The 288358-nt window shown below is 45.5% G+C and overlaps 3 protein-coding genes across 8 annotated transcripts; 2 read left to right on the top strand and 1 right to left on the bottom strand.

The window, feature by feature from the left end:
• The first annotated feature begins 56085 nt into the window (after positions 1 to 56085).
• ACVR2A (activin A receptor type 2A) lies at positions 56086 to 112884 on the top strand. 2 transcript variants are annotated; one of them, XM_040441550.1, is made up of 12 exons: positions 56086 to 56573; positions 89531 to 89738; positions 92205 to 92314; positions 93922 to 94076; positions 102410 to 102433; positions 104456 to 104599; positions 105264 to 105407; positions 106340 to 106485; positions 106573 to 106687; positions 106781 to 106919; positions 107361 to 107491; positions 108486 to 112884. In XM_040441550.1, exons 1-12 carry the CDS (start codon positions 56519 to 56521, stop codon positions 108678 to 108680), a joined length of 1566 nt encoding a protein of 521 aa, XP_040297484.1. In that variant the 5' UTR covers positions 56086 to 56518; the 3' UTR covers positions 108681 to 112884. The 2 variants fall into 2 exon arrangements, with proteins under 2 accessions (XP_040297484.1, XP_040297485.1); XM_040441551.1 differs by lacking the exon at positions 102410 to 102433.
• A 7372-nt stretch (positions 112885 to 120256) lies between these two features.
• On the bottom strand, positions 120257 to 165755 carry ORC4 (origin recognition complex subunit 4). 2 transcript variants are annotated; one of them, XM_040441552.1, is made up of 14 exons: positions 165569 to 165755; positions 165237 to 165312; positions 161686 to 161762; positions 159390 to 159480; positions 155896 to 155971; positions 154869 to 154954; positions 147371 to 147419; positions 143853 to 144004; positions 142437 to 142610; positions 140016 to 140102; positions 138886 to 138994; positions 137718 to 137813; positions 122087 to 122154; positions 120257 to 120466 (listed from the first exon to the last, which is right to left on the bottom strand). In XM_040441552.1, exons 2-14 carry the CDS (start codon positions 165291 to 165293, stop codon positions 120284 to 120286), a joined length of 1305 nt encoding a protein of 434 aa, XP_040297486.1. In that variant the 5' UTR covers positions 165294 to 165312; positions 165569 to 165755; the 3' UTR covers positions 120257 to 120283. The 2 variants fall into 2 exon arrangements, with proteins under 2 accessions (XP_040297486.1, XP_040297487.1); XM_040441553.1 differs by lacking the exon at positions 159390 to 159480.
• Positions 165756 to 165894: 139 nt separating this feature from the next.
• Positions 165895 to 225290, top strand: MBD5 (methyl-CpG binding domain protein 5). 4 transcript variants are annotated; one of them, XM_040441547.1, is made up of 13 exons: positions 165895 to 166205; positions 169038 to 169134; positions 182737 to 182811; positions 188554 to 189143; positions 191276 to 191378; positions 195325 to 195505; positions 202433 to 204496; positions 210582 to 210902; positions 212744 to 212931; positions 216415 to 217578; positions 220030 to 220103; positions 221108 to 221183; positions 222046 to 225290. In XM_040441547.1, exons 4-13 carry the CDS (start codon positions 189031 to 189033, stop codon positions 222106 to 222108), a joined length of 4347 nt encoding a protein of 1448 aa, XP_040297481.1. In that variant the 5' UTR covers positions 165895 to 166205; positions 169038 to 169134; positions 182737 to 182811; positions 188554 to 189030; the 3' UTR covers positions 222109 to 225290. The 4 variants fall into 4 exon arrangements, with proteins under 4 accessions (XP_040297481.1, XP_040297482.1, XP_040297480.1 ...); XM_040441548.1 differs by lacking the exon at positions 169038 to 169134 and having other exon boundaries at positions 182740 to 182811; XM_040441546.1 differs by lacking the exon at positions 169038 to 169134.
• Positions 225291 to 288358: the final 63068 nt, after the last annotated feature.

The following is a 288358-nucleotide window of genomic DNA, read 5'->3' as shown; positions in this document are numbered from 1 at the left end:
TAAAACCTCACAGAGGTCAGACATCCATGCCCACTTCTCGCTTGTGAAGAACGAAAGCTGACTGGAAAGGCGACGACCATGTTACAGCTGGTATTCCACTACTGCCCTTTGCTGCTCACAAAGCCTGGCCAACATGTGGAACGTGGAGTTCCAGCGCGTGCTCACGTCGCACAGCAGTCAGTGAGCTGGCAATTACAAGCGCTGCTGCAGCATTGGCAGACGGGTGGAAGCTGTTGATGACTTGCGGAAATGGGCACACACGCGGCGCACCTTCACCAGTAGCTCAGGCAAATTGGGGTAGGTTTTGAGAAACCGCTGAACCACTAGTTTGAACACATGGGCTAGGCATGGGATGTGTGTGAGCTTGCTGAGCTCCAAAGCCACCATCAAGTTACGCCCATTATCAGACACAAACATGCCTGGTTATAGGTTGAGTGGTGAGAGCCACAGCTCAGTCTGGTCCCTTATCCCCTGCCACAGCTCAGTCTGGTCCCTTATCCCCTGCCACAGCTCTGTGGCGGTGTGCTGTTTGTCACCTAAGCAGATCAGTTTAAGCTCGGCCTGTTGCCGCTTCCCCACTGCAGTGCTACACTGCTTCCAGCTACCGACTGATGACTGGTGCTGCACGCGGATAATCCAGAGGTGGAAGCTGAGGAGGAGGTGGAGGAGGAGAAGGGGGGGTTACAGCCACTAACGTAGGTGGGGGCGGAAATCCTAATGGAAGTAGGGCCCGCAATCCTTGGTGTCGGTAGCACCTGTGCCATCCCAGGGTACGACTCACTCCCGGCCTCCACAACGATCACCCAGTGTGCAGTCAGGGAAATGTAGTGTCACTGGCCAAAATCACTTGTCCATGTGTCAGTCATTAAGTGGACCTTCCCAATAACTGCATTGGTCAGGGCACGGGTGATGTTACTGGACACATGCTGGTGTAATGTGGGGACAGCACACTGAAAAATTTTGGCGGTTGGGGACAGAGTAACACGGGACGGCCACCGCCATCAGGCTGCGGAAAGCCTCAGTGTCCACAAGCCTAAATGGCAACATTTCCAGGGCCAGCAATTTGGAAAGCTGCGCATTTAGTGCTATGGTCTGTGAGTGGGTGGCTGGGTATTTGCGCTTTTGTTCAAAGGCCTGGGGTATAGACATCTGTACGCTGCGCTGGAACTCAGAAGTGGATGTTCTAGCTGATGGTGCTTGCGAAGGTCCAGGTGGATGGCGGGAGGCATCCGGGCCTGTGTCTTGGACAGGGGATTGGCCAGCACGTAACACAGGGGAAAAGGGAGCAGTGGTGTGAGCCGCAGACACTGATTGTGGACCCAGGCGTTCGGCCCACCTATTAGGGTGCTTTGATGCCATGTGGTGGATCATGCTGGTGGTGGTGAGGTTGCTAGTGTTCATGCCCCTGCTCATTTTGGTACGGCACTGGTTGTAAATGACAATTTTTTAATTCTTTTATCGTCCGCACTTTCCTCAAAAAAGCGTTTCGGACTGAGGAACACCTACCCCTTGGCAAGGGAGATTGCCGCAAGGGGGTGCTCCGGTGAACAGTTGCCGGGCCTGTTTGGTGTGGCCCGCTTTCTCCCTTTTGCCACCCCACTGCCTCTTACAGCCTGTTGCGGTGCTGTGGATCCCTCCCCCTCTGTACTGCTGTCCTTGCTCGGCTTGCCACCTTCCCAGGTTGGGTCAGTGACTTCATCGTCCACCACCTCCTCATCCTCATCATCAACCTCTTGTGATACTAATTGCGGTTGACTTATTGGCAACTGTGTCTCATCCTCATCATCAACCTCTTGAGATACTAATTGCCGTTGCCCACCTCCATCTTCTTCTGACTGTGGATTCTCAAGAGTTTGGGAATCAGGGCACAAGATCTCCTCATGTCCCTCTTCAAGCAGGCTTGGCGAGAGGCCCAAATTAAGGAATGGCGATGAAAAGAGCTCCTCGGAATATCCGAGTGTGGGATCACTTGTTTGCAAACACTCTCCATGGTGGGAGGAAGGATGATCAGGGTGAGGATTCTGTTGACCAGACTCTTGGCTACTGCGGACTTTGTGGAAGGCAGGGTGGTGCTTAACCGACTGGAAGCATTATCTGCTGCAATTCAACCGACCACCTGGTTGCACTGGTGTGATGTCGAGAGTGGTGTCCTGCGCCCCCCTGCGAACTGGGGCATGAAGCTAGGTATCGTGGGTGAGTGTGTTTCTTGTGCTCTGGCAGCAGGCACAGTTTCACCGCGCCCAGGGCCACGGCCTCTGCGTGCACCATCAGCAGCACGGCCACTTCCCCGTCCCTTACTGCTTGCCTTGTGCATATTAAATGGTATATATGCTTGCAAGTATGTCACAAGTACAGTAGCGCAGGTTTTGTAAGTGTATGTGCAAATAAAGTACACAGAATGTCACAGATATTTTTAGGATGCGCAAACGTTACACAGGAGATGTAGCGCAGTTAATGTCGCTGTCACCAGCGAAAAAAAAAATTTGACTGAATGTCACTGATATTTCGGATACGCAAACGTTATACAGGAGATGTAGCACAAATAATATCACTGTCTGCAGCGTATATGAAAAAAGTACACTGAATGTCACAGATAATTTTAGGATGTGCAAACGTTATACAGGAGGTATAGCGCAAGTAATGTCTCGGTCACCACCGCCTAATAAAAAATTACACTGAATGAATGTCACTGATATTTGAGATGGGCAAACGTTATACAGGAGATGTAGCGCAGGTAATGTAACTGTCCACAGCGGACACCATCTACGGAAAAAGTACATTGGATGTCACAGAAATTTTTAGGCTGCGCACATGTTAGACAGGAGATGTAGCGCAGATAATGTCGCTGTCTGCAGCGGCCAAACAATTGCAAGCTATTTAGCGCAGGTTGCGCTAAAAATATATATATATATATATATATATATATTTTTTTTTTTTTTACTCCTTAAAAGGACTTTTGGGTCTCTAACAATTCCACGCAAGTTAGCGAAGGTTGCGCTAATAATTATATTGCTGCCAGATACAACAATAGTCCTTAAAAGGACTTTTGGATCTCTAACAAGTTTTTTCAATGAAAATATTAGTATTTCACTCCCTACACTATCTGTCCCTTCTTCAGCACAGCTCTCCCTGACTAAGACTGAGCCGAACCACTTGTCATCGGGTGCTATACAGCACCCAATGACGCGTTCCAACCAGCCAATCACTGTAATGCAAGTAGCCAACATGGCTACGGCATTACAGCAAGTGGCAGTACTTACCTGCACATTTATTGGCTGCGTAGGAGCCAACAAATGTGAGGGGAGGAGACTCGAGCATCGCGCGGTGTTCGGCTGTTCGAGTAATATTAGTGTTCGGCCGAGCATGCTCGCCCAACACTAATAATTAGATATGTATTGCTATTTTAGATAGAAAGACAGATAAATCTGAGATAGACAGATTAATCGATAGATAAATAGATAGATAGATTTATCTTGACATCTAAAAGTCAGCACTTTCTGCAAAAACTGCAAGATAATATGACATTTATTAAGACCATTTTGGATATAACCCTGCACAGCGATGCTTGGAAGTTTTATTTTAGATTCTGGTTTCCATGGATTTGTGCTGGGATCAGAGAGGGGTTTATTTGAGCAGGAAATGTGTTTGTTCTCTGCACTAACACCACCGTTTAGTGATGAGAACGCCTCTAGCGCGCAGCCACCCACCGGTCTTCCTCTGTGATATCGGTAGATTGTGGAATATGCATGAGCTCCGTACATGTCAATCATATAGAGAAGCGATGGCTGAAGTGGCCACTGCTCTCCCACCCCCTCCTCTAATATCAAGTGCCAAATGAACGTACACAGCAAGACTCCTTATATCTCATCTTTAGTTATGTCATGGAGACTGCTATAGAGGATGCAGAAGTAGAAGACCCTTTAGGAGGAAAACGCTACACAAAAAAATGATGCATCATGGAAACAAGCATTTACACTCAATGAGAAAGACATGTTGGAATTTGGGGATTCATTGCATCCTGAAGACAGCTAGACGGGCAGGCAAGCTTGCTGTATACTGTCTTATTGATCTCTGGGTTTAACAGTATACATTTAGCTCCTCAGCTCCCTCTAGTGGAGGCCAAAGGTCGTCAGCACGCTATAAATCAAATCTATGTCTATCAGAAGAACAGTGCGCTGAACATTATAAAGAGTTTTTAAAGAAATTAATCAGCACAGAATTTTACATCTACGTAGACTGAAGAAATAAAAATGGAAAACATTTAGGCCTCTTTCACACGGGCGTGTCCGGATGCGTCCCGGTGCATTGCGGCAAACCCGCGCGAGTAGGTACGCAATTGCAGTCAGTTTTGACTGCGATTGCGTTCCGATGTTTAGTTTTTATCGCGCGGGTGCAATGTGTTTTGCACGCGCGTGATAAAAAACCGACTGTGGTACCCAGACACGAACTTCTTTACAGAAGTTCAGGTTTGGGTTAGTTGTAGTGTAGATTGTATTATTTTCCCTTATGACATGGTTACAAGGGAAAATAATAGCATTCTGAATACAGAATGCATAGTACAATAGGGCTGGAGGGGTTAAAAAAAAAGAAAAAATAATTTAACTCACCTTAATCCACTTGTTCGCGCAGCCGGCATCTCTTCTGTCTTCATCTGTGAGCAATAGGACCTTTGATGACGTCACTGCGTTCATCACATGGTCCATCACCATGGTGATGGATCATGTGATGAGCGTAGTGACGTCATCAAAGGTCCTATTGCTCACAGATAAAGACAGAAGAGATGCCGGCTGCGCGAACAAGTGGATTAAGGTGAGTTAAAATTATTATTATTTTTTTTAACCCCTCCAGCCCTATTGTACTAAGCATTCTGCATTCAGAATGCTATTATTTTCCCTTATAACCATGTTATAAGGGGAAATAATAATGATCGGGTCCCCATCCCGATCGTCACCTAGCAACCGTGCGTGAAAATCGCGCTTGCTTGCGATTTTCACGCAACCCCATACATTTCTATGGGGCCTGCGTTACGTGAAAAAAGAGGATCATGCTGCGATTTTCACGCAACGCACAAGTGATGCGTGAAAATCACAGCTCATGTGCACAGCCCCATAGAAATGAATGGGTCAGGATTCAGTGCGGGTGCAATGCGTTCACCTGCGTTCGCCCGTGTGAAAGGGGCCTTAGATTATAGGGCTACATAGCATGATGATGCAGCAATGTGTCCTTTGACAGACTATGGCCCTGATGTATCTGCCTTCTCTTCATAATTCTGGCTTCAAAAAGTTAAAGGATAAGACAAATTTATCAAACATACATTTGATAAATGTGACATATAGTATTCCAAAAAGGAAACTCATGCAAAACTGACTTCAAATATTCCCCACATTATAAATTCCTGTTTCCCCGTGTGTGGTAAACTGAACGTAACCCTAACCCTAGCCAAAAACTGAAAATTGGATAAATATTGGCTACATCTGTCCAGTTCGCCAACTACCTAATGTCTATAGGGGACACCTGCCCATTGACGTCTGCCATGTCTGGCAGCGCGATGTTTCCCTAATATGCAGGCACGGCCGATCCAGCCATGTATTTTTGTGGTGTAGTAGAGAGGGTTAGCTGTCAGATGAACAGGGAGCCACTTCATTATACAAATGAACGACATTGTGAGATACGGTGGCATATGACATCACTGGCCCTTAGGCAGTATAGTTTTTGCACCACGGCCCCAAAAACTTCAACTTTAGGTCACCGTGGACTGCAATCGATGCAATAAAACACTGACAGATGCATGACATCACAGACACCTTATGTAGCGCACTTTTGCTCGGACAAGCCTCAGCGTCTGAGCTTTAAAGGGTATTGCAATTGGCAAATTCAGAATATACTGTGGGTCGTAAGTTGAAAGAAAGCAGAATGAAGATCTCTAATCTAAACATGCCGTAACCTGATTTTATCGCATCGTGTAAGTTCAACACAGCTTTAGGCTTCGAAGACTTGGTCCTGTTCCCAGAATTTATAAAACTATAACTTACAATGAATAGATAATCAGCTCGTAACTTTATTATTATTCACAGCAAATAGAGCTTGAAATATGGCATTACAGGTCCGTAGACGCAAGCTCTCTGATCTTGGAAATAGAAGTTCTACCTTTTTATCTCTTGCGTGAAGTTTTTTGATATATCATTCTGCTGTTTCTGATTTATTTTGGAATAGCAAAGGCAGGAATTTCATTTGCCACCTACTAAAGGTTGGGCCACATGGTGACTTCTTTTGCTCGCCCCAAAAAATGACAGACAAATAAACACGACTGAGATGGTATACTACTATAACACCCATCAGAGCTCTACATAGGCATTACAGTAAAGGGAGAATTATTTAATTAGAGAAATCCTGAATTCTCTCCATGTCCTCACCAGTCAGAGTGGCAAGCTTAAAGGGTTTTTTTGCAAGTATGGGGGGGTTTTGGCAACTCCCTCACCTTGTCCGAACCTATACAGAGAAGATTACTTACCTGCTCCCTCTCCTCCCAGCCTATGATATTCCACTGGGCTCCCTCGATGTAAACACTCGGTATGACATCACCGCAGCCAATCACTAGTCCCTTACCTTATGGCAAATGGTCACATGACGCAAGTGATTGGCTGCGGTGATGTCAAACTGGAAGTTTATATCGAGGTAGCCCAATGGAGCACAAACCGCGATTCCGGTCTTCTGCCCAGTGGTAGGTGTGGTAGGTGAGGTATCCGTGGTGGTGGGTTTTGGGCAAGGCAGGGCTCCCTTGAGATACTGGGGAGAAGAGATACTGCGACAGAACAAAGTAATGATGAGGCTGGATTGAGGGGTAATAGGTCCACTGTCCTTTACTGAAGCAATCTAGGCAGGTGATACACACAGGCACTTGCAAAGTAATCTCAGTCTCTTCAAATTACATGCAGAGTTCTCCTAAAACTGGATACTCTACAATCTTACCAGCTTAGCCAAGGGGTGCAAAGTCTTTCTCACAATGAATTCTCTCTTCCAGGGTAGTACTACAGTGCCCAACTATGGGGTGTAGTCTTTAACAGATGGCCTGTCTGTCTCAGTTGTGTGGAAGGGAGCCGAGGCAGTTGACCAAGTCCACACGCAGTGAAGTCCACAGCCTACATTCCTGCATTACCTTCACTGACATGTCCATGCACTGTCCCTGCCCTCAACCATCTATATTGACATGTCTATGGATGCTTTATAGCTCCAGCTACTGGCCCAAACATTGTATACAACACAATTTAACCCCTTAAAAGGGTTGTCCGGGTTCAGAGGTGAACCCGGACCAACCCATATTTTCACCCAGGCAACCCCCCTGATGTTAGCATCGGAGCATCTCATGCTCCGATACACTCCTTTGCCCTGCGCTGGATTGCACAGGGCAAGGGCACTTTTTGTTTGCAATAACACACTGCCGGCAGTGTGTTTGGTGACGTCACCAGCTCAGATGGGCGTGCTTCAGTGTTGCCCGAGCTGTTTTACTGGCTAGGGCAGCGCTAAAGCCCGCCCATCAGTGCCGGTGACGTCACCGGGCTTCCTGGCAGCCCCATGAAGAGCCCGGTTTGTCACCGGAACTTCTGAAAATGCCTTTGCCCTGCACGATTTAGCGGAGGGCAAAGAAGAGCATCGGAGCATGAACTGCTCCGATGCTCAAGTCAGGGAGAAAATGGAGGTATGTCTGAACCCGGACAATCCCTTTAAGCAATAAATCACCGGGTCACTGCAGGGACTCAATTAGAGCACTACACTTTACACTAAACCATTCAATGCTTTTCTTTGTGCATCTTTATCAAGAGAACAATAGAACTGTCATACTGTTATCCCAATTCTACACCTACAATCATCATGATAATTACCCACCAGATAACAGTTCCTCACAGCGGCAGTAAATTGGGGTTACCAGTCTATTTTGTATTTCACTTTCAATACTGATGAAATGAAAAAGAAAGACTGCCAACGTCTCTAAAAAAAAAGTGCTTCCTATGAACATTGATTTTTTTTAAATTCCCCTTCCTGATGGCTGTGTCCCTTTAAATAATTGCTCTATATAAAAGAGTTAACCGAGGGCCATCTCTAATTTGGGACCAGCACCAATCAGCTACATGGCCCCGCAGTCTCTGGAGGACCCAGCACCTCCTTGCATTATCTGAACAGCCATTGACACCATGTAATTCCTCATCCCATCTGTGGTGGCTCTGTAGAGAAATTGAACACTTACTAGCAGGTTCGCCTGCAGCTTGTAGCTCATCGCTGGTGGTCCCATCGGCAGAATACCCTGTCATCAGCTTTTTTTCGGGAAGACTTTTAATAAAAAGGGATTAAAAATAGCAGATAAGCCGATAAAAAAAAATTAGTGAATCAACGAGGATGAGGGCGGCCACTTACAGCAGTGAAACCTCAGTTCATTCAACATGTTGCAAAATAATTCTAATCCCACAAAAGGGAACTGGTAGAGAGGAAGGAACAAAAAATGTGCACTGGCCCTTTATGAGCCCGGGAGGGCACCTATGCACGGTACACAGCACCAAAAATCCCAGCAAGAAAGCGGAATGCCATGCTGGGCAGCTCAGAACGACATGGGTGCGGGATGAGTGGCAGCTGCTAGGAGAGCAGCAGTGGCCGCGAGGCATGCGAGTCTGCATGACCAGTTTGGGGCAATGGTTCACTGCAAGTCTGTTGCACCAAAATAATGTGTCTGAAGGAACTTATTATGTAGTGCAAAGTTAGGCTGGGTTCACATCTGTGAACGGCAGAGGAACAGACTGCCAGAGCTCACCGTATCCGGCATAGCCAGGTACCACCGAGTGCACCTCTGGGTCCCCATTCCCTGTAATGGGATCCGGCGGTAATCCAGACACATTTTGGCATATACGCCAACTATTGGCTGGACAAAAAAACGTGATGAGCGGCATAGGCAATATTTGTGTTTGCGATATTTTGCAAATTTTTCACATACCGTAATATTCACAATAAATTCACGAATTCTAGAATTCGCGATCTCCAGTCATTATTTTAGCGATTGCGCAAATCGGCACTAATGATGCGCATATTATTTGCGTAATACATCCAACTTCCCATTTTATCAGGTCTGAGTAGATATTACTGATTGGTGCACTAAGTATTGTTGTGTCATCACGCACGGTGTCTGTAGCATGTATGTATGGACAGCAGAGAAACAGTAACTCCTATCACACTACCTAACACCCTGCACTGGGACCTATCAGCTACACTATATCACTAACCTGCACTGACTATCTGTATTATATATATGAGCAAACTAACTATCTAATGTAATTGGATAAGGAATAGGATCCAGATGAAAGCACAGAGCACAGCAATGTCACTGCTCTCTGTCTCTCAGAACTGCTGGGGAGGTTCTTATATAGTAAGGGGTAGGCAACTTTCCTATTGGTTGCTAGGGATGTTGCTAAGCTCAGACAAAGATATTGCAGCCTTCTCATTGGCCCACAAGCAAGAAGCAGGGAGGGATCATGGGTTCAGATGAAAAGAAAATCTAGAATATTTGCGATTACGAATACAGGGAGTGCAGAATTATTAGGCAAGTTGTATTTTTGAGGATTAATTTTATTATTGAACAACAACCATGTTCTCAATGAACCCAAAAAACTCATTAATATCAAAGCTGAATATTTTTGGAAGTAGTTTTTAGTTTGTTTTTAGTTTTAGCTATTTTAGGGGGATATCTGTGTGTGCAGGTGACTATTACTGTGCATAATTATTAGGCAACTTAACAAAAAACAAATATATACCCATTTCAATTATTTATTTTTACCAGTGAAACCAATATAACATCTCAACATTCACAAATATACATTTCTGACATTCAAAAACAAAACAAAAACAAATCAGTGACCAATATAGCCACCTTTCTTTGCAAGGACACTCAAAAGCCTGCCATCCATGGATTCTGTCAGTGTTTTGATCTGTTCACCATCAACATTGTGTGCAGCAGCAACCACAGCCTCCCAGACACTGTTCAGAGAGGTGTACTGTTTTCCCTCCTTGTAAATCTCACATTTGATGATGGACCACAGGTTCTCAATGGGGTTCAGATCAGGTGAACAAGGAGGCCATGTCATTAGATTTTCTTCTTTTATACCCTTTCTTGCCAGCCACGCTGTGGAGTACTTGGACGCGTGTGATGGAGCATTGTCCTGCATGAAAATCATGTTTTTCTTGAAGGATGCAGACTTCTTCCTGTACCACTGCTTGAAGAAGGTGTCTTCCAGAAACTGGCAGTAGGACTGGGAGTTGAGCTTGACTCCATCCTCAACCCGAAAAGGCCCCACAAGCTCATCTTTGATGATACCAGCCCAAACCAGTACTCCACCTCCACCTTGCTGGCGTCTGAGTCGGACTGGAGCTCTCTGCCCTTTACCAATCCAGCCACGGGCCCATCCATCTGGCCCATCAAGACTCACTCTCATTTCATCAGTCCATAAAACCTTAGAAAAATCCGTCTTGAGATATTTCTTGGCCCAGTCTTGACGTTTCAGCTTGTGTGTCTTGTTCAGTGGTGGTCGTCTTTCAGCCGTTCTTACCTTGGCCATGTCTCTGAGTATTGCACACCTTGTGCTTTTGGGCACTCCAGTGATGTTGCAGCTCTGAAATATGGCCAAACTGGTGGCAAGTGGCATCTTGGCAGCTGCACGCTTGACTTTTCTCAGTTCATGGGCAGTTATTTTGCGCCTTGGTTTTTCCACACGCTTCTTGCGACCCTGTTGACTATTTTGAATGAAACTCTTGATTGTTCGATGATCACGCTTCAGAAGCTTTGCAATTTTAAGAGTGCTGCATCCCTCTGCAAGATATCTCACTATTTTTGACTTTTCTGAGCCTGTCAAGTCCTTCTTTTGACCCATTTTGCCAAAGGAAAGGAAGTTGCCTAATAATTATGCACACCTGATATAGGGTGTTGATGTCATTAGACCACACCCCTTCTCATTACAGAGATGCACATCACCTAATATGCTTAATTGGTAGTAGGCTTTCGAGCCTATACAGCTTGGAGTAAGACAACATGCATAAAGAGGATGATGTGGTCAAAATACTCATTTGCCTAATAATTCTGCACGCAGTGTATATAAGATTTTAGCGAAATTCTCGAAGTGCTGATATTCACGATAAAAATTAGCGATTAGAATATTCACGATCAACACTAATGACCAGCCTGTAATCCATCAGCGGTGGTCGTGCTTGCACACTATAGGAAAAAGCAGCAGCCTATGGGAGCTCCCATGGCCCCGGCCACCAGAGAGGCTGGCGCTTTTTCTTATATAGTGCAAGCACGGCCACCGCTGATGGATTGCAGGATGGTCATAACCATGGAAACGAGCAGTGTATAATCTGATGAAAAAAATAATCTTGAAAGCAAAGTATGCAATATGAACAATCACAGTACATTAGTAAATGACTTGTATTAACTTTTTCTACATGATAAATGCCATTTGCTGAAGTGAGACACCCCTTTAACCCTCATATGTAAAATTCAATCAAGATCCCGGGGCGACTGTCTCACCCCCCTTTCTTTCTTTCCAGTCTAATCCGGTTTCCAAGATATTAGTAGTCTTGCACAAGCCTGAAACCATGCCTGTCCCCAGATCTTCAGGCTTTTAACACATCGATACAATAATTTCAAGAATAAACAAAAATCATACCCCAAGAGCAAATAATATACAATGTAACGAGTGTGTTTACACGACTCTGAGTAAAGCTTTGCTTTAAAAAAGTAAACAGCTGGTCACATGATGGCGAACCCCGAACAGGGGTCACTCAGGAAGGATTGTATGAACTTAAAAAAAGATCTGGGAAGTAATTGGAACCTGAAGGAACACCAAAAACGTTACAATGATCTCATGCTAAGCTTATAAATGATACACTGCTGGTAGTAAAAATGAATATTTGAGCTATTTTGGGAACCCAAGCACGCAACCCATTGGTCGGCTATTAAGTAAGGGTCCATAAAAGTTATATAGTGCTAATTTTAAACATGAGTCTGGGATCACATCATAGTAAAATATAAGGCAGTGGAAGGCGGCCGACAAGATGGCACATACAGTATGATGGCAGCGTGATATACTGAGCTCAAGATAAACCCTCCTACAAGTGACGCATTGTAAAGGAACACAATAAACCTAATACTGTCCACAACTGATACTCAAAAGGGATCTATTACCATTTCTTATAACTAATTGAAACAAGAGACTGACACACATCTGTTTACACTGTCTCATTGGCTTCTGTTGTGGGCATGCTCTGTGACCGCTGCAGAGGGGAGGAGAGCTGTGACCACGACCTATTGTGAATAGTGGATCCTGTGTTATCTGTATCGCGGAGTAGCGTAGCGTTGGTGGCCAGCCCCCGGGGAGGCCCATTATTGTGCAACCCCCCCCCCCCCCCCCGAACCTGTTGACACGCCCCTTCTTTTTTTTTTAACAGATAATGTAGTAGATGTCAACTGCAGTCCTATGTTACACCACACGTAACACAGTGATAACTGAGTACAGATAATCTAGTAGATGGATGGGAGGCCCTAGAATTTAGATCACGCACAGTGTGGCCTGAAGTCCTTCGCCAAACTCTCCCATTTAAGACATTACATATATTGGTACAAAAGATACAGGAGAATACAGCAGCACACACCTCTTACATCCAGTCACGTCTCCTCTGAGGTACACTCTTTCCTTAACGTCTCCATTCGGAGATAAGACCGCCATGATACCTTCTTTCAGCCGTGTCTCGTCTCTGCAGAATTTATCACAGAAAAATGTTTTTTTGATGCCTCACTTTACTATCATCCACCCCCTCCTGGCGCCTCAACACTGTCATCCTGCTGCTACCCCCAATACTGTGCTAGTGCCATACAGATAGCCCCCCATAATAATACACTCTGAAACTGTCCTAAATGGCAATAGTGTTCCCTGCATCACCCTCAATAGCAACCCCATTAGTAGTAATGTCCTCCATATTGCGCTCAATTATAAAACCCCTCAGCACCCCAGTATTAATAATGCCCTCATAAGGCTCCAAGTAGAAATAAGGCCTCCTATAGTGCCCCCAGCAGTAACAAGACCCCTCTATAAGGTACCCCTATAAGAGCCCGCAAAAGTAATAAAGCCCCCTATAGTGTCTGCAGTAGTTATAATGCCTCCTACAGTGGCCCCAGTATTTATAAAGACCTGTCGCAGTGTCCCCTCTGTATTATTATATATAATTGCCCCCTCTGTATTAGTAGTATATTGGCCCCCTCTGTATTAGTAGTATATTGGCCCCCTCTGTATTAGTAGTATATTGGCCCTCTGTATTAATAGTATATTGGCCCTCTGTATTAGTATTGGCCCCCCTGTATTATTAGTATAATGACCCCTTCTGTATTAGTAGTATATTGGCCCCCTCTATATTAGCAGTGTATTGTCCCCTCTGTATTAGTAGTATATTGGCCCTCTGTATTAATAGTATATTGGCCCTCTGTATTAGTATTGGCCCCCCTGTATTATTAGTATAATGACCCCTTCTGTATTAGTAGTATATTGGCCCCCTCTATATTAGCAGTGTATTGTCCCCTCTGTATTAGTAGTATATTGGCCCTCTGTATTAATAGTATATTGGCCCTCTGTATTAGTATTGGCCCCCCTGTATTATTAGTATAATGACCCCTTCTGTATTAGTAGTATATTGGCCCCCTCTATATTAGCAGTGTATTGTCCCCTCTGTATTAGAAGTAGTGGCCCCCTTTGTATAAGGCCTCATGCACATGACCGTTGTTTTATTATGTGTCCGTTGCGCTGTTTTTCGTGATTTTCTGCGGACCCATTGATTTTCAATGGGTCCGTTGAAAACTCGGCTAATGCACCGTTTGCCATCCGCGTCCGTGATCCGTGGTTCCAGTCCGTCAAAAAAAAAAATAACCTGTCCTATTATTTTCGCGGAAAACGGTTTGCGGACCCATTCAAGTCAATGGGACTGCTAAAAAACGTGGAGGCACACAAGATTGTCATCCGCGTCCGTTTTTTTCCTATCATTTGCATGGCAAACCTGTCTTAGACTTTTTTTTACATTCCTTTATGTCTGGTGATCCTCCAAAAATAAAGGAAGACACACGGAAACAAAAACGGATCACGGAACAACGGAACCCCATTTTGCGGAACGGAACCCAACAACGGTCGTGTGCATGAGGCCTTAATAGTATAATTACCTCTTCTGTATTAAAAGTATTGGCCCCCTCTGTATTAGTATTGGTCCCCTCTGTATATGAAGTATTGGCCCCCTATTTATCATTATGGCCCCCTCTCTCTACACCCTGTACAGAATTATTAGGCAAATGAGTATTTTGACCACATCATCCTCTTTATGCATGTTGTCTTACTCCAAGCTGTATAGGCTCGAAAGCCTACTACCAATTAAGCATATTAGGTGATGTGCATCTCTGTAATGAGAAGGGGTGTGGTCTAATGACATCAACACCCTATATTAGGTGTGCATAATTATTAGGCAACTTCCTTTCCTTTGGCAAAATGGGTCAAAAGAAGGACTTGACAGGCTCAGAAAAGTCAAAAATAGTGAGATATCTTGCAGAGGGATGCAGCACTCTTAAAATTGCAAAGCTTCTGAAGCGTGATCATCGAACAATCAAGCGTTTCATTCAAAATAGTCAACAGGGTCGCAAGAAGCGTGTGGAAAAACCAAGGCGCAAAATAACTGCCCATGAACTGAGAAAAGTCAAGCGTGCAGCTGCCAAGATGCCACTTGCCACCAGTTTGGCCATATTTCAGAGCTGCAACATCACTGGAGTGCCCAAAAGCACAAGGTGTGCAATACTCAGAGACATGGCCAAGGTAAGAAAGGCTGAAAGACGACCACCACTGAACAAGACACACAAGCTGAAACGTCAAGACTGGGCCAAGAAATATCTCAAGACTGATTTTTCTAAGGTTTTATGGACTGATGAAATGAGAGTGAGTCTTGATGGGCCAGATGGATGGGCCCGTGGCTGGATTGGTAAAGGGCAGAGAGCTCCAGTCCGACTCAGACGCCAGCAAGGTGGAGGTGGAGTACTGGTTTGGGCTGGTATCATCAAAGATGAGCTTGTGGGGCCTTTTCGGGTTGAGGATGGAGTCAAGCTCAACTCCCAGTCCTACTGCCAGTTTCTGGAAGACACCTTCTTCAAGCAGTGGTACAGGAAGAAGTCTGCATCCTTCAAGAAAAACATGATTTTCATGCAGGACAATGCTCCATCACATGCGTCCAAGTACTCCACAGCGTGGCTGGCAAGAAAGGGTATAAAAGAAGAAAATCTAATGACATGGTCTCCTTGTTCACCTGATCTGAACCCCATTGAGAACCTGTGGTCCATCATCAAATGTGAGATTTACAAGGAGGGAAAACAGTACACCTCTCTGAACAGTGTCTGGGAGGCTGTGGTTGCTGTTGCACGCAATGTTGATGGTGAACAGATCAAAACACTGACAGAATCCATGGATGGCAGGCTTTTGAGTGTCCTTGCAAAGAAAGGTGGCTATATTGGTCACTGATTTGTTTTTGTTTTGTTTTTGAATGTCAGAAATGTATATTTGTGAATGTTGAGATGTTATATTGGTTTCACTGGTAAAAATAAATAATTGAAATGGGTATATATTTGTTTTTTGTTAAGTTGCCTAATAATTATGCACAGTAATAGTCACCTGCACACACAGATATCCCCCTAAAATAGCTAAAACTAAAAACAAACTAAAAACCACTTCCAAAAATATTCAGCTTTGATATTAATGAGTTTTTTGGGTTCATTGAGAACATGGTTGTTGTTCAATAATAAAATTAATCCTCAAAAATACAACTTGCCTAATAATTCTGCACTCCCTGTATATATATAGTAATCCTCCTCCGTCCTCCCCACCTCCATAGTGCCCCCAGTGCAGCCTGTCTTAGGGTGCATACATTTAAATACTCACCTCTCCACTCCGTCACCGCTTGTGGCCTGTGCTCGGGGATCTCGATGCAGGCGGTCACAAACACATCACCGCGCCCTCCTGCGCCGCGTCATCATGTTATTTCGCAAGACCCTGATCTCCTGTGCCATTCAACTGCCTGATAGGCTTCAGGCCTAGTGGCCTGAAGCCTATGAGGCATAACAGAGGGGACGGGAGCCATAGACTTCCATCGCTATCACTTTACTGCCTGCTGCCTGACGCCCCCTGTAATTTGGCGCCCAGGGCAACGGCCCCCCTGCCCCACCCCCCACGCTACGCCACTGTCAAGGAGTTACCTTTTATTGCAATCCTGCCTGTAATGGTAATAGGATGACCACTGAGGAGTAACCTCAACAGGACAGTGAGTGTCAGTTTGTTATGAGGCTCATTGGTTAGGGTGAAAAGGGCAAAACTTTGCTTGTCACTAATTTCCACTCACCCGGTCTGGCCGCAGCGCCCGCTCTCTTCCTCCATGCAGACTGCAGCCTGTTCGTTGGCATGGCCCCTCCTCCTGTGCCTGTAGGGCATGAGTGTGCACTCCCTCTGGCTCTTAAAGGGCCAGCGCATGCACACCCTATTCTTCACCAGCTAATGGCTGGCAACCCTGGGGTACTTCAGGCACCTTCCTCAGTGGGAGGGCGCCTGAGAAATAGGTTCCTTTTCCTACTACATTCCTGCAAAGGTGTACTGTATACTGTTGTCTGCCCGTGTACCGACTAGTGTTTACCAATATTGACTCTTTATTGCCTTACCTGTGCCTGTTTACCCCTATTGATACTACTCTGCCTGCCCTGATCTTAGACCCATTCTCATATTGCACATATTCTGCTAGCCCTGACTTCAGCCTGTCTCTGACTACGATTCTCCCTGAACCCTCAGTGCCCTGCTCTAGTGTCTCTGACCCCCATGGTACAGGTGAAAATAAGATACAAAATATATCAAAGAAAAATGCCTCTTTCTCCACTTATCAGGCTCACCAGAGAGCAAGATGGACTGTGAACACACTAAAGGATAAGATTACATAGAAGTCTAGGAAGAGGAGAGGAAGGAGAAGACAGATGATAGTCAATCTTGCTTTCTCAAGAGGCATTTTTCTGTAAGATATATTACAAAGTTTCATGTATTCACCTGTACTATTGATTCATGCAAAATTGTGTTAAAAGCTAGTGATCACTTCAGGATTTTTTTTAAACACAGAAAGTGAAATGGAAAATGTAAAAAATATATATATATTCACCAACAATTCTTAAAAATACATTTAAAATTATAAACTTGATTTCAACACTAGCTTATTTTCTGATGAGACATTCCCTTTAACGCATTCACTGGGACAGACTGGACCTAGTCTTATAGAGTCTCCACCTATAGATGGCATTAGAGACTTTCCTTTCCTCTGGAGATCAATTATTGCATATTTAAAAGGGGTTGTTCTCAATTCTTTTATAGGGGTCCTCTCCCTTCAGCAAATAGCATTTATTATGTAGAGAAAGATAATACAAGGCACTTACTAATGTATTGTGATTGTCCATATTGCCTCCTTTGCTGGCTGAATTGATTTTGTTTGCAACCCATCAGTGGTGGTCGTGCTTGCACACTACAGGTGAAAAGCACTAGCCTATCTATACTCCCACGGTCCCCGGCCACCAGAGAGAAAGGCCCTTTTTTTCCCCCCTACAATGTGCAAGCACGACCACCACTGATGGATTGCAGTGTGGTCATAACCATGGAAACGAGCAGCGTATAATGTGATGGAAAAATGACTCCAGCCACCAAAGGAAACAATATGGACATGTGGCTTGTATTAACTTTCTCTACATAATAAATGCTATTTGCTGGGAGATAACCCCTTTAAGCAATTCTAATATATATTATATTTGCAGTAATAAAATTCCCTAATAACATATTACTATAGCGGCAGGGGTTCAGTAAGGCTGGTTTCACACGGGCGTTGCGGGAAAATGTGCTGGTGCGTTGCGGGAACACGCGCAATTTTTCTTCACAGAAGTTCGGGCTTGGGATCGGTGTTCTGTAGATTGTATTATTTTCCCTTATAAGGCTACTTTCACACCTGCGTTTGGTGCGGATCCGTCTGGTATCTGCACAGACGGATCCGCACCTATAATGCAAACGCTTGGATCCGTTCAGAACGGATCCGTTTGCATTATCATGAACAAAAAAAAAAAAAAAAAAAAAAAAATTTTTTTTTTTTTTTTTTTGTTCATGATAATGCAAGCGGATCCGTTCAGACTTTACATTGAAAGTCAATAGGGGACGGATCCGTTTGAAAATTGAGCCATATTGTGTCAACTTCAAACGGATCCGTCCCCATTGACTTACATTGTAAGTCTGGACGGATCCGTTCGCCTCCGCACGGCCAGGCGGACACCCGAACGCTGCAAGCAGCGTTCAGGTGTCCGTCTGCTGAGCGGAGCGGAGGACAAACGGAGCCAGACTGATGCATTCTGAGCGGATCCGCCTCCACTCAGAATGCATTAGGACTGGACGGATCCGTTCGGGGCCGCTTGTGAGAGCCTTCAAACGGAACTCACAAGCGGAGCCCCGAACGCAAGTGTGAAAGTAGCCTAACATGGTTATAAGGGAAAATAATAGCATTCTGAATACAGAATGCATAGTAAAATAGGGCTGGAGGGGTTAAAAAAAAAAAATTACATTTTTTTAACTCACCTTAGTCCACTTGATCACGCAGCCCGGCTTCTCTTCTGTCTCCTTCTTTGCTGATTGTAGGAACAGGACCTGTGGTGACGTCACTCCGGTCATCACATGATCCATCACCATGGTAAAAGATCATGTGATGGATCATGTGATGTCATCACAGGTCCTGTTGCTGCACACAGCTAAGATGAAGACAGAAGGAGATGCCGGTCTGCGCGATCAAGTGGATTAAGGGGAGTTAAATTATTATTATTATTTTTTTAACCCCTCCAGCCCTATTGTACTATGCATTCTGTATTCAGAATGCTATTATTTTCCCTTATAACCATGTTATAAGGGGAAATAATAATGATCGGGTCTCCATCCCGATCGTCTCCTAGCAACCGTGCGTGAAAATCGCACCGCATCCGCACTTGCTAGTGGATGCTTGCGATTTTCACGCAACCTCATTCACTTCTATGGGGCCTGCGTTGCGTGTAAAACGCAGAATATAGAGCATGCTGCCATTTTCACGCAACGCACAAATCACCGCTCATGTGAACAGCCCCATAGAAATGAATGGGTCGGAATTCAGTGCGGGTGCAATGTGTTCAACTCACGCATCGCATCCGCGCGGAATATTCGCCCGTGTGAAAGGGGCCTAAACCGTCCGGTCCCTGAGGCAGCTGACAGGTTAAAAGGCTTCCATTTGCCCGGCTGTCACTTGAAATGAATGAATCAACATTCTTTAAATTGGCCTTAGATTTATGTAAATGAATGCAAACAAGATCCCAAAATTTTGACCGTTTCTCTATATTATTAATAAGAAAAAACTGGTTTCGTACAATAAGGGCGACCAACAGTCAATCGCACATTATAGCGTGGGTTTTTCTACTGCTCTCTGCTGCTGCGGAGATATCTATGCATTTTTGTCATATTGTCCAACAAGGTAGTCCATCTGTTGGCCAATCGCCATCTTCTGTTGACTCCAGCGTGATGATCATGTTCTCAAGAAAAACATGTGACCTTGGAGAGAGAAGGGGCCCAAAAGGAGAAGACCCTGCCTGTTAGGGCTCCCAATCTACATCGGAAGGGAAAGAAGGCAGTAGGTGAGGATAGAAGTTGCTCATCTGGCCCCGGGTTACTGTAGGGAGTAGGCTTTCATGAAGAGGTTAGCTTTCAGGTTGCTCTTGAAAGGTTCGATGTCAGGGCAGCGTCTTATGTGCCAGGAGTATGGGAGATGAAATCTTGGAGACGATTACGTGAGGATCAGACAAGAGGAGAGCAAAGGAGGAGATCTTGTTTGGCCCAGAGATTACTTGTGGGTATGTAATGGGAGAGTAGATCAGAAATGTAAGGAGGGGACAGAACGTGGACGGTCTTGTATGTTAGGGTCCATTCACACGTCCGTATCCATTCTGCAATTTTGCTAACGGGTGCGGACCCATTCATTTCAATGGGGCCCGCGAAAGATACGGACAGCACACCATATGCTGCCCGCATCTGTAGTTCCCCGCAAAAAAAGATAGCGCATGTCCTGTTCTTGCCCGTAATGCCGGCAAGGCTAGGCATTTCTATCATAGGGCCGGCCATGTGCCATCCGCAAATTGCGGACTGCAAAACACTTACGGATGTCTGAATGGACCCTTATTGTCAGAATTGTAGACTGAATTTTCTGGGCAATGGGGAGCCAGCGAAGGGACTGGCAGAGAGGGGCAAAGGAGAAACGAGGAGCTTGGTGGATTACCGGGTATTGGTCGTCCTAGTGCATAAAACAGAACCATGGTGGATTTTCCTGCCAATGAAGCCAAAACGCACATCATTCATATAACACGTCTAATTATGGGTCCCATTCGGGCATTGATCAGTGAGTATAGTCAGGTCTTCAGATGACACGTCAGCTGTCCCCATCAGTTTTGGAGGGACCACCTAATGTGTATAGTGATGTCCTGACTTTCCATCAGAGGCATATGTCAGGTAGAGAGGAATCAGACATCTTGTATATCAACATGCCCGATCATTTGTTCTAAAGGGAAATAAGCCACCAGCAGAGATATCTGGTGAGGGCCTATATCCATCTCCCTACTGGCCAAGCTGAAAGCAGCTGCTGGACTAACTGGTCTCTACGGTCACCTTTATAGAGGAGCCGTCCCCTCTCCTGACCGATCTGTTTTAGTAACGTCTTGCATTCCCCGTGTAATAACAATTCTGGAGCCTCTAGTCTTATGGCTCTATGATGTGCCATTCCTTCAGTATTCCTGCTCTAATTTATGAATGCATTACCAGCGATTTGCAATGAAGGTCCAGCTGGGTGTTACCAGTTGGGGGGGTGGGGGGGGTGTCCCTACACAGTCTGACACTGGCAGCACTGATTAGATAGTGTCAGACGGTGCAGGGTCACCTCCTGGCAATTTATTCATAACTTCTAGCAGGAATAATACAGGAACGGCACAACATAGAGTCCTAGGAATAGAGGCTTCGGATTTGTTATGTACATGGGGAATGCAAGTAGTTGCTAAAACAGACAAGTCAGGAGAGGGGACAGGTTCTCTTCAGTTTTGTCTAGTGATACACTCCCTTTAACTTTTGTTCTTTACCTTTCAAACATTTTTTATTTAAAAAGTATTTTTTTATCAGATCGAATCTTCAATATGTTCCTTTTTCTGTGCAATCTTTCATCATACGTTGTAGCACATTCTGCTGCAGTACATTTTTTTTTCCTAACGCGCTGTGAGGCTTCCAAGCCGCCTACACCACATTCATAAGTTACGGGCGAAAAAATGTTTTTTTTTTTTTTTTTTTCATGTGATAAAACCTGCTGCAAAGTACTAATGAGCTCCGATTAACAGCTTCCTCCTCTTGTGTCATACTTTATTTTTTTATTTGTGTGGTTTGGATTTAACGGAACTAAACGATTTCCAAGAATGTGACTTCATACAGGATTATTTGCCAACAGAAACTTTTCCCGTTAAAATGAGCAGAATTTCGACATCGGGCGCAGTTTGGAGGTTTCGTTGGCCGGACGGCGCGATAAGAATGTGACCTGGGAGTTATTATATCCTCCCATTATTACAGCAGTGATAACCAGCGAGCTGCTGAAGGAGAACGATATTGTTCTTGGATTCCTTTCTTGACGTTTTTCTGCTACTCCTTTCCTGTTTCTGCCTGCGGACAGCAGAGGTGGCAGATATCGTGTCGACGTGTTCGCAGTGTACGCTGACTTTGGGCAACAAACCTTTTTTTTTGTGATTGCATAATGGTTGTTGTTGTTTTCTGTCAATCATTGCTGGAGATGTAGGAGGTTTATACTGATGATCACAAAAATTCTTTATGTAAACTGAAATCTAACTATAGGCGGGGGAGGGGGGGGGAACAATTGCCCTCATGACCTGGAGCCTTAGGGGATCCAAACTATCCCTTTTTGAGGGGACCAGTATTATGATGTGTGACCCCAGGGTATGGGTATGACCCCATGGTGCAGCTGCCAAGCCATGTCCAACTGAGGCAGCCAATGACCAGGGGCAGATCTGGCATTTCTGGGGCCCCAAGCAAAGTTATGTCTCGGGGTCCTAATCAAAGACACTTTTTGTATAGTAAATTACATTGGGGCAGATTTAGGCTACTTTCGGGCAGGGTTCAGCAAAAACACTTCCGTTACTGATAATACAACCATCTGCCTCCGTTATGAACAGATCCAGTTGTATTATCTGTAACATAGCCAAGACGGATCCGTCATGAACTCCACTGAAAGTCAATGGGGATGGATCCGTTTTTTTTATTGTGCCAGAAGAAATGGATCAGTCCCCTTTGACTTGCATTGTGGGTCACGCCGGATCCGTTTTGCTCCGCATCCCAGGACGGAAAGAAAACCGCAGCATGTTGTGGTTTGCTCTCCAAGTAATAGAATATTGAGGCACTCAGTCAGGAAGTCTTGCAATTCAAATGTATTTTTATTTCATTTTCATCATCCATGTGCCCGTGGTATATTTAGAAATGACAGACTATTTCTGACCGGACGTTTCGGTCACGGTGGACCTTCATCAGCGGTCACGTTATCTGTATAATGGGTAGAGGTATTCCTGGGCGCTGGATGCAGGTGGTTTGCTCTCCGGTCTGGGAACGCAACCAAACAGAACGGAATGCATTTTGCAGCGTTCCGTTCTGTTCAGTTCCGTTTCGTCCCCACTGACAATGAATGGGGACAAAATGGAAGCGTTTTTCTCCGGTATTGAGATCCTATACATCAATACCGGAGAAGAGAAACGCTAGTGTGAAAGTAGCCTTACTAATGAATTATGCGCCAGCACCAAAGAACTGTCATGCATACTTTGCATCACATTCAGGCCGGGTTCGCACTTGCGTTAGGGTATTCCGTTAAAGGTTCCGTTTATAAAGGAATTCATAGGCGGAATGCAAAACGATCCGATAATAGAAGTCTATGGGCAAGCATAATGGATCCGTCTGGTTTCCGTTATGCACGACTGTGTTTTCCATCCTGCATAACGGAAACCAGACGGATCTGTAATGCTCGGCCATACACTTCTATTAGGATGGATCACAATGGAATGCCTCTTCAAGGCATCCGTTTTGCATTCCGTCTATGAATTCCATTATAAGTGCAATGGCAGGAGGGGACGAGCCTCCCTAGCATCACCTGCGATGCTAGTGAGGCTCGTCTCGGCCCCTCCTGCCATTGGCTGCTCCTTCCGACACCTGATGTTTTTATCCGTGTACAGGGAGAAGCAGCAGCGGTGGCGCAGACACCAGGAGCGGCGCAGGGAGCGGGGTAAGTATATTACCCGTGAGGGGCCCGGCCCATGGGGGGGGCTGTTTGAGAACTTGGATAACCCCTTTAATGGTCCATTCACACGCCCGTAGTGTATTGCAGATCCGCACCCCCATAGAACTGCCTATTCTTGTCCACAATTGCGGCATGCTTTTTTCCGGAGCCACGGACCGGAAGTTCGGGGCCACGCTCCGAGAAATGCGAATGCCGACAGGACACTGTGTGCTGTCCGCATCCATTCCTGCCCCAAAGAGAATTAATGGGTCCGCACCCATTCCGGGTAATTGCGGAACGGGTGCGGACACATTCTACGGACGTGTGAATGGACCCTAAGGCCTCTTGCGCACCAATCTTTTTTTTTTTTTGTTTACGTTCTGTTTTTTGCGTTCCGTATACGGAACCATTCATTTCAATGGATCCGCAAAAAAAAAAAAAAAACAGAAGGTACTCCGTATGGCTTCCGTTTCCGTATTTCCGTTCAAAGATAGAACATGTCCGATTATTGTCCGCATAACGGACAAGGATAGTACTGTTCTATCAGGGGCCAGCTGTTCAGCAAGCAGAGATCTGACAGCAAGAAGAGATCTTGAAAATGGTAAGAAATTGAAACAAAGTTTCTAGCCACAAGAAACGTGATTTATCAGTCTGAGGAAGGACTGTATATCTACTTTGTCTTGTAGAAAAAAAAAATCCAAACAATTCACAAGCTGCTGTTTACGGATCAGTTATTCTATAGCACTTTGACTATACAATGGTGCATGGAATGGGCTCTCACATCCCCTCTGTGCCTCCCGCCTTTCATGAATATCCAAGCCAATGCACATATGGCCTTCTGGTAATCACATCTAAAAACCACAATAAGATCTGTCAACAGCATTTAGCCCGCTTACTGATGGTTTCCACTAAGGCTACTTTCACACTCGCGTTTTGGTTTCCGTTTGTGAGATCCGTTCAGGGCTCTCGGACGCGGTCCAAAACGGATCAGTTTTGCCCTAATGCATTCTGAATGGAAAAGGTTCCGCTCAGAATGCATCAGTATGCCTCCGTTACGCTCTGGAGTCGGACACCAAAACGCTGCTTGCAGCGTTTTGGTGTCCGTCTGACGAAATTGAGCCAAACGGATCCGTCCTGGCACACTGTGTAAGTCAATGGGGACGGATCCGTTTTCTATGACACAATCTGGCACAATTGTGAACGGATGCAGACGGTTGTATTATCTGAACGGATCAGTCTGCGCAGATCTATGACGGATCCGCACCAAACGCGAGTGTGAAAGTGGCCTCAGTACCAAATTTAAAAACTAAACAGCAAAAAAGATAATTAAGATTTTTAGACCCACTGACGACGACGTTATAAAAAAGGCATTTAAAGTAGAAATCCTGTCAAGAAACGCGAGTATTTTCCTTGTTTCTAATCTTTCATAGCTCTATAAATGTCACGAAATACCAACATAATCCATATTAGAAAGAAAAACAATTTACTGCACACATGTAATAGCATTCTTAGAGCCCCCAAACATGAATTATCACAAGCCGGCCATAGCGGAGTTCCTATTCTGGCAGGAAAAGGAGCGTAATGGCTGCTGATGGTCTAATGGAATTACTATGACAATAGCAATGAATCACTATATTGCTACAGATACTTTTAAAGACATTAATGGCCCCAAGGTCAAGCATCTCCTGAGGAGCATCGGAAGATACATTTAATGATGAATATCTATTCTATACGTGCTCTGCGTGATCTGTTAAACATAGGCCATTAAACTATCCGCTTCAATCCCATTATGTTATGTCAGCCGTGCATTTCAGTTGAAGTATCGCCAATTAAGCTCGTAGCGTTCTCCTCCGATAAGCCTGATATTTACTCATGAAATCATATGTATCATCTCCTCGGCAAACTGTTATTCTGAGATACTATCTGATGCAAACATGAGCCACATGCTTGATTTGCCTATCCAAATGTCCTTATTCCGGCATCCATATACTGACCGTGTAATGTACACCTTACATAATAAATATAGTTACCGAACGGACATTACCAGACCACTCCAGGGCGAAGGGAGTAACCTCCAGGGGTGGGATATATTAGGCAGTTGACGTGCTGGAAGAAGGAAAAATAAGCAAGCTTAAGGATCTGGGAGAGACTTTGACTAAGGAACAAGTTGTCTAGAGGCTTGGGTCAGAGCATCTCCAAAACGGCAGGTCTTGTGGGGTGTTCCTGGGAAGCAGTGGTTACTACTAGAGATGAGCAAACCTTTCAAGATTCAGTTCGTCAAACTTTTAGAAAAATTTGATTTAGGAGGAAAGAGATGGAGAGTTAGACCAGTATGCCACTCTGTATATGTAACTTCTAGGGGTACTCTTTCTCATTATGGAGAGCGCCTAGTATGAGGAGTACGTGTGCACAGTATTGTAGGCCAGCCAATGCCCCTCTGGGTTTCTGGGAAAGATTTTCAAGTTATCTTTCCTAAGCCTATCTGATCCCAGCAGATGTTAGACATGATAATTTGCATATACAGTCAGGTCCATAAATATTGGGACAGCGACACAATTCTAACATTTTTGGCTCTATACACTACTTTAATGGATTTAAAATGAAACAAACAAGATGTGCTTTACCTGCAGACTGTCAGCTTTAATTTGAGGGTATCCAAATCAGGTGAACGGTGTAGGAATTACGACACTTTGCATATGTGCCTCCCACTTGTTAAGGGACCAAAAGTAATGGGACAGAATAATCATAAATCAAACTTTCACTTTTTAATACTTGGTTGCAAATCCTTTGTAGTCAATTACAGCCTGAGGTCTGGAACGCATAGACATCACCAGACGTTGGGTTTCATTCCTGGTGATGCTCTGCCAGGCCTCTACTGCAACTGTCTTCAGTTCCTGCTTGTTCTTGCAGCTTCAGTTTTGTCTTCAGCAAGTGAAATGCATGCTCAATTGGATTCAGGTCCGGTGATTGACTTGGCCATTGCATAACATTCCACTTCTTTCCCTTAAAAACCCTTTGGTTGCTTTTGCAGTATGCTTTGGGTCATTGTCCATCTGCACTGTGAAGCGCCGTCTAATGAGTTCTGAAGCATTTGGCTGAATATGAGCAGATAATATTGCCCGAAACACTTCAGAATTCATGCTGCTTTTGTCAGCAGTCACATCATCAATAAATACAAGAGAACCAGTTCCATTGGCAGCCATACATGCCCACGCCATGACACTACCACCACCATGCTTCACTGATGAGGTGGTATGCTTAGGATCATGAGCAGTTCCTTTCCTTCTCCATACTCTTCTCTTCCCATCACTCTGGTACAAGTTGATCTTGGTCTCATCTGTCCATAGGATGTTGTTCCAGAACTGTGAAGGCTTTTTTAGATGTCGTTTGGCAAAACTCTAATCTGGCCTTCCTGTTTTTGAGGCTCACCAATGGTTTACATCTTGTGGTGAACCCTCTGTATTCACTCTGGTGAAGTCTTCTCCTGATTGTTGACTTTGACACACATACACCTACCTCCTGGAGAGTGTTCTTGATCTGGCCAACTGTTGTGAAGGGTGTTTTCTTCACGAGGGAAAGAATTCTTCGGTCATCCACCACAGTTGTTTTACGTGATCTTCCGGGTCTTTTGGTGTTGCTGAGTTCACCGGTGCGTTCCTTCTTTTTAAGAATGTTCCAAACAGTTGTTTTGGCCAGGCCTAATGTTTTTGCTATCTCTCTGATGGGTTTGTTGTGTTTTTTCAGCCTAATGATGGCTTGCTTCACTGATAGTGACAGCTCTTTGGATCTCATCTTGAGAGTTGACAGCAACAGATTCCAAATGCTAATAGCAGACTGGAAATGACCTCTGGACCTTTTATCTGCTCATTGTAATTGGGATAATGAGGGAATAACACACACCTGGCCATGGAACAGCTGAGAAGCCAATCGTCCCATTACTTTTGGTCCCTTAACAAGTGGGAGGCACATATGAAAACTGTTGTAATTCCTGCACCGTTCACCTGATCTGGATGTAAATACCCTCAAATTAAAGCTGACAGTCTGCAGTTAAAGCACATCTTGTTCGTTTCATTTTAAATCTATTGCCCTGGTGTATAGAGCCAAAAATGTCAGAATTGTGTTGATGTCCCAATATTTATGGACCTGACTGTATTTTCCCAGAAATCAAGTCCAGTCATCACGTATATTAACTGGTCACCATAATAGGAACAGTACCCAGCCAGAGGTCCCCCAAGGCCTTGCAACTAGGAAAGGCTATTGTCCTGAAAGAGCTAGTTGTAGATGTGAGGCTGTCTTAGCTATTTTCCTATTTTTGATTAAAGGCTGGAAGACACTCCTGTCGATCAGCTGTATGAAGATAACTCAGCGCTCATGCAGGTACTGCTTTCTCCTTACCGGCGAGCGTATGGTGTGGGTTTCCCTCCCACACTGAAGCGTGACCGTGTTATTACAGCTCTGCTGTCCCCATTCTCTCTATCTCCTATATCACATAAAATTAATGTGAAGCTGAACTTTGTTCATCCTTAGCTTGTATCTACCATAAGTGGTCCAATGTAGGACAACCTGTGATCTGGCATCAGGGTCATGGAGGCAGAAGTTTCATTAGCGTACATGGGAAGCGAAGGCTAACCAGTGTGGTCCGATTCCACAGAAGAGCAAATTCCTGAAAAGGCTGCCTATGGTAGGAACTTGTCAGAAGATCCCATGGGGCATCGCAGTTTGCAAACTGAAGACAGGGTCAGGTCAGAGTGCCAATGCTCGCTACTGTCCACTGCTGAAAGCACCTAAAATTGGCATCACACCTGGACCATGGTAGAAGGTGGAGTGGTCAGATGAAGGGTGTTTTCTGTTACATCATGTGGATGATCTGTTGCATGTGCATCACTTGCCTGGAGAAGAGATGGCACCAGGATGCACTAAAGAAAGAAGACAAGCCTGCGCAAGCAGAGTGATGCTCTGGGCAATGTTCTGCTGGGACATCTTAACTCCTGGATGTGACACGTACCACCTACCTAAATAGTGTACAGACAAACACCCCCTTTCATGGCAGCTGTATTCCCTAATGGCAGTCACCTTTCAGCAGGATAATGCCCCGGTCACACTACAAAAACTGTTCAGAAATGGTCTAAAGAACATGGCAAAAAGTTCAAGGTGGTCACTTGACCTTTAAATTCTTCAGATCTCAGTCTGATCTTCATCTGAAGGATGTGTTGAAACATAAGTCTGATCCATGAAGGTCGCACCTCACAACTTACAGGATTTAAAGAAGCGTCTATAGCAGGGGTGCACAACCTTTTTTGGTCTCGGGGCCGCATTGTCACATTGCCCTATTTCAAGGGGCCGGACAAAAAAAAAAGTTAATCAGCACTTGTTTGCATCAGCCTATTACACAGGCTGATGCAAAGTAAATGGGGAGGAATAATCACTACCACAGTGTAACACACCTAGTTGATCAGTTAGGATCTCAACTGCGGAAGCAATGGACATGCACTATTATCCCACTGACCTTGTTCTTGGCTGTGGGATTCGCGGTTACTCAGTATGTACCCCAGGCGTCTCTCTCAGTCTTGGGCGGAGAGTTTGGGGTAACAAAATCATTTACCGCTATCCATCTATTTAGTATTACTGCTGGAGAGGAAGGTCTCCCAGTATTACAGGAGTCACAAGTTAGTATAAGCTTGTGCACAGTTCAGAGTTAGTATCTAGTATGCAATAGGTTCAGGGTTAGTATATAGCATGTCCTCAGTTTAGTATATTGTATGCCATAGGTTCAGAGCATGTCCACAGTTTAGTATGTAGTATGCAGTAGGTTCAGAACATGTCCACAGTTTAGTATATAGTATGCAGTAGGTTCAGAACATGTCCACAGTTTAGTATGTAGTATGCAGTAGGTTCAGAACATGTCCACAGTTTAGTATATAGTATGCAGTAGGTTCAGAGTTAGTATAGCATGTCCACAGTTTAGTATATAGTATGCAGTAGGTTCAGAGTTAGTATAGCATGTCCACAGTTTAGTATATAGTATGCAGTAGGTTCAGAGCATGTCCACAGTTTAGTATATAGTATGCAGTAGGTTCAGAGTTAGTATAGCATGTCCACAGTTTAGTATATAGTATGCAGTAGGTTCAGAGTTAGTATAGCATGTCCACAGTTTAGTATATAGTATGCAGTAGGTTCAGAGCATGTCCACAGTTTAGTATATAGTATGCAGTAGGTTCAGAGTTGGTTTGGGAGTATCGTCTCACACCAGTCAGGAACCACCCCACTCAGAGTTCCAGGACATTAATCAGAGCAGGTAACAGGCATATACTTGCGGTTAGTTGGTCCTGGCTAGGAAGCCAGCAGTGGGGAAGCCAGTGGCAAGAAGGTAGACAGTCCTTCACGCTGTTGTTAGGGATCCAGGTCTGGATATGTGGACAGAGTCCTCAGATGCAGTGGAGCTAGCAGGGTGCGCACTCCATTAGTGGAACCCCCTGCTTAGCACCTGTCTTCTATTTAAGGGCCGGACGGTAAGTGGGCGGAGTCACAGGAGGGCCCAGCAGCCACTGCGTTCCACGCTGGAGCGCAAGCCAGCGTAACAACACAGGCGGTCGCTGCGTTCCACGCTGGAACGCAAGCCAGCGTATCATCGCAGACGGCCGGTGCGTTCCACGCTGGAGCGCAAGTCAGCGTATCGTCACAGGGAGCCGCTGTGATCCAGGCTGTACTGTTACAGTACCCCCCCCTTAAGGGACCCCTCCGGGGTACCCCACTAGGAGAGGGTCGGTTGGGAAATCTTCTATGGAACAATCTTTGGAGTCTGGGAGCATGAACGTTTTGCACATCTTCCCAAGAGTCATCCTGGGGACCATACCCCTTCCATCTAATGAGATACTGGATCTTCCCTCGTCTTCTTCTGGAATCAATGAGCTGCTCAACTTCAAATTCTTCTTCTCCTTGGACCTTTATCGGAGGCAAGGGTCGAGGATTACTTGATGGAAACGGCCTAGATCTAAACGGCTTCAGTAGTGACACGTGGAATGTGGGATGTACCTGTAATCGCGGAGGAAGGGTGAGTCTCACCGTGTTGGGGTTAATAATCCTTTCTATCGGAAAAGGACCCAGGAATTGTCTTCCCAATTTCTTGGAAGGTACCCCCAACCGAAGGTTTTTTGTTGATAACCAAACCGAGTCCCCGACCTGGTAGGGAGGACTTTCTCTCCTACGACGGTCGTAGTAACACTTCTGTCTTTCTTTTGCCCGTTGAAGGTTGTCTTTTAGCCTCTTAAGGGTAGTTTGCAAAGTGGTCAGATAATCGTCTGTGGCTGGAACGTTTGTGGGAAGGCTGGTTTGAGGAAGAGACCTAGGGTGAAATCCGTAATTAGCAAAGAATGGAGTATGTAATGTGGAGGAATTCGTAGAATTATTATAGGCGAATTCAGCGAGAGGAAGTAGGCCCTCCCAGTCATCCTGGAGAAATGAGCAGTGACATCTGAGATACTGTTCCAGACACTGATTCACCCTTTCAGTCTGCCCATTAGTTTGGGGGTGATAGGCGGTAGACATTCTGTGGTCGATTTGAAGTCTGGAACAAAGTGCTCTCCAGAATTTGGATACGAATTGCGAACCCCTGTCTGATATGACCTGACTAGGAATTCCATGTAACTTAATAATATTAGACAGGAATACCACGGCCGTTTCCTTGGAGGAGGGTAACTTCTTGAGGGGCACGAAGTGTGCCATCTTAGTCAGCAAATCCACTACCACCATGATGGTGTTGTTTCCTCTGGAAAGGGGAAGTTCAACTATGAAATACATCGAGACCCATTCCCAGGGTCTGTTGGCGATGGGAAGACTCATTAGGAGACCATAAGGTCGGTTTCTGTCAGTTTTACATGAGGCACAGGTCTCGCACGTGGAAACGTATTCCTCAATTTGTTTGGTCATCTTTGGCCACCAGAAGTTCCTGCGTATCAGGGTTGTGGTTTTAGCAATGCCGGGATGTCCCGTGAGGGGTAAATCATGGCAAAGTTTGATCACCTGATTGGTGAGGGAGGGTGGTATGTACAGTTGGCTGTCCTTGTAAAGGAGACCCTGTTGGTTCTGCGAAAGACCAGGGGGGGTATTAGCATGGTCATTAATTAGAGCATCCTTGAGCTGGGTTTCCAACGTTATGGTGGCAAGGACGAGTTTCTTCGGTGGAATGACCCATGTGGGGGCCGTGTCTGAGGTGCGAATTTCAGCCAGTCGTGACAAGGCGTCGGCCTTCCCATTTTTTGAGCCTGGTCGGTATGTAATTTGGAAGTTAAACCTGTCGAAAAAAAAACTCCACCGTACTTGGCGGCCTGATAGTGTTTTATTGGTTTTCAGGTATTGTAGATTACGGTGATCCGTATAAATTGTGATGGGGTGTATTGATCCTTCAAGTAAATGCCTCCAATTTTCCAGGGAGCACTTTATGGCGAGGAGTTCCTTTTCGCCTATGGGGTAATTGAATTCGGCGGTATTTAGCGTCCGGGAGTAGAACCCGATAGGATGTAACGGAGTTGAAAAAGAGCTTCGCTGGGACAGAACAGCTCCTATGGCTGCCTGGGATGCGTCTACTTCCAGCACGTAGTGATGGTTCGGATTTGGGAGAGTCAGTATCGGTGCCGTAGTGAACCTGTTCTTTAATAACTCAAACGCTGATTGGGCGTCCTTGGACCAAACGAACTTCGTGTTGACACTAGTTAAGCGGGTTAGTGGTTTAGTGGTAGCGGAGAAATCTTTAATGAATTTCCTATAGAAGTTTGAGAACCCCAGGAACCGTTGAAGAGCTTTCCTGGAATCCGGAATTGGCCAATTTTGGATGCAAGTGATTTTTGAGGGATCCATCTGGATACCTTTGGGTGAAATTATGTATCCGAGGAAGGGAAGAGAGGTAGTCTCGAATACACATTTTTCCTGTTTGACGTATAAGCGATGAACACTTAACCGTGCGAGAACCCAACGGACATGTTTCCTGTGATCGTGTAAGTTATCGGAATACACTAGTATATCATCAAGATAGATGATTACACATACGTCCAGTAGATCCCTAAAGATGTCGTTAATAAAATTTTGGAATGTGGCAGGGGCGTTGCACAACCCGAAGGGCATCACTGTATACTCGAAGAGACCATACCGAGTACGGAAAGCTGTCTTCCATTCATCACCTTTTCTGATCCTAATTAAGTTGTATGCGCCTCTCAAATCCAGCTTGGTGTAGATTGTTGCTGTTTGTAATCTTTCTATGAGTTCGGATATTAGTGGCAAGGGGTACCGATTTTTGATTGTTACTTTGTTCAAGGCTCTGTAATCTATAATGGGCCTTAGGCTTGAGTCTTTGTTTCTCACAAAGAACATCCCTGCTGCTGCCGGGGAGGTTGAAGGCTGAATAAAACCTTTTCGTAAGTTCTCTTCTAGGTACTGTTTGAGGTGAACAAGTTCTGGTTGTGCCAATGGATAAATTCTACCCGTGGGTATCTCACTACCCGGCAGCAAGTCTATGGGGCAATCGTAAGATCTATGGGGCGGAAGAGATTCCGCCTTCTTTGCGCTGAATACCTCAGCAAAGTCTGCGTATTGGCTGGGGACCTGGTTCACTCCCACGTGCATGAGAGATTTGAGAGGAAAGCAGGTCTCCATACAATAAGGTGACGTAAACTGAACTCTCCCCTGTTTCCATAGGAGGGTTGGCTGGTGTATTTGCAACCATGGCAACCCAAGAATCACGGGAAACAATGGAGAGTGTATGATATCAAAGGATAAGAATTCTGTGTGGTTATTTTCACATGTCACCATGAGGGGTTGAGTCTGACTGTGGATAGGACTAGAAGTGGTACCATCAATGAAACTCACGGATATCGGAACGTTTTTTCTCATGTGGGGAATTTTATTTTGCTCAACCAGATGCATATCGATAAAATTCCCCGACGCTCCAGTGTCCACCATGGCTTCAACGATAATCCGGTTTTGGTCCCACTGTAAGGTGAGAGACGTGTATATGTAACCACCAGTACTATTTTTTGTACTGCCTAAGGTACAAGACGTGTCGCTCTTACCTTCGCACTTCTTACGTATCGCGGGGCATCCGTCAACGGTATGGTCAGCAGACGCACGATATAAACAGAGGTTGAGGTTACGTCTCCTGGCTTTCTCTCTCTCGGTCAGAGGACCTCGGATCGCCCCAATCTCCATCATCTCTACAGCAGGACCCTGGCTGGACGGTCTTGGGTTGGGTGTGAAGCCTGAGACTCTCTCGGCTCTGCGTTCCCTCAGCCGTCTGTCAATGGTGGTGGCCTTCTGCATCAAGGCATTAAGTGTAAGTGGTAATTCTCCTCGGGCTAATTCGTCCTTCAGGGCCTCGGAAAGACCTAGGCGAAACTGATTCCTAAGGGTGAGGTCATTCCATTCAGTCTCCCGGGCCCAGCGAGTGTATTCCGCAAAAAAGTCCTCTACAGGTCGTCTCCCTTGTTTAAGGCTGCGTATAGCGGTCTCAGCGGTCAGCTGTTTACTATGGTCCTCGTAGAGAAGGGCCATTTTTTCAAGGAACAGAGGGAAGGATTCCAGGACTGGGTCTTCTTTTTCTAAATAAGTATTGGCCCATGCTCTGGGCTCCCCCCTGAGGTATGAGATCATGGTAAGTACTTTTGTTCTGTCAGTTGGGTAAGTCCGGTGCTGCAGCTCAAACATTAGTTTGCACGCGTTCAGGAAATCCCTGAACTGCCTTCGGTCACCCGCGAATATCTCAGGTGGGCTGACCTTGGGTTCTGGTCCATCACGGGGGTGTCCTGGCCCCTGAGTGACAAGTTGCCGTATTGCCTGGTTTTCTAGCTGGAGATGTTGTATAGTCACATTGAGGGTCTCCACCCTCTTGGTGAGGGTGACGAGGTGACCTGCAACCTCCGCTGGATCCATGTGTGGTTCCACTAATATGTAACGCACCTAGTTGATCAGTTAGGATCTCAACTGCGGAAGCAATGGACATGCACTATTATCCCACTGCCCTTGTTCTTGGCTGTGGGATTCGCGGTTACTCAGTATGTACCCCAGGCGTCTCTCTCAGTCTTGGGCGGAGAGTTTGGGGTAACAAAATCATTTACCGCTATCCATCTATTTAGTATTACTGCTGGAGAGGAAGGTCTCCCAGTATTACAGGAGTCACAAGTTAGTATAAGCTTGTGCACAGTTCAGAGTTAGTATCTAGTATGCAATAGGTTCAGGGTTAGTATATAGCATGTCCTCAGTTTAGTATATTGTATGCCATAGGTTCAGAGCATGTCCACAGTTTAGTATGTAGTATGCAGTAGGTTCAGAACATGTCCACAGTTTAGTATGTAGTATGCAGTAGGTTCAGAACATGTCCACAGTTTAGTATGTAGTATGCAGTAGGTTCAGAACATGTCCACAGTTTAGTATATAGTATGCAGTAGGTTCAGAGTTAGTATAGCATGTCCACAGTTTAGTATATAGTATGCAGTAGGTTCAGAGTTAGTATAGCATGTCCACAGTTTAGTATATAGTATGCAGTAGGTTCAGAGTTAGTATAGCATGTCCACAGTTTAGTATATAGTATGCAGTAGGTTCAGAGTTAGTATAGCATGTCCACAGTTTAGTATATAGTATGCAGTAGGTTCAAAGCATGTCCACAGTTTAGTATATAGTATGCAGTAGGTTCAGAGTTAGTATAGCATGTCCACAGTTTAGTACATAGTATGCAGTAGGTTCAGAGCATGTCCACAGTTTAGTATATAGTATGCAGTAGGTTCAGAGTTAGTATAGCATGTCCACAGTTTAGTATATAGTATGCAGTAGGTTCAGAGCATGTCCACAGTTTAGTATATAGTATGCAGTAGGTTCAGAGTTAGTATAGCATGTCCACAGTTTAGTATATAGTATGCAGTAGGTTCAGAGCATGTCCACAGTTTAGTATATAGTATGCAGTAAGTTCAGAGTTGGTTTGGGAGTATCGTCTCACACCAGTCAGGAACCACCCCACTCAGAGTTCCAGGACATTAATCAGAGCAGGTAACAGGCATATACTTGCGGTTAGTTGGTCCTGGCTAGGAAGCCAGCAGTGGGGAAGCCAGTGGCAAGAAGGTAGGCAGTCCTTCACAATGTTGTTAGGGATCCAGGTCTGGATATGTGGACAGAGTCCTCAGATGCAGTGGAGCTAGCAGGGTGCGCACTCCATTAGTGGAACCCCCTGCTTAGCACCTGTCTTCTATTTAAGGGCCGGACGGTAAGTGGGCGGAGTCACAGGAGGGCCCAGCAGCCACTGCGTTCCACGCTGGAGCGCAAGCCAGCGTAACAACACAGGCGGTCGCTGCGTTCCACGCTGGAACGCAAGCCAGCGTATCATCGCAGACGGCCGGTGCGTTCCACGCTGGAGCACAAGTCAGCGTATCGTCACAGGGAGGCGCTGTGATCCAGGCTGTACTGTTACACACAGTCACTGCTCCCTCATTCAGTTCTGTTGATTATTGGCAGCAAATTCCTGATTACACGGTGAGATATGCTGACAATAATTGTACGGCATGGGATTTGGGGATGTAGTAAACTAAGATTGTATTGGGAGCAAATTTGTGGATATGTTAATGACACCTGGAAGATTAGAGTCAAAGATGTACCCCAACAGTGTGTTTTCCAATTCATTCCCAGGGATCAGGAAGACGCTGACTCACCCATAGTGGGCACCAAGGGGCCACATGTCCTACTACTTGTATACTGAGGAAGTGGCTACAGCCCCAGTTGCCCACTTTGGATGAAGTCATCGGTACGGTGAAAGTACTCATGTATATGGATAGATTGGATGCGGAACGTAACAAGGAATTATCCATACAATCCTTTATTCATAAGTGGAGACCGTTCATTGAAAATTCACTCACATTATATGAGAAAAAAGAGGTGATTAAACCATTTGTTGACACAACATGGTACATGAAAGCGAAACTGGCAGGTAGTTTGGGAGACTTATTGATATAGCTCAGGATGCTTTAGATTATCTGTAGTGCTACTACGTAATTTTGATGATTGATTGAGAGAAAGAAAAAGGATGTCGAGATTAATAAAACTAAAACCACTTCTAGTTAAAACTGAGGCCTATCAGACTCATTTGGGTGGGAATCCAACATCTACAAGATGCTTCGGGTTTTGACTTGCTTTTTCTGAGGGGGAGGGGAGGGAAGGTTGGGAGGGTTAAAAAATAAAAAAGAGATCTAGGCGGACTTTTCTTTAGCATGCGATGATTGATATTGAACCTGCATCTTCTGATATGTAATTGTCATTTTTTTTTCTTTGTACGAAATCGACCATTGTATGTACTGTATTACTTTTTGTACAACTTTGTCTAATGCCTGATCTGAATAAAAATTTTGTTTAAAAAATAAAAAATAAAAATAAATAATTGTACGTCTTTCATCCTGATAAAACATGCAAATCAGCCGACAAACGAGCTGATCAGCGGCAGTGGCGTGCCTAGGCTGTTTGGCACCCGGGGCGGGTCCTTTCTCTGGCACCACCCTCCCCCCCCCCAATACTTTAAGAAAATCATAACCCCTCACAGTAGTATTGCCCTCATTGTTTTGTACAGATGTTATGCCAACATTGTGCCCCCTTCATAGTAGTTCTGCCCTCATTGTGCCCCTCTCACAGTAGTTATGCCCTATCTGTGCCCCTTTCACAGTAGTAATACCCTATCTGTGCCCCTTCACAGTAGTAATACCCTATCTGTGCCTCCTTCACAGTAATAATGACCCTTAATAGTAGTAATGCCCATTGTCCCCTTTCACAGTAATAATGCCCAATGTGCCCCCTACACGGTAATAATGCCCTCTGTGTCCCCTCCATAGTAGAAATCCCCATTGTGCCCCCTTAATAGTAGTAATGTCCTCTGTGTTAGTAATGCCCATTGTGCCCCCTTCACAGTAATAATGTCCTCTGTGCCCCCTTCATAGTAGTAATGCCCTCTGTGCACTGTGCCCCCTCCATAGTAGAAATGCCCATTGTGTCCCCTTCACATTAGCAATGCCCTCTGTGCCTCCTCCAGAGTAGAAATGCCAATTTTTCCCCTTCATAGTAGAAATGCCTATTGTGCCACCTTCACATTAGCAATGACCATTGTGCCCCCTCCAGAGAAGAAATGCCCATTGTGCCCCCTCCAGAGTAGAAATGCCCATTGTGTCCCCTTCACATTAGCAATGCCCTCTGTGCCCCCTCCAGAGTAGAAATGCCCATTGTGCCCCTCCATAATATAAATGCCCATTGTGCCCCCTTCACATTAGCAATGACCATTGTGCCCCCTCCAGAGAAGAAATTCCCATTGTGCCCCCTCCAGAGAAAAAATTCCCATTGTGCCCCCTTCACATTAGCAATGCCCATTGTGCCCCCTCCATACAATAGATGCCCACTGTGCCCCCTCCAGAGTGGAAATGCCCATTGTGCCCCCTCCAGAGTAGAAATGCCCATTGTGCCGTCTTCACATTAGCAATGACCATTGTGCCCCCTTCACATTAGCAATGACCATTGTGCCCCCTTCACATTAGCAATAACCATCGTACCCCCTTCACATTATCAATAACCATTGTGCCCCCTTCACATTAGCAATGACCATTGTGCCCCCTTCACATTAGCAATGACCATTGTGCCCCCTTCACATTAGCAATGACCATTGTGCCCCTTCACATTAGCAATGCCCATTGTCCACCCTTCACATTAGCAATGACCATTGTGCCCCCTTCACATTAGCAATGACCATTGTGCCCCCTTCACATTAGCAATGACCATTTTCCCCCCTATACAAAAAAAAAACAAAAACAAAAAAAAAACACAGTATCATACCTCTCTTCTCTGCCAGAACAGATCGCCCTGCAGCACTGTGTGGGCGGAGCTTATGCAGATTCCTGGGCTGCAGGCTCCGCCCACACATGCTGGCAGCGCGATCCTTGTCTGCAGGCTGAATGGTTGAGTGGGGAGAAGTCTTCCTACTCTACCATTCAGAGCGCCGCTGGCCTGAAGAAGGGGAGGAGCGCGGGGAGCTGAGTGACAGAACAGCAGCTCCCTGCGCTCCAACAATGAGCGCTTCCATCTGTATTGATGGAAGCGCTCATTGCTTCTGGCACCCCCCTGAGAGCGGCACCCGGGGTGGACTGCCCTCTCCCTTAGTACGCCACTGCTGCAGAGCGCTCCTTGAGAAGAAGGCAGGAGCGCTGATAAACTGCGCCTGCCTTCTCCTCGGCTCCCCCACTCTCACCAATAGCCAGGGACCCGTCCTGCTCCAGACTCCTGCTATAATACAGGGGCAGGAGCTGTCCTCCTTCCCTGTGTGGTGCTCCAGGAAGAAACACAGCTGATCGCATGATCAGCTGTGTTTCTGTCCAGCAGGACGGGGGCCGCAAACCTTGGCTCTGGGGGCCGCATGCGGCCCGCGGGCCGTAGGTTGTGCACCCCTGGTCTATAGCGTCTTGGTGCCATAACCGTATACAATATTTATTAGGCAAGTGGTTCTAATGTCATGGTTGATGTGTGTGTGTGTGTGTGTGTGTGTGTGTGTGTGTGTGTGTGTGTGTGTGTGTGTGTGTGTATATATATATATATATATATATATATATATATATATATATATATACACACACACACACACACACACATTTTGGATTGCTGCAAACCATGACGTGCAATTATGTATCAGGCAGTTATGTAAATGATTATGCTTGTGGTCTGATTTTTCCCCTGGTGCCCTATAAAAAGGCTCTCAGAGGCTACTTTTGGGTAGTGTAGAGATTTCTGACTGCTAAACATGTCTCTATGACGCACTCCAAGACATTTTGCCCAGTTGACAGACTTTGAGAGGCAGGCGCATCATTGGACTGAGTGAAGCAGGATAAACGTTCCAGCTAAGTGCTCGCAATGTAGCCCGTTCTGACCTTGCTGTCAAGAGATGTTGGGGGCAGTGGTTATGTGAGGGAACGCAAACGCAGCAAACAGGCTCCGGATGGCCCGGACAGACAACCAGTAGAGGTGATCGCTTGACAAGCAGCTCCACAGTTTCATTGTCCACCACCCAGACACAGGTGGCACCTTCATTACACATCCCCGTCTCTGCCCAGGCCATTTCCAGGTCCTTAGTAGATTTGGTGTCCTGGAGCCCATTACATGTCCTGTCATTAACAACCAGCCACTATCGCCTTCATCTGCAGTAGTGTTGTGAACATGAAACCTGGACTGCTACTGAATGGAACCATATCTTCTTGAGATAAATCCAGGTTCTGTTTGGGATCCCGGGACGGTCAGGTTCAAGTATGGAGCCCTCATAGTGAGTGCTTCAATCCTGCCTTTGCTGTGGACGACACACTGCCCCAACTGCTGGTGTGATGATCTGGGGTCGCATGTGTCAGTAGTCACCCCTAGTAGTGATACGAGGGATACTAACAGCTCTATGTGCAGGACATCCTGGAGCCACATGTGTTCCTCTCATGGCAGGACTTCCAACTGGCATTTTTTAGCAGGACGATCCTCCCCCACACACAGAACGGGCTTCCCTGGAATCTCTCTGTCAGATTACAACACTTCCTTGTCCTACCTGGTCACCAGATTTATTGCTAATCCAGCATGTATGGGACCGGTTGGGATGCCAGCTTTGGCAACTTCTGTGTCTGCAGGATCTACATGCCGAGCTGTAACATCTGTGGGCAAAAGTGCCGCAGGATACCATACATAACCTGTGTGCCTCCATGTCCAACCATACCTCATTTGTATCCAGGCTAGAGGCTCAACCGTATCTCATCTTGTATCCATGTCCAACCATACCTCATCTTGTATCCAGGCTAGAGGCTCAACCGTATCTCATCTTGTATCCATGCCCAGCCATATCTCATCTTGTATCCATGCCCAGCCATATCTCATCTTGTATCCAAGCTACAGGCCATATCTCATCTTGTATCCAGGCTAGAGGCCGTATTGCATCTTGTATCCAGGCTAGAGGCCATATCTCATCTTGTATCCAAGCTAGAGGCTCAACCGTATCTCATCTTGTATCCATGTCCAGCCATATCTCATCTTGTATCCAGGCTGGAGGCCACATCTCATCTTGCATCCAAGCTACAGGCCATATCTCATCTTGTATCCAGGCTAGAGGCCATATCTCATCTTGTATCCAAGCTAGAGGCTCAACCGTATCTCATCTTGTATCCATGTCCAGCCATATCTCATCTTGTATCCAGGCTAGAGGTCGTATCTCATCTTGTATCCAGGCTAGAGGTTGTATCTCATCTTGTATCCAGGCTAGAGGCCGTATCTCATCTTGTATTCAGGCTGGAGGCCGTATCCCATCTTGTATCCAGGCTGGAGGCCGTATCTCATCTTGTATCCAAGCCCAACCATATCTCATCCAGGCTAGAGGCTCAACCGCATCTCATCTTGTATTCAGGCTAGAGGCTGTATATCATTTTGTATCCATGCCAAACCAGATCTAATTTTGTATCTAAGCTAGAGGCTGTATCTCATCTTGTATCCAGGCTGGAGGCCGTATCTCATCTTGTATTCAGGCTAGAGGCCGTATCTCATCTTGTATCCAAGCCCAACCATATCTCATCCAGACTATAGGCCCAACCATATCTCATCTTGTATCCAGGCTGGAGGCCATATCTCATCTTGTATCCAAGCTAGAGGCTCAACTGTATCTCATCTTGTATCCAAGCTACCAGCGGCAAACAGGCTCCTATATCCTCCTCTCAATTGTACAGTTTTCCCCAATAAACTTCTCCTTTCACTGTAATATTGTAATCACTTCCATATATCACCATTTATCCAGCTTCATTCCAACAACTTCTTCTTGCTACAGTATTTTTGATAATGACAATACTGTACATATATATATATATATATTGCATGTGTGTGTGTATATACCCGTACACACACAAATTTGACACAGAAAGGGTTAAACCGGCATGATGGGAACTAACGTTTATTGGGTAATTACTGCTGCCTGTGTACTTCCTAATTTGGCTGCTTTTCATCTCAAACTCAAGGTGAAAAGTGACTTTTATAAACCATGTGCGGTAGGAGCGGCTGCGGGTACTGTTGCTTTAAATCACACACAGCTGTAAGGGATGACTGACGCTGATGGGAGACGTGCTGGGGGGCGATGGCCTTCTGGGGAAGGGCAGTGACAAAGCCCCTGGTACCAGCTATTCTTCTGGGCTAATCTTGTGTTAATCACTTTATTTTTTCTCTGCCTCCTATGCGGTCACTATTGTTTTCACTCGCACTGGAAAGGAAGGGAGGAAATACTGGTGTGTTTGTGTTCCCAATCATCCAAATACACTGATATTACACGTAAGAAGGTGATAATGGACAGACGGGGGGGGGGATCTGAATACCGGGACATTATCACATGAAAAGCAGGCTGAAACTTTCACAGGTCACTTCAATCACTATTAAGTTGGTCCATTTTGTGATCAGAGTCCTTGGAGAACAAGTCAATCACGGGGCGTCCCAGCGATCACCTGTAACAGCCAGTGTTCTATTTAGCTACAGCGCCGCCACAGTTCAAAGGGAGCATTACACAATTCCTATGAAAATTAATCAGCTGTCCATATAATGAATGGATGTGCAGGGACCTTCAGGGCCAGAGATGTTCTTTACAGCTATTCTGCTTAATAGACGAGGGTCTTAAAGGGGGATGGCATTTCAAATGAAGTATTATTGCAATATACATGCAGTAAAAATACCTTAAGTTTTCAATCTACATTACATTTTCCTCTCTGATAGCGCCCCCCCCGCTGTTTACCCTTCTGGTCCACCTTGTCCTGCATTCAGCGGTGGACAGACATGCTCAGTAGCTTCCCTGCTCCCTTCGCGGCATAGTGATCTCATAGTGAAGAGGCCCAGACACCTTTCATTCATTCATCCTAACTTCTTTAATTCATAGACACATATAGCGGCATGTCGCGGTAGACAGTGGAGAAGGAAATTGCATTGCACAGCGTAGTACTATTTATTAGTGCGATAGCTAGAGATGCATGTGAGGGGAGGAAAGGGTTAACAAGAGCTGAGTGCAATGCACTCCTGGGAAATAAAGGTGCTGAGCTGAGTCGTCACATGGGATGAGCTGCTGCCCGCCCACAGAAACTGAAGAGACCAGAGCTGCAGAGAGGTGAGTAAATAGATGATAATGGTAAAAATTACACTGGAGAGCAGGGTTCTTTTTTTTTGCAATCATTTAGTTAAAATAATGTCGTGCATTAGGCCAGTTTCACACCGGCATTTATCTTTTTTTCGGCAGGGGAACAGTCTGCCGGATCCGCACTACAGCAAATATGCTGAGAGGCGGCCGGACCGTGAAATTCGCTCTGCTCTCTCCTTTGAGCTGAGTGACAGCTGTAGTGGTCTCCTGGCTGGATGCTACAATGGTCATTCAGAGCAGAGGGGATGAAGCAGCTTAAGGGTCCATTCACACGTCCGTTGTTTCTTTCCTGATCTGTTTCGTTTTTTGCGGAACAGATCTGGACCAGATCTGGACCCATTCATTTTCAATGGGTCCTGAAAAAAAACGGACAGCTCAATGTCTGATTTTTTTTTCAGGACCCATTGAAAATGAATGGGTCCAGATCTGTTCCGCAAAAAACGGAACAGATCAGGAAAGAAACAACGGACATGTGAATGGACCCTAAGGCAGAGTTCACTTCACAGTCGAGCTCCTCCTCCGAGGCACTTACAGAAGTAGAATCTGGCAGAATAAAATATCATATTCGCACTACTCCTGATGATAAAAGTTCCACTGAAAGGATGTTTGTCCTATTCTCCCTAGCTCCTACCTAGAGCTGCCAGCAGTTAACCATGGTCAAAACTGCTGACAGACTCACTTTTATGAGCGTATGAGCCGGGGGCGTCATCACGCAATGATTGCTAATTTATGCATGCATGAGCAGGGTCCATTTTACTAGAAATATCAAAACCAACAACAAGCTTCCACAAGTTGTCCCACTGCTGGGACCTCCAGGGATCATTTTTTGGAGAAACCATCGTGTTCAATTCCCCAGCGGCGCCACGGCGGTGAAGCATCCCATGGCGCCTATTGAGAAACTGCTGGTCTGCGTAACACATGTGCCGGATACTTGTTTGCAGCTGTTCTCTGCCCCAGCTAATGGATGGTGGTCCCAAATGTGGGACTTTCTCCTACCAAGTCATATGAGAATAGCGTCAGTCTTAGGGCTCATGCACACGACCGCGGTTGGCCAGTGTCCATATTGCGGCCCGCAAACAGTGTAATGGGCACCGACCGTTTCACGGAGGCGGACCCATTCAATCCGGAAGGTGTGGTGCGGAACTTATTCTTATATTTTTTTTTTGTGGTGCAGACGGGTTGCGGACACATTCAAGTTGAATGGGTCTGCGCCAGCCATACAAATGGTGCCCGCAATTATTGTGGTCCCCAATGCACGGAACGGGCAGCACATGGTCGTGTGCATGAGCCCTTAGGCTGGGGTTGCAAAATACAAAAAAAAGGGGCTGTAGTCGTATTGCGCATCAGCTACACTGACTTGATTGGAACGCAGCCTGTGCATATACGGCTCTGTTCAGACTGCCGTCAGTGGATTAGAGCAGAGAAGAATATCGTTGCAGGCAGTGTTTTTCTTCCAGGCAAAATGACAGCGCCTGAGAGTCCCACATAAGTGGATTGGGTTTCACAGGCACCGACGGTATCGCAACACAGATCCAGCAGAGCGTTGGAGCTTCCGTTATAAGCAGGAGCCACGATAGTAGTGTGAACTTAGCCTAAAGGCTGGTGTACCCGGCACGATGTTACAGCTGTCCCTCCCGGACAGTCTTCTGCTCGTTCAGTGAAGGAGACCGCTGCATTCACATGAAGCGATCTCCTCCACAGTATGAGAAGGAGCGTTCGCTATCGCTTGTCCCCATACAGGATCATTGTTTCTGGGCGGCAGATCTCTGTTTAGACCGCGCCATCTGGTGCCCAGAAACGATGATTGATGTGCCTGCAAGAACGACAGGATCACCCGATGAACCAGCGCTTCGTTCGTTCATCAGGTAATCGGCGGCACATTTAGACAGGCAGATTGTCGGGAACTAGCTTTTTTTCGCAGGAACGGTCATTCCCGATACTCTGCCCGAAAATCCAGGCCGTTAGAGCGGCAATAGGTCTTGAAATAAAGAACTTTTCTTGTCTAATCTCATAAAACCCCTGCAATACTTGGCAGTACTGGCGCCCCGTGCGCCAACATATAATATCTCATTGGTTGCTGTGTTGAAATACAGCAACAGACAGAACATGGAAAAAAAAACTCCCAAGTATGAACTTGGCCTTAATAAGCCAATCGGAGCCCATTCACAGCAGAACCTCGCGGGGTATGCGACAGAACGGAGACTCGGTCTAAGAATCCTGGATCCGTCACCAGCAGCTTCACTGTAGCAATAGGAGGTTTTTATAGATTTCTCCTTTGTCCAGAAATGTCACTTTTACCACCACTGAAGCATGCGAAGAATTACAGAAATTCATCGTTTTCATTTATTCTATCATTATCTGATTTACCTTAAAGGGAATTTCTGGTTTAGAAAATCCACTTCAAATGTCTTTTTAGGGCATCCTGACTTCATTATCTTACCCCGAGAAGAAGGCAGCTTGGAGGACCCAGCATGTCCATGAGTTACGTATACAGTCCATGTACTTCTAAGGTCACCATGCTATGCTTCATTCCCCCTGGGGTGGCGCTGCAGAGGAATTCAGCATTTGATACTGCGTTCCGCTGCAGAGTAGGCTGATCACCGGGGATCCCAATGGGGGGACGTTCGGAAAGTAGCTTATCTTGGGGGTACTCACTAACGAGAAAGGAGATAGTCCAAAAAGGGCAGACGGTTTAAATGGGGTATCCCATGATTAATATAGAAAACATTAACATTAGACATCATGTAATACATGACGATCTCTTTCTAACAAAGCCAGAACCAGCCCTGCACCTCACATGGATCCAGAGATCGTGGGCATGTTCATCTGCTGCAGCTCACTGTCTATTGAGGGGGTGTCCTTTCTGCTGCAACTCTCTCTCTCGCTATCCCAGCTCAGGGGGCGTGTCCTTTCTGCTGCAGCTCTCCCCCTATCACAGCTCAGGGAGGGGTGTTATGTCCTTTCTGCTGCAGCTCACTGCTTATCAAAGCTTGGGGGTGTCCTTTCTGCTGCAGCTCACTCCTTATCACAGCTCGGGGGGCGTGTCCTTTCTGCTGCAGCTCACTCCTTATCACAGCTCAGGGGGCGTGCCCTTTCTGCTGTCTTTCTCTCCCTAACACATAACAGCTTCTATTAGTGGATAGGGCTGGTGAAAGTTGAAGGATGGAACTGAGCATGTGTGACCACTTTAGCGATGTTATTGAGGTGGATAGAGAACTAAGCTGATCAAACAGCAGGTGGCGCTATACAGAGGCATTTTATTCAATCACTCAGTAGCTATACTAAATTACAATAGTATTCAGATCCTGGTGCTGGTTTGAAAAATAACACAGTAACATCGTATATAAGGCTGAAAAAAAAAAATCTGTCCATCCAGTTCGGCCTGTTATCCTGCAAGTTGATCCAGAGGAAGGCATTGGTAGAAGCCAATTTTCCTCACTTTAGGGGGAAAGAATTCCTTCCCGACTTCAATCAGGCATCAGAATATCTCCCTGGATCACCGACCCCTCTCTAGTAGCTATAGCCTGTAATATTATTACACTCCAGAAATACATCCAGGCCCCTCTTGTATCCCTTTATTGTACTCACCATCACCACCTCCTCAGGCAGAGAGCTCCATAGTCTCACTGCTCTTACCGTAAAGAATCCTCTTCTATGTTTGTGTACAAACCTTCTTTCCTCCAGACGCAGAGGATGTCCCCTCGTCACAGTCACAGTCCTGGGGATAAATAGATGATGGGAGAGATCTCTGTACTGACCCCTGATATATTTATACATAGTAATTAGATCTCCCCTCAGTCGTCTTTTTTCAGACGTGAATAACCCGAATGTTGATAATCTTTTAGGGAACTGTAGTTGCCCCATTCCAGTTATTACTTTAGTTGCCCTCCTCTGGACCCTCTCCAGCTCTGCTATGTCTGCCTTGTTCACAGGAGCCCAGAACTGTACACAGTACTCCATGTGTGGTCTGACTAATGATCTGTAAAGTGGTAGGACTATGTTCTCATCACGGGCATCTATGCCCCTTCTGATGCAACCCATTATCTTATTGGCCTTGGCAGCAGCTGCCTGACACTGGTTTTTGCAGCTTAGTTTGCTGTTCACTAAAATTCCTAGATCCTTTTCCATGTCAGTGTTACCGAGTGTTTTACCATTTAGGGCTCATGCACACGACCGTTGTTGTTTTTCACAGATCTGTTCCGTACCGGAGTTTTTTTCCCTCTGATTTAAGTCCTCTTCCGTTCCGTTTATCCACAAAACATATCCGTATGCGGAAACAGTAACTTATTAATCACCAAACACATGAGCAATATGGGCTGGGCATAGCATTTCTACAGTATGAATCCGCAAAATACGGATAATATACGGATGTGTTACGTGTGCGTTCCGTGTTTTTTGCGCCTCCATTGTCTTGAATGGGGCTTCGGACCGTGATTTTCAGACAATAATAGGACATGCACTACTTTTTTGCGGAATGGAAATAAGGAAACGGAATGCACACAGAGTACCGTCCGTTGTTTTTGTGGACCCATTGAAGTGAACGGTTCCTCATACGGTTCGCAAAATAAAAAAGAAAAAAAATGGAATGGAAGCGAAAAGAAAATACGTTTGTGTGCATGAGCCCTAAGTATGTACGGGTGACTTGCATTATTCCTTCCCATGTGCATAACTTTACATTTGTCAGTGTTAAACCTCATCTGTCACTTCTCTGCCCAAGCCTCCAATCTATCCAGATCCCTCTGTAGTGTATATATATATATATATACAGTATACTGTCCTCTGTAGCGTATACACAGTATACTGTCCTCTGTAGCGTATACACAGTATACTGTCCTCTGTAGCGTATACACAGTATACTGTCCTCTGTAGCATATATACACAGTATACTGTCCTCTGTAGCATATATATATACAGTATACTGTCCTCTGTAGCATATATATACAGTATACTGTCCTCTGTAGCATATATATACAGTATACTGTCCTCTGTAGCATATATACAGTATACTGTCCTCTGTAGTATATATACAGTATACTGTCCTCTGTAGTATATATATACTGTCCTCTGTAGTATATATATACTGTCCTCTGTAGTATATATATACTGTCCTCTGTAGTATATATATACTGTCCTCTGTAGTATATATATACTGTCCTCTGTAGTATATATATACTGTCCTCTGTAGTATATATATATACTGTCCTCTGTAGTATATATATATACTGTCCTCTGTAGTATATATATACTGTCCTCTGTAGTATATATATACTGTCCTCTGTAGTATATATATATACTGTCCTCTGTAGTATATATATATATATACTGTCCTCTGTAGTATATATATATATACTGTCCTCTGTAGTATATATATATATACTGTCCTCTGTAGTATATATATATATACTGTCCTCTGTAGTATATATATACTGTCCTCTGTAGTATATATATACTGTCCTCTGTAGTATATATATACAGTATACTGTCCTCTGTAGTATATATATATATACAGTATACTGTCCTCTGTAGTATATATATATACAGTATACGGTCCTCTGTAGTATATATATATACAGTATACTGTCCTCTGTAGTATATATATACAGTATACTGTCCTCTGTAGTATATATATACAGTATACTGTCCTCTGTAGTATATATATACAGTATACTGTCCTCTGTAGTATATATATACAGTATACTGTCCTCTTCAGTGTTAATTACTTTACACAGTTTAGTGTCATCTGCAAAAATTGATATTTTACTGTGCAAGCCTTCTACAAGATCATTAATAAATATATTAAAGAGAATAGGGCCCAGTACTGACCCCTGAGGTACCCCACTAGTGACAGTGACCCAATCTGTGTACCGTTAATAACCAAAAATGTAGAATATTTTTAGCAGGTCTGTAATGTTAAAATAACAGGGGACAAATGACCAGATAAGAAATATTTGTACTGCAGAGGAAAAAGCATCTTGCAGTGTTTTGCGTGTCACCGATTTTCATCTCATTTCATGTCATTTACACAAAATGAAATCCCGCTGGTTTTCACTTTTGATATTCATTTCATTTGCATCCAGACAATGTCCATCAAAGATGCGGATTCACTTTCTAATAACATTTTAGCCAATAAAAGGTTATTTACTGTGTAAGGAAAAAACTATATAATTTTCCAACATACATTCTGTGTCAGTTTCTTGCTTTCTCAAGATCTCTGTTTGCTGTCGTTGGATAAAAATCTGTCCTAGTCATATGATGGACACAGCCCTGATTACTGTACTGTAAGCAGCCAAGCACCTGGGTGTCCATCACGTTAAGGCTACTTGCGTTTTGTGCGGAGATCAGTCTTGTATCTGCACAGAGGGATCCGCGCGTATAATGCAAACGCTTGTATCCGTTCATAACGGATCCGTTTGCATTATTCATACGAAAAAAAAGTCTAAGTAAAACGGATCCGTCTTGACTTACATTGAAAGTCAATGGGGGACGGATCCGTTTTCAATTGCACCATATTGTGTCAGTGAAAAACGGATCCATCCCCATTGACTTACATTGGATCCGTTAGGCTCTGCATAGTCGGACGGTCACCAAAACGCTGCAAGCTGCGTTTTAGTGAACGTCTAAAAAACGCAACGGAGGCCAAACGCAGCCAAATTGATGCCTTCTGAACGGATCCTTATCCATTCAGAATGCATTGGGCCTTAACTCATCCGTTTTGGGCCGCCCTGAAAAGGATCTCACAAGCGGACCCAGAAACGCCAGTGTGAAAGTAGCCTAACACGACAGGTTTATATCCAATGGAAGTAAACAATAAAAGGTTCCTATTGACAGCAAGTAGAGATCTTAAAAACAATGAAAACGTGTAACAGAAAGCGTATCTATAGATGTATAACATTTCTATGTAGAAGGATGTACTAAGATCCCCATAAATCACTGAAACGCTGGGGCTGAAGCCGCCAGCTGACTCTTGTGTTCCTTCTTTTTCTGCCCGGTCTTGCTCGGGTCCTGAGCGCGCGGTGGATGGAGTCCGATATGAATCCGCCCCATGCAAAGTTATGTCTGGGGACCTGTCACACCACTAAACTTGGCCCCATCGCCTGCAAAGAAGGCATGCAAGTGCAGCTTGGACGCTTTTGGTCTACAACTGGGAAGGGGCCCCTTCTGTGCAGCTGAATTGGCTGCGCAGGCGCTATGTCCGCTCCATTAGTCATTTCTTCAGCCAACCGCTTGAGGCCAGCAGGGACCTCAAGCATTTTCTGGGTTTGTGCAGTGGTAAAGTCCCCCCCTGCCCACCTACATCTCATCAGCATCATGGCAGTGTCGACAGTAGGACATCCACCGATCTGATATTGAAGGTCCGTCCTAAGAATCCTGGAAAACTCCTTTAAGTGTCAGGACTGACTCAATGAAATTCCGGGGCCAAGCCCATGTACAGTAGTGACCTTCTGCGCGTCGATTCGGCTCCATGGGGGAACAATGCGCCATTCAGTGCATCTGGAAGGATAAAAACTGCTGATTCGGCATTCCCACCAGAATGGCACGGCGCTTCGCTACGCCCCCCCGAAGAATTCAAGGAAGTCCCGACCGGCCCCACGTGGCAACGCTGTGAAAAGCTTTAATTGTGTGACAGACGCAAATGAAAAAATGACTGGAATTTGAAATGTTTCCTAACAAACAATAATCAAATGGTTTAAGAGCTGATTCTGCTGGACGAGGCCTCGTCACCGCACGGCCTGTGCAATTAATAGGAATTAGCGGATAATGATGGCGTCCGTGTACCGTTATGACATTTCTATGGCATGTGGGGTTTACGATATTGTCAAATGTCTATAGGGGCTGCCAGGTGACCTTCCGAGGTCTGCATGGGTAACAAGCAATGATAGACGATATACAAGTATCCGCGCTCGTTTAATGGTGGCCCAAAGTGAAACGGGGATGAACGATCGCTATTTTGATCATTTCGCCATCTGGTTGGATCTCTTATGCAGCTGCAAAAATAATTATTTGTCGACAGGGGATGGGGCTGCAGACAATATGCAAACTGCATAGGGGATGAACGATCCTACTAATGAATAATGATCATTTCTTCCCCATGCAGTTCACTGTCCAAATTGCGGTCCACAAGGCACCGACCGTAGAGCTGCCGTATGCGGATGCAGGACCTATTCACTTGAATGTCTGCGATCCGCATCCGACGATCCGAACTGCAAAAAAGTAGTGCATGCAGTACTTTTTTGCGTTGTGGAGGCATGGATGGAAAACCCACGGAAGCACTCCGTAGTGCTTCCGTGGGGTCCAGTGCCTCCGTTCCGCACCTTCCAGATTTCGGACCCATTCAAGTGAATGGGTCCGCATCCGTGATGCGGTGCTCAAAGGGCCGGTGCCCATATATTGCGGATCCGCTGTTATATTGGGGCAACATGGGCACTGGCCGACAACGGTTGCATGCATGAGCCATAAGGCTGACCAAACAGATCAGATTAATGACGCCAGAACCCACCATTTTTTGATTTTAACATACACAATCCTTTAGTTCGCCACTGGAGGAGTCTGGCTGCTGCTTACTCCCCTCTTGCTATTGAGAACACATGCACGCCCAGCCAAACCGAGTATGCATGTGTATGGTCGGAATAGCGGTCAGCCAAATGAGCGTTTGTGAGCGGCGAATTCACACCTGGAATAAAACCCTGGGTATTTTTGTTGCAGAAGATTTGTGGAAGTTTCGTAAAATCCCGTGAAAATAAAACAATTCTGTAACGCAGACGTGGTGCAAATTTCTGCACATATTTCTAAAACCCCGGGGAATCCTTCCGCTGCGTGCTTTCCGTGTTTGTGGATTTTGGTTGCAGAATTTCTTTCGCAGACTTCCACGATTTGTGATTCCATGTTGAAATTCGCAAGATAAATCTGCAGCGAAAACTTTGCAAATTCCGCAAAGGAAAAATTCACAGCTAACAGATCAGCACGCCTTCGCAAATTACCGTGAAGGATTTTTAGGTGTATTTTTACGTCATACATTTTAGTGCCCCCATAACAGAATTTTGCCACAGCGACCACCAAAAACAGGGCCAGCTATAGTGCCCCTACAACAGTGCGGTGGTCACACTGCCCCTACAACATTTCCAGCCACAGTGGCCGCCATAGTGCCCCCATAACAGTGCCAGGTACCTCACAGCCGCAGCTCTCCCATAACAGTGTCAGCCCTATCAGAGTACTTTCTATAATCTCCCCACGAACAAAAGGATCGGTCATATTGAAATGCAAATTCCCATCCTCATCTCGCCTGACACCTGCCACCAGCAGGGGCGCACCGCCGATGAGGCGACTGCTTCAGGCAGTGCCACCTAGGGGCAGAGGGGGGGATAGAGGCAGGGCCGTGAGCAATGAGCTCTTCTATTGTGGAGGCGCTCATCTCTCAACTCTATCGCCATCCAGACAGTTAAAAGCTGCAGATGGACCCCATGCATTATAACATTTAAACGGGTTGTCTCTTTACAGCAATGTAGGGGATAGGGGAATAAGTGTCTGATCAGCAGGGGTCCGACTGCTGGTGTACGCAGTGGTCAATACAACAGGGGCCCATGTTCCCCCACTTGGGAACACGCATGTCGGCACTGGAGAGAGCCGAGTGCTTGTCCCATAGAGCTGAATGGAGCAGAAGCATGGGTGTCTGCAGCTCCTGTCAGACTGGAGAGCACAGGCCTCCGTTCTAGTAACCGCTCAGGGGCCCCAGTGGTCGGACCCCAGCCGATCAGACACTTATCTCCTATCCTGTGGACAATGTTAACTATATGGAGACCAGCAGTTGTGACGTAGAAATAAACCCATACCTGCAGAATATCTACTGCAACCAATCACTTTTTATTAGCATTTATTTGCAGCCCGACAAAAGAAAAGACGCCATAAAATAGCCCTACCGAAAATCAGCCCCTCTAATTGATGGGTGCCCCCCCGCTGGGCCCTTCTGGTTTCTATTCATCAGGTCCGATAGGGTAAATCGGGAAGTGGAATTTATGAGCCGCCATAAAAAGAGATGAAAATGCTGGAAGAAAAAAAAAGGAACTAAACAGAAAAGAAGAATGTAACAAACGAGAACCATATGTATCAATATGTATCAGAGCGGATTCCATTATCTCCTTGATTAGGAGGACGCGGGGTCTGCGTACGGGAGGCAGGTGACTGCATGTAGGGAGACATCAGGAAGACTCTGCAGACGGCCCACACAGCGAGGCGCCCCGGGCACTTAGAAGATCATGGCAGTGACTCAACAGGTTATCTGCCAGCTCTCTTTGATGCCATCTGTATTACAGTTGCTCAGTAAAAGGACATGATGCCACTTGTGCAAATGCGCGGGAGCTGTAACGGCCAATCAGATCATGGCTTACGGCTCATGCTACACAGTAACGAGCAAAATCACAGACCCGATGCAACTTCGGTTTCTCATTGGCAGAAAAAAGTAGCAAACTACCTTACGATAATTCCATAATTCTAGATACAGACATCTCTGCTATAGTCACATGATCATTTGCCTCAATCATGCTTGATTCTAGTGCAACCTCTGGTCTGTTGTTCTGCTGCTGCTCACCAAATGGCCACTAGAGGGAGCACGGCCGCTTACTGCATACAGTTTTATCATCGAGTTTAATGTATAAATCTGTATGCCCTGAGCTCCCCCTAGTGGTGGATGCAGGTAGACAGAATTTACTGAATACCGTTATATTATTGAGTTTAAAGGGTTTCTGTCACCTGAAAAATGGGTATTAACCTGGCTGACATCAGCGATGTGCTAATGTCAGCTGAACATAACTATATTAGTGCCATCTCAATGCCTGCCGCCGTTATTGAGAAAAAGGAACTTTTATAATAAGCCTCTAGGAGCGGGAGGGGGGGGGGGGGGGGGGGGCGTTGCCCCTGCTCCTAGAGGCTCAGTTCTCCCACCTGTGGCTATGCCCTGCTACGCTAGATTGATAGGGGGCAGGCATCGTTGGTCTCCTACCTCCGGCCCTGTCTGCAGTGTAAATCTCGTGCCTGCGCAGTCCCGTTCAGTTGACGGCGCAGGCGCAGTGAGTGAAGGGCGCTCGCCGGCTGGCAGCTTCCTCACTGCGCCAAATACTGAACGGCGCGAGATCTCCCCAGCGCACAGGGCCGGCAGGAGGAGGTGAACACTGCCTGCCCCTGTCAATCTAGTGTAGCAGGGGCTCTAGGAGCAGGGGCAACGCCCCCCCTGCTCCTAGAGGCTAATTAGCATATTATAAAAGTTTGTTTTTCTCAATAACGGCGGCAGGCAGTGAGAAGGCACTAATATAGTTATGTTCAGCTGACATTAGCACATCTCTAATGTCAGCCAGCTTAATACCCATTTTTCAGGTGACCGAAACCCTTTAATGTATAAATCTGTGTGCCCTGAGCTCCCCCTAGTGGTGGATGCAGGCAGCCAGAATTTTAGCTTTAAATTTTATGGGGATTTGGAGCTCTGTGTCAGGAAAACAGAACTCCAGTTGCTATATCCCAATGCTGTTCATACGTCAGACTAAGTTGAATTTCAAGTTTTTTTTTTTCTTTCCTTTTTTCATTCATGGTGGGTGGGTGCCTGGCATCACAAGCCTAGGAAAAAAATGGGCCACATCCGTACGTGTGGCAGTGCCTGATACTGCAGCTTAGCCATAAGAAACTTCAAGACACCCCCCAAAAACAAATTATCTGAAAGAGAGCTTTTCATATATAAAGACACATGGCCGTCATAAAGGAGGTCCCCACTGTATGAGCCACCACTGAGAGACACTCTGTAGGAGCAGCTCCCTTCCTGGTGACTTGAGACTCCATGTATTATATAGACAGCCCTGTGAATGAACAGCCGCCATGTGATACTATACTTCCCCTGCAGAGGGCGCTCCAGGGGACATGTATTTATGGGACAATGAGATAATCCAATCAATTGTATCCTCTGTGGCTGGCTGCACTGTCTGAACCCTGCAATACACAACCTCTAAACTGTTACTTCAGCCTCCCCTCCCCCGCTGTCATAGAGTGTATAGAGGAGGGGTCCATACAGGAGCTGTGTATAGAGGAGGGGTCCATACAGGAGCTGTGTATAGAGGAGGGGTCCATACAGGAGCTGTGTATAGAGGAGGGGTCCATACAGGAGCTGTGTATAGAGGAGGGGTCCATACAGGAGCTGTGTATAGAGGAGGGGTCCATACAGGAGCTGTGTATAGAGGAGGGGTCCATACAGGAGCTGTGTATAGAGGAGGGGTCCATACAGGAGCTGTGCATAGAGGAGGGGTCCATACAGGAGCTGTGCATAGAGGAGGGGTCCATACAGGAGCCGTGTATAGAGGAGGGGTCCATACAGGAGCCGTGTATAGAGGAGGGGTCCATACAGGAGCCGTGTATAGAGGAGGGGTCCATACAGGAGCTGTGTATAGAGGAGGGGTCCATACAGGAGCTGTGCATAGAGGAGGGGTCCATACATGAGCTGTGTATAGAGGAGGGGTCCATACAGGAGCTGTGCATAGAGGAGGGGTCCATACAGGAGCTGTGCATGGAGGAGGGGTCCATACATGAGCTGTGCATAGAGGAGAGCTGTGTATAGAGGAGGGGTCCATACATGAGCTGTGCATAGAGGAGAGCTGTGTATAGAGGAGGGGTCCATACATGAGCTGTGCATAGAGGAGAGCTGTGTATAGAGGAGGGGTCCATACATGAGCTGTGCATAGAGGAGAGCTGTGTATAGAGGAGGGGTCCATACATGAGCTGTGCATAGAGGAGAGCTGTGTATAGAGGAGGGGTCCATACATGAGCTGTGCATAGAGGAGAGCTGTGTATAGAGGAGGGGTCCATACATGAGCTGTGCATAGAGGAGAGCTGTGTATAGAGGAGGGGTCCATACATGAGCTGTGCATAGAGGAGAGCTGTGTATAGAGGAGGGGTCCATACATGAGCTGTGCATAGAGGAGAGCTGTGTATAGAGGAGAGGTCCATACATGAGCCGTGTATAGAGGAGAGGTTAAGAAAAAGCACCTGAGTAATGTTTTTTTGTGTTACTGTTCCGTCCATGCTGTCACGCGCTGTCCCGCCCCCGCAGTCCATCCTCAGTCCCCGCTGTCAGTATATAATGCCCGTCTTCCATACTTCTCCGCTCTCGCTATAGAATGCTTGGAGTTTACAGTTCGGCCGCTGACATCCCTACGCCTCTCTAGCGCCCCCGCTGTCTGTTTCGGGAATCACAACCGATCCCGAGTCCCAGCAGCGCTGTCTCCCGTGACTGCTGCTCTAACATTTTTTTTCTTCATCTAGTCACACCTCCGCTATGACGTCACTGAGCCCTCTAAGCCACGCCTTTTCCTGAACCCACCCCCTTGAACTCTTCCCTCCTATAAGACAGTACCCTGAAGCCCCGCCCATTCTGCGTTCTGATTGGCCGTCTTCCTTGTCTGTCACTCGGAGCTCTGAGCCGCCCGGCTCCGCCCTGACTGTTAGTCGCGGAGGAGGAGGCCAGAAAACAAAAACAATCGTTCGGCGCCGCCATCTTGGCCCGGGCTCCGTGAAACTGAATGGGCAGCGATGAGAGGACTCGGCGTGGGGAGGAGGCGTCTTGTAGGCCGGACACGCAGCGCGGCCTCTGAGCGGCCTCACCGGAGCCAGTGACTGGGGACAGGCCTGTGACCGAGCACCGAGAGGAAACCTCCCTGATCCCGTCCTCGCCTCTGCCTCCCTCTCCAGTGTCTGTGTTCTCGCCGCCACCCCCGGGACATGGGGGCCCCGCTCTCCCGGCTGCTGCTGCTTCTCACTCTGCCCTCCGGTTGGTGACCCGGCGCCCGGCGGACCTTCCCCTCCCCCACCCTCCTTATTATCACCCTGATTATTATTGTACCGTGTGGATCTATCTCCGGAGCCATGGGAGCCGCCACCAAGCTGGCCTTCGCGGTGTTCCTGATCTCCTGCTCGTCAGGTAAGAGGTCTGTGTGTGACACACGTGTGTGCAGGGATCACAGGAGATCCACAGACTGTGTGCAGGGATCACAGGAGATCTACAGGCTGTGTGCAGGGATCACATGAGATCTACAGGCTGTGTGCAGGGATCACATGAGATCTACAGGCTGTGTGCAGGGATCACATGAGATCTACAGGCTGTGTGCAGGGATCACATGAGATCTACAGGCTGTGTGCAGGGATCACAGGAGATCTACAGGCTGTGTGCAGGGATCACAGGCTGTGTGCAGGGATCACAGGCTGTGTGCAGGGATCACAGGAGATCCACAGGCTGTGTGCGGGGATCACAGGAGATCCACAGGCTGTGTGCGGGGATCACAGGAGATCCACAGACTGTGTGCAGGGATCACAGGAGATCTACAGGCTGTGTGCAGGGATCACAGGAGATCTACAGGCTGTGTGCAGGGATCACAGGAGATCTACAGGCTGTGTGCAGGGATCACAGGAGATCTACAGGCTGTGTGCAGGGATCACAGGAGATCCACAGGCTGTGTGCAGGGATCACAGGAGATCCACAGGCTGTGTGCGGGGATCACAGGAGATCTACAGGCTGTGTGCGGGGATCACAGGAGATCTACAGGCTGTGTGCAGGGATCACAGGAGATCTACAGGCTGTGTGCGGGGATCACAGGAGATCTACAGGCTGTGTGCGGGGATCACAGGAGATCTACAGGCTGTGTGCGGGGATCACAGGAGATCTACAGGCTGTGTGCGGGGATCACAGGAGATCCACAGGCTGTGTGCGGGGATCACAGGAGATCCACAGGCTGTGTGCGGGGATCACAGGAGATCCACAGGCTGTGTGCGGGGATCACATGAGATCTACAGGCTGTGTGCGGGGATCACAGGAGATCTACAGGCTGTGTGCGGGGATCACAGGAGATCTACAGGCTGTGTGCGGGGATCACAGGAGATCTACAGGCTGTGTGCGGGGATCACAGGAGATCCACAGGCTGTGTGCGGGGATCACAGGAGATCCACAGGCTGTGTGCGGGGATCACAGGAGATCCACAGGCTGTGTGCGGGGATCACAGGAGATCCACAGGCTGTGTGCGGGGATCACAGGAGATCCACAGGCTGTGTGCGGGGATCACAGGAGATCCACAGGCTGTGTGCAGGGATCACAGGAGATCCACAGGCTGTGTGCAGGGATCACAGGAGATCCACAGGCTGTGTGCGGGGATCACAGGAGATCCACAGGCTGTGTGCAGGGATCACAGGAGATCCACAGGCTGTGTGCGGGGATCACAGGAGATCCACAGGCTGTGTGCGGGGATCACAGGAGATCCACAGGCTGTGTGCGGGGATCACAGGAGATCCACAGGCTGTGTGCGGGGATCAAAGGAGATCCACAGGCTGTGTGCGGGGATCAGATGCGATCCACAGGCTGTGTGCGGGGATCAGATGCGATCCACAGGCTGTGTGCGGGGATCAGATGCGATCCACAGGCTGTGTGCGGGGATCAGATGCGATCCACAGGCTGTGTGCAGGGATCAGATGCGATCCACAGGCTGTGTGCAGGGATCAGATGCGATCCACAGGCTGTGTGCGGGGATCAGATGCGATCCACAGGCTGTGTGCGGGGATCAGATGCGATCCACAGGCTGTGTGCGGGGATCAGATGCGATCCACAGGCTGTGTGCGGGGATCAGATGCGATCCACAGGCTGTGTGCGGGGATCAGATGCGATCCACAGGCTGTGTGCGGGGATCAGATGCGATCCACAGGCTGTGTGCGGGGATCAGATGCGATCCACAGGCTGTGTGCGGGGATCAGATGCGATCCACAGGCTGTGTGCGGGGATCAGATGCGATCCACAGGCTGTGTGCGGGGATCAGATGCGATCCACAGGCTGTGTGCGGGGATCAGATGCGATCCACAGGCTGTGTGCGGGGATCAGATGCGATCCACAGGCTGTGTGCGGGGATCAGATGCGATCCACAGGCTGTGTGCGGGGATCAGATGCGATCCACAGGCTGTGTGCGGGGATCAGATGCGATCCACAGGCTGTGTGCGGGGATCAGATGCGATCCGCCTGCTGTGTGCGGGGATCAGATGCGATCCGCCTGCTGTGTGCGGGGATCAGATGCGATCCGCCTGCTGTGTGCGGGGTTCACAGGAGATCCGCCTGCTGTGTGCGGGAATCAGATGCGATCCGCCGGCTGTGTGCGGGGATCAGATGCGATCCGCCAACTATACCGGAATCATGTAAGGTCTACGCCATGTATACAGGGATCATGCAAGATCCAGACTATATACAGGGGTTATGTCAGGTCTACACACTGATGAGATCTAATGACTATATACAGGAATCGTGTAAGATGTACATCATGAATACAGGGGTCACATAAGATGTACACACTATATACAGGGGTCATATAAGATGTACACACTATATACAGGGGTCACATAAGATGTACACACTATATACAGGGGTCATATAAGATGTACACACTATATACAGGGGTCACATAAGATGTACACACTATATACAGGGGTCACATAAGATGTACACACTATATACAGGGGTCATGTCAGAGCTACACACTATATACAGGGGTCATGTCAGAGCTACACACTATATACAGAGATGATAAAAGATCTACACACACTGTATACAGGAATCACATAAGATGTTCACACTGTATACAGGGATCTTGTAAGGCTACTTTCACACTTGCGTTTTGGGTGGATCCGTCATGGATCTGCAAAAACGGATCCATTACAATAATACAACCGCATGCATCCATCATGAACGGATCCGTTTGTATTATTCGTAACAAGACGGATCTGCCTTGAACACTATTGAAAGTCAGATTGTGTCCTAGAGAACGGATCCGTCCCCATTGACTTACATTGTGTGCCAGGATGGATCCGTTTGGATCAGTTTAGTCAGACGGACACCAAAACGCTGCAGGCAGCCTCCAGAGCGGAACGGAGGCAAACGGATGCATTCTGCGCGGATCCTTATGAACGGATCTCCCAAACTGAAAGCCAAAACGCCAGTGTGAAAGTAGCCTAAGATGTACATAGTATATACAGGGGTCATGTGAGATCTGCACACACTGTATATAGGGATCACATAAGAACCATATACTATACTGGGATCTATATGCAGGAATCATGTAGGAGCTATGCACATAAAGAGGTCTAATGTCATAGGTATATACTGTATACAGGGATCAGGTTAGGTCTCTGTACACACTAAGCTCAGATCATGTATTAGATGTGTACAGTGGTTATGTAAGATCTCTACACGGTATATACACGCCTCATGTCAGGCTATATATGTGCTGGTTACATGGGTACACGCTATGTACACTGGAATCATGTCAGATCAAGAGATGAAGTAAGAGATCTACACTGGGATCATGTAACCTCTGTGCACACATTGTAGGCTGGGATCGGGTGAGAGATCCAGTGTCCCTCCCTAGATTCATGTGATAGATCTACGTTGAAGGCTTGTACTGACTGCAGGGGATCCTGTGTATTGCAGTAGATCTGACTAATATGTGATCTGTACATGTCGCTGGGTGCTGCTCCGGAGGGGTACATGTAGTGGATGCCTGTGGGGCCCTCCGGGGCCAGTTACTTCTGTGCTGTGGCTTTTCTGCAGCACGTACGTTGGTTTATATCTGGATGTAAACTTGCTGCTTCATGTAGTACTATTTGGGGTACATAACAGTATGAAACGGACTGTATGGGGTCATGTTGTGCTTCCATCATCACCCCCTAGATTTCATTGTCCATTGCAATGTATCACTCCCATCATGTTACATTTTTACTGCGTCTTCCTGCAACCTTTACCCAAGACGGCATCACACGGAGAAGACCCCGAGCCCCAGTCGCCGCACGTGTCGGTGTAGGGGGGTGCATGCGGTGTGTCAGTTTGGGTTTGCAGCTGACCCCCCTCGCTTTTTGGCTCCACGTTCTCATCCCACGGGCCCCTGCGTCCGTCCATAAGCGCGGTTTGCTGCCTTTCCAGTAGTGCCTGTCAGGTAAGCCTGCGCTCCTGCTATTAGCTGGGCCCCTGCCAGGCTCCCAGATGTCCGCCCTCCGGAGCCTACAGCGTTAACCCCGCGCTGCCCGGCAGAACATTTCAGGACAGAGCTGGAAACTCAACCTTTTTTTTTTTTTTTAATGTATTGCCGTCTTATAAGAAAGATGGGGGGCCCCATCATATTTGCCGAGCTCGACACTCAAGCAACGTGCCCGCGTATCGGTGCAAGTAATGGCGCCCCGATACTGTACATTAAAAACAGCTGGAAGGGGAGCGTCTGTTAGATGATCTGGCTGTAAGTGGTGTAAGCAGGTGGCCGGCTATAGGCAAACACGGAGCGCAAATCCTCCCGGTGACAGATATGTTGCTGCAGTTGCATTTCTCACGTAATGGAAGGTGACATTCCGGGGGGAGGGGGGTGTTTTTTTTTTTTGTTTTTTTTTTTTGTTTCTCTCCCTAATTTTCTACCTTCCATCACTGCCTGGTGTGATCGGTTTTCAGATGGATTTTGCATTTGTTGCTAGATGATCCGTGGATAGATAGATCTCTTTGAGGCCGGGCCACACACTGACTTTGTGCATGCTGTTACAGTGTGGCGGTGCCGGGAGTAGCGTGCCATTTAGGTTTTGCAGCATCTTCTATTGAATGGAAATGTTTTTTTCCTTTGTCACGGTTGCACCGGATCTCGGTCCAGCCGGCTGACGGGTCTGTGCCCTATTTGAGCCAATGGAGGCCTAAAGAGGGACCCCGGCTGCATCCGGCAGAGCTTTGAGGAGGACCTTTCAACTGGTTGCGGTCCATAAACTCGCCAGCGTCCCATTAGGCAGCTGGGGCTTTCGGGTTCCGGTTCTACCCCTGCAAAGTATAGCAAATGAATTTTCAAACTTACTGGGAGAGGGGACCGGCGTATGCAAGATGTGCTGTATTCACTGCGCATGCGCTCAACCTCTAAGTCAAGGATCAGCAACTCCATCTGCTGTGAAACTTCAACTCCCATAGGAGTGAAAGGAGGATTCTGGGAGTTGTAGTTTCAGAACGCCACAGGTTGCAGATGCCTGCTTTAAGTTATCTTCATTTCCTATACTTTGCAGAGACGGACGAGTGGGCATGCTGGCGGTTTAGTGGTCCCAAACCAGGCGACCGCCTCCCCCTTAACGCACTCTGAATCACGGACACGGGCCCACCATAACTGTCATGTTATAAATGTCAAAAAGTTGCACAACGGCTGCTCTTCTGTGTGCAGCTCTGTTATTCGTTTAATGAACCAGGAGGATCAGCATGAACAGTGCTCTATATGTGCTAGGCAGAGCTGCATTGTGCTGAGTTGTGGGAGCACAGATTAAAGGGGGTGTCTGAGTTCCAATAAATACTTGGACAGCCCCCTGTCACTGTGCTAAAATGATAAAAGAAGTCCTACTTTCCCTGTTTCTGCCCTGGCCGCTTCCGGGCCTCCCCCGCCACTTGCTGGCTGCAGCAGGGACACGGGTCACTGCGCAGCCAAGCCTTGGCCTCAGCAGTACACAGGCCGTCGCTGTTCAGGCTGCAGCGGTGACCCGTGTGCTCGGAACGTCACCACTGCAGCCGGTAGAACCTTAACGCAGCGTTAGGGGAGTATGGCTTATTTTCTTATTTTAGATCACTTAAGGGGGCTTGGTGCGGACAACCCCTTTAATCATCATGGGGCTGCAGCATATAGGAGGTCCCCCTGTGTGATCCCCGCTCATACATTATAGAGGGTAGCGGAGCGCTGCAGCCACTCAGCATTAAAGACTTTGGGGTTTGCGAACAGAAGCGATGTAAATGCGTCGTGTGAGAGTTATCCGTCCCTCCAGCCGGCGGACTGGGTCCGGCTTCAGCGGCGCGGTGCCCAGTGCCATTCAGCTCTCCATTTCCCTCCTTACTCACGGTTAGTTAGGCCCCGCATTGTTGGCTAAGTGCAGACGTTCAGCTGCATTTGTAAAGCTTCACCTCTCCGAGCGCCGCTGAATGGATCCGTTTCCTTGTGGTTATTAAATAGAGGAGGGGGGTCTATAGTGGTATTGATTCCGCGCGGCTACGTCGGGTTGTGAAAGTGCAGGTTCTGCCAGCCGGGGGCCAGATGGAGGCCGTACGCTTTGTTTAAAATGAAAAGCTTAAATCTTGATCAATTCGATTTTTTTTATTTTATTTTATTTTTTTGCTTCTTTAAGTGCCTAATATGTTTAATCAGGGGTGAAGCCAAGACGGTGAGAATCTCGCTGCACGTTCCTTTCTGCCGCCTTCTATTACGTAACGTCGCGGAGTAGAGGCTCGGACATCCGCCGCCGCCTCACATCAGGACTTTCTCATCCTATGGATCTCCGATCAAATGGCTGAGAGAAGGAAGGAAGAAAAGAAGGACATGTTTATCTCATTAAATTTTTATGTGCCTGTCAGTCTGCACTGTCATTTTGGGCATTCTGTTCATGAAACTGGAAGCTCAGGATGAGCAGCGCGGCGGAACTCTCCCATACTGGAGAGAGCTACAGGGTATAGAATAGAGGTGTATGTTTCATAGTGATTTTGTATTCTGTTTAGTGTCGTGTGGATTTTCAGTTTGTGTCACTTTTTCGTTCGCTGCTTTTTTTTTCTAAACAAACTGAGAAATTTTACACTTTCCCTCGAAGGCGACTTTGGGTTATTTCCTCACTTCCTGTCATGAAAATGGAGCTGCGTGATGTGTGTGTATAAAGAGCGGAGTGCGCATGTGGAGGGTTTGAAGGTTCAATTCTGGCTTTATTTTTTTATTTATTTTTTCCCGGTTGGCAGGTTTTTGGCTTCATGCTCAAGACCATAGTTTTGGTCCGTGCCCGATCAGTATGACATGGAGCCGTGTGACCTTTCCACAAATTATAGAACTTGTCCTGTTCCCAACTGCAAAATGTATACGAGGCTTTAGGGTACTTTCACACTTGCGTTTTTCTTTTTCGGTATTGAGTTCCGTCACAGGGGCTCTATACCGGAAAAGAACTGATCAGTTTTATCCCCATGCATTCTGAATGGAGAGTAATCCATTCAGGATGCATCAGGATGTCTTCAGTTCAGTCGTTTTGACTGATAAGGCAAAAGAGAAAACCGCAGCATGCTACGGTTTTATCTCTGGCGAAAAAAACTGAAGACTTGCCTGAATGCCGGATCCGGCATTTTTTCCCATAGGAATGTATTAGTGCCGTCCTTCCGGTCTGCGCATGCGCAGACTGAAAAAAAAGCTGAAAAAAAATAAATGCTGGATCCGTTTTTGCCGGATGACACCGGAAAGACGGGTCCGGCATTTCAATGCATTTTTTCGACTGATCAGGCATTTTTAAGACTTACTAATGCCATCAGTTGGCATACGTTTTGCCTGATCCGTCGCCGGAACTGCTTGCCGAATCTCTCTGCCGCAAGTGTGAAAGTACCCTTAGTCACCCAGTGTTTTATAAAAAAAATAAAAATAAACATTTTTTCCCTGTCTATGGGGAAAAATTCAAAGTGAAAAGACATGCTGGGATTTAAAAGAAGATGCCGGGAAGCGTTCTTAAAACACCGCGTGTAGGCAAGGCACTGTGTTTTTGCTAAAAAAGTAAAAATAAAAAAAGTGGCTATAAAAAAATAAAAATAAAAAATCTGTGAAACCTCCCTCAATCCAGAAGTAATCTAGAAATTCAGATTCTCTGGACGAATGGGTGTTGAGCGGGTGTCGCGCTGCGGATTCGCAGCACAGCACCCGTCCTGACCTCCCAGCACTGCCAAGGCCCCGTATGACATTATATTGATTTATGATGCTATGTAACCCTTACAGTTCTGGAATGTATTGGATGACACGGACAGCATTAGGTCAGTGTTAGGCCTCATGCACACGACCGTTGTGTGTTTTGCGGTCCGCAAATTGTGGATCTGCAAAACACGGATGGCAATTTGCGGAACGGCTCGGACAGCCATTAATATAACTGCCTATTCTTGTCTGCAAAACGCGGACAAGAATAGGGCAGGTTATATATATATTTTTTTTTTGCAGACCACGGAAAGGAGCAACGGATGCAGAAAGCACACGGAGTGCTGTCCGCATTTTTTGCGGCCCCATTGAAGTGAATGGGTCCGCACCCGAGCCACAAAAACTGCCCCTCGAATGCGGACCACAACAACGGTCGTGTGCATGAGGCCTAAGGGTGGATTTTCCAATGCAGCGTATTGCAGGAGGAGATTCTGACAGATGTCGTCCACAACCTGCGGAAATTGTAAGCGCGTACACTGACGTGCGGCGCGGATTTTAAAATCTGCAGCATGTCTGTCTGTTTTGTGGCTTTTTGGCGCCGTTCAATGTGAGAGGTGAAATCCGCAACCAAAATCGCAGTTTAGATCTGCAGAAGAGTGAAGTCCGCAGTGAAAATCCACGAAACAGGTTGTCACGCTGTGTCATTTTAAAATGCGCACCGCAGGTCAGTTCGTGAGCGGACAGTTTCTGCAGCCTTTAGAGGGGATCCGTTAAATCCCTGCGGAAAGAAATTTTCACGCGGTGCATGCAGCCAGAAGCGGATCCTGCACTGAGGCGAAACCCTTCCTTTTACGTTTCTTTTGGAATCCACTTCTGGTTTTTGGCGCAAAAATAAAAACTGCATGAAAAACTGCGTGTGTGTGGCTGCAGCCTGCAGGATTTCTGTGTAGGGCCATGGCGGACTGGTGGTGCATTTCAGCGCTGTGCAGACATGTTCCTTGGCTCTCGGATGGCGTTTTTTAAAATTATTTGTGGAAATTGATGTTGGCATGTGTAACGTGCGTTGTGGATCCGAAGCTGCTCGGCGTGCCGTGACTGGTCTGAGCGCTGCCATCGTGACAAGCCAGTCGCTCTTCTCTGGAACCTTTTGCATAATGCGTGGGAGGTAACGGCCACCGTGTTACTTCTTTGGGGGGGGGGGGGGGGGGGGCTTCATAGAGAATTCAGCTTTATAGTGAAATAGTTCTCCTAGAGCCAGGCCTGCAGTGCGGCTCCTGTAAGGATGTTCTGTGGCAAGCTGCAGATTAAAGGGGGTCACCCCCATCTTGGAGAGTGACGGTGTATCGGTAGAGTATGCCACTACGTTATGATCGGTGGGGGTCTGATCTCTCCGGGTCCTCCAGTGATCCTGAGAATGAAGTGGACACTGCTGGTGCAGTTCACCCGACCGTGTGTGCTTTGTGGACCGCAAACCACGGATAGGACCCCCTCTATAAGCCAGGTGGACTAGCAGTAACTCCCGCATTAGCAGACCTGGCCCGACCGCTCAAGGGAGATATATGTATGGCTGCAGCGCCCCCCGGTGATCGCTGCTTATTGCCAGGGGTTTCCGATTCCAGTTTTCATAGTGAGATGACCCCAGGGTACGGTTCAATCCAGCTATCTATTTGGCCGCTTTTTCCAGTGATTTTTTTCGTGGTCTTTTGGTGACTGACCATTTGCTGTAATTGCCCGTAGCGGGCACTAGATTGTCACCTGTTAACGGCCCATCCGAGGTTCCAATGGGTTATAAAATCCCCAATGGTTTCGCAGTGCCGGTAGGCTGTTCCCGCACACAACGCCGAGCATTGGCTTGACAAAAAACAAATAAATGCTTTTTGCAGCGGTATTTGTCCAGCCAGTCCACGTTTGCTGTATCACGGCCAGGTTATAGTTCATGGGGCCAGACGGCGTTCTGGTAGTGACCAGCAATGCCAGATCCGTCACTTCTAAAATCCTGCAGCTCTGTGCCTTCAGATTGGCTGCCGTGTATAAGCAGGAGCCCAGCCCCAGCTCAGCAGGGAGTCGGCACACGGAGACCAGCCTAGAACATGGCAGAGGAGACTCTGTCCTACACCATGTGAGCGCTGTGCCGGCCCTACAAACCACTTTAAGAGCTGCATTGCAGCATAGGCATGCATATTTATTACCCAGTCCTTTTTTTTTTTTCCTTCTTGTTTAAATGGCATCAGTCTCAGAATCGGAATCAATATTTCCTTTGCTGGAAGGTGGCGAGCCGCCAGCTCCTCTACCCCTGGCAGCAGAGTGCACGGACCTGAGAAATGGCCGCTCGCGCTCCTGCAAAGCCCCCTGTTTTTCTTAGCAGATTATTGCAATTCCTTTCTCCTCTCCTTACATGTCCCTTCTCGAGTTCTTGAAATAACTCCACGTGCAGGGGACGGGTCCTGTTCTCGCAGGTATGACTTCTGCCAGCAGGGGGTCCTAAGTATACACAGAAAGGGGCTGTCCACACATCAGATGATTTGCGCAGCGCGCCCAAGGGTCAGGCCCATTGTCATTCACTGGGGCTACTCTTCTGTGTTTTCTGCCCCCCAGGGTGGATTTGATTGAAATCAAACCAATTTAAATCACGATTTAAATCACTAGTCAGTAAGGCTTGATTTAAGAGGAGAGAATATTTAAAAGAAGAAAAACTGCTACAAGAGGACATAGTTTTAAATTAGAGGGGCAAAGGTTTAAAAGTAACATCAGGAAGTATTACTTTACTGAGAGAGTAGTGGATGCCTGGAATAGCCTTCCTGCAGAAGTGGCAGCTGCAAATACAGTGGAGGAGTTTAAGCATGCATGGGATAGGCATAAGGCCATCCTTCATATAAGATAGGGCCAGGGGCTATCCATAGGATTCAGATATATTGGGCAGACTAGATGAGCCAAATGGTTCTTATCTGCCGACACATTCTATGTTTCTATTTAAATCATAGTTTTTTACATAAAGATTCATATTTGGACAATTTTTCTGTTGTACTTAGTAAGGAGAAAAATAATCATTACCTTAATAATAACAATTTAAATAGGATTTATTCAACTAAAACAATAACATTACAGCATTTTATTTTCTTAAACATCCATGTTTGTTAACTAATTTGGCTAAAGAAAATATATATATTTTAAGAAACTTAGACTGTCAGCCCAGCCTACACAAGAAAAGCTTAGGCTACTTTCACACTAGCGTTCAGGGCTCCGCTTGTGAGCTCCGTTTGAAGGGTCTCACAAGCGGCCCCGAACGATGTGGATCCGCTCAGAATGCATCAGTCTGGCAGCGTTTGTCCTCCGCTCTGCTCAGCAGACGGACACCTGAACGCAGCTTGCAGCGTTCGGGTGTCCGCCTGGCCGTGCGGAGGCAAACGGATCCGTCCAGACTTACAATGGAAGTCAATGGGGACGGATCCGTTTGAAGTTGACACAATATGGCTCAATTTTCAAACAGATCCGTCCCCATTGACTGAATAATCTGATTTAAATAAAAAAAAATCAGATTTTTTTTTGATTTTTTTAAAAAAAATCATTGATTTTAATCCACCCTGCTGCCCCCTGATAAGGGCTCATGCACACGGCCGTAGCTTTGGGACGTGTTTTTTGCGGGTCGGACGCGGACCCATTCGCCTCAATAAGTCTGCAAAAGCGCCCGTGTGCTGTCCGCATCCGGAAGTCTGTTTCATGGCCCTGCAAAAAAAAAAAAAACGCGTCCTATTCTTGTCCTTTTTGCAGACAAGGATGGGACATTTCTGCAGGAGAAAAAAAATGGCGGCAGGCTTTCAGCTAATATCCGTCTTTTTATGCAGATCTGCGATTTGTGGACCGCAGAAACGGACAAGGTTGTGTGCAGGAGACCTGATTGATGTGCTACCTATTTATGCAGTGTTTTTTTTTTTTTTTTTTCGCTGCTCAGATTTCTGACGCATGTGAACTGTGGTTTGCGGAAACCACGTGGCATGTAGATTTTGCCGTTATCTAAGGGTATATACACATGGTGCGGAAAATCTGCAGTGTAAGGCTACATGCACACGAACGTATGTGTTTTGCGGTCCGTATGCCATCCGTATGCCAACTTTTTTTTTTTTTCTTTTGCGGATCCATTTTATAAAAATTTGTATGTGGATTTTCTATTTATATTAACGTAATTGTAGTCTATGAAATATTTCTGAGCCAAAAACCGAATGTGTTAGGCCCCTATTTCCGCACGGGTGCAATGCGTGATGCGAACACATAGCACGCACACTGAATCCTGACCCATTCATTTCAATGGGTCTGTGCACAGGAGTGTTTTTAAAAAAAAAAAAATTTCACGCATCAGTTCTGTGTTGCGTGAAAAGCGCAGCATGTTCTACATTTTGCGTTTTTTACGCAGCCCTGGCCCCATAGACCTGAATGGGGCCTCAGTGAAAAACGCATTGCATCCGGAAGCAAGTGCAGGTGCGATGCGTTATTCACTGTTGGTTGCTAAGAGATGTTTGTAAACCTTTAGTTTTTTTATTGCGCGCGTGAAAAACGCATCAAAACGCATTGCACCCGTGCGCAAAAAAAACTGAACGCAATCGCAGACAAAACTGACTGAACTTGCTTGCAAAATAGTGCGAGTTTCACTGAACGCACCCGGAGCCGATCCGTCACGCTCGTGTGGAAGTGGCCTAACTTGGGATCTTTGGTGCGGATTTGATGCAGTTTTGTCTGATCTCATTCGCTCTGCTGGTACTGTGCTACACTGCGGTTTTTACCGTACAAGAATCCGTATGTAATGCGCAGCGCGGGCAGGTAGCCCAGTGCAGCACCAGCTAAGCTTATGACATTTTCAAGATTTTGTGCGTGGAAATTGATTTTTGAAATCCACAACGTCACCTTTTTGTGCAGATTTCACTATTTGCGCTGCAGAGAGGGCGAGGTCTGGGGCAAATCCACATCAAAATCCGTGACTAAATTGGCAAGTTACGCATGCAGAAACGCAGAAATCCGCATAAATGACACTGCCGTGTGCATGGAGCCTAATCGGAGAGATTTCTGTAATTGGGGGGGGGGGGGGGGTCAGGTACCTCTTGCTGCAGCACTGTATACTGGACCATGTCTCCAGGTCCGTGTCAGCAGATTATGGCGGTTACGTCTGACCAATATCTGTCCCATCAGACCAATGGTTGGTGTAATACAGCCCTATGGCTTCATACACACACACACAAAAATGCATGTTTTTCCGTACTGCATACGTTTTTTGTTGTTGTTTTTTGTTTTTTTTAATTGTTCGAATGGCATATATATATATACACATACATCTGACGTATGCTTCTGTCTAGACCTAGAAGTGGCTTGCTTTCATTAGTGGCCACAATGGTTTAAAAATCGGATATTTTTATTTTTTCCCAGTGTGCACAGAGCCTATGAGAATATGCTGGGCGTCCTGCTTAAAGGGAACCTACAGATATAAATAGTGTAATGACGGCTTCGTTTTGCTGTCTGTAATAGAAACCGGAAATCTGAGTCGTGGTCCCTGCTCCGTTTGCATAGTGAATCCACTGTCCACAGGAGGGGAGGGCACGGATTAGAAGTGAGACTCGTGTGCAAATCTTTTCTACTGCAAAAATAGGAGTACGTGCCACATGATGGCAATCCAAGAGCCCGCTAGACCACCAGCGCATTTCCTGCCGGGATCGGAGAGAAAATTCCGTCCCTGATAGTGAACCCCTTCATGGTTGTACGAGGGATGGAGCCCCGGGAGGCTGGCGTCACTAGGAAGAGCCCCCAGGACCCAGGATAGGCTCTCCGTGCGCCCTAACAGGGGACTGTGTAAGAACACACGCGGGATATGCTGGTGTGCAAAAGTACGGTCACGTGACATGTAAAAAAAAAATTGGCCTGGTCCCCGAGCTGAAAAAAATGTTTAAGGAGTTAATATTTTGTACGCTGGGAATTGGCCACTCATGGCAGTTGTATGTCCTGCTGTCCGACTGAAACGCGTGCGTCTGTGTGCACCAGACCTTCCTTCCTCCGCTGATACTGAAAGGTCAGCTTCGAGGAGAAAACGGCTGTGTGTGCGTTTGCCCTAAGGGGGTGTCCAGCCTTGAATTGTGGGTATTGCAATCGTGACAGAGACATGGCTTCAGAGCGCGCCAGGAGAATTGCAATCGTGGCGCACGTTACATAAAAAGTGAAGGTAGTTGACACATGCGCTGCTCGACTTACCCGGCACTGAGATGACGTCCTGCGCTGCGCAGGGAAAGCTGAGGCTGCTGGGTGTTGTAGTATGTCAGTGTTGTAAAACCAGTAGATGACTACATGGATGTGGGGTTAATCACCGCGGAGCGTAGTGAAAGAAAACGAGGCTTTGGATACGATGACTGGTGCTCTCACAGTAATACGAGCGGACACGATGTGCGTGCACACAGTGACACGAGGCCCCTGTGCTGCCAGTCTGCGGAGACCCCGGAATCTGCATATTGGGCCCCCTGTCCAGCAGAACTCCCGTTAGGTTTCTTTCACATACTTTTAAAAAAAAAAATTATTGGAAAAAAAATGCTATGTGGATTTTGTGGGGTTTTTCGGGGTGTTTTATTGTACCATTTTATGCAATGGCTTTTTCTTAGTAAAAGGCCTAAAGGTATTTGCCCACGGCCCAGGTTTTCTGCAGTACCAGCCAATGTCCGCACACTGGGGGAGATTTATCAAACTGGTGTAAAGTAGAGCTGGCTCATTTGCCCATGGCAACCAATCGGATTCCACCTTTCATTTTTGACAGCTCCTTTGGAAAATGAAAGGAGGAATCCGAATGGTCGCTATGGGCAACTGAGCCCGCTCTACTTTACACCAGTTTGATAAATATCCCCCAGTGTGCGGAAGTTTTCCCCGCGGAAATGGACCCGACTAGTCGAATGCTTTTGAGGATTTTTCATTGCAGATTTCACCCTTTTGCGTTGCAAAGGTTGAGATCGGGGTCAAATCTGGCACAGACTTGACAAGTAACGCGTGCAGGTTTCTGAGCGGAAAATCCTCACAGGAAAAACTGTGTAAACTACGCCGCTGCAGTGTGCCCATGCCCCGGACGTGCCACGTTACAGTCGCTTAAGTGCAATGCAAAAAAAAAGAAGTGAATTTCATGATTCACTATAGACCTGAATGTGTGAACACGGCCGACATACTGGCGTCACTATGAGTCGCGGGCGGCGCCCCTTGTTTGCTCACGTGTGTGACGGTGATGAAGCTTTACGATTGTGTGCCGGGGAACGTGTGGTTATTGTAGTTTTTGCTCTCGGGCTGAGATTTTGTGGCTCTGACCACATTTCTACATAGATGGTTTTCTGGTTTCGGCGGTGGGTTAGAAGCTTCCGCTTTCGTCTCCCCCTCACTTAGTGTTACTTCCTGCGCAGCGAGCGTCTTCCTGTTCTGCGTGCGTCGGTTACACTGGTGTGAAATGGCTCGTTTTCACACTCTTTCGGGGCTTGGCAGTTGCGAGATCCTCGGTTTTAAGGTCTCTGAATGTCCTCTCGCCGGTCCCCATCACGTCCTGGTCATTAAAGGGGTTCTCCAATGTCAGGCGGCATACGTAAATTAAAACCTTGCCTTTAGGGTCCATTCACACGTCCGTAATTTGGGTCCGCATTTGTTCCGCAATTTGCGGACCCATTCACTTTCAATGGGGCTGGAACGGATGCAAATCCACATTTCCTGGATCCGCATCCGTTTTATCGGGATCCGCAATTTCGTTCCTGGAAAAAATAGAACATGTCCTATTCTTGTCCGCAATTGCGGACCAGAAAAGGCATTTTCTATTATAGTGTCTGTGATGTGCGGATCCGCAGTTTTCGGATCCGCAAAACACTTACGGACGTGTGAATGGACCCTTACACTGTCCTCGCTGCTCCCACATCGCCGCACCTGCCGCTCGTCGTTCCTCTGGCGCTGCAGCCAATCGCCAGCCTCGGCGTTCACACATGACCACTGAGGCTGGTGATTGGCTGCAGTGGTCACATGAACTATGAAAGTGACGTCATCAAAGCAGGCCCAGCGTGGATCGGCACATCGGGCATTTTAAGGTTTTTATCTATTAATCGGAGAACCCCTAGGGAAGTGACATCCTCGTGCACACGGCCGTGTCCGTTTTGCCATCCACAAAATCAGTCTACCGTCCATGCGCCATCCGCATTTTTTGCAGACCCGTTGACTTCGACGGGCGAGTGGACTCCATATTAGGACCTGCTCTATAATACGGAGGTGGACAGCACATGGATGACCACTGTGGCCTGTCCGTTCCGCAAATTATAGAACAGGGGCCAGCAAGACTCCAGCTGTGGTATAACTACAACTCCCAGCATGCCTGGTTGCTCTCTGAACTCCTAAAGAAGTGACTGGGGCATGCTGGGAGTTGTAGTTTCACAACCGCTGGAGTGCCGGAGGTTGCTGACCTCTGTTATAGAACGTGTCCTATTGAAGTCAATGGGTCAGCAAAATTTTTTTTAAAAATGAGGATGGTATCCGTATTTTGTGGACCCCAAAACGGGTATGGTCGTGTGCGTGAGGCCTTAAGATAGGCCGATAGGGTGCGATTGGCGAAGGTCTGACCACCGGGACCCCTACCTGTTTTCAGATCAAAGGGGCCATAGCGCCCTCTCATGGGTTGGTACTGCTGTAGGAGCACCGCACATGTACGGACAAGCGGCTGATGGTCAGTATAGTTCACGGGAGTCCAGCGATCGCACGTGGATTGCCAGGCCTAGAGATGGGCCTTAAATGTTAGATCCCAGAAAACCCTTTAAGGCCGCGTTCACACAACAGTGGATATGTGAGCGCCTTATCTGTGTCAATGGAAATGAGATGTACCGTTCCCATAATAGGAGCCTGTGCCTTTAAATCGGAGGAGCAGGATTCCCCGACCTCGCCGCTGCCTGCAGATTTACATTGTGGCTTTCGGCATTTACACGGTTGCTCTGCTTTTTATAGGCTCTCATTGCCTGTAATTTACAGGAGCAGCTGTCTACTGACAGTCATAAACTCGTCAAATCGCCCCGTCTTCTTTCAGTTCTGACTGTCTCTTTGGAGCTGTCAGGTCCCTTTGACACGGCTCGGAGGTCTCTCCCCGAGATGACGCAAACTCCAGTTCTTGGGAATGGCCCTTCTGATTATTAGGTTTTGGTCCTTTGAATCTGATATTGAGGTTATGACCGTCAGTTTCTTTCGCGCTCTCGGACCCTTTGGCGCGGCTTGTAGGTCTCTGTTCATGAGACTGGATCAAACTCTGGTTCTGGGGAACGGCCCTTCAGATTGTTAGGTTTTAGTTATTGGAATCTGATCTCCGTAAATTAGACACGTGGGATATTATGTTCCTTCAGGTTTATCCTAGAGATGAGCCGCGCTAGAAGTGGGTGCTACTTACCTGGGACTGGTGGGTGCTACTTATACTGGGACTGTATGTTGTACTGGGAATGTAGTCCTCCAGTCTGCAGGGAGCTTTGTACCGCCTCGCTCCCGGGCACGCCGCGGGGGGCCCGGCCTCGCTCCCGGGCACGCCGCGGGGGGCCCGGCCTCGCTCCCGGGCACGCCGCGGGGGGCCCGGCCTCGCTCCCGGGCACGCCGCGGGGGGCCCGGCCTCGCTCCCGGGCACGCCGCGGGGGGCCCGGCCTCGCTCCCGGGCACGCCGCGGGGGGCCCGGCCTCGCTCCCGGGCACGCCGCGGGGGGCCCGGCCTCGCTCCCGGGCACGCCGGTCATTGGGTTGATCGTATTATATTTTTACGTCTTGCGTTTCAAACCTCTGTTTCAGCTTTTGATGTTATAAGTGCTGCGCTCTTTTGCAGCCATCTTTTGAAATGCTCCAGTGCCATGAACTCCCTTCATAATGTCCAGTTTTGTGTCCACAGCTCCCATGCAGACTTTGCAGCGTAGCATACATTTTTATATATATTATTTTTTTTTTTTGATGCATAAGAGCGATATCACAGCGGTTTATCTTAGCGGCAAAGTGGGTAAGCCTTAAAGAAATCCGCAATATTGCCATTCAGGCTCATGCACACGACTGTATCCAGCTTGCGGTCCACAAACCACAGATCCCCAAAACACGGATGCTGTCGTGTCTTTATTTTTAATTTTTTTGCAGGCCCCTTGGCTCCTTTAAAAGAATACTTGGCTGCAAAATGCAAACCATTAAAGTCAATGGGTCCGCAAAAATGCAGATGAAACACGGACAGTATCCACATCTTGTGGATCACAAAATGCATACGGTTGTGTGCATGAGGCCTCATGCTGCGGGATTCCCACTTTGCGCCCCACAATGGGGCGCGCCCAGGACTATTTCTGACCTTAGACAGTGACCTAATGCTCTGCAGGTATAATGCAGGTTACTGGAAGGAAAGCGGCGGCCGCTGCCTGTACCGCCACCGGCTCTTCCTGCAGTTGTCTGTAAAATGCAGGCGTAGTGTCATTTCCTAGATGTTACATTTGGACCTGTAATAAACCCGCACGGTAATGAAGTCACGTTCAAATAATTTGTCTAATTTCCGGGTGTAGTGAATGTGTATGGTTACTATGTGGTCGCATTGTTGGCTCCGTTCACACTGGCTTTTGTTCTGTAGTCGTTTGCAAAGAAAAATAAAACTGAAATGATGGATTTTCTATATTTTTTTCAGAAGCCATGACTGCAGTGTGAACAGAGACTGAAGGTCGTCCTGCACCTTAGGGTGCAAACTGCGAATCCAAAACATGGGCACCAGCCGCGTGCTTCCGGGTCCGTGCTTCCGCACCGCAAAAGATAGGCCATGCCTATCTCTTGCTGCATCTTGCAGATCACGAACACATTGAAGTCCATGGGTCCGCACCGCGATGTGGGGTGCGCACGGCCGGCGCCTGAATTTTGTGGATCCGCAAAGACTCCTGCACCCCTAAGTTGTTTTTTTTCAGAAATCGGTGGGTCCACTGATGTTCACCTAATGGGTAGGGTCACCTTAAGGGCTCATGCACATGGCCGTATGTATTTTACAATCCGCACAAAAAATACAGACGACGTCCATGTGACATCCGTATTGCATCCGTTAGTTTTTTTTTTTGTGAATTTTTGCGTAAAACGGACATGAACAGGACATGTTCTATCTTTTTTGCAGAAAGGCCATGTGTACATACGGAAATGGAATGTGCACAGAGTAATTTCCATTTTTATTTATTTTTTTGCTTACCCGTTATGGTGCCGCAGAAAAAAACGGAACGGACACAGAAAAAACATACGTTAGTGTGCATGAGTCCTAAGGCTGTGTTCACTCTTGCGCCTTTCTCTCCTCTTACAATAACCACCACGGGGACTGCTGATACCAGCGGCGCCTGACAGATCCCATTGACTTAAAGGGGTTGTGCAAGAACCGCTTTACCGGACCTTTAAAGGGAAGATGACTTGCCTGCTTCCCCGTTCCTTCTGCCGGGCTGCGATGCTCCGCTGGGCTCCCTCGCTGCAGCCAATCATTGGCCGCGGCGGAGACCGGATCCCCTTATGTCATGACAAATGGGCAGATAACGCAAGGGGATCCGGTCTCCGCTGCAGCGATGTAAACCTGCATGGTTACATGGAGAGCCTAGCGGACCCGGGGGAAGGACGAGAGCCGGGAAGCAGCGGTTTTCTTTTGCCGGATATCGGCCGGATCACCACTGGATGCCATTGCAGTCAGTGGGGCTCCGGGGGTGCAATAGAGGATCCGGCAGGCTGCTCTGTGCCGAAACAGCATGTCGGATCCACAAACGGACATGTGAATGAGGCCTAGTATTTCTCTCACAGCTGAGGGTTTGGTGTAATGTAACGGAGAAATCCAATGTGTATTTTTTTTTTCCGTAAAACCTGAGGCTAACCAGGTGTGGAAAAACTCACCCAAGTAGTGTGAACACGTCCTGATTTACATTACGCCTCCAGCCCACGTCTGCAGGTTGACTTGTAGGTGTTCTCCATTTTTCTCTCTTCCTTGTAGGAAGGGGTTAAGTTTCCAGCAGAGCAGAACTATCCGTGGCATGTGGATCTGGGGCAGGACTGCCGATAAGTGAGGTAACCCGTGCAGGTACGCTGGGAGGGTCCTCCCCGGGACTCTGTCCAGCGAGGCCGCGATGCTCTCGGACCGATTCCGTGGCGTTGTGTAGGGCTCAGTTCACATGCTCACTGCTTTTTTGTTCTGTTCCTTGCTGTACATGGGTGACTGATTGCATAACTGACAGAAAAAAGTCTGTGTAATCCCTTCTGCTAAAATAGCTCTGTTGTGAATGCAGCCTGCGCGTTTCTGTGCGTTCTTTTACCTCTCGCTGCGATAGGCCTAGGGGCAGTAGTAGGATGTCCTAAGGCCACGTTCCGACATGGCGGATTTGTGGTACAGATTCGGAACGTAGTGCAGGAGACAATGGAGCTGCAAAATCACATTCACGTGCTTTGGGAAAAATAAGCAAAAAGGCTAAAATCTGTGACAATCTGCAGTGACGCTCAGGACATGGCGCAGTAGGTTTTTCTGCTGCGTTTTTCAATTCTTTTAACCTGTGTTCCCCGATTGACCTCAGTAAGGAACCAAACGCACGTAAGGCTCTGTGCATATTGCAGGATCTCTTACCGTATGATGCTGGCGGATGCCGCTGTATAGGCGTGCAATGGGATCTGTCACCCGTCTGCGCTATTCCTCATAGCAAAATAAAAATAAATGGGGGGGGGGTGCTATGACTACATTTGACTTGCGCTCCGTGAGGTTTTCCTCGCGTACCGCACTGTAATTCCAGTGTAGCATCCAGTGCAAAATAAGATGCATCTTTGCCTGTCCATGCGGCAAAAAAAAAACAAAAAACGAATCTGCTCCAGCTGTGAGCTGGCATGAATTTGTGCTATAATTTGCACAATTTTCTTGCGCCAAAATTTGAGACTTTTGTATGACTGTTTACTGGCCTAAAGCAAATGCTAGTTATTGCTCTGTCAGTCCCTGTTCACACTGAGCCAAACGTTTTCAATGGGAGGCCGAGATTTTGTGTATAGAGCTGAGGACATGGGTTCCTAGATGGCCGCTAGCACATCCTCCATACCCAGTCCCCATAGCTCTGTGTGCTTTTATTGTGTAAAAAAAAACTATTTTATACATATGCAAATTAACCTGAGATGAGTCCTGTCCCTAAGATAAGTCCAGCGTGAAGGAGCCCAGCACCGCCCCGCATCCTCGGAATCGCCTCCTTGCTCCCAGACGTCAGAAAGCTAGAGCGCCGTAATCTCGCGATGCGCGAGCCAGCACAGGGAAGGAACACTATGAGGACACTGCGCATACGCTAGCTCGCGCATCGCGAGATTACGGCGCTCTGGCTTTCTCCGATGTTGGGGAGCAAGGAGGAGATTCTGAGGATGCGGGGCAGTGCTGGGCTCCTTCACGCTGGACTCATCTCAGGGTAATTTGCATATGTATCAAATCGTTTTTTTACACAATAAAAGCACCCAGAGCTATGGGGACTGGGTATTGCAGATGTGCTAGCGGCCATCTAGCAACCCATGTCCTCAGCTCTATACATCAAATCCCGGTGACAGGTTCCCTTTAAAGGGGTTGTCCTGCCATGTATATTGATGACCTAACGTCAGGATTGGTCATCAATATCTGATCAGTGGGGGTCTGACACCCGGCACCCCTGCTGATCAGCTGTTTGACAAGCAGGCGGAGCACCATGTGAGCGCCGCTTCCTGGTGATTACACGGCGCGGCGGTGTAGTGTAATTACGAGCTCCCGCTCCATTCAAGTACTGGTCATTACACTGCACCAACGACACTTCCCAGAGGACGGGCAGTATAATGAAGAGGAAGCAGCGCTCGCCTGCTGGGTGTCGGACCCCCGCCAGTCTGATATTGATGACCTATCCTGACGATAGGAAGCAATGTATCAGCAGAGCAGCACTATAGACCTCACGGATTTCCTAGGAATGCATCCGCCAGTTCAAGACCCCAGATCCGGTCAACACGATGGTATCCACATACAGGGGTGGCAGCTTCTCCAATCCAAAAAGGTTTCTTCACACGGGGTCCAGGAGACGGTACACAAGGTCCAGTAAAGTGCGACGTTTCGGCTACATGGTCGCCTTTCTCAAGCGGTTTATGAAGTGCAAAACAAGAGTATATAAGGCGCCTTCCACCCCCCGCTCATATCCGTATACCAACGAGATGATGATTACAGCAGATTAACACCTGGTCAAACGTGTTCACCAATAAGATGAGTTCCCACAGCGATCGCCATCACTATCCGCCAACCAGTAAAATCATTCATTACCTTCAGGAGGACGGCTGCAGCTGGACGCCCCGTATCGCGCACTTCTATGCCGTCTTGGCGTTCCTCTGTTCGCAATGCGCATGCTCGGCAAAGGGTTAGTGTCTCCCTCCTCCAAAGCCATGATGTGTCCTCGTCACGTGCCTCACTGGGGATCACGTCATGTAGTAGCTCCAGTCCACCTGACCATGCCGAAATCCGCCCGAGGTTAGAAGCGTCTCCAGCCTCATTGCGCAGCGCGCCCGCGGATTGAACCAAATCGGTGCCTCGACAGCATATTGGTCATCACAGGACGGCTATCCTATGCGGGTTTAACCCTTTATTTATCCACAATTTTTATCCTCCTATTGCGCACGATGGGGCTCCAAATGCAGTCCAACCTCCACCTATAAAACACAAATGACGGACACGTTAAAAACAACTTCATAACTTCGACCTTCGTTATACACGGATATGACTTCTATAAATGGGACTCGATGCCGCTTACATTATCTCTGTATTCACCCCATGTGGTTGTAACGCTCTCAAGATGAAGATCCGCTTCAGTGTTAATTCCTCCTCAATATTCCTACTGAATCAATCACGCGAAATCTCAACTCGAGTGGCCCCTCTCCACAAAACGCTTGGCCCCTGCTTTTTCCATCGTCTTCTTTCTAACGGTGCTTTTGTTTATTCTCTCTCTAGTCTCCATAGTCGTTTCACCGACGTACATCAGGCTACAAGGACACCGGATCGTGTAGATCACGTCACGCGGTCGGCACGTATAGTGGCCCCTAGTCTTGTATGATTGTCTATCACCTGTAATCCTATTGCCATAATTGCAACAACCCAAACATGGGAAATTGGCCATTTTACATGGAGTTAAATAGCGCTGTCTGTCCAGCTGTGCACTAGATTAACCCTATTAAACCGGCTGATATTAGCGATGTGCTAATGTCAGCAGACCCTAATTAGCCTATCCTTACGGATGCGCATCTTACTGCACAATTTAAACTTTTATTATATGGTTATTATCCTCGTTGCACCTGCTCCTAGAGGCTCCGTTCGCCCACCTCTTTCAACTCCCTTGTTCACTTGATTGACAGGGCCAGGCCAGTGTTGGTCTCCTCCTGCCGGCAAAATCTCGCACCTGTGCCGTCCCGTTCAGTATTCGGTGCAGGCGCAGTGAGTGAAGGACGCTCCCCGGCTGCCGTCTTCCTCGCTGCGCCTGCGCTGGATACAGCCGGCATCGCAGAGAAGAGCGCTGTGACGTCGCTGGATCCTCCTATGGGGTAAGTATTTGCCTGATTTATCCAGCGCTTTATTCCCACTGATACCACCAATGATCAAGGGGGCATTAGAAGAATAAATATTTTATACAAAAAAACGTTCCACCAATAATGATTAAATTTGGAGAGAGAATAAATCGACACAAAAGCACCGTTAGAAAGAAGATGATGGAAAAAGCAGGGGCCAAGCGTTTTGTGGAGAGGGGCCACTCGGGTTGAGGTTTCGTGTGATTGATTCAGTAGGAATATTGAGGAGGAATTAACACTGAAGCGGATCTTCACCTTGAGAGCGTTACAACCACATGGGGTGAATACAGAGTTTAATGTAAGCGGCATCGAGTCCCATTTATAGAAGTCATATCCGTGTATAACGAAGGTCGAAGTTATGAAGTTGTTTTTAACGTGTCCGTTATTTGTGTTTTATAGGTGGAGGTTGGACTGCATTTGGAGCCCCATCGTGCGCAATAGGAGGATAAAAATTGTGGATAAATAAAGGGTTAAACCCGCATAGGATAGCCGTCCTGTGATGACCAATATGCCGTGGATGCACCGATTTGGTTCAATCCGTGGATGTGCTGCGCAATGAGGCTGGTCTCCATGGCGACGGAGAGGCTTCTAACCTCGGGCGGATTTCGGCATGGTCAGGTGGACTGGAGCTACTACATGACGTGATCCCCAGTGAGGCACGTGACGAGGACACGTCATGGCTTTGGAGAAGGGAGACACTAACCTTTGCCGAGCATGCGCATTGCGAACAGAGGAACGCCAAGACGGCATAGAAGTGCGCGATACGGGGCGTCCAGCTGCAGCCGTCCTCCTGAAGGTAATGAATGATTTTACTGGTTGGCGGATGGTGATGGCGATCGCTGTGGGAACTCATCTTATTGGTGAACACGTTTGACCAGGTGTTAATCTGCTGTAATCATCATCTCGTTGGTATACGGATATGAGCGGGGGGTGGAAGGCGCCTTATATACTCTTGTTTTGCACTTCATAAACCGCTTGAGAAAGGCGACCCCTGTATGTGGATACTATCCTGACGATAGGTCATCCATTTATATGGCCAGACAACCCCTTTAAAGCCACGACTGCGCCAAAAAAAAAAAGACATGTCCTTTCTTGACGCTTCGTCCCGTGCTCAGGCAGAAGACGTGGCAGATTTAGGCACAGCCTCGTAGTAGATTTGTTGCACCTTTCTTCTGTTCAAGGGGGTGAAATTACGTCATTAAAATTTGAAAATTCACTGGGTTCTGACCCAGAACACTGGGCAGGTTTTACTTTTGCAAAATCCACGGTGTAAACAGAGCCATGCTGTTTTTTACCCGCAGCCTTGGGAATGTGGTTTTCCAGGAAACAAAATTTGCTGTAACTTTTTTGTTTTGTTTGTTTATTTGTTTTTGCATTTCCGGATGATGTAGCCGTTCAGCGCTGCGCTATCCGGATGGCAGGAATCGTACTCTGTAAGGTCAGTGATGGCGGTAGATGCTGTCGGCCCTGTCAGCGGTATTATATATAGAGGACATTTTCCCCTCTGGCCTGATGAAGCGGTTTACTGTATGCGAGTCCAGGCTTCCTTCCTCCGTCTGCTGTCTCTATCCCCGGCTCCTCCATGTCTGCCATCAGAAATCGATCAATGGTTTCTATACATATTCCGAGGCTGCCGGAGAGGTAAAGGTGGGACGCATGCAGTATAGGAGTGTGATGGGGGGCCCCCTCGGAGTGATGATTGTGATGTGCACATGTTGTTTTATATACTTCGCGGCCCCTCTCCAGTAGACGTCAGTCTAGACTCCGTGTCTGCATTCTCCTGCTGCTTTGATCCTTGCTCCCCAGTACGGAGTATTGCAGATTTGCGTGCTGTTTTAGTGTAACTTTACGCTTTGCTTTGTCTTCCCCCCCCCCCCCAGCAGGACATTTCAGCTTTAATCTTCGTCTTGTACGGAGGCTAGAGCAGCGATCAGCCGAGCGAAGCTGCAGAAAGGCGAAGGAGTCCATGTAGATGTAGCAGTGTTTAGTGCGCGCAATCTAGCGTCACATTTGTGGTATTGCGTGGGACGGCAGGTAGATGCCGGGGCGTTAATGAGAGAGACCAACTCGGCTCTGCTTTATCCAGAAATCCAAGGGATTGGCCGGGAGGATCGTGCAGAGAGAGTGGCTTGTATTTTCTTACCTCATTTGTGGCCCTTGTTGCGCAATCACTATGGCTACCTCGTTGCGCATTCCACTACTTATATGATCCTCCGTGTTCTCGGCGGTCGTGTGTTTTTTGCGGTGTACGAGGGGTTAACAGTGGTAAACCGTAGCTCCCCATGCGTCCTGGCGTGGCCTCCGATCCCTCAGCACAGGAAAGCCTTGCTTCAGCTCGGAGGAAGCATTTAACCAAAAGACAATGGGATTGACAGCAGAGAGTGTGATAATCACGACGTCCGGACGGAGATTGGCGGCTCTTATGAAAACCCGTACAATCATTCATAGTTTTGATGCTTCGGGACGGCTGCCTAGCAACCAGAACCTCTGCCGGCGCCAATGTTATCCAGTTCTCCCCATTGGACCGCCGGTCCAGATGTATGGCGGCGCATACTCATACACTGCACTTGGGGTTGTCTCCCCCGACTAATTCTTGGGGAGTTTTTTGGCACGTTGAGATCCAATTGGTGATAAGCAGCACCGTTGTGCCAGGCAGCCCCTTATCACGTGCCAAGGCAAAGCGGTTTTCTTTCCTGCGCAGTACATTAGGGCGGTAATATTCCTGCCCATTCCATGTTTGGTGTCCATCGATATTTTTTATTCCGGTGTGAAATCGCTCGCTTTGGATTGCTTTACGTTAGGCGTGCATGTGTGGTTGCTTTATGGTCACGTATGAAAATTTAAGGAAATTTTTAATTGCTTGTTTTCGGGAATATGTGCCACCTGCCTGTCCATTTTCCGTAATGGCTAGCACCATCTTGTATGTTTTTAGTGGGATTGTTGGCGCACGTGATCTTTCCAGCTATTGCATAAAAAAGGGCATGAGATAAGCAGCCGCCGGGCACCACTAGTCTCGCCTCTTTTCTGGATGTACAATGGAATGGAAGGGTTAACGTTCAGTAATTGTATGTGGGGCGGAAGGGAGGCACTTGGGCTGACGACCGATCCTCCAGAATAGGTCATCAGTATCTGATCGGTGGGGGGCTGACACCTGGGAGCCCCACTGACCAGCTGTTTGAGAAAGCACCAGCGTTCCTGTGAGCGCCCGCTGCCTTCTCCCTGCTCGCCAAGCACAGCGCCGACCATTTGATAGTGGCTGTGCTTGGTATTGCGCTCGGCCCCATTCACTTCTATTGGGCTAAGTTGCGCCTAGGCCACGTGACCGATGAACGTGTCAATACTGGTCTAGGAAAAGCGGGAGAAACGCACAGCGCTACTGCCTTCTCAAACAGCTGATGGGCGGGGGTCCTGGGTGTCGGACCCTGACCAGAGGACAGTTCATCAGTATTAAAATCTCGGAAAACCCCCTTTAATTCTGATGCATATATACCGTGAGCTGATCGACGTATGCTTGGAGCCTGGAACATCCATGGAGAAGGATAATCCCCTTGGCTAGATTAGAAAAACATAACACTTTCTTCTGAAACAGCGCCACCCCTGTTCACAGGTTGTGTATGGCATTGCAGCTCACCTCCATTCACATCATTGGAGCAGAGCTGCAATACCAGACACAGCCTGCAGACAGGAGCGGCGCTGTTTTTAAGAAGGAAAGCAGCCATGTTGATCTAACGGCGGACACCCCTTTGAGGGGAAGATCAGTTAACAAATCTGCAGACTGTATTCGATGTGACCCGGGTAGTTGCGTTAGGCGTAATTTCTGCACCAGTGACTGGTTAGTCGGCTCTCCCCGCACAGCCCAGCGGGCCGTCCGTCCTGATTTACTGGTTTCATGGAGGACGATGCAGGGTGTTTCTGGAAGGAGGTGTGGGCTCAACGTGTGACTCATATTTAACTATGGGTTGTATCCGGCGTGAAGTCACAGAATGTCGTACGGTGGCGAGCCGGACCGCGCACTGTGTGCGCCTGCCTAGACCATGGCGTCGTGCTGTAACGTGGCCTGGTTGCCCTGACCGGCATTCCCTTTAAGTCCTGAAAGCTGAGGGCTGATTGGTGGCGGTGGGCGACAGGACCTGATTTTGTATTACGGTAGAGAGCGGTATTGGTCATATGTAATGTGTATAAACTTAACGCTAATCTGGTTATAGAATGGGATGTGACGAGCACCGAGCACAGTGCCGTCCATTGAATCGTGGCTGTGCTTGGTATTGCAGCCCAGGGCAATTCACTTGAATAATAGACTGAGCCGTGCCTAGGGGCGGCAGCGTCCACCGGAGTCCCATGGCTTCTTCAAACAGCTGATCGGCAGCAGCGCCCCCGTGTCTGACCCCCACCAGTCGCCCTCCGTCAGGTGAATAGGGCCCGTGAGTTTTCTCCGCTAGTTTACAGTGGGACCCTATGTACTGTATGGTATCAGAGGCCTCGGGTTCACCCGCACTTCCCTAAGCATGATGTGAATAGAGCCCTACAAATGCACTAAATATTCTCTGCAGCGCCCACGGTGCCCGCAGCTCACACGCCATTAGCGGGCCCGCAGTGATGACATGATGGAGGTGTAGTGTTTGCACAGGGTGGCCCGTGCAGTGATTAGATATCATTTCTGGTAAATTTCCCAGTATCCGAGCTTGTGCCAGATATTACCGCGACTCTAAAGCTGGCCGTTCACCTCCAGCAGCTGCTGGCCGAATGCTCGCGGGGCTGACACCTATCCCTCCCCACCCCCTCCCCATAAACTCGGCCAAGCATAAGGTAAAGGGAACCAAGCCGCTTCCAAAGACCTTAACATGTCTGATCCTCCTTTCCCCTATTATCTGTTGGGGCAGAGTCTGGACACCCCCCTCCCATACAGAGTAGATGGGTTTAATGGGGTTCTCCAAATAGTAGAGAAACACCTCCCCCTCCCCCAGGACATGTGCCACCATAAGATAGACAATCGCATACGCCACCTATACTCTCATACTCTGGTGCTGCATATAGGCCAACATAAGTTAAAGGGGTTCTCCAGGACTACATAAATGGCTGCTGTCTCCCAAAAGCAGCACCACCCCTGTCCACAGGTTGCGGCTCCTCAGTTCCATTGAAGTGAATGCGGCTGAGCTGTAATACCACACACGACCCGTGAACAGGGGTGGTGCTGTTTTTGGTAGTCCCGGAGAACCCCTTTAACTTATGTTTGCCTAGATGCAGCGAGGCAGAGTATGTGAGCCTGTGGGTGGCACATGTCCTGACTATCTTACTGTCGGGGGGGGGGTTATACCTACCGTACCCCCCGTTCTCTGTTTCCGTCTCTTTCTATGCCATCCTATGGGCAGGGGTTGTACATTTTACCTCTCGCCCATCCCTGGTTCAGAAGACGTTGGCACGCTCTTCTGAGGGCTGTCGCTGCCTCCTTTGCAGTTATAACAACCTCTTGGCTTTGGTCTCTTTGCTGTGACCCCGGATGAACCGAGCTGCTGGGGTGTGTTATATCTATAGTAACTGATTGTGAAGTGATTGATGAAGCTCCTGGCCGCTGCCAGGGCAGCCCGTCCTTATGTATTAATAACCGGAGTTGGGCGCGGGTGTATGGAGGAGCTTGATTAAAGTGCCATCTACCATCCACCGCTGTGCTGCTATTACGGAGCTCCCTCCGGGCTTCTTCTAATCTGATGTTCGAGGCTGGCGTCGCACATAGAAGGTCTGGGGAGGGGGACGCCCCTCGGAGGCCGGGGGTGCAGCTATCCTCATTAGCTTGGATGTTGCTTCCTTAGTGGAACCTTGCAGTAGTCAAAAAAAGAAAATATTCTAATACATTGGTGAATCTCCCCAGAGGCCACGTTATTTTAATGTGCGCCTCCTGCTATAGGCCGCATGCACATGACCGTTGTTCTGGTCCACATCCGAGCCGCAGTTTTTGCGGCTCGGGTACGGACCCATTCACTTCAACGGGGCCGCAAAAGATGCGGACAGCGCTCAGTGTGCTGTCCGCATCTGTTGCTCCGCTCCTTGGCCCCGTTTTGCGGACAAGAATTGGCATTTTTACAATGGGTCGTCTGTTCCGTTCCGCAAATTGCGGAAGGCACACGAGCGGCTTCCGTGTTTTGCGGATCCGGAATTTGCGTACCGCAAAAATTAACTCTTGTGCGTGAGGCCATATAGTAAAATGACCAAATGCCGGGGGTATTTGGGAGGTCACTGCCCATGCTTTTATACGCGGTTGCAGACAGTGTTTAGTAAGCCCCCTAAGCCCCCCCTAGTGATGGCTGCTGGCAGCCGGATTTTTATCATTTTAAGGCAGCATTCACATGACTGTATCCGTCTTGTGGACAACAAATTGCGGATCTGCAAAACGTGGCCATGTCCTGCTTTCGGCCACGTCCTGCACTTTGTTAGAAATGCCTATTCTTGTCCACAAAATAGACAAGAATAGGACGCGTTTTTTTTTTTCTTTTTGCAGGACCACGGAATTGACATACAGATGCCGCCCTATCGAATGCATCCTCATCTGATCTGCAATAAATGCGGATTGGATGCGGACCTAAGATACGCTTGTGTGAATGCCCCCTAAAGTGGTTTTCTGATCAGTGGGGGTCCGGCGACATTGCTGAGCTGCACATGACTCTGTGGCCTCTTCCTCAGCATGTGCCACGTCTGTCAGTCGCAGGTCTTTCTGGAACACAAATGAATGGGGCTAAGCTACAGTACCCAGCACAGGCATTATACAGTGTGCTTACTATACCAATAGCAGTTGTCCCACAAAAAAATATTCTACAGTTTTCAAGCCAGCACCTGGATCTGAATACTTTTGTATTTGCATGTAATTAAAAATTCATCATAGCCACGGAGTTATTCAATAAAATGTATCTGTGTAGCGAAGCACATGCTCAGTTCCATCCTGCAACTGCCTCCTGAGCTGTGATAGGGAGAGAGCTGCAGCAGAAAATACACGCCCCCTTAGCTGCAGCAGAAAGGACACGCCCCCTTAGCTGCAGCATGGGACACTCCCCTTGAGCTGCCAGCTGTCCAGCTCACTGAGAAGGCCGCACATGCTCAGTTTCATCCCTCAATTGCATCCTGAGTTGTGATAGGGAGAGAGCTGCAGCAGAAAGGACAAGCCCCCTGAGCTGCAGCAGAAAATACCTCGGGATACATGTGAGGTACAGGGCTGGTTATAGCTTTGTTAGAATGAAGCTTTCATTTACTATATGACGTCTGATTTAAATTTTTTACTTTAGTCATGGGATAACCCCTTTAACCAAGTACAGCCGACCCTTCAAACAGCCAATTGGTGGGGATCCGACTCCTGGCACCCTGCCTATCGGATATTGGTGACCTGTACCTGGGATAGATCATCAGTATTTATCTCCCAGTAAAAAACTCTTTCACGTCCATTGATGCAGGTGGTTGCACATGCTCAGTTCCTTCCTTCAACTGCAACTGGTCAGACCTGCTATTAGAAACTGTGACAGTTACAGGGAGAGAGCTGCATAGGAAAGAAAACATTCCCTGAGCTGTGATAGGAAGAGAGCTGCAGCAGAAAGGACATGCCGCCTGAGCTGTGATGGGGGGAGAGAGCTGCAGCAGAAAGGACACACCTCCTGAGCTGTGATGGGGAGCTAGCTGCAGCAGAAAGGACACGCCTCCTGAGCTGTGATGGGGGGAGAGAGCTGCAGCAGAAAGGACATGCCGCCTGAGCTGTGATGGGGGGAGAGAGCTGCAGCAGAAAGGACATGCCGCCTGAGCTGTGATGGGGGGAGAGAGCTGCAGCAGAAAGGACACGCCTCCTGAGCTGTGATGGGGAGAGAGCTGCAGCAGAAAGGACACGCCTCCTGAGCTGTGATGGGGAGAGAGCTGCAGCAGAAAGGACACGCCTCCTGAGCTGTGATGGGGAGAGAGCAGGTGCAGGGCTGGCTTTAGGTTTGTAAGGCTCCATTCAGACATCCATAGTGCATTGCGGATCCGGATTACACCCGGCCGGCACCGCCATAGAAATGCCTATTCTTGTCCGCAATTGCAATGTTCTATTTTTTGCGGAGCTGCGGACCGAAAGATCGGGTCCCGCGCTCCGGAAATGCGGATGCGGAGAGCATATAGTGTGCTCTCCGCATCTCTTCCAGCCCCATAGAGAATGAATGGGTCCGCACCCGTTCCGGATAATTGCGAAACGGACGCGGACCCATTCTACGGACGTCTGAATGGAGCCTTAGAAAGAGATTGCCATGTCCTGTGTGATGTCTGATTTTCATTAGTTCACCTCATTCATGGGAGAACCCCTTTATGGGCCTTTTCCAGGGCATTGCCTCCCTTGCTTTGTCAGTCTGACCTCTTGCATCTGCAGCGTGACCTTTCCTAATCTTCACTCCCTGGTCTTTAACCTTCAGAGGTCGCAGCTAAACCTCTCACTGGGAATGACTGGAATGCGCACGGCGGTAACTGGAGGCTTTTCTGCTCCTCGCACGGTGACGCATTCACGTCGGAGGGAATATAGGTCATTCCATCCTATAGAACGCGAGCCAAGGAGGCACTAATGATGGGTTGGGGATTTTGCATGGCGCCTCAAATTACTTCTGGCAAGACTAGTTGGAATTACACATGCTCCATTATGACTGGTCGACGGTGTGACTCATCTCAAGGATTTTGGGGTTTTCTCCTTGGGATAAGGCATTCAAAGTTTTTACCTAACTGGGCAAGAATCTGGGATGGGAGGACTCCATTCAGTATGTAGGACCCCTGTGATGATCATATTGTAAGGTGAATATTGGCCAAACCCCCCGACTTCAACAGGACCGTCCGTCTCAGTATCGGGGTCTCCACCTATATCGAGAAAGGTGCCCCGAAAGTGTTGGTGGGTGTACTGCACATGGGCATCCGCCCTCCATTCATTTTCTATGGGGCTGACAAAAATAGCCGAGCACTACCTGGCTTGGCTATTTCCGTCGGGCCCATAGAGGTGAGCGTTGGGCGGTCATGCGAGGTGTGCTTCCATTCACTTCTATGGGGAGCGCTCTTGGTAGTGGCCGGACCGCACTTATAAGACCATGGGCGCATATCCTAGCAACATGCCCACATTGTCTGTGATGAGAATACCCCTTTAAGTACTGAATGGAGACCCGTTGCTTCTTATGGACTATCTATAGGGGTTGTCGGTCAAAAAAAATAAAAAATCTATATTTGAATATCCTATTAGGGAATTATTAATTTAATACGGGGCATCCTCTGTTCACGATCTTCAGAGCCGTTCTACAAGGAGAGTCCCTCGCTCTGGAGGACCACACGTTACACTAACAGCCCATTGATTTCACTGAGAGTTGTGTAATGCTTCATGTTCCCTGTGGTGGCGCTGCAGAGTAATCTGGCACCTGCTTCCAAACGCCCCATAGATGTGAAATGGTGGCACGTGAACGGGGAAGCAAGAATTTGCCAATCTTGGGATCATCACTACCTAGCCATAATTGGCCACATAGGATAATCCTCCTGGTAGAACCGGTTCAGTATTTGCATTCAATGGGTCATAAACGATGATGGAAAAAGAGGCCTGTGGTGCGTGCGTTAACCCTTCTGTAGCCTGATCCTTCTCCGTTTTTCGTTCCCAGGAGCCATATTGGGGAGATCGGAGACCCAGGAGTGTATCTTCTATAACGCCAGCTGGGAGAAGGATAAGACGAATCATAGCGGCATCGAGCGCTGTCTGGGAGACAACGACAAGAGGAGGCATTGCTTCGCCACGTGGAAGAATAACTCCGGCTCTATAGAAATCCTGAAGCAAGGCTGCTGGTTGGACGATGTCAATTGTTATGACAGGTACGGAAACAATCCAGGGGTCCTGTTACATTATATATTACACCCAAGCGGCAGGGACTGGCCGAGGAGCGTTCCTTCCCGACAGTCGGCTGCTCGTTCAGTGAAGGAGACCGCTGTATTTACATGAAGCGATCACCTCCACAGTATGAGGACGAGGGATCGCTATAGCCATCGCTCGTCCCCATACAGAATCATTGTTTCTGGGCAGCAGATCACCGTTTAGACCGCACGATCTGCTGCCCATTTACATGCCTGCTCGAACGACCCGGTCACCCGATGAAAGAGCGTTTTGATCGTTCGTCAGGTGACTGGTAGATTGTTGGGAGCGAACATTCATTCCCGATAATTTGCCCGAATAGCGGGCTGCGTAAATCCACCTTAAGGTTACACTTTAGGGAAAACTGCCGTCATTTTCATTCTTGTCCAAGATGAGGGCTCATGCACACGACCATAGTTTTTGTCCGCACCCGATCCGCGTTATTTTTTTATATATTTTTTTTTGCAGGTCGGATGCGGACCCATTCACTTCAGTGGGGCCGCTAAAGATTCAGACAGCATTCCTTGTGCTGTCCTCATCCGTATGTCCATTCCACCTCCCCATGTCCTATTCTTGTCTGTTTAATGGACAAGGATAGGACTGTTCTATAGGGGGGAGGACATTGCGCAAAATGCGGAATGCACACGGCCGGTATCCGTGTTTTTTCAGGTCCCCCATTTGTGTGCCGTAAAACAGGCTACGGTCGTGTGCATGACCCCTTAGAAAAACATAGCTTAAGAGAAAAAAGGGGTTTTGTGTGCAGTTTCTGAACGTTTTTATTTTAAAAGCTGCAGTCCCAAAAACGGGGAGTAAGTCCGTTCTCCCTATAAAATCTGAACAGTACACACAAAAGTACGGGTCCGCGCTAAATGTCTTAGAGGACAAGCGGTTACTCTTCCAGAGGCCGTTCCTTTTTAATCCCTGGCTCCCGACCTCTTCAGTCACTGAACCAACCGGCCGCAGAAACCTTTTTTTGCCCGGGGCAGAGATACTAATTGTATATGCGATGTTGAAAGTAATGATCTTGGACAAAAAAAGGTTTCTGCTGCCGGTTGGTTCAGTGACTGAAGAGGTCGGGAGCCAGGGATTAAAAAGGAACGGCCTCTGGAAGAGTAACCGCTTGTGAACAGTCCTCTATCGAAGAGACCCTTAGAAAAACATGTCCGCTTTCCATGGGTTGTGTCTGGTACTGCCGCTCTCCTCCATCTTCTAGTCCTGGAGAAGCCCTTTAAAGAGTTACTTCCATCCTAGATAAGCATGAAATGTCTGCAGGATATGTCGTAAATGTTTGCTAGATGTGGGTTCCACCTCTGGGACCCCCACCTGTCTCCAAAACAGAGGCGGCTACTCATGCACGCCTCTCCCCATTCACTTCTATAGTGCTCGGCTATTTTTGCAACTCCCACAGCAGTGATTGGAGAGAGCCGTCATGTAAGGTGAGAATACCCCTTTCGTTTTGGTGGCAGAAGTTACCCATTTAGGATGAAAGAGATGTTCCAACCATAGAAGGTTCTGGCGCTCTGTTAGGATACACCATAGCTTACTGAATGGTGGGGTCTGACCAGGGATCCTACTAGTAAAGCACAGCACTTCTCCTGACCAGGAAAGGCAACTCCGTCATTGAAAGGAGCAGACCTTGGAGATGATGGCTCTTTAAAGGGGTTGTCTGGGTTCAGAGCTGAACCCGGACATACCCATATTTTCACCCCGGCAGCTCCCCTTCCCCTGACAAGAGCTGAATCGCGCAGGGCAAAGGCATTTTCAGGAGATCCGGTGACGTACCGGGCTCTCCTTAGGGCTGCCAGGTGGAGACTTCCGCCCAGCAGTGAGCCCAGTGACGTCACCAGCACTGTAAAACAGCTAGGGCAGCGCTAAAGCCATCAGAGCTGGTGACGTCACCGAACACACTGCCGGGCAGAAGCCTCCACCCGGCAGTGTGTTGTTGCACATAAAAAAGCCCTTGCCCTGCGCAGGGCAAGGGAGAGCATCGGAGTGCCTGCCTGGATGAAAATATGGGTATGTCCGTGTTCGGCTCTTCTAAAGGGAATGCATTAACTTTTTTTTTACCAGTTCAAAATAGATACTGATTATTCTTCTTTTTTTTTTTATCATCTGTTATTTTCTCATTGTACACTTTTTTTTTTTTTCCTGTGCACGATTATGGGGGCAGGCAGTCACTTTGCAGCTGTTAACAGCATTCAGAGGTTTTCTTTACAGAAGGCACGTGGACCATTGGAAACTGTAGACTGGAGATGTTCATTGACTTCTACGGGAGAGTGTTGTGGGCATGACCTGTACAGAGGTCATTGTGCGGGGAGTGGAAAGAGGCAAGCTGCAGCTATCATCCATAGGGGACTCTTCTGGGAAAGCTGTGGAATTATTTCACTTATAAATAAAGTAATTGATATCCTTTCTTTTCCATCCCCCAGGGTCGACTGCATAGAGAGAAAGGAGAACCCGGATGTGTTTTTCTGTTGTTGTGAAGGCAACATTTGTAATGAACGATTCTTCCACTCCCCGGAGATTGAGGTCACTCACCGTAAGTCGTCACCTTGTGTCCCTCGTTTCCTGCGTGTGTTATGTAACATTAAAGGGGATTTCCTGCTTTATGTAAATGAAAAAAAAAAAATCTGCTAGTAAATGTTGTTCCAGATCCTCACAGTTTGCAAAATTTCTTCTTCCCGTCAGTAAATGGAAATATTCATGTCCGGAGGCTGATGGCCTGTCCTGATCATGTACGTCTGACGCAAGTGCACAGATCTCTTTAAGGTCTTATTCACACGTCAGTGTTTGGTCAGTGATTTCCATCAGTGATTGTGAGCCAAAACCAGGTGTGGGTCCAAATCTCAGAACAGCTGCAGATCCTCCCGTTTTACCTTCTTGGTGGAGGATCCGTGCTTGGTTTTGGCTCACAATGACGGGCGGTGTGAATAAAGGGTGTATTAGACACCCCGATGACGCAAATGATTGCGTTTCTTTCCTGGCAATCGTCAGATGGCTAGCGGAGGACGCCGCTGCTATTACATGCGATGTTCTCCACGGCATGGGGAGGAGCGATCACTATGCCATCGCTTGTACCCATGCAGGTCAGCGGTGTGCCGGCGGCAGATCGGTATTACACAGCACAGTCTGCTGCCGGCACCATTGTCCTTTTTAAACCCGCTCGGTCATTGGGCATTTGGAGGCAGTATTAGACTGGCAGATGATCACTAACGTGCGATCATCTGCCAGAAAATCTTACACACCCTTAAGGACTAAGGTTATGACCGTGCGGAGCGGCCGTGCTGCCTTTGGGCTACTTCCGCCTGCATCCTATTAACCAGTTACAGCTGACTTATTTCTTCTGTCTTCATTGGTAATGCTCGTGTGGTGACCCGCATGACCGTACGGCCATTACCAATAAAGACAGAAGAAAGAGTGCGGTTGGAATTGGTTAATAGGATGCAGCTCGGTCGCTCTGTGTGGTCATACCCGAATCTAAGAAGTTGTGGGTTTCAGGTCTGGTAATGCAGGCAGAAGGAAGACATCTTGAAATGTCATTTAATGGATATTCCCATTATGGACTATTGCTGGAGTGCGCAGTGTCTACCTAACTGGTAGGCGTCTGGGACCCCCACCAGTCCTGAGAAACACTAGTCACTGTGCAAGGGACGATGGCAGAGAGTGCTTTTTCACCCGATCGATGGGGATCCCAGAAGTCTCGATCAGAAGATTGATATTCTTCTTCAGGATGAGGTCTGTCTTGAGCACAATCTGTAGGCGCAGTAATGGAGGGGGTGTCAGCAGTCATTGTCAGACAGGAGGGTTGTGTACCCCTAAAAATACTCTGGCTAATGGCAAATAGTACGGAGGAGGGGGGGGGGGGGTATGGACACACATGTGCCCTCCAGCCTGACTGCGATCATTTATTTCAATTTGACGTCATGGCATCCTGCAATAAATATGGACGTCGTATAATCCATCCCATGGAAGAGTAAGCTTTTCTTCTGCACAGCAGCGATCACGTACTTTTTCATTGCTGTGCACCATCCGTTGTTGATTTGCTACATATACTGTGAATTATTCGACAGTGTTGGGGGAGGGGAGGCGTTGATATTCTCGGTGATGAGCGGTATTGATGTCGGATCCCTTCATTTGTCCTTACAGCCACCTTGAATCCAGTTACTCCGAAGCCGCCCCTGTTCAATACTTTGCTTTACACTCTGGTGCCTATCATGGGATTTGCTGTCATCATTCTCATCTCTTTCTGGATGTATCGTCATCACAAACTGGCCTACCCTCCGGTGCTGGTTCCTACGCAGGTAGGTCCTTGGTTATATTGCTCGGGGACATGAGCCATCAGTATACTGTGACATTAGACAGTTTATCCATGTCCTGTAGTGCTATGGTGAACTGATCACTGGGGGAACAACTGCTGGAACCCCCAAGGATTAGTTATTCTCACTGGGAAAGCTCCTGTTGCCTCCTTTGTTTTACCGCGGAAGAGTAAAATGGCGCTGAGCCTCTTGAAGTCGCGCCGCTCTTGCAGCAGCTCTCTGGTTTCGGAGGCCGTCTGTGTCATATAAACATATGGGGAGGAAAGAGAAGGATAAAACATCACTTTTATTACATTATTAATAAGTCACATGTAATACAATGCCAAGCCGACTCCTATGGATCAATACCAGTGGGATGGTGGGGCAAGCGTGCTCCGTATTACAGGTTTCACCGGATTGGGTGTCGGAGGAGGACAACTGCTACTCTCCTGATGTGTGCTAATAACCAGCGGTCTCCAAGGGCGACCCCTAAATCTGGTGTTGGTCCGGTATAGGGCTAAGACTACCCTTTATTAATTAGCTCAAACATGTTTTCCGACACCCAATCCGGTGGAACACTTGCTCCACCATCCCACTGGCATCGATCCATTGTGGGCGGCTGGGCGTTGTACTACACGTGATTTATTTTTAACGCACATCTAATAAGTGATGTTTTATGTTTTTGTTCCCTCCCCGTTTTATATAATAGGTTCAAAAGGGAGAGTATAGCGATGAGGGTTGGAACCCATACCTCGTGAGCCTATGTTATTGATTTCAGAGGTAGTCCCGTATGTCCTGTAATTTTGATGATTGGCAGGGGTCACACTTTCGCCACCCTGCCGATCAGCTGTTTGAGAAGGCTGCTGCACTCCCCTCTCAGACCAACGACGTCACGTTCGTCGGTCACATGGCCTAGGCGCTGTGAATGGACCTGGGCTGCAATACAGAGTACAGCCACTATACAATGTGTGGCGCTGTGCTTGGGAAACTGTGAGAAGGCTGCAGCGCTCACCAGGTGATCGACGGGGGTGCCAGGAATTGGAGCCCCATCCATCAGACAATGATGACGTATCCTGAGGATAGGCCATCAGTATTAAACTCCTGGAAAATCCCTTTTAATAGGGCGTATAAACAGGGACTGAATGAACCCCTTTAATGACCTGGCATGTGTGACATTAGCTTCCAGTTGCATGTACAGGGGTTTTATCTGGCTCTCTGGAGTGTCTGGCTGCCAATCCTATGTGCTACGGGAGAGCAGGAAATGGGGTCCCCCACTGTGGCGTCGCACCCCCTTGGATTTATCAACCCTCCAGTGGTGGGCCACATGTGGGCACACTTTTTCAGGGCAGATCTCACTGCGTATCGGAGGCAGTGCCACAAGGGTTGCCTGCAGTTAGCTCTGTTGGTTTGACCCCTGTACGTTAAAGGGACGGAATCTGCAGCATTTCCACAATATCATTCTAGTCTTTCCGCTACCTGTGGGATGTACGCTGCGGCTTTGTGGTGCGGAATCTACACTGCCAGTCCGCTGCTAATCTACCCGGTTTGAAGAGTTCTCGGGTGGAGTATCCCTTTATGGGGTAGTCTGGGTGTTTCTGGCCCCATGCCGTGCTGTGATACCAGGATGTATCATCAGTCCCAGCGGATATGGCTATAACCGGCGGGTATAATGAGGGCAGCAGTGGCTCTATTACAGGGGGTGTAATTGCAGATGCAGTTTAGTTCCCCCTCCGGTATACGGCTCGGCAGTGCACTCTCGTAGTAGTCGTGAATGTATCTGCCCGGCCAGACAGTCTGTATCAATAGCACCAGCGTCATCTGTCAATAGGAGACTCAGGAACTGCTGAGCAGGCTAAACCGAAAACCCCAAACCCCTGTAATCTGACAAAAGGGACGTGCGAGGCAAAACCAAGGAACATTAAGGTGATTGGATCAGAGTTACTCGCTGACTGCAGATCTCAGCTGAATGCGCACACAATGAATTGTGGAAAATAATAGTAAGAAGCCTTAGAGAACAGCCGTGTCCTGCATGATGCTGTAGCTGAAGGTACACGAGTCCTCCTGCCTCAATAAGTGCTGTGTCCACTTGGTGGCGCTGTATTCTGGGGTGACTGTTATCTCTAGTCGTTTATGTATATGATAGATGACTCGTCATAGAAAACATTACTTATCCTGTACTGATCCTGAGTTACATCCTGTATTATACTCCAGAGCTGCACTCACTATTCTGCTTGTGGAGTCACTGTGTACATACGTTACTTATCCTGTACTGATCCTGAGTTACATCCTGTATTATACTCCAAAGCTGCACTCGCTATTCTGCTGGTGGAATCGCTGTGTACATACATTACATTACTTATCCTGTACTGATCCTGAGTTACATCCTGTATTATACTCCAGAGCTGCACTCACTATTCTGCTGGTGGAGTCGCTGTGTACATACATTACATTACTTATCCTGTACTGATCCTGAGTTACATCCTGTATTATACTCCACAGCTGCACTCACTATTCTGCTGGTGGAGTCACTGTGTAGATACATTACATTACTTATCCTGTACTGATCCTGAGTTACATCCTGTATTATACTCCAGAGCTGCACTCACTATTCTGCTTGTGGAGTCACTGTGTACATACGTTACTTATCCTGTACTGATCCTGAGTTACATCCTGTATTATACTCCAAAGCTGCACTTGCTATTCTGCTGGTGGGGTCACTGTGTACATACATTACATTACTTATCCTGTACTGATCCTGAGTTACATCCTGTATTATACTCCAGAGCTGCACTCACTATTCTGCTGGTGGAGTCACTGTGTACATACATTACTTATCCTGTACTGATCCTGAATTACATCCTGTATTATACTCCAGAGCTGCACTCACTATTCTGCTGGTGCAGTTACTGTGTACATACATTACATTACTTATCCTGTACTGATCCTGAGTTACATCCTGCATTATACTCCAGAGCTGCACTCACTATTCTGCTGGTGAAGTCACTGTGTGCATACATTACATTACTTATCCTGTACTGATCCTGAGTTACATCCTGTATTATACTCCAGAGCTGCACTCGCTATTCTGCTGGTGGAGTCGCTGTGTACATACATTACATTACTTATCCTGTACTGATCCTGAGTTACATCCTGTATTATACTCCAGAGCTGCACTCACTATTCTGCTGGCGGAGTCACTGTGTACATACATTACTTATCCTGTACTGATCCTGAGTTACATCCTGTATTATACTCCACAGCTGCACTCACTATTCTGCTGGTGGAGTCGCTGTGTACATACATTACATTACTTATCCTGTACTGATCCTGAGTTACATCCTGTATTATACTCCACAGCTGCACTCACTATTCTGCTGGTGGAGTCACTGTGTACATACATTACATTACTGATCCTGAGTTACATCCTGTATTATACTGCAGAGCTGCACTCACTATTCTGCTGGTGCAGTCACTGTGTACATACATTACATTACTTATCCTGTACTGATCATGAGTTACATCCTGTATTATACTCCAGAGCTGCTTTTACAGACCTGCAGACTTCAGAGCTGAAATTTTCTGACCGCTCGCTGCATTACATCAGCTCAGCGTTAGGGATCTGTTTGTTGACAAGCTTGTTGACTGTTTCCAATAACAAACAGCTGAATTGTCATTGCAGCTTTGGATTACAATATAGGCCGGAACTCCGAACCAGTTCAGGATGAGTAATGTTTTAGGAAATTATGTAAGGACTTCTTAGTGATTTTATCTTAAAGGAACACTAAGCATAGAAAATGCCCAAAAAACATGAATTTCCTTGTTTTCTTTGATCCTTTTTAATCTCTTATTACAATCATTTAAAACTAAAAAATATCCAAATAAATCTTCTGTATCCAGGAGATCAGCCCTGTCCTTTATCTGACAACTGGCTGCAGCAGGAGCCTCCCTCTTTTGCTCTGGCTGCAGCAGGAGCCTCCCTCTTTTGCTCTGGCTGCAGCAGGAGCCTCCCCCTTTTGCTCTGGCTGCAGCAGGAGCCTCCCCCTTTTGCTCTGGCTGCAGCAGGAGCCTCCCCCTTTTGCTCTGGCTGCAGCAGGAGCCTCCCCCTTTTGCTCTGGCTGCAGCAGGAGCCTCCCCCTTTTGCTCTGGCTGCAGCAGGAGCCTCCCCCTTTTGCTCTGGCTGCAGCAGGAGCCTCCCCCTTTTGCTCTGGCTGCAGCAGGAGCCTCCCCCTTTTGCTCTGGCTGCAGCAGGAGCCTCCCCCTTTTGCTCTGGCTGCAGCAGGAGCCTCCCCCTTTTGCTCTGGCTGCAGCAGGAGCCTCCCCCTTTTGCTCTGGCTGCAGCAGGAGCCTCCCCCTTTTGCTCTGGCTGCAGCAGGAGCCTCCCCCTTTTGCTCTGGCTGCAGCAGGAGCCTCCCCCTTTTGCTCTGGCTGCAGCAGGAGCCTCCCCCTTTTGCTCTGGCTGCAGCAGGAGCCTCCCCCTTTTGCTCTGGCTGCAGCAGGAGCCTCCCCCTTTTGCTCTGGCTGCAGCAGGAGCCTCCCCCTTTTGCTCTGGCTGCAGCAGGAGCCTCCCCCTTTTGCTCTGGCTGCAGCAGGAGCCTCCCCCTTTTGCTCTGGCTGCAGCAGGAGCCTCCCCCTTTTGCTCTGGCTGCAGCAGGAGCCTCCCCCTTTTGCTCTGGCTGCAGCAGGAGCCTCCCTCTTTTGCTCTGGCTGCAGCAGGGGACACGTACTGTTAAATCACTCCCCATTGACTAAGCTGCACCCCACCGTTGGCCACCAGCCAAAAATGAAACCGATTGGCCCCTACAGCATTTCTACAAGGCTTATTGCTTCAGGGTCTTGCGGAAAGTCCCGATAATCTCCTAGGGTTTAGTGATGTTCCTGTAAAGCGGTGCTCCCATTTGTGGTATATGTATATCTGGTAATTGCAGGTCCTACCTCTGGGACCCGCACTTATCTCCAGAACAGGGGGTCCCCCAACCCCTATCCCGCTTGATGAAACTGCTGCTGGGACTCCGCGGGAGTCACGACTCTCAGAAATGAATGAGCGTGCGTGTGTATGGACACCTCTCCATTCACTCCCACCTGGATGCAGCAGCTAGGACAGGGGGTTGGGGGCACCCCTATTTTGGAGATAGTAATAGGTCCTAGCGGTGTACACATATCATATCCTAACATGGGACTACCCCTTTAATTACTGATGCAAACCTATGTGACTTGGCTTCTGGTGACGCCCCATGGTCTGTCTTTTTGGATGGAATCGGGATTTTTGTGTCGTGTATACCGCGCCGGACTGGTTGATGGTTTGGGATTTTATTTATCCTTTTGAAATGAGATCTGAATGTCATTGAGGTGGATGAGGGATGTGTCTCATTGGGGGTGAGTGGTTGGACCCCCACAGATCACAGGAAGGGGGTCCCTGTTCTATGGTGGAGCAGCAGTTGAACATACGCACTGCCACTTCATGCATCTCTATATGGAAGCTGGAGATGGCCCAGAGATGATGATCCATTCCTATGGGGGACTCTTGGGACTGGTGCCGGTCCCATACACGGATTTTACATAATTGTCCCTTCTGTAATCAGCTGGAAGATTCTGTATACACTCATTGATTAAAAAAAAAATACCGCACCCAGATCGAAATGTCTGATTGCTGCACAAATCAGCTTCTAGCAGTGTGTCAGGCAGATGTGTGATTACTGCTGTGGGCTGGGTCTTGCCACAAGATGGCGAAAAAGCACTTCCCCCTTCTGCTGTATAAAAAGGCTCTCAGAGGCTACTTTTGGGTAATGTACTTCTTCGTGACATGTCTCTGCGATGCACTTGAAGACATTTTGCCCAGTTGACAGGCTTTGAGAGGGGGAGCATCATTGGACTGAGAGAAGCTGGATGGTTGTATTCACGACTCGCCTGCCATCTTGGCCGTTCTGACCTAGCTGTTAGGAGCAGTGGATATGTGAGGACACAGGCTCCGGAGAGACCACCAGTAGAAAGGATCACTTGACCAGTACGAGCAGCTCCACAGTTGCACTGTCCACCATCCAGATAAGGATGGCTCCTTCGTTACACTCCTGTCTCTGCCCCGACCTCTCCAAGGCGCTTAGCAGAAGGAATCTTGGTGTCATGACTCCTGTTGCATGTCCTACCGCTGACAGCCAGCCACCAGTGGTGTCGTCAACAAGAAACCTGGGTATGGAGGCCTCATGGTGAGAGCTTCAGTCCTACCTTTGCTGTGGACGACACACGGCCCCAACTGCTGGTGTGATGATCCTGGAGCCATCACATATGACAGTAGTCACCCCTAGTAGTGATACCAGGGACACTAACCGCTCAGTAATATCTGCAGGACATCCTGGAGCCACATGTGTTCTTCTCATGGCAGGATAATGATAACACAGCACGGGCTTCCCTGGAATGTCTCCTCCAGATTATAACACTTCCTTGGCTGCCCGATCACCAGATTTATCGCCAATCCAGCATTTATGTGACCAGCTGGATGTCTGTTTCACCGACTTACAGGTGTGCAGGATCTACAGGCCCAGCAGTAACATCTGTGGGCAAATGTGCCACATGATACCATACAGGACCTGTGTGCCTCCATGCCTAACCGTATCTCCTCTTGTATCCGGGCTAGAGGCCGTATCTCATGTTGTATCCGGGCTAGAGGCCGTATCTCATGTTGTATCCGGGCTAGAGGCCGTATCTCATGTTGTATCCTGTCTAGAGGCCGTATCTCATCTTGTATCCAGGCTAGAGGCCGTATCTCATCATGTATCCAGGCTAGAGGCCGTATCTCATGTTGTATCCGGGCTAGAGGCCGTATCTCATCTTGTATCCAGGCTAGAGGCCGTATCTCATCTTGTATCCAGGCTAGAGGCCGTATCTCATCTTGTATCCAGGCTAGAGGCCGTATCTCATCTTGTATCCAGGCTAGAGGCCGTATCTCATCTTGTATCCAGGCTAGAGGCCGTATCTCATCTTGTATCCAGGCTAGAGGCCGTATCTCATCTTGTATCCAGGCTAGAGGCCGTATCTCATCTTGTATCCAGGCTAGAGGCCGTATCTCATCTTGTATCCAGGCTAGAGGCCGTATCTCATCTTGTATCCAGGCTAGAGGCCGTATCTCATCTTGTATCCAGGCTAGAGGCCGTATCTCATCTTGTATCCAGGCTACAGGCCGTATCTCATCTTGTATCCAGGCTACAGGCCGTATCTCATGTTGCATCCAGGCTAGAGGCCGTATCTCATGTTGTATCCGTGCTAGAGGCCGTATCTCATCTTGTAGCCGGGCTAGAGGACGTATCTCATCTTGTATCCAGGCTAGAGGCCGGATCTCATCTTGTATCCAGGCTAGAGGCCGGATCTCATCTTGTATCCAGGCTAGAGGCCGGATCTCATCTTGTATCCAGGCTAGAGGCCGGATCTCATCTTGTATCCAGGCTAGAGGCCGGATCTCATCTTGTATCCAGGCTAGAGGCCGGATCTCATCTTGTATCCAGGCTAGAGGCCGTATCTCATCTTGTATCCAGGCTAGAGGCCGTATCTCATCTTGTATCCAGACTAGAGGCCGTATCTCATCTTGTATCCAGGCTAGAGGCCGTATCTCATCTTGTAGCCAGACTAGAGGCCGTATCTCATCTTGTATCCAGGCTAGAGGCCGTATCTCATCTTGTATCCAGACTAGAGGTGGCCACAGGGTCCTAGATCCACCTTTCATTTGTACAGGTTTCCACTTTCCTCTAATATTGTAATCACTTCCATAGAGTCACACAGAAAGGTTCATTCCAACATCGCCTTCTTGGTGCGGTATTTTTTGTCAGTGAGTGTATATTCTAGGGCATATATGGTGATATCACATATGTTGGTACATTTTGTCCGTACCTTGCCTTGTCCTTTCTCCTTTTCATCCACATGATCCTTTTATAGGGTAGCATTTCTTAGTGACCATGCGCAATGCAGGGATCAGACCCAAACTAGGCGTCTCTGAGATGCCCTGTGCCACAAGTTGAGAACTCCCTCTTGATTTTACAGCCGTTCTAGTAAAGGGACCGGAGGGTGAGGTCTCCCTGACACGGGTACGACCAGCAGTAGCCATCGTCCTTGACTGAATGTAATAACCACATGTCAATCCTGTGCAGCCTGAGCTTTCTATGACAACAGTGCCCTCTTGTGCTAAAACACCGGAACTACGCCCTAGCACATTCCAATATGAGCTTCAGTGTTATTGTGTGTGATCTTGCTGGTGGGACTCATTTAGCACATGCTATTTTAGGATTGTAAAATGACTTAAGTGTTACTGAGGTGCAGATAGTAATTCCTTTTGCATATGTGTTTTTCTTCGCAAGCACGCCTTTCACATTATGATAGAGGTAAGAGGCTCGTTTCCATAGACCGGTAACATCCAGCGCTAATGCATGATACAAATTTATATTTTTAATTTTTTTTAATGTTATAACATGGAGACTCATCAGCCTGCGAGCTTGCTCACTCCACAGGGCTGGATATATTGAGATATAGAGACATTGGCACAGAACTGCCTAACCCTGGCTAACAAATTGCTTTTCTCACTGTTACGGGGAATGCCTTATGAAAATGACACATATGCTACGTAGAATTGTGTAGGCTATAATGTTGCGCCTTTGAACACCATTTTTTTTTTTTCTTTTAATAAAGCTAAATAGGTTCAAAATGCTATGCTGATGAATTTTTTTACATATTGTAATAGCAGTTAGAGCTCCGTTTTTCTGATGCAGAGCTCCAAATCCCCAGGAGAGACAGATTTAGAAGAGAAGAATGTGGCTACCTGCAGCCGCCACTAGAGGGAGCTCAGGAGCTTACTGTCTAGGTTATGTCTGGGACTCCAAATCAACTCTGTATGCAGTAAGCTCCCCCTAGTGGTGGCTGCAGCCAGATTGACGTATTCTGAATCTGTGGTTCTGCAGGCAGTTTGGAGCTTTGTATCAGATTATCTGGCGCTTTGACTGCTATGAAGACCCATATTATATATATATATATATTTTTAAATCTACATTAGCCCAGAATTTTGAATCTAAAAGTGATAATAAAGGCATGCTTTTCAGGTAGCACTTAAAATGATATATGTCTGCTAATCAATAGTTTTTATTAAACATTTTGCAAGAAAAAGTGCAAGTTTTACATCCACCTGCCTCTAAGCAGGGTGGTGACAGCATGGATTATGTACCTTTTCAAAATGTGATAAGTTCTTTAAGTCCACTTCCACCTAAAATGAACAGTAAATACGAGTCACCGAGTTGTTAAAATGGCCAAATTAGCCCTTAAATGGTTTATTTTTTGGGCAACACCCAATATAGCCACCGTTATAATAGTCAGTTTGGGATGGCAGTGTATGTTTACAGATGTGTCCATCCTTACCTTCCCTCTTGGCTCCGCATATCTCCGGACGGGTGACGCAAGACGATCAGCTTTAGAAATGCTTTGATTCTGGGACATGTGGCCACCTAGTGGTTGTGATTTGCATTGCAGCCTGGTGCATTTTGCACTAACCTATTAAAGGGCACCTGTCAGCAGATTTGTACCTATGACACTGGCTGACCTGTTAAATGTGCGCTTGGCAGCTGAAGGAATCTGTGTTGGTCCCATGTTCATATGTGTCCGCATTGACAAGAAAAATTTTAGTTTTGTTATATGCAAGTGAGCCTCGTTGCCATTACACCTAGAGGCTCTGCTCTCTCTGCACTTGAAGCGATAGGACCAGGCAGTGAAAACATCATCACACCTGGCCCTGTCAATGAAAGTGCAATGGGCGTGACAGTTGCAGTGAGAGCAGAGCCTCTGGGTGTAATGGTAATGCCCTCGTTGCTCCTAGAGGCTCACTTGCATATAATAAAACATACTTTTTCTCTGCAATGAACATGGGACAAGCGCACAGGTCAGCCAGTTTCATAGGCACAAAACTGTGGACAGATGCCCTTTAAATTTCTAAGACAAACTGGAGTCCTTAACGAAATCTGCAAAAAGCTCCGGGTGGACACATCTGTAAATGCAGAGACAGAACCCTGGACTCACTAGGCAGATAAGTCATTCAGGAGTCTGGGAAAGCTGGCTGAGGTCACATGTGAGAGCGGCCATTGCTGCCAGGCCATATTGAATTAGATTCCCCCCCCGCATGCAGGTTACATACATCTACCAAATGTTTCATTAGGATTTTTGTTGTGTTCTTTTTCTTCGGGGGGTGGGGGGGGTGGGGTTGCATTTTGGGTGGAAGTGACCTTGCACTGTGTGGCCAGTGATGACGCTCAGGGCAGACTGTGTGCTTTGCCGCGTAGGTTCTGCATGTCCATCACTGGCGGCTCGTCGACTTTGTTGGCGTAACGCTCAGCCTGTTACTGAACTTGTTGTCTCTCTTGCAGGATCCGGGCCCTCCCCCGCCCTCTCCTCTGCTGGGGCTGAGGCCTCTGCAGTTGCTGGAGGTGAAGGCTCGAGGGAGGTTTGGTTGCGTGTGGAAAGCGCAGTTATTAAGCGAACTGGTGGCTGTCAAGATATTCCCCATACAGGTATGTCCCGGCGTGTCCCTACTCGATGCTTCATTCCAGCGGCTCAGGCTTGTTATCTCCGTTCAGAATACACACAAAAGGTGGTTTTCTAGGAAATGTTTTTCATTCTAACCTCCGCTGTTCTCCATCTCCTGACCTGTCAGACGGGTGGAGGGGAGGTCCATAAATCCCTCCCCCCTCCCCAAATGATGTATTAGCATGGAAAGTGGAGTTGCGTGACCACAGATGGCTACGTCACTGATGTAAAACTACAACTCCCAATATGCTCCCTTCACAATTGTGCATGCTGGAAGTTGTGGTTTTGCAAGGAGTCCCGTATCTTGCTGACCCCTGGGTTACATAGGGTTATTTTCAAAAGTTCAAAATCCCTTAGAACCTCGTTTTTTCCCCCGATGTATCTACAAGGAGAAATAACGTCTCTGCAGCTCCTTTGCAAACCTGCATCCGTCGGTGTGACCTATAGCCGTCCATCTGTCCAGAACCTATCAAATGTATGTTAGTAAGATGATGGGGATGGCTAGAACGGTGTGTGCGACTGCAGCTTCATATGTTTGTAGTCTGTTACCATGGAGACGCATGGGTCTGCAGAGGCACCCAGATATCAGATTGTCTTGGATAATTGCGTTGCCCTAATTTAAAAAAAAAACCTGCTTTCGCCGTTCAGGACAAGCTGTCGTGGCAGAACGAGTACGAGGTTTACAGCCTGCCCGGCATGAAGCATGAAAATATCCTGCAGTTCATTGGCACCGAGAAGCGTGGTACCAACCTGGACACGGATCTGTGGCTAATAACCGCGTTCCACGAGAAGGTAAGTGATGACTCTGCCAACGCTGAATGCTCACTTTCCTACTATCCGTGCCCAACTGTAGACATGTCAAGGTGCTGCCCCTTAAAGGGCTATTCCAGTCATTGACATCTGAACATGGCCACTGGGTTGGAAGAAAAGCTTGAAGACCCCCCTGTACCTACTGCCTAGCATTGTGGCCCTTTCTTCAAGCGCTGCTGGGGGTCCTGACAGTTGATGGCATATCTCTCGCAGCGTCACCACGTGGGAAATGAAGAGTAACACCGTTCCCATTGAAATCAGTGGGATGTGCATGAATTGGGTCCTCCATCAGGACTCTGCCTGCTGTAGCTAATAGAGGACCCCCCCCCCCCCCAATTAACTCCAAATTTGCAAAGTGCATTTTATAGACTCTTCTTTTGGAAGAGGCCGTGTGCGTTCCTCTAAATCCTTTTTATCTCCTGTGTTAGACTTCACTTGGATCTGCCATGAGCATTAAAAGGCCTATGAATTGTATATTCTGTCAATGTCTGAGGGAGGAGATGGAATGAAGGAACCATAGACAAAGCGCAGTTTAACAATCATGATGAAAGGAGACTTCCACGTATTTATTAGAATTAAAGGGGTCCTCCACTTTGGAGCATCCCTACTTATTAGAAGGGTCCCTTGGCAAGACACTGATCTCAGTGGCTTCCAGCTTAGACGCCCATTGATCAGGTAGTAAGTGTTCCGTTTTCCTGCAGCGCCTCCACAGGGGAGATGATGCATTGCACAATGCCCATTCATAGCAAAAGGATGTCCGTGTAACGCAGGACAGGTCCTCCAGAATGAGATGAGGATCCTGAACAGGGTGCCCCCATTAACTGATAATAGGGTGTATGAAATCTTTTTATATATTTTTTCTAAACTGGACCACCCCTTTAACAAGTATCCGTGCCTACTTTCTGCCCTCAAAGGGTTCGCTCACCGACTTTCTGAAGGCAAATGTGGTCACTTGGAATGAACTGTACCACATCGCCGAAACGATGGCCAGGGGTCTCGCTTACCTTCACGAAGACATCCCAGGTGTCAAAGACGGCCATAAACCCGCCATAGCCCACAGGTACGCGCGTCTTCATCACCCGCTTGTGTCTCCACTTTGTCCTCAGAGTCTCCTTCTAATCACTGAACCCTATTTATCATCTTAAAGGGATATCAAGAGCAAAAACATACTCCTGAAAAACAACCTGACGGCGTGTATAGCGGACTTTGGCCTTGCATTAAAGTTCGAAGCGGGTAAATCAGCTGGCGATACTCATGGCCAGGTAAGTGTCTGCAATACGGGAGACTTACGGATGTGGTTGGTTCTTGGCTTCATGTACTAGGGAAATTAACCCGGCATGGAACCTGTTTTGCAGGTGGGCACTAGGAGGTATATGGCTCCAGAGGTGCTAGAGGGCGCTATAAATTTCCAGAGAGACGCCTTCTTGAGGATAGATATGTATGCATTTGGCCTAGTTCTTTGGGAGCTGGCGTCGCGCTGCACAGCGTCTGATGGTGAGTACGGTGTCCCCGACCTCCAGGTTTCCCAATCTCTGTTCTTTCTTCTCACAGCTGGTGAATTGTTCTACTGTATCCATACTGATACCTGTTACCTGCACTGGTACATTGTAGCAAAAGTGTAGCTCAGATTTCGAATTGGAACGGAGAAGATTGATCCAGAGGCTAATCTATGTAGCTCGCAGAGAATTCTCTAGACTGGATACAATTGTAGCAAACCTTCAGCTGCGAGAAGTATTAGGTTTGAGTGTTTTCGGTCACTGACAGTGATGAAGATATTGTAAATGGTGAAGAATTGAAACACATTTTTGCACCGTTTTATTAATTAGACTGGTTTTCCAGTCTTGGGTAAAGTTTATGTAAATGGAAACACAGACAAGACTCCATAATCTCAGGGTCCTATGTGGGAAATTTACTAATTGCGTGACTTCTGTGTAGGTCCTGTGGACGAGTATATGTTACCGTTTGAAGAGGAGATTGGGCAGCACCCGTCTTTGGAGGATATGCAGGAGGTGGTTGTACATAAGAAGAAAAGACCCATTTTAAGGGAATGTTGGCAGAAGCATGCAGTAAGTACGCCCAGCTGTGTGTACTCGCATTCTTCCCACGGCTGGGCTGATAGTAGTCCAACCGTGTGTGTGTCTCCCCAGGACTGGCTGTAGTCCAGCCGTGTGTGTGTCTCCCCAGGACTGGCTGTAGTCCAGCCGTGTGTGTGTGTCCCCAGGACTAGCTGTGGTCCAGCCGTGTGTGTGTCCCCAGGACTGGCCGTGGTCCAGCCGTGTGTGTGTGTGTGTGTCCAGGACTGGCCGGGGTCTAGCCGTGTGTGTGTCCAGGACTGGCCGTGGTCCAGCCGTGTGTGTGTCCCCAGGACTGGCCGTGGTCCAGCCGTGTGTGTGTCCCCAGGACTGGCCGTGGTCCAGCCGTGTGTGTGTGTGTGTGTGTGTGTGTGTGTGTGTGTCCCCAGGACTGGCCGTGGTCCAGCCGTGTGTGTGTGTGTGTGTGTGTGTGTGTGTCCAGGACTGGCCGTGGTCCAGCCGTGTGTGTGTCCAGGACTGGCCGTGGTCCAGCCGTGTGTGTGTGTGTGTCCAGGACTGGCCGTGGTCCAGCCGTGTGTGTGTGTGTGTCCAGGACTGGCCGTGGTCCAGCCGTGTGTGTGTCCAGGACTGGCCGTGGTCCAGCCGTGTGTGTGTGTGTGTCCAGGACTGGCCGTGGTCCAGCCGTGTGTGTGTGTGTGTCCAGGACTGGCCGTGGTCCAGCCGTGTGTGTGTGTGTGTGTCCAGGACTGGCCGTGGTCCAGCCGTGTGTGTGTGTCCAGGACTGGCCGTGGTCCAGCCGTGTGTGTGTGTGTGTCCCTCCCCAGGACTGGCCGTGGTCCAGCCGTGTGTGTGTGTCCCTCCCCAGGACTGGCCGTGGTCCAGCCGTGTGTGTGTGTGTGTCCCTCCCCAGGACTGGCCGTGGTCCAGCTGTGTGTGTGTGTGTGTCCCTCCCCAGGACTGGCCGTGGTCCAGCTGTGTGTGAGTGCATCCCTCTCCTCCAGGATCCTGAATATTTTCCTCTCTCTAGGGGCTGGCGATGCTCTGCGAAACGATAGAGGAGTGCTGGGATCACGACGCAGAAGCGCGGTTATCGGCGGGCTGTGTAGAGGAGCGGATTATCCAGATGCATAGACTTACAAATATTATCACGACAGAGGACATTGTCACAGTGGTCACCATGGTGACCAACGTGGACTTCCCCCCCAAGGAATCCAGTCTATGATACTTGCACTTGACCAACAGAACTCAGAGCTGCTATAAGCTAAGGAATTGACTTTGCCTCTTTTCGAATGGGTTGGTCTTTTATCGCAACATCCCTCAGACAGGACGCACCAGACTTATTTCATTCCACGTGGCGGTTTTGCGAAAAATAAATAAACTGAAAATGAAAGGAATGAATAAAATATGAAGAAACACGGACCTCTCTGGATAATCCGCTGACACCAGTTTTGTAAATGTCAGAAGAGACTGAAACCTTGAGTGAACTACTGCTATAAATATATATATATATGTATAAATATATATGTATATATATACATATATATATACACACATATTCACATATGTGTATATATATTATATGAATTTTTTTTTTTTTAATCAAAGCATTTCATTTTCGGATCTAAAAAAAAAGAAGAAAAAAAAAGGGTAACTGTTTTTATCGCATTTGCTGTTGTGTTTCTATCGATGACTATTGTAATGCCAATATGACACAGCTTGTGAATGTTCCCTGTGCTGCTGTTCTATGTAAAGAAACCGAAAAAGAAAAAAAATATATATAATTATAATTTTTTTTTTTTTTTTTTTTTTTTTTACGTGGGACATTTTAAAGAGGCTTCCAGGCATCCTTTAACCTCCCTCAACAAGCTATACCTCAGTTCCACAGTCTCTAAAAATTTAAATTATACATTTGCAAAAAAGAAAAAGGAAAAAAAAAAAACACTAAGCAATTTTAATAATAAATTGAACAGTTTTAAAAAAAATATATATATATATATATCAGTGTATCACGATTTCGACGTGTTATTTAAAAGGAAAGGAAAGCGTGCGTGGTGTTTAACCCATCGGTTGCCTGTCCTCTCTCTCTGTCGCATGGCTCGTGGATACACAACCTGCTAGGAAAGGTTAATGTTCACAGCAAATAACCATTCCTTAACAGTGTTTTTTTTTTTTTTTTTTTTTTTTTTTTTAAGAAAAAAAATATATATATAGATTTTTCTTTTTTAAATCGAACGCCTACCCCCCCCCACCTTATGTAGGTAAATCTTTACCTGCCAATGTATTCTATAGGTTTGCTGTGTCTGAGGAATTATTGAAAATAGAAGCATGTTTTTTTTCTTTTTGTTTTTTTTAATTATTTTAAACAAAAAGTTAGGCTTTTATTTTTTTTGTAAGCTCTTAACACTGGAACACTCAAGTTCTTCTCTTTTTTTCTTTCTTTTAAAAATTATTTTTTTTTTAATTATTATTTATGTTGTATGTCTGTTCAGCGAGCGGTCGGCGGGGCAGTTTCCGGTTCTCCTCAGGAAGTTTTCACGACCCAGAATTCCTCACTTATGCTTTTCAGAAATTGCAATCACGCCGTGCCATCTTGTCAGAGCAGCAGGGGAAATCTGTCGTCCGTCAGTCGAATCCTCGATCCCCCCCCCGTCCCCCCCCAGGCGCCGATTCGACATTGCAGATTTCTTATGTTAAAGTTATATTAAATATCAGGGAAAACTGGTGAAATGTAGAACCTTACATTATGCAACTCCTGTTTCCAGGTTTAACCAATACAGATATGGGTAGCACAGACTAGCAAAAAACAGATATAAAAGAAATATATATATATATGTATATGGTATATAATGGCAGATGGCGGGGTTTTGGTTAGACATAGGAATAGGTGCCAAAGTCTGTCTCAATGTGGAGGAAAACAATTAAAGTGAACCTGCCGGGGTGAGAGATCCTTCTAAATTTGGGCATATATTACGGATGCCCTAGTAATACTAGACCAGGTTTGGAGGGGTTAAAGCTTAGCCACGTACGTTAATGAGCATGAGTCCGCCATGAGTCTTCTCAGCCAATCAGCAGGACTGAGAGGGGTCACCTGACAAGCTCTCGCGCTGCAGCAGGAGGCTATACCCTTCTAAGTGTTTATAAGGCGGCTCAGCACAATAGCGTTTGTGGCAGGCTTTTTGTCTATTCCCCACCTCCACCAGAAGGGGGCGGTGGTGAGGATATAAGGCCCTAATTTAAAGGGATCCTCCAGATGGCCAGTTCCCTTCCGTGCCTCTATCACGTGGTCTGCAGCCATTTAATATTATGCAATATATTTGGAGGATACGGCCTCTCCACTTCCTGGGGTTCACACTCTCCTGGCTCACGGACAGGCCGTCCGCCCCCCCATTCTTGAAATCTTAAAAAAAATGGCTGCAGTACTGTCGTGATGGCGGCTGCATTGGAACAGATTTGTGCATGCCAAAGTCAATGTTCTGCTCCTATTCTCTGGATTTTACAACAGACCTCCATTATCAAGTATTACGTTCAGTCTATTATAATGCAGGAAATGTTTTTTGTTTTTTTTTAACACTAAGTGCTGCGGGCCAGGCTGCCGGGCGGGACGCACAGATGCTGGGAACCATAGGGACAGTCGTAGCACGGTGCGGGCTGCAGAGGAGCCCCCTCCCCCACTATAGAACTATATACATCCTATTGGTGAATATTTCTATTCTTTATGTGTTTAGGTTCCGTCTATAATACATGTGGTTGTAATTACAAAGAAAATTTGTATGCGAGAAATGAATAATTGCTATTTTTAAAGCTGGGGAGATGTTTCCCTTTTTAGCGAATTGCAGGACGGTCGCGGGTTTAGTGATGGTCCTGTAATAAATGGAAAAGTTAAATGTTATAGCGCAGGGGGCGGCCCGGTGCTCGGAGTGTGATGCTGTAGACATGAGGTCTGACGGCTATCCCTCCGGATCCCGCCTCATGCACATGCATGCTCAGCTGCTGCCGGCTCTCTGGCAGAGGCTTATCTCCCTAAAACCAAAAGGATCAGACGTGTTGAAATCTAACTACCCGATCCTCATCTCCTCCAACATCTGCCGTTTTGAAGCACCATCCCCTACACATTAGATCATGGATGGCCAACCTGCAGCTCTCCAGCAGTTGCAAAACTACAGCTCCCACCTTGGCCTGCTGTAGGCAGTCTGGGCATGCTGGGAGTTGTAGTTTTGCAACGGCTGGAGAGCCTCAGGTTGGCCATCCCTGCATTAGATGCTCAGGGTGGTCTCACAGGCACCCTGGTATGTTTGTATTGGGGAATAATACAGATTCTAAAATGGGCCAGCATTAGTTGCCCGAATGAGACCTCAAGTGGGATCGGATGCAGAAGGTTTGGAATCCCGTCCTAATTTTGGCGTCAAATGCGCGAATCGGCCTCATTGTTTCGGATCTGCTTTTATTCCAGAAACGGCGCTACTCTTGCTATTGGGTCGTGTCTGGTATCCTACCTCAAGTCCATGGGATAAGTGGCAGTACCAGACGCCGCCTATGTTCAACCGTGGTGCTAATTCTAGGGACAAAAATGGCAAGATCCTTTTAATCGTGTCAATCCCTTGAAGCGGGGGCGGCCATTTTGAATCTGTGTTGTATAGGAACATCTGTTCTCTGTATTTGTGACTCTGGTTCCCAGTCTGAATGACAATCTGATACATTTAGAAAACCATACAGTGCGTCTCCCGCCTGCAGCCTGGACTAGGTCAGTATCGGACAGTATAAAGCCGTGGTACATTTCATACTCCAGCCGTGGCCTGTTTTCATTCTCCCAATGCCTTGAGACATGTACTGAATGTAAATGAAGGTGTTGTAATCGCGTCTCTCTGTGACAATAGCTCGATACTATCAACTGCCAATGTTCTTTTTACCTTTTTTTTTTTTTTTTTTTTTGCTAAGAGTTTTTTCAACTTACTGATGTTTTCCAGTCTCTGTTTGGAAACTTTCAATGACTTTTTTTGTACTGGGTGCATTTGGTATAAATATGCAGAGAGTTATTTATGGTTTCATCGCAGAACGATGCAAAGGGAAAGCGTCGTCTGATCGAGAATCATTTACCTCAGATAATTCAACCAGCAACTATGTTATCTTATGCAGTCTCTCAGTCCACAGGATAATCCGTTACCTCTGATCTCTCGGTAAGCAATCTTCATGCATCGGTCAGCGGTCAGAACAGGTTGCTGCACTACTGTTTTCTTTATCATTGCAATTTTTTCATTTATTTTATTTTTTTATTTTTGTTTTTTTTCCCTTCCCATTTGTTTTGCGAGAACCTATAGAAATGCCCTGGTAAAAAAGTGATTGTTAAATATTGTACAAATAAACCATGTATGCTATCCCCACCAAAAAAAAAAAATGAAAAGAAAACTAATAAAAATGAAAATACGACACTTAAACGTTGAGCAGCTCATTTCCATTTGTTTTGCGCTTTGTAGAATGGATGTGGCCAACGTTGCGGCTTTTTAAAAAAAAATTTAGGCAGCTTCTTTTAGGGTCCATGCAGACGACTAAGGGCTGTGTGCCCGTATGGCGGAAAGGAAGCGCTCAGAAGTGCTTCCGTGTCTCCACACCTCATGTCCCTTCTGTTTCTGTATCCTGCGGACCCATTCGTGTCAATGGTTCCACATCTGCAAATGGGGTACACACAGCTGGTGCAATTTGTGGTCTGCAGCACGGGCACAGGGTCATCTGAATGGACCCTTAAAGGGGTTTTCCGATCTGGAACTGCACATGCGCAGCCACCCTCCATTCATTTCTATGGGGCTGCCGAAATAGCTGAGTGCTGCCTTCCCTGTTCAGGCCTCTGGGACCTGCACCTATCAGACCATGGGGGCAAATCCTAGTGATATGCCCCCATTGTCTCAGATGGGAATACCCCTTTAATGCTACGGCTTTATATTGTGCTGCCAAATGACTGACTCATTGAGGTCTGGACCCCACAAGCCACCTCTACAATCTGATTCTACAAGATGTTGCAGCAGATCCTTTAAATTTGATAGGTTGCTTTATACCAGGGATGGCCAACCTGAGGCTCTCCAGCTGTTGCAAAACTACAACTCCCAGCATGTCCAGACTGCCTACAGCAGGGCATGGTGGGAGTTGTAGTTTTACAACAGCTGGAGAGCCTCAGGTTGGCCATGCGTGCTTTATACCCTCCATGGATTGGACTTTTTTTTCCCCAGCACATCTCACAGAGGACGATTGGTTTGAGATCTGGGAATTTGGAGGTCATCATCTTCTTAAACTCTCATGTTCCTCAGCCCATTTTAGCAGTAGGACTGGATCATTATCCTGCTGAGACAGGCCCCTGTCATTAGGGTGGGTACTTGCCTGTGCCGTGGTTAGGTAGGTTATATCTGTCTCATCCACATGATGCCAGGACCCAAGGTCTCCCAGCAAAGATTGCCCAGAGCATCGCCCTGCCTCCACCGGATTGTCTTCTTTCCATAGTTCCTCCCAGGTAAGTGATGCACACACCTGGCCGTGATGGAAAGGAAAATGCGATCTTCAGACCAGGCCACCATCTTCATTGCTCCATAGTCCAGTTATGATGCTCACCTGCTGCTTTCAGCATGGACATGGGTCAGCGTGGACAATTTGAACAGTCTGTGGGTACACACTGCAAGTTACAATGGCCGTCATAGCAGTAACTTTAGTAGCTCTTGGTGGAATTAGAGCAGATGGGCAAGTCTTCATATGTCCCGTATATACAGAGGGTCGTACTGCAGCATCGTTTTATCTAGTGAACCCAAAGAGCTTCAATTTGATGCTGACACTACTGATCTGGTGTAAGACTATGCTGTGATCGGTATGAAAAATCAGACATCATATAGTACGTGACTATTTCTAACAAAGCTGGAACCAGCCCTGTACCTCCTAGATCTCCACATTAATTGCTCTGCTAGATTCTCTAAAGGCTGGCAGCTCCCTCCCTTTCACAGCTCAGGGGTGTGTGTGTCCTTTCTGCTGCAGCTCTCACTATCATGGCACAGGGGATGTGTCCTTTCTGCTGCAGCTCTCACTATCATGGCACAGGGGATGTGTCCTTTCTGCTGCGACTCAGTGCTGGGAGTGTGCCCCTACTGTTGCAGCTCTCTCATTGTGCACTCAGGAGTTTATCCCTTGTGTTGCAGCACTCTCCCTATCACAGACTAGTGGACATGTCTTTTCCGCTGCAGCTCGCTCCCTGCAGCACAGCATCTAACACTAGGCGGTTGAAGGATGGAGCTGAGCATGTGTGACCATGCTTGTCCAGCTCAGAAGGAGGATGTGCAAATTACTATCCAGACTGAACAGCAGAGGGTGCCATAGTAATGAAGTAAAGGGAATATCTGGAGCATTTTTGTAACAAACTACAAAGTAATTTGTTTCTCGTGCCGAATTATATTTAACATATAATGCTGGAACAACCCCTTTAAAGGTGTTTTCCCAGAATCAACATTTATCACCTATCCACAAGGGGGCCCCCTAGCAATCAGATACTGGCCTGTGGATGGGAGGTACATGTTGATTGTGGGGAAAATACCATTTAAAGTGTAACTGGCATTTCATGTAACTTTTTGGTGAGTGTACATGAGGAATAACACCATTTCTGGCCTTTATATGACTTATCTGGCAATTTTTTTTAAAGGTTTTCTCTCTTCTATCTGTCTGTACTTTTAATTTCTTTCCAAACATAGCCGAGATCATGTCTGCCCCTACAGAGGACATGGATAAATTGGATCGCGCTTCCTAACTCTCGTTTTCAGGCCATTTATTGGGAACAGGCGTTCATAGGAACAATCATTCCCGATTGCGCATTCATCAGCTACATGATTATACGCGTTAACGCCCGATTATCGGCAGCACATCTCCCTGTGTAATCAATAGAACAGAATGGGGGACGGGGCAGCAATTGCTCCTTCCACATTAAGTTTGCCTCAGCCTGTGTAATCAGGTCGGAGCGAATGAGCACTGATGGATGTGTTTAGCAATCACACTGCCTGAAAATCTATGGCTTCGTCTACATGACGACAATAAATCGCATGACCGATAGGGCACAGCTACACTGCAACATTTTGTTGCACTAATGTCACGCAACAATTTTTATAATGGCAGTCTATGGTGTCGCACTGCAACATGCTGCGACGCAACAGTCGCAGAAAAATCCATCTTGAATGGATTTTCTGCGACTGTTATGTTGCAGTGCGACACCATAGACTGCCATGATAAAAATTGTCGCGCGACATTAGTGCAACAAAATGTCGTCGTGTAGATGCCTAAAAGTGAAGTTAGTACATCACTTACAAACAGAATGGGTCTGTCTGTAGCAGCCCCTCTCTTCTCCTCCTCCCCTCTCCATAGACTTCTATGTAATCAGATCCTTCAGTGAGCAGGCAGCCAGAAGATGGATCTGAACACTGATTTGAGAATTAGAAGGGGTTTCTCCTTCTTAACAGTTGTAGCATATGGCTGGGATATGTCACAAATGTCAGATGGGTGTGGGTCCCAGAGTTGGGACCCACACATATCACCACAATGTAGTCCCCAAAGTGAAGGTAGAGCAGCTGACCATTCACTGCTGTGGGAGTTCTGAAAACAGCCAAATGCTGTCTCGGATATTTCCGGCAGTCCCATAGAAGCACACGGAGAGGTGGTCACACTTAGGAGAGGTGCTCTCCTTCACTTTAGGAGCTCCGTTCAGGGGATGGAAGTGGGTACCAGAGGTGGGACCTGCACCTATCTTACATTTGTGGCATATCCTAGCGCTATGCCACAAACGATTAGATGGGGAAAACCCCTTTTCACAGGCTAAGGCCTCATGCACACGACCGTTTTTTTACGGTCCGCAAAAACGGGGTCCGTGATCCGTGACCGTTTTTTCGTCCGTGGGTCTGCCTTGATTTTTGGAGGATCCACGGAGCCAAACGGATCCGTCCTGAATTACAATGCAAGTCAATGGGGATCCGTTTGACGTTGACACAATATGGTGCAATTGCAAACTGATCCGTGCCCATTGACTTTCAATGTAAAGTCTGGAGTCTCTTTTATACCATCGGATCGGAGTTTTCTCCAAGCCGATGGTATATTTTAACTTGAAGCGTCCCCATTACCATGGGAACGCCTCTATGTTAGAATATACTGTCGGATATGAGTTACATCGTAAAAACTCATATCCGACAGTATATTCTAACACAGAGGCGTTCCCATGGTGATGGGGACGCTTCTAGTTAGAATATACTACAAACTGTGTACATGACTGCCCCCTGCTGCCTGGCAGCACCCGATCTCTTACAGGGGGCCGTGATCAGCACAATTAACCCCTCAGGTGCCGCACCTGAAGGGGTTAATTGTGTGTATCATAGCCCCCTGTAAGAGATCCGGGGCTGCCAGGCAGCAGGGGGCAGACCCCCCTCCCTCCCCAGTTTAAATTTCATTGGTGGCCAGTGCGGCCCCCCCCCCACCCTCCCTCTATTGCATTAATAACATTGGTGGCAGTGTGCGCCGCGCCCCCCCCCCCCCCCCCCCGATCATTGGTGGCAGCAGAGTTCCGATCGGAGTCCCAGCGATTAAACTGGGACTCCGATCGGAAGTCTATGCCAGCCTCAGTGCCTCATCACATCTCCTGCCACAGTGCGCCGTGATTTGCCAGCCACACTGCCTCAACACATTAGAAGCCATAATGCCCCCTGACTATACCAGCCATGATTCCTCATCAAATTTACAGCCACAGTGCCCCCTGACTTTGCTAGCCAGATTGCCTCATCACATTAGCAGCCATAATTCCCTCTCACTATGCCAGTCTCAATGCCACCTGGCAACCACAGTGTCTCATCACATTGCAAGCCACAGTGTTTAATCACAGTGCCCGCTGACTACGCTAGCCACAGAGCACTATCAGAAGTAGGGCCAGTTCACACCACTTATTCTCTCTCCCCCCCCCCCCCCCTCCCCATCATTGGTGGCAGCGTAGTCAGCGGGCACTGTGATTAAACACTGTGGCTTGCAATGTGATGAGACACTGGGGTTGCCAGGTGGCATTGAGACTGGCATAGTGAGAGGGAATTATGGCTGCTAATATGATGAGGCAATCTGGCTAGCAAAGTCAGGGGGCACTGTGGCTGTAAATTTGATGAGGAATCATGGCAGGTATAGTCAGGGGGCATTATGGCTTCTAATGTGTTGAGGCAGTGTGGCTGGCAAATCATGGCGCACTGAGGCTGGCATAGACTTCCGATCGGAGTCCCAGTTTAATCGCTGGGGCTCCGATCGGAACTCTGCTGCCACCAATGATGGGGAAGGGGGGGAGGCCACACACTGCCACCAATGTTATTAATGCAATAGAGGGAGGGGGGGCCGGGGGAGGCCGCACACTGGCCACCAATCATATTCAAACTGGGGAGGGGGGGTCTGCCCCCTGCAGCCCCGGATCTCTTACAGGGGGCTATGATACGCACAATTAACCCGTTCAGGTGCAGCACCTGAGGGGTTAATTGTGCGGATCACAGCCCCCTGTAAGAGATCGGATGCTGCCAGGCAGCAGGGGGCAGTCATGTACACAGTTCTTTTAGTATATTCTAACTAGAAGCGTCCCCATCACTATGGGAACGCCTCTGTGTTAGAATATACAGTCGGATCTGAGTTTTCACTTCGTGAAAACTCAGCTCTGAAAAAGCTTTTATGCAGATGGATCTGCGATCCGTCTGTGTGAAAGTAGCCTACGGCCACGGATCACGGATGCCAATCTTGTGTGCATCCGTGTTCTTTCACGGACCCATTGACTTGAATGGGTCTGTGAACCGTTGTCCGTCAAAAAAATAGGACAGGTCATATTTTTTTGACGGACAGGATACACGGATCACGGTCTCTGCTGCAAAACGGTGCATTTTCCGATTTTTCCACGGACCCATTGAAAGTCAATGGGTCAGCGAAAAAAAACGGAAAACGGCACAACGGCCACGGATGCACACAAGGGTCGTGTGCATGAGGCCTAAAGCAGGGATGGCCAACCTGAGGCTCTCCAGCTGTTGCAAAACTACAACTCCGAGCATGCCCGGACTTCCTACAGCTATCAGCTTACAGCAGGGCATGGTGGGAGTTGTAGTTTTACAACAGCTGGAGAGACGCAGGTTGGCCATGCCTGGGCTAAAGCATCAAGCAATTATTGGGACCGATCCATTCATTTCCAATAACTGCCTGCATTTACATGCAGCAATCACCTCTGCAGTATGGAGAGAAGTAATCACTACTGCCATTGTTTGTCCCCATAGAGAATCATTGTTTCTGGTCAGCAGATTGAGGTTTACACAGCACGATCTGCTGCCCAGAAACAATGTTTTAGGTGACCGCATCAGCGATGTGATCAGTGGCACGTCTACACAGAGCAATTATCGGGAAAGAGCGTTCCTGGGAATGCCCCTTCTCGATAACTGCCCTGATCATTAGCGCATGTAAAGGTCCTTTAATGAAGGGTGAGAGCCGCAGAGGAGCCTAATAGTAGAAGGAAGCCTTTTTCTCAGAGTAATATTACAAAGTTTTCTAAATTAATTTATTTATAAAAAATAATAATGAAATAGGTACATTAAGAAATGGCACAAGTACAAATCCCCCATAGGAAATCCTGCTATTGGATGTCTTTGTGCGCAACATAATGAGGGGTGAGGAGAGAATTTATCAATTTATTAGTTTTGGAGAATGAATGGCATGTGTCATTAAATTTGGTGCAACGCACTAGACATGTAGACAATTTTCACTTCCTGACACCACCTCGTGGCTGATGTACATTTACTATAGGGCACACATCTTTACTAAATGTAGTGCATATTTACACACTTTTTTTTTTTTTTTTTACTTTAGCCATAACCCCCTTTAAAAGGAACTTTGAGTGCTTAAAGGGGTTGTCCAAGATTATAAAAAATCTCAAAAATCACCTAAAATGTCTTAAAATGAAAAAAATATGATATACTTACCCATTTCGGTCCTCTGCACGCTGGTTCAGTATTCCCGCAGCTGTTCATCCATATATATGTCACGGTCCCTTCTGTGACAGATGTCAGGAGATCAAGGAGACTGGCGGAGCGTGGAGGAATTTAACAACCTCTTTATTCAGTGTTTGTTTGTGACCTCATCCCCCCGTTTCAGGTGTAGCTTAGTATTAATTACTCTACCCTATTTAGTGTTGCCCCACCCTTCTGACTGTGCGGTAGATAGCTCCATTTGGGTTTGGCTGAGCTGGTGTGAGGTCGTCTCTGGTGTTCCTGCTCGTCCATCACTTCAGAAGTTAACTGTCGCATTTGTTTGTGTTTTGCTTTCCCTTCCTTGCTTGTTGTTACTAGGCCTCAGGGAGATGCCGGTTCCTTCATCGGGGAAGGAACAGGTTGCCTCAGCCCTGACAATTTACTTAGGGCTCTCTAGGGTCCCAGGGTATGGGCATTTCTATCTTCAAGAGGTACCCATACGGTTAGGAGTCAGGGCCAGAAATAGGGTTACTAGGAGGTGACCTTTTCCTGTCCCTAGCGGTGAGACCTAGTGGATTTCCCTTTCCCTTCTGGTTGTCAGATTGGTGTTTCCGCCTATACCTCTTTCGTGACAATATAGCACGTGATCACTATAGCCAATCACTATCTTCAGCTATCTTCAGCACAGTGATTGGCTGCAGCGTTGAGGTGCCGAATCCAGGCAGGTCAAAGCATCGGCAACACGCACAGTGATGTGTCTGGATTCAGCACAACACCTCTGTGGCAAATCAAAGGACTCCGGCAGACATAGTGCAGTTTATACCTTTTTATAAAAAAAAAAAAAAAAAGTTGTTTAATTCAGAGAGGACATCGCCCACTGTCTGACATCTGTCGGACAGTTGGGGTATTTCTGAAGGGCTTCTGATATTTGGCTGTTATCCAGAAGCAACTTCATCAGTCTGTATTCCCTCTGTGTCCGGACGGAGAGACCTTCCATTGGTTTGATCAGCTCCAACTGATAAAGATGTTCAAATGCCTGAGGATATAAAAGAATAGAGTTCAGACAGAAAGTCCTGGTGCCGTCATGGACATCAGCCCTGAGAGGCGGCTTCAATGGATGCGACGCAAATAAAAGTTCCTGTTGAATTCCAAGGTAGTAAGGAACATGAAGCAGATTATACAGAATTTGTACAGTTGGCGCAATACCATCATCAGCAGCAAATCTCAGCATAAAGAATATTGTGTAGGAGCAGTGAGTGTTTTGTAATACACTTTATTAGAGAAATCTGTAGAGTCTCCCCTTAGCTCTGAGTCCGTCTTGAACACCTGACTGAAGGCCCTGGATAACTGTATGATAGAGAGTATTCTCAGCCTGCTTCTGGTCTCCTTGCCCTGGTCCTGCCTCCCTAAATGTCCCGCTTACTAAAACGACATGATTCCATGCAGACAATTTATGTGTTGGCAGCAGAGCTCCCCTCCTACTTCCCAGCACATGGTGATTGCTGGGAAGACAGGGAATGGAGCAGTACACCTAATGTCACGCTGCTACTATGCTCCTCTCCCTACCTCCCCAGTGCTAAAAAAGACACTGGGAGGAGTGAGACGTGGGGCTGCAGCGCTGACAGTAATTGTACTACGTTCCTGTATAATTCCTGTCAACGCTAAACGCTGCAGCCCTAACCTGGGATGCACGATGAAGGTAGGGGGAAGGACTGACAGCAGATAAACTGTAAGGAGGAGTGTAACATCAGGTTTAGTAACCTGTATTACACATGTAGGGAGGCAGAGGCTGGGACATGGAGACCAGAGGCAGGCTGAAAAGTCTTCTCATACAGTTATCCGCAGTCTTCAGTGTTCAGTAGATCGCTGAAGACGGATTCTTCTTAGCAATCCCCAGTCGAGACTTTACATACACTTTTCTAATAAAAAATATATTTCCCTAACAACGTGTATTACAAAAACACACTGGGGGGGGGGGGGGGGGATTAATAATTTCCCCTAAACCACTTCTCTAGCTTAAAAAAAATAAAAAAGTTGCAAACCCTGCACTTTGTCATAAATCAGGTGCATCCTCTGGCAGTTTAGTAAATTTCAAAGACCGCTTTCACCGGTCTATGATATATTCTCTCACTGTCCCTACACATAAAAAACAAATGACAGGAAGGCTGCTTTCACACATAGGTTTTTCCCTTGCAGTTTTCTGCACTTTTACGTTTTTAGCATCTGTGTTTTGGTGCTTTTTTTTTTTTTTTTTGCAGTAAAGCTCCAGATGTTATGTGAAGGTCTGTGGGAAATATGAAACGCACACCACAGAAGCGATTTTGGGGCTTTTTTGTTTGTTTAGTTTTTTGCTACTTGCATGCTGGAGCACTTGGTGTTTTTTCGAGAAACACCTTAAAGAAAAAGCTAGTGGTAAGACTAAAAATGCAGGTGGACAAAAACACACACTGTTATACTGCCTTTTATTTTTTTTTTACTGGAATAAAAACGCCAGTGCAAATTCATGCATATAAGGACCCTAACACTTTCAGTGCGGAACACTGATGCAGTTCACAAGATGTCCAGCAGAGGGCACAGGATGAACGTGTACTGAAAGCCATTACTAAACAAATTATCATTAATAATGCCATAACTATTAGAATATTTCATCTCTCACCTTCAGGACGACAGCTTTTTCAAAATTATAAACAGAATGAGCTTTCCTTTGAACAAATTTCTGAAATTCTGCAGATAAAAAAATAAATAAAATCAACACAAAATGTAATGAGAACAAGAATTAGAAGAAAATGAGCAGCTAGATGGTATGTTCTCCCCGGGTTTTCATGCCTTGGAAAACATACCTGAAAGGTCACCTGGCTTCATATTAAACTGATGTTCCAAGGTGAATTTTGGTCATGTGACTGACGGCAGAATCGCAGGTTACCGCAACCTCAAGGGGGGACTCGCACACGGCTTGCATCAATCGTAAGTACTCCAATCATGCTGGAATTCTTAATTATCCAGTAAGTTTTTACCAATAAGGAAACCTTGGAGTCCTGGGACACTCCAACTTATAGCTGACCCTTCCACACACTTGGAAGTTTGGCTGAGCATGGATATGTTCTCAATAGGGAGAGGGGAGCAAAGCTGTCCATACGCTACAGAACTGTTGGCCAAACCCTTGATCAACCAACAGCTGTATCTCCTGATCCCCACATACACTTGGAAACTCAGCACGGCCAAGCATGCATGTGTTGCGAAAAAGTTGCTACTGGACATCCCTGGATGTGGCGTATCTCCCCAAGAACACATGGATTGAGTCTGTTGAAATCCATCTGCCAAATCCTTCTTCCCCCTGATATCTGCCAGCAGGGAGAGAGTCGGGAGGACCCCACACACATTAGATCAACATGTTGTGTAAAGTAATTAACACAGAAGGACAGTATACTGTATATATACTCTACAGAGGACAGTATACTGTATATATACTCTACAGAGGACAGTATACTGTATATATACTCTACAGAGGACAGTATACTGTATATATACTCTACAGAGGACAGTATACTGTATATATACTCTACAGAGGACAGTATACTGTATATATACGCTACAGAGGACAGTATACTGTATATACGCTACAGAGGACAGTATACTGTATATATACACTACAGAGGACAGTATACTGTATATATACACTACAGAGGACAGTATACTGTATATATACACTACAGAGGACAGTATACTGTATATATACACTACAGAGGACAGTATACTGTATATATACACTACAGAGGACAGTATACTGTATATATACACTACAGAGGACAGTATACTGTATATATACACTACAGAGGACAGTATACTGTATATATACACTACAGAGGACAGTATATTGTATATATACACTACAGAGGACAGTATACTGTATATATACACTACAGAGGAGAGTATACTGTATATATACTACAGAGGAGAGTATACTGTATATATACTACAGAGGAGAGTATACTGTATATATACTACAGAGGAGAGTATACTGTATATATACTACAGAGGACAGTATACTGTATATACACTACAGAGGACAGTATATACACTACAGAGGACAGTATACTGTATATACACTACAGAGGACAGTATACTGTATATACTCTACAGAGGACAGTATACTGTATATACACTACAGAGGACAGTATACTGTATATACACTACAGAGGACAGTATACTGTATATATACTACAGAGGACAGTATACTGTATATATACTACAGAGGACAGTATACTGTATATATACTACAGAGGACAGTATACTGTATATATACTACAGAGGACAGTATACGGCTGCAGATGGATCTGGATAGATTGGAGGCTTGGGCAGATAAGTGGCAGATGAGGTTTAACACTGACAAATGTAAAGTTATGCACATGGGAAGGAATAATGCAAGTCACCCGTACATACTAAATGGTAAAACACTGGGTAACACTGACATGGAAAAGGATCTAGGAATTTTAGTGAACAGCAAACTAAGCTGCAAAAACCAGTGTCAGGCAGCTGCTGCCAAGGCCAATAAGATAATGGGTTGCATCAGAAGGGGCATAGATGCCGGTGATAAGAACATAGTCCTACCACTTTACAAATCACTAGTCAGACCACACATGGAGGACTGTGTACAGCTCTGGGCTCCTGTGAACAAGGCAGACATAGCAGAGCTGGAGAGGGTCCAGAGGAGGGCAACTAAAGTAATAACTGGAATGGGGCAACTACAGTACCCTGAAAGATTATCAAAATTAGGGTTATTCAGGATTAGAAAAAAGACGACTGAGGGGAGATCTAATTACTATGTATAAATATATCAGGGGTCAGTACAGAGATCTCTCCCATCATCTATTTATTCCCAGGACTGTGACTGTGACGAGGGGACATCCTCTGTGTCTGGAGGAAAGAAGGTTTGTACACAAACATAGAAAAGGATTCTTTACGGTAAGAGCAGTGAGACTATGGAACTCTCTGCCTGAGGAGGTGGTGATGGTGAGTACAATAAAGGAATTCAAGAGGGGCCTGGATGTATTTCTGGAGTGTAATAATATTACAGGCTATAGCTACTAGAGAGGGGTCGCTGATCCAGGGAGTTATTCTGATTGGAGTCAGGAAGGAATTTTTTCATCTAAAGTAAGGAAAATTGGCTCCTACCTCACAGTTTTTTGCCTTCCTCTGGATCAACTTGCAGGATAACAGGCCGAACTGGATGGACAGAGGGCTTTTTTCAGCCTTACAAATTATGTTACTGTGTTAATGTGTATGGGCAGCTAATGCTGCAAGAGGAGTCGCATACAATCGAACAAAGGGTCCACGATATTTCACAAAGCACAAAATATATTTTTGTTTTTTTACAAATTACACAATATGTTTTTAGTAACATTTACAATAAAAATTTATATTAAAAAATAAATCTGGAGACATTGGTTGGTTTACTACAATGTAATTATGTCCTGAAGAGACGAGGATTGCGGGTAAATACATTGATGGGGGACATTTATTAAAGCTTTTATGACACTATTGTGGCGTAAAAAAGTCACATTACAGCACACACCATATTTGCACTATAATTTGTGACTTTCAGCTTTTCGACACTTTTCTGAATTGTTGTGTAAAGGGGCGGGGCTTAGAATGAGAGGTGGGGCTTCCACCACCCGCCAGATTTACTATAACTTGCGCCAGAAACTGGCATAAGTTTTAGGTCAAGTCTTCAACAGATCCTGGCAGGCTTAGATTTGAGTTTCTGGCCAATGATGCGACTAATTTATTAAAGAGGACCCATCCCCTCTAACTACTTGCATCCCCCATGTAATAATTCTGCAGCATCTATTCCTATGACTCTATGCTGTGCCGTTCCTTTAGTATTCCTGCTTGAAGTGATGAATGAATTGCCAGCAGTCTGCAGCAAAGGTACTGCTGGGTGTTACCAGTAGCTGGGGTGTCTGACTCTGTCCAATCAGTGCTGCCGGAGCAGAGTGTGCAGGGTCATGCCCCCAACTGGTAACACCCATCTGTACCTTTAGTGCAAGCTGCTGACATTTCATTGACAAACTTCTAGTAGAAATAACAGAGGAATGGCACATCATTGAGTCATAAGAATAGATGCTGCAGAATTATTAATACATGAGGAATGAACTTAGTTACTAAGACAGACAGAAGAGGTGACAGATCCTCTTTAACAGGAATTTGCCTCTTAATAAATTAGGTACATCTTAGGCTGCTTTCACACTGGCGTTTTGGTTTCTGTTTGTGAAATGCGCTCAGGGCTCTCACACGCGGTCCAAAACGGATCAGTTTTGCCCTAATGCATTCTGGATGGAAAAGGATCCGCTCAGAATGCATCAGTTTGCCTCCGTTCAGCCACCATTCCGCTCTGGAGGCTGCTTGCAGCGTTTTGGTGTCCGTCTGAGGAAACTGAGCCAAACGGATCTGTTCTGACACACAATGTAATTCAATGGGGACGGGTCCGTTTTCTCTGACACAATCGAAAACTGATCCGTCCTCCATTGACTTACAATGGTGTTCAAGACGGATCCGTCTTGGCTATGTTAAAGATAATACAAACGGATCCGTTCTGAACAGATGCAGACGGTGGTATTATCTGAACGGATCCGCACCAAACGCGAGTGTGAAAGTAGCCTTACTCAAATGCCGGGGGGGGGGGGGGGGAATCAAGACTGGGGTATGGAAACATTAGTCTTAATAAATCTCCCCCAATGGCCCTACGTGTCACAAGACCACCAGGAATATTCAGAAGCGTCCACCGCAGAGATCGCAGGACACAACAATAGGAGTAAATGTAGGAGAAGAATCCAGTCCATCTGGCCTTTACAGACAGAAACCTATTCCTTCTGAAATCACTGGAGGAAAAGGTGTTTATATAAAGCATACTTTAGCCGCCTCTGCACACAGGACAAGACCCATCGGATGTGCCGCCATATATTCCCCGATCAGTGCAGGGAACACAGGCAGAGCCAGGATGGAGTACGTTAGGCTCTGTACACATCACGTTTGAGGCTTCTGTACTGCACAGTTATATCCACATAATCCGATGAAAGACGCATGCGACAAACTGTAGCTGGAAAATATAGGATTACACTTACCGGTAATCATTTTTCCTTGAGCCTATGACAGCACCCATGGATAGCATCCGCCCCCTTCCTCAGGACAGGAAACAGGAAGCACAGCTTCTTCAAAAGGGAGGTACAACCCCCAACATGCCAGTCCTATTCCAAGAACTAAGGAGACAAAAAACCAGACTACACCGCAACAAATCTACAACAGAACAAATGCTTATATCCGTGTGTATATAGAAGTATATGTAAACACACACGTACATCTCTATATATATAAATATATATATATATATATTTTTTCTTTTTTTTTTTTTATTTATTTTCTTATTTGGGAGGGAATTAGGCGGGTGCTGTCATAGGCTCAAGGAAAAATGATTACCGGTAAGTGTAATCCTATATTTCCCCCCTCGCCTATGACAGCACCCATGGATATCTAGGCGAGATTATCTAGGGTGGGACAACTGCTTGGAGGACTTTACGTCCAAACCCTAAACCTTCCTGTGAAGGAAGCTGCAGTCTATAGTGCTTAAAGAAGGTATGAGAAGAGCTCCACGTAGCAGCTCTACAAATCTGGTCAATAGAAGCGGAAGCTCTTTCTGCCCAGGTTGTAGACACCGCTCTTGTTGAGTGTGCTCCAAACCCGGCAGGAGGAGGAACCCCTTTAGAGGAATATGCAAGATAAATGGCTTGCTTTATATATCTGGCAATGGACTGAGAGGAAGCAGGGGAGCCCTTCTTCTGTCCCTGAAAGGAAACCACCAGTTTAGAGGACGACCTCCAGTCCTGAGTGGCAGAAAGGTATTGAATTAGACACCTTCTAACATCAAGGCAGTGGAATTCCCTTTCCTTCTGATTCCTGGGTGAGGAACAGAAGGAAGGTAAAACTATATCTTGAGACCGGTGAAAGGATGATGAAACCTTTGGAAGGAAGGCAGGGTCAGGAGATAAAATAACCCTATCTTCTAAAATATTAAGATATGGACTCTCGATTGAGAAGGCCGATATCTCACTCACTCTTCTAGCTGAAGTAATGGCTAGCAAAAAAACTAATTTATAGGTTAGGATCTTCATTGAGATATCCTCAATAGGCTCAAAGGGATCCCTGGTTAAGGCAGACAAGACTAAATTTAGATCCCAGGGGGGAACTCTAGACTTCTGGATGGGAGCAAGTTTAGAAATTGCAATTACAAATCTTTTAATCCAGGGGTGGTCTGCTAACTTATACTCAAAGAGAGCACTTAAGGCAGAGATATGAACCTTCAAAGTACTAGGCCTTAGTTTTTTATTCCAGCCCTCCTGGAGGAAGTTAAGGACTAGAGGTAATTCAGGGGGCTCCAAGACATTAACTGGCTTATCTGCAAATCTAAGGAAGGCCCTCCAAACCCTCAAATAGATTTTAGAAGTGACAGCTTTCCTACTGGACAAGAGGGTGTTTATCACTTCCCCAGAGAGACCCTTCATCTCTAGGATCCGCCTCTCAACAGCCAGGCTGTCAAGTGCAGGCTCTCTAATTCTGGATGAAGTATCGGCCCCTGCACTAGTAGCCCCGGGAAAACAGGAAGTACCCAGGGATCCGCTACTGACATCCTCCTTAGCCAGGAAAACCAGACCCTCCTGGGCCAAAAGGGGGCTATAGTAATTACTAGGGCCTTCTCCTCCCGAATCTTCCTCAGGACCCTTGGGAGTAGTTTTATAGGAGGGAAGGCGTACAGGAGGCCTACTCTCCATGATTGGGCCAATGCGTCCACTGCCGTGGGCCGCTCTGATGGGGACAGAGAGAAGAAACTTTTCACTTTTCTGTTTCCCCTTGTGGCAAAGAGATCTACCACCGGGAGACCCCAAAAGAGCCACAATGTCGCTGAAGACCTGTTGATTCAGGGACCATTCCCCCTGTCGAACACAATGCCTGCTCAAAAAATCCGCCGTCACATTCTCCTTTCCCTTTAAGTGTACTGCTCTGATTGATGGAAGGAAAATCTCTGCTAACCCGAAAATCTCTTTGGTGAGGGACATTAGGTCTGGAGATCTGGTCCCCCCCTGACGATTGATATGAGCTACTGCCGTCATGTTGTCTGAGTAGACCAAAATATTTCTGCCTTTTAAGAGGTGGAGGCTCCTCTTCAAGGCCATGAGGATCGCTAGAAGCTCCTTGAAATTGTGAGATTTGGGAACTATCTCCTGATTCCACTGCCCCTGCAGAAGTAGAGAATCTGTGTGAGCTCCCCAACCCCAAGGGCTTGCATCTGTAGTCAGAGTAAGGGAATCCTTCCTTGACCAAGGGACTCCTTTTTGAAGGTTGGAAGGTACCGTCCACCATTCTAGATCGTTTAACGTTTGGGTTGAAAGGAAAAAGAGAGAATCCAAGGATTGGGGATCTTTGTCCCAAACCCCCAGGATCTGCAATTGAAGTGACCTCGAATGGAAGTGGGCCCATTCCACCCCCGGGATTGCGGCCGTCATTAGGCCTAGAACTGACATAGCCTCTCTTAAAGAGATGGAGTGGCGGGCTACCATGTCCTGAACCCTGGAGACTAGCAGAGAAATCTTCCGCGCTGGAAGAAAACATGTTTGCTTCTGGGAGTCGAGGAGTAGCCCCAGAAAGGTGCATATCTGGCTTGGCACAAGATTGGATTTCTGGAGATTTAACTCCCAACCCAACTTCACCAGCACCTCCCTGAACCAGGAAATCTGATTGATTAATTGATCTGGTTCTCGAGAGAGAAGGAGGAAATCGTCTAGATAGGGAATGACAATCAGGTCCTTCTCCCTCAGATGAGCCATCATCTCTGCTACGATCTTTGTGAAAAGCCTGGGTGCCTGAGACAACCCAAACGGCAGGGCCCGAAACTGTACATGAAGGAGTCTGTCCGGGAACTGAACTGCTACTCTTAGATACCTCTGGTGACTGGGATGGATTGGAACGTGGTAATAAGCGTCCCTGAGATCCAGGGTCGCCATGTAGCAGCCTGGAAATAAATTTGGGATTATGGAACTGATAGTCTCCATACGAAACCTCTCGTACACCAGGTATTTGTTGAGGAACCTCAGATTTATTATAGCACGGAAGGTGCCATTTGGCTTTTTTACAAGGAAAAGCGTTGAATAGTATCCCGTCTCCCTCTCTTGAGCTGGGACCTCCTGCAGGACCCTTTTCTTCAGTAAATCCGAAATCTCCAGACTCAATGCTTCTAGCTTCTCTGGGCTGGAGCGATAGTCCGTCAAAACGAATCTCTCTGGAGGAGTTCTTAGGAAGTTCAGGCAATAGCCCTCTGAAATGATTGAAAGAATCCAAGGGCTGTTCGAGATCTTCCGCCACTGCTCTGTGAAGAGGGAGAGGCGACCTCCAACCGGGGGTCTGGCGTCATTGTGGAGGTTTTTTAGAGGCCTCTCCTCCTGAAAAAAGAAACCCCTTGTTTCTTCTAGCCGCGTTACCAGATTGTCTAGGGGTTTCTCTTCTCTTGAAGTTAAATCTGGATGCCTGAGAACGAAAGGGCTTCTTAGGAGGCTGCTGATACATAGAAGGGAAACCCTTCTTTCTGTCAGAAGCCTTTTCCAGCAGATCGTCCAACGTGGGCCCGAAGAGGAATTCTCCCTGACAGGGAATAGCACACAATTTCGCCTTTGAACCTGCATCTCCCTTCCAATCCTTTAACCAAATCGCCCTGCGGGCGGAATTTGAAAGAGCTGCGGCTCTCGCTGACAGCTTCAGGGAGTCCACTGAGGCATCTGCTAAAAAGTCCATGGCGCTATACAGAGTTGGAAATGACGAGAGCAATTGTTCCACGGGCGCTCCCATCTTTATTTGCTCTTCCATCTCTTTCATCCACACCTTCAAAGACCTAGCAACAGAAGTGGCGGCTATAGCGGGCCTGAATGAGCCAGCTGTTGCCTCCCAGTTCTTTTTTAAATAAACCTCGGCTCTTCTGTCCATTGGATCCTTCAGAGTACCCGAGTCTTCAAACGGGAGTGCTGCTTTCTTAGAGATTTTTGCTACCGGAGCATCTAGCTTCGGGGCTCTATCCCAGTCAGCTGAGGCTTTGTCTTCGAAGGGATACTTCCTTTTTAAGGCAGACGGCACAAAAAATTTTCTATCTGGCCTACTCCATTCACTCTTAATTACTGAAGTTATGTTTTCATGTAGATCAAAACACTTCAGCCTCCTAGGCCCTAAGCCCTCAAACATGGAATCTCTCATGGACTGGGGTTCTGTCTGATCGTCAAGCCCCATAGTTGCCCTGACAATCCCAACTAGGGAATTAATGTTCTCTGGAAGGAACAGAGGTCTCCCTGCCAGTTGCTCATCCTGGGAGTGATCCGAGGACGGAAGTTCTCCTTCCTCCTCTAATCCCGATAACAACTCCTGATCACTTGAAGCGGGATTAGAGACAGCAGTGGAAGTGCAAGGGCGATCTTCAAGTAGATTACTCAAGGACTTCTTCACTGATTCTTTAACCTCATCCTTGATAATCTTTTTTAGGCTTGACAAGAGAGAAGGGGCCTCATCCTCCAGCAATTTGCTTACGCAGGCCTGGCAGGCAGGTTTACCCCAACCGGACGGTAGCTTTCCTTTGCAAATAGCACAGCCCCGTTCCTTGGACCTTGACCCCCTTTTCTCTTTGGAAGTCTAAACATATAAAATAAACAAAAGACTCCCATCAAGATCTGAAATGAATGAAAGAAAACAGGGCATTCACCCCTCTTACCCCCACCGGTACCAAGGAATCGTTGGTGGTTTCAGTGGGTTCTGCGCGCTGTGTGGGCTCCATTTTCTGCCACTGGCTTTCATCTATGGAGGTCACTGCAGGCCAAAACACCAGCCTGTAGTGAGAGCTGGCTGGATTTGAACTTGCCGGGCGCGAACCGGCACCCTCCTCTTCCGGCCCAAGGCCACGCCTCCTCCCACTGCAGAATCCGGAGGCCAGGATCCGGCGCCAACTAATGACGTCAGCGCCGTCCTGACCTACCCGGAAGTGATGGCGTCGCGCTCCACGCGAACGCCAACCGCAGCCGAACATACAGCACGGCCGCAGCGGTTCGCCGCGCTGGGGACACACAGGGCGGCCCCGACGGGGGAGTGACAGGAACGAGGGGGAGTCCAGAGGTCCAGGCTTCAGCAGCGGCTTCCAAGGAAGGCTTACGCCGCTCGGGTAGGCCCTCCTCCCACGGGTAACAAAACCAAGGGGCTCCCGCAGCTCCGTCTCTTAATGCTGTGCATCCACCCTGTCCCTTAGGACAGGAAACAGAACTGGCATGTTGGGGGTTGTACCTCCCTTTTGAAGAAGCTGTGCTTCCTGTTTCCTGTCCTGAGGAAGGGGGCGGATGCTATCCATGGGTGCTGTCATAGGCGAGGGGGGGAAAATTAGCACTTTTAAGTGATTCCAGTACACAAGATGAAAGCCAATCTGATAGCGGACATACGAAGCTGCGCTCTGGGAGAAAAGCACCTCAAACAGGAAAAAGGGATAATCAGCAAAGAAAAAACTACGAGGCATTGACAGAATCAGAGAAAGAAACGACGTCATAGCAAAAAAGAAACAAAGTAAAGAAGAAATAACAAAAAGAGAAAAAAAAGTGGATCCCTAGTGGTAAATATATCTGAACATGTAATAGCGATATTGGAAAAAGGTTTGGGATTTGTACCCAAAAATTACATTACCGATTTTGACTTTCTTGTTGATTTTTATAGATTCTGTAGACAAATGCGGATAAAAATGTTTTGGTCTGAGAAAAAACATAAAAATAAACAGGTAATGTCCCCCTTGAATGAACTGCCGTCTTCTTTAAAAAAGAGGCGGAGCATTCGATCCGGACATACCTAGCGATATGCTGAAAGCCTCTGAGCAAGCGGTTATCAGTGAAGTCACATCCAAGTGGACGGAGGCTCCAAAAAGTTAGAATTAGAGTTGATCGAATTTCATATTTCACACTTCGTTTGCTGGTAAAAGGTGAATTGCGTTATGGATCTCGTTACCACGGACCATAACGCAATTCTATGACAGAATGCATAACGGACTGCCTTAAAAGGCATTCCATTATTCATTCCGTCATAATAGAAGTCTATGGGCTGCAAAACGGATCCGTCCCGTTTCCGTTATGCAGGGGAGTCCTCTCCTGATCCTGAGTCCTCCCCTGCATAGCAGAAACAGGACGGATCCGTTTTGCAGCCCATAGACTTCTATTATGACGGAATTAACAACGCAATGCCTCTTAATGTCGTTATGGTCCGTGGTAACGAGATCCATAACGCAATTCACCTTTTACCAACAAACGAAGTGTGAACGAATTTCATAAGTGGAAATTCCCTCATCTCTAGTTATAATAACTGTACAATAAATGAAAGGCATTGGAGTCTTTGAAAAATGACACATCAATAATAATTAAAGGGAACCTGTCATCAACTTTTTGCTGCCCATACAAACAGCAGAATAAAGTAGAGACAGGTGAGATGATTTCAGCGGTCGGTCATTTATAAGATAAAAGTAAGTGGTTGCCGAGAACCAACATCACAATCATTGCGGACTGGGCCTGGACACTAAAGATTTTTTGAGACAACTAGAAAAAGAGAGCTGTGATAATGTCACCTTTTGATGTACAGAGTTTGTGCACTAATATTCCCCAACATGAAGGACTCCGATGTGTTAGGGAGATATCGATGCAGGACGCCAGTCTGGACAACTGCACCATCGCCTTCCTGATGACACTATTGGAGTTCGTTCTTACAGAAAAATTATTTATTTTCGATTTAATGAAGATCATTACTTGCAGCTGCGGGGGACTTCAATGGGGTGCTCCGCTGCGCCAAGTTTGGCAAATATTTTCATGGCGGCATTTTAGAATGAGCATATTTTCAATAATGGAAAATTAGAAACATCATTTATTTCTACTGTGGAAGGGCACGGAGCAGTCGCTGATGGAATTCATCGATTATCTCAAATTCCTGCCATGAGATGATACAATTTCAATTGCACTAATACTATACAGTTCCTAGATGTAGAGACAACGGGAGATTTAATACTACACTATGTGCCAAGCCAACTGATTGGCATTGTTATATTCCAGCTATCACGCCCCACGCGTATTCAAAAATATACCAAAAGGTCAATTTATTAGAGCAAAACACATCACTAAAACGGACCACAAGCATGAAAAAACATTAGCTAAAAAATTCACCAATCGGGGTTACCCCGGGAGACTGATTAAAAACATTAGTAGTGAAGTAGATAACATTTTACATGAAGATCTATTAGTCAGAAAAGAAAAAAAGGCCAAGGATAATCGCTGCATGTATATAGGGACTTATGATAGACACGCGACTCTCATAAAAAAAAAAAAATGCTATAAATAAATATTGAGGATTATTAAAATACGATAAAAAATATGGCAATTTAAAGAAAAACCTAGTTTTTCATATCGGAGAGGTGAACTGTAGGGAATACACTTATCAGAGGTGACATCCGAACAAAAAAGACAAATAAAACAGACTTTTTTAGCTGCAAGGAAGAAAGGAACCTTCCCGTGTTTATCCTGTACTAACTGCAATTCCATTTGAAAAGGAGATTTGATATATATCACCGAAGACAGGCATATAAAATCCCAATGCGCCATTTTTCTACATGTATAAAAAAAAACTGCTGTTTACGGCATTCGCTGTCCATGTAGTTTATGGTACATCAGACAGACAAAAAGAGAAATAAAAAAGGTACAATTAAATGAACATAAATCTAATATTAGACGATATATGGAAATGCAGGAGGTGAATGCAGGTGAAACAAAGGAAAACAAGCAGAGCGAAGCTACATTGTTGCAACACGGTTATGAAATGAAACATAAATGGCAAGATTTAAAGTGGCGGGTGCTGGAGCGCATTAATGAAGGTACTGAAGGCAGAAAATAATCAGAGATTGCTACAAAACGAGACTAGATGGATAATGAAAATGGAGACATTATATCCTAAAGGGTTAAATGAAATCTGCAACTTTAAGGTATTTCTATGATCCGTTTCTCAGTAACTGGTTTTAAATGCAACAAATATTTTATGTACGTCTGCGAAAACTGAAGCCATTAATGAATATATGTAAATGTGAAATGATGATGATGGAAAGAGATTGTATTTAAAGCGCATGTTACAACCCACAAGTACGCATGATTAAGGGGGCGTGACCCCCGAAACGTCGCTCAGCGTGGCAATCAGTTCAGCGCTCTCAGGATTACTATGCATGAGGGTCCATTCACACGTCAGTGTGTGTGTTTTGCGGATCCGCAAAACACGGACATCGGCGATGTGCGTTCCGCATTTTGCGGACCGCACATCGCTGGCACTTAATAGAAAATGCCTTTTCTTGTCCGCAATTGTGGACAAGAATAGGACATGTTCTATTTTTTTGGGGATCGGAATTCGTGCTGCCCCATAGAAATGAATGGGTCCGCAATTCCATTCCGCAAAATGCAGAACGGAATTGCGGATGTGTGAATGGACCCTCATAGCGGTTTATTTATATGCAAAATAAAAAGAACTGAAAAAATACAAGCAAAGCTTCAAAAGAGCGAGTATTATTTATACCCCACGAATAACCTTTTAAACAAGACTAATACGACCGAGTGGATTATGTGGATGTGACTGTGGAGCCTGAGAGGTTCTGAATCCGGTCGTGGTATACGACAGGTGGAGCAACAGTCGATGATTGAAGTGTTGCGTACAGACCAGTGCATCCCTATAGGCTCCAATTACAGCATAAAAACAGGGCCCTCAGGATATGCAACAAGGGCCTTAAAGGGTTTTTGTCACCCCACAAAACTCCTATTTATTTTTTTTGGATAGTCCTATTCCTTATAGCGCGATATAGGAGAATATAATAGTCTTACTTACTTTCATGCGGCCGATTCTTTAGAAAACGAAGTTTTATAATATGCAAATCAGGGCTCTACCAGCAAGTAGGGCGTCTACTTGCTGGTAGCCGCAGCAGAAAACCGTCCCCTCGCCGTGTTGATTGACAGGGCCAGCTGTGATCTCCTCCTCCGGCCGGCCCGGTCAGTATTTCAAAAATCGCGCGCCTCTGGTCATTCGGCGCAGGCGCTCTGAGATGAGGAGGCTCGTCTCCTCAGCACTCCCTCAGTGCGCCTGCGCCGATGACGTCTTCTCTTTCGGTGATGTCATCGGCGCAGGCGCACTGAGGGAGTGCTGAGGAGACGAGCCTCCTCATCTCAGAGCGCCTGCGCCGAATGACCAGAGGCGCGCGATTTTTGAAATACTGACTGGGCCGGCCGGAGGAGGAGATCACAGCTGGCCCTGTCAATCAACAAGAGGAGGGGGCGGATTTCTGCTGCGGCTACCAGCAAGTAGACGCCCTACTTGTTGGTAGAGCCCTCATTTACATATTATAAAACTTCGTTTTCTAAAGAATCGGCCGCATGAAAGTAAGTAAGAGCATTATATTCTCCTATATTGCGCTATAAGAAATATAACTATCCAAAAAAAAAAATATGGAGTTTTGTGGGGTGACAGAAACCCTTTAAGAATGGGAGATTAGAGGGGTTGTCCAAGTTATTTTTATTGATGTCCTATCCTCAGGAAAGGTCAACAATATCAGATCAGCAGGAAACAGACACCCGGCACCGCCGATCAGCTGGTTGACGAGAAGGCGCACGCCGTGCCAGCGCTGCCTTCTTTTGATTGTTTTTATCTGCGCGCCAGCGTAGTGGTGAGCAGCTGTAATTACACCTAAGCCTATTCACTTCAATGGGACGGCTCCCTCCTATACACTTGTATTGGAACGGGACGGCTTGTAATTACACCCGCTCACCACTTCTGTTGCGATGGTGAGCAGGTAAACAATGAAGCGAAGGCGGCGCTGGCACGGCGTGCGCCTTCTCTTCAACCAGCTGATCGTCGGAGGTGCCGGGTGTAGGACCCCCGCTGATCTGATATTGATGGCCTATCCTGAGGACAGGACATTAATAAAAATAACTTGGACAACCCCTTTAACAGAACTTTAGGGTTATCCCATCCCAACCGTTGCTTATGGGGTGCCATTTATATCTATATACAGTATATATATATTTTTATATCTATAATATTTATATCCAATTACAGATCCCTTTAACCCCTCAAGGACGAGGCCATCAGGACCACACACATTTTGGGGATTTTTCATCTCATCATTCAGGAATTAATACATTTTCTTATTTTGGGGTACATATACAATATGTTCAAATTACATTTTTTTTTATTTATTTGGAGGGATGGCAAGCAAAAGAAAAAAAGCCCCACCACTCGGCCATGTTCCCCGTTGACCTACTATAAGTGTATACATTTATAGTATATGATGTTACCGTTGTGGGGATAACAAATACATGATAGTGTGTATGTATGTATATATATATATATATATATATATACATATACACACACACATACAGGTGAAACTCGAAAAATTTGAATATCGTGCAAAGTTCATTTATCAGTAATGCAACTTAAAAAGGTGAAACTAACACATGAGAGAGACTCATTACATGCAAAGCGAGATATTTCAAGGCTTTGTTATAATTTGGATGATTATGGCTTATAGCTTATGAAACCCCAAAGTCTCAATTTTGAGGTCCCCTTTGCTCAGGGGGTATGGGTTAATTAGCTGACTAGAGTGTGACACTTTGAGCCTAGAATATTGAACCTTTTCACAATGTTCTAAATTTAAGCTGCATTAATGCAATTCGCATTACGGAAATAAATGGACTTTTGCCCGATATTCGTGTCTGCGCGCGTGTGCGTGTGTGTGTGTACAGCTCCCATTCTAATCCAGACACTTACCTGGGTCGTGGGCGGCCTCTGCTTTCTGGTCTTTTTTCAGCACGCAGGAAATGCCTGTTCAGCCAATCACTGGCTGAGGCATGGAGTGGGCATTTCCTGCGTGCCGAGAGGCACCTGTAAGCAGAGACCAGCAGGGAACTGTCAACCATCAAAACGGGAAAGGTGGTGAATCAGTAAGGGGAATTTGATAATATGATTTAGGTTAATACTATAGGGCACTTTTTTTTTTTTTATAGAAATATGCACAGACACCTGCATACAAGAAACAGTCCTGGGGACCTTATCTGAGGTCCTTGATGCACTACTATGTCAAGCTGTGGGAAGGGGTTAATAGAAAAATGGTGGACCATAAAATCCTGAAACCCCCAACACTGGATGTACAGACTTACCATTGTGAACCATTTGGAAATTGAAGGGCTCCCCGCTGTAAATGTCTTGCAAATGTTTCATGGCTATTACCAGACACATTTCCAGCACAGACAGACCTGGGGACAGAGGAGATTGATGTAATCCCCACAATAACTCATAATGATACTTACAAGTACACTGAGGAAAAAAATAAAATATATATACAATTTAGACTCTGCAGGATCAGGGATATGCTAGATTAACTACTTGAGGACTACTGTCCAGGACTGTATCCTGAACTGGCACATGACATCAAGTAACAGTGACAAAGAGTGTGCCTGAAATAATGCTTAGGGGTCAGGAAAACGCTAACTGTAAAGTGGTTGTGCAGCCTTTAATACTGATGAACTATCTTCAGGATAGGTCATCAATATCTGATGGGTGGGGGTCCGACACCCGGCACCCCTGCTGATCAGCTGTTTGAAGAGGATGCTGCTTCCTCTTCATTAAATGGCACTTCATCTCAGAGTGAGTGCTTTGCTACATTGGAGACGAGGCGTAGTATAAAGACCAGGAAGCAGCGCTGGCATGGAGCACCGCCTCCTAGTCAAAACGCTGATTACCGGGGTCCCGCCGATCAGATATTAATGACCTATCCTGAAGATAGGTCTTCAATATTAATGGTTGCATAACCCCTTTAAGCTTACAGATTAAAGGGGTTCTGCAGTTTATTTAAACTGATGATCTATCCTCTGGACCCCTGCTGACCAGCTGTTCAAGAAGGCAGCGGCGCTCCAGCAGCGCCGCGGCCTTCTCACTGTTTACCGCTGGCCGAGTGACGTCACGACTTGTATCAACTGGCCTGGGCGCGGCTAAGCTCTGTTCACTTGAATGGAGCTTAGACGCGCCCAGGCCAGTTGATACTAGTCGTGACGTCACTGGGCCAGCGGTAAACAGTGAGAAGGCCAAAGCGCTGCTGGAGCTGCCTTCTCAAACAGTTGATCGGCGGGGGTCCCGGGTGTCGGACCCCCGCCAATCAGAAGCTGATGATCTATCCAGAGGATAGATATCAGTTTAAACAAACTGCAGAATTACATAATGCTGCTGTTCCTACACACACCAGCAGAGGGCAGGGACCTTTTATTTCACCAGGGACATTTACTGGTACATGCAAAAAAATGTAGTTTTATTGGACCTGATGGAACCCACCGTGCAATATATTGGCTTTGGAATCCATGTTGCGGAGTCTATAAGCCTCAACAAAGTCGGCGGCATTCAGATGAGGATGAGACACGTTGACGCGACACAGGGCCAACAGCTGTAAAACAGATCACAGATTGGAAGCAGAAGCTTTGCAGTCCAGAGAAAAGCAGTGTATAATCCTTATTGTTACCCACAAACACACTACCCCCTGAGGAAGCCGACTGTGAAACGGGCGTTGGGGTGTGGTGGTGGTCCGGTTCAATATAGGTCTTCTACTGCTGGTTGTTATTGCTCATTATTCTTCTACCTGATTCTACCCTATTTGGTTATAAGTTCTCCATTAATCATGCTTATGTGCTAATTTTAATTATGTTATAGACTGATTAATCTCCTTAATGCTGCTATTATTTTGCACGTACACCCAATCAGTGTCTTTTTACTTACAATCGATACATACCTGCTCCTACCATCATTCTATTTATTACTGCACTAGCACTTTTTGTACCCAATCCTGCTTTCTGACCACTGCCATAGTGATGTTTTTAGATCTTTTTTAATAATCCTGCTTGTCATTTTGATGTTAATAAAATAAATTGTTATGCCACGACTACTTTGTGGTAGATGGATTGATTTGTACAATCTATTCCATATACCTGTATTGGTTTAGGGTTTGCACAAGGTACAATTCATTCCATCTTTTAGTTGCACCCCAAATAGTGACCTAGAGCCCGAAGAATGTATACACCATTTTAATTAAAGGAATATTCTGGGCAAAAGTGATAGAATGGGAGGCAACCTATAAATGGAAACCACAGAGTAGTGACGGATCGGACCCCACTGATTTACAATGGGGTCTATTGGACTCCACAGAGGTGCCGGCCGTAAAAAACAAACAAATCGGAGCTGCCGACACAAATGTGAACAGAGCTGTTGAACTCGATACCATAAAAAACAGATCCAGAAGAGTTCAATGTACAAACAAATGGCTCCTCAGCTCCCCCTACTGGTGGCCGTAGGCAGCCGTCAACGCTATGTCTACAAAGACAAGCAAACCCCCCTCCCAAAGACATTTAGATTTGGAAAAAAAATATAAAAAAATGTTCACACTGTAGTATCTAGAGGAATTATTTACTGACCAATAGCATGTGTAGGGATCGCATATCCTTAGATGCGTTAAACTGCTTCCGAAGAACTTCTTCCACCGTCTTATTTTCCAGCAGAACCTGAGTAACAGCAGGACAGAAAAACCATAAACTCACCGGTATCAACACATGAGATCAGAATACTTAGAATCGGCATAGCAAGTCTCTGCAAATAAAGACAAGTCTTTTTACAATATAATTATTTATCTGAAATCGCCATTAATTCCATGTCGCGGTACATCTAACAGGGTTATACATGCAAAGTATAAAACAACACAGTACAAACAGTGCGATAGGCATGAAACTTATTAAGTCAGCAGTTTTGTACCTATGACACTGGCTGACCTGTTACATGTGCGCTTGGCAGCTGAAGGCATCTGTGTTGGTCCCATATTCCTATGTGCCCGCACTGCTGAGGGAAATGAAGTTTTAATATATGCAAATGAGCCTCTAGGAGCAACGGGTGCGTTACCGTTACACCTAGAGGCTCAGCTCTTTCTGCAACTGCTGCACCTTCTGCACTTTGATTGACAGGGCTGGGAAGTGTAAATGTGATCACACTGGGACTTGTCAATAAAAGTGCAGAGGGCGCGGCAGTTGTAGAGAGAGCAGAGCCTCTAGGTGTAATGGTAACGCCCCTGTTGCTCCTAGAGGCTCATTTGCATAAATTAAAACATCATTTTTCTCAGCAATGCGGGCACATAGGAACATGGGACCAACACAGATGTCTTCAGCTGCCAAGTGCACATGTAACGGGTCAGCCAGTGTCATAGGTACAAAACTGCTGACAGATGCCCTTTAACAGACTGGTGCAGAGGGTGTGAGGACCCTGCCCACAAGAGCTTACAACCTACAAGGGAAAAGGGAAGGAAACAGTAGGAGAGGGTAGAAGCTGCTCATATGCCTGTGTGGTGGCAGCATAGTTATTCCAGGTGGTACACCATCCTGAAGAGGTGGGTTTTCAGGTTTGTTTTGAAGATTTGGATCCTGGGGGACAGTCTGATGTGCAGACATATTTTTGGATGAATTCCTTGTGGTTTTAAAATCTCTGCTTGCTGTCATTCAATAGGAACCTTTACGGTTTTCTTCTAGTGGATACAAGTCTGTCCTGGTTCTGTGATGGACACATAGGTGCCTGGCTCGTTAGAAGACACGGCTCTGATAACTGTACTGGAAGTGAGCCGGGAATCCATGGGTCCATCACATCACCAGGAGAGATTTTTATCTCCAGTTGAATGACAGCAAGCAGAGATATATAGAATGTAGGGAATTATAATGAGTAGTGGTCCACATCAATACGGGACATTCCTAAGCAGCATTTTTACAACAGGTGGCACGACTTGTTTTTTTATTGGGATATTTTACAGTAATTTAGATCTTATTGACTCCTAATGTGGCAACAAGGTGTGCAATATATGTCAGTCACCTTTGATATATACTGCTCTAATACCAGAGTACTTTCAAGCCTCCTCTATATGAAGTTCTAACAGTGGATTTATATCATTCTGTGTTATATGCTTATCAGCAACTTACAATTGACTGGTTGATGCCCCGAAAGTCTCTTCTGTTTTTTATGGTTTATGGTGGCATTTTAGTGGTGTATAATAAATATTGTTTTTATGGTATATATTGTTGCTCAGAGCTCTCAGATATTTGAGCGCCCCTCATACATTAGATTCATTTTTACCTTTTGGATTCGGGTGATTCCAGAGGAGTGCACCGAGTCCATAGGAGTCCCTCAGGTGAGCCGCTAATCTTTATATTCGAGAATTAGAATGTTTGCCACCTAGATCATTTTCCAGCTAAACAGCGCAGACGCTACGCTGATACACAGCAGCAAACAACCCGTTTTTGGGGTTTTCTTTGCTGCTGAAGCAATTAGCTTCGGGAAATTGTCTGGGTGTCACTGAAGCAAACCGTCAGCTATGAGAAATGACAGGGTCTAGGTGGGCTCTTACTTTTTTTGATATACACACACAGCAAGCAGAGATCTTGGAAACAGTAAGAAATTTAAACACGAAGGGGCAGGTTCAGATACGCCATTTGTTAAGAGCACTATGCGAAAAAAATTCATAACGGGGCACAGGCTTCTGTAAAATATTTGGTACACTTTGTGGCAGCCTGCACCATTTGTGAGAGCGCACAGATCTGAACTAGAATTTACTCCAGTTTCTGGTATAAATTGTAGTGACTCTGTCGGCCATGGGTTAAGGGGGGCTCATTCACACCTCTCGCACTAAGCCTCCGCTCACAGCAGGTATAGATTTCAATTTCTGACGCACAGATAGGTAAAGATGTATCAAATTTATTAGGAGTCGCGTGCTTAATAAATTTGGCACATCTCACGCCAACGTACCTTGATTTAAGACTGGTGTAGGAGACACCAGCCGCAGTATATTTCCCCCTAAGTCTTACCTGAAGATTTTCATTCCATTTCTCAGAGAACTGTGTGTCTGGAAAGCCGGGAGCCAGAGACAGAAGATCTTTAAACACGTCCTGGTAGTCTGAGAAACTGAAGGAGTTCAGCAGGTGGATCTGTCTGTGGGAGAAGCGGGATTTAACCCTCTTCTCCAGAAGCTCAATGACATCCTGCAGGAGACAGAACAACAATCTAGTAAAACATTTTAATATGAGAACTTTTTTTTTTTGCAGCACAAGTTGTATTATTTATTGCCATTATTTTAGGGTAACATTCATTTCTGGGGCTGGAAAGAAAGTTAATTTGACCATCTTATTTTTACCACGTTCAACATGAGTTATAAATAATATGTTAACTTTACAGGCTGTTATGATCATGGCAGGGGTGGCCAACCTGCGGCTCTCCAGCTGCTGTAAAACTACAACTCCCACCATGCCCTGCTGTAGGCATGCTGGGAGTTGAAGTTTTGCAACAGCCTCAGGTTTGGCCATTCCTGGATTATGGCAATATCAAATTCATATACAGATGTAGCAAGCATTACGTTGACACTTATGCCCCACGCAAACGACCATATACAAATGCGGATAGGAAGCGGACCCATTCATTTCAATAGACCCCCATAAAGAATGCGGATAGCACACCGTCTGCTGTCCGCATCCGTATGTCCTTCCCGTTGGTCCACAAAAAGAAAGACAGAACATGTCCTATACTTTTCCGTTTTAGGATATTTCTACAGAAGTGAAAAAAAAAAGAATGGTTGCATGCACAACAGCGATATTCGTGTTTTTTTCGGATCGCAAAATACATACGGTTGTGTGCATGAGGCCTTGGGGGGGGGGGACTTATTCAAGTTTCAGAATACTGATGGTCTACCCTCTGATAGGTTATCAATATCAGATCAGTGGGGATCAGATTCTTAGCACCCCCGACCAGCTATTGGAAGGGGATGCAGCACTCGGGTGAGCTGCTCTACACAGCAGGGTAATGACAGCTTCACTTGAAGAGGATGAAGCTGTAGTTACCCCGGAACACCACTATGTAGATAGCAGGCAGGTAAACCATGACTAGGCTGCAGCCCTATAAACAGCTGATCTAGGGGGGGGGGGGGGGGGGTGGCAAGAGTTGAACCTCTGCCGATCTAGGGTGGGGGGGATTCTTTACTCAAGACCCCTTTGTATAAGCAGAGAGCTGTTAAAAAGCAGCAACCCCAGCTCCGGCAGATTCAGGTCATCTTTGTATTACAATCACCGCTATGTAAAGCTATATTTCCCCTACAATGGCCACAGCTTCCTTTGGCAAAAATTATCTATTTGCTATGGGTCTGGTCTCATCGGTGGCTCCCACAGATCGCAGAAGATATCATCCAGTCATGCTGTAAGATCTTAAGAAGGAAGGATGAGGCACGTACTCACCAGTCGACACGTGAGCCCAATCACCGCAACAGGGGCCTGAGCCGACTGCGCAATGTCAAAGAGATTGTAGAGCAGCGTTTGGTTCTTATGATGGGCAAAGAGATCGAACTCATCCAGTACGAACAACACCGGGCAGCTGCTTGTGCGATCACCTGGAACCACAATGCACAGTCATAGGTTTCTGCCGTAAAACTTCAGCTGCGAGAAGTATTCGCTCTGTACAGTTTCACAGCCTGTAAACTAGAGGTTTTTACATTCACTGACAGCAAACAAAAAGTACAACATTTCTGAACGTCTCATTTTAAAAGGATTAAATGCTCCATATATAAAACTGGAAAATCCCTCTAAGACAGATCCTTTTATAGTTGAGATGGTGGGGTTGAATCCAAAATATGCAAGTGACAAAAAACAAAACAAAAAAAAACGCAGAACCCCCCGCGTGGCCTGCGTGTCATCATCTCAAACTGTGGTCGAATTTTTGCTTTCTTCAGGGCTTCAAATGTTGACAAAAAAGGTCATTTACTGCTTTTTTTCCTTGACAAGCTCAAGATTTTTTTCTATACACAAATTTATTAAGTTTTTTTTTTTCTGGCAATAATATAATGTTACCCTAAAATATCTATGTTCATCACCATCATACTTTTGATATATTACACATCTATTTTAGGTTAATTGGGTGGGTGTTGGGGAAGGGGGGTATTTCATGTGTATTTTTTTTACTTGTTTCACTTTATTTTTATGGTCAGTGACTCAATGGGTCGACTTTATCATTTTATACCTACAGTTTTATTTTTTACACTACACTTTGCTAATGTAAACGGAGCCGGAAATAAAACTAACGATGATCTGGTGTCCAAAACTCGGCAGTTTACCTGATGTACTGGATTTTACCTGTGTGGCAATGAAGTGCATCCGCCCTATACAGGTGAACTGGTCCAGGGCCGGCCTTAGGTGTTCAGGCGCCCTGTGCGAGCTAACCTTGTGGCGCCCCCCCCCCCAAAAAAAAAAAAAAACACTGCTTGTTGCTGGCATCATGGCATAGGCTGGCTGACTATCCAACCAAGTAGTTACCAGCCCACACACCCCAAAGGCCGGTGTAATGTCATACTTCCCTACTTCGTGAGATTTCCCTACCCTCGTCACTTCCGGTCGCACCGGACATGACGTGAGGAGGTGTGCAGCGCCGCGCAGGCGCACAACGACAGGTTAGGGAAGTTTCACAGCAGAGTGCGCATGCGCCAGGAGCCTCGCCGGCGGTTAGGGTAGGGAAAAACTATGGGCCAGTGCGCAGGCGCAGTGATCGGATGGATGTTCTCAGCTGGACACCGGCCGACACTGCGCATGCACCGGGAGCCTCACCAGCGGTTAGGGAAGGGAAAAATTACGTACGGACCAGTGCTTTTTCCCTACCCTAACCGCTGGTGAGGCTCCCGGTGCATGCGCAGTGTCGGCCGGTGTCCAGCTGAGAACATCCATCCGATCACCGCACCTGTGCACTGGCCCATAATTTTTCCCTACCCTAACCGCCGGCGAGGCTCCCAGCGCATGCGCACTCTGCTGTGAAATTTCCCTAACCCGTCGTTGTGCGCAGTGCGCCCCCCCCAATATAATAAACATTGGCGCAGTGCGCCCCCCCCCCAACACCCCAGTATGATAAACATTGGTGGCACAGTGCGCCCCCCCCCAACACCCCAGTATAATAAACATTGGTGGCGCAGTGCGCCCCCCCAACACCCCAGTATAATAAACATTGGTGGCGCAGTGCGCCCCCCCAACACCCCAGTATAATAAACATTGGTGGCGCAGTGCACCCCCCCTCAATATAATAAACATTGGTGGCACAGTGCGCCCCCCCCCCCCCCAATACCCCAGTATAAAACATTGGTGGCGCAGTGCGCCCCCCCCCCCCAATACCCCAGTATAAAACATTGGTGGCGCAGTGCGCCCCCCCTCAATATAATAAACATTGGTGGCACAGTGCGCCCCCCCCCCCCCCAATACCCCAGTATAAAACATTGGTGGCGCAGTGCGCCCCCCCCCCCCCAATACCCCAGTATAAAACATTGGTGGCGCAGTGCGTCCCCCCCCCCCCAACACCCCAGTATAATAAACATTGGTGGTGCAGTGCGCCCCCCCTCAATATAATAAACATTGGTGGCGCAGTGCGTCCCCCCCCCCCCCAATACCCCAGTATAAAACATTGGTGGCGCAGTGCGTCCCCCCCCCCCCCCCCAACACCCCAGTATAATAAACATTGGTGGTGCAGTGCGCCCCCCCTCAATATAATAAACATTGGTGGTGCAGTGGGCAGTGCCAATGAGGGTTAAAAAATAAAAAAAATAATTAACTCACCTCCTCCAATTGATCGTCTCCTGTTCTTTCTTCATGACCTGTCAAAGGACCTGGGGTGACATCACATGATACATCACATGATCCATCACCATGGTAAAGGACCATGTGATGAGCTCAGTGACGTCACCACAGGTCCTGAAGAAAGAACAGGAGACCGGCAGCTACGCGATCAACTGGAGGAGGTGAGTTAATTTTTTTAATTATTTTTTAACCCTCATTGGCACTTCCCACTGCGCCACCAATGTTTCTTATACTGGAGGCGGGTGCCGGAATCAAATAGCCGACACCCGACCTTTGTGACAGGGAGCTGCGATCAGCGGCAGTTAACCCCTCAGGTACCGCACCTGAAGGGTTAACTCAACTGCAGCTGATCGCAGCTCCCTGTCACAGAGGTCGGGTGTCGGCTATTTGATTCCGGCACCCGCCTCCTGTATTTGTATTACAGGTCAGTTTTCTTCATTGGTGGCGCAGTGGCCACAGCCCCTCCCCTCCTGTCTCTCTTCTTATTGGCAGCGGCGGGGGGCAGCAGGCAGGTCAGACACAGGGGAGGAGGAACGAATCAGGTCAGACAGGGGAGGGGGAGATGGAGGGGGCGCCCCGAGGGAGAACACAAGTGCAGCCTCGCCTGCCGCATATTACATTGCGAGCTGTCGGCCGCCCAGCGCCCCTGTTGCTATGGCGCCCTGTGCGGCCGCACAGCCCGCACACCCCAAAGGCCGGCCCTGAACTGGTCTCTCCCTTTGTGTAATATATAGCAGGCAGTCCTCAAAGGAGTTGCCCAGTGGCGTAAAATATTTTATATAAAGAGACAGAATGGTTTATAAAAAAGCATTACTGATCCCCACTGCTGTTCTCTCGACGCTCTATTGGTCCCCTCTGGTCTTGGCTCAGTGGTGACCCTCCTCACCTGCATTTAGTAGTGTCCTGCTACTTTCTTCGTGTTTTTATACATTGTCGTCTTTGTAGCTTCACCTGCGATTCTGTCTGGAGGTGCTGTTCTTTTCTTTGGTTATATATATATATATATATATATATATATATATATATATATATATATTTTTTTTTTTTTTCTCACAGCCCCCAACTGGAGAACTCCTTTAAATGATTAAGTGATCCCAAAAAACTTTTTATAACCTTTATAGGAATGCAGGTGTTCTGTCATTTACCTGTTTTTAACGCTTCGAGGAGGAAAGAAAGATTTTCCGCAAAGCTGCCCTGCCAAGTAGAAAGCAGATAAGAGTTACGGTATATAACAGCGATAATCTACAGAGAAAAAAAGCTCATGTACATGCCGGCGGCAGAGCCAGTGTAAGAACACCGCCACCGGCTTGCTGAGAACAAGCTGCATTAGGAGTGCTCTTCACCTACACAAACCATGGTGACAACATGTAATCAATGTATACACAGCAATAGAGCGCTATAAATTACTCAATACAATGTATCCAGCATCAGCAGGACAAGAGCTGGATTACCAAATACTCTTATATATGGCTAACATTTACCCCTTTCAACACTTATCACTATATATATATATATATATATATATATATATATATATATATATATATATAAACACACAGCAAAAATAAATCCTATAGTTTAAAAGACACAATCTATCACAGTATCCGTATGGTTTTTGCTTCAGCATTATTAACACATAGCTGTGAGCACTTAACCACCTCAGCCCCCTTAGCTTAAACACCCTTAATGACCAGGCCACTTTTTACACTTCTGACCTACCCTACTTTCACCGTTTATTGCTCGGTCATGCAACTTACCACCCAAATGAATTTTACCTCCTTTTCTTCTCACTAATAGAGCTTTCATTTGGTGGTATTTCATTGCTGCTGACATTTTTACTTTTTTTGTTATTAATCGAAATTTAACGATTTTTTTGCAAAAAAATGACATTTTTCACTTTCAGTTGTAAGATTTTGCAAAAAAAACGAGATCCATATAGAAATTTTGCTCTAAATTTATTGTTCTACATGTCTTTGATAAAAAAAAAATGTTTGGGTAAAAAAAAAAAATGGTTTGGGTAAAAGTTATAGCGTTTACAAACTATGGAACAAAAATGTGAATTTCCGCTTTTTGAAGCAGCTCTGACTTTCTGAGCACCTGTCATGTTTCCTGAGGTTCTACAATGGCCAGACAGTACAAACACCCCACAAATAACCCCATTTCGGAAAGTACACACCCTAAGGTATTCGCTGATGGGCATAGTGAGTTCATAGAACTTTTTATTTTTTGTCACAAATTAGCGGAAAATGATGATTTTTTTTTTTTCTTTTCTTACAAAGTCTCATATTCCACTAACTTGTGACAAAAAATAAGAACTTCTATGAACTCACTATGCCCATCACGAAATACCTTGGGGTCTCTTCTTTCCAAAATGGGGTCACTTGTGGGGTAGTTATACTGCCCTGGCATTCTAGGGGCCCAAATGTGTGGTAAGGAGTTTGAAATCAAATTCTGTAAAAAATGACCTGTGAAATCCGAAAGGTGCTCTTTGGAATATGGGCCCCTTTGCCCACCTAGGCTGCAAAAAAGTGTCACACATCTGGTATCTCTGTATTCAGGAGAAGTTGAGGAATGTGTTTTGGGGTGTCTTTTTACATATACCCATGCTGGGTGAGATAAATATCTTGGTCAAATGCCAACTTTGTATAAAAAAAAAAATGGGAAAAGTTGTCTTTTGCCAAGATATTTCTCTCACCCAGCATGGGTATATGTAAAATGACACCCCAAAACACATTCCCCAACTTCTCCTGAGTACGGAGATACCAGATGTGTGACACTTTTTTGCAGCCTAGGTGGGCAAAGGGGCCCATATTCCAAAGAGCACCTTTCGGATTTCACAGGTCATTTTTTACAGAATTTGATTTCAAACTCCTTACCACACATTTGGGCCCCTAGAATACCAGGGCAGTATAACTACCCCACAAGTGACCCCATTTTGGAAAGAAGACACCCCAAGGTATTCCGTGAGGGGCATGGCAAGTTCCTCGAATTTTTTATTTTTTGTCACAAGTTAGTGGAAAATGATGATTTATTTATTTATTATTTTTTTTTTCATACAAAGTCTCATATTCCACTAACTTGTGACAAAAAATAAAAACTTCCATGAACTCACTATGCCCATCAGCGAATACCTTGGGGTCTCTTCTTTCCAAAATGGGGTCACTTGTGGGGTAGTTATACTGCCCTGGCATTTTCCAGGGGCCCTAACGTGTGGTAAGTAGGTAAATGACCTGTGAAATCCTAAAGGTGCTCTTTGGAATGTGGGCCTCTTTGCCCACCTAGGCTGCAAAAAAGTGTCACACATCTGGTATCTCTGTATTAAGGAGAAGTTGGGGAATGTGTTTTGGGGTGTCATTTTACATATACCCTTGCTGGGTGAGAGAAATATCTTGGCAAAAGACAACTTTGTATAAACAAATTGGGAAAAGTTGTCTTTTGCCAAGATATTTCTCTCACCCAGCAAGGGTATATGTAAAATGACACCCCAAAACACATTCCCCAACTTCTCCTGAGTACGGCGATACCAGATGTGTGACACTTTTTTGCAGCCTAGATGCGCAAAGGTGCCCAAATTCCTTTTAGGAGGGCATTTTTAGACATTTGGATACCAGACTTCTTCTCACGCTTTGGGGCCCCTAGAATGCCAGGGCAGTATAAATACCCCACATGTGACCCCATTTTGGAAAGAAGACACCCCAAGGTATTCAATGAGGGGCATGGCGAGTTCATAGAAATTTTTTTTTTTTGGCACAAGTTAGCGGAAATTGATATTTTTAATTTTTTTCTCACAAAGTCTCCCTTTCCGCTAACTTGGGACAAAAATTTCAATCTTTCATGGACTCAATATGCCCCTCACGGAATACCTTGGGGTGTCTTCTTTCCGAAATGGGGTCACATGTGGGGTATTTATACTGCCCTGGCATTCTAGGGGCCCTAAAGCGTGAGAAGAAGTCTGGAATATAAATGTCTAAAAAATTTTACGCATTTGGATTCCGTGAGGGGTATGGTGAGTTCATGTGAGATTTTATTTTTTGACACAAGTTAGTGGAATATGAGACTTTGTAAAAAAAAAAAAATAATTCCGCTAACTTGGGCCAAAAAAATGTCTGAATGGAGCCTTACAGGGGGTGATCAATGACGGGGGGTGATCAATGACAGGGGGGGTGATCAGAGAGTCTATATGGGGTGATAACCACAGTCATTGATCACGCCCCTGTAAGGCTTCATTCAGACGTCCGTATGCGTTTTGCGGATCCGATCCATCTATCAGTGCATCCGTAAAAATCATGCGGACGTCTGAATGGAGCTTTACAGGGGGGTAATCAATGACAGGGGGGTGATCAGGGAGTCTATATGGGGTGATCACCACAGTCATTGATCATGCCCCTGTAAGGCTTCATTCAGACGTCCGGATGCGTTTTGCGGATCCGATCCATCTATCAGTGGATCCGTAAAAATCATGCGGACGTCTGAATGGAGCTTTACAGGGGGGTAATCAATGACAGGGGGGTGATCAGGGAGTCTATATGGGGTGATCACCACAGTCATTGATCACGCCCCTGTAAGGCTTCATTCAGACGTCCGGATGCGTTTTGCGGATCCGATCCATCTATCAGTGGATCCGTAAAAATCATGCGGACGTCTGAATGGAGCTTTACAGGGGGTTGATCAATGACAGGGGGGTAATTAATGACAGGGGGGTGATCAGGGAGTCTATATGGGGTGATCAGGGGCTAATAAGGGGTTAATAAGTGACGGGGGGGGGGGTGTAGTGTAGTGGTGCTTGGTGGTACTTTACTGAGCTACCTGTGTCCTCTGGTGGTCGATCCAAACAAAGGGGACCACCAGAGGACCAGGTAGCAGGTATATTAGACGCTGTTATCAAAACAGCGTCTAATATACCTGTTAGGGGTTAAAAAAACACATCTCCAGCCTGCCAGCGAACGATCGCCGCTGGCAGGCTGGAGATCAACTCTCTTACCTTCCGTTCCTGTGAGCGCGCGCGCCTGTGTGCGCGCGTTCACAGGAAGTCTCGCGAGATGACGCATATATGCGTGACTGTGCGCAGCGCTGCCACCTCCGGAACGCGATCCTGCGTTAGGCGGCCTGGAGGTGGTTAAATAGGTTTTCCAAGTGTTTTTTTTTTTTTTTTTACCGATGACCTATCCTCTGGATAGGCCATCAGTATCTAATCAGTGGGGGTCGGACATCCAGGACCCCCGCCAATCAGCTGTTTGAGGAGGCACTGGTGCTCACAGTAGCGGCACGGCCTTCTCCAGCTTTTCCTAGGCCGTGTGAAGTCACGTGTGACCTAGGCGCAGCTCAGCCCCATTGAAGTGAATAGGGCTGAGCTGCGATACCAAGCAGTCACTATACAATGTACGGCACTGTTCTTGGTGAGCAGAGAGAAGGCCGCAGCGCTACTGTGAGTGCAGATGCCTTCTCTAACAGCTGATGGGCGTGGGTCCCGACCGATCAGATACGGATGACCTATCCAGAGAATTGCTAGCAATATCATAACTATGTACTATAGCTTCACCACACTGAGAGCTGCTCAGAAAGCTAGTCTACATATCCAGGGATGCATCACCAATGAGGCGAAGCGAGGCGATAGCCTCAGGCAGCACCAGATAGCGGAAAGGGGGGGTAGCGGAAGGCGGATTATCTGTTTCTGCCATATAGTATTGGGAAGCACAGTGGGCGCAGTATGTGTTGCTTTATTACCCTGTATGTTTTTTAGCTCTGTATGTAATGTTTTCCAAGCAGGTCTTTAACAGCAGGGCAGGAGGGAAGGGGTTAGGTTAAGCAATTGGCATGGGGGGGGAAGGCGCTCCCTTTCAGTTTTTACCCCAGGCAGCAGAAAGGCTAGGTGCACCCCTGTACATATCACTGCTTTCTTCACAGGCACAATACATGTCTATGTGGTAATACTATAGCCTAGAGGTTAAGTTAATGGTTTTGCATGTATTTTTTTCTTCCACATAGAAAAGTCCACGTTTTTTAGAAGCATATATTGTGTCTGTGATTAAAGCAGTAATAGGTTTCAGCAAAAAAAACCTCACTATTCTCAATATAGTAAGGCTTCACTACAGCGCGCCATGGCTTTTGAAGATTCTTGCGTGAAGTCACTGAACTCACAACCAATCAAGAGAGTCGCCTCTTCTAAGAATTTTATATCTAAGTTACCAAGTCTGGGGCTAATTTGATTGGAGAGATTCCACAAAATTAGAGGGAATTCAGGTTACCAACATGGACGTATCTTACATGTCAAGACAACGGCGTGTCAGTTATAGTATTAATAGTACATGGGGCTCATGCACACGACTGTGTCGGCCATGGCCACATTGCGGCCCGCAAACAGCAGGTCTGCAAAATATGGGCCCCGGCCATTCTGGCACCGCATCACGGATTCAGACCCATTCACTTGAATGGGTCCGCAATCCGGGAGGGTCGGTGTGGAACGGAGGCACGGAACCCCACGGAAGCACTACGGAGTGGTTCCGTGGGGTTTCTGTCCATGCCTCCGCACCGCAAAAAAGTAGTGCATGCACTACTTTTTACGGTCCGGCCCGTCGGATGCGGATCGTGGACCCCATTCAAGTGAATAGGTCTGCGATCCGCATGCGATGGCCGTGCACACGTGTGCAGGAGCCCTTAGGGCTAAGCTCACACTTCAGTTATTTGAAAAGTTATTTCCATCAGTTAAAGGGGTTAAACCCGTTTAATCCTTCCTTTAGATTTCCCATTCCTTTTGAATCCACTTCTGGCTTTGGCTCAAAAACTGCATGAAAAGCTGCATGTGTGATTCCAGCCTTAAAAGGGGTCGTCCTCGCTGCATAATCCCTGTCTATGTGCTCTAGGAACACTCAAAAATAACAATGAAGGTGGGGTCCTCCGATCCAGATCCCTCTCTATTAGGCTTCAAGGCAACAGGCACGAAGCCTGTATGTTGCATGTGAAGTCATCATATTATTAGCCCATAGGCACTAGGTACTTCTGCATGTTGTGTCAGTATCCTTTCCTAGCATTGGCTCTCGTTAGGGTATATTCACATGTAGCGAATTTTAATTTCTGCGACTGTCTGATTCATCTAAATGTGGCCTGCAGAAATCCCTGCATCTGCAGTAGACAGAACCAAATTTACACATCTAGAATGGATTTTCAGTCACAGAAGTTTCTGTGACAGATCTGCTGTGTGTAAATACTCCCTAATCCACCATGACGTTTTCTCTTACAGATTCCATATTGAGGCCCAGGGATTTGTATGGATCTAAAACAGCCTAGCCCTAGTGCATGAGCTCTAAGGCTGGGTTCACACGGGCGTCACGTTTTGGCTCAGGATGCGTCCCGGGTGCATTGCGGCAAACCTGCGAGAGTAGGTACACAATTTCAGTCAGTTTTGACTGCGATTGCGTTCCGTTGTTCAGTTTTTTCCGCACGAGGGCAAAGCATTTTGCACGCGCGTGAGAAAAAACTGAATGTGGTACCCAGACCCGAGCTTCTTCAATGAAGTTCGGGTTTGGGTTAGTTGTAGTGTAGATTGTATTATTTTCCCTTATAACATGGTTATAAGGGAAAATAATAGCATTCTTTAATACAGAATGCTTAGTAGAAGGTCAATTGAGGGTTAAAAAATAAAAATAAAAATTAACTCACCTCCTCCAATTGATCGCGTAGCTGCCGGTCTCCTGTTCTTTCCTCAGGACCTGTCAAAGGACCTGTGGTGACGGGTGACGTCACTGAGCTCATCACATGGTCCAATCACATGGTCATCACTACGGTGATGGATCATGTGTTTGGGCCATGTAATATGACGTCACCACAGGTACTTTAGCCGGCAGCTCATGATTAAAGTAGTAAGAAGAGATCGGCAACTACCCAATCAAGAGGAGGAGGTGAGTTATTTTTTTTTTTTTTTTTAACCCTCTATTGACCTTCTACTAAGCATTCTGTATAAAAGAATGCCATTATTTTCCCTTATAACCATGTTATAAGGGAAAATAATACAGTGAATAGACTTTCATCTTAGCAACCATGCGTGAAAATCGCACCGCATCCACACTTTCTTGCGGATGCTTACAATTTTCACGCAGCCCCATTCACTTTTATGGGGCCTGCGTTGCGTGAAAAATGCACAATATAGAGCATGCTGCGATTTTTACGCAACGCACAAGTGATGCGTGAAAATCAACGCTCATGTGCACAGCCCCATAGCAATGAATGGGTCAGGATTCAGTGCGGGTGCAATGAGTTCACCTCCCGCATTGCACCCGTGCGGAAATCTCGCCCGTGTGAACCCAGCCTAAGAGATACTCTAGTTGGGGAGGACTCAAGCGAGCCACCCCTTTGGCTGGGTTCACACGTGACTGATTAGATCCGCAGCATTTCTGCTTCTAATTTGCAGCAGCAGAAAAAAAAAAAAAAAAAAAACACACACGGCACATGGTGCGGATTTTGCTGCAGAAAAGCTGCAGCATTTTTTTTACGCAACATGTGGATGAGAATTCTGAAATTCTCATCCACTTTGCTGTTACCGTACAACCCTGCGGATTCGCAGTGGCAAATCTGCAGCTAATTATTCATGTGTGAACCCAGCCTTTATACGTTTGCTGACCTCAACAATACCACAGAGAAGGTACTCACGAATACTCTATCCCCAACTACGTTCTCCAGGTTCAGTTGTCTGGTGATTTCCTTCAAAGCAATCTTGTCGTTAATCTGCAATAGACCTAAAAAGTAGTAAAAACATCTGCAATTCATAAACCATGCAAACTATTAGTCCAGGACATGCACACACAGGACTTGTTCACTAGTCCAAAGAAAAAAAAAAAAGGAAGAAGATTACTGTTGAGCGAATCGTCAATCCGAAATCGATGTGGTCAATCACTTCGATTTTAATGCTGTCTCCGTCCAGTATTAAAATGTATTAGCTCTGTGGAGCCAAACTTCGTTTCACCAAAAGTCACGCAAGACTTCAATGAATGAATTCTGTATTCATTTCTGCATCTTTAAAAACATTTAAAATTAGGAATCTGAAGTCGGGTTTGGTACCGGCTGGTACCTCGGTACCAAACTCTGCTTCCGATTCCTAATTTTAAATGTTTTTTTTTTTTTTAAAAGATGCAGAAATGAATATCGAAGTCTCGCGTGACTTTGGGTGACACGACGTTAGCCTACACGTAGGCGATACATTTTAATGCTTACTGAGACAGGTCTCTGACAGCATTAAAACAAAGTGTTCGAACAAACTGACTTCGGATCTCTGATTGTTATTGTCATTAGGCTTGAGTGCATCCCCCACGAGTCTCAGTAAGGGCTAATGCACACGAACGTATTTCTTTTTCCCGTTTCCGTTCCTTTTTTTTTTTTACAGGTCCATATGTGGAACCATTCATTTCAATGGGTCCGCAAAAAAACCCTGAAATGACTCAGTGTTCCGTTTCCGCATGTCCATTCCACAGAAAAATAGAAAGTTCTGGTTGTGGACAAGGACAGGCATTGTTACAATGGATCCGCAAAAAAAAAAAAAAAAAAAAATTAATGCAACATGGATGTCATCCGTTTTCTTCAGATCCGTGCTTTGCGGACTGCAAAATACATACGGTCATGTGCATGAACCCTAAGGCTGTGGCATTTTTTATGCAGCATGGAAGCAAACTACTCTACTCACCATTCAATTGGACCTGCAATGCATTCTCCTTTATTTCTTTTACTGCAAATACTTCTTCTAGAGCATCGTGTAGTAGCTGAAAGACAAGCACATGAACAGAGCGGTTACCTTCATACATGCGAGAGGTGCTAGAAAAGCTTCTGCATCAGTAAAGGCCTCTTTCATTTCATGAATTGCAAAGTTTTTTAAAAAAAAAACCCACTCATAATAATAAAAAAATAATCTGGTCTGTCTGACTCTGTGTATCAATCTATCTAGATCCGCCTCAACTTTAAACCATTAAAAACAGGTGAAGTGAATAATACGGATTATCTTGTGAGAGCGCATCCTGGGATGGGGTAGAAAAAAATCTGCGGCAGAAAAATCTGTAGCAGATTAGTAGCTGAAAACAGGTTGTGTTTGGTGGCGGATTTCTAATTTAGTCGCGGATTCAAAGCGTTTTGAATTGGGAAGAGGTTTTGCCATCGTTTTTCTCAGCCAACCCTTGGTTGGGATAATTCAGAAGAATTTTTGGCAGCAGAAACGTGCCTGGTTTATCAGTCTGGCAGATTGCTAAGCACCAAGGCCGAGATGTCAGCGCTGTTCAAAGTTGCTTGTCCCAGTGGTTGGGGGAACACCAACTAATTGGAAAGACAGCAAGAGGTGCGGAGTAGGGCTGAAAAAAGATTACTCGATGAAATCGAGTCACTCGACACAAAAAAATCGTCGATGCTAAGTTTTTGTCATCAAGGATTTGTTTGTGACATGTGACCACGGAGCGTGAATGAATCGCTTGCAATTACTCACGCTACGTGGTCTCCCGCTGGCCGGCACCGCTCTGTACTGGATCCTGACATAGTGCATCGCGAGAGGAAGAAAATAGAAGATCTCTGGAGTGTCAGCAGCAACCCTACAGGAGAGGTAAGTATTTTATTTCACTGGTGCTGGGGACTTAAAGCTAGGAGGGGGAGATGGTGGCACTGGGGGGGGGGGGCGATTATGGCATGGGGGGGGGGGCTAATGAGGTTTTATAAAGAAAAACGTTCTTTTAATTAGTTTTCTCTTATTAGAGTACTCGATTAATCAGTAGAATACTTGATTACAAAAATAATGGATAGCTGCAGCCCTAGCGCACAGAGGTGAGGGATCATCCGATTAGAAGAATGGTGCGTGATCGATTGTGATCCACTGGACGTCACATCCCAAACAGTCTTTACACAAACCATCAGAATGACACTGGGCTATGAGCCGGATGTCCAGCTACAGGTGTTCCATTGACCTCTATAATGGTGCACAGCAAGATGGCAAAAGAGGCTTGAATGGAGGTCTATCCTCTTCAGCGATGAGTCCCACTTTTGTGTCAGATGCAATAATAGCTGGGGATTGGTCTGCGGACAATGTGGGCAACACCATGAAGAGGCTTTTGAAAGGGAACACCACACCGGTCCTACTCCTGGGATTAGGATTTGGGGTGGCATAATGTACAGTAGCCGGGTCCCTCTAGTCTTCATTTCAGGTACACTAACAGCTCGGCGTTACATTGATTAGGTTGTGCAACCAGTGATACAGACATTTCTTCAACAGGATACCACCAGGCCACATGTTGGTCGTGCTACTGTGAGCAGCCGGCATGGCCTAAACGTGCTACCATGGCCTGCAGCATCTCCAGACTTGACTCCCATCGGGCACACCTGGGACTGGGAAAGGAAGCCGCCAGAAGCGGATCTTGATGATTTGTGTGCATTCAGCTTGGCAGAACATTCAGACAACCATTAATAACCTCATTGATAGCACGCCAAGGCGTCTAAGTGCGTGTATTTATGCACATGGAGTTCATACTCTATATACTGAATAAATCAAGATGTTTTGAATATTTTGTATCATTTGCATATCGTTAACATGTCTGTCGATCCTGTGATTTCCCTAATTCCTCGACTTTTCCTTCGTGGTGTTGCAGTTTCAATGTTGAGAAAAGTAATTCAGGAATAGCTTCAAGAACATGACATAGTTCAAGGTGATGACGTGGCCTCCAAATTCCAGGAATTTAGTCTGACTGAGCATCTGTGAGAAGTGCTGAAAAAAACCAAGGACAAACACTGGAGTCTGCAATTCATGACTTACAGGACACCGGCAGAGTCCATGCCTAGACGGGTCAGAGCTGCTTCAGGCAACTAGACTTAAAGGGGTTCTCTGGACTTTTACTATTGATAACCTATGCTCAGGATAGGTCATCAACATCAGATCGGCGGGGGTCCGACACCCGACACTCCTGCCGATCAGCTGTATGAAGGGGAGGCGCATGCAGTGTACACGTGTTGTCTCCAGTCTATCTTCCTGCTGCTTTGCCATAGACATAGCAGCTGTGAGCAGCTGTGAGCGCGCCTTCCCGTCATACAGCTGATCGGTGGGGGTGCCGGGTGTTGTACCCCCCCGCTTGAAAAATAACAAAAAAAATTGTGTGCATTCTGTGTCCGTATGTCTGCTCCGCAAAAAAAAAAAAATTAAAATAATAGAACATGTCCTATTTCTTGTCCATCTTGCGGACAAGGACAGGCATTGTTACAATGGATAAAAAAAAAAAAGGATGCAACACAGACGTCACACGGATGTCATCCGTTTTTTTTGCAGTGCGTGCATGAGCCCTTATATTACACGAGTAGATCATGCAGGCGATTGTTGGGAGGGAAGCGTTCTTTCCTGGCAATCGCCTGCTCACTAGTTGAGGAGACCACTGCTATTACATGCAGCGATTTTCTCCTCACTATGGGGACGAGCAATCGCTAATGCTGCTGCTTGTCCTCATACTGAATCACTGTTTGCCGGCAGCAGATCGTAACTACACGGCATGATCTGCTGCCGGCAAACAAGCATTTTTAAATCCGATTCCAATTACCCAATGAACGAGAGTTTGCTAGTTCATCGGGTAATCAGCGGCTGTTTCACACGAGCGAGTCCATTGCAGGAATCGCGCTCCGTGTGTGAGTGTGATCCTCCGCTCTGGACTTGCAGGAGCGCACGGCATTATCATGATTTATAATGCTGTGTGTCTCTGCATGGCCTTTTTTCCACAGAATCATAGTGACATAAAGCTGGCAGTAAGATTCTGTAAAAATAAGGTCAAGCAGAGACACACAGCGTTATAAATCATGATAATGCCGTGCGCTCCTGCAAGTCCAGAGCGGAGGATCACACTCGCACACGGAGCGCGATTCCCGTGTGAAACCGCCCTTACACTGCCAGACCATCTGAAAGATTATCTGGCCGTGCTTTACAGTCTCATATGCCGTCTATAACAATGTAATAAAAAAAGATAAGTTAAGCGGCGGTAACACAAGCTAAGAGCGAGGCCTGGTCAAAATTTGCTTATTTGGCAAATGCACCAAAAAAACTACAATAAAAAATGATCACCTTGCCCAGGTCAGCATTCACAGGCATGACAGATACATACGATAATGTATGTGAATGCAGATACACATATACACACAAGTAGCGGTGGAGATGATAAGGAACCTTACCATACTCTTCCCCGATCCCCTGGGGCCGATGATCAGTGCAGAGTTACTCTCCCCATGAATCACTGTTCTCTTCAGAAGCTCAACTAAGTGCCTGAAATTATAATAACAAAGGACGAGCGGCTCAGTCTGAAAATAGCACAGAGGAGAAAGAAAAGCGAAGCAGTCTGACTTCTGACAGCGGCCAAGTGAGAGGCGCGCAGCCGCCTGACTCAGGACGGAGCTCACAGCGCAGACACCATGAGGCTGAAGAGTCCGTGCTGCTGACGCCTCCACAGGAAGAAAAGTCTTTTTTTTTTTTTGTTTTTTTTACCTAGCTGAGACATGACCCAAGAAAGGAATACTAGAGGTGAAATGGTTAACTGGACTCAGATGTAGACGTGGACGTTTAGCAACCAGCGCTCTATTTTTAAATTACACGTCTATTCAACTCTACGGGACTGCCGGAGATAGCGGTACAGGCGCTCGGCCATCTCCAGCAGCTCCATTGAGTTGAATGTAGCAGCAATGGACATGAATGACCATGGCTCCATTCAAATGAGGAAGCATGGGCCCTAGTTCTTGTAATAGGCAGGGGCCCCGGCAGATGGACCCTCCCCACTGGTCAGACACTTGGATAGGGGATACGTTGTCTTAAAGGAGGTTGTGAAGATGGGGGTAGGCACTAGCCCCAGATGGCTGAACTTATGGGAACAATAAAGCAGGCTGGCGCTGCGCTGTTTCAGTAACTCCCATTGAAGTGAATGAAAGCTACACAAACAGCACAGCAGACTAAGCCACGTGGCTTTTGTAACTTCCAAATACTGATGGCTTCTACTTTTCGGGGCTCTCTGAATCCCTGTGTCCTGCTCTGTGCACTCAGGCCCTTCACTAGGTATTCATTAATTGTACTTCACTGGAACCACAGTTCCCACCCAAACCATAAAATTCAGCCCCCTATTCCTCCATCACACTTCAAGCTTCTCTTCAATGAAAGCGCTTCCACCAGCCAATGGCTAGCATTACGCACGGTGATCTCAGGCTTACATGTGGTTAGGCTCAGAAACCCAATGCACAAAGCTCTCAACACACACCATCCAGGAGGACTAGAGCAGTGAAAGAGCTAATGTTTGCACCCACGGTGGTCTAGGGAAGTGAGGGGGTACCGCTTGGAATCATGGGATTGTGAAAGCATTAATTCCAGATTCCCTTGTGGTCTATGACAGTGAAAGAGTTAATGGCAGTATCCCTTGTGGTCTAGGACAAAGAAAGCAGTCATGTCCGAATTCTCGGCGGCCTAGGATAGTGACAGGATTATGGTCTACAACTCTGGTGATTTTGGGCAGTAAACGGATTAGCAGCTTGTGAATATCCCTAGTGCGCACGCGCCGCCATGTCACGTAGCCCAGAAGTGGAGGCGCATGCGCACTAGACATATTCACAGGCCGAGAAGAAAGGAAAAGATCCGGTGCGCACGCGCTAATATGGAGGCAAGCGCGCAGGCACTGGATCTCAGCACTAGACCGGCGGCATAATTAAGGCCGTCATTAGAAAGGAACAGGGGCGTCGCTGAAACGGTGCTCGGGCGGCCTAAGCCCGCCTCCGAGTGCTAGAATACCTTATTTGCATATTGTTTAACGTTTATTTTCTCCAACACCGGACCGCCGACATGAGAAAGAAAGGTACGGCTTTTGTCAGGGTTATCAGCCCTACAAGGCTATATGCCTGGTAGGGTAGGCTTGATTCGGGTGACAGAGCCTCTTTAATGTCTGCACCCATGGTGGTCTAGAGAAGAGAAATTCATGGTGGCTCATGGCAGTGCAGTGAATAATGCCAGTATCCCTGGTGGTCTAGGGAGGTGAATGAGTTAATGACCGTTTCCCTGGAGGTCTAGGACAAGGATATGGTTAACATTCAATTTCCTGGTGGTCTAGAGTAGTGAAAGGATTCATGTTTGCGCTGCTGGTGGTCTTCCGCAGCAAAGGGGTTATTGCCAATATCTATGGTGGTCTAGGGCCTAGACAGGGTTAATAGAAGCGGCACGTCTGCCCTGCCGCACAGCTTAAAGGGAACACTGCTTTTGAGGCCACCACTTCGGGACTAAGCAGATCACAATTTGCTATACTGACTAGTTGGGAAATTGACCCCCTTAGATCAATGCCATATGAGATTAACTTCGCTCTTCGGAACAATACATTGCTGAGATGAGCACTTAGAAGGGTCACTCATATCCTTTTGTGGATGTAGTAAAAATGCCAAAAGTGATCTATAGAGACATTGATGTCATCGGCGCTATTACTGCATTATAAACTGCACTTACTTGTGCTGAGCCTCCACCCCACATCTCCTGCCCGGGTGGCCTTGCTGCAGAAGCCTCTGCCGGACCAGGGCTTGTACCTAAACGTGCATTGGACAAATATTACAACATGGAACATACAGCGAAACCTCTGCGAGGTGAACACTGAAAACAGCTGAGAAACATGGTCTTTTATGAGGGTGTGCGGATGACACCCTGCGACAACGGCCAGGATCAGAAATCACTCCAATCCCCAGCCATTTATAGCCCCTTTCCCTTGATGTGCCACAAGTGTTAAGCCCCCTTGTCCGGCTGATGCGGCATGGATCCACGTCCGGATGATTAAGCAGCATGTGTAAGAGTCCTGCCTGTGGTCCAGAGAGGTCGTTTTTAGTGTTGAGCGAACTTGTGTTTTAAGTTTGGCATCTAAAGTTCGGGTTCGGGTTATTGAAGAATCGCGTTATGGATTCCGCTACCACGGACCATAACAGAATTTAGAATCCATAACGCGATTCTTCGAGAACCCAAACTTTAGATGCCGAACTTAAAACACAAGTTCGCTCAACACTAGTAGTTTTCATACTCTATTGGTTGTGAGGGGTCTTCTCCAAGGAGTGGCTGCCTGGAAGGTCTCACTGTATATTTATGCATTAGGAGTTTTTTTTTAATTTATTTTTTATAAAACATTAGGAGTCGTCTTTTATTTTTTTATTTTTTTGGTTATTCAAATATGGCAATGTTCACCTTTTATTAAACCCAGAAAAATGTAAGAAAAAAAAGGAAACGAGTTTATGATGTTTTGTTTTTTGTATGTGCAACTAAAATACTTTTTAATGACGTTACCTTTCCTTCTCTGGGTCAGTTAGATTACACATTTATATCGTTTTTCTTCTGTTTTAATACTGAAAATTGCATCGCCACATTCTGACCCCCCATAATTGTTTTTATATTTCCATCTACAGAGCTGTATGAGGGCTCTTTTTTTATACCATTTGGATCACTTTTTATTATTTTTTTTTGGAAGGGGAAGCGGCTGAAAATGTGATTTTTTTTCCCACTACTGCATCCACCGTAGGGGATAACTTGGATCATACCTGTGATAGGCCTGGTAGCCTTAGGCTACTTTCACACCAGCAGGGTCCAGCAAAAACGCTTCCGTTACTGATAATACAACCGGTTGTATTATCTTTAACATTAACAACCGGATCCGGTTGTATCATCTTTAACATTGCCAAAACGGATCAGTCATTAACTCCATTGAAAGTCAATGGGGGACGGGGGGACGGATCCGTTTTCTATTGTGGCAGATTGTGCCAGAGAAAACGTTTTGCTCCGCATCCCCAGGATGGAAAGCAAACTACAACATGTTGCGGTTTGCTCTCCGGTATGGGATCGCAACTAAACGGAACGCATTTTGGAGCACTCCGTTCGGTTTTGTCCCAATTGACGATGAATGAGGACAAAACTGAAGCGTTTTTTTCCCGGTATGGAACCCCCTATGACGGATCTCAATACCGGAAAACTTTAACGCTAGTGTGATAGTAGTCTTAAACAGGTTCTGGTCTATCAACACCAATGAACACCTTCCCTGATCTCAGAGCAGAGAAACTGTTCAGGCCATGGAAGCACAGCACTCCTGGGGAAAGCCGCCTCAGATGCCGTGGTCACAACTGATCACGGCATCTGAGGGGTTAAAGGGGTTGTCTCACATTAGCAAATAGCATTTATCATGTAGAGAAAGTTAATACAAGGCACTTACTAATATACTGTTATTATCCATATTGCTTCCTTTGCTGGCTGGATTCATTTTTCTATCACATTATACACTGCTCGTTTCCATGGTTACAGAACACCCTGCAATCCATCAGTGGTGGCCGTGCTGTGCAAAGCATACAAATGCTTGCACTTGAAAAGGCAGTGCAAAGGTGTCCATAGCCTTTAACTGTCAAACTCCTGAGGTGCTATGAAAGGGACGTCAGATTTGTAATGCAGCTAATGCCCACAAGTGTGAACAGAGCTCCAGAGATCTCACCATAAATGCACCAGGAAGGTATAGTGCAGGGGTCAGCAAGCTTCGGCACTCCAGCTGTTGTGAAACTACAGTTCCCAGCATGCTCCATTCACTTCCATGGGCGATCTGAGAAGAGCAGAGCAAGTATGCATGCTGGGAGTTGTAGTTTCACAACGGCCGCAGTGCCAGAGATTGCCTACCCCTGGTATAGAGGATTACAACACTCGCCCACAACCGAATCCCTCAGGACCATGGAGGAAGCTGAATGAGGTGTCTCCTCCCATGCCCCTGTAACCGCAGCCATATTATGGACAGCACAGAATGCTTGCCAATCAAGGGGAATAGCTTAAAGGGGTTGCCCCATCTCACACATTGGTAGCATATCGTGCTAGGGTCCTACCTAGCTCTAGAATGGGGTCCCCAAAGTGATCAAGGGAACACAGTGCAAGAGTGGTAACGCTCCAGAGATGAATGGAGAGGTGGTCGCGCTTGCGCAGTGTGCACTCCATTCACTTCTATAGGAGTTCTGGAAATAGCCGAGCACGCTTGCTCAGCTCTTTTTGGAACTCCCATAGAAGTGAATGCAGAGCATGTCGCGCATGCGCTCAGCTTTGGGAGCTCCGTTCCAGAGATGGGTGCAGGTGCCACCTCTGCGACCTGCACCTATCTGTCATTGGTGGCATAACCTAGCAACATGCCACCAATGTCCGGGATGGTAATGCCCCTTTAATAGGGGTCCCCCAACTTTTTAACAGTTTATTTCTATACTTGGGATTAAAATATGAAAATGTTCGAGGGGCACTCAAATATCTGGTAAATGGATGGAGGTGCAAAATATATTTAATTGAATAACATAAAAAACATAAGTACATATACAAATGACCGTATATATATCCCTAGAAATTATCCCCAAAAAATAGTTGATCAACTAAAGGTTAAAAAAAAATAATTAAAATAGTTAAAAAATATAAAAATAAAATAGAGTAGACATTAGTCCTATGGAGCCAAAAACTGTGAAAAAGCTGGAGAACAGTGATGGTCAGTTCTCAGTATTCGACAGCGAACAAATGCGGGCTGCCATCTTTAGTAAGGTAGACTCACCCGTCCGGCGATGCACAGGTAAGCCCTTACCTGTGCATCGCTGGACAGGTGAGTCTACCTTACTAAAGATGGCAGCCCGCATGTGTTCGCTGGCGAATACTGCGAACTGACCATCACTGCTGGAGAACCCCTTTAAACAAGGCTGAAAACCATGCAGAATATATCTATAGAGCAACCCCTTTTAGGAGGGAAGCGGACAGCCCCCAGGATCCGTCTGAAATAAAGAACAGGTAAGTACTTACCTGAAAGATCCTGCGCCACCGCTCAGGTTCTCCTGCGGACAGGCTCCATTTAAATGGCTGCAGTGGTGGCCTCACGTGCCGTCGTTGCAGCGTCACTACTGCAGCCAGGTAAACAGAGCACGGCTGGGAGGAACGAAGTGACGGCACCGGATCCGTCAGGTAAGGGGCTTCTCCAATATCATCCTGAGACCAGACAACCCCTCTAAATGGACAAGTCATACCTGAGAGATGCATTCTCCTATAGGGGGGCTCTTCTCCTTGCTCTTTCGTTTGCTCATGGTATCGATGGTCTCGGCACTAGATGGAGGAATTCAAGAGAAGTATTAATAATAATAATAATACTACCACGGTCCACCGTATGTCCCTGTGAGCTGTGGATCCACATCACACCTAGGAGGCATTTATGGCATAATAATGAGAACGGGCCCTAAGATTGGGGCCACATTTGCCTGTCTGACACTGCATGTCTCACGGCTGGAGACAGTGTCACTTTAAATTAAAGGGATTGTCCACTTTGAACAGCCTCTGCTTATAAGGTGCATCCATCACCTACCTGAGGTGGTTAGAGAGCTCAGGCTATTGGGACACCCAGTACCACCATACTGGGGACCAGTTACTGACCACTGAAGCCTGTGTGTAATATACGGGGGTCCACCACAGCACCGGAGACAGGAACCGTTGCCCTGTCAGGATCTCATAAGCTCCCGCTGCTCATCTCCAACCACGTGACGACAACTTGTTCCGACCCCGCCCCCTACACCCGTTACCCTGGAAACTTAGAAAGGGCTACTTCCGGAATGCCGTCACTTCCGGGATCTCCTCGGCGCGGTGCACTGTGGGTCCCCGCCTCCCCCCACCCTGGCCCGGACATGCGCAGTTGGAAAACTCCCATCTTTCTCCAAAGGAGCTAGAGAACCAGGAGCTGCCCGGGGAGCCGGAGTGGGGGCGCCGAGGGGTGTCTGCTTCAGTCCGGGGTGCACGTGTAAGGGGGACAGCTGCCCTCCGCCTCCCAGCTAGATGCGGGTCGGGCTGACCCGGGGGGGAGGGGGGAGTGTTCACCGGGCCTGGGCCGCACACTGAGAGGGACAGGAGCCCCCCGGAGCCCACCTCAGGAGCCGCTCTGCCTGCCCTTGTGCTGCTCTACCCGGGAGTGTTGTGGAGGAGGCCGGAGACGGCACTACGAGCGCTGGGTAAGTGAGGGCACTGCTCTGGGGCATGGGAGGATGGAGGGGGCACAGCCCTGGGTGCCAGGCTGATGGCAGGGACCCTGCTCTGGTGAATGTGCTGATGTGGGGGCCACTGCTCAGGGGCAGGGATTGTGAGGGTACCTGTGAGGGGGCTGATCATTAAGGGGTACTCTGATTACGTGGTAGGGCTTGTGGGGGCAGCAACTGGGCAATAGGTGGTGTGTGAAGTGCTGAAAGGTTGACAGGTGGTACTGACAGGGGGGCGGGGCCAGTGTCAGGTGCCAGTCTGGTGACGGTGCACAGGAAAGGTGCCAATCTGTTGCTGGGGGCATGTGTAGGGTGTCATTCTAGTGACAGGGCACATGTAGGGTGCCAGTCTGATAATGGGGGACTGTTTAGGGTGCCAGCAGGGTAACAGGGCACGTGTAGGGTGCCCATCTGATGATGGGGCACATTTAAGGTGCCAGTCTGATAATGGTGGCATGTGTAAGGTTTCATTCTAGTGACAGGGCACATGTAGGGTGCCAGTCTGATAATGGGGGACTGTGTAGCATGCCAGTCTGTTGATCGGGCATGTGTAGGGTGTCAGTGGGGTGTCGGGGGATGTGCAGGCACTGATTGGGTGTTGGGCATGCAGAAGAGTGCTCATCAGCTTCGGGGCACACCTGCGGGTGCTGCTTGTGTCATGGGCAGATGTGGCTGTGGACCTGGTGACGGGGCACCTGGGAGTCACTGGTCGAGTGCCGGATCTTGTCGGGCGGCCCCCAGTCTCCGCAGTCTCCTCTCACTGATCCTTCCTATAGGGCAGTAAACTCAAGTTGTGGAACTACAACTCCCAGCATGCCCTGATTGCCCCAGGCTGGACAGTGCTACTACAGGGGATTTAGCTGAAGTATTTTACTGCGTGTGCCACTTGTGACATCTGCAGCCCTCCTGTTGTCAGTGACCAGACTGGGGGAGGGGTATATGTCGTACTGCTCTGTGTATCGATACCTGGGAGGTTTGCCGTGCTGGTGTAGATTGGGGGTAGTCATTGCCTCCTTTCAAATGGAGGGGGGGGGCATTAATAATGTAGATGGCTCTTGGTCTTCAAACTTCAGTAAGTTGGAGAAACCTGCTGGCGGCGGGCTACTGGTCCTGGTCAGATATTAATGGCGGAACTGTGTCGCGGTTATCATCGGTGGCTTGTAATGGACGGACTGCTCCTCTACAAAGGGAATGGCCATGGAGGCAGCCATGAGGGTCATAGTCACTTACGGATAGTGTTGAGCGAACTTGTGTTTCAAGTTCGGCGTCTAAAGTTCGGGTTATCGAAGAAACGCGTTATGGATTCTAAATTCCGTTATGGTCTGTGGTAGCGGAATCCATAACGCGAGTCTTCGATAACCCGAACTTTAGACGCCAAACTTAAAACACAAGTTCGCTCAACACTACTTACGGACGGCGTCACGGATACGGATCTGTCCTGCTGCATCTACCGTAAAGTCAACTGGAAAAGTTGGATGACGATATATTTACCATCTACAGCTGTCCTGAAAAGCAAAGCTTGCATTGCACCGCCATATTGGGCTGCAAAACTAGAGAGATTTCTCTTTTCATGACTTTGTGCATGCTGGGGGTTGTAGTATTGTAACTGCTGGGGAGCCACAGGTTGATGCCCACCGTTTTAAATGGAGTTCATAAAGTAAAGGGTTTGTGTGTCCCCCCCCCCCCCCCGATGGCGCAGATCTTGCCATTGATGTAGACTGCAGTCGGTCACACATGTAGCAAGGCAGGACAGATCCCAGCAGCCAGGTAACCAGCCCACCTGTTGCCTTGTGCTTTCATCTTTTACTGCACTGGTTAACTATTGACAAGGCTTTACATGAGTGTCCGCTGGGGGTAGCGACTGCCGCCTGTGGTCAGTGTGGAAAGGTTCTTGGGGGGGGGGTTTAAGGCATGTGAGATAAAATCAGCGAATGCTGAAGATTTTTTATTTTTTTTTATAAAGTTTTTCTTTATTGTGGCATGCTGGGGGTTATATACATCCGATCATTTTTTACTTGTTTTACTTGCCTCAACACTATAATGGTAGGTCACCTGGATGATGCGTTACAGAAATGTTACCTATGGAGGACCAGTCGGCTTGAAGCAGATGCAAAATCTGCATTAAAAAAACAAACCTGAAGGCTATGTCCACCTTCTGAGGCAATGATTGCATTTTACTCATTTTTGGCTAAAAACATATTCTCAATATAAAAAATATTGAGCCATTCTTTCACAAAGGTTTAACGGTTTATCTAGCGGTGTGACTGGTACTTTCACTTTCACTTTGTGCCGGTCATCTAATAAACCTGATCTCTAAATTACTAAGAGCTCGTAAACACTTATTTAAGCCACATTCTTATCAGTAAGATAATCACTGAGCTCTAATGAGTGTTTATAATTTCAGAGAGCAGAGATAAGGAGCCCGTCAGCTCCACAACTGATGGAAAAGAGGGAAAATCCACAGGCAGCTAGTAGAACATGTCAGCTATGTACAGAAAAAGGATTTCATATTTTTAATAAAGACCGATTAAAAAAATGATTTTTAGCTCAAAATAAGTACAATGCAGCAATAATAAAAAAAAAAATATGCCCCCCCAAAGGTGTATATAGCCTTTAAAGGCTGTGAACTCCTTCAAATTTTATCATTGCGTTTTACTCATTCTGAGCTAAACATATATTTTTTTCAGTTGGTCTTTATTTTAAAAAAAATATGAAAATAAAAAAACATTTTAATAGTTTCCATTTACAGCCTTCACTTTCATTGTATCCGCTGACTTATCTTACTTTCTGTTACTTTCTGTTTTACAGTGACTCCGCCAAGCAGCTGCTCTGACGGCTCGATCTGTGGCCATTATCTCTGAATTCCTGGCCGCTCATAAAGACTCATTTAGGCCATATCATTTTGGTAAGAATTTATCTATAGCGAGTGTTGATGAGCTGTCAGGAGTTCAGAGAGGAGGGCTACAGATACTGACTGATTCACTGTAGAGCAGAATAGGACGGCCTGCAGATACACAAAGGCCATAAAACGGGAACTGTTGAAAGTGTTTAATAAAGACCAATTGACAAAACACACTGCGGATTTGCTCATCTGTAGCACGTCCGATCTCTTTTGGATTTCACGCTTTGCAGCACAGAGGTTGAAATCGGCGCCAAAATCTGTGTCAAACTATAACCCGTAACCCAACAACAAGTTCACACCACGGCCTGCGTGTTATTTGTGAATTTTGATGCAGAAAATCGACGACAGAATTCACATGCCGGACATCAGAAAATCATCAGCAGCCTGGCCTGGAGTCTGTGCTGAATTATTTTCCGCTTCATATGGACGGAGTTTTTAAGACCCCCATTCACATGCATTGTGCTGTAAAATGCCACCGATTTAGGCTAGGTCTACACCACGACATTTTGGATTTTTCTGTGACAGTCGCAGCATGTTGCGGTGCGACACCATAGACTGCCATTATAAGAATTGTCGCGCGACATTGGTGCAACAAATTTTGCAGTGTAGTTGTGCCCTATCTGTCGCGCGACAAATGTCGTTGTGTAGACCTAGCCTAACATAGGGTTTTCTGAGATTATTTTACTGATGTCTGGATAGGTGACCAGTATCTGATCGGTAGGGGTCCAACACCCGGGACCTGTGCCAATCAGCTGTTGGAGAAGGCAGCGATGCTTCTGTGAGCGCTGCGGTCGTCTTGCAGCTTGCAAAGCACAGTGCTGTACGTAGAATAGCGGCCGTGCTTGGTATTGTACTCAGTCTTATTCACTTCTATGGGGCTGAGCTGCTCCTAGGCCACGTGACCGATGAACGTGACATCACTGTCCTAGGAAAAGCTGAGAGAAGGCCGCGGCGCTACTGCGAGCGCCGGTGCCTTTTCAGCTGATCCTAAGCATAGGTCATCAGTAGGGTTGAGCAGATCGGGTTCGGATTGTTGTATCCAAACCCAATTTGTTGAAAAACTTTAAGAACATCAGCTCCGTCCTGCTGTAAAATGTACCGTATGTTCCGAACTTTTAGCAAATATCACAAGACTTACGTCGTCTCGCCTCTATCACGTGTCACTTTGTTTATTCTCATAAATGACTGCATCAAAATACTGAGCCGAACTCTGCTTTGGGCCTCCTTAAAGAGAACCTGTCATCCACTCTACGCTGACCTCACTGACGGCAGTATAAAATAGTGACAGAAATGCTGATGTCAGCGGTGTGTCACTCATCAGCTAAAAGTAAGTGGTTGCTGAGAACCAGGCCTGCAGCCCAGGCCTGGAAAAGAGTCAGATCTACCTGAGAAGAGTCCTGGTTATTCTTAATCTCCTGCTCTCCTCAACCGTCTGCTGATGATTGGCAGTTCTCTCCTAGAGAGAAAGGGAGAAAACTAGGTAGAAGTCTGTCAGTCATCAGCAGGTGGGCGGGAGAGCAGGAATTCATCAATAACCAGGACTCTTCTCCAGGCCCAGTCTGCAACGATTGTGATGTTGGTTCTCGGCAACCACTTACTTTTATCTTCTAAATGACCGACCGCTGAAATCAACTCGCCTGTCTCTACTTTTTCTGCTGTTAGTATAGGTAGCATAACGTTGATGACAGGTTCCCTTTAACGAAGCCAAGTAATTTATGCGAATATATGAAGTGACACGTGATGGAGGTGAGACGAAGTAAGTATCATGATATTTGCTGAAACTTTGGTGTGCATTTACTAAAAACTGGTGTTTCACACTCCAGTCTTTAGTAAAAGCCTGCTGGCATAAGAAGTGATCAGTTTATAAAGATGGTCACATCCGGGCACCAGAAACGTAAACCTAGACTTCAGTTATAATTTACACCAGTTTTCTGCCATAATTTATAGTAAATCTCAAAACGGAGAGTCGCGGTATTTTTGCTATTCTTGCCGAAACCTGCGACTCTCTTGGACGCCAAAAATCTGGCAATACGGCCTTTGGAAATAACCCCCATTGTCTGCAGAATGGGTTTCCAGATGCTTGGGGCAGGTTCACACACCACAGATTTCGCCACCAATTTTTGCCTCTAATTATAATAGGTGAAATTTGCAGCAATTTCTATTGGAATTTCTGTTCTATTAGGGCAGGGATCAGCAACCTCCAGCTGTTCAGAAACTACAACTCCCAGAATGCTTCATTCACTTCTGTGGGAGTTAGGACAGCCGAGCATGTTTGCCTGCTGGGAGTTGTAGTTTCATGGAGTGCCAAAGGTTGCTGATCCCTGTGTTCGAGCAATAATTTTGCTGCGTGCTGTGCTATGATAAATGATGCCGCGATAAAGCCTCCCAGAGAAGGATCCTAAAAGAAAGGGGTGACATGTCTTCAGTTTCATGCAAGTGGTATCTCCAGTTGGATTTCTACTCATAGGGTAGTTCTTAAAGGCTATGGACACCTTTGTGGACAATGTCAACAATTTTTCTACTACAGCTTCTTGTTTTTAGTGCTTTGCTGACTAGCAGGCTCTCTCACAATGAATCGGTCAGGGAGCTGCTCTGAAGGCTGGATCTGTACCCTTATCTCTGAACTGACGGATCATAAATACTCATTCAAAGGCTATGGACACCTTTAGAAGCAATTTGTTTTGTTACTATTGCATTGTACTAATGTTGAGCTAAAAATATTATTTTTTAAAATTAGTCTTAATTAAAAATGTTGAGCCCATTTCTCTGTACAGCCTTGAGATTCTCTAGTAGCAGTCTCTGTATTTTTACTTAATTTTATGTTTCCCATCGGGCAGCTCAGCTTGACGGCTCCTTATCTCTCTGACCTCCTGAACACTTATGGCTCAGTTCTTGGCTTAGGACTGTATTACACAGCTGGAATTAGCAGACGATTGTCGGGAGGGAAGCCTTCCTTCCAACCGCCTGCTCATGAGTGAAGGAGACTGCTGCTATCACATGCAGCGATCTCCTCCACAGTATGAGGACGAGGGATCGCTATTGCCGTCATTCATCCCCATACTGAATCATTATTATAACGATGATGATGTGACTGCATAAAGATGTCACATGGAGTAATCCACAGGCAGACCGTCGCTAACCAGCGTTCCTACGTACGTTTGCTGGCAGTGATCCGTGTAATGCAGGCCTTAAATAGGTGTTTATGACCATTTTATTAATTTAGAGAGAAGCTACACAAAGTGAAAGAACGATTCACACAGCTACACAGTTAACCCTTTGTGACAGAACGGCTGACTATTTTTTATAAAGACCAATTGAAAAAAAGATTTTTAGCCCAAAATGAGTAAAATTGCAATCATAAAAATGTACCTCCATAGCCTTAAAAGGGGTTATCCAACCCCTATATTGCCCACCAAAATACCTGGGCCCCTCACACAGGTTAGACTACTTTCACCGTTGCGAAAAACCGCTTCCGTTAACTGATAATACAACCGTGTGCATCCGTTATGAACAACATAGCAAGGACACATCCGTCATGAACACCATTGAAAGTCAGTGGGGGGACGGATCCGTGTTCTATTGTGTCAGAGAAAACGGATCCGTCCCCATTGGCTTGCATTGTGGGTCACACCGCATCCCATAATGGAAAGAAAACCGCAGCATGCTCCGGTATGGGAACGGAATGCATTTTGGAGCATTTCTCTGACAGGCTGAGTGCGAGAGAGCCTGCTTGTCCGCCAGTGCACTAAATCTGAAAGCCATTATTATTTTTTTTGCTTCCTTTCATTCAGTTCTAGGTTTAGTGCTCCTACTGCCCAAACCACGGAGCGCATGGAATACCCGCAGGATCCCTCATTACAAAGATCTAGATTTTATTTTTGGGGAGAAGTATCTGCCGGGGCACTTTCTCTCATCATGGTGGAGATGTTAAACCAAACTTCCATCTCCTCGATATCCAGACTGCGATTCCAGCTCCATTTTATTTTATTTTTTTAAAGAAATTTTGATTTTGATTTGGTTCCCTGTAAGTCCACATTTGATAAATCCCATAAAGAAGGTGCTGTTTTCTGTTGTATGTGTAATGGAAAGTGAGTTTCCTAGAAGTCGCTTGCAGATGGCCGTAATATAAAGGTGCTTATGCCTGTATCGTGGAAGCACGGAACACGCGGACCTCACGCAGAACATGGGTGTTGGATAGAAGTCCATGTTCTGATCGTGGGAGATCCAGATGGTTCCTTTATAGTACGGAAGCAAAAAGAACCCGTGTTACAATTGTCTGCAAGTGAAATTTCCCACAGTTTCCAAGATCTCTGCTTGATGACAGTGAATGTAAATTCTTCACAATCCACAGCTCTCAGCCTGTCCTGATTGTGTTCAGCTCACACAAATCCATGGCTCTCATCCGGCAGATCTATTACAAAAATTTCTGCAAACATCACATTTGCAGAAATCCGCCTAAACAACCCCATTCACATATATGGAACTGATTTTCCTACAATGGCCTTACAAATTTGAAATGAAATTTGTCTGCATTTGCGTTCAGCGTTTCAGTTTTTTCCGCGCGGGTGCAATCAGTTTTGATGCGTTTTTTTACGCTCGTAAATAAAATAAAAAAATGAACATTTCTTAGCAACCATCATTGAAAAACGCATAACATCCGGTTGCAATACGTTTTTCACTGAGGGCCCATTCACTTCTATGGGGCCAGGGCTGCGTGAAAAACGCAGACTATAGAACATGCTGCGATTCTCAGGCAACGCAGAACGGATGCGTGAAAAATGGGACACAGACCCATTGAAATGAGTGGGTCGGGATTCAGTGCGGGTGCTATGCCTTCACTTTTACGCATCGCACCCACACGGAAAACTCGTTCATGTGAAAGGGGCCCACACGGCACGGTGGTGAGGCGACCACGCTGAGGTCAGGTAGCACACGGCCGTACGGTCTGCATTGTTAATGGTTGTGCAGTATGCAAGGTGCCACACAATGCAGTCTCTTTAGTTTAACAAGAGCCCCTGCGCGGTACTTGACCACAGCGCGGCCACATTGCTACTGCAGCAGATATACCCAGTGTGGTCGCACCTTTAGGGGTACGCTCACGGGAATACGGGTAGAAAATATCTGCCACACATCTGTGGCAAAGCATCAAGAAAGAAATCCCATCCACGTTCATTGCTGCTACTGTTATACGCTGCAGATTTTCTACCTGCAAAACACAGCCTATCCATCCCATGTGAACATACCCTTACAACGATCCTGCTCATTAGTGATCTTTCTTTTTCCTTCTAATGCTCTCTCTTATACAAACCTCACTACTGAGCAGAATACATTGGTCGTCGATGGTGCATTTCTGTGTTTTGCCTCGGGGCTCTTTAATTTTTGATTTGTGCTTTCTAGGATTCTGCTCTTTGGTTTTTGAGCGCCGGCTCCGCTTCTACCTCGTAACTAAACTTGTGAAATACCCCCTTGGATTTAGTATCGCTGTGCGTCTGTCATCAGATACCACGCGAGGCTCTCTGTGATGTTTGTATATCCGTCAGTCATAGTAAAGGGTGCCGCACTGATCCGCTCCATAGACGGGTGGTCAGTTCTGCTCGGGGTCCCCCCACCACCACCAGTTATAACCTAGTAGTCTGATAATCGGTCATTATTATGGCTTGTGCAGAAAAAAAACTGTTCTTCCTCGATGTCGAGCTCAATTGTAATAATGTTAAGCTGGTAAAAAAAAAAAAAAGGTAACCATACACATTAGATGATCATTGACCAAACCCACCAATTTCGGCAGGGCCAGCTGACCGTCTAATGCTCACCCACTATAGAATATCGGTGAAATGAAGAGCCGAGCGTGTCGGATGTTAGAATGTCTATTTAGCTGTCGGACGTGCCTGCACATGTACCCTCAAGTCAAAAAAGTAAAATAAATAAAAATAAAACAATGATTATATAGAAAAATAAACGTCGTTGGTATCGCTTCATCAGAAAATGTCTGAACTAATAAAATAAAAAGTGAATAAAGTCCTATGTACTCCAAAATGGTACCAATAAATACTACAACTTGCCCTGCAAAAAAAAATAAGGAACCCTCGAACAGCTCTGTAGACGGGAACATAAAATCTGTATCAAAATAGGGTGATGCAAAAATAAAGCTGATTTTGATTCAACGGTTTATATTTTTTTTTTTAAAAAGTGGTAAAATATAATAAAAACTATGTTTGATGTAATTTTTAGCGCTGTGAATGCCGTAAAACAAAAACGCTGTCGGAATAACATTTTTTTGCTTTTTAATTTGACACCACACATTTATTTATTTTTTTATTATTTTTTCAACACATGATATGGTAAATTAATGGTCCTATTAAAAAATAAAATAAAATACAACGTGGGTTAAAGGAACATTCCAGGTTCACCTTGTACACTGTGTTATGCCTATTGAATGGGCTATGGGGCCAGGGCATGACTCTGGGGTTCAAAGAACTCTGCGCTAAGACGTACCCTGCCCCTTCAGGCCCGCACTAGAATAACAGTATATCCATTTTGTCCCCAATAGTCATTGGGGGTCCATAAAGGGATGGCATACTGCTAGGGCAGCCATCACTTTGCCTGGTGGTCTGCACTGATACTTTCACTTTGTGCCGGTCATCCAATAACCCTTATCTCTAAGGGTACTTTCACACTAGCGTTTTTCTTTTTCGGTATTGAGTTCCGTCCTAGGGGCTCAATACCGGAAAAAAACTGATCAGTTTTATCCCCGTGCATTCTGAATGGAGAGCAATCCGTTCAGGATGCATCAGTTCAGTCTCTCTTACGTTTTTTTGGTCTGAGAAAATACCGCAGCATGCTGTATTTTTCTCTCCGGCCAAAAATCCTGAACACTTGCCGGATCCAGGATTAATTTCCATTGAAATGTATTAGTGCCGGCATTAAAATTGCCGCCTTGACGGATCCATTCTTCTGGTCCGCGCATGCGCAGACCTTTTAATCTGTGAAAATAATAAATACCAGATCCGTTTTTACGGATGACACCGGAGAGACGGATCCGGTATTTCAATGCATTTGTCAGACAGATCTGCATCCGGATCCGTCTGACAAATGCCATCTGTTTGCGTCCGAATTGCCGGATTCCGTCGCCAGAACTGCCTGCCGGAATCCTCTGCCGCAAGTGTGAAAGTACCCTAAACTACTCATAAATCATATACACTAATTTATGGCTACTTTCACACTAGTGTTAATATTTTCCGGTATTGAGATCCGTCATAATAAAGCTTCCGTTTTATCCCCACTCATTGTCAATTAGGACAAAACGTAATAGAACGGAGGGCTCCAAAATGCATTCCATTCTGTTCTCATACCGGAGAGCAAACTGCAGCATGTTGTATTTTGCTTTCAGTCATAGGATGCGGAGCAAGACAATGCAAGTCAATGGGGACGGATCCGTTTTCTCTGACACAATAGAAAACTGATCCGTCCCCCATTGACTTTTAATTGCGTTCATGACGGATCCGTCTTGGCTATGTTAAAGATATTACAATCGGATCCGTTCATAACGGATGCAGACTGTTGTATTATCAGTAACGGAAGCGTGCTTGCTGAACCCTGCCGGATCTAGCAAAAGCGCTAGTGTGAAAGTAGCCTAAGGCCGCATGCACACGACCGTGGTGTGTTTTTACGGTCCGCAAACAACGGATGGCGACCGTGCGCGTTCTGCAATTTCCAGAACGGCAAGGACAGCCTTTACATATAACTGCCTATTCTTGTCTGCAAAGCGCGAACAAGAATAGGACATGTTATATTTTTTTTTGTGGGGCCACGGAACGGAGCAACGGATGCGGACAGCACACGGAGTGCTGTCAGCATCTTTTGCGGCCCCATTGAAGTGAATGGGTCCGCATCCGAGCCGCCAAAACGGCGGCTCGGATGCGGACCAAAACAACGGCCGTGTGCATGAGGCCTAGGCACATTCTTATCAGTAAGATAAGAACTGAGCCATAAGGCCTCTTTCACACGGGCGTTGCGGGAAAAGGTGCGGGTGCGTTGCGGGAACACCCGTGATTTTTCCGCGCGAGTGCAAAACATTGTAATGCGTTTTGCACTCGCGTGAGAAAAATCGGCATGTTTGATACCCAAACCCGAACTTCTTCACAGAAGTTCGGGCTTGGGTTAGGTGTTGTGTAGATTGTATTATTTTCCCTTATAACATGGTTATAAGGGAAAATAATAGCATTCTGAATACAGAATGCAGAGTACAATAGCGCTGGAGGGGTTAAAAAAATATATATATATTTTAACTCGCCTTAATCCACTTGATCGCGCAGTTGGCATCTCTTCTGACTTCTTTCTTTGCTGTGTGCAGGAACAGGACCTGTGGTGATGTCACTCCGGTCATCACATGGTCCATCACATGATCCATCACCATGGTAAAAGATCATGTGATGACCAGAGTGACGTCACCACAGGTCCTGTTCCTGCACACCGCAAAGAAAGAAGTCAGAAGAGATGCCGACTGCGCAATCAAGTGGATTAAGGTGAGTTAAAATATTTTTTAATTTTTTTTAACCCCTCCAGCCCTATTGTACTATGCATTCTGTATTTAGAATGCTATTATTTTCCCTTATAACCATGTTATAGGGGAAAATAATAATGATCGGATCTCCATCCCGATCGTCTCCTAGCAACCGTGCGTGAAAATTGCACCGCATCCGCACTTGCTTGCGGATGCTTGCGATTTTCACACAACCCCATTCATTTCTATAGGGCCTGCGTTACGTGAAAATCACCGCTCATGTGAACAGCCCCATAGAAATGAATGGGTCGGGATTCAGTGCGGGTGCAATGCGTTCAACTCGCGCAACGCATCCGCGCGGAATACTCACCCGTGTGAAAGGGGCCTAAGTGTTTAGGAGGTCAGGGAGCAGAGATAAGGAGCCCGTCTGCTCCTCAGGTGGCGGATAAGACAGAAAATCCACAGGCTGCTTCTACAGCATTTCAGCTGTGTACAGAAAAAAGGATTCCTTATTTTCTTAATAAAAAAAACTATTGAAAAAATGATTTTTAGCTCAAAATAGGTACAATGCAATAATAAAACAAAATTTCCCCAAAGGTGTACGTAGCCTTTAAACTGATGACCAGTCCTAGTGACTGGGTAAGATATAAGACTGGACAGAATATAGTTATTATAATTAGGGCAGGGGAAAAGTAGAGAAATTGCCTGTAGCCAATCAGATTGCAGCTTTCATATTTATTAGGCCTGTTTGAAAATAAAAGAAGCAATGTGATTGGTTACTTTTACCACTGCACAAGTTTAACTAGATGTCTGCCAATATATATATACTGATACACTATATATAGGTGTGTGTGTGTGTGTGTGTGTATATATATATATATATATATATATATATATATAATTATTTAGGGTAATTGAGTAAGACACACATACATAGCACTTTGGGGGTCCCCCCTACCAGGCATTTCGAGGCCCCCTCCCTAGTTATATGTGCAGTCCTGAATTTACAAGGTATCTCCAGAAATGAAGCCTGATCCGGTGCACTTGGCAGACAATGAAATCTGCATCTGAGTAGAGCAGCAGAAGGCGCGCTGTACGCTATATTTCAGAGGTGGCAGAGCCGATATTGTAGTTCAGGGGTTGCCATGGTAAGATTACAGTTTTCTTATTACTATTGCAGCGCACATTAGGCGTTGAGGAAAATGCAGTGTTTATTGATGCACAAAATCCGCCTGGCCCAGATCCTTCCGTCTCCAGCTAGAAAGCCTCGTGTCCCCCTCGGCCCACTTAATGTATACGGCTGCGTCCTGTCGCGTAGGCCTCGTGCAGGCCATTACGTTCCTCTATATGGGGGGCGTGCGGCAGGCTCGTGCACTTTGTGTCTTGACGTGTGGGAAGTCTGTTATACGTGATAATGACCTTTATTATTATATTCAGCGTCTGATAATCTGGGAAGTCTGATAATCCGACACTTGCCTACAGAACGGAGCGGCCATGTGATGAGGAAATTAGAGATGAGAATTTAGAAAATTCCTCTAATTAAAATGCCACATAGCACAGTAGCTGATCGTGTCCCCATTTTATTTCGGGGTGTCGTTCTGAACGTTTTACGAGCGAGTTTTAGGTATTTGTCTACGAATATCTGGTAATTCGCAAAATTTGATAAACCGCATTCTGTGAAAGTGAGATTAAAATCTGCGCTTTTACTCCTGCCAATTGTGGATGTGGAGGACCTGCTGTGACCACTGGGGGAAAAGTCAAAGCTATGGTTCTGTCATTGCTTTGAGGGACGAGGGGGAGCACACCTTTGACTTATACAGCGAATTTGATGATGCTGTGACTACTGGGGAGGGGGCATGTGAGAGAGAGAGAGAGGATCTGCCATGGATTCCGGAGAACACTTCTATGGCTCTCCTGACATGCCTGTTTTAGTAAATACTTGCATTTCCCATTCTATAACCGTTTTGGAACATCTCTTCTTAGAATGCTGCGATTCCTCTGTTATTCCTCCGTGAAATGTATGATTTACAATCAGCATCTACTACTTGCTCACGCCAGGTCTAAAAGAGTGGGCATGGTGGGGAAGGGGATGGGGTCGGCCAGTTTTAGGCGTAGAAAATGGTCTAAATGTAAGACAAATTGGAAGCTGTCTTACATTTAGGGTCCATGCAAGTGTTTTGCGCTCCGCAAATTGCAGATCCGCAAAACACAGACACCGGCCATGTGCGTTACGCATTTTGCGGACTGCACATGAACGGCACTTTAATAAAAAAAAAATGCCTTTTCTTGTCCGTGCCTGCAGACAAGAATAGGACATGTTCTATTTTTTGCGGAACGGAAGTGCGGATACGGACAGCACACTGTGTGCTGTTCGCATCTTTTCCGGCCCCCGTTGAAAATGAATGGGTCTGGATCTGTTCTGCAACGATCCGGATCCATTTTGCGGACGTTTGAATGGAACCTTAGAAGCAGTGGTGGATGCGCCAAAGTTATGTAGAGGCCGACGCCTAAAACACCGGTCTTAATAAATGTGCCCTTTAGTTGTTAGCGCTAAACACTTACACTAGTACACGGTGCTAGTCGAAGTCAATGGGCATGCGTCTAGTATATGGTCATGCTGAATTCTGGCTGTTGGGGTAAAAGGAATCCCTGTAAGATATACCTGTTAAACCCTAAGGCTGGGTTCACACTTGAGCGTTTTACAGCGCGTTCAAACGCGCTGTAAAACGCTCAACACATGAAAACCAATGCTTCCCTATGGCCCTGGTTCTCACAAGTTCAAACAAGTTCTTGAGCTTCTTTGGGGCGTTTTGACGCGCATTTGTGGCCATAGGACACTGCAGTCAATCACACAAACGCGCGTTTACTATTGCAAAAAACGCGCATAAAAACGAGCGACAAAAACTCGCGCTAAACGCGCATATCAAATATGCTCAGGTCTGAACCCAGCCTAAAGGATGCAGCCTAATGTGCTTAAAGGGATTATCCTATGATTTAAAGGGGTTCCGAATAGATCATCAGTATCTGATGGGTGGGGGTCCAACACCCGTGACCCCCATCGATCAGCTGTTTGAGAAGGCAGCGGCACTGGCAGTAGCGCCGCCGCCTTCTCGCTGTTTCCCGCAGGCCGAGTGACGTCACATCAATGGGGCTTAGTCGCGCCCAGGCCAGTGATACTAGTGGTGACGTCACGGGGCCTGCGGGAAACAGTGAGAATGCTGCGGCGCTACTGCCAGTGCCGCTGCCTTCTCAAACAGCTGATCGATGGGGGTCCAGAGGATAGATCATTAGTAAGAAAAAAGCTGCAAAACCCCTTTAAGGTAAACAATTTAAATTGGACATCATATAGTACTTGACAGTTTCTTTCTATAAGGGTCCATTCACACATCCGTGTGTGTTTTGCGGATCCACAAAACACGGACAGCGGCAATGTGCGTTCCGCATTTTGCGGACCGCACATTGCCGGCACTAAGAGAATATGCCTATTCTTTTTCCGCTATTGCGGACAAGAATAGGACATGTTCTATTTTTTTCAGGATCGTAAAGGGCGGGTCCGCAATTCCGGATCGGGGTCACACGTCGTGCGGCCCCATAGAATTGGATGGGTCCGCAATTCCGTTCCGCAAAATGCGGAATGGAATTGCGGATGTGTGAATGGAGCCTAACAAAGCTAGAACCAGCCCTGTACCTCACATGGATCCACAGATCTCCCCATTCATTGCTCCAAGTTCTCCGCTAGATTTATTTCAAGCTGGCTGCTCAGGGGGCGTGTCCTCTCTGCTGCACCTGCTGGCAGCTGAAGGATGGAACTGAACAGTGAGGTGGACGGTGAAATTACCAAAAGAACAAGCAGCAGGTGGCGCTGTACAGGTCCATTTTATTGGCTGTACTACAATTTTAATTCCAGGCAATTACAAAAGTATTCAGATCCAGATTCTGATTTGGAAACGGTAAAATATTTTTCATGGGACAGACCCTTTAAAGCTCCAGCAATTTTTTATATTTTTTTTCTCTACACTTTTCCGTTTTTCCGTCAATAGCCGTATGAAGCTTTTGTTATGCGGGACAGGTTGTATTTTTATTGGCACCATTTTGGGGCATATCAGGTGAATTGTAAACTTAAAAAAAAAATTATGGGGAGACTGTGAAAACACAATGCAATTCTGCCACTATTTTTAGTTTTTTTTTTTTTTTTGTGTTCACTGTGCGATAATAACGACGTTTTTCGCTTTTATCTGTGGGTCAGTAGAACTATGTAGATACTAAATTTTATATGACTTTTGATATGATTTCCAACTTAAAAAAAATAAAATAATAGTTTATCTTGGTTTAAAAATAGTTGGTCTTTATTGATATCATTTTGGGATGATCACTTTCTTCTTCAATTTTTTATTTATTTATTTTTTAAGCGAGGTGACCCAAAAACAGTAGTTCTGGCATTGAGGATTTTTGCATTCACCATATGGGTTAAATAATGAGATATTTTATTAGATCGGGTCGTTGCAATCGTTTTTGTGGCAATTTGTAGCTTTTATTGGCATGATTTTGGACCGTATAAGCTTTATTGACTAATTTTAATACATTTTTGGGGTGGGGTGGACAAGCGACCATTCCATCATTGAATTTTGCATATTTTTTTCTCCATATGTTGCGTTTTTTTAATATTATGTTAACTTTATTGTATGTCGTTAAATTTTATTTTTATTTCTTTTATTTTTGCAGGGGTGGGTGAATATTTTTTATTATTAAAGTGATTTCCCACAAATGAATGTCAATTTGCTGTACTAGGTTCCCCCCTCTGTTTTTAGTCTTTTTCAGGACGTCCACCTAATGTGTCCACTGCTGGTGGTCACACATGCCCAGTAGTTAAGTCCCACCTCCCATATCCGGAGTGATTCCTGCTATTGTACTGGCAGCCAATAGGAATGAGTGCACTAGAAGCTGCTTCTTCTCACTGTACTGACCACCAGGGGGCAGCGTAATCTAACATCAGTATCCACACATGAGCCACTTTTTTTTGTCGGGAGGTGGCTTTGTCAGACCCCCGCCTGCCATGGAAATCATATTTTCTAATGGGCCGTTAATTGAATTATTCTGTCTTTCAGAAGTTCTTGGAGGAGCGGGACCTTGATTTCCTGGAGGCGAATGAAGATTCTAAGGCTTTGGTTCTGAGGAAACAGGTGGGTTTTATATGGCTCTATCTTGTGGGTTTCTTATTTTTATGACTGTGTAGTAGTAACAGTACAAGTTATGCAATGAGATTGGTCTGTGGTCTTCAGGCTTTACCAGCTGTGAGTGAATGCTTTTAGCGCTAGAAATGTCTCTGACATTGGGATTGATCGGCGTGTTGCCAGTTTTAGGCTAGGTTTACACATAGTGTTTTTTGTTACGGAAAATGACAGCAAAACCAGCACCATGAAAATGATGTGATTTTTTTTTTTATCGCAATCTTTGCGATACAGTAATTACCTGCAGGGTTTCTTTTTCTGTTCTCCCTTGTCAGTTCAAATCATAAAAGGTTAATACTAAAATACTAACGAGCAGTATAAAAAGTTGTGAAGGCTTGACATGGTAAATCTTTAAAGGGGTTCTTCCGGGATTTTTATATCGATGGCCTGTCCTCATTGTGCAGTGGACGGAGCTAGTTACTGCAGCACTGCTCCCATTTACTTCAGTGGGAGCAATGCTGCAGTTACCAGCTCTGTCCACTACACGGTTTAGGGGTGCCAGAGCTATTCGCGAACAGCTGATTGGCAGGGATTTGGAGTGTCTGGCCCCACTGATCTGATATTGCAGACCTCTCCCAAGGATAGGTCATCAGTATAAAAATATATTTAAATATATAAAACAGAAGGGAGAATCGGTCTTCCCTTTACAGGTTCGACAAATTCGGGGGTGTTGCCCAACCCCCTCCCCCACCCATTCTTGCACAACCTCTTTAATTTAAGTTCTGTATTTTTTTTTTGCTTTATTAACACGCATTCCCCCCCCCCCCTCCTCCTGTCAGTGCGTCTTATAAAGCGAATACTAGTGAGCGCTTCCATTATGGTGGTCTAGCATGGAGGTCTGATTTGAGCTCCTGATATGGCGTGTCTGATCTGAGCTCCTGATATGGCGTGGTCTGATCTGGGCTCCTGATATGGGGTGGTCTGATCTGGGCTCCTGATATGGGGTGGTCTGATCTGAGCTCCTGATATGGCGTGTCTGATCTGAGCTCCTGATATGGCGTGTCTGATCTGGGCTCCTGATATGGGGTGGTCTGATCTGGGCTCCTGATATGGGGTGGTCTGATCTGGGCTCCTGATATGGCGTGGTCTGATCTGGGCTCCTGATATGGGGTGGTCTGATCTGGGCTCCTGATATGGCGTGGTCTGATCTGGGCTCCTGATATGGGGTGGTCTGATCTGGGCTCCTGATATGGGGTGGTCTGATCTGGGCTCCTGATATGGGGTGGTCTGATCTGAGCTCCTGATATGGGGTGGTCTGATCTGGGCTCCTGATATGGCGTGGTCTGATCTGGGCTCCTGATATGGGGTGGTCTGATCTGAGCTCCTGATATGGCGTGGTCTGATCTGAGCTCCTGATATGGCGTGGTCTGATCTGGGCTCCTGATATGGCGTGGTCTGATCTGGGCTCCTGATATGGCGTGGTCTGATCTGGGCTCCTGATATGGCGTGGTCTGATCTGGGCTCCTGATATGGCGTGGTCTGATCTGGGCTCCTGATATGGCGTGGTCTGATCTGGGCTCCTGATATGGCGTGGTCTGATCTGGGCTCCTGATATGGCGTGGTCTGATCTGGGCTCCTGATATGGCGTGGTCTGATCTGGGCTCCTGATATGGCGTGGTCTGATCTGGGCTCCTGATATGGCGTGGTCTGATCTGGGCTCCTGATATGGCGTGGTCTGATCTGGGCTCCTGATATGGCGTGGTCTGATCTGGGCTCCTGATATGGCGTGGTCTGATCTGGGCTCCTGATATGGCGTGGTCTGATCTGGGCTCCTGATATGGCGTGGTCTGATCTGGGCTCCTGATATGGCGTGATCTGATCTGGGCTCCTGATATGGCGTGGTCTGATCTGGGCTCCTGATATGGCGTGGTCTGATCTGGGCTCCTGATATGGCGTGGACTGATCTGGGCTCCTGATATGGCGTGGTCTGATCTGGAAGTGAATGGGGCTGCGTGAAAATCGCAAGCAAGTGCGGATGCGGTGCGATTTTCACGCATGGTTGCTAGGAGACGATCGGGATGGGGGACCCGATCTTTATTATTTTCCCTTATAACATGGTTGTAAGGGAAAATAATAGCATTCTTAATACAGAATGCATAGTAAAATAGGGCTGGAGGGGTTAAAAAATATATATATTAAACTCACCTCATCCACTTGTTCACTTCCTAGCTCGTCTTCTTTCTTATTTGAGGACCTGGGAGAAAATGACCTTTGGTGACGTCACTGTGCTCATCACATGGTCCAATGACCTTTGGTGATGAGCGCAGTGAGTCACCAAGGGTCCTTTTCCTCCCAGGTACTCAAAGAAGAAGAATGAAGACAAGCCGGGCTGCGCGAACTAGTGGATGAGGTGAGTTTAATTTATTTATTTTTAACCCCTCCATCCCTAATTTACTAAGCATTTTGTCTTAGGAATGCTATTATTTTCCCTTATAACCATGTTATAAGGGAAAATATTAAAATCTACAGAATACCTAATCCAAACCTGGGTACCAAACATGCCAATTTTTCTCACGCACGTGCAAAACGCATTAAAACGCTTTCGCAGGAAAAAAATCGTGCATTTTCCCGCAACGCACCCGCATCTTTTCCCGCATGTAACCCACAACGCCCGTGTGAAAGAGGCCTAAGTGTTTGAGGTTAGATTACTACACATGAGCCATCAGCTGATGGGATTCAAAGAAAACAGGCTGTGACATCTTGCAAGTAGACTGATTTTTATATATACATTTTTTTTTTTGCCCAAAATGAGTAGGATGCAGTCATTAAAAATTCCCCCTGAAGTGTTTACAGCCTTTTAGGATGCTTAACATTGTAAGGCGGCCTAATCAAGCATGTGTGTCTGTAGAGCGTTATCTGCGCAGTCTGCGGTGACAGCCATGATTCAGCCCTCTGATGTTAATATTTGATGTCTTCCCGTCAGGCGCTGCTTCTTCTAATCCCAGCTGTTTAAACATCTAATCCCGCTCTCTGTTCCCAGCGACAATTCCTTTTCTCTTTCATATTTTTCACATTCCTTCCCCGGATCAGCCGCTGTCGTTCCTCTTTCGATGTTTTGTTAGGATTCGTGCGGCAGCCGTCCCGCTTGCACACCGTGAGGGATCCATAGATGCTGTGCACTCACCGCACTCTCCTCTTTCGCACCGTCACGAGCTATTATTTATGTGACCTATTTTTTCCCCTAGCATAATTTCTATAGCAATAAGCAGGATATTTATAGAGGGCTGGTGAATGACGCGGACGGAGGGTTAACCATTTCCGGCTTTGTGTTCAAGGTATTATTTTACACATTGAAATGACGCAGATCTGCCGTCAACGAGATGTCGCCCAATAGGGCCACAGTATCACTGCACATCATTGTAGGTGTATAAAATAAAAGGGGTTGTCCAAGACTAGGGCACCACACCGGTCCATGGGCAGCTGAGCTCTATTGAAGTGAATAGGGATCAGGTGCAATGTACCATATACAACCTGTGGAGAATGTGGCGCCGTTTTCAGGTGACAGCAGCCATGTTTTTCTATACTTGTTTGAACCCTTTAAGTATTTTGTAAATTTAAGCAATGTCTGGGAAGCAATGATTAGGAGAAATAAAATGGCTGCTGTCCTATTAGTGCACACAAAACCTGTCCTAATCACATAGCAGGACACAGCCAAATCCCCACCTCCTCTTTGTACTTCATGTCTCCTCATGAACTCCATTCCTAAAGAGATTCAGCTGAAGATCATATTAAACAGTATTCAGGACCATAACCCCTGACAAGCAGAGCAGAAAGGAGGATGAGGCAGCTCTTTACCTCAGTCCTCCTATGTGATTAGGACAGGTTTTGTGTGCACTAATAGGACGGCGACCATTTTATCTCTCCTAATGATTGCTCCCCAGAGAAAATGAGCCATTATAACAAATGAAAGGTATTAGGAATTTACAATAAAGTAATATTTCCGTATTTTCATTTTCTTAATTGCTGGAGAACCCCTTTAAGGAGCCAATCGAGCGATGAATATGTTGTTTGGAAAAGCAGAGAGAAGGCCACAGCGCTCGCAGGGGAGCTACTGCCTTCTCAAACAGCTGGCGGAGGTCCTGGGTGTCAGACCCCACCGATCACATACTGATTGCCTATCCAGAGGACAGGTCATCAGTATTAAAGTCCCAGAAAACCCCTTTAAGCCTCCTGCTCTGTGCCTAGTTTCTAAAGATCTTGGAAAACCGATTTAAAACTGTTTGAGGATAACCCTTCTAATGTTGGTTGTTGTCCAAATTTACAGGGATTGGAGATATATATATATTATAATCTATTTATTTATTTTTATTTATTTATTTTTTACATCCCTTTACTTGTGTGTGTTCCTTTGGGGTACTTGGGTTTATTACCACATGCCAAAATTCTACTGGTAGGTGAGTTGGATTCCTATGGCAGTGCACCCTGTATATGTGTCTATATACCTGAGACTTAGAAAATCCGGCTAAAATTCAGCGCGGAATCTGCTCGTGTTTTTTTGTAGTTATTTACATGTTGTTTTGTTTTTGTTTTTTGTTTTGTTTTTTTAGCCAATGGGTGTCTACTTCAGTGCAAAACTGCATTTTCAGCGCATGGTTTTTGGTGCGGATCCATGCCAAATACTGCACACAGAAAACTTGCGCACATACGGTGCTGTTTTTTGATGCTTCTCATTCATTTCAATAGAAGATTCAGCGCGGATTCCGCTCCAAGATACGGCATGCTGCTACTTTTTTTCCCCCCTACGTGCTGCTTCCTGTTTAAAAGAATGTGAGGCTGTTTTTTAGGCGTTTGGGGAACTGATTTTGAGGCGTTCGAAATCAGCAGCAAAATACTGACGCTTAGGCCTCATGCACACGAACATTGTTTTGGTCCGCAGTTTTGGCGGCTCGGGTACGGACCCATTCACTTCAACGGGGCCGCAAAAGATGCGGACAGCACTCCGTGTGCTGTCCGCATCCGTTGCTCCGTTCCGTGGTCCGCAAAAAAAATATAACCTGTCCTATTCTTGTCCGTTTTGCAGACAAAAATAAGCAGTTATTTTAATGTCTTTTTAATGCACACGGACGCCATCCGTGTTTTGCGAATCCGCAAAACACACAACTGTCGTGTGCATGCAGCCTTAGGCCTGTTTCACAGTCAGTATGTGGTGAGTATTTTGCATTAGTATTAGTAAGTGGAAAGGTATCGTAGAAATATTTTTGCCTCGTCTGTCTTTTGGCGCCACTCCTGATATTAGCTTATAAATAATACTGACCACGTGAAAGAGGCCTTAGACTGGATTCACACGTGACTGATTGGCTGCAGGTTTTCATTCTGCAAATCTGCTGCATTATGCGGTACCAGCAAAGGGACAGAATTTTTAGCAGTTTTCATTCACATGGGGCAGAAAAAAGCCGCAGCAGAAACTGACTTGTGGTGCGGATTTGAAATCTACAGCATGTCAATTTATACCATGGATTTTATCGTGGATTTCACCTTTTCTAGCGCAAAGAATGAAATCTGCAGCATTTCAGCAACCAAATTGGTGCAATTTTTTTCTATTGCAGAAAAAACATTGCAGCTAATCAGTCACGTGTGATCCCGGCCTTAGGTTGTGGCCGCAGCCAGTGTTGGTGTATACATTGCCTTCTTGCAGACAGTAAATGCTATGTACTAAGAGCCAGTGCTGATCTTCTGCCTGTTTCCCCTTTGCAGGGCTATAGCACTGACTTTGTGGCATCATGGGGTCCCCTGGGAAGAACGGCGATATTTCACCTACAGATTGGACAATAAAGAAAACGCAGGAAAGATGCAACGTATAAGTGGATAATATTCAAGACGTCTCCATCTCGGCGCGCTGCTCGGCTGGACAGAGATGACATGTTCATTACACATGTGTATTTGTTACCGGATAAACCACCACAGCGCATGGATGGACCGTACCATTTCATAGCAGGGGGAGACTATTGCCTTCTGAGGGGGGTCCGCTTCTGGAGCAACGTGGGATATCTGACGGAAATGGCTTATGGAAGCAATGCCCGATTCGTCTGACTTGCCCTGAACTTTACTTAACCAAATGCACTTTGTGCGGTTCACACGGCTGTGTAGGATTGGTCCTCCCGGAGTCATGAGAACATATGGCATATTGCAGTCCTCTTTCTGTTGATACCTTGGCTGAACCACAATAAGAAAATGAATGGTGGAAAGGTATGTGATGGAGGAGACAATGACGGCGGCCCCCTGTCGGTGCAGGTTCCGGTGGGCTGGCAACGGCGAGTGGACCAAAGCGGCGTTCTCTATATTAGGTGAGTGCGTCACAAAATCTGATAAAATACAAATAAAAAGGGAGGAGAGGGAAACGCACCCCACCAACGTCAATACAGACCATGGCCATAGTGGCCCCGTTCATCCCAGACTATATGTGCATTAACAAAATGGGGTGCCGTTCTAATTTTTTATTTTGGGCCTCCTTCACACAGTGTCAGGTTCTGGACAATCAGTATTTCCGCAATTGTGTTTTTTCCATCTGGATTGTATCCGGATCGCATGCGTTCTTCATGCGTGTGTTAGAAAAACTGAAGAATAACACTCTCTCTACACATTGCACATTTTCACCCAAGCCCCATTCACTTCTATAGATCCAGGGCTGCATGAAAAACGTACAGGGGTCAGCAACCCCCGGCACTCCAGGTGTTGTGAAACTACATCTCCCATCATGCACACTTGCTTGGCTGCTCTCTAAACTCCTACACAAGTGGAAAGAGCATGCTGGGAGTTGTAGTTTCACAACAGCTGGAGTGCTGAAGGTTGCTCATCCCTGATATAGAAGATGCTGCGATTGTTACTGAACGCAAAGATGATGCGTGAAAAACCAAGGTCATGTGCACAGACCCAAGGAAATGAATGGGTTCAGTCCGGATGCTTTGCGTTCACCACGCACATCGCATCCGGACAGAAAACTCACTTGTGTGAAACAGGCCTTAGTGTCTTATTCACAGATTCATAGAATATGGAATTATAAGGGTCCATTCAGACGTCCTTAGTGTATTGCGGATCCGCAATACACCCTGCCGACACCCCCATAGAAATTGCGGACAAGAATAGAACATGTTCTGTCAACACTGTGTGCTGTCCGCATCTCTTCCGGCCCTATAGAAAATGAATGGGTCCAGATTCGTTCCGCAACATTGCGGAACGGATCCAGATGCATTCCAAGGACGTGTGACTGGATCCTAGGGCTACCTGCACAAAAAAGTTATTTTTTTTACATTTTGCACACTTTTCCACTAATAAACTAGAAAGAAAAAAAAAGAAAAAATCTTTTTTAAAAAGACACAAATAAATTTGGTAGCTACCACATGCAAAAAAAGTGTCTGACTCGCTCTTAAAGGGTAAAGGGGTATTCTAGGATTTAATTATAGATGGTCTATATCTGATCAGAGGGGACTGACATCCCACTCCCCCACCGATCAGTCGTACTGTAGGATACTTGCTTCTGTGTTCCCCTGCAGATTGAACAAGGGTGGGGGTCTTGGCTTATTTTCATGAGGCCTTACCAACAAAAAGCAGACAACCCCTTTAAAGGATTTATGCAAGATTTAAACATTGTTGGCCTGTCCCCAGGATAGGTCATCAATAGAGCTGAGCGAACCTGCCTTTTGGCAGGTTCGGGGTTTAAGTGAATTACATAATGGATTCCATCCTCGCGAAATCCATCACGTAATTCAATTCCGTCATGCCGCATATTACAAATGTAAGGCCAGCCCCAAGGGTTCCGTTCTTCTGGCCATACACTTGTATTATGACGGCATGCAAAACGAAATGCCTCTAAAGTCATTTTGTTTGGCATGCCGGCGTTGAATTATGTGGTGGATTCTGTGAGAACATAATCAATTACGTAATTCGCTCAAACCCCGAACGCGAACCTGCCAAAAGGCAGATTCGCTTAACTCTAGTCATCAATATCGGATAGGTCGGGATCCACCAACGATCAGTTGGTGGAAGGGGCAGCGGTGCTCGGGTAAACGCTGTGGTTTCTTCCTAGGCCTATAACATCACGTCCGCCAGTCACGCGGCATTTCTGCAGTGAATGGGATTCAGCCAGAAACCAATCACAGCCAGTAGACAATGTACAGCCCTGTGCTCTGTATACTATAACAAGGCTCACGTGCTTGTCCCAGGGCTGCAGTTCCTTCACACAGCTGAAGATACCTATGGTGTTGACCTATTCAGGGACAATCATCAATGATTAATTCCTGGAAAACCCCTCTTTAACCTGGCACCTGTACATGTCCAGCCTTGGGCTGTTGGATAGGTTTACAATATGCTGACACATACAGTGGGTAACATCTTCTAAGCCTTGTAGATTTTCCTCTTCGTATTATGCTGTATGAGATTTCATTAGCAGAAATCGTCTCATTATTCTTTTTGTCTTCAGCCCAAGCGGATCCCATCTGTCATGTTTGGACCAGGTCAAATCTTATCTTCTCACGGATGGAACGTGCAAGTGTGGCCTAGAATGTCCTCTTATCCTACCGAAGGTATGGCGACTTACTCTGCACAGCTTTCTCTACAGGCCGCTGCCTTGTGTTTCTTAGGCCTCATGCACACGACAGTATTTTTTCACGGTCTGCAAAACGGGGTTCCGTTGTTCCGTGATCCGTTCCGTTTCCGTTTTTTTTTTTTATTATGTGTCTTCCTTGATTTTTGGAGGATCACCAGACATGAAAAGTGAGAAAAAAAATCGAAGTCAAGTTTGCCTTGAAAATGATAGGAAAAAAACGGACACGGATCACCAACGCGGTTGACAATCTTTTGTGCCTCTGTGTTTTTTCACGGACCTATTGACTTGAATGGGTCCGCGAACCGTTGTCCGTGAAAAAAATAGGACAGGTCATATTTTTTTGACTGACTGGAAACACGGATCACGGACGCGGATGACAAACGGTGCATTTTCCAAGTTTTCAACGGACCCATTGAAAGTCAATGGGTCCGCAGAAAATCACGGAAAACGGAACAACGGACACGGAACCCAACAACGGTCGTGTGCATGAGGCCTTAGTGTGCACATCCTCTTTATACTGCCAGATCCTCTGCCACCTCCACGTCGGTGGTCATCATTATCAGGTCACTTTGCATCTAGATGTAGTGATGTTGGCTACACCCGGGTGCATGTTATTTTACTACTTAGAATTACAAACTCCAGAAGTCGTCCTGAAGTTCAAAAAAATGCAGCTTTTTGCAGGAAATGCGATAAATAAATAAATACTCACCTGGTAAAGTCCCTGTTGCTCCAGTGCCGGTGGTCCCCCACTGGTCTTTGTTTATTTTGCTGGAGTGTTGATGTGCTATACAGGGAGTGCAGAATTATTAGGCAAATGAGTATTTTGACCACATCATCCTCTTTATGCATGTTGTCTTACTCCAAGCTGTATAGGCTCGAAAGCCTACTACCAATTAAGCATATTAGGTGATGTGCATCTCTGTAATGAGAAGGGGTGTGGTCTAATGACATCAACACCCTATATTAGGTGTGCATAATTATCAGGCAACTTCCTTTCCTTTGGCAAAATGGGTCAAAAGAAGGACTTGACAGGCTCAGAAAAGTCAAAAATAGTGAGATATCTTGCAGAGGGATGCAGCACTCTTAAAATTGCAAAGCTTCTGAAGCGTGATCATCGAACAATCAAGCGTTTCATTCAAAATAGTCAACAGGGTCGCAAGAAGCGTGTGGAAAAACCAAGGCGCAAAATAACTGCCCATGAACTGAGAAAAGTCAAGCGTGCAGCTGCCAAGATGCCACTTGCCACCAGTTTGGCCATATTTCAGAGCTGCAACATCACTGGAGTGCCCAAAAGCACAAGGTGTGCAATACTCAGAGACATGGCCAAGGTAAGAAAGGCTGAAAGACGACCACCACTGAACAAGACACACAAGCTGAAACGTCAAGACTGAGCCAAGAAATATCTCAAGACTGATTTTTCTAAGGTTTTATGGACTGATGAAATGAGAGTGAGTCTTGATGGGCCAGATGGATGGGCCCGTGGCTGGATTGGTAAAGGGCAGAGAGCTCCAGTCTGACTCAGACGCCAGCAAGGTGGAGGTGGAGTACTGGTTTGGGCTGGTATAATCAAAGATGAGCTTGTGGGGCCTTTTCGGGTTGAGGATGGAGTCAAGCTCAACTCCCAGTCCTACTGCCAGTTTCTGGAAGACACCTTCTTCAAGCAGTGGTACAGGAAGAAGTATGCATCCTTCAAGAAAAACATGATTTTCATGCAGGACAATGCTCCATCACACGCGTCCAAGTACTCCACAGCGTGGCTGGCAAGAAAGGGTATAAAAGAAGAAAATCTAATGACATGGCCTCCTTGTTCACCTGATCTGAACCCCATTGAGAACCTGTGGTCCATCATCAAATGTGAGATTTACAAGGAGGGAAAACAGTACACCTCTCTGAACAGTGTCTGGGAGGCTGTGGTTGCTGCTGCACGCAATGTTGATGGTGAACAGATCAAAACACTGACAGAATCCATGGATGGCAGGCTTTTGAGTGTCCTTGCAAAGAAAGGTGGCTATATTGGTCACTGATTTGTTTTTGTTTTGTTTTTGAATGTCAGAAATGTATATTTGTGAATGTTGAGATGTTATATTGGTTTCACTGCTAAAAATAAATAATTGAAATGGGTATATATTTGTTTTTTGTTAAGTTGCCTAATAATTATGTACAGTAATAGTCACCTGCACACACAGATATCCCCCTAAAATAGCTAAAACTAAAAACAAACTAAAAACTACTTCCAAAAATATTCAGCTTTGATATTAATGAGTTTTTTGGGTTCATTGAGAACATGGTTGGTGTTCAATAATAAAATTAATCCTCAAAAATACAACTTGCCTAATAATTCTGCACTCCCTGTACATCCATGTGACCACTGCATTTAACAAGTGAGTAAGGTTTGGTGTCAGATGCAGATCTCTATCTTCCAGCACACTGCACTTATCACTGGATGTGCAGGGGGCTATCTGCGTAAGAACAACTGCAAGAAGCCAGAAGGTTGTCGGCTCACCCACCCGCCACAGTGGCATGCAAAAGTTTGGGAGTTTGGGCACCCCTGGTCAAAATTAATGTTACAGTGAACAATTAAGCCAGTTGAAGATGAAATGATCTCCAAAAGGCATGAAGTTAAAGATGACACATTCCCTTTGTATTTTAAGCAAAAACATTTTTTTTAGGGCCCAAAGCAACACTTTGGGCACCCTGCATGGTTAGTACCTAGTAGGACCCCCTTGGGAAAGTATGACAACTTGTAAATGTTTTTTTTTTTAGACAGCCAAGAGTCTTTCAATTATTTTCTTTAAGGGGGTTTTTCTTCCATTCTTCCTTACAAAAAAGTCTTCCAGTTCTGTGAGGTTCCTGGGCCGTCTTTCATGCACTGCTTTAGTGAGGGCTATGGTAAAACCTTAATTTTATTGAATCCTTTTTTCCCTCTACCTGTGAAATATTTCCCATGCCATTGGCTGCGACACAACCCAAAAGCATGATTGATCCACCCCCATGGTTATTGGCTGAAAAGGTGATATTTTCATAATATTCTGTGGCCTTTTTTTCTCCTATACCTATTTCAATCTCATCGGTCCACAGGACTTGTTTCCAAAATACATCAGGCTTGTTTAGATGTTCTTTTGCTGATTTTCTTTTTCTGACGCTGAACTTTGTGGTGAGGATGCAGGAGAGGTTTTCTTCTGATGACTCTTCCATGAAGGCCATATTTATGCAGGTGTCGCTGAACAGTAAACAACTCCATAGTCTGCTAAATCTTCCGGAAGGTCTTTTGCAGTCAAGCGGGGGTTCTGATTTGCCTCAATTATACTAGACCTTCTCTTGACCTCCACTTTTTTTGTTAACCTACATTTCGAACTGAGGAAATGGCAACCTGAAAACGCTTTGCTATCGTCTTAGTCTTCTCCTGCTTTGTGGGCCTAAACCATTTTCAGAGCGTTAGGCAGCTGCTTAGAAGGACCCACAGCTGCTGGTTTTTGGGACTAGGTTAGAGGAGTCTGGGTATTTATAAAGCTTTGAAATGATTGTGAATAAGCCTACACCCTACCAGGCTGTTAAAGGTCTAAGACTTCGGTCAAAGTTATCGGAGCATTCAAATCTCCTAAGGTTCCCATACTTTTGAAATGCACCCCTTTGCTTTTTTTCACTCTAAAATTGTACAAAACCAAAATAATACACTCAAAGTGTTGAAAGCGGTTTCATCTTTAAATTTTATGCCTTTTGGAGATCATTTCATCTTCTACTTGCTTAACTGCTCGCAGTATCAGTAACTTGCATGCACCTATGTATATAGTTCTTATTGCAGAATTTCAGGTTCATGATACATCGCCATTTATCTCCCTTTTCATTCCCCCATTACATACATGACTTTTTAATGTACATCTGCGAATTTATAAAATTTGCATTGTGTCATTTATTTGTTTTAGGTGTTTAATTTTGACCCCGGAGCTGCTGTGAAGCAAAGAACCGCAGAGGATGTCAAAGCAGATGAGGATGTGACCAAGCTGTGCATCCACAAGCGCAAGATCATCGCTGTGGCCACACTACACAAGAGCATGGAGGTCCCGCACCCTTCACTGGTGTTAACAAGTCCTGGCGGAGGAACAAGTGCGTGTAAAGCTGGTTTACTACAGCTTAGTGGCAATGTTATTTTTCATGTGTTGTGTTTTTTTTTTTTGTTTTTTTAATCTACATAGGAACCTGTTGAAATTTAGTTATTAGTTATTTTGCTTATGTAGCTCCAACATATATCCCAGCGCTGTACAGATTGTTGGCTTACTGTCTTACTTTGTCTTTTGGCAATTTAAAACCGAAAAACCCACAGTTCCCTAAAGTCTGATATTACTCTGCTGCCTGTATCCTGCAGTAGTATAGGAACTGATTTTACTTACCTTACTTTAAATTACTGCACCATGTAGTACAATGGAAGGAGCCTAAATAAAGCTGTGACTGTAGGATTAACTCCTTCCTGCCGCCCGAATGTAAAATTACATCGGTGGTCGGCGGTCCCACTCGCCATAATGTCGATCACACACATTTAATTCCCTAAGGTGCCGGGGTTGCATTTGACCACGGCACCTTAGGGAGTTAAATGTGTGTGATCGATATTATGGCGAGTGGGACCGCCGACCACCGATGTAATTTCTGTGAGGCTAAAAACCTTGAGCACTCGTTCCCGGCCACACACCAGCTCCCCCTAGTGAGGATCGAGGGAGCCGGATGTAGTGCGCCGCAGCTTCAGTCCTCCTGAGTGACACCTGTGGCAGGACTCCATAGGAACATATGGGGTCATTTATCAAACTGGTGTCAAGTAAAACTGGCTTAGTTGCCCATTGCAACCAATCAAATTCCACCTTTCATTTTCCAAAGGAGCTGTCAAAAATAAAAGGTGGAATCTGATTGGCTGCTATGGGCAACTTAGCCAGTTTTACTTTACACCAGTTTGATAAATGAGCCCCATAGTGTAATCCCCATAGACTTCAATGGTAATGCATTGAGGTCTATGAGAGAAGGATCCTTAAGGATTGCTTATTCAGGTTCCCTAGGGTACCTATTAACCACTTCCCGCAACTGTAACGCCGAAAGGCGTCATTGCGGCGGCTCCCCCAGGCTACGCTAACGCCAATAGGCGTCATCTCGCGTGAGCCGAGATTTCCTGTGAACGCGCGCACACAGGCGCGCGCGCTCACAGGAACGGAAGGTAAGAGAGTTGATCTCCAGCCTGCCAGCGGCGATCGTTCGCTGGCAGGCTGGAGATGTGTTTTTTTTAACCCCTAACAGGTATATTAGACGCTGTTTTGATAACAGCGTCTAATATACCTGCTACCTGGTCCTCTGGTGGTCCCCTTTGTTTGGATCGACCACCAGAGGACACAGGTAGCTCAGTAAAGTAGCACCAAGCACCACTACACTACACTACCCCCCCCCCCCCCCCGTCACTTATTAACCCCTTATTAGCCCCTGATCACCCCATATAGACTCCCTGATCACCCCCCTGTCATTGATCACCCCCCTGTAAAGCTCCATTCAGACGTCCGCATGATTTTTACGGATCCACTGATAGATGGATCGGATCCGCAAAACGCATCCGGACGTCTGAATGAAGCCTTACAGGGGCATGATCAATGACTGTGGTGATCACCCCATATAGACTCCCTGATCACCCCCCTGTAAAGCTCCATTCAGATGTCCGCATGATTTTTACGGATGCACTGATAGATGGATCGGATCCGCAAAACGCATCCGGACGTCTGAATGAAGCCTTACAGGGGCATGATCAATGATTGTGGTGATCACCCCATATAGACTCCCTGATCACCCCCCTGTCATTGATTACACCCCTGTCATTGATCACCCCCCTGTAAAGCTCCATTCAGATGTCCGCATGATTTTTACGGATGCACTGATAGATGGATCGGATCTGCAAAACGCATACGGACGTCTGAATGAAGCCTTACAGGGGCATGATCAATGACTGTGGTGATCACCCCCCTGTCATTGATTACCCCCCTGTAAAGCTCCATTCAGATGTCCGCATGATTTTTACGGATGCACTGATAGATGGATCGGATCCGCAAAACGCATCCGGACGTCTGAATGAAGCCTTACAGGGGCATGATCAATGACTGTGGTGATCACCCCCCTGTCATTGATTACCCCCCTGTAAAGCTCCATTCAGATGTCCGCATGATTTTTACGGATGCACTGATAGATGGATCGGATCCGCAAAACGCATCCGGACGTCTGAATGAAGCCTTACAGGGGCGTGATCAATGACTGTGGTTATCACCCCATATAGACTCCCTGATCACCCCCCTGTCATTGATTACACCCCTGTCATTGATCACCCCCCTGTAAAGCTCCATTCAGATGTCCGCATGATTTTTACGGATCCACTGATAGATGGATCGGATCCGCAAAACGCATCCGGACGTCTGAATGAAGCCTTACAGGGGCATGATCAATGACTGTGGTGATCACCCCATATAGACTCCCTGATCACCCCCCTGTCATTGATTACCCCCCTGTCATTGATTACCCCCCTGTAAAGCTCCATTCAGACGTCCGCATGATTTTTACGGATCCACTGATAGATGGATCGGATCCGCAAAACGCATCCGGACGTCTGAATGAAGCCTTACAGGGGCATGATCAATGACTGTGGTGATCACCCCATATAGACTCCCTGATCACCCCCCTGTCATTGATTACCCCCCTGTAAAGCTCCATTCAGATGTCCGCATGATTTTTACGGATGCACTGATAGATGGATCGGATCCGCAAAACGCATACGGACGTCTGAATGAAGCCTTACACGGGCGTGATCAATGACTGTGGTTATCACCCCATATAGACTCCCTGATCACCCCCCCTGTCATTGATCACCCCCCCTGTCATTGATCACCCCCCCTGTAAGGCTCCATTCAGACATTTTTTTGGCCCAAGTTAGCGGAATTATTATTTTTTTTTTCTTACAAAGTCTCATATTCCACTAACTTGTGTCAAAAAATAAAATCTCACATGAACTCACCATACCCCTCACGGAAACCAAATGCGTAAAATTTTTTAGACATTTATATTCCAGACTTCTTCTCACGCTTTAGGGCCCCTAGAATGCCAGGGCAGTATAAATACCCCACATGTGACCCCATTTCGGAAAGAAGACACCCCCAGGTATTCCGTGAGGGGCATATTGAGTCCATGAAAGATTGAAATTTTTGTCCCAAGTTAGCGGAACGGGAGACTTTGTGAGAAAAAAATTAAAAATATCAATTTCCGCTAACTTGTGCCAAAAAAAAAAAATTTCTATGAACTCGCCATGCCTCTCATTGAATACCTTGGGGTGTCTTCTTTCCAAAATGGGGTCACATGTGGGGTATTTATACTGCCCTGGCATTCTAGGGGCCCCAAAGCGTGAGAAGAAGTCTGGTATCCAAATGTCTAAAAATGCCCTCCTAAAAGGAATTTGGGCACCTTTGCGCATCTAGGCTGCAATAAAGTGTCACACATCTGGTATCGCCGTACTCAGGAGAAGTTGGGGAATGTGTTTTGGGGTGTCATTTTACATATACCCATGCTGGGTGAGAGAAATATCTTGGTCAAATGCCAACTTTGTATAAAAAAATGGTAAAAGTTGTCTTTTGCCAAGATATTTCTCTCACCCAGCAAGGGTATATGTAAAATGACACCCCAAAACACATTCCCCAACTTCTCCTGAATACGGCGATACCACATGTGTGACACTTTTTTGCAGCCTAGGTGGGCAAAGGGGCCCACATTCCAAAGAGCACCTTTAGGATTTCACAGGTCATTTACCTACTTACCACACATTAGGGCCCCTGGAAAATGCCAGGGCAGTATATCTACCCCACAAGTGACCCCATTTTGGAAAGAAGACACCCCAAGGTATTCCGTGAGGGGCATGGCAAGTTCCTAGAATTTTTTATTTTTTGTCACAAGTTAGTTGAAAATGCTGATTTTCTTTTTTTTTTTTTTTTTTTTTCATACAAAGTCTCATATTCCACTAACTTGTGACAAAAAATAAAAACTTCCATGAACTCACTATGCCCATCAGCGAATACCTTGGGGTCTCTTCTTTCCAAAATGGGGTCACTTGTGGGGTAGTTATACTGCCCTGGCATTCTAGGGGCCCAAATGTGTAGTAAGGAGTTTGAAATCAAATTCTGTAAAAAATGACCTGTGAAATCCGAAAGGTGCTCTTTGGAATATGGGCCCCTTTGCCCACCTAGGCTGCAAAAAAGTGTCACACATCTGGTATTGCCGTACTCAGGAGAAGGTGGGGAATGTGTTTTGGGGTGTCATTTTACATATACCCATGCTGGGTGAGAGAAATATCTTGGCAAAAGACAACTTTTCCCATTTTTTTATACAAAGTTGGCATTTGACCAAGATATTTATCTCACCCAGCATGGGTATATGTAAAATGACACCCCAAAACACATTCCTCAACTTCTCCTGAGTACGTAGATACCAGATGTGTGACACTTTTTTGCAGCCTAGGTGGGCAAAGGGGCCCACATTCCAAAAGCACCTTTCGGATTTCACTGGTCATTTTTTACAGAATTTGATTTCAAACTCCTTACCACACATTTGGGCCCCTAGAATGCCAGGGCAGTATAACTACCCCACAAGTGACCCCATTTTGGAAAGAAGAGACCCCAAGGTATTTCGTGATGGGCATAGTGAGTTCATAGAAGTTTTTATTTTTTGTCACAAGTTAGTGGAATATGAGACTTTGTAGGAAAAAAAATAAAATAAAAAAAAATCATCATTTTCCGCTAACTTGTGACAAAAAAATAAAAAGTTCTATGAACTCACTATGCCCATCAGCGAATACCTTAGGGTGTGTACTTTCCGAAATGGGGTCATTTGTGGGGTGTTTGTACTGTCTGGGCATTGTAGAACCTCAGGAAACATGACAGGTGCTCAGAAAGTCAGAGCTGCTTCAAAAAGCGGAAATTCACATTTTTGTACCATAGTTTGTAAACGCTATAACTTTTACCCAAACCATTTTTTTTTTTACCCAAACATTTTTTTTTTTATCAAAGACATGTAGAACTATAAATTTAGAGCAAAATTTCTATATGGATCTCGTTTTTTTTTGCAAAATTTTACAACTGAAAGTGAAAAATGTCATTTTTTTGCAAAAAAATCGTTAAATTTCGATTAATAACAAAAAAAGTAAAAATGTCAGCAGCAATGAAATACCACCAAATGAAAGCTCTATTAGTGAGAAGAAAAGGAGGTAAAATTCATTTGGGTGGTAAGTTGCATGACCGAGCAATAAACGGTGAAAGTAGTGTAGTGCCGATTTGTAAAAAAGGGCCTGGTCTTTAGGGGGGTATAAACCTGTGGTCCTTAAGTGGTTAAAAGTTAAAAAAAAAAAAAAAGTTTTTAAAACTATTAAATATAAAAAGTCAAATCACCCCCTCTCCCCCAAAATTAAAAATAAAGAACATAAACAATTTAAAAAAATAGACATCATGGGTATCGCCACGTGCGAAAACTATTGAAAAATATTTATCGCATACAGCAAACGGCAGAATGTTGAGAAAAAGTTTTTTTTTTTTTTTTTGTCGCTTCACCCCCCACAAACAATTTAATAAAATCATACACCTCTCATCATTGACACCAAATGGTATCAATGAAAAGTACAGATCGCCCTGCAAAAAATGAGCAGTTATACAGCTCTGTACACATCAAAATAAAGTTATGGGGGTCAGAATATGGCGATGCAAAGAAAAAATTATTTTTTCCAATGCAGTATTAAAATGCAAATAAAATATACATGTGTGGTATCGTAATCATACTGGTCACCGGTCAGTTTTACCGCGTAGGAATCTGTAAAAACAAAAGTTATAAAACTCGGAATTTTTTTTTTTTTTTTTTATTCCACCCCATTTGGAATTTTTTATTGGCTTTCCACTACATTGTATGCATTCATTGCTTTTGTATATTAAGTTGAAGGGGTTGTCTCACTTCAGCAAGTGGAATTCATGTAGAGAAAGTTAATACAAGGCACTTACTAATGTATTGTGATTCTCCATATTGCTTCCTTTGCTGGCTTGATTCATTTCTCAATCACATTATACACTGCTCGTTTCCATGGTTACGACCCCCCTGTAATCCTTCAGCGGTGGTTGTGCTTGCACACTCTAGAAAAAAGTGCAGGCCTCTCTGGTGACCTGGACCATGTGGGGGAGCGCACATAGGCTGGTGCTTTTTCCTATAGTCTGCAAGCACGACCACCGCTGATGGATTGCAGGGTGATCGTAACCATGGAAACAAGCAGTGTATAATGTGATCGAAAAATGAATCAAGCCAGCAGAGGAGGCAATATGGACAATCACAATACATTAGTAAGTGGTATTCACTTTCTCTACATGATAAATGTCACTTGCTAAAGTGAGACAACCCCTTTAATTACTTCCCAGCTATGACATGCCATAGGTGCGGGTCCCGGAGGTGACACCTGCGTCTATCAGACATTTATGGCATATCCTGTGAATATGCCATAAATGTCCAAAGTAGGATTACCCCTTTTACCACTAAACTTAAATTTGTATTTTTCATATTAAAGTTTATCTATATTTCTAAAAGAGGAATCGCCGGTCATGTCTGTCTTAGCAAATAATTGTATTCTTTATATAGAAAATTCCTGGAGCATCTTTTCTTCATTGTACCATATGAATAAATTGACACAGCCTGGCCCTGTCTAAATTAGTACTGATAGTATCACACTGTGCAGGGACACATCCCTTTCATGAGGAAAATGGTAACTACATTTGTCAATTTGTTCTTAAATTTCTAAGAGGAATAACAGAGGGACCTAACAACCCAAAAGATTCTTCAGAGCTATTTTATGTGGAATGTCTGGGTAGGCAACAGATCCTCTTTAAAAACCATGATGTGTCACATGTGTTGCGTGTAGGGGTCAAAGTTTTAGCTGTTGCTTACTTATTATACTGAGTTGTTTCGTTATAAGCCTTTTATATATTTGTTTTCTTTTTCCAGATTCAGCTCCTGTCGTGCCCAGCCGCGCAGCTACCCCACGATCCATGAGAAATAAATCACTCGAGGGCATGGTGAATTCTGTGCTGCCGGAATGTAAAAATCCATTTAAGCTGATGGTTAAAGAACATGTGGGACCTCAACCGCATGACCTTCATCCTGCATATCCAACACAGAGGTTAGGTAGCAGCGAGCATGGACAGAAATCACCATTTCGTGGGGGCCATGGCAACATGACAAGTCCAGCGTCCTCTGGATCCCAAATTTACGGTGATGGATCTGCATCTCTAAGGACCGACCCATTGGGAAGCCCTGATGCATTTACAAGGAACAGTCTCAACTACCACGCTCCACACAATTCCAGTCCCATTCATGTGAACAGGACTCCCATATCTCCACAATCCATCATGTTGCACGGGTCTCCGGTGCAGCAGTCATGTGCTGTGGCCAGTAGGACAAATTTACCTTTGTCTCCGACGTTTGCCAGTCCAGTGTTGAAGAAAACCATTTGCAATTACCCACCCAACATGGATATGTCTTGTGCAGTGTTTAATCACAAACAGACACCAGGTCCACCCCTACCACCGCCACCCCCTCCGCCGCCACCTCCACCACTGCATTGTGCGCGTCAGAAAAAGCCATTAACGTCATCGGAGAAAGATCCACTTGGCATTCTCGACCCCATCCCCAGCAAACCGGTTCTCCAAAACCCTGTAATGAACACTACCACGTTTCATCCAAATGTTCACTCTCAGGTACCCGTGATGAATGTAAGCATGCCACCTGCCGTCGTTCCTTTGCCAAGTAATCTTCCATTGCCAACCGTCAAACCCGGTCACATGAATCACAGCAATCACATTCAGAGAGTCCAACACCCAACGTCCCCTTCTCCAGTCACGTCCCCAGTTCTCACAATACCACCCGTCATAGGAAGGATCGAGGCGTCGCCCCAAAGATCACGTTCTTCTTCCACGTCGTCCGATCATGGAACCTTCATGATGCCGCCGCTGGGTACACAACCCACCTGTGGTGGCCTCACACTCCCGCCACGTTCTCCGAGGCCCAGCATGGTCTCTCCAAGACCATCCATGCCATCGAGCCCTTCAATGAAGCCTGATGGACATCACCAGTACAAAGATATCCACAATCCACTGATAGCTGGAATGAGCAATGTATTAAACCCCCCAAACAACACTGTTTTCCCCCCCTCTTCGGCTGGTAACGCTCCTGTTAAGGGTCAGACGGGATTGCTGGGGATGCCTTTAAATCAGATCTTGAACCAGCATAACGCTGCCTCTTTCCCAGCGAGCAGTTTACTTTCAGCAGCAGCCAAAGCACAGCTAGCAAATCAAAATAAACTCGCTGGTAGTAATAGCAGTTCCGGACCGGCCGTCAGCTGCGGCAGCAATGATGGAAATAGCACTTTACCCACAATGTTCCCCCCAGCCTCCAACGTACTACTACCGCCACCGGCCGAGGGGCAGAGTGGCCGGGCGGCTCTGAGAGATAAGCTAATGTCTCAGCAGAAGGACTTAAGAAAAAGAAAGCAACCCGCGTCGACGGTCGTCAATCTCAAGCCACCACCCATGGATAACCCCAGCCTACAGAAGCCGGGAGCCGATCTGATGCGGAAGCAAGGGCAAAACTCATTTCCCGTGAATTCAATGTCTCAGCTCCTCCAAACCATGAGTTGTCAGAACTCCCACATGAACAGCAATAGTACCATTCCCGACTCGAACATGAGTCTGCCTTGTTCTGCCAACCAGCTGGGTTATAATGACAACGGCCTGAGCGCTGCTAATCTCCATAATTCACTGGCTCTTAACATACCCATTAGAGGGGAGGGCGTCTCCTGCCAAAATCCAAACACTAACTTTGTTCATGGCAACAATCCAGTTCCTAACGCTCATCTCACTGGACTCCTCAACCAGATGCAAAGCAGTAGCGCTTATGGGATGCTACCCCATCCGGGGAACCAGTTACATCTCAACCCATCCCAGCCAAGAATGCAGACGGCATCCTCTATACCAATGATCGCCAGCAGCATTGGTAACAGTTCAGATTCAGGTATGCTCTTCAATCGAGTTTTCTCTCTGTATTCTGTGATTGCCTGGCATGGAGTATTACAAACATAGTGTATATATATATATATATAAAGCTATTATATGTTTAATATATATTTTTTTTTCTCTTATTTTTGTTTGTGTTATTTTTGTTGCATAAAATAAAAATGGCAAAAACCACTTGTTGGGATTTGTTCAGTGCCACCTCCAGGTTCTTCATCCAACTTGTCTCCCAGGTCTGTGTAGTCGATCCTGAGGAAGTTTAGGGGCGGCCCCGTTTCTCCCTGTGGAGACTCTGTGGCAGTGCGCCATGGGAAAATACTATGCAAGGAGGAGGCGACCAGTGGCTAGCGCCACCTTCTGGATCCAGAGAAGGAAAGCAGACAAGCTTAGGGGATTGCGGACAATTGTACCCTGGGGGGTAAAATTCCCTCTTGAACTTCCTACGATGAAACAAAAGGGCCTTTAACACGGTGAGGTTATTGGCCAAAAAGGCTCATCCTCCAGTTTACTTACTGCTCCCTTTCCAGTTCCAACCACTTACAGAAGGGGTTTCCAAACGTTAACGTTTCTTGGTAAAGTTCATTGTGTATAAAAGTTCTGCAGTTATTCAAAATCCTTTTTAGTTTTCAATTCCTTACTGTTTTCATGATCACTGCTTGCTGTCAGTGAATTGGTAGAGAGAGAGGGCGCACTCCGACACCTTGTTATTGTGTCCCGCAGGATTTTTGGAAATAAATTATAAAACAGTTCAATTGACTGACTGCAAGCTTTCCTAAAGAATTGAAAAAAACAATAAATACATGAAAAGCAGCAGAACGCTTCCTTCGACAATTAATCTACTTAAGTAAATCAGGCTGTGTGATCACTATTATCAGTGCGGGCCTAATCTCTTGAACCCCCACCAATTTGGAGGACAAAGGGGCAGCAGTGCTGGTTTAGTGCTATACCCTTTCACAGTTTTTGCCTGTGCAAACCTACCCACCCCCCCACCTATGCGAGGACGTGCAGCCGGCCCCATTCAAGTTTATGGGGCTGGCTACAGTTCTGAGCGACACAGTTCATGGAAAACTTAAAAAAGAAGAGCACTGCGCTTAACCAAGTCAGTGGGGTCCCAGCGGTAAAGAGAGCCACGTGGCAGCCTCTTCCTTCGTGCTTTGCCTGGAAGCTGCTGCTGGTGACCGCCGCCTCACCTGGTCCGGAGACAGTTGCAGGTCCCAGAATTGGGACCCACGTCTGTTGGACGTTTATAGTATAGTCTGTAGATATGCCATATATGACTTGGGCGGGAATGCCCCTTTTAAGCTTTATTTAGGAAAATGGTAAAGTCTCGGTAAGCACTTTTTTATTTTTTTTTAATATGCCAAGACCTAACCCAGGAAGACATCTGCATTTTTCTGTCGTCTTCAGTGTCCAAAAACAAGATCTCCTGGGAATATAGCAGAAATGGTTCAAAAATCTGGCAACTAAAATGTAATGTTGATAAGTGCAAGATAATGCACCTGGGACGTAAAAACCCAAGAGCAGAATATACAATCAGTGATACAGTCCTAACCTCAGTATCTGAGGAAAGGGATTTAGGGGTCATTATTTCAGAAGACTTAAAGGTAGGTAGACAATGTCATAGAGCAGCAGGAAATGCTAGCAGAATGCTTGGGTGTATAGGGAGAGGCATTACCAGTAGACAGGGAGGTGCTCATGCCGCTCTACAGAGCACTAGTGAGACCTCATTTGGAGTATTGTGCTCAGTACTGGAGACCATATCTTCAGAAGGATATTGATACTTTGGAGAGAGTTCAGAGAAGAGCTACTAAACTAGTACATGGATTGCAGGATAAAACTTACCAGGAAAGATTAAAGGACCTTAACATGTATAGCTTGGAAGAAAGACGAGACAGAGGGGATATGATAGAAACTTCTAAATACATAAAGGGAATCAACAAGGTAAAAGAGGAGAGAATATTTAAAAGAAGAAAAACTGCTACAAGAGGACATAGTTTTAAATTGGAGGGTCAAAGGTTTAAAACTAACATCAGGAAGTATTACTTTACTGAGAGAGTAGTGGATGCATGGAATAGCCTTCCTGCAGAAGTGGTAGCTGCAAATATAGTGAAGGAGTTTAAGCATGCATGGGATAGGCATAAGGCCATCCTTCATATAAGATAGGGCCAGGGGCTATTCATAGCATTCAGTATATTGGGCAGACTAGATGGGCCAAATGGTTCTTATCTGCCGACACATTCTATGTTTCTATGTGTGGAATTTTTTGGGTAAATAAATTCCATTAATCCATTCATCATGTCCTGCTCTTCCAGAGGTTTTTGTAAGATTATTGGGCAGTTTCTCTGCCTACAAGATACTATCACAGATGCTTGGTTTACTTTTGCAGTTCTCAAAACTGAATTTGACTCAGCAGAGATCACAGGCCTCTTCTTCACAGCTAAAATGTTATAACATGAACAGAGTTGAGAAAAAGACCTTAATCCTAACTTCTACAAACCTATGAATGCAGAATCGACCTAATCAAACTAATATGAAAAGTTGTTTAAATCTTCATCTACTTGCATATTATAAGTTATACAAGCGAGAATTAGTCTTTATGTAGAAAACTATGATTTAAATCAAGCCTTACTGACTAGTGATTTAAATTGTGATTTAAATCATTTTGATTTAAATCAAATCCACCCTGAGCAGAATCTTAATATGCTATACAGGCCCCCCATACACATGAGAAGTTAGTGGGATTAGCTGTGTATCCTGCGTGTATGGGGCCTCCTGATTCTCCTCCGACCCATGATGTCAGGGTAAGGAAGGATCGGAAGGTTGGATTTTACCGCACTCCATTCTTTGTTTCCCCCACAATGTAAGCTGACTTATTCCTCGCTCCCTGTTGAGAACACATGCATTCTTCACCGAACCAAGCATGCATGTGGGGAGGTGGGGGAAACGGCTGTGAAAGGGGAGGATTTTACTAGATGGTGTATCCTCAGAATAGACCATCAATATCTAATTGGCAGGGGTGCAGGGTGTCGGGCTCCTGTCAATCAGCTGTTTCGGGGTGTCTCCAGCGCTAGCACTACACAGCTCCATGTTGTGCCGATCACTGCTCCCTTCACTTCAGTGGAAGCGGTGCTGCAGTAACCGGACCCATCCACTATAGTGTATCACTAGAGCCAGTACAGAATGCCTGAAGATTTCAGCTCTGAGGTCTGCATTGATAATGCAGCTTTGCAGTATAATACAGGCTGTAACTCGGGAAGAGTATGGGATGAATAATGTAGAATCATTTACTGAATCACTAATATATGGTACTTTTTATGAACAATTCATATATTTAATAAGGCAATTGGATTTGGGAAATTTTATAAACCTGAGCAGAGCGACCAGATTATGTGTAACCCACCAGTACGACCAGTGTGTACTGTACTGGATGTAAATGTTGAGTGCCGGCTACCGTGTCGGATTACCTTATGGCGTTTCATGCTTCCTTGACTGTTTGGGATAGATCATAAGACGTGATTCTTTTGTAATGGAGGCAGATGGGTCTGAACGTACAGGAATTCTATATCATTGTGACATAAGTGAACTAATACCCTTACACTGGTTTTCTTCCCATAGCCACCACAGTTCAGATTGTATCCCAGTAACATGTTCATTTGAGTCTGCAAGCAGCGAGCGAGAGAGCTTCATCTTACCCGCACTCAGCCGCCGGCACTCGGGCCGCTCCAGAATCTGTATGACCATGGTAAACGCATTAGCTCCAATAATAAGATGGCAAATCCTAATAAACCAACGAGTAAAACGGGTTTTGTCGTATTTTGCTTGATAGGTTATCTGCATAGATCATTCGTTCCTTTCATCGGTCTCTCCTTTTCCGCGGATCGGCTTCTCAGCTCTGTCGGCCATTGTGGGCAATGAAGAAAGGTGGTGACATCACCACAGCTCCTACCGTCTCTGGGAAAGCTTTACTAAAGGGCTATTTCCATAATATAACGTGATGAGATATTGCTGCTACATGCTATCACTTAGTAGGGGTTGGACCTCTCGCCAGTCCTTAGAATGAAGGTGCTGCCCTTCCCGCCCCCCCCCCCCCCTTACTTCTGATGAGTGTGTCCCAGAGGACAGGCGCCCACCGAGATGCTAGTGCTATGTTTACTGTACCAGAACTACACACCGCGGTCGGTTCCGTGAACGGAGCTGGCCGCTCCAATGCTGCTTTCATAGAAGTGAATGGGAGCAGCACTGCAGTAACCGGCTCCGTCCGCTGCACAACGGCTGGAGCTGTAGTCTTGGGGCTACTGCAGAAAGGTTGATCAGGGGATGCTCGGTGTCAGACTCCCGTCGATCAGATAATGATGACCTATCCTGGGGGGAACCTTTTACACGGACCAACCAGTCAGATTTTCGGGAATGAAGTATTTGCTCCTGATCATAGTCAGACAATCAGTGGAGATTAGGGGTGCATTTACATGCAGCAATCACCTCCGCTGTAGGGGGGCGAGCGATTGATACAGCGATCACTTGTCTCTATAGAAAATCATTGTTCCAGCGCAGGAGATCACTGTTTATACCCCACGATCTTCTGCACAAGAACAGTGATTTTCTGTGCCCCCCCGAACGACACGATCAGCCGATGAATGGGTGTTTGCTCATTCATCGGGAGGGGGCGTTGTGGCCTGTTTATGGACCGTGCCCAGTACCCATGTCGGGGACCCTAGATGTTGATTGTGCAGGTTGGCAGAAAATAATCTGATGGGGTACATTTTATGTATTTGATCCTACTGTCCGACAGCCACTTATTTTACCTCTTTACGTTGCTGCGTTGCAGTTGCATGCACCTAAGGCTGGGTACACTTTATGTTTTTGCCCTACGTTTAAGTTATACGTCGGGGGAAAAAAAGGGCAGAAAACTATAGCAAATGTGGATCCACTGTGTCAACGGTTAGGAACTGGGGAACCTACCGTTTTATCAGTCATTGATCCGGAAGCCTGTATGCTAGGGGTATATGATATTCTGGCTCATTTATTTATTTATTTATTTATTATTTATTTATTTATTTTTTGATGATTGTATCTGGCCCCCTGCATTAGTCATGAAGGGATAAAGGGGTATTCCCATCTTAAAAAGTATCATATATGGTGGGGATATCCCATTACTTTATAATCAGTTGGGGTTCGACCTCTGTGTCCCTGACCGATTCTGAGAATGAAGGGGATGTAGCGCTGCATCCTGTGCTCCCGGTCATCCGGCTAGGAGTTTCCTGCACAGCGGGGTCGCTGGTGTGCCACTGTGAAGGGGATGCAGCACTCGGATTTTGTAGGGGTCCAAGAGATGGGACCCCCACCAGTCATAATGATGTATATCTTAACAATATGGCATCACTTTACTAGATGGAAATGCCCTTTCTGACCGTTCCCAACACGTTAAGATGATATCGGGAGCTGCCACACTGAAATCTGGCCCAACGTGGAAAAATCCACGGTTGTAGGGGTAGAACGCTCTCAGCCCATCCTGCACTAAATAGATTGTCCAGAGTTAGGCAAACATGACTACCTTCTTTCTGAAACAGCGCCCCACTGTCCTAGGGTTGTGTCTGGTATTACAGCTCTGCTTCACTTCCCCGAGCTGAAGTGCAATACTGCATACGACCTGTGAACAAGGGTGGCATGTTTTTTGGAAGAAAGAAGACACGTTTTTCTAATTCTGGGAGAGGTATCTCTTTACAGAGCCCCCCCCCCCCGATGAAAACTTCTAACTGGTCCCTATAACCTGTCAGAAGTTTATTAAATCCACAATAACGTTACTGTTGCTGTAGAAAGGAAGCCAGTAATCCATTGGGATTGTGTTTCCCTGGAAGATGAGTGACGCCATGTCGGGGCGGCTCGGACCTTTGTTCTTCTGTCAGTGTGATCTTGCTGCGCACCCGTTACCTCTGCACAATGACAGCAGCTGCTTGGTGGCAGGTGCCCATATTCAGTAGATTGAGGAGAACCTGGCACACACTGGGTTAAGCCTTTGCATTATCTTCTTCACCATAGTTCCTGTGATTTGGATGACCATTCCTTATTTGCATATGTTTGTTCCTTAGGAGGTCAGTTACCTTTGTCATCGGTAGCAATAGCCGGCGCGGGTCAGCCAGCCATAACAAAAACTACATCTGTCCTCCAAGATGGCGTCATAGTCACTACAGCATCTGGGATGTCGATGCAGGGCCACCATCCGATGGGCAACAACTTCCGTTTTCCAGGACCAGAGCACACGAATCACTTTGCACAGAACGCTAACAACAACCTTCCACGACCCATCAACCCCAATCTCCTAAATGCTCTGCCGATGGGATTACCCATGAATCAGCAGCATCTACTGAATCAGAACATCCTGCACATGCTGCAGCCCTCTACAGGAGAAGGTAACCGTCTTCATTGGCTCTTGTCTTAAAGAGAATGGATTGCCTAGATTTTTTTGCTAACTTATTGTAGAACCAGATACTGATACTAGTGTTGAGCGAATTGAGCTTCGGATCCAAAATCCGAAGTTGATTCGTTCAAAACTTTATTTGAATGCTGTACAGAGATGCGTCTCCCTACAGCATTCAAATGTATGCGCTCCGGCGAGGGGAACAGAGTTATTAACGAAGTCTCCTCGGATTTCCGTGAATACCTAGATTTCGATTTTTTTTAAACTTTTTAAAACCAAATTTTAAAACTTGGATCCGAAGTCTGCTTCGGTACCTACTGAAGCAGAGTTCGGATTCAAGTTTTAACCCTTTGGCTACCAGAGTTGTTTTCTTTTTCGTTTTTTTTTTCGTTTTAATTTTTCTTCCTTATTTTCTGTGAGCCATAACTTTTTTTATATTTCCAGTCACAGAGCTGTATGAGGGCTTATTTTTTGCGGGACAAGTTGTACTTTCTAATGCCACCATTAATTATGGCATAAAATGTAGTGGGAAGCTGGAAAAAAAAATCCAAATTGGAATGGGAATTGTACGATTACAACGATACCCCATCTTTATAGTTTTTTTATGTGTAAATAGTGTAAAAGTACATTTAAACTTTGAGAATTTTTTATTTTTTTTTACATCACCATGTTCTGACCCCCATAACTTTTTTTTATACTTATGTCTACTGAGCTGTTTAGGGGCTCATTTTTTTCGGGACAATTCATAGTTTTTATTGATGCCATTTTGGAGTGTGCATGACTTCTGGATCACATTTTATTTCATTTTTTTGGGGGTAAGAGAAGCAATGAAAAAATGGCAAATCGGCCATTCACCGTATTGGATTTTTAAATTTTTTTTTAATATTATGGGCGTTTTCGGTTATTTCTTATGTTAGCCTGCCTGGTGGCCAAAATAGGAATTGCAGCATTAATGCACTGAATTTCTTCATAGAGACTCTGCGCATTCAGCGCAAGTCCTGATTGGCTGCACGGGGCTTCAGTACTAAGCCCAGAAGCGTGACCTTCCGGGTTTTTGCACATTCAGGTGCCGTGATCTCACTTGATCGCGGCATCTAAGGCATTTAATTACCGCGATCGGGATTATTTCCGGCCGCGAGCGGACGTCATGCTTGCACAGCGTACATGTACGGCGCTGGTAGCGAAAGGGTTAAAATGGTTTTCAAGTTTAAAAATCGAAGTCTGAAGTTATTCACGGAAGTTCACCTTGGCGCAGCCCATACATTTTAATGCTGCACGGAGTTTTGAACGAATTGACTTCAGATCTTGGATTAGCTCAACACTGAGTGATAAATGTTTTTTTTTTCTTTGCAGTTTTTACTTTCTGATTTTCTGATTTTATTTTTTTTATTCTATTTTCTGTATGTGATTATGGGGACAGCTATCCTTCCTGAGCCATATTTAAAAGGCATCTGTCCGCAGATTTGTCCCTATGACACTGGCTGACCTGTTACATGTGCACCTGGCAGCTGAAGACATCTGTGTTGGTCCCATGTTGATATCTGCCCGCATTGCTGAGGAAAAATTGAGTTCTAATATATGTGAATGAGCCTCTGGGAGCAACGGGGGCGTTGTCGTTGCACCTAGAGGCTCTAGGGCACTTGTCTGCAACTTGCTGTTGTGTGACTATTTTTTTAAAGCTGTGATTTCGCTGTAAAAACACTGGCGAGTTGCATGTTCAGTACGACCCATGTCGCAGCGTTAGGGACAGGTGATGGGATCCATGAGCCCGGGCAGATTTACTGAATACTCTTCGAAGTCAAATGTTCATAGTGACTATTACATCTCTTCCAGGAGACCTGTCATCGGTGAACAACCCCCTGAATAACCATCAGCTGTCTCATCTTCAGTCCATACTAAACAACAATCAGCAGCAGCAGCAGCTCCTGCAGGGGTTCCCCAATCTCCATGCCTTGAAAGGACATGTCCCTGGGCCTCCGAACAATATAAACCCCATGGCCTGCTTGTTCCAAAACTTCCAGGTAATTGCACATTCATGTCTAAAACTGGATATTCAAAGACCTCAGTCACGCCAGCCCGAGTAAGCCATGTTATTTGTCATGTATACGATAGGAATCCTCATCAAGTGTTCAATTCTCCTTGACCTCTGACAGGTATGTTCACATGTAGTGAATACACTGCAGGTATTCCAGGTTTGTGGGTGAAAATCCGCAGTATATTACAGTGCGATTTGGATTTTAACAAATTTCATTCATACACTGTGGAAATTGACATATGGCGTGGATTTTCGATCCTCCAGTATGTCGATTCTTTCTGCTGGTTTTAGCATAGGACTTCACTCTTTGCAAGGCAGAGCAAATCTGCTGCATAATCCATCTGGAGCTTTTGCTGCAGATCCATATTGGATTTTTTCTGTCACTTATGGACCTACCCTTATAGTGTCACAACAAACTAAAGATTATTAAAGGGGTTTCCAGGATTAGAAAAACATGGCACCTTTCTCCCAAAAATGTGCCGGTGGTTTTGTGGCCCCAAACAGGTTAACAGGTTACCTTTAAATCTTGCTGCAGCTAGAACACAAGAGTAAAGATTTTTGTATCGTATTGAAACCCTAAATCTTCTTGCAGTATTTGGGGCACAGCAATCATTTGAAGTTCAAGTGTATCATGAAAAGTTTTACTTTCTGGGTCTGTGCATTAATAAGGGGTGAGGTAAACTGCAAGAAAGATATCATTACACCTCTTACCGATCACAGCCTGTTAAAGGGGTCCTCTCACTTCAGAGAATGGCATTTATCATGTAGAGAAAGTAATACAAGGCACTTACTAATGTATTGTGATTCTCCATATTGCCTCCTTTGCTTGCACACTGCTGGTCTCCAGGGGTTATGACCATCCTGCAACCCAGCAGCGGTGGCCACGCTTGTATATTATAGGAAAAAGCATCTGCTTATGTAAGTTTCAATGGTCCTGGGCACCAGAGAGGCCAGTGTTTTTTTTTTCTATAGTGTTGAAGCACGGCCACCAATACCATGTAAACGAGCAAGGTATAATGTGAGCAAAGGAGGCAATATGGACAATCACAATACATTAGTAAATGCCTTGTATTAACTTTCTCTACATGATAAATGCCACTTATTGAAAGGACAAGAGGAGGGGAGGGGCTGTGGCCGCTGCGCCACCAATGAAGAGAAATCTCTCATTAATTCATATACAGGAGGCGGGAGCTGGCTGCAGAATCACATAGCCGGCTCCCGACCTCTATGACGAATAGCTGCGATCTGCGGTAGTTAACCCCTCAGGTGCCGCACCTGAAGGGTTAACTGCTGCGGATCGCAGCTAACGCTCATAGAGGTTGGGAGCCGGCTATGCGATTCTGCAGCCAGCTCCCGCCTCCTGTATATGAATTAATGAGTTATCTTCTCTGATGGCGCAGTGGCCACAGCCCCTCCAACCCCAGTATTAATCATTGGTGGCGCAGTGCCAAATCAGGACTTTTATTAAATTCAGAGCTGAACCCGGACATACCCCCTTCATCCCCCACTCAGCCCCTCTGACATGAGCATCGGAGCATTTCATGCTCCAATGCTCTCCCTTGCCCTGCGCTGTATCTGCTTTTTTTTTTAGATCCAGACATACCGTGCTCTCCATGGGTGAGCTAGGCGGAGGCTTCCTCCTAGCAGTGAGCTCGGTGATGTCACCAGGAACACTGCTAGGTGGAAGTCCTCTGCCTAAGGGTCCATTCACACATCTGTGTGTGTTTTGCGGATCCGCAAAACACAGATACCGGCAATGTGCGTTCCGCATTTTGCGAACCGCACATCGCCGGCACTATAATAGAAAATGCCTAATCTTGTCCGCAATTGCGGACAAGAAGAGGACATGTTCTATTTTTTTTTTTGGGAGCGGAATTGCGGACCAGGAAGTGCGGATCCACATTTCCGGATCCGGGCAGCATATTGTGTGGCCCCATAGAAATGAACGGGTCCGCAATTCCGTTCTGAAAATGCGGAACAGAAATGCGGACGTGTTAATGGAGCCTAACCGTGTAAAAATATAAACAAACAGCCCTTGTCCTGCGCGATACAGCACAGGGCAAGGGAGAGCATCGGAGCATGAGGGGCTGAGTGGGGGGAGAAGGGGATATGACCAGGTTCAGCTCTGACCCCCGGACAACCCCTTTGACTTTTATTAACTCTGTTCTGACCCCTGGAGATTTTTGGTCTATTAAGTTCTAGTGACTATATGAAGAGATATGCATATCGACATAGACGTATGAACTCCTGAATTTTTATTCTTAGGATGCTTTCAGAACGTGTGTATACGTTTATGTATATTCATACGCACACCCCAAAAATGCATGTACACTTGAATCAGGAAAAATATCTGTGTAAAAGCTTTATTACTAGATTTATATAGACACCAATTGGTAGCTGTAAGTCATGTTTCACTTCTGCATTCACAATAGGTGCTCAGACTGGTCACCATTTACATCCAGACGCTTCTGATTTCGGCAGACTATTGCACGAACAACTTTAGGGCACTTTCACACTTGCGTTTTTCTTTTCCGGCATAGAGTTCCGTCCTAGGAGCTCAATACCAAAAAAGAACTGATCAGTTTTATCCCCATGCATTCTGGATGGAGAGCAATCCGTTCAGGATGCATCAGGATGTCTTTAGTTCAGTCATTTTGACTGATCAGGACGGAGATAATACCGCAGCATGCTACGGTTTTATCTCTGGCCAAAAATCAATCCGGCATTTTTTTCTATAGGAATGTATTAGTTCAAAATACCGCAAGTCCGTATCCGTCCTTACAGTCTGCGCATGCGCAGACCAAAAAGAATAAATGCCAGATCGTTTTTTCCAGATGACACCGGAAAGATGGATCTGGCATTTCAATGCATTTGTAAGACGGATCAGGATCCTGATCAGTCTTACAAATGCCATCAGTTGGCATACGTTTTGCCAGATCCGGCAGGCAAATCCGGCGACGGAACTGCCTGCAGTATTCCTCTGCCGCAAGTGTGAAAGTCGCCTTAGTTACAGTGTCCGCAGATATTGCTCTGCACGACATTTCAATGTCTTCCCGCAGTTCAGCCAGTGTAGGTTTTTCTGCGGTATACCACATCCTTTAGGGTACCCCACAGGTAGGTATCAAGTCAGGGGAGCGAGGTGGAAATTCCATAGCACCTCTTCATCAATAACCAACGTCGTGGTGGAAAATCATTGAGACAGGCGCTCACGTCTTGGTGGTGGTGCGCCATTTTGCTGGAAGCACGAATGGCCAGTAAAACAGATGTGTGAAACAACTGGTGGTCCACTTGGCCTTCAAAAAAGAATGGTCTAATTTAGCCCCAGTCAACACCGAATTTTTTATTTTATAATTCATGTCTTTGTGATTGTCAAAAGGGTGACAATTGTCCTGGCGGTAAAAGGGTTAAATTGGAGCCTGAAGGGGGTTTGATCTTCTTCATTTTTATTCATTTCTTTTCTTTTCCGCAGGTGAGAATGCAAGAAAGCAAAGAGGTGAATGCCCAGATGGGATTATCTTCAATACATGAAAACCCAAACTCTGCACTCCCTCCATTTCCAGAGAAATCCTGTACCATGCCGCATAGGACAGAACAGTACATAAAAGATAATGTACGGGAGGGGGACAGCTCGGTGGATGCCATTTATAAAGCTGTGGTAGACGCAGCCAATAAAGGAATGCAGGTGGTCATCACCACGGCCGTGTCCAGCACAACACAGATGAGCCCCATCCCAGCACTAAGTGCCATGAGTGCCTTCACTGCATCCATCGGCGACCCGTTAAATCTCTCGAGTGCGGTGAATGCTGTCCTCCATGGAAGAAACATGACACATTCTGATCACGAGGTCAGAACCAGGAACTCTAGAGGTAATCGGATGAGGAAAAACTTCGATCACGGCAAGCATGTAGCGGATGGGGACGGGTTTGATTATTTCAAGTCGGGATGCAATACACCTAAAAGACAGTGGAATGGGAGTCAGAGTCCCGGAGACGTGAACAGGTGGAAATGTGAGGAGGTTCTGGACCACAACGCACAGGTCCATGGCAATCCTTACCAAGCAAGATCTGGCAACGTCTCTATATTGCACTCCTTCGAAGATGAGCAGTGCCAGATTTTGTTGCCCCCCAGACATTGTCCGAACGATAAGACGCTAGAGGATAATTTCAGGTTTAACCATTACAAAAGAACTATGATGAGTTTTAAAGAGAGGTTGGAAAGCACGGTGGAGCGCTGCGCCCATATGAACGGTAACCGGGCCACTCCGCACAGAGGGTATGGAGATCTGCTCAGCATCCCCAAACAAGAGATCAGCATGGAGGAACAATCTCCCAGCTCTTCCAACAGTTTGGAAAGTTCTTTAGCGAGAGACTATATCCATTATAATGGAGACTTTCACGCCAAGGGCATGAACGGGTGCGCCCCAAGTCCCTCGGACACCAAGAGTATCAGTAGTGAGGATGATCTGAGGATTCCGGACTCCCCTTCTTCAAATGACTTAATGCCCTATAGGCCAAGGACGTTTAATATGGGGGACTTGGTCTGGGGGCAGATTAAAGGACTGGCCTCGTGGCCTGGAAAATTGGTGAGGGACGACCTACACAACGTGTATCAGCAGAACTCCGAGGAGGGGAAGGTACACCACCATTTGTTGATTTTCATTTAGGACTTTTTTTTTATTTTTTCCTTTTAGGATATAGGAATTATGTGAGATGGTAAAAAATGTCCTATATTTCTTCTTTCTATTCCCTCTGAGATGAAGCAGGAGAATGTAGATATTAAGAAAAATATGCATTTTAAAGGGGTGTCCAGGACTTTAAAGGGCATCTGTCAGCAGATTTGTACCTATGACACTGGCTGACCTGTTACATGTGCGCTTGGCAGCTGAAGGCATCTGTGTTGGTCCCATGTTCATATGTGCCCACATTGCTGAGAAAAATGTTTTTATTTATGTAAGTGATCCTCTAGGAGCAACAGGGGCGTTACCATTACACCTAGAGGCTCAGCTCCGTCTACAACTGCCGCGCCCTCTGCACTTTGACTTTAGGAGAAGGGCCAGGCGTGATGAAGTTTACACTGCTTGGCCCTGTCAGAGTGCAGAGGGAGCTGCAGTTGCAGAGAGAGCGGAGCCTCTAGGTGTAACGGCAACGCCCCCATTGCTCCTAGAGACTAATTTGCATATATAAAAAGTCATTTTTCTCAGCAGTGCAGACACATATGAACATGGGACCAACACAGATGCCTTCAGCTGCCAAGTGCACATGTAACAGGTCAGCCAGTGTCACTCCCATTACTAGAAATGTCTGCAATATGGATAAGAATAGGACACGTTCTATGTTTTGCGGAACAGACACGTGGATGTGGACAGCACACGAATAACATCTTTGTGCTGTTTTTTGTTTTTTGCAGACCCGCAGAAATGAATGGGTCCATGTGCAATCCGCAAAATATGCAGATTGGCCATGGATGCAAAATACAGTCGGTCATGTGCGTGAGACTTTAATGGGACTGAGCTGTAATACTTAGAACAGCTGTTACTTAAAGGACTGAGCGGGAGCGATGCCTGGTAAACCATGAAGGCAAGGTGTACATGCCAGGCAAAGTTCCTGGGGTATACATCAAACTTGCCTATAGGGCTCCACTCACAAGACAAAAGCTAAAATTAGTGTCCGTTTTGCCCCCAGATATGTCAGTATAATTTTTTTCTACTGTATGTGAAAGCACAGCAGACTGCATACTGCATACAGTCGGCCATTATGAAAACTAGCATGAGCAGTAGAAATATTTTTACAATTAGTCAGTGGGTGACTATAAGGCTCCATTCACACGTCTGAGGTGTGTTGCGGACCCGCAACACACCCACCCGGAACCCCTATAGAAATGCCTATTCTTGTCCACAAGCTGCGCACAAGAATAGGACATGTTCTATCTTTTGCGGAGCTGCGGACCCGAAGATCGGGGCCGCGCTCCGCAAATGCGGATGCGGACAGCACACTGTGTGCTGTCCGCATCCATTCTGTCCCCATAGAAAATGAATGGGTCCTCACCTGTTGCGCAAAATTGCGGAACGAATGCGGACGAGTGAATAGAGCCTAAGGCCCATACAGCTGAGGACATCTGAGTATACGCAGCGCTTTACAATGAGAGGGTTGATGTAAGAACAGAATCGGACATTACACAGCAGCAAACAAGTCAACAATTAGGAGGAATGAGGGCCCTGCTCACAAGAGCTTACAATCTATGAGGAGACAGGGGTGACACAGAAGGTAAAAAGAAATTGCTGGTCTTGTACAATGGTCCGGCCACCTTAACTAAATAGGGGAGTAGATATAAAGCTGCAGGAGCCGTCACCAGCCGATACCACGCGTATACCTCCAATGGACGGCTCGGAATCTAATACAAGGCTGTGCAGTCGGATGTCTAGAGTTGGTGCTGCTCATACACTTCAGCGTATGACAGGTGGTATTAATGATTTTTGTCTATTTAATTTACATGAAACAACCCCAGTCCATATGCCTTATTACAGAGGTAAGCAACCTCCAGCATGTGTGAAACTACAACTTCCAGCATGCTGACTTTCTCAGATTTCCTTGGAACTACCATAGAAGTAAATAGAGCATGCTGAGAGTTGTAGGCTCACAATCGCTAGAATGCCAGACATGCCACCTGGATGTCATAAGAGGGGGGTTCACCGCTCTGTGAGCCAGAGAATAGAGCCATTGTAACTTGAGTAATGGGTTCCCAAGCCCCAAAATGTCATCCAAGATAAGAGAAACTGAAGATTTAGGAGAAATAAGCAGATAACTAAGACCGTTAAAACAAGTCCTTACATATAACAGTCAGGAATAGCTGCCAACTAGTAACTAATCCAGCTATTCTACCAGAGAGGCGGCCTGGATTGGGTAGATCTGGGTCTGAGACATTGTGTGATGAGTCTCATTTCAACTTACGATGGGTCAGAAAATATTGTATTCCGAGGGATCACTGTATACTGGCTATATATACAGCCCAGTAAATAACATAACAGTGTCTGCTGGTTTTATCCTTGGGGAGATGTCAGTATGGATAATCTCTTTATTTCCATTAGGTGGAGAGTGATAAGTTTAAGAGCCTGACGGAGGGCCTAGAGGCTTACAATCGAGCACAGAAGAGGAACCGCAGGTGAGGATCCCTAACCACTTACTGCGTCAATTAGTGCCTAAGGGATGGTATCCTAAACATAGACTTTTTGTCCCCAGAAATGCTCCTGCGGTCCTAACAGCTCAAGCTTTTTTTTTTTTTTATCCGTTTTAGAACTTCATGACTTTCTTTCAGACACAGCACCCCCGTTGGTTGTGTTTGGAATTGCAGTCCTAGAACAGTTTTTAAAAATAATCTAATGGAGCAATCCGTGGGGGAACCTGGTGGTATGTGTTTCATTTCCCTGCAGCGCAACCACAAGGTAAATTAAAGAGGTATTCCGGTAGGTACAAGTTATCCCCTATCCACAGGATAGGGAATAGCTATCAGATCGGTGGGGGTCCTAGCGCTGAGAACGGGGGCCCTGTAACCCCCGTGCTGCTCCCCCAAAATGACCGGATCGGCCGGTCGCACATGCGCACGGCCGCTCCATTTATTTCTATGGGAATTCCGGAGATAGCTGTACTTTATCTCTAGAACTCCCATAGAAATGAATGGACCGGCCGCACACGTGCAACTGGCCACTCGTTTATCGCGAGACTTACTTCGTCTCACCTCTGCCATGTGTCACTTTGTTTATGTGCATAAATTACTGTATTAAAATACGACTCGGTCACATGGCCTAGGTGCAGCTCAGCCCCATTGAAGTGAATGGGGCTGAGCAGATGGCCCGCGATGTGTGTGCTGTGCGGGGAGAAGGGCGCTGCGCTCACAGCTGATCGGCAGGGATCCCGGGTGCCGGACCACCACCAATCAGACACTGGTGACCTATCCATCAGTAAAAATACCTCGGAAAACCTCAAAAAATACCTACACTATTGCACATTCATATCAGTAGTGGCAGCACAGGTCCTCTGGGGCGAGAGAAGCTTTCCACAAGAGACGAGGAGACTCCAAATAATAAATTGCGCTTCGGCATAGGGTATGTGAACATGGGTTTTCTAAGCTGCAGACTTACCTTGTTGTCTTCACGTTCTCTCTTTTAGGAGTGGAACACTAAACAACCATTTAGAAGCTGCAATACATGAGGCAATGCATGAGCTGGACAAGATTTCTGGCAATGTAAGTAATAACATTGTGGCCGGGCCCAGTCCCACCTACTGTTAGATCCTGCTCACATCACGTGTTCAGCCTCAGATTGCCGAACACACCGGGATAACGCTCACCTGCAGCAGAAGGCTGCCGCATACAGTATTTCACAGTATAGACATATGGTGGGATACGTTGCCCCTACTGCAGGGTAGGGTATACTTTTTTGGGGGGGAGATTTCTAACTCCAAAAAAATATTATATATTGATGTGCCTTACCTGGACGAAATAACACCTTTGACCCCTCAAGTAAATGGATCTCTATGGTCAGGTTTTTCCAACATATCCACCAAATGTAGGCCCCAAACATGATGTGTAGAGAGCCTTAGATGATGGTTAATGTGTACAGAATGGAATATACAAAAACTTAAGGGGAAATTATACTTTGGAGTTTAGTGTGTTTTAAAAATGCAGCATTTGGAAGACATTCTGGGGACGGTATACACCATTTCCAGTGTCCTTACGTACCCCTCTCATTCGACACTTGTGTCTGTGACATATCGGAGGATCATGTTCATTGAAATCATAACCACACAATTGGTTGAGAAGGTGGTCGTGTCCATGTTTCCTGCAGCTCTTGGGGCCATTCACTGGGTGCAGCAGTGCGCTCTAGCCTACTTACCTTCCGTGTATGACCTGAGCAATTTTTTAGATTTTATTTTTTTACATGGTGAGGTGGCCGTGGCTTCTAAGGAAGTGGATGGTGAGAGGGGAGGGACCCCTTTCTGGACATAGGTGTGGGCCCTAAAGGCAGCACCCACATCTGTCAGAATGTTGTGTCTATAATATACATGTGTAATTCCGTTATTCCTACTGTGCTTTATCTTTCCTTCAGGTGCCTCAGAGAGAGCGACAGCTGAAGCCCCCAAAACCCAAGAGGAGGAAGATCTCCAGATAACATTGACCGTTACCAAGATGATATATGTGTATATAGGCATTGATAATAATAATATATGTATATCAATATTTCTAGATATCACCACCTGGTGTAAAGTGAATATGTGGTAAATATTTTTGCATTTTAGGCAGGTGGGCGCTGGAAACCTAAAAAAAACAAAAAACCATGTGACTGACTGGAGATAATCCGTTGTTTTTTTTCTATAACGCTACAATTGTGATTATACAGAATATTAGTCCAATGTTTCGGATACATTTTCAGTGTGTATATAAGAAGCTCTAGAGTTTGATGACGATGACTGAGATGTAAATAATGTACAATATTGTCATGTACAAGCCGACCTAATGCACACTTTATCTTTTACTGTACAATAATAGTGTACAAAAATTCTTTGGTTTCTATCAAGTTAATGTTTAAGCGGTGTATAGAGGTTAAAAAAAACAAAACAAAAAAAAAAACTTTTATATCGTAATGTCAGAGATGACAGCAAGGGGGCGCTCATCAGTCCTGATCATGACCTTCCAGGAAGCCCCATACTCCCATTTCAGGTACCTGTTGGAGAGTGAGATACAGAAGTAGAAGACTGCATGTCCTCTTGCTAACTTAACAATCCGCAATAATTAGTTTCATGTTTTTTGTTTTTTTTTCCCTCCCATTTGTCACAGCTATGGCCGATGGTGTAGGGGTAGGCTGACCTGGGCGGCTTTCCTTTATCGTGTTACCCTGCAAACACATCTCTTCTATGTTGTATACATAGAGATACTGTACAGCTGTGCAGAAGCTTAACTGTAACAGTCATCCGGGGACATGGGACAGTGAGGTCTATATTTACACCCACCGCTGTCCCTCATCTGCCGCCCAGGTCAGTAAGGCTCCTACAGACGTAAAGCAGAGAAGTTTCTTAGTTACATCGTTGTTGTGTTTTTTTTTTTTTCTCCTTAAAAGTATCATTTAAAGGGGTCCTCCACCTAATTTTATTTTCACCAAAATGTGAGAGCTGTAGAAAATCATAGGCCCACCTTTTTTTAGGCCAGTGAAAATTAATAAATCATTGGAGTGGACTGCGCCAAATTAATTAATTAAAAGGTCTTAGATGCGCCAAATTTACTGAAAGACTATCTAGAAACCAGAAAATGAAATCTACACCTGATGTGGCATTAATATTATTAGATATATCTAAATGTTATGGCTGTGCGCCTCCTGGCAAGCCAATTTTTTTACTTTTCGCAAAAAAAAAAAATGGTTTAAAAAAAAATCTAATTTATTTTGTACAATTGCAAATATTTTTAAAAATTTGCGTCTTTAAAGAAAAAAAAAAAAAAGACGCAAACCTGTTGATAAATTTCTCCGTAGTCTATTTCCAACCCCCCTCTCCCCCCTTTTAAACCATACTAATCTCGCCATTTAAAAGGCTGTAGTTGTTAGACTGTATTTCCTAATAACCAGCCGGACTCATTTAAAGTGAATGTCCACCCTTAAAGGGGTTGTCGGAAATACCTAATTTCTAACAGGTGCTGGTAGCCGGCCTCCCATACTGTAAGAATCATACTTACCTGCTCCACGCTGCTTCGGTCCTCTGTGCTTGCGTTTTTTGGCACAGCATAAATTGACATGCTGCAGATTTCAGATCCGATGTGATTTTTGTATGCAGCGTGCGGATGAGATTTGTAAAAAAAATCTCATCCGCTTTGCTGGCACTGTACAACTATGAAAATCCTCCATGGCAAATCCGCAGCTAATCCGTCACGTGAGGGCATAGCCTTTAAAGATAACATGCTGGCTTCCTGCAGCAGCCACTAGAGGGAGCTTACTGCCTACTGTAATATTAGCAGAGTATTATAACTGTATAAAATGAACTCCTAAGCTCCCTCTAGTGGTGGCCACAGGTAGCCAGGATCTTTAAAATTAAATCTGTGCAGAAGGTCAGAGTTTTTAGCCTAAAAGCAACATAATGATAAAAGGTGGGCATTGCTGTCTGCGCACATGGCCGCAGTCAAATTTTTAAAACAAATCATACAAAAAGAAATCTAATAATAGAATTAGGTGGAAAACTTTTTAACATACACTTTATTTTTATTTTTTAAATTGCACTGATTTGCAGCCTGGTTAATTCCTACTACAGTGTTTGGATACATCCAGAATGATCCATATATACAGTGATGTGCTAAGTGATCTTCTTTGTGTTTGTTTCTAAGCCACAGCTGAGATTCCACGGAATTTATCCACGGATTTCACCGGCAAAACTTATATTGCTAACTGTCTGACACTACAGAACTGTGCGCTGTCTACATAGCCTGACCTTGGAAGCATGCATTTATCCCATCACACAGTATTAACGCGTCTCGAGCTGCCGGGGTGGATTCGCCCTATACGCAGCTTCTGTACTTTTTTCTTTTTATTGTTTTGTTGCTGTTGTTTTTATCAGTATTATGTAACATATCACAGATTTATTTTATTTAAAAAAAAAAAAAAGTATTTATACTGTTAACAGATTATATATTAATGTGGCTGAAACATGCGAGTTATTTTATTAACCAAATTATTTATGTTACGTAAAGTGAAAATGTGAAGCTAAAAAAAAAAAAAAAATAGAGAAAAACACTACGTATAAATGAGCCGACAATATTGTATTGTAACGAAAAGTTTCACTGGTGCATATGTAGGTTCACCCGTGTGTGAATATACATCTGTTATCTCTGGACCTGGTGGATTGCAAAAAGCTCCCGGTGTGAGCACCACAGTAGAGTGCACCCGTCATCTGTCCAGCAAGCCATTTTGAGGTTGGTGTTGAGGAGAAGACCCAGATTCAGCATCCATAGACAGGCAAAGGGGTCACAGAAGATGTCACCTCGTCAGTGAGCACCATCTTTCCCTTAGATGAGGATCGTGTCAATGCCCAAGCATTCTTCCGTCTTGCAAGATTATCCATGCGGAGTGTTCAGCTTTGATGCGGTAGCTATGGTCTGGTCAGTTGTCATATACGCTTTATAGGGCGGTTGTGCATCCAAGTACTGACTCTGATGCCCAACATTGAGCAAGGAGTCAAGTTGGTACATTGAGCTGGAGCCCATTGCCCCTGTTAAAGGGCGTCTGTCAGCAGTTTTGTACCTATGACACTGGCTGACCTGTTACATGTGCTCTTGGCAGCTGAAGGCATCTGTGTTGGTCCCATGTTCATACAGTATGTGTCCACATTGCTGATAAAGAATGATGTTTAAATATATGCAAATGAGCCTCTAGGAGCAACGGGGGCGTTGCCGTTGCACCTAGAGGCTCTGCTCTCTCTGAAACTGCCTCACCCTCTCTACTTTGATTGACAGGGTCAGGCATGATGATCCTTACACTGCCTGGTCCTGTCAAAGGGCAGAGGGTGCGGCAGTTGCAGAGAGAGCAGAGCCTCTAGGTGTAACGGCAACGCCCCCGTTGCTCCTACAGGCTCATTTGCATATAATAAAACATCATTTTTCTCAGCATCGCTGGCACATGTGAACATGGGACCAACACAGATGCCTTCAGCGGCCAAGCGCACATGTAACGGGTTAGCCAGTGTCATAGGAACAAAACTGCTGACAGATGCCCATTAATGGGCCTTTTATGCATGCCACATAATGCGGGTATGACCCGATTGCCCCATACTTACTATGGAGATTTGCACAAACTGATGCGACATTGCCATTTCTCACACACCTTGAATCACTGTGATCCATCTACGAACCCGTCATAGACCTAGCATTACTGATGAGGTGCACAGAGATATTGATTTGGCTCCCCAAAAAAAAATGGTGGCCACTGCTGTGTACAGGTGATGGGTACACCGCCTGTTGTCCCCTTCCCCATCCAATGCCCTCAACAGATTATGTCAAGCGTTGTGTGTGTTTCGTGTTACTTTTTTAATTGTCCTTGTTACTCATTTTTTGTAATAGTCCTGCTTTTCTGCTTTGTTTGTGTGTTCTCATGATATTTTCAACTTCTTATGTTTTGTTGTATCATTGTACTGACCATCAAGCCATTTCTTTAGTGTTCCCAATAGTCCCGCTCTGTATTGCTCACCACCGCTCTGTACTTTACATTGGTCGTCTATGTAAAGTGCATGCGATCTTCCTCTAATTGATTTTATTCTAGAGTGTATGATAGGAGTAGTTGTTTCAGTCCATAATGTTGTATTTTGTTCTTTTTTTTTTTCTTTTCTTTTTATGAGTTGGTTTCTGGTTTTCTGTATGCAGTTAATGTAAATATCGTGAGCATTACAGGTCATGCAGTGTTGTGACATTTAAAAAAAAAAAAATGTTGCACCGACTTTACGATTAAAACAAAAAACTGGTCACATACTTGAAACTCGATCCAGAGAGCCATTTCTTTCTGTCTCCAAGCTGCAATTCCAGCAGACGTGCTTTGCCAGCGGACATGTTTCTCAAGAAATTAATATTTTGAAGGGTTATTAAAGGTATTTTCTTGGACTTTAAATCCTAGCGACATGCCATCTATGTCAGATAGGTGTAGGTCCCACCTCTAGGACCCCAAAGTAAAGGAGAGTATACAGCACTGTGAGGTGCTCTCCATTCATAGCTGTGGGAGTTCAATAGCTTGTTTGGCTATTTTTGGAAGTCTGATAGTGGTGAATGCAGAGTGCAGCATAAGCAATGGACACCTCTCCATTCCTTGCTATGGGACTGACGAAAATAGCCGAGCCAGCACTCCTATAACAGTGAGCGGAAGATGGCTGTGCATGCACCACTGCTCGGTTCTTTTTGGGAGTCTTGTTCTGGACACAGGAGCAGGTCCCAGACATGGGACCCTCACCTATCTGATATTGATGGCATGTCCTAGTGACCTGCCGTCAATGTCCCAGTTGGGGATTCTCCTTTAATATTGAGGACCTTAGGATAGGTCCTCAATATCAGATTGGTGGCGTCTTTATTGTTTACCTGTGCAAATGAACAGGACTAAGCTGCCGTACTAATCGCAACCACTACAACACGTGGCGCTGTGTCTGGTAAACGTTCGCCACTTCCACCAAAATTATGTAGATGACCTACCTCAGATTTCAATATTACACACTTCAAAGGTACATGCCCACCAAAAGCTGTTATACATCTTTAATAGGATACATTGCTTGTCACTACATAAGAAGATGCAAACATGGACCTGATGTAGCTCTGTACAGTGCATTGTGTAGGATTTGGCCCCATAACCAATCTCGCTGTAAAGCTATAATATAGATTCCGAATACCATTCATGGTGTTAAAGAGCAATTCCAGACAAAAACATTCCAACAGTCCGAATTCACAAACCCTCACTGATTGCACCTCTCCATGGTGGTTAAGGTAGAGTTTGTATAAAGTGGCGGTTGAACAAGGGTGGCACCTCTCCATACAGTCTCAGTGGCAGTAAAGGGAAAGCGGTTAAAAAAAATAAAATGAATTTAAAAGCAAGCATCATCCAAGCTCTACCAGACTTACAAGCCCTCCTCCTTTCTTCTCTAAGTTTCATGGCAAGACTACCGTGAGACGAAGACCTGTGCAATCGAAGAAAGATTGATTGCTTGGAGAAAGCTATTCGCGTATTCTACTAATCAAGGCAATGTTCTTCTGTGCTTCTCTTTATCTTGGCCTATCAAGAGAACAACAAAGCTGTCATGCAATTCTACACCTATTTTATCATGAGGATCGGACCATCAACACGCCAGACTAAACTGACCTATCAAGGACATACTGTAGTTTCTTTTTGTTATTTATTTTTATCCGCAATGTGGCAAATGTTTGGCCAATCATACCATACACGTCTAGATTCCACAGGCAATGGCTGAAAAAATCCAACATGATAGATGATGGTTTCGGCAGCACTTGCTTATAACTTTTGTGTTTGTCCAAATTCAAGAATCCCAAGGAATGTAGTTAAAAGTTTCATTACATACAGTGGTATATATAATGAAACCCAAAAATTGAAAAGGGAAAAGAATCCCAAACAGATAAGTATGCAATAAACAAAGTGCATAAGTGCCTTCACCAACTGACCCAAATTGGGTTAGTAAGGTGAAGAAAAAAAGTGTCCAAAAGTGCCTAAATTGCAATAGCAATCCATATACAGACCTTTATGGAATATTTAACAATGCAGCAGCAGGAGACCACCACCTTGTTTCCCAGACGCACATTTCGCAGTCAGCTTCCTCAAGGGGTAATGACCATTCATCTTAGTTGGTTTTTATGGATTCTGATGGCCATTTTGTATATCATTTATTACACTACTCATAAAAAGTTGGGGATATTTGGCTTGTGGGTGAAATTTCAGGATGAACCTAAAATACACTCTAACCTTAGGTGAACTTAATGTGTCCTTCTCTAAACTTTTGCATGCATGTCCGACTGATCATTGTTTCATTACTTTTTGCACAACTTGTTCTCTAACAAGGAGCTTAACGGCAAAATTGACAAGTGTTTGATCCATGAATCACCCAATAAATTTCGTGGTTTGGTATTTAAACAGTCCTCCTCATCATGCGGTTCACATTTTGACATCATGAGACCAAGACGACAGCTAACAATTGATCAACAGTACCTCGCCATTGCGATGCTTCAAGCAGGATGTTCTCAGAAGGGTGTGGCCACTGAGCTTAGAATCACAGAAAGCATATAAGTGGATGTCTTTTGGCCATATCCCACACTGGTGACAATGCCCTGAGGAATCGGATGATGAATGCCACAACTCCAGGCACATTTAAGGGAGTTGAGAGGCACCCAAGTGTCACTTCAGACCATTCGAAACTGTTTACATCAGCGTGGTCTGACGTGAGGACCTGCAAGGGTACCTGACCACAGGCATTATCGTCTTGCATGGGCCAGGGAGCATCTATGCTGGACGAGGGACCAGTGTGCCTCTGCTGTTCACTGATGAAAGTTGATTCATGCTGAGCAGAAATTATGGTCGTCAAGGAGAGCGCATCAGCTACTGTTGTCACCAGACGAGCCTTAGGTGGTGGTGGTGGTGTTACAGTGTGGGCAGGTGTGTCTAGTCAATATAGAACGGCCCTACAGTTTGTGAATGGTACAGTGAAAAGCCCATACTACTTCAATAACATCATTCATCCAGTCATTGTGCCTCTGCATGAACAACACAGACCTAATTTGATCTTCATGGACGACAATGTCCCAGCTCATCGAGGTCGCATCATTAGGTTATGACTGCTGGAGACTGAGGTACTCCAAATGGAGCGGCCTACACTTTCTCCAAACCTGAATTCCATTGAAAACCTATGGGATCAGTTGATTCGCCATGTAGAGGCTCATAACTCTGTACCCCAGAACCTCAATAACCTGAGGGCCACCCTTCAAGAAGAGTGGGATGCCATGCCTCAGCAGACAATAAGTCAACTTGGGAACAGCACGAGACGTCATTGTCAAGGTGTAATTGATGCTCAAGGCCACATGACAGGTTATTCAGACACTGACATTGTTGTGGGGGTGAACCCAGCACTGGTGTTGGCTTTTGTTTAAATACATTTTTTGAGATGAGAATATCACCATTGCTGATTCTACTTATGCTTCTACTTTTTCTCATATCACAATGTATAGAGATAAGCGAATCGACTTCGGATGAAACATCCGAAGTCGATTCTCATAATACATCGTTTGAATACTGTACAAAGCGAGCGCTCCGTACAGTATTAGAATGTATTGGCTCAGATGAGCCAAAGTTATTACTTCGCGAAGTCTCGAAGTGGTACCTTGGAACCGAACCCGAGTTCGGGAAATGTTTTTTTACAGTAGAAATTGATTTATGAAGTTATTATGCGAAGTCTCGATCGGAGCCAATACATTATAATACTGTACGGAGCTCCTGCTCTGTACAGTATTAGGCTACTTTCACACCTGCGTTAGGTGCGGATCCGACTGGTATCTTCACAGATAGATCCGCAAATATAATGCAAACGGATCCGTTTATGAAGAACAAAGTCAAAACGGATCCGTCCTAACTTACATTGAAAGTCAATGGAGGACGGATCCGTTTTCAATTGCACCATATTGTGTCAGTGAAAAACGGATCCGTCCCCATTGACTTACATTGTAATTTAGGATGGATCCGTTTGGCTCTGCATCGCAAGCAGCGTTTTGGTGTCCGCATCCAGAGCAGAATGGAGGCGGAACGGAGCCAAACTGATGCATTCTGAACGGATCCTTATCCATTCAGAATGCATTGGGGGTGAACTGATCCGTTTTGAACCGTTAGTGAGATCCCTGAAACGGATCTCACAAACGGAATTCAAAACGCCAGTGTGAAAGTAGCCTAGAGCGAAGTTTTATGCAAATCGACTTCAGATGTTTCATCCGAAGTCGATTTGCTCATCCCTAACAATGTACTTTATGTTAATGGTAAATTTGAGTCGATATGTTTTACCTTTATTTATAAAAAAAATCCCAAATTGACCTAAAATTTGGAAAAACTCACTATTTTTTCAATTTCTTTGCTTTTAAGATGGATAGTGATACCTCATAAAGTAATTCTTAACCCTTTCATGACCAAAGGTCATTGATACCCCAGTGTCCAGGTCAAAATTTACAAATCTGACATGCATCACTTTAAGTGGTAATAGCTTTGGAACACTTTTACTTATCCACGCCATTCTGAGATTGTTTTCTCGTGACACATTGTACTTTATGACAGTCATAAATTTGAGTCAATATATATCTCCTTTTTTTTAAAAAAAATCCCAAATTTAACAAAAAATTGTAAAAATTTGCAATTTTCTAAATTTCAATTTCTCTGCTTCTAAAACAGAAAGTGATACCTCATAAAATATTTATTACATAACATTCCCCATATGTCTACTTTATGTTGGCATCATTTTGGAAATGTTATTTTATTTTTTTAGGACGTTAGAAGGCTTAGAGGTTTAGAAGCAATTCTTAAAATTTTTAAGAAAATTTCCAAAACCCACTTTTTAAGGACTAGTTCAGGTCTGAAGTCCCTTTGTGGGGCCTACATAGTGGAAACCCCCCATATATGACCCCATTGTAGAAACTACACCCCTCAAGTTATTTAAAACCAATTTTACAAACATTATTAACCCTTTAGGTGTTCCACAAGAATTAAAGGAAAATGGAGATGAAATTTCTAAATTTCACTTTTTTAGCAGATTTTCTATTTTATTACATTTTTTTCTTTAACACATTAAGGGTTAACAGCCAAACAAAACTCGATATTTATTACTCTGAATCTGCGGTTTACAGAAACACCCCACATGTGGTCGTAAATTGATGTAAGGGCGCACGGCAGGGTGCAGAAGAAAAGGAACACCTTATGGTTTTTGGAAGGCAGATTTTGCTGGATTGGTTTTCTGAACGCCATGTTTTTTATTTTTCTACCGATCGTCTTGTGCAGGGGCTCATTTTTTGCAGAAAGAGTTGAGGTTTTTATTGGTACCATTTTTAGGTACATAGGATTTTTTGATCATTCATTATTACACTTTATGGGACAAGGTGGCCAAAAAATTGGCTGTTTTGGAACAGTTTTTTATTTTTTTTTACAACGTTCATCTGAGGGGTTAGGTCATGTGACAGTTTTATAGAGCAGATCGTTACGGATGTGGCAATACCCAATATGTATACTTTTTCTTATTTATTTAAGTTTTACACAATAATAGCATTTCTGAAACCAAAAAAATGATGTTTTAGTGTCTCCATAGTCTGAGAGCCATAGCTTTTTTATTTTTTGGGCGATTGTTTGCGGGATGAGGTAATGGTTTGATTGGTACTATTTTGGGGTATATTCGCCTTTTTTGATCGCTTGGTGTTGCGCTTTTTGTGATGCAAGGTGACAAAAATGGCTTATTTTTTTACACCGTTTTAATTTTTTATTTTTTATGGTGTTTATTGGACTGGGTTGATGATGTGATATATTTATAGAGATGGTCGTTACGGACGCGGTGACACCTAATATGTGTGGTTTTTGTTTTTTTTTTTTGTTTTTTTTTTAGGAAAAGGAAATTTATTTTTTACATTTTTATTTATTTATTTTTACTTTTATTATTTTCACATTTTTTTTATCAGTTCCCTCTTGGATCTTGAAGATCCAGTGGGGCTGATGGTTGTACTATACTTTGCAATGCTCTTGCATTGCAAAGTATAATACAATCAGATGCTTGTAGGTGGCAGCACTGGACGCCTATACCATGGCAACCGGACGCCTTTGCAAAGCGTCCGGTTGCCATAGCAACCATCGGGCGCTGCGATCGCAGCAGCCCTGATGGTTGAGAGAGAGGGGGCTACTGCGGCATCTATGGGGTTACAGCAGTGTCAGCATAGAGCTGACACACGCTGCTGATGGCGGCGGCTCAGGAATGGAGCCGCCGCCATCACACACACAAGGGGGACCGCATCGGGGGCAGGGGACAGGGGGCACCATCGCGGCAGGAGGGGGTGGACCGCATGGGGGGGGGGGCAGGATAAGATGATGGACAAGAAGGGGGCACAGATCGGTGCAGGAGGGGGCGGACCGCATCGGGGGCAGGACAAGAACAAGGAGGGGGCACAGATCGGGGCAGGACCGCATCGGGGGCAGGACATGAACAAGGAGGGGGCACAGATCGGGGGCTTCAGGACACATTACCGATTTCAGGCTCTGATCTGCAGAGCGCAGATCAAAGCCTGAAACCGGCATTTTAACACTGCCGCAATCCGATTGGTTAGTCTGCACAGACTAACCAATCGGATCGATTGCCGGCAAGGGGCCACTCTGATTGGTCCCTTGCAGGCATTACTGCACTGTATGCTGTCCGTGACAGCAGCATGACAGGGGCAGAAGCTTAAATCCAAGCGCTTTGCAGCGCTTGGATTAAAGAGCTGCCAGAACGTGTATATACGTGGTAGCTGCACGGGGTATGTGCAGCTATCACGTATATATACAGATTGCAGTCGTGAAAGGGTTAATTAACATTCAACATCCGTCTACCTTATGTTTGCATCATTTTGTGAATGTCATTTTATTTTTTAGGACGTTAGAAGGCTTACGGTAGATTATTAGAACAAATTTTCAAATCTTTAAGGAAATTTCCAAAATCCACTTTTTTTAGGACTTTTTTGAAGTCACTTTGTGGGGCTTACGTAGTAGAAACCACCCATAAATTACATTATTGTAGAAATTATACCCCTCAAGTTATTCAAAACTGATTTTAAAAATGTGGGTAACCCTTTATATGTTTCACAAGATTTAATGGAGGTAAAATTTCACTTTCTCGTCCATTCCATTGGGGGACACAGACCATGGGTATAGCCTAGGCCATTACCAGGAGGAGACACTATGCAAATAAAGAATAAAGCTCCTCCTCCACGGGCTATACCCCCAGGCTCCCACAGGAGGACCTCAGTTCTTGCTTAGTGTCAGATAAGGAGGTTGACACTTGTTTTTTCTACTCCTGTTAGTTTTTTTCTCAACAGAGGACGCAGGGCAGCATGGGGCTGCCCTGGTCTCTCAGTGGAGCGAGTGTCGGGGTCGAAATGGCGTCCCCGGCTACCTCCAGACCCCCCAGAAGATAAGTGGAACCGGGCTCAACCTGCAGCGCCGGCGACCTACCAGTTCCAGGGTCACCTACTCCTGCCCTCCTTCCAGATCACTGCCACTCCTTGTGCCAGCTGACTGAAGAGGTGTACCCAGCTGGTGTGGAGCAGAGGGTGAAGACTGCAGGACGCAGATAAGTATATGCGGCTCTCCTGCAGACCCCCCCCCCCCCTTCCCCCGCGCGGTCTCCCTATGTGACATTTAGGGCCTGCCTGATAGGCATTGGTGATGGGAGAGAGTGAGAAAGAGATATTCCTGTCTTGGGGCAGTGGCAACTTCCCACCATGATTCCGCTGCAGCGGTATGCTGCCTGAGCCGCTCAGTGCTCGCTAGGCCGTTCATTCTCCCGCCGCCATTTTCGGGGGTTTGTACTTCCCGCGCGATTTGTGATGCGGCTAGGGGGCGGAGCCTATGGCTTCTGCTCACCTCAGCGCTTCTCCTCGCGTGGCTGCTCCTCAGCTCCTCTCAGGTCGCGGTAGGACGCTTTTTACTTACCATTTTCTGCTGCAAACGGTAGGAGACCCTGATCCTTCTGTTTTTTCTGGGTGTCATCATCATGCCAAAACCAGGGGCCCCCCAAAAGTCCTCTAAGGCAGCTCCTCAGGCCCCACTGGGGTCCTGCAAGGTTTGCTGCTTGCCTCTATCTGTATCAGGTGCCTGTAGTGCTTGCCTTGCCTCGGGACAGGATCCTGCTTTTCCTCCGCCTCCTCTCCCTCAGCCCAGTCCCTCTTCCGCCCCTTCGGAGTCCGCGGAACCCTCCTGGGCCTCTGCCATATCTAGAGCGGCCGCGGACTTAGCCCAAGTCTCGGATCCTGTGGCTAGCACCGCTCCACCTCACAGTGCTTCCCACAGGGGACGCGCTACTGTTAAGAGGCAGCGTGCGCAGCAGCATTCCTCCTCGGATGACTCTGCTTCACCCCCTCGCCTGGAGGCGAACTCAGACTCTCCCCATCCTCGCAGGGACCATAGGTCTGAAGGGGAACGATCCAGCTCAGATGAAGACACTGAGCTGGAGCCGTCGCCTAAACTGTCCACCATGGTGGCGGACTTGGTCACGGCGGTTCGTGACACCTTTGATATCCAGGGGGACCCTCCTTCCACCAGTAGCCAGGAATTCCCCCTTTTCCATTCCAGGAAACCAGAGGCAGTCGCATTCCCCATCCATGGCGAATTTGCCAAGGTCCTGTCTAAAGCCTAGGACCGCCCTAATCACCGTTTTTCTGCCACAAGACGCATGGATACTATTTATCCATCTCCGGCAGAGAACGTGCAGCAGTGGTCTTCCCCACCCAAGGTCGACCCGCCGGTGGCCAGATTAAGCTAAGAATACTGCCATACCGGTCTTGGACGGTTCCTCCCTACAGGACTCCATTTACAGGCGTTTGGATTCTCTTTCCAAAGCCATTTTCACGCTGGCGGGCACAGGTCTGCGGCCCGCGTTCGCCTCAGCCTGGGTGGCCAGGGCGCTTTCGGTATGGTTGCAGCGCCACTATCAGGACCTCGCAGAACTTTGTCCTCCAGATGTCTCAGGCGACAAAATTCCTCTGTGAAGCTTCCTTGGATGTCAGCACCATCTTTGCGCGGGTTTCGGCCCTCTCGGTCACGCAGCGCAGGGAAGTCTGGCTGAAGGTTTGGGACGCTGGCGCTTCCTCAAGCGTTCTCTCACTAACCTCCCTTTCGCGGGTTCCAGACTTTTTGGTGCTAAACTGAACAAGATTATCTCGGACGCTACGGGGGGCAAGAGCACCCACCTGCCCCAATCTAGATCCAAGCGCACCTTCAGAGTTCGGTCCTCTGGTCCTAGGAACCAGTCCTTTCGTCGCTTCTCCTCTTCCAGGTCTGCGACGGCCCCCTCCTCCGGTGGCTCTAAGGACTCCCGCAAGAAGCCTTCCTTTAAGCCCCAACCCTCCTAGCGGTGGGGGGCCGACTGCTTTCCTTTCAGCAGGTTTGGAGAGCTCACATCCAGGACGCCTGGGCCCTGGAAGTTGTAACCTCTGGTTACAAAATAGAGTTTGTTTCCAGGCCTCTGGAACGTTTCTTCCCTTCTCGGGTTCCGGGGGACCCGACTCGGGCCTCGGACCTCTTACAAGCGGTCTCTTCCCTTCTGGACAGGGGAGTAATTGCCCCAGTCCCTCTTCAGGAACAAGGCGCAGGGTTCTACTCCAACCTATTCGTAGTGCCAAAGAAACTAAACAAGTCTCTGAGGGTGCGGAGGTTCCGGATGAAATCCCTCTGCTCCGTTATTGCTTCTCTTCTTCCAGGGGAGTTCCTCGCATCGGTGGACATCCGGATGCCTATCTGCATGTCCCTATCGCAGAATCTTACTTCAAATTCCTGCGCTTCGCCATTGGGGGGCATCATTATCGGCTGGCTGATCAACTTCCCGAAGTCCTCTCTTCATCCTTCACAGAGGGTGATTTTCCTGGGGATGATTATGGACACCACCGCAGCCCGGGTATTCCTTCCAGATGCCAAGTCCTCTCGGATTCAGGAGTCGGTGTCTCGTCTTCTGCACTCCCGGTATCTCTCCATCCGGGAGTGCATGCAGGCTCTGGGGTTGATGGTGGCCTCCTTCGAAGCCGTCCCCTTTGCCCAGTTTCACACTCGGCCTCTGCAGCAGGCGATCCTGTCCTCCTGGGAAAAGACATCGTGAGGTCTGGACTCTCGGATCCGCCTGCCTCCTCGGGTTCGCACGGAACTCCCGTTGTGGCTCTCCTCTCGCAACCTGACTTCAGGGAGGTCCTTCCTTCCAATCTCCTGGACGGTCGTCACCACCGACGCCAGTCTCATGGGTTGGGTTGGCGTTCTCCGGACGCGGACGGTTCAGGGGTTTTGGTCAGCGGTGGAGGCCTGCCTCCAGTGTCGGACTGGGGTGCCTAGGGCCCACCAGTGGAATTGATTTTGGGGGCCCACCCTAGAGCTGGAGATATAACTTGTTCATTTTTCAGTCTCGCACACATGAATGTATGCATTTTAGCACACAATACAGTAACAGTATGCTAAACAGAACAGTATTGTGCACTGCACTATATCAAATAGTTTCTCTTTAAAGGGAGTCTGTCATCACAGTTTCACCTTTTTAACCCTTCCCATAGCTTTCTAGCAGCATTACAGTTGATAAAAACGTTACCTTTATAAGCAATCGTGGACTTATAAAACTGGCAAAAATCCTCTTAGTAGGATGTGCAAATGAGGGCTCGCAAGTGCCCAGGGGCCGCGTCAACCTCGTAGGTGCCCAGGCAGCTCTGCCTTATCATCGCTTCCCTCCGCCCAGTCTTTCCCTCTGCCCGCCCATCTTCTTACTTCTTCTTTCGACGAGATCCTGCGCACTGAGTCCGTTAGCCGGCGCATGCGCATTAATTACTGTGATGCCATACCAGGAATGGAATGCGCCGGCCGATGGATATCAGACCCCCACCAATCAGATACTGATGACCTATCCACAGTCATATGTGACTGATATCAGCCGCTCCTCTTATAACGTTCCAGCACTGATATAACCTCCAGAGACATTACATCACATGTGACTGATATCAGCCGCTCCTCTTATAACGCTCCAGCACTGATATAACCTCCAGAGACATTACATCACATGTGACTGATATCAGCCGCTCCTCTTATAACGCTCTAGTACTGATATAACCTCCAGAGACATTACATCACATGTGACTGATATCAGCCGCTCCTCTTATAACGCTCCAGCACTGATATAACCTCCAGAGACATTACATCACATGTGACTGATATCAGCCGCTCCTCTTATAACGCTCCAGCACTGATATAACCTCCAGAGACATTACATCACATGTGACTGATATCAGCCGCTCCTCTTATAACGCTCTAGTACTGCTATAACCTCCAGAGACATTACATCACATGTGACTGATATCAGCCGCTCCTCTTATAACGTTCCAGCACTGATATAACCTCCAGAGACATTACATCACATGTGACTGATATCAGCCGCTCCTCTTATAACGTTCCAGCACTGATATAACCTCCAGAGACATTACATCACATGTGACTGATATCAGCCGCTCCTCTTATAACGCTCTAGTACTGATATAACCTCCAGAGACAATACATCCTATGTGACTGATATCAGCCGCTCCTCTTATAACGCTCCAGCACTGATATAACCTCCAGAGACATTACATCACATGTGACTGATATCAGCCGCTCCTCTTATAACACTCTAGTACTGATATACCGTATTTTTCGCCCTATAAGATGCACCGGGGTTTTTGGGGAGGAAAATAAGAAAAAAAAATATTTTTAACCAAAAGGTGTGCTTTTGGTGGGTTTGGAACTAATGGTGGTCTGTGGATGGCACTATTACTGGGGATCTGTGAAGGACACTGTTATGGGGGGGATCTGTGAAGGACACTGTTATGGGGGGGGATCTGTGAAGGACACTGTTATGGGTGGGGATCTGGGGATGGCACTGTTATGGGGGGGGGATCTGGGGATGGCGCACTGTTATGGGGGATCTGTGGATGACGCACTGTTAGGCCTCATGCACACGACTGTTTTATTCCATGTCCGTTGTTCCGTTTTCGTGATTTTCTGCGGACCCATTGACTTTCAATGGGTTTGTTGAAAACTCGGCTAATGCACCGTTTGTCATCCGCGTCCGTGATCCCTGGTTCCAGTCCGTCAAAAAAATATAACCTGTCCTATTTTTTCCACGGAAAACGGTTTGCGGATCCATTCAAGTCAATGGGACCGTGAAAAAACGCGGAGGCACACAAGATTGTCATCCGTGTCCGCGTCAGTTTTTTCCCTATCATTTGCATGGCAAACTTGACTTAGATTTTTTTTTAACTTTCCTTCATGTCTGGTGATCCTCCAAAAATAAATGAAGACACACGGAAACAAAAACGGAAACGGATCACGGAACAATGGAACCCCATTTTGCGGAACGGAACACAACAACGGTCGTGTGCATGAGGCCTTATGGGGGATCTGTGGATGACGCACTGTTATGGGGGGGATCTGTGGATGACGCACTGTTATGGGGGGGATCTGTGGATGACGCACTGTTATGGGGGGGATCTGTGGATGACGCACTGTTATGGGGGTATCTGTGACGGACACTGTTATTGGGGGGTATCTGTGGATGGCACTGTTATGGAGGTGGATCTGTGGATGGCACTGTTATGGAGGGGGATCTGTGGATGGCACTGTTATGGAGGGGGATCTGTGGATGGCACTGTTATGGAGGGGGATCTGTGGATGGCACTGTTATGGAGGGGGATCTGTGGATGGCACTGTTATGGAGGGGGATCTGTGGATGGCACTGTTATGGAGGGGGATCTGTGGATGGCACTGTTATGGAGGGGGATCTGTGGATGGCACTGTTATGGAGGGGGATCTGTGGATGGCACTGTTATGGAGGGGGATCTGTGGATGGCACTGTTATGGAGGGGGATCTGTGGATGGCACTGTTGTGGAGGGGGATCTGTGGGATGGCACTGTTGTGGAGGGGGATCTGTGGATGGCACTGTTATGGAGGGGGATCTGTGGATGGCACTGTTATGGAGGGGGATCTGTGGATGGCACTGTTATGGAGGGGGATCTGTGGGTGGCACTGTTATGGAGGGGGATCTGTGGGTGGCACTGTTATGGAGGGGGATCTGCGGGTGGCACTGTTATGGAGGGGGATCTGCGGGTGGCACTGTTATGGAGCGGGATCTGTGGGTGGCACTGTTATGGAGGGGGATCTGTGGGTGGCACTGTTATGGAGGGGGATCTGCGGATGGCACTGTTATTGAGGGGGATCTGCGGATGGCACTGTTATGGAGGGGGATCTGCGGGTGGCACTGTTATGGAGGGGGATCTGCGGGTGGCACTGTTATGGGGGGATCTGTGGATGACGCACTGTTATGGAGGGGGATCTATGACGGACACTGTTATGGAGAGGGGGATCTGTGGATGGCACTGTTATGGAGGGGGATCTGCGGGTGGCACTGTTATGGAGGGGGATCTGCGGGTGGCACTGTTATGGAGGGGGATCTGCGGGTGGCACTGTTATGGAGGGGGATCTGCGGGTGGCACAGTTATGGAGGGGGATCTGCGGGTGGCACAGTTATGGAGGGGGACCTGTGGGTGGCACTGTTATATATGTGCCATCACAGACCCCCCACCCCATAACAGTGCCATCCACAGACCCCCCCACCCCTTAACAGTGCCACCCACAGATGTCCCTCATAAAACTGTCATCCACAGATCCCCCCCCCACCGCTCCAGTATACAAATATAAAATGTCTGATTGAATTAAAAGTTATTACACATGCCCCCTCACTCCTAATATTACTGTACACCCTAACAGCTTCTGTACAACGCAGGCAGGCCGGGCGGTCAGCGCGTCACTCACTGACGTCACGTGCCTGCGCCGCCTGCTTGATTCATAAAGTAGGCGGCGCAGGCACGTGACATCGGGGAGTTATGCTGCTGTTAGGGTGTATGGTAATATTAAAAGTGGGGGGGGGGGGCATGTTTAATCACTTTTAATTGAATGAGACATTTTATATTTGAATATTGCAGCACCGGAGCGGCGGGGCCGGAGTACAGTGACTGCACCCAGTCCCTCCCCGCTCTCGTATACATCGCAGCCTGTAAAAATGTCAGCATTCACCCCATAAGACGCAGGGGCATTTTCCCATTTTTTGGGGGAAAAAAGTGCGTTTTATAGGGCGAAAAATACGGTAACCTCCAGAGACATTACATCATATGTGACTGATATCAGCCGCTCCTCTTATAACGCTCCAACGCTGATATAACCTTCAGAGACATTACATCCTATGTGACTGATATCAGCTGCTCCTCTTATATCGCTCCAGTACTGAGATAACCTCCAGAGCAGGGGCGTACATACAGGGGTCGCGGCTGGGCCCGGCACTCCAGGGGGCCCGGCCGCCTGTGGACCCCTGGCCCCGCCCTGCAGTAGTGCTGTGCCTGCCTGTATAAAGGCTGTTTCACACGAGCGAGTCGATTGCGGGAATCACGCTCCGTGTGTGAGTGTGAACCTCCGCTCTGCTCATAGTGACATAAAGCGGTCAGTATGATTCTGTGGAAAAAAGGCCATGCAGAGACACATAGTATTATAAACCATGATAATGCCGTGCGCTCCTGCAAGTCCAGAGCGGAGGATCACACTCACACACGGAGCGTGATTCCCGCAATGGACTCGCTCGTGTGAAACAGCCTTAACCCGGGCGGCCGACCCGGGGCCCGCCGCCCAGTGTTGCGTTTCTGCGCTGCAGTGCCAGGCCAGGCCAGCCCTACCCTCCTTGAGTGAGAGTCTCCTCCCCCTGATTCTCCTCCCCGTGCAGGTGCGGCGTGCCTAGTCATTTCCTGTTGGGCGGCCGCACCGGACACAACGTTTCCCTAGGCTGCGCAGGCGCACAACAACGCCGAGACGCAGCAGGAAGAAGGCACCGGAGAGCGTGAAGAAGCCGGTGCCGGTTCGGAAGTGAAGATAAGATTTGTAAAAAAAAAAAAAAAAAAGGTCTTCATAATTGCTCACCTCATTTATGGTGAGTGAGTTCAGAGTACACTCAGAGTAGGGTCTGATGGGGGCTGAGAGGGGCTGGCTTTATAACTAGCTCTGCTATATTTCTGTAGCCTGCAACCTCTGACTGCCCAGTTGGGCTGAAACTACTACACCCAGCATGTTCTGGCAGTAATAGTAAATGGATATTGGTGCAATTCTGAGCTACTAGTCTATATAATATTATATAGTAGCTCAGAATTGCACCAATATCCATTTACTATTACTGCCAGAATATGCTGGGTGTAGTAGTTTCAGCCCAACTGGGCAGTCAGAGGTTGCAGGCTACAGAAATATAGCAGAGTTAGGCTACTTTCACACTGGTGTTTCTGGGTCCGCCTGTGAGATCCGTTTCAGGGCTCTCACAAGCGACCCAAAACGGATCAGTTCAGCCCCAATGCATTCTGAATGGATGCGGATCCGCTCAGAATGCATCAGTTTGCCTCCGTTCAGCCTCTATTCCGCTCTGGAGGCGGACACCAAAACGCTGCTTGCAGCCAAACGGATCTGTTCTGAACGGATACAAGCATTTGCATTATAGGTGCAGATCCGTCTGTGCAGATTTGTTTTGGTGTCCGCCTGGCGATGCGGAGCCAAACGGATCCGTCCTGACTTACAATGTAAGTCAATGAGGACGGATCCGTTTTCACTGACACAATATGGTGCAATTGAAAACGGATCCGCCTCCCATTGACTTTCAGTGTAAGTCAAAATGGATCCGTTTGCATTATCTTTTTTTTTTTGTTCATGGTAATGCAAACAGATGCCTTCTGAACGGATACAAGCATTTGCATTATCGGTGCGGATCCGTCTGTGCAGATACCAGACGGATCCGCACCTAACGCAGGTGTGAAAGTAGCCTAAGGCTGCATTCACACGTCTGTGGTGTGTTGCGGACCCGAATCCGCAACACACCAGCCCGGCGCCCCCATAGAAATGCCTATTCTTGTCCGCAAGCTGCGGACAAGAATAGGACATGCTCTATCTTCTTGTGGAGCTGCGGACCCAAAATCAGGGCCGCACTCCGCAATTGCGGCTGCAGACAGCACACTGTGTGCTGTCCGCATCCATTCCGTCCCCATAGAGAATGAATGGGTCCGCACCTATTCCGCAAAATTGCGGAAAGGATGCGGACCCATTTTGCGGACGTGTAAATGGAGCCTAACTCTGCTGCTGGTGGAGGGAGGTTGGGGGGGGGGGGGCGGCGACGGGAAGGGGGCCCCATGGTTCAGTTTTACACCGGGGCCCCATGGATTGTGTGCTCCAGAGACATTACATATTATGTGACATTACATATTATGTGGGGGTGAGGGGCTGGGAAAGTGTGAAATGCCACTGATGAGAGGGAAGAGGGGGACACTAGGAGACATGACTTCTTGCCCTGTATAAAGTATAGGTGAGATAGTTGGTGGGAAAGGTCTGTGAGAGGCTGGAACAACAGGGACACAAGATGTGCAGGGGCAGCAGCTTCAGGACTCTCTTCCCACTTCCCTCCCACAGTAACTTACCCCAGTGCTGCTGTGTGGAGTAGTGGGACCAGTGAGAGAAGAGAACTTTATACTGGAGGTAGGCAGAGTGACTCAGAGAGAGCAGCGTCTCCATCTCCTGCTGCTGCCTCGGCTGTCGGCTCCTCTGGCTCCGCCCCCTCCTCACACAGGATGGAATCTCACACTGCAGAGAGGAGGGGGGGGAGCTGTCTGCTCATGTCGGGTCGGTGAAGTTTACTTTGGAGAAAGGGACAAGCGCTGCAAAGTATTGTGCTGTCCCTTTCACCAAAGTAAAATGATATGTGTGCCAGTGCTGCAGTCCAGCCCCTGATAACAGCCAGGCGCCTGAAACTGAAAGTATAGTAACTCCCCTGCCCCTGCTGGTGGCTCTGGCTGCAGTATAAGCAGACAGGCAAGGGGCCCACCGGGCATTTCACCGGCTTCCCGGTGAGCCAGTCCGAGCCTGCCTGCCTCCCGATCAACATTCTGGAGCTCAGAGCAATTTTCCTCTCCCTTTCTCATTGGATTTCTCTCCTGGTGGGTCACCCGTTAAGGGTCCAGTCGGACAATGCCACAGCCGTGGCTTACATCAATCATCAGGGCGGGACCCGAAGTCGGAGGGTGATGCAGGAGGTGAGAGGGATCTTTCAGTGGGCGGAGACTCACGTTCCAGTTCTGTCGGTGGTGTACATCCCGGGGGTCGACAACTGGCGGCGGACTTCCTCAGTCGCAACAAGGTGGATCCGGGAGAGTGGTCTCTGCACCCGGATGTATTTGAAGACGTGGACTTGATGGCATCCAGACTCAACAACAAGGTTCCCACGTTCCTGGCCCAAGCTCGGGATCCGGAGGCGTACGGGGTGGACGCTCTGGTGTCTCCGTGCTGAGATTTCGCCCTCCTCTATGTATATCCACCGCTGCCGTTACTCCCAAAGGTTCTTCGCAGGATCGCGGTAGAAGGGATTCCGGCCATCCTCATCGCCCCCGATTGACCTCGCCGCGCCTGGTTCTCGGAGGTCATTTGGATGCTGGCGGACGTTCCGTGGCCTCTTCCACTCAGAGAGGACCTGCTGTCTCAAGAACCGCTCTTCCACCAGAATTTACGGTCGCTTCGTTTAACGGCGTGGCTGTTGAGACCGCCATCCTGAAGAAGAGGGGCTTCTCGGACTCCGTCGTGAAGACCATGATCAAGGCCAGGAAGCCAGCTTCATCCCGGATATACTATCGTACCTGGAAGGCCTTTCTTGCCTTTTGCGAGAAACTAGACGTTTGCCCCCTTCGTTTCTCCGTTCCTGTGGTCCTCTCCTTTCTCCAGTCGGGCCTAGAACTGGGAATGTCCCTGAGAACCCTAAAAGGTCAAGTTTCGGCTCTTGCCATTTTCTTTCAGCGGTCCCTGGCTCTGCGAGGCCTGTGAGGACCTTCATGCAGGGGGTGGCGCATTTGGTTCCTCCGTATGTTCCTCCTCTGCCCCCCTGGGATCACAATCTGGTTCTGCCTTCCCTCCAGGCGGCTCCCTTTGAACCCCTGAGGGAGATTTCCCTGACTCTGCTCACCTGTAAAGTGTTTTTTCTGGTGGCCATCACCTCTATCAGGAGGGTGTATATGCTGGCGGCTCTTTCCTCTAGGGAGCCCTTTTTGGTCTTCCACAAGGATAAGGTGGTGCTCCGCCCGGTCCCTTTTTTTTTGCCCAAGGTGGTCTCCGCCTTCCACCTTAATGAGGACATAGTCCTGCCCTCTTTTTGCCCTTCTCCAGCGAACCCCAAGGAGCGCGCTCTTCATTCCCTGGACGTTGTCCGTGCTTTGAGGGTGTACCTTTTGGTTACTGCCCCCTTCCGCCATTCTGACTCCCTTTTCGTGGTTCCCGAAGGGCCTCGTAAGGGTCTGGCGGCCTCCAAGATCACTGTGGCTCGGTGGATTCGGTCGGCTATTGCCATGGCGTATCGTTCCCGTGGCAGAGTTCCCCTGGTGGGGGTTACCGCGCACTCCACCAGGGGGCGGTGGGGGCCTCCTGGGCTAGGCGTAATCAAGCGTCTGCATCGCAACTTTGTAAGGCGGCAACCTGGTCGTCCTTACATACCTTTGCAAGGTTTTACCAACTGCACTCTTTGGCATCGGCTGATGCTGCCCTTGGGCGCAAGGTATTTCAGGCAGTGGTTCCTGTTTGACCGTTGGACGTACCACTCTGGCGGTGTTGATCTTTTTCCCATCCCATGGACTGCTCTGGGACGTCCCATGGTCTGTGTCCCCCAATGGAATGGGCGAGAAAAGGAGATTTTTTGTGAAACTCACCTGTAAAATCTTTTTCTCGTCTTTTCCATTTGGGGGACACAGCTCCCACCCATTCTTGTCAGGAGGGGTTGGTTCACTTATGTTGGGACCGATGGCGGTATTCCATTGTTTGGTTTTTTCTTTTGCAAAGTTTTTGGTCTCCTTCTCCTACTGCTTTTGCACGCACTGATGTTCTCCTGTGGGAGCCTGGGGGTATAGCCCGTGGAGGAGGAGCTTTCTTCTTTATTTGCATAGTGTCTCCTCCTGGTAATGGCCTAGGCCAGTGATGGCGGACCTTTTAGAGACAGAGTGCCCAAACTGCAACCCAACACCCACTTATTTATCGCAAAGTGCCAACACGGCAATTTACCCTGAATACCAATACAGTATATCTTCCATGTACTTTATCATTTATCTATAATATCCTGCCTAGATTCAATGTGCTGCCTGTGCCGTTCATAGTGCGCCCTGCGCTGATGATTGGCAGGAAAAGTCTAAGGCATATTGGTACACCATATGCCTTAGTGCGGGTGCCCACAGAGAGGGCTCTGAGTGCCGCCTCTGGCACCAGTGCCATAGGTTCGCCACCACTGGCCTAGCCTATACCCATGGTCTGTGTCCCCCAATGGAAAAGACGAGAAAAAGATTTTACAGGTGAGTTTCACAAAATATCTTATTTTTGCAGATTATACATTTTAATAAATGTTTTCTTGTAAGGCGAGAAGGGGTTAACAGCCAAACATACCTCAATATTTATTACCCTGATTTTGCAGTTTACAGAAACTCCCCATGTGTGGTCGTAAACTGCTGTATGGGCACACGGCAGGGCTCAGAAGAGAAGGAGCGCCATATAGTTTTTGGAAGGCAGATATTGGTGGAAAGGTATACAGGCGCCATGTTGCTATTGATCAGCCTCTGGACACCAGTACCGCCATTTTCTGACAACTATACATTTTATTTTTCTCTTAATGGAGCTTTTATCATTGGTTCTATTATTATTTATTATTAAAGCGCCATTCATTCCATAGCGCTGTACATATGAGAAGGGATATACATACATAATACAGACAATTGCACCAAGCATAAACAAGACAAGTTACAAACTGGTATAGAGGTAGAGAGGGCCCTGCCCGTGAGGGCTTATTATGAAGTACATACAACTTTTTGATCACTTTTTATTTAGCTTTTTGAGAAGCAGGATAAAGATGAAGCAGCAACTCTGCCATTGCTTTTAGGGATTCGTATTGGGGGGAAAATGACACATTATCTTTATTCTGGTCAGTACAATTACAGAGATACCAATTTTATATAGGTTTATTTTTTTAACGTTTTACCACTTTTGCACAAAACATTTTTGAAAAAAAATACTGTTTTTGTGTCAACATTTTCTTGTGTGGGGGCTCGTTTTTGAAGTTTTCATTGGTACCATTTTGGGGTACATAGTACGTTTTTGCCGCTCACTATTACGCTTTTTGTAAGGCAAGGTGACAAAAAATGGCTGTTTTAACAGTTAAAAAATAATAATTTACAGCAGGGGTAGAATATTAGATATTTTATAGAGCAGATCATTACGTACGCAGTGATACCCAACGTGTCTATTTTTTTTATTTTTGTTTGCAATGTTAGATAATAAAAGCATTTTTTTTTTTAAATGCTGTTTTTGTGTTGCTATTTTCTGAGCCATATATTTTTTATTTTTCTGCTGATCGTCTTGTGTCAGGGCTCATTTTTTGCAAGATGAGGTGACGTTTTCAGTGGTGCCATTGTAGGGTACATTGTACTTTTTGATCACTTGGTACTACACTTTTTGTAAGGCAAAGTGACCAAAAATGGCTATTTTAGCTTTTTGCTTTTTTTTTTTTTTTACAGCATTCATCTGACAGGGTAGATATTTTTATAGAGCCGGACATTATGGACGCAGCGATATCTAATATGTCTGTTTTTCTATTTTAAACAATGTGTTGGTTAAGGGAAAGAAGCGTTTATTTTTTTTTATTATGAAGAACCCTTTTTTTAACTTTTTAATTTTTGTCCCACTGTGGGACATTAGCTTTAGGGGGTCTGATCTCTATAATGCTTTACAATACATGTGTGTTGTAATGCATTGACTGTCAATGTATTACCAGTACATTGTATTACCAATACACTGACAGCCTGCCTCTGAGACCCAGGGGGCTGGATCTCACAGTCTTCCATAGACAGCAAGCCCGATGCCTGTGGAATGCATCGGGCTCCCTGCTCAGCCATCGGGTCCCTGTCACTGATGCTGATTGGGCCGGCGCAGCTCCTGCATTAGCAAGCCATACCTGTACGACTCCTGTCGGGAAGTCGCTTCCCCATGAGCCATCTGCATGTGCTGCTGATCACCCAATGAACGAGCAAAACCTGAATCAATCATCGTTTCTGGGCAGCTGATCATGGTGTCTAGACCGCGATCTGCTGCCAAGAAACCATGCTTCTGTATGAGAACAGGGGCAGGGCCGGATTAACGTAGGGGGGAAGGAGCTGCAGCTCCAGGCCCTTGTGTGGAAATAGGCCCAGCAGCCCGCTAGGCCGCCTCGGCCCACTGGCGGATCCAGGGGAGGGGCAACTGTCCCCCCCCCCCCCGAGCTGGCGGCGCGGCCCTGGTGAAAAGTAGGGGGCCGCGGCAGGGCACAGGTAGATGAGCGCTCATCTCTATAGTCATCTGTATCGCTATCGCCGTCCTCAGGACAGCGATACAGATGGCTGTGCTGCGGCAGGGGAGGGAGAAGTATGTCCCTTCCCTGTGTCTCTGATAGGCTGCCGGCACTCTTGTTACTGGCATATGATGGGGGGGGCCTCTTGTTACTGGCACATAATGGGGGGGGGCTCTTGTTACTGGCACATGATGGGGGGGGGGGGGCTCTTGTTACTGGCACATGATGGGGGGGCTCTTGTTACTGGCACATGATGGGGGGGCTCTTGTTACTGGCACATGATGGGGGGGCTCTTGTTACTGGCACATAATGGGGGGGCTCCTGTTACTGGCACATGATGGGAAGGCTCTTGTTACTGGCACATGATGGGGGGGCTCTTGTTACTGGCACATAATAGGGGGGCTCTTGTTACTCGCACATGATGGGGGGGCTCTTGTTACTGGAACATGATGAATGATGGGGGGGCTCCTGTTACTGGCACATGATGGGGGGCTCTTGTTACTGGCACATGACGGGGGGGCTCTTGTTACTGGCACATAATTGGGGGGGCTATTGTTACTGGCACATGATTGGGGGGGGTGCTTTTGTTCCTGGCATATGATTGGGGGGGTGCTCCTGTTCCTGGCACATGATTGGGGGGGTGCTCCTGTTCCTGGCACATGATGGGGGGCGCTTGTTCCTGGCACATGATTGGGGGGGTGCTCTTGTTCCTGGCACATGATTGGGGGGTGCTCTTGTTCCTGGCACATGATTGGGGGTGCTCTTGTTCCTGGCACATGATTGGGGGTGCTCTTGTTCCTGGCACATGATTGGGGGGAGGGGGGGCTCTTGTTACTGGCACGTGATTGGGGGGGGCTTGTTACTGGCACATGATTGGGGGGCATCTATGGGGCACATTTTACTGGCACATTATTAGGGGGCATCTATGGGGGCACTTATTAATGGAACATTATTGGGGGCACTTTTTACTGGCACATTATTGGTGGGCACTATAGGGGCATCTACTGAGGCCACAAAGAAGGGGTATTTTATATGGGGGCTCTGTACAGTATCGTTTTATACTGTGACACATTATGGTGGGTACTGTGGGGGAGAGGAGTACTATGGGGTCATCTACGGGGGGCACTAAGAAGCGGTATTTTATACTTGCAAATTATGGGGGACACTGAGGGCATCTACTGGGGCACTATATATGGGGCATTTTATACTGGTACATTATGGGGAGCATTATGGGGAGCACTATGGGGGCATTTACTGGGGGCACTATATAGGGGTATTTTATACTGGGACATTATGGGGGCACTATGGGGACATTAGCTCAACTGGGGGCATTACAAGGGGGTATTTTTTGCACTGTCACATTATAAGTAGAATTATTTCTATGGGGGGGGGGGCATTATGGTGGGCTTTATTACTCCCCCATGGTATGACCCCCTAGTAGCAGCACCAGCCTCTCTCTGCTCTGCTATCCCTCTGCCCCTTCTCCAAATCCTTATTATGAAATCTTTTTCATTAGGATAAAACACATCAGCTCCACCGAGCCCCCGGCCAAAGTGTTGAAGTGGCGTCCGAGATCCCCAAGGGCCAAGCCAAGTAATTGTAAGCTTTCATGTGAAATATGTTTATGTTATACACATATAGCCTACACTGTGCCACACAATATACAGTATACCGCTACACTGTGGAGTCTGTTCTATAAGCACCATTGTTTTTGCCCTGTGAGTTCATGCCTGCACCTTCTTTGACACACACACATCCCGTATGCGCTTCATTCAGCAGGATCTGCGCTGAGGTCACCGCGCTCACCACGTGGTGAGCGCGATTACGTTATCAAAGGTTCTTTTGGCAGGTCCTGAAAGATGAAGAAAGAAGAAGATGCCAGCTGCGAGAACAAGTGGATGGGGTGAGTTATTTTTTTTTTTTTAAATTAACCCCTCAAGCAACATTTTAGGAAGCATTCTGTATTAAGAATGCTAATATTTTCCTTTATAACCATGTTATAAGGGAAAATAATACAGTAATTGGATTACAAATATAATCTCCTAGCAACCATGCATGAAAATCGCATTGCATCCGCACTTGCTTGCGGATGCTATGCGATTTTCACGCATCCCCATTCATTTCTATGGGGTCTACGTTGCGTTAAAAACGCAGAACATAGAACATGCTGTGATTTTCACGCAAAGCACAAGTGATGCGTGAAAATCACCGCTCATCTGCACAGCCCCATTGAAGTGAATTGGTCCGGATTCAGTGCGGGTGCAATGCGTTCACCTCACATTCCTTTAACCTGTTCCGGACACATGGCGTACCGGTACGGCATGATGTCCCAGTACTTAAGGACACATGACGTACCGGTACGTCATGTGTAGTTCCGATCACCGCCGCCCATTGAGCAGGCACCCCGGGGACAATGCGTGACCCCCCCCCCCCCCGTGTCTGCGGTTTGCTGCTTTTACAGGTTGCAGCGGGTGGTGGTCCCTGTGCGGCTGTAAGGGGGACCCGATGGCATGGAAGGCAGCGCGATGCCTTCCTTAGGCATCGGCCATACCTTCCGGTGAAGAGCCTGTGAGATCCAGCCTCCCTCACAGGCCGGAAGCTGTATGAGTAATACACACTTTATTACTCATACAGCTAATGCATTCCAATACAGAAGTATTGGAATGCATTGTAAAGGGGATTAGACCCCCAAAAGTTGAAGTCCCAAAGTGGCACAAAAAATAAAGTGAAAAAATAAAGTTGAAAAAATTAATGTTTTCCCCCCCAAAAAATTAAAAGTTTCAAGTAAAAATAAACAAAAACTTCATTTTCCCAAAATAAAGTAAAAAAAAAAAATTGGTAAAAATTAGTGGGGAAAAAAAAAAGTTGACATATTGGGTATCGCTGCGTCCGTATCGACCGGCTCTATAAACAAATCACATGACCTAACCCCTCAGATGAACACCATAAAAAAAAATTTTGTCACCTTACATCAGGGCTTGACAAATTTCCTTGGAATCTAGGAGCCAGCTAAAAAAGTTAGGAGCCAGGCGGAGCCGCGTCATAAAATCTATATTGCAATATAATTTTAAGCATGTGCGATATGCGATATATATATCGCGATATATTGTTTTCTATATTTGGGGGGGGTGTTTAAATATTTTTTATTTATTTCTTTACATTTTATTTAATAACTATTAGCCTCCTTAAGGGCTAGAACCTTTGTCATATTCACCCTAATAGAGCTCTATTAGGGTGAATAGGACTTTACACTCTCCCTGCTGCCCTGTGCTTTGTTCACACAACAGCAGGGAGCTGACCATGGCAGCCAGTCTATCATGTGCCCTCCAGCCTCTGATCAGCCCCTCCAGCCTCTGATCAGCCCCTCCAGCCTCTGATCAGCCACCCCCCTTCTGATCAGCCCCCCCCCTCCCCTCTGATCAGCCCCTCCAACCTCTCCCTCTTATCAGCCCCCTCTGGTAACAAACCCACCCCCCCCCCCTCCTTCCCCAGTATTAATCATTGGTGGCAGTGGCCACAGGGTCCCCCTCCTCCTCCCCCATCATTGGTGGCAGTGGGCAGTTCCGATTGGAGTCCCAGCAGTGTAATGCTGGGGCTCCGATCGGTTACCATGGCAGCCAGGACGCTACAGAAGTCCTGGCTGCGATGGTATGTTAGTGAGCAGCATTATACTCACGTGCGCCGTGGCCGCCGGGAGCTCCTTCTTCTCATAGGTCTGTGCGGCGCATTGCTAATGCTATAAGCATTAGCAATGAGCCGCACAGACAGAAGAAGAGCGCCCGGCGGCCACGGCGCACGTGAGTATAATGCTGCTCACTAACATACCATGGCAGCCAGGACTTCAGTAGCGTGACTCCTGGCTGCCATGGTAACCGATCGGAGCCCCAGCATTACACTGCGCGATCGGAACTGCCCACTGCCACCAATGCTACAAACATTCCCGGCACCCGACCTCTGACAGGAACGCTGTGATCCGCGCGATTAACCCCTCAACTGAGGGGTTAAACGCGCGGATCACAGCGTGCAGTCATAGGGGCCGGGATATGGCCGGCACATTGGTATTCAGGCATTCATTGGTTGGCGCAGTGGCCACAGTCCCTCCCCTCCTCCTCCTACTCTGTTCTCATTGGTGGTCAGCGGCAGCCGCGCACAGTGGGGAGGGACTCCTCTCCTTCTCCACTGTGCCGGCTCAGGAAACCATGGTGCGCGCCGAGAGCGCATCTTTGAAAACGGGCTGACAAATACCCAAGCGCCAGGACCAAATTCCTGGTCGCCATGGCGACCTGGCGCCTGGGATTTGTCGAGCCCTGCCTTACATCACAAGAAGTACAACAGCAAGCGATCAAAAAGGCGTATGCCCACCAAAATAGTACCAATCTAACAGTCACCTCATCCCACAAAAAATGAGCCCCTACCTAAGACAATCGCCCAAAAATTAAAAAAACTATGGCTCAGAATATGGAGACACTAAACATCATTTTTTTTTTTGTTTTAAAAAAGCTGTTATTGTGTAAAATAAAAAAGGTATGGCCGCGTCCGTAAATAACCTGCTCTATAAAAATATCACATGACCTTAACCCCTCAGATGAACACCGTAAAAAAAAAAAAATGATTTTAAAAAAGCTATTTTTTGTCACCTTACATCACAAAAAGTGTAATAGCAAGCAATTAATAAGTCATATGCACCCCAAAATAGTGCCAATCAAACCGTCATCTGATCCCGCAAAAAATGAGACCCTACCTAAGATAATCGCCCAAAAACTGAAAAAAACTATGGCTCTCAGAATATAGACACTAAAACATGATTTTTTTTTTGTTTCAAAAATGAAATAATTGTGTAAAACTTACTTAAATAAAAAAAGTATACATATTAGGTATCGCCACATTCTTAATAACCTGCTCTATAAAAATATCACATGACCTAACCCCTCAGGTGAATACCGTAAAAAAAAAAAAAAAGTGTAAAAAAAGCCATTTTTTGTCACCTTACATCACAAAAAGTGTAATAGCAAACGATCAAAAAGTCATACGCACCCCAAAAACCGTCATCTCATCCCGCAAAAATCATTACGGTATTCACCTGAGAGGTTAGGTCATGTGATATTTTTATAGAGCAGGTTATGAAGAATGCGGCGATACCTAATATGTATTCTTTTTTTTTTATCACATCTCACCACCTGTGCACTTGACCCAATCCCATCCCACCTCATCACAGTGTTTATCCCAGCCCTAACTCATCTCTTCAACCTATCACTAACCTCTGGTGTCTTCCCCTCTGCTTTTAAACATGCTACCATTACACCCATCCTCAAAAAGCCTTCACTTGACCCATCTTCTTTGTCCAGTTATCGCCCCCATATCACTTCTTCCATGTGCCTTAAAGCTACTTGAGCAACATGTCCATTCTGAACTGTCCTCTCATCTCTCCTCCTGCTAGAGCAGGTTATTAAGAATGCGGCGATATAGAGCAGGTTATGAAGAATGCGGCGATACCTAATAAGTATACTTTTTTTTTAATCACATCTCACCACCTGTGCACTTGACCCAATCCCACCTCATCACAGTGTTTATCCCAGCCCTAACTCATCTCTTTAACCTATCACAAACCTCTGGTAGAGAGTGGAGAGTTTTTCTTCTGTAATGGTGGAGAAGCTGGTTTTGGGAGAAGAGGACCTAGCAGTTGTGTAGAGGGTCTGTGGGGACTGTGCACAGAAGCTTTCTCTAATGTTGACGATCTTTTGTTTCAAGTATGCGGCAAAGTCCTCAGCTGAGATGAGAGGGTGGGGGCGCTGGGAGACGGAGAAGGGAGTTAAAAGTGTTAAAAAGTTGTATAGGGCTGTGGGCCAGGGAAGATATGAGAGATGAGAAGCCGCCTGTTTTGCATCAGCAATTGAGGATTTGAAAATGAGGAGGGATTGCTCGTATGCGGTGAAGTGATCCTGAGAATGGGATTTCTTCCATCGCCGCTCAGCAGCCCTGGAAACTTGTCTGAGTTTTTTTGTCAGGTTGGTGTGCCAGGGTTGTCTGTTGATTTTTCGGGTTTGTTGTGTGTGAGGGGGGCAACAATGTCCAGAGCTGTACTTATTGCGGTGTCATACAGGGTGGTGGCAATATCTGGGTCTCGGCGGGAACAAATGGCAGAGAGTTGGAAAAAAGAGTCAGAAAGCAAGCAAAGATGGTGGCTGGGCCTATTATCCAATTTAAAATAAAATGACTGGAAATGGATGTGGAGCTTTTACCTAAGAATGCAATTTTTTGATGCTAGGTTCACACTGGCGATAGGAGATCCAGTTCCAATTTCAGCGAAAAATGCCGGCTGTCAGCTGGACAAAAAAGCAGCATGCAGCAGTATTTGCCTGACTGAAACCCGGCATTTATCCAGAAAAGAGGCCAGATTACCCCCGGACCCCATTATAGTCAATAGGGATCAGACAGCTCCTGGTTTTATCTGGCTATGCCGTGAGCTCCGTTTGTTGTTCCTGTACCTAAACAGCCTGCTGAATTTCGATGTGAATGTACCCTAAACTGAGCTGATCTCCATCTTTTGGGATATAAGTAAAGCAATATATTTGCTAACATTCAGGAAAAATTCCTCCTGCTGCGTTTTAAATTTACTTGGGCCTATAATATACCAGTATCTGATCAGTGGGGGTCCGACACCCAGGACTGCCCACCGATCAGCTGTTTGAGAAGGTGTCGGCGATCGCAGTAGCACCACGACCTTCTCACGATTTAGCCTAGGCCTCCGGCATTCCAGTTGTGGTGAAACTACAACTCCCAGCATGCTCCATTTATTTCTATGGAGTTCTGAGAACAGCCAAGCAAGTGTGCATCTTGGGAGTTGTAGTTTTACCACAGCTTAGCCATCACAGGCCTAGGCCATGTGACATCACGTTCATCAGTGCTTGGTTTGCTGAGAGGATAGCTCATCAGTATAAAATCAAAGGAAAACCCCTTTAGGCCATCTGGCCCATTGAATCCTCCTGTACCGATCATTAGTCACATGCTGTATTATACTGCAGAGCTGCATTCACAATCTTACAGACAGCAGAGCTGAAATCTCCCAGCATCACATTGTCAACTGCATCTCTTGGCTGTAATGGAAGATTAATATTCAATTAACAATGAATTTGCTCGGACCGAACCGATCAGATATTCTAATCTGAATTCTTCCAGGTCTGAAGGATAGACATGTGATATGTAATAATAATAATAATAGAAATATAATATGAATTTCCATTCATTGGATATTTTTTTTCCTCACGAACAATAAAGGTATTGTTAGAAATTCTACTGCAGGTGCAATAGAGCGGGCATTTGCATCAGACTCAGATCTTTTTACAAGTTCCCTCTAAACGACTCCACAGAGCATGAGGAAATGTGCACAGGCCCGCGGAGGAACTGGTTGCTGAAATCTTGCCGAGAAATACAAGTCAGTTACGTTCGGCGAAAGTGAAAGCTGAAGTGCAAGCGAATCACAAGAGACACTGCAGTTCTTCCCAAAGGTCGTATCTCTCGAGGTCGTTCATCACCCAGGAGTCCAGGGAGAGGAAATGACCTTCTGATGGGACCACGGCAGCCGGAAATAAAACCGCCGTGTTACCATGTTAATAGAAACCTCCCCCCAGGCGCGAAGTGTTAATGCAGAGAAATGTCACAGAAAATAGATTTTTGTCATTAGCGAAAATCAATAGGATTGAATACAGGGAATGGGAGGAAATGGTCCTAAGATGTAGAATGATGGCGTAAGGGGGGGGGGGGGGGGGGGGGTAGGAAAAAACTAAAAAACAAGCGTTGCCTATAGAAATCAGATATTTGACAGTTTGGTTGGTTTGATCAACACAAACTCCCATATCTATTGTCATACCTAACCAGTGGGTTTTAACATTGGTTTAAAGGGGTTGTCTGGGTTCAGAGCTGAACCTGGACATACCTATATTTACACCCAGGCAGCCCCACTAAGATTAGCATGCTCTCCTTTGCCCTGCCCTGAATCGCACAGAGCAAAGGCATTTTCAGGAGATCCGGTGACTAATGAGCAGGCTTTAGTGCTGCCCTAGCCTGTAAAATGGCTAGGGCAGTGCTAAAGCCGGCCCATCAGAGCCCTGTGCGATACAGCCCACGGTAAGGGAGAGCATTGGGGGGCTGCCGGGGTAAATTCTGCTACCCCTTTAAAGGGGTTGTGCAAGAATGGGGGGGGGGAGGGGGTTTGGCAAACCCTCCTTTTTGTCAACTGCTTCCCAGTGTCAGCTTCCTGCAATTCTCTGCTGGGCTCCATCGATGTCAACATCCAGTTGGACATTGCTGCAGCCAATCACTTGCCGAGGTCGAGACTGGATCTCTTTGTGTCATGTGACCATTTGTTATGACATAAGGGGATCTGGTCTCCGACACGGCCAGTGATTAGCTGCGGCAATGTCAAATCGGATGTTGATTTTGAGGGAGGCCTGGAGGAGAAGGAACAGGGAGCCAGCGCTGGGCAGCAGTTAAATGATCCTTACTTTACAGGTCCGGACAGTTGGGGAGGTTTGCCAAAAACCTCCCGATTATTTCACAACCCCTTTAACCCCTTAAGGACCGGGCTCATTTTCACCTTAAAGGAAACCTGTCACCGGGATTTTGTGTATAGAGCTGAGGACATGGGTTGCTAGATGGCCGCTAGCACCTCCGCAATACCAAGTCCCCATAGCTCTGTGTGCTTTTATTGTGTAAAAAAAATGATTTTATACATATGCAAATAACCCTGACATGAGTCCTGTACGTGAGATGAGTCAGGACTCATCTCAGGTAATTTGCATATGTATAAAATCGTTTTTTTTACACAATAAAAGCACACAGAGCTATGGGGAATGGGTATTGCGGGTGTGCCAGCGGCCATCTAGCAGCCCATGTCTCCAGCTCTATACACAAAATCCTGGTGACAGGTTCGCTGGATAAGTCAAAGCGTTTTAAAGTTATCACCACATAAAGTGACACTGGTCAGATTTGCAAAAAATGGCCTGGTCCTTAGACCAGGCCATTTTTTGCAAATCTGACCAGTGTCACTTTATGTGGTGATAACTTTAAAACGCTTTGACTTATCCAGGCCATTCTGAGATAGTTTTTTCGTCACATATTGTACTTCATAACACTGGTAAAATGGAGTCAAAAAAATGCTTTTTTATTTATAAAAAAATACCAAATTTGCCCAGAATTTTGAAAAATTTGCAAATTTCCAAGTTTCAATTTCTCTACTTCTATAATACAGATTAATGCCTACTAAAATAGTTATTACTTTACATTCCCCATATGTCTACTTCATGTTTGGATCCTTTTGGGAATGATATTTTTTTTTTTTGGGATCTTATAAGACTTAGTTTGGAAGCAAATCTTGAAATTTTTCCGAAATTTTCAAAAAAACACTTTTTAAGGACCAGTTCAGGTCTGAAGTCACTTTGTGAGGCTTACATAATAGAAACCACCCAAAAATGACCCGATTCTAGAAACTACACCCCTCAAGGTATTTAAAACTGATTTTACAAACTTTGTTAACCCTTTAGGTGTTCCACAAAAATTTATGGAAAATAGAGATACAATTTCAAAATTTCACTTTTTGGGCAGATTTTCCATTTTAACATTTTTTTTCCAGTTACAAAGCAAGGGTTAACAGCCAAACAAAACTCTATATTTATGGCTCTGATTCTGTAGTTTACAGAAACACCCCATATGTGGTCGTAAACCGCTGTATGGGCACACAGCAGGGCGCAGAAGGAAAGGAATGCCATACGGTTTTGGAAGGCAGATTTTGCTGGACTGTTTTCTTGACACCATGTCCCATTTGAAGCCCCCCTGATGCACCCCTAGAGTAGAAACTCCAAAAAAGTGACCCCATTTTAGAAACTACGGGATATGGTGGCAGTTTTGTTGATACTAGTTTAGGGTACATATGATTTTTGGTTGCTCTATATTACACTTTTTGTGAGGCAAGGTAACAAGAAATAGCTGTTTTGGCACCGTTTTTAATTTTTATTTACAACATTCATCTGACAGGTTAGATCATGCGGAATTTTTATAGACCAAGTTGTCACGGACGGGGCGATACCTAATATGTATACTATTTTTTTATTTATGTAAGTTTTACACAATGATTTCATTTTTGAAACAAAAAAAATATGTTTTAGTGTCTCCATAGTCTGAGAGCTATAGTTTTTTCAGTTTTTGGGCGATTATCTTGGGTAGTGTATGATTTTTGCGAGATGAGATGACGGTTTTGATTGGCACTATTTTGGGGTACGTATGACTTTTTGATCGCTTGCTATTAGAGTTTTTATGATGTAAGGTGACAGAAAAATGGCTTTTTTTTACACCATTTTTTTTTTTTTACAGTATTCATCTGAGGGGTTAGGTCATGTGATATTTTTATATAGCAAGTTATTAAGAATGCCGCGATACCTAATATGTATACTTTTTTTTTTATCACATCTCACCACCTGTGCACTTGACCCAATCCCATCCCACCTCATCACAGTGTTTATCCCAGCCCTAACTCATCTCTTCAACCTATCACTAACCTCTGGTGTCTTCCCCTCTGCTTTTAAACATGCTACCATTACACCCATCCTCAAAAAGCCTTCACTTGACCCATCTTCTTTGTCCAGTTATCGCCCCCATATCACTTCTTCCATATGCCTTAAAGCTACTTGAGCAACATGTCCATTCTGAACTGTCCTCTCATCTCTCCTCCTGCTCCCTCTTTTACCGGCTACAATCTGGCTTCTGACCCCACCACTCAACTGAGACTGCCCTTACCAAAGTCACCAATGACCTACGAACAGCCCAAACCAGAAAACATTACTCTGTCCTCCTTTACCTGTCCTCTGCCTTTGACACTGTCGACCACTCCCTTCTGTTACAAACTCTCTCATCTCTTGGCATCTCTGACCTGGCCATCTCCTGGATCACATCATACCTCACAGAACGGACATTTTGTGTCTCCCACTCTCGCACCACCTCCTCATCTCATTCCCTCTCTGTTGGTGTCCCGCAAGGCTCTGTCCTAGGACCCCTGCTCTTCTCTATCTACACTTTCGGCCTGGGACATCTCATAGAGTCCCATGGCTTTCAGTATCACTCTTATGCTGACGACACTCAAATCTACCTCTCTGGTCCAGACATCACCACCCTACTATCCAGAATCCCACAATGCCTATCTTCCATATCATCCTTCTTCTCCTCTCGCTTTCTAAAACTTAACATGGATAAAACAGAATTCATCATCTTTCCCCCATCTTGCTCATCCCCCCAACAGACCTATCTATCATGATCAATGGCTGCACACTATCCCCGGTCAACCAAGTCAGCTGCCTTGGAGTGACCTTGGATTCTGCCCTTTCCTTCCGACCAAACATCCAAGCCCTTTCCACCACCTGCCGCCTCCAACTTCAAAACATCTCCCGCATCCGCGCTTTCCTCAACTTTGAGCCTGCGAAACTAATTGTACATGCCCTCATCATGTCCCGCCTAGACTACTGCAACATTCTCCTCTGTGGCCTTCCATCTAGCACTCCCGCACCCCTCCAATCTATCCTCAACTCTGCTGCCCGACTAATCTACATCTCACCCTGTTACTCCTGTGCCAATCCCTTCACTGGCTCCCCATTGCCCAGTGAAATCACTTCAAAATACTAACAAATACATACAAGGCCGTCCTCAACCTGTCCACTCCCTACATCTCTGAGCTACTTTCCCGATACATCCCCACACATAATCTCCGATCCTCACAAGACCTCCTTCTCTCCTCTTCCCACAATCGCCTCCAAGATTTCTCCCGTGCATCCCCCATTCTCTGGAACTCGCTACCCCAACATCTCAGACTCTTACCTACAGTGGAATCCTTCAAAAGAAACCTGAAAACCCACCTCTTCAGACAAGCCAACAACCAGTGACCCTGCTGCCTCCATACCGCCATAACCAACTTCACCCTCTCCTACTGTGTCCTTCTCCCATACCATGTAGATTGTAAGCCCTCACGGGCAGGGCCCTCTCTCCTTCTGTACCAGTTTGTAACTTGTCTTATTTATGCTTAGAGCAATTGTCTGTATTATGTATGTGCACCGCTTATCATATGTACAGCGATTTGGACTAAATGGCGCTTTAATAATAAATAAATAATTTATCTTTTACTTTTTGGATTTCCTTTAGATACGTTTGCGCATGGCAGTGGAAAACCACAATAAGGGCTTTTGCACTCAAACGTATTTTCTTTCTGTGCCTGTTCTGTTTTCTGGCCGTTTGTGGACCGTATGCGAGTCCGTTCATTTCAATGGGTCCGCAAAAAAAACGGAAGTTACTCCATGTGCATTCCGTTTCCATATTTCCGTTCGGCAAAAAAAATAGAACATGTCCTATTATTGTCCGCATTATGGACAAGGATAGGACTGGTCTATTAGGGCCAAGCTGTTCTGTTCCGCAAAATATAGAATGCACACAGACGTCATCCGTATTTTTTGCGGACCGCAAAATATATACGGTCGTGTGCATGAGCATTAAAACACACAGTGTCGGGGGAGGTCTACAGTGAAATTCCCTGTAAATTGGCAGAAAAATCAGTGTCTAGAATATGTGGATTTTGATTCATTGCAGATTTTACCTCTCTACAAAGAATAGGGTGAAATCCGTGACAGAAACTGACGTGCTGTGGCTAAGAAGATCTGCACAAGTCAATCTCTGTGTTGAAGACTTCTTTTAGTCGCACCTCATCCACTTGCTTGGTACCGTATTTTACTGTGGGTACTTTCCTGCATAACATGCAAATCAAGTCCTTTCCATGCCAACCTACCCTCGCACACTGCAAAACTGCAGTTTCCATGCGGTTTTAATTAGACATGGCTTTTTGCAATAGGCAACTCTGATCTTGCTTTATTTAATTTCGCATTTGTCTCCTTTCCGGTCAGCGAGATAAATGAGCAAATAAACCGTATAATAAATGCGCCAGAAAGAGGACGTCTTATAAAAAAAACCTGCAACCATGAAGGAAAGTTGCAGAGAGAATAAAAGCAATGTTTAAGCTACTTTTGCTAAAGTCATTTTAATTGAACAGAATTTAGCGTTTTGCAAGGCGTATAACCACAATGTGCGAATATGGCCTTTAGGTGAGATCCTTGTCACAACCTTTGTGATAATGCGACTGATGGATGTCGTTTAGTTTCCACGGAAAGTCAAAGATGATCAATATGTCATCAGGTAAAGATGTTTCAGGATTACAACACAACTACATCTAAAAAAAACAACAAGCAAAACATATTCCATTTCTGTGCTGCATTTTTAGTTATTTTACTCACTTGTAGCACATAGACATATTCTGCAGCACTTGACAGACATGATCATCACTAGCTGCGGGGCTCACAATCTAAGGTCCCTATCAGTATGTCTTTGGAGTGTGGGAGGAAACTCACGGGGAGAACATACAAACTCCATGCAGATGTTGTCCTTGGTCGGATTCAAACCTAGGACCCCAGCGCTGGAAGGAACCAGTGCTGACCACGGAGCCACTATGCTGCCCAGATGATACTTTATTTTATCACTGCTCCTTTAAGTAAAGGGGGTTTTCCAGGATTTTCATATTCTATACATCAATATGAGTTTGGCGGGGGTCCAACTCCTGGCATCCTCGCCAAGCAGCTGTTTGAGGAGCCGCAGCCTCCTCACAACGTACCCAGTACAGCGCCGTCCACTGTATAGCGGCTGCGCTTGTTCAGCCCATGCGTTTGAATGGGACTAAGCTGCACCTAGTCCATGTGACTGATCAACGTGATGTCGCTGGCCTAGGAAGAGGCCCAAGTACTCACAGAGTGTCACAGCCTCTTCATACAGGTGATTGGCAGGGCACTATCCTCAGATCATCAATATGGAAATCCCAGAACACCCCTTTAAAGGGCATCTGTCAGCAGTTTTGTACCTATGACACTGGCTGACCTGTTACATGTGCGCTTGGCAGCTCAAGGCATCTGTGTTGGTCCCATGTTCATATGTGCCCGCGCTGCTGAGAAAAATGAAGTTTGCATATATGCAAATGAGCCTCTAGGAGCAACGGGGGCGTTACTGTTACTCCTAGAGGCTCAGCTCCCTCTGCAACTGCCATGCCCTTGCTCCTGGAGGTTCATGGGAACCGCGCCTATCTCCAGAACTGGGGCCCTGAAGTGAAGAGAGAGCAGTCACCCTCTGTTCACCACAAAAACAACTGAGTGCTGGCTCGGCTATTTCCGGCAGCCCTGTAGCGGTGTATGGAGCGGTGGCCATGCATGTCCAGTGCGGTTTCCTATACGGTATAACACTGTCAAAATCCACCATATGAAATGGCCCCTACTGCCAAGACAACTCTCCCTGCAAGTCTTAAGGTACAGTAATGGGTCCATCGTTTACCCCTCTATAGGCAGATCGAGCTGGTCACTGAGTTTTTATTGATATGGTTTGTCGATAAGGGGTGATGTTCAGCTGATTTCATTTTTTTCCCAATAGAAACTCAATGGGAAGAACTTATCATACACCAGCGTTTTAAACACAGGCCTTGTCATAAGGTAGGCGCGTTCTTCGGCAGACAGTGCGCCTAGACTGAAATCTACGGATCCTGTTCTTTTACGCTAGAAAACTAGGGTAAAAGAAGATAAATGTGCCGGGCCGCGGACCCTGCCTTTGCCATTCCCCTTTTAAAAAGTGGCGAGGGCGACATAGAAACACTACTTGCGCCTAGTTTAAGGGGCTGTGGCACTAAAAAAAGTTGCAAACACTGGGTTAGGGACTTTTTTTATGCCAGAAAATTGGCGTGGGAGGAATGGGAACTTCCCCCCAAATATGTATGGACGCTTCACTGATTGCAGCTCTCTGCTTCACATCATTACTGTATCAAAATACAAAGCTGAACTCGGCTTTCTTAATGAGGCACGATGCCCAGTTCAGCTTCATATTTTGATACACTAATTTATGCGAATAAATGAAGTGACACGGGTTGGGGCGAGACAAAGTAAGTCTCGAGATATTTGCTGAAACTTCGGAAAGATCTCTGCAAAGCAATACATTTTACAGTAAGGGTCCATTCACACGTCCGTAGTGTATTGCGGATCCGCAAAATTAACCCGGCTGGCACCCCCATAGAACTGCCTATTCTTGTCTGCAATTGCGGACAATAGGACATGTTCTATTTTTTTCCAGAGCTGTGGATCGGAAAATCAGGTGCACGCTCCGAAATGCGGATAGCACACTGTGTGCTGTCCGCATCCATTGCTGCCCCATAGAGAATGAATGGGTCCGCACCCGTTAGGCAGAATTGCGGAACGGGTGCGGACACAATAACGGACGTGTGAATGGACCCTAAGACTGAGCTTAATATTCAAAGTTTTTAAAAGAATCGGGTTCGGATACAACAATCTGAACCAGATTCACTCAACCCCAGCTGACAGCATGAAATGGGACGGGGTAACGCCCTTTTAAACCGACCTGTCTGCTGGACACCTGTTTAATATAGAAGGAGACTCTTCTGTGGTTGAATTCTTATAAATTAGAATTTTGTAGAACTTATTTATCAGTCAGAATACTGGAGCAAAAGCGATACAAAAATTATAAAAAGATGGAACTTTAACCATCTTACAGAGACGTCCAGGCCGTCCAAGGAAGTTACGTTAATACCTAAACAGGGGCGTCTTCTGATGAGAAGAGTTCAAGAAAAAGCCAAAGTGGGGTGACACAGCGCGGAGCACACGGCCGAGGAACGGCATGCATGGGTGTCGTCCTCGAAGGAAGCTTCTCCTAAAGCCTAAAATTTGCTAGGGACCATGCTGAAGAATGATGAGACCTCCATACTCTGGAGAGATGAGACTACGATAAATGTTTTTGGAACTGACGGCTTCAAAACTTTATGGCGTCACAAAGGTCAAGAGCACAAAGACAAATGCATGGTGCCTACAGTGCAACATGGTGGTGGCAGTGTCTTTATGTGGGGCTGCATTTCATTCATGGTATCATGAATTCACAGATGTGCTGCTCTACAGGATGGGCCATTTATATGGATACACCTTAATAAAATGGGAATGGTTGGTGATATTAACTTCCTGTTTGTGGCACATTAGTATATGTGAGGGGGGAAACTTTTCAAGATGGGTGGTGACCATGGCGGCCATTTTGAAGTCAGCCATTTTGAATCCAACTTTAGTTTTTTCAATAGGAAGAGGGTCATGTGACACATCATACTTATTGGGAATTTCACACGAAAAACAATGGTGTGCTTGGTTTTAACGTAACTTTATTCTTTCATGAGTTATTTACAAGTTTCTCTTTGTTTACAGCCATTGACATGTCGCCGAGGTTAACACGTGAGGAGCGGATAGAAATTGTGTTGATGTCTGGTGAACGCAGTAACCGAGTCATTGCAGCAGATTTCAATGCAAGACACCCTACGAGACCACCCATCTCCCATGCTACAGTTAGCAAACTGCTTGCTAAGTTTCGTGAAACTGGTTCAGTGTTGGATTTGCCAAAATGTGGACGCATGAAATCTGTCTCTAATGAAGAAACATCAGTGGCTGTCCTAGCTTCATTCAGCAAGAGCCCACAGCGTAGCACTCGCCGCATGTCACTGGAGAGTGGCCTTAGTCGAACATCCCTTTGGCGGATATTAGCTACTCACAAATGGCACCCTTACAAACTCCAGCTACTGCAGCATCTCAACGAGGATGACCCAGATCGGCGCACTGAATTTGCAGAATGGGCAAAACAAAAATTGGAACAGGACCCTCAGTTTACGCAGAAGATTTTGTTCAGTGATGAGGCAAACTTTTATGTGAATGTGAAGTTAACAAACAAAACCACCGCTATTGGTCTGACACTAACCCACATTGGATAGATCCCTCCAAGACTGATGGTATGGTGTGGTATATGGGGTACAAAGATAGTGGGGCCATTCTTCATCAATGGAAACCTCAAGGCCACTGGATATGCAAAATTGCTACATGATGATGTGTTTCCCTCTTTATGCACTGAAGCTGGCACGTTCCCTGAGTTTTTCCAGCAAGATGGTGCACCACCACATTATGGGTGTCAGGTCCGAGCATTCCTAGATGAACAGTTTCCTGGAAAGTGGATTGGTCGTCGTGGGCCAGTTGAATGGCCCCCAAGGTCTCCCGATCTGACCCCCTTAGACTTTTATCTTTGGGGTCATCTGAAGGCAATCGTCTATGCTGTGAAGATACGAGATGTGCAGCACCTGAAACTACGGATACTGGAAGCCTGTGCTAGCATTTCTCCTGCGGTGTTGCTATCAGTGTGTGAAGAGTGGGAGAAGAGGGTTGCATTGACAATCCAACACAATGGGCAGCACATTGAACACATTTTATAAGTGGTCAGAAACTTGTAAATAACTCATGAAAGAATAAAGTTACGTTAAAACCAAGCACACCATTGTTTTTCTTGTGAAATTCCCAATAAGTTTGATGTGTCACATGACCCTCTTCCTATTGAAAAAACAAAAGTTGGATTCAAAATGGCCGACTTCAAAATGGCCGCCATGGTCACCACCCATCTTGAAAAGTTTCCCCCCTCACATATACTATGCCACAAACAGGAAGTTAATATCACCAACCATTCCCATTTTATTAAGGTGTATCCATATAAATGGCCCACCCTGTAGATTGACAGAGAAGACGCCACCATCATCCCATCACCTTGGTGCTTTTCCAACATAACAATGGTCCAAACCACAAATCTCAGGCCATTGTTGCATTTCTGAAGAAGAGTAGAGTGGAAGCGATTCAGTCTCCTGATCCGAACCCAAAGGAACACCTATGGGGAATCCTAAAGAGACAACCTGAGCGTCTTCATCCAGGATCCAGGCTCTAAAAGACGTCCTTCCTGAAGAATGGACAAAGATAGAAACGCCCATACTGTTAAAATATAAAAATATTTATCCCGTACTGCGAATGGCATAATGGAAAAAAAAAACATCAAAATTGACTATTTTCAATTTTTTTTGTCACTTTACCTCCCCCCCAAAAATGAATAAAAAGTGATCAAAATGTCATACGCACCACAAAATGGTAGTATTCAAAACTACAGATCATCCCGCAAACAATGAGCCCTAACACAGCTTCGTACACATAGAAAATAAAAAGTTATGGGGGTCTTAAAATAGCAAAGAAAGAAAAAAATTTTTTTTTTTGTATTAAAATGCAAGAAAAACTGTATAAAAGTGGTAGTTGTAATGGAACTGACCTGGAGAATGAAAGTAACAGGTCAGTTTTGGAGCGTAGGAAACACTGTTAAAAAGGTAAAACTGTGTCTGATTTTTTTATTTTTATTTCCACCGCTTTTTTTTAATTTTTTTCCAGCTTCCCACTATATCATATGCAACAGTAAATGGTGCCATTAGAAAGTACAGCTTGTCCTGCAAAAAAAAAAAAAAAGCTATGTGAATGGAAAAATAACAAAAAGTTAGGGCTCTGGAAAAGCTGTAAGTAAAAAAATAAAAAATTTTAACTTGCCCAGTCCTGATGGGGTTAATATAATTTGTAATTTATTTGTATCTCTAAACACCAAAAATAAAAGACCATGTTAGTAAAAATATTTAAAAAATTAATAATAATATATATAGTTAACGAATTGCAAAGAAGAAAAAAAAAATGTGTCCACAGTAGATTCCTCTGTGTATTATTACTACTAATATAACATACAGGGATATACACAGTGTGTCCATTGGTTAGTATTATTACCACCACTAGTACTGCATACAGGGATATACACCGTGTGTCCGTTGGTTAGTATTATTCTGTGTATTACCACCACTAGTACTGCATACAGTGATATACACAGTGTGTCCAGTGATTAGTATTATTCTGTGTATTACCACCACTAGTACTGCATACAGTGATATACACTGTGTGTCCAGTGATTAGTATTATTCTGTGTATTATTACCACCACTAGTACTGCATACAGGGATATACACTGTGTGTCCAGTGATTAGTATTATTCTGTGTATTATTACCACCACTAGTACTGCATATAGGGATATACACAGTGTGTCCAGTGATTAGTATTATTCTGTGTATTATTACCACCACTAGTACTGCATACAGGGATATACACAGTGTGTCCAGTGATTAGTATTATTCTGTGTATTATTACCACCACTAGTACTGCATACAGGGATATACACAGTGTGTCCAGTGATTAGTATTATTCTGTGTATTATTACCACCACTAGTACTGCATACAGGGATATACACAGTGTGTCCAGTGATTAGTATTATTCTGTGTATTACCACCACTAGTACTGCATACAGGGATATACACCGTGTGTCCATTGGTTAGTATTATTCTGTGTATTATTACCACCACTAGTACTGCATACAGGGATATACACAGTGTGTCCAGTGATTAGTATTATTCTGTGTATTATTACCACCACTAGTACTGCATACAGGGATATACATAGTGTATCCAGTGATTAGTATTATTCTATGTATTATTACCACCACTAATATAACATACAGGGATATACACAGTGTGTCCAGTGATTAGTATTATTCTGTGTATTATTACCACCACTAGTACTGCATACAGGGATATACATAGTGTATCCAGTGATTAGTATTATTCTATGTATTATTACCACCACTAGTACTGCATACAGGGATATACACAGTGTGTCCAGTGATTAGTATTATTCTGTGTATTATTACCACCACTAGTACTGCATACAGGGATATACACCGTGTGTCCATTGGTTAGTATTATTCTGTGTATTATTACCACCACTAGTACTGCATACAGGGATATACACAGTGTGTCCAGTGATTAGTATTATTCTGTGTATTATTACCACCACTAGTACTGCATACAGGGATATACATAGTGTATCCAGTGATTAGTATTATTCTATGTATTATTACCACCACTAATATAACATACAGGGATATACAGTACAGACCAAAAGTTTGGACATACCTTCTCATTCAAAGAGCTTTCTTTATTTTCATGACTATGAAAATTGTAGATTCACACTGAAGGCATCAAAACTATGAATTAAAACATGTGGAATTATATACATAACAAACAAGTGTGAAACAACTGAAAATATGTCATATTCTAGGTTCTTCAAAGTAGCCACCTTTTGCTTTGATTACTGCTTTGCACACTCTTGACATTCTCTTGATGAGCTTCAAGAGGTAGTCCCCTGAAATGTTCTTCCAACAGTCTTGAAGGAGTTCCCAGAGATGCTTAGCACTTGTTGGCCCTTTTGCCTTCACTCTGCGGTCCAGCTCACCCCAAACCATCTCGATTGGGTTCAGGTCCGGTGACTGTGGAGGCCAGGTCATCTGGCGCAGCACCCCATCACTCTCCTTCATGGTCAAATAGCCCTTACTTTCAAAGTTTTCCCAATTTTTCGGCTGACTGACTGACCTTCATTTCTTAAAGTAATGATGGCTACTCGTTTTTCTTTACTTAGCTGCTTTTTTCATGCCATAATACAAATTCTAACAGTCTATTCAGTAGGACTATCAGCTGTGTATCCACGTGACTTCTCCTCAACGCCACTGATGGTCCCAACCCCATTTATAAGGCAAGAAATCTATAGATGCAACTCATGCTCTAACTGCAAGTCTACCAACTTCCCGAAGAAAACTGTGAGGGCCATTTCTAATAGCAATGGCTATACACACGAGATTAAAACCTTTCTGACATGCAGTAGCAAAAGTGTCATCTACTTACTAACTTGCCCCTGCAAAAAACAATATGTTGGCCGCACGAAAAGACTTTTTAAAAAAAGAGTCTCTGAACATGTGGCCAACATACGCCGGGGCTATGAGAACCACACCGTATCAAAACACTTCAAAATACATCACAACCAAGATCCCACTGGTCTGATATATACGGCTCTGGCTAAAGTTGAACCAGATTGGAGAGGAGGGGATCTGGTAAAGAAGATGTCCAGACTTGAATCAAAGTTTATATTTGACTTTGGTTCATTAACACCCAAGGGGTTAAACGCAGATTGGTAACTATTTGGTTTCCTATGAAAATCTCAACATTCGATCCATGGGAGGTCTAGACCACACCCTCCTTTCACAATCTTAATATCAATATGTATAAAAATGTGTAAAATATATCTATTACATAATACAATACGCTCACAATTAGAGTATACTTTGGTTATTTTCCACACGTCTGACTTATGGTAGTTCTGTGACTTACCATAGAGCTTTTTGATATGCCTTAATCTAACAGATTCCATATTGAGTCTATATTTAATGTGTATCCATATGAATATGAATAGAAATGCAAACAAACATATAATGTTGCACATGAATGGTATTACAAACCATTTATATTTCTGGCTATGTTAAAAATACACTGGTCTTTTTAGTATAATTTTATATATTTTATTATAAAATAATATTGTTATAATCTATGGTAGTGGTTTTTTATAAATTTTTAACATCAGGCATGCTTTTAAATATATATAAACAGCTATTTTATGAAACACGCACTTTGATAAAACAAACCGCTTGGAAAACGCATAAGAAATCACACTACAACAAATCCGGGCTTTATATCTACCCATTAAACACTGAGATTCCGGTCCGGTCTTTTCCGACATCTATACCAGTATAAAAGAAGGAGGAGGAAGACTGCAAGGTTACCACTGATGAAGGGGCACACCCCCGAAACGCGTATGGGCTACACCTTGCACTGGCATGCTAGCAAAAGAGTCTTCTCTGGATTTGAATCAAGACTTTGGTAACTACAGAACACACTTGGACGACGCCTGGTCCCACGGAGTAATCTGTCCACTGACGATAAGAAGCACAGTCAGCCGATATCCATCAGACCAACAATAACCGGCGTCTAGAGGAGTGGACCGACCAGACTAAAGGTAATAGTGCAACAGCACCTAAGAATGGTTGGGACGCCACCATGAAAGCTTACTGCACTTAACCTGTCCGTCTGATTGCCTAACTGAAAAGACTGTACACTTACTGGCATATATAGCTTAAAGTGGAATCACGTAGATTTTAAAAATCCCTTGCAGCCCGGATTGTCTGTGAAATTATCTATGCTTTTATAACTTGATACAAGTGGACGTGGAAACCGTTTGCGGTTTATTGCCGGATTACATTAGCGGTACCGCTAGGACTATTATTGAATTCTGCGCACATTGATGCGTTTTTTCTTCAAAGCTGCTACACTTATTGTGATTTTTTGAATACTTATGTGCTATTAATTTTATTTTTATCCCATTCATGCCAATTATGTCAATGGAATTTTAGATATATATATATATGTATATGTTCGACAGATTTCTGCTTATTGCACTATATTGAATAAATATCTTAGTTGTGACCACATAGTAGAGTGCCTGGTCTATCTCACTTTATTTTATCCATTTACTTGTGGCTGGGTGGGCCACTTCAGACCAAGAGCACCTGATTCATATTGTCTAGCCGCAGCGATCCACAGATCCTCCCTTTGTTCAAGAAATCCCACTTATTAAACCTGATTGGGCACACCTGTGAAGTGAAAACCATTTCAGGGGACTACCTCTTGAAGCTCATCAAGAGAATGCCAAGAGTGTGCAAAGCAGTAATCAAAGCAAAAGGTAGCTACTTTGAAGAACCTAGAATGACATATTTTCAGTTGTTTCACACTTGTTTGTTATGTATATAATTCCACATGTGTTAATTCATAGTTTTAATACCTTCAGTGTGAATCTACAATTTTCATAGTCATGAAAATAAAGAAAACTCTTTGAATGAGAAGGTGTGTCCAAACTTTTGGTCTGTACTGTACACCGTGTGTCCACTGGTTAGTATTATTCTGTGTATTATTACCACCACTAGTACTGCATATAGGGATATAAACAGTGTGTCCATTGGTTAGTATTATTCTGTGTATTATTACCACCACTAGTACTGCATACAGGGATATACATAGTGTATCCAGTGATTAGTATTATTCTGTGTATTATTACCACCACTAGTACTGCATACAGGGATATACACCGTGTGTCCATTGGTTAGTATTATTCTGTGTATTATTACCACCACTAGTACTGCATACAGGGATATACACCGTGTGTCCATTGGTTAGTATTATTCTGTGTATTATTACCACCACTATAACTGCATACAAGGATATACACAGTGTGTCCAGTGATTAGTATTATTCTGTGTTTTATTACCACCACTAGTACTGCATATAGGGATATACACAGTGTGTCCAGTGATTAGTATTATTCTGTGTATTATTACCACCACTAGTACTGCATATAGGGATATACACTGTGTCCAGTGATTAGTATTATTCTCTGTGTATTATTACCACCACTAGTACTGCATACAGGGATATACACCGTGTGTCCAGTGATTAGTATTATTCTGTGTATTATTACCACCACTATAACTGCATACAAGGATATACACAGTGTGTCCAGTGATTAGTATTATTCTGTGTTTTATTACCACCACTAGTACTGCATATAGGGATATACACAGTGTGTCCAGTGATTAGTATTATTCTGTGTATTATTACCACCACTAGTACTGCATATAGGGATATACACTGTGTCCAGTGATTAGTATTATTCTCTGTGTATTATTACCACCACTAGTACTGCATACAGGGATATACACAGTGTGTCCAGTGATTAGTATTATTCTGTGTATTACCACCACTAGTACTGCATACAGGGATATACACTGTGTGTGTCCAGTGATTAGTATTATTCTGTGTATTATTACCACCACTAGTACTGCATACAGGGATATACACAGTGTGTCCAGTGATTAGTATTATTCTGTGTATTATTACCACCACTAGTACTGCATACAGGGATATACACTGTGTCCATTGGTTAGTATTATTCTGTGTATTATTACCACCACTAGTACTGCAAACAGGGATATACACTGTGTGTCCATTGGTTAGTATTATTCTGTGTATTATTACCACCACTAGTACTGCATACAGGGATATACACAGTGTGTCCAGTGATTAGTATTATTCTGTGTATTATTACCACCACTAGTACTGCATACAGGGATATACACAGTGTGTCCAGTGATTAGTATTATTCTGTGTATTATTACCACCACTATAACTGCATACAAGGATATACACAGTGTGTCCAGTGATTAGTATTATTCTGTGTTTTATTACCACCACTAGTACTGCATATAGGGATATACACAGTGTGTCCAGTGATTAGTATTATTCTGTGTATTATTACCACCACTAGTACTGCATATAGGGATATACACTGTGTCCAGTGATTAGTATTATTCTCTGTGTATTATTACCACCACTAGTACTGCATACAGGGATATACACAGTGTGTCCAGTGATTAGTATTATTCTGTGTATTATTACCACCACTATAACTGCATACAAGGATATACACAGTGTGTCCAGTGATTAGTATTATTCTGTGTTTTATTACCACCACTAGTACTGCATATAGGGATATACACAGTGTGTCCAGTGATTAGTATTATTCTGTGTATTATTACCACCACTAGTACTGCATATAGGGATATACACTGTGTCCAGTGATTAGTATTATTCTCTGTGTATTATTACCACCACTAGTACTGCATACAGGGATATACACCGTGTGTCCAGTGATTAGTATTATTCTGTGTATTATTACCACCACTATAACTGCATACAAGGATATACACAGTGTGTCCAGTGATTAGTATTATTCTGTGTATTATTACCACCACTAGTACTGCATATAGGGATATACACAGTGTGTCCAGTGATTAGTATTATTCTGTGTATTATTACCACCACTAGTACTGCATATAGGGATATACACTGTGTCCAGTGATTAGTATTATTCTCTGTGTATTATTACCACCACTAGTACTGCATACAGGGATATACACCGTGTGTCCAGTGATTAGTATTATTCTGTGTATTACCACCACTAGTACTGCATACAGGGATATACACTGTGTGTGTCCAGTGATTAGTATTATTCTGTGTATTATTACCACCACTAGTACTGCATACAGGGATATACACAGTGTGTCCAGTGATTAGTATTATTCTGTGTATTATTACCACCACTAGTACTGCATACAGGGATATACACTGTGTCCATTGGTTAGTATTATTCTGTGTATTATTACCACCACTAGTACTGCATACAGGGATATACACTGTGTGTCCATTGGTTAGTATTATTCTGTGTATTATTACCACCACTAGTACTGCATACAGGGATATACACAGTGTGTCCAGTGATTAGTATTATTCTGTGTATTATTACCACCACTAGTACTGCATACAGGGATATACACAGTGTGTCCAGTGATTAGTATTATTCTGTGTATTATTACCACCACTATAACTGCATACAAGGATATACACAGTGTGTCCAGTGATTAGTATTATTCTGTTTTATTACCACCACTAGTACTGCATATAGGGATATACACAGTGTGTCCAGTGATTAGTATTATTCTGTGTATTATTACCACCACTAGTACTGCATATAGGGATATACACTGTGTCCAGTGATTAGTATTATTCTCTGTGTATTATTACCACCACTAGTACTGCATACAGGGATATACACCGTGTGTCCAGTGATTAGTATTATTCTGTGTATTACCACCACTAGTACTGCATACAGGGATATACACTGTGTGTGTCCAGTGATTAGTATTATTCTGTGTATTATTACCACCACTAGTACTGCATACAGGGATATACACAGTGTGTCCAGTGATTAGTATTATTCTGTGTATTATTACCACCACTAGTACTGCATACAGGGATATACACTGTGTCCATTGGTTAGTATTATTCTGTGTATTATTACCACCACTAGTACTGCAAACAGGGATATACACTGTGTGTCCATTGGTTAGTATTATTCTGTGTATTATTACCACCACTAGTACTGCATACAGGGATATACACAGTGTGTCCAGTGATTAGTATTATTCTGTGTATTATTACCACCACTAGTACTGCATACAGGGATATACACAGTGTGTCCAGTGATTAGTATTATTCTGTGTATTATTACCACCACTAGTACTGCATACAGGGATATACACCGTGTGTCCATTGGTTAGAATTATTCTGTGTATTATTACCACCACTAGTACTGCATACAGGGATATACACAGTGTGTCCAGTGATTAGTATTATTCTGTGTATTATTACCACCACTAGTACTGCATACAGGGATATACATAGTGTATCCAGTGATTAGTATTATTCTGTGTATTATTACCACCACTAATATAACATACAGGGATATACACCGTGTGTCCATTGGTTAGTATTATTCTGTGTATTATTACCACCACTAGTACTGCATATAGGGATATAAACAGTGTGTCCATTGGTTAGTATTATTCTGTGTATTATTACCACCACTAGTACTGCATACAGGGATATACATAGTGTATCCAGTGATTAGTATTATTCTGTGTATTATTACCACCACTAGTACTGCATACAGGGATATACACCGTGTGTCCAGTGATTAGTATTATTCTGTGTATTATTACCACCACTAGTACTGCATACAGGGATATACACTGTGTGTCCATTGGTTAGTATTATTCTATGTATTATTACCACCACTAGTACTGAATACAGGGATATACATAGTGTATCCAGTGATTAGTATTATTCTGTGCATTATTACCACCACTAGTACTGCATACAGGGATATACACAGTGTGTCCAGTGATTAGTATTATTCTGTGTATTATTACCACCACTAGTACTGCATATAGGGATATACACAGTGTGTCCAGTGATTAGTATTATTCTGTGTATTATTTCCACCACTAGTACTGCATATAGGGATATACACAGTGTGTCCAGTGATTAGTATTATTCTCTGTGTATTATTACCACCACTAGTACTGCATACAGGGATATACACTGTGTGTCCAGTGATTAGTATTATTCTGTGTATTACCACCACTAGTACTGCATACAGTGATATACACTGTGTGTCCAGTGATTAGTATTATTCTGTGTATTATTACCACCACTAGTACTGCATACAGGGATATACACTGTGTGTCCAGTGATTAGTATTATTCTGTGTATTATTACCACCACTAGTACTGCATATAGGGATATACACAGTGTGTCCAGTGATTAGTATTATTCTGTGTATTATTACCACCACTAGTACTGCATACAGGGATATACACAGTGTGTCCAGTGATTAGTATTATTCTGTGTATTATTACCACCACTAGTACTGCATACAGGGATATACACAGTGTGTCCAGTGATTAGTATTATTCTGTGTATTATTACCACCACTAGTACTGCATACAGGGATATACACAGTGTGTCCAGTGATTAGTATTATTCTGTGTATTACCACCACTAGTACTGCATACAGGGATATACACCGTGTGTCCATTGGTTAGTATTATTCTGTGTATTATTACCACCACTAGTACTGCATACAGGGATATACACAGTGTGTCCAGTGATTAGTATTATTCTGTGTATTATTACCACCACTAGTACTGCATACAGGGATATACATAGTGTATCCAGTGATTAGTATTATTCTATGTATTATTACCACCACTAATATAACATACAGGGATATACACAGTGTGTCCAGTGATTAGTATTATTCTGTGTATTATTACCACCACTAGTACTGCATACAGGGATATACATAGTGTATCCAGTGATTAGTATTATTCTATGTATTATTACCACCACTAGTACTGCATACAGGGATATACACAGTGTGTCCAGTGATTAGTATTATTCTGTGTATTATTACCACCACTAGTACTGCATACAGGGATATACACCGTGTGTCCATTGGTTAGTATTATTCTGTGTATTATTACCACCACTAGTACTGCATACAGGGATATACACAGTGTGTCCAGTGATTAGTATTATTCTGTGTATTATTACCACCACTAGTACTGCATACAGGGATATACATAGTGTATCCAGTGATTAGTATTATTCTATGTATTATTACCACCACTAATATAACATACAGGGATATACAGTACAGACCAAAAGTTTGGACATACCTTCTCATTCAAAGAGCTTTCTTTATTTTCATGACTATGAAAATTGTAGATTCACACTGAAGGCATCAAAACTATGAATTAAAACATGTGGAATTATATACATAACAAACAAGTGTGAAACAACTGAAAATATGTCATATTCTAGGTTCTTCAAAGTAGCCACCTTTTGCTTTGATTACTGCTTTGCACACTCTTGACATTCTCTTGATGAGCTTCAAGAGGTAGTCCCCTGAAATGTTCTTCCAACAGTCTTGAAGGAGTTCCCAGAGATGCTTAGCACTTGTTGGCCCTTTTGCCTTCACTCTGCGGTCCAGCTCACCCCAAACCATCTCGATTGGGTTCAGGTCCGGTGACTGTGGAGGCCAGGTCATCTGGCGCAGCACCCCATCACTCTCCTTCATGGTCAAATAGCCCTTACTTTCAAAGTTTTCCCAATTTTTCGGCTGACTGACTGACCTTCATTTCTTAAAGTAATGATGGCTACTCGTTTTTCTTTACTTAGCTGCTTTTTTCATGCCATAATACAAATTCTAACAGTCTATTCAGTAGGACTATCAGCTGTGTATCCACGTGACTTCTCCTCAACGCCACTGATGGTCCCAACCCCATTTATAAGGCAAGAAATCTATAGATGCAACTCATGCTCTAACTGCAAGTCTACCAACTTCCCGAAGAAAACTGTGAGGGCCATTTCTAATAGCAATGGCTATACACACGAGATTAAAACCTTTCTGACATGCAGTAGCAAAAGTGTCATCTACTTACTAACTTGCCCCTGCAAAAAACAATATGTTGGCCGCACGAAAAGACTTTTTAAAAAAAGAGTCTCTGAACATGTGGCCAACATACGCCGGGGCTATGAGAACCACACCGTATCAAAACACTTCAAAATACATCACAACCAAGATCCCACTGGTCTGATATATACGGCTCTGGCTAAAGTTGAACCAGATTGGAGAGGAGGGGATCTGGTAAAGAAGATGTCCAGACTTGAATCAAAGTTTATATTTGACTTTGGTTCATTAACACCCAAGGGGTTAAACGCAGATTGGTAACTATTTGGTTTCCTATGAAAATCTCAACATTCGATCCATGGGAGGTCTAGACCACACCCTCCTTTCACAATCTTAATATCAATATGTATAAAAATGTGTAAAATATATCTATTACATAATACAATACGCTCACAATTAGAGTATACTTTGGTTATTTTCCACACGTCTGACTTATGGTAGTTCTGTGACTTACCATAGAGCTTTTTGATATGCCTTAATCTAACAGATTCCATATTGAGTCTATATTTAATGTGTATCCATATGAATATGAATAGAAATGCAAACAAACATATAATGTTGCACATGAATGGTATTACAAACCATTTATATTTCTGGCTATGTTAAAAATACACTGGTCTTTTTAGTATAATTTTATATATTTTATTATAAAATAATATTGTTATAATCTATGGTAGTGGTTTTTTATAAATTTTTAACATCAGGCATGCTTTTAAATATATATAAACAGCTATTTTATGAAACACGCACTTTGATAAAACAAACCGCTTGGAAAACGCATAAGAAATCACACTACAACAAATCCGGGCTTTATATCTACCCATTAAACACTGAGATTCCGGTCCGGTCTTTTCCGACATCTATACCAGTATAAAAGAAGGAGGAGGAAGACTGCAAGGTTACCACTGATGAAGGGGCACACCCCCGAAACGCGTATGGGCTACACCTTGCACTGGCATGCTAGCAAAAGAGTCTTCTCTGGATTTGAATCAAGACTTTGGTAACTACAGAACACACTTGGACGACGCCTGGTCCCACGGAGTAATCTGTCCACTGACGATAAGAAGCACAGTCAGCCGATATCCATCAGACCAACAATAACCGGCGTCTAGAGGAGTGGACCGACCAGACTAAAGGTAATAGTGCAACAGCACCTAAGAATGGTTGGGACGCCACCATGAAAGCTTACTGCACTTAACCTGTCCGTCTGATTGCCTAACTGAAAAGACTGTACACTTACTGGCATATATAGCTTAAAGTGGAATCACGTAGATTTTAAAAATCCCTTGCAGCCCGGATTGTCTGTGAAATTATCTATGCTTTTATAACTTGATACAAGTGGACGTGGAAACCGTTTGCGGTTTATTGCCGGATTACATTAGCGGTACCGCTAGGACTATTATTGAATTCTGCGCACATTGATGCGTTTTTTCTTCAAAGCTGCTACACTTATTGTGATTTTTTGAATACTTATGTGCTATTAATTTTATTTTTATCCCATTCATGCCAATTATGTCAATGGAATTTTAGATATATATATATATGTATATGTTCGACAGATTTCTGCTTATTGCACTATATTGAATAAATATCTTAGTTGTGACCACATAGTAGAGTGCCTGGTCTATCTCACTTTATTTTATCCATTTACTTGTGGCTGGGTGGGCCACTTCAGACCAAGAGCACCTGATTCATATTGTCTAGCCGCAGCGATCCACAGATCCTCCCTTTGTTCAAGAAATCCCACTTATTAAACCTGATTGGGCACACCTGTGAAGTGAAAACCATTTCAGGGGACTACCTCTTGAAGCTCATCAAGAGAATGCCAAGAGTGTGCAAAGCAGTAATCAAAGCAAAAGGTAGCTACTTTGAAGAACCTAGAATGACATATTTTCAGTTGTTTCACACTTGTTTGTTATGTATATAATTCCACATGTGTTAATTCATAGTTTTAATACCTTCAGTGTGAATCTACAATTTTCATAGTCATGAAAATAAAGAAAACTCTTTGAATGAGAAGGTGTGTCCAAACTTTTGGTCTGTACTGTACACCGTGTGTCCACTGGTTAGTATTATTCTGTGTATTATTACCACCACTAGTACTGCATATAGGGATATAAACAGTGTGTCCATTGGTTAGTATTATTCTGTGTATTATTACCACCACTAGTACTGCATACAGGGATATACATAGTGTATCCAGTGATTAGTATTATTCTGTGTATTATTACCACCACTAGTACTGCATACAGGGATATACACCGTGTGTCCATTGGTTAGTATTATTCTGTGTATTATTACCACCACTAGTACTGCATACAGGGATATACACCGTGTGTCCATTGGTTAGTATTATTCTGTGTATTATTACCACCACTATAACTGCATACAAGGATATACACAGTGTGTCCAGTGATTAGTATTATTCTCTGTGTATTATTACCACCACTAGTACTGCATACAGGGATATACACAGTGTGTCCAGTGATTAGTATTATTCTGTGTATTATTACCACCACTAGTACTGCATATAGGGATATACACTGTGTCCAGTGATTAGTATTATTCTCTGTGTATTATTACCACCACTAGTACTGCATACAGGGATATACACCGTGTGTCCAGTGATTAGTATTATTCTGTGTATTATTACCACCACTATAACTGCATACAAGGATATACACAGTGTGTCCAGTGATTAGTATTATTCTGTGTTTTATTACCACCACTAGTACTGCATATAGGGATATACACAGTGTGTCCAGTGATTAGTATTATTCTGTGTATTATTACCACCACTAGTACTGCATATAGGGATATACACTGTGTCCAGTGATTAGTATTATTCTCTGTGTATTATTACCACCACTAGTACTGCATACAGGGATATACACCGTGTGTCCAGTGATTAGTATTATTCTGTGTATTACCACCACTAGTACTGCATACAGGGATATACACTGTGTGTGTCCAGTGATTAGTATTATTCTGTGTATTATTACCACCACTAGTACTGCATACAGGGATATACACAGTGTGTCCAGTGATTAGTATTATTCTGTGTATTATTACCACCACTAGTACTGCATACAGGGATATACACTGTGTCCATTGGTTAGTATTATTCTGTGTATTATTACCACCACTAGTACTGCATACAGGGATATACACTGTGTGTCCATTGGTTAGTATTATTCTGTGTATTATTACCACCACTAGTACTGCATACAGGGATATACACAGTGTGTCCAGTGATTAGTATTATTCTGTGTATTATTACCACCACTAGTACTGCATACAGGGATATACACAGTGTGTCCAGTGATTAGTATTATTCTGTGTATTATTACCACCACTATAACTGCATACAAGGATATACACAGTGTGTCCAGTGATTAGTATTATTCTGTTTTATTACCACCACTAGTACTGCATATAGGGATATACACAGTGTGTCCAGTGATTAGTATTATTCTGTGTATTATTACCACCACTAGTACTGCATATAGGGATATACACTGTGTCCAGTGATTAGTATTATTCTCTGTGTATTATTACCACCACTAGTACTGCATACAGGGATATACACCGTGTGTCCAGTGGTTAGTATTATTCTGTGTATTATTACCACCACTATAACTGCATACAAGGATATACACAGTGTGTCCAGTGATTAGTATTATTCTGTGTATTATTACCACCACTAGTACTGCATATAGGGATATACACAGTGTGTCCAGTGATTAGTATTATTCTGTGTATTATTACCACCACTAGTACTGCATATAGGGATATACACTGTGTCCAGTGATTAGTATTATTCTCTGTGTATTATTACCACCACTAGTACTGCATACAGGGATATACACCGTGTGTCCAGTGATTAGTATTATTCTGTGTATTATTACCACCACTATAACTGCATACAAGGATATACACAGTGTGTCCAGTGATTAGTATTATTCTGTGTTTTATTACCACCACTAGTACTGCATATAGGGATATACACAGTGTGTCCAGTGATTAGTATTATTCTGTGTATTATTACCACCACTAGTACTGCATATAGGGATATACACTGTGTCCAGTGATTAGTATTATTCTCTGTGTATTATTACCACCACTAGTACTGCATACAGGGATATACACCGTGTGTCCAGTGATTAGTATTATTCTGTGTATTACCACCACTAGTACTGCATACAAGGATATACAGTGTGTCCAGTGATTAGTATTATTCTGTGTATTATTACCACCACTAGTACTGCATACAGGGATATACACAGTGTGTCCAGTGATTAGTATTATTCTGTGTATTATTACCACCACTAGTACTGCATACAGGGATATACACTGTGTCCATTGGTTAGTATTATTCTGTGTATTATTACCACCACTAGTACTGCAAACAGGGATATACACTGTGTGTCCATTGGTTAGTATTATTCTGTGTATTATTACCACCACTAGTACTGCATACAGGGATATACACAGTGTGTCCAGTGATTAGTATTATTCTGTGTATTATTACCACCACTAGTACTGCATACAGGGATATACACAGTGTGTCCAGTGATTAGTATTATTCTGTGTATTATTACCACCACTATAACTGCATACAAGGATATACACAGTGTGTCCAGTGATTAGTATTATTCTGTTTTATTACCACCACTAGTACTGCATATAGGGATATACACAGTGTGTCCAGTGATTAGTATTATTCTGTGTATTATTACCACCACTAGTACTGCATATAGGGATATACACTGTGTCCAGTGATTAGTATTATTCTCTGTGTATTATTACCACCACTAGTACTGCATACAGGGATATACACCGTGTGTCCAGTGATTAGTATTATTCTGTGTATTACCACCACTAGTACTGCATACAGGGATATACACTGTGTGTGTCCAGTGATTAGTATTATTCTGTGTATTATTACCACCACTAGTACTGCATACAGGGATATACACAGTGTATCCAGTGATTAGTATTATTCTGTGTATTATTACCACCACTAGTACTGCATACAGGGATATACACTGTGTCCATTGGTTAGTATTATTCTGTGTATTATTACCACCACTAGTACTGCAAACAGGGATATACACTGTGTGTCCATTGGTTAGTATTATTCTGTGTATTATTACCACCACTAGTACTGCATACAGGGATATACACAGTGTGTCCAGTGATTAGTATTATTCTGTGTATTATTACCACCACTAGTACTGCATACAGGGATATACACAGTGTGTCCAGTGATTAGTATTATTCTGTGTATTATTACCACCACTAGTACTGCATACAGGGATATACACCGTGTGTCCATTGGTTAGAATTATTCTGTGTATTATTACCACCACTAGTACTGCATACAGGGATATACACAGTGTGTCCAGTGATTAGTATTATTCTGTGTATTATTACCACCACTAGTACTGCATACAGGGATATACATAGTGTATCCAGTGATTAGTATTATTCTGTGTATTATTACCACCACTAATATAACATACAGGGATATACACCGTGTGTCCATTGGTTAGTATTATTCTGTGTATTATTACCACCACTAGTACTGCATATAGGGATATAAACAGTGTGTCCATTGGTTAGTATTATTCTGTGTATTATTACCACCACTAGTACTGCATACAGGGATATACATAGTGTATCCAGTGATTAGTATTATTCTGTGTATTATTACCACCACTAGTACTGCATACAGGGATATACACCGTGTGTCCAGTGATTAGTATTATTCTGTGTATTATTACCACCACTAGTACTGCATACAGGGATATACACTGTGTGTCCATTGGTTAGTATTATTCTATGTATTATTACCACCACTAGTACTGAATACAGGGATATACATAGTGTATCCAGTGATTAGTATTATTCTGTGCATTATTACCACCACTAGTACTGCATACAGGGATATACACAGTGTGTCCAGTGATTAGTATTATTCTGTGTATTATTACCACCACTAGTACTGCATATAGGGATATACACAGTGTGTCCAGTGATTAGTATTATTCTGTGTATTATTTCCACCACTAGTACTGCATATAGGGATATACACAGTGTGTCCAGTGATTAGTATTATTCTCTGTGTATTATTACCACCACTAGTACTGCATACAGGGATATACACTGTGTGTCCAGTGATTAGTATTATTCTGTGTATTACCACCACTAGTACTGCATACAGGGATATACACAGTGTGTCCAGTGATTAGTATTATTCTGTGTATTATTACCACTAGTACTGCATACAGGGATATACACCGTGTGTCCATTGGTTAGTATTATTCCCACCACTAGTACTGCATACAGGGATATACACCGTGTATCCAGTGATTAGTATTATTCTGTGTATTATTACCACCACTAGTACTGCATACAGGGATATACATAGTGTATCCAGTGATTAGTATTATTCTATGTATTATTACCACCACTAATATAACATACAGGGATATACACAGTGTGTCCAGTGATTAGTATTATTCTGTGTATTATTACCACCACTAGTACTGCATACAGGGATATACATAGTGTATCCAGTGATTAGTATTATTCTATGTATTATTACCACCACTAGTACTGCATACAGGGATATACACAGTGTGTCCAGTGATTAGTATTATTCTGTGTATTATTACCACCACTAGTACTGCATACAGGGATATACACCGTGTGTCCATTGGTTAGTATTATTCTGTGTATTATTACCACCACTAGTACTGCATACAGGGATATACACAGTGTGTCCAGTGATTAGTATTATTCTGTGTATTATTACCACCACTAGTACTGCATACAGGGATATACATAGTGTATCCAGTGATTAGTATTATTCTATGTATTATTACCACCACTAATATAACATACAGGGATATACAGTACAGACCAAAAGTTTGGACATACCTTCTCATTCAAAGAGCTTTCTTTATTTTCATGACTATGAAAATTGTAGATTCACACTGAAGGCATCAAAACTATGAATTAAAACATGTGGAATTATATACATAACAAACAAGTGTGAAACAACTGAAAATATGTCATATTCTAGGTTCTTCAAAGTAGCCACCTTTTGCTTTGATTACTGCTTTGCACACTCTTGACATTCTCTTGATGAGCTTCAAGAGGTAGTCCCCTGAAATGTTCTTCCAACAGTCTTGAAGGAGTTCCCAGAGATGCTTAGCACTTGTTGGCCCTTTTGCCTTCACTCTGCGGTCCAGCTCACCCCAAACCATCTCGATTGGGTTCAGGTCCGGTGACTGTGGAGGCCAGGTCATCTGGCGCAGCACCCCATCACTCTCCTTCATGGTCAAATAGCCCTTACTTTCAAAGTTTTCCCAATTTTTTCGGCTGACTGACTGACCTTCATTTCTTAAAGTAATGATGGCTACTCGTTTTTCTTTACTTAGCTGCTTTTTTCATGCCATAATACAAATTCTAACAGTCTATTCAGTAGGACTATCAGCTGTGTATCCACGTGACTTCTCCTCAACGCCACTGATGGTCCCAACCCCATTTATAAGGCAAGAAATCTATAGATGCAACTCATGCTCTAACTGCAAGTCTACCAACTTCCCGAAGAAAACTGTGAGGGCCATTTCTAATAGCAATGGCTATACACACGAGATTAAAACCTTTCTGACATGCAGTAGCAAAAGTGTCATCTACTTACTAACTTGCCCCTGCAAAAAACAATATGTTGGCCGCACGAAAAGACTTTTTAAAAAAAGAGTCTCTGAACATGTGGCCAACATACGCCGGGGCTATGAGAACCACACCGTATCAAAACACTTCAAAATACATCACAACCAAGATCCCACTGGTCTGATATATACGGCTCTGGCTAAAGTTGAACCAGATTGGAGAGGAGGGGATCTGGTAAAGAAGATGTCCAGACTTGAATCAAAGTTTATATTTGACTTTGGTTCATTAACACCCAAGGGGTTAAACGCAGATTGGTAACTATTTGGTTTCCTATGAAAATCTCAACATTCGATCCATGGGAGGTCTAGACCACACCCTCCTTTCACAATCTTAATATCAATATGTATAAAAATGTGTAAAATATATCTATTACATAATACAATACGCTCACAATTAGAGTATACTTTGGTTATTTTCCACACGTCTGACTTATGGTAGTTCTGTGACTTACCATAGAGCTTTTTGATATGCCTTAATCTAACAGATTCCATATTGAGTCTATATTTAATGTGTATCCATATGAATATGAATAGAAATGCAAACAAACATATAATGTTGCACATGAATGGTATTACAAACCATTTATATTTCTGGCTATGTTAAAAATACACTGGTCTTTTTAGTATAATTTTATATATTTTATTATAAAATAATATTGTTATAATCTATGGTAGTGGTTTTTTATAAATTTTTAACATCAGGCATGCTTTTAAATATATATAAACAGCTATTTTATGAAACACGCACTTTGATAAAACAAACCGCTTGGAAAACGCATAAGAAATCACACTACAACAAATCCGGGCTTTATATCTACCCATTAAACACTGAGATTCCGGTCCGGTCTTTTCCGACATCTATACCAGTATAAAAGAAGGAGGAGGAAGACTGCAAGGTTACCACTGATGAAGGGGCACACCCCCGAAACGCGTATGGGCTACACCTTGCACTGGCATGCTAGCAAAAGAGTCTTCTCTGGATTTGAATCAAGACTTTGGTAACTACAGAACACACTTGGACGACGCCTGGTCCCACGGAGTAATCTGTCCACTGACGATAAGAAGCACAGTCAGCCGATATCCATCAGACCAACAATAACCGGCGTCTAGAGGAGTGGACCGACCAGACTAAAGGTAATAGTGCAACAGCACCTAAGAATGGTTGGGACGCCACCATGAAAGCTTACTGCACTTAACCTGTCCGTCTGATTGCCTAACTGAAAAGACTGTACACTTACTGGCATATATAGCTTAAAGTGGAATCACGTAGATTTTAAAAATCCCTTGCAGCCCGGATTGTCTGTGAAATTATCTATGCTTTTATAACTTGATACAAGTGGACGTGGAAACCGTTTGCGGTTTATTGCCGGATTACATTAGCGGTACCGCTAGGACTATTATTGAATTCTGCGCACATTGATGCGTTTTTTCTTCAAAGCTGCTACACTTATTGTGATTTTTTGAATACTTATGTGCTATTAATTTTATTTTTATCCCATTCATGCCAATTATGTCAATGGAATTTTAGATATATATATATATGTATATGTTCGACAGATTTCTGCTTATTGCACTATATTGAATAAATATCTTAGTTGTGACCACATAGTAGAGTGCCTGGTCTATCTCACTTTATTTTATCCATTTACTTGTGGCTGGGTGGGCCACTTCAGACCAAGAGCACCTGATTCATATTGTCTAGCCGCAGCGATCCACAGATCCTCCCTTTGTTCAAGAAATCCCACTTATTAAACCTGATTGGGCACACCTGTGAAGTGAAAACCATTTCAGGGGACTACCTCTTGAAGCTCATCAAGAGAATGCCAAGAGTGTGCAAAGCAGTAATCAAAGCAAAAGGTAGCTACTTTGAAGAACCTAGAATGACATATTTTCAGTTGTTTCACACTTGTTTGTTATGTATATAATTCCACATGTGTTAATTCATAGTTTTAATACCTTCAGTGTGAATCTACAATTTTCATAGTCATGAAAATAAAGAAAACTCTTTGAATGAGAAGGTGTGTCCAAACTTTTGGTCTGTACTGTACACCGTGTGTCCACTGGTTAGTATTATTCTGTGTATTATTACCACCACTAGTACTGCATATAGGGATATAAACAGTGTGTCCATTGGTTAGTATTATTCTGTGTATTATTACCACCACTAGTACTGCATACAGGGATATACATAGTGTATCCAGTGATTAGTATTATTCTGTGTATTATTACCACCACTAGTACTGCATACAGGGATATACACCGTGTGTCCATTGGTTAGTATTATTCTGTGTATTATTACCACCACTAGTACTGCATACAGGGATATACACCGTGTGTCCATTGGTTAGTATTATTCTGTGTATTATTACCACCACTATAACTGCATACAAGGATATACACAGTGTGTCCAGTGATTAGTATTATTCTGTGTTTTATTACCACCACTAGTACTGCATACAGGGATATACACAGTGTGTCCAGTGATTAGTATTATTCTGTGTATTATTACCACCACTAGTACTGCATATAGGGATATACACTGTGTCCAGTGATTAGTATTATTCTCTGTGTATTATTACCACCACTAGTACTGCATACAGGGATATACACCGTGTGTCCAGTGATTAGTATTATTCTGTGTATTATTACCACCACTATAACTGCATACAAGGATATACACAGTGTGTCCAGTGATTAGTATTATTCTGTGTATTATTACCACCACTAGTACTGCATATAGGGATATACACAGTGTGTCCAGTGATTAGTATTATTCTGTGTATTATTACCACCACTAGTACTGCATATAGGGATATACACTGTGTCCAGTGATTAGTATTATTCTCTGTGTATTATTACCACCACTAGTACTGCATACAGGGATATACACCGTGTGTCCAGTGATTAGTATTATTCTGTGTATTACCACCACTAGTACTGCATACAGGGATATACACTGTGTGTGTCCAGTGATTAGTATTATTCTGTGTATTATTACCACCACTAGTACTGCATACAGGGATATACACAGTGTGTCCAGTGATTAGTATTATTCTGTGTATTATTACCACCACTAGTACTGCATACAGGGATATACACTGTGTCCATTGGTTAGTATTATTCTGTGTATTATTACCACCACTAGTACTGCAAACAGGGATATACACTGTGTGTCCATTGGTTAGTATTATTCTGTGTATTATTACCACCACTAGTACTGCATACAGGGATATACACAGTGTGTCCAGTGATTAGTATTATTCTGTGTATTATTACCACCACTAGTACTGCATACAGGGATATACACAGTGTGTCCAGTGATTAGTATTATTCTGTGTATTATTACCACCACTATAACTGCATACAAGGATATACACAGTGTGTCCAGTGATTAGTATTATTCTGTGTTTTATTACCACCACTAGTACTGCATATAGGGATATACACAGTGTGTCCAGTGATTAGTATTATTCTGTGTATTATTACCACCACTAGTACTGCATATAGGGATATACACTGTGTCCAGTGATTAGTATTATTCTCTGTGTATTATTACCACCACTAGTACTGCATACAGGGATATACACCGTGTGTCCAGTGATTAGTATTATTCTGTGTATTATTACCACCACTATAACTGCATACAAGGATATACACAGTGTGTCCAGTGATTAGTATTATTCTGTGTTTTATTACCACCACTAGTACTGCATATAGGGATATACACAGTGTGTCCAGTGATTAGTATTATTCTGTGTATTATTACCACCACTAGTACTGCATATAGGGATATACACTGTGTCCAGTGATTAGTATTATTCTCTGTGTATTATTACCACCACTAGTACTGCATATAGGGATATACACCGTGTGTCCAGTGATTAGTATTATTCTGTGTATTATTACCACCACTATAACTGCATACAAGGATATACACAGTGTGTCCAGTGATTAGTATTATTCTGTGTTTTATTACCACCACTAGTACTGCATATAGGGATATACACAGTGTGTCCAGTGATTAGTATTATTCTGTGTATTATTACCACCACTAGTACTGCATATAGGGATATACACTGTGTCCAGTGATTAGTATTATTCTCT

This window comes from Bufo bufo, chromosome 7 (assembly GCF_905171765.1).
Source record: "Bufo bufo chromosome 7, aBufBuf1.1, whole genome shotgun sequence".
In the NCBI taxonomy this organism is placed as follows: Eukaryota; Metazoa; Chordata; class Amphibia; order Anura; family Bufonidae; genus Bufo; species Bufo bufo.
The sequence above is the reverse complement of the archived record's forward strand: the minus strand, read 5'-3'. Positions and strand labels throughout refer to the sequence as shown.

Bases quoted from the DNA above. Each gene is read 5' to 3' on its own strand.
- ACVR2A (XM_040441550.1), top strand. From the start codon at position 56,519: ATGGGAGCCGCCACCAAGCTGGCCTTCGCGGTGTTCCTGATCTCCTGC. The intron at 89,739-92,204 runs GTACGGAAACAA...TCCATCCCCCAG, and splicing joins GATGTCAATTGTTATGACAG to GGTCGACTGCATAGAGAGAA. The intron at 107,492-108,485 runs GTAAGTACGCCC...TCCTCTCTCTAG, and splicing joins AATGTTGGCAGAAGCATGCA to GGGCTGGCGATGCTCTGCGA.
- ORC4 (XM_040441552.1), bottom strand. From the start codon at position 165,293: ATGAGCAAACGAAAGAGCAAGGAGAAGAGCCCCCCTATAGGAGAATGC. The intron at 144,005-147,370 runs GTAAATGACAGA...TTGTGGTTCCAG, and splicing joins CCTCGAAGCGTTAAAAACAG to GTGATCGCACAAGCAGCTGC. The intron at 138,995-140,015 runs GTCAGTAAATAA...TCTGTTTTACAG, and splicing joins GATCCCTACACATGCTATTG to CTGTTGGCCCTGTGTCGCGT.
- MBD5 (XM_040441548.1), top strand. From the start codon at position 189,031: ATGAATGGTGGAAAGGTATGTGATGGAGGAGACAATGACGGCGGCCCC. The intron at 212,932-216,414 runs GTAATTGCACAT...TCTTTTCCGCAG, and splicing joins GCTTGTTCCAAAACTTCCAG to GTGAGAATGCAAGAAAGCAA. The intron at 220,104-221,107 runs GTGAGGATCCCT...TCTCTCTTTTAG, and splicing joins GCACAGAAGAGGAACCGCAG to GAGTGGAACACTAAACAACC.